General features: G+C 48.7%; 4 protein-coding genes across 5 annotated transcripts; 1 reads left to right on the forward strand and 3 right to left on the reverse strand.

Moving 5' to 3' along the window:
* Positions 1 to 13,523: 13,523 nt before the first annotated feature.
* LOC136587203 (xin actin-binding repeat-containing protein 1-like) lies at positions 13,524 to 45,612 on the forward strand. 2 transcript variants are annotated; one of them, XM_066585746.1, is made up of 4 exons: positions 13,524 to 13,605; positions 33,611 to 33,725; positions 34,960 to 35,008; positions 37,583 to 45,612. In XM_066585746.1, exon 4 carries the CDS (start codon positions 37,583 to 37,585, stop codon positions 44,642 to 44,644), a length of 7,062 nt encoding a protein of 2,353 aa, XP_066441843.1. In that variant the 5' UTR covers positions 13,524 to 13,605; positions 33,611 to 33,725; positions 34,960 to 35,008; the 3' UTR covers positions 44,645 to 45,612. The 2 variants fall into 2 exon arrangements, with proteins under 2 accessions (XP_066441843.1, XP_066441844.1); XM_066585747.1 differs by lacking the exons at positions 13,524 to 13,605; positions 33,611 to 33,725 and having other exon boundaries at positions 34,908 to 35,008.
* A 3,325-nt stretch (positions 45,613 to 48,937) lies between these two features.
* On the reverse strand, positions 48,938 to 117,359 carry SLC22A13 (solute carrier family 22 member 13). Its single transcript, XM_066585052.1, has 10 exons — positions 116,985 to 117,359; positions 98,411 to 98,514; positions 85,707 to 85,861; positions 83,953 to 84,121; positions 79,167 to 79,287; positions 73,248 to 73,342; positions 54,999 to 55,213; positions 53,245 to 53,353; positions 51,998 to 52,207; positions 48,938 to 49,375 (listed from the first exon to the last, which is right to left on the reverse strand). The coding sequence occupies exons 1-10, from the start codon at positions 117,357 to 117,359 to the stop codon at positions 49,282 to 49,284; spliced, it is 1,647 nt and encodes a 548-aa protein (XP_066441149.1). The 3' UTR covers positions 48,938 to 49,281.
* Positions 117,360 to 130,099: 12,740 nt separating this feature from the next.
* OXSR1 (oxidative stress responsive kinase 1) lies at positions 130,100 to 219,586 on the reverse strand. The gene is made up of 18 exons (XM_066585371.1): positions 219,295 to 219,586; positions 174,175 to 174,287; positions 164,181 to 164,289; positions 159,187 to 159,328; positions 149,073 to 149,128; positions 147,520 to 147,629; positions 147,270 to 147,371; positions 146,061 to 146,194; positions 144,853 to 144,901; positions 140,331 to 140,396; positions 139,666 to 139,788; positions 138,401 to 138,436; positions 137,312 to 137,440; positions 136,805 to 136,878; positions 135,286 to 135,338; positions 133,979 to 134,047; positions 132,586 to 132,650; positions 130,100 to 130,687 (listed from the first exon to the last, which is right to left on the reverse strand). Exons 1-18 carry the CDS (start codon positions 219,365 to 219,367, stop codon positions 130,613 to 130,615), a joined length of 1,578 nt encoding a protein of 525 aa, XP_066441468.1. The 5' UTR covers positions 219,368 to 219,586; the 3' UTR covers positions 130,100 to 130,612.
* A 25,289-nt stretch (positions 219,587 to 244,875) lies between these two features.
* MYD88 (MYD88 innate immune signal transduction adaptor) lies at positions 244,876 to 255,602 on the reverse strand. Its single transcript, XM_066585789.1, has 6 exons — positions 255,338 to 255,602; positions 249,623 to 250,049; positions 249,393 to 249,488; positions 247,623 to 247,803; positions 247,445 to 247,536; positions 244,876 to 245,599 (listed from the first exon to the last, which is right to left on the reverse strand). The coding sequence occupies exons 2-6, from the start codon at positions 249,936 to 249,938 to the stop codon at positions 245,448 to 245,450; spliced, it is 837 nt and encodes a 278-aa protein (XP_066441886.1). The 5' UTR covers positions 249,939 to 250,049; positions 255,338 to 255,602; the 3' UTR covers positions 244,876 to 245,447.
* Positions 255,603 to 288,358: the final 32,756 nt, after the last annotated feature.

Here is a 288,358-nt window from a genome sequence, read left to right on the forward strand (position 1 = left end):
ACAGGTGCACACACACAGACACCTACTGACGGGCGCACACAAAGACACTTACTGACGGGCACACACACACACAGACACTTACTGATGGGCGCTCACACACAGACACTTACTGACGGGCGCTCACACACAGACACTTACTGACGGGCGCACACACACAGACTCTTACTGACGGGCGCACACACACAGACACTTACTGAAGGGCGCACACACAGACACTTACTGACGGGTGCACACACACACAGACACTTACTGAAGGGCGCACACACACACAGACACTTACTGACGGGCGCACACACACACAGACACTTACTGACGGGCGCACACAAACAGACAATTAGGCCTCATGTCCACTGGGAAATTCAGGCCCGTGTGGATTTTCCATGCAGAATCCCGCAGCGGGTCCCTCCTTTCCCACAGACATGAGGCCTGAAAATAAGATTTACTTACTTGCCCTCAGTTGCGGCTGGATCTTCTTTCTCCGACCCGGCGGCTGTAATCGACACACCGGCAGCAGGCTGCGCATATGCAGCGGGCACATCTTTTTCTTTTTTTGAACTCCTGCTCTCCCGCGCTCCAGCGGCACAGCAGAAATTTAGCTGTGGGTGTGCCGCGGAAGCAAATGGATCCCATAGGCTGCAATGGAAGCCGTGGGAGCCGTCCGCAAAGGAGACCCGCACGAAATGGAGTATGCTGCGGGTGTTTTCCTGCACATGCGATCTGTGCGGCAGGGAAAAATAACATCCGCAGGTATTTAATTATTTGCGGGTGTCCAATGCATCCCCATGGGCGGGGATCACACATGTGGGACACTAGCGCGAATTTGCTTAATCCATTTTACTAGTGGACACGGGCCTTACTGATGGGCGCACACACATAGATACTTACTGACGGCACACACACACAGACACTTACTGATGGCACACACACACACACAGACACTTACTGATGGGCACACACACACAGACACTTACTGACGGGCACACACACAGACACTTGCTGATGGGCGCACACACACAGACACTTACTGATGGGCGCACACACACAGACACTTACTGACGGGTGCACACACACACAGACACTTACTGATGGGCACACACACAGACACTTACTGATGGGCACACAAAGACACTTACTGATGGGCACACACACAGACACTTACTGATGGGCACACACACAGACACTTACTGATGGGCGCACACACACAGACACTTACTGATGGGCGCACACACACAGACACTTACTGATGGGCACACACACACACAGACACTTACTGATGGGCACACACACACAGACACTTACTGATAGGCGCACACACACAGACACTTACTGATGGGCACACAAAGACACTTACTGATGGGCCTACACACAGACACTTACTGATGGGCGCACACACAAAGACACTTACTGATGGGCACACACACACACAGACACTTACTGTCGGGCGCACACACACAGAGACACTTACTGATGGGCACACACACACAGACACTTACTGATGGGCACACACACAGACACTTACTGATGGGCACACACACAGACACTTACTGATGGGCACACACACAGACACTTACTGATGGGCGCACACACACAGACACTTACTGATGGGCACACACACACAGACACTTACTGATGGGCACACGCACACACAGACACTTACTGTCGGGCGCACACACACACACAGACACTTACTGATGGGCACACACACACAGACACTTACTGATGGGCACACACACACAGACACTTACTGATGGGCGCACACACACAGACACTTACTGACGGGTGCACACACACACAGACACTTACTGATGGGCACACACACACAGACACTTACTGACGGGCGCACACACACAGACACTTACTGTCGGGCGCACACACACACACAGACACTTACTGATGGGCACACACACACAGACACTTACTGATGGGCACACACACACAGACACTTACTGATGGGCGCACACACACAGACACTTACTGACGGGTGCACACACACACAGACACTTACTGATGGGCACACACACATACAGACACTTACTGACAGGCACTTAAAAGACACTTAGGCACTCACCCAGAATATACTTATCAGACCTTAGCAGCGGCAGCAGCAGCAGATGACGCCTCTTCAGCAGCCGATGTCACCCTCAAGCTCAGCATCCAGACCTCTCTCCCTGCGGCCGCACTCTCTGGTCTGGTGCCGCTCCGGGACCAGCTCTGCTACCTCTGCCCACTGGATGGATCCATCAGTGGGCAATCCTCCAGCGGCTCCCTTTGTCTCCTGGCAATGGTTCCAGTGCCGCTCTGATGTCCCCCTTCCACCCTGCTCCCGGCTCGCTTCTGGCATCTGATGTCACTTCCGGTCACATGCTTCATGAATTAAAGCATGCGGATTTGTTTTATGGACTTTTTGTTCTGGAAAACAAATCGCAGCACGCTCCATTTTAGTGTGGTTCCCGCACAGACGTTTCCATTGAGGTCAATGGAAACCGTCCAATCTGCGGCCGATCAGCAATTAGATTGCGGACAGGCTGCAGATTCTGCCAGAAATCAGGAGTTTAAAAAAAAAACCTTCCCTGCGCATCTGGGGCAGAGATCTGGACGGTGCTTCCCCACACATCCGCAGTGAAGAAAATAGAAGACCCAGACGGGTAAGGGGTGTCCTTGGGTGCGAGCAGGGCTAGGTTCTGCTGCTGGCTCCCACATGTGGAATCTGATCCGCCAGCGGACATTGGGCCTCATTCCGCTGAAAAAAGAACACATTTGGAACTCATTACACAAATTAGCCATTGAAATCGGCGCAGCTTTTTTGCCGCATTCAAATGAACACCCTGTGGGTGCAAAAAGTGCAGTAAAATACACTGATGCATGTGCAAACAGACATGGCTCGCTCCACGAAAGCGTTACGTTCATGCCTGTGAAAATACGCACACGCTCATGTGAAGGCCTAAGGTATATTGATCATTGCATTCCAAGCATTCTCAGAGTGCAGCAACCATGCTCTGCCTGTTTATCATTGCCTCAAATATCTCTGGCATGCCTGCTCTGGCCATTCATTATTGATGGGAAACACTTAGCCAAGCACGCTCAGAGTGTGCTTGTTGTGCTTCGTCCAAAAGGAGGGCTGAAGGTGTAGTGGCCCAGAGTTAGTGGAGCCCCTCCATAATGTTATACGTCTGTCTCGTGCCACTGTCTTGTTAGTGTCTTATGTGTAGTATACATTTGAATTATGCTATTGCACCCCTGCAGCACTGAATGGGTTAATGTCTGGGTTATGTCTGGAAAATGTATCATGTTGTGTGTCATGTGACTATGTCTTATATATGTGTTTGCTAGGTAGTCTATGTTAGGTTAGTCTGGGGGAGTCTGTAGTAGTCAGGAGTTGGAGACAGTCAAGCCTGCAAGTCAGTGAGTGAACCCCACAAACAGATTGGTCCGTTAGTGGAGAGAATGGAGGAAGTTGAGCGATTCCTTATGCTTGGGCTGGGACCAGTCTACTCAGGATATGTCGATGCTACTACTAAGCACTGAGTGAGAGAGGAGGATCGTTGCTTTGTGAGAGAAAGGAACCAGAAGTGTGAGTGTTGACCGGGAGAGAAAGAGAGTCGCCAGGAGCGGGATCACGCAGATAACTAGGACTGTGGATTGTCCAGAATACTCTGAAAATCCTCCCTGTCACACCCCCTTCTTCTGTTGTAATTGTGCTAAACCGTTGTTGTAAAGTGGACTTTGTTGAAGTTGCAGTAAACGGAGGAGAGTAATTCAGAAGATTCAGAGATGAGAGCTTTTATGAGAGCCCGTCTGTCCTTGTGTTCCTCTGTCGGGATTCAGTCATGGAGCAGTAACGCTATGCCAACAGGCTTCAGTACTGAGTCAGAGACTGAGCAGCCCACTTTGTCTTCTGTTGTTCCAAAGATGACTTGGTGTTAAGAGACTCTATTTGTGTTTCTGTATTTTTGGAATCTTTTTCCAGAGACTTTATTTTTGTCTGCATTATGCCTAAAAAGGACTCAAAAGTAATTTTTCCCTTTGCATAGTTCAATAATGCAAATGTTTATTTTGTCTAAAGTTTAAAGGGAGGCCGGAACCGGGGCCCGCAGGGCTGTAGGTGAAGGCGAACATGACGGGGTTAACGGGGAGGAAAGGGTTAATAATTTTAAACGTAAATAAGGTGAGGTAGAGGTTAAAAGGGAGGGGGTAATGAGGGAGCAGAAGGATTATGGGATAGAAAGAGCGGGAAGGAAAGGGGGAGGAGTCATTCCGGGACCCGCAGAGGAAGAAGACGGACCTGGAGCCTGGACGGGGAGAAGAGTGAAGACCGAAGAAGGAAGACAGCAGTATAAGAATAGAAGCGTGGCAGCTGAAGAAGAACGGGAGGACCTGAAGCAGAGGACGATCGGGTGAAGACAGAAGAAATTAGAAGACTTACCTGAAGACCGGAGCAGGAAGACCTCTGGGGAGAAGACCAGAGCAGGAAGACCGCTGGGGAGAAGACCGGAGCAAGAAGACCGCCGGTGAGAAGATCGGAGCAAGAAGATCGCTGGTGAGAAGACCGGAGCAAGAAGACCGCTGGTGAGAAGCCCGGAGCAAAGAGACCGCTGGTGAGAAGACCGGAGGAAGAGGACTGCTTGGGAGAAGATCGGAGGAAAGAAGACCGCCCCTGTGAAGATCAGAGGTTACAGCCGTTCAAGAAGAGCCTGAAGAGATGGAAGCGCTGATGGAGAGGATCCGGGCAGCGGCAGCTGAGCGAGGAATCGGGTGGCTCGAAAGACTGGCAAGTGAGGGAGAGGGGGGAGCAGCGGCAGTTCCGGAGAGGGAGAGGAGGCCGCGGCGGGCACATGCACCGGAGAGGCTTAGCCCCGAGCACGCTCCCGTGCGCCGGCGCCGCACAGGGAGCCCATCCGTGGAACCTCCAGCCGCACCATCCCCCGCAGCGGCAGGCGGGGGGGCCAGGGCTGGGAGGAATCCTAATCGGTGGCGTGGCGCTGCGTGCAGCACAGGTACCCGGGCTACGAGGGGGCCGGGACCTGCGGCTGCACAGTCGGCTCTAGGAGCGGTTAGAGGGGGGGGCGCTCCAGCGGTGAGGGTAGCAGAGAGGAGTGCCCTTGTCCCAGTTCGTCGAGAGGATCCGGGGCAGGACAGAGCAGAGGGTCCAGAGCTGCTGGAGGTGAGCAGTGTGGACTCAGTGGGAGGGTTAGCCGGGGGACCAGGGGGGGGGAATCGGAGCAGGTGTTCGGAGAAAGAGGGGGACAGCAGCAGGCTGGTCCGGAGGATGTTACTAATGCCGGTCTTTTGAGTTCCAGCGGGGCGGCTGCGCGCGCAGCAGAGAGGCGGCAGTCGGCAGAGGAATCAGATGGACCGAGCGGGACATGGACGGATCCTAGGATGAGACGCCAGGAAGACGGAGCGGCGGCTGGTGGGCCCACAGCACCTGCGCAGCCCGGTGAGTTTACCACACAAAACACTGTAAATGTTAACTAGATCTGTGCCTGTAGGGGGGGGGGGGGTATAGGTAGTGGTGCGGTCGGTTTTGCTGGTGCGCATGGGGGGGATAACGATTTGAGGGCACTTGTAGGTTGTATGTGGGAGTTCCTGCGAAGGCAGTAAATGGGGTCGGTCGGTTTGCCTGGATCGGCGTTCAACACGCCGGGTAGTGTGTCGTCTGGGGGGGAGGGCTCCTCCGCTGGGGCGACTGGGGGAGTGCAGGCAAGTGGAGCGGGAGGGCCGGGCGCGGGGCCATCGCCGGTGGCAGCATGGAGTACTTCAATGGCAACCCCTTCCAGTAGGGTAAGTACGCTAGGGGTCAGCTCGGGGGGGGGGGGGGCAGAGGAAACGGCGTCGGGGGTGATGGTTGCCGTACAAACGGAAAGAGATGGCGAAGCAGTGCGGTTGGACGATAGGGCGAAAGGGGAGGTATATGTGTGTTTTGAGGGCCCATTAGGAGCACATCTTAAGAAGGAAACGAAGGAGAAGATATGGCGGGACGAATTTGTAGAGATATTCTCCCTCTTGCCTTTGGAGAAATTTAATTTGGACAAAGGCAAAAGGACCGAATACAAGAAGGAGGAGGAAGAAAAACGCAGATGGCGTTTAATTCCTCAAACATTTAATAATTGGTTGCAGGCGTTCGCTATATTGGCCAGCGTAATTGGGGAGAAGGCGCCGGAGAACTGTTCCGGCCTCTTCTGTTATCTAGATTCTATAGGCGAGGCGTATCGGGTTTACGGGGGTCAAACCTGGTTAAGGTATGACGAACAATTTAGGCAACGTAAGGCGGTGAGGCCGTCAATCCGGTGGGACCAAAAGGATATTGGTCTATGGCTTCGGGTTATGGCACCTAGTCGATTTGGGCAGCCTTTTCACGGGGGAGCCGGGCCATCAGGCCTGGCTTCTACCTCACAGGGGGGAAACCAGGGGGGTCAGACGGGGGGTAACAGAGTCGGATTGTGTTGGCAATTTAACGAGGGCCAATGCAAATTTGGGCCAGGCTGCAGATTTAAGCATATCTGCTCACACTGTAATGCCGGGTCTCATGGAGCATCTAGATGCTTCAAAAAAGGAAAAGGAAAGGCCGCAGGGGGGGTGGGGTGGAAAAAGGGAGGACGCCGGTGAGACTGGGAGAGATGGTCAGGTTCCTAAATAGGTATCCTGACAGGGAAAAGGCTAAATTGTTATTAGAGGGTTTTCGGGAGGGGTTTCATATTCCTCCCCCGATGCACGAAATTCCTTTCTCAAAAAAGAATTTACTTTCGGCCCTGAGGAATCCAGAAGTTGTTTCGGAGAAACTCGCAAAAGAAATTAGCTTAGGAAGGATGGCAGGCCCCTTTCAGGAGCCTCCCTTCCGGAACTTCGTGGTGTCTCCCCTTGGAGTAGTCCCTAAGAGGGAACCGAATAAGTTTCGGTTAATACACCACCTTTCTTACCCGAAAGGGGCATCAGTGAACGATGGTATAGACCCTGAGCTCTGTTCGGTGGTTTATACATCGTTCGATGCAGCACTAAGATGGGTAAGAAGGTACGGGAGGGGGGCGCTGTTAGCGAAAGCTGACATTGAGTCGGCATTTCGTCTTTTGCCGGTTTCTCCGGATAGTATTCGCTTACTTGGTTGTTTTTGGGGAGGTAAGTATTTCGCCGATAGGTGTCTGCCCATGGGATGTTCAATCTCATGTGCATACTTTGAAGCCTTCAGCACCTTTTTGGAATGGGTAGTGAAAGACACTGCAAAGCTGCAGTCAGTAATTCACTACCTTGACGACTTTTTGTATATTGGCCCAGCAGAGTCGCCGATATGTGCGACTCTGCTGGGAACGTTACAGTGGGTGGTGGACCGGTTCGGGGTGCCTTTGGCTCCCGATAAGACAGAGGGTCCCGCAACTTCCCTTAAGTTTTTGGGTATCTGGATTGATACGGAGGCGATGATATGTCAGCTACCGGAAGATAAGTTGTGGGACCTAAAATGCGAGGTGGAAAAGATACGGAGCGTTAAGAAGGTCACGCTAAAGGGGCTTCAGTCATTATTGGGCAAGTTGAATTTCGCTTGCAGAATAATGCCTATGGGGCGAATTTTTTGTCGTAGAATGGCGTCGGCCACGGCGGGGATTCAAGCCCCGCATCACTACATTAGAGTGGGGAGGAGTTTAAAAGGGGACCTAGCAGTCTGGACTTCCTTTTTAAATGCACACAATGGGAGGTCCATGATAATCTCCGAAGTAAGTGAGAACGTGGACTATGAGTTATTCACGGACGCGGCAGGGAGTGCAGGATTCGGGGCATATTGCCAGGGGCAATGGTGTGTCGGGGAATGGCCGGACGCATGGAGGGAGGAAGGTTGGACAAAGAATCTGGTATTGTTGGAACTGTTTCCAATAGTGGTGGCGGTGGCGCTTTGGGGCGATCGCCTTCAGAACAGGAAGGTGAGGTTCCATTGCGACAATATGGGGGTGGTGCAGGTGATTAATTCTTTGACTGCCTCATTACCCCCGGTGGTGAATTTGATGCGCCACCTGGTGTTGGAAACATTGAAGTTGAATATTTGGATAGTGGCGGTGCATGTGCCGGGGATTGAGAATTCAATCGCGGATGCTCTTTCTCGGTTTCAGTTGGAGCGATTCAGGACCCTGGCCCCCCAGGCGGAGGACCGAGGGAGGACGTGCCCGTCTCATCTTTGGAGTGTGGTAAGAGAGCAGTGGGGCACCAAATCGACAGGTCACTGGCTCGGGGTACCAGAGCTGCGTATATCGCAGCGTGGGAAGAGTGGGAAGGCTGGGTAGCACAGTTTAGGGTAGGAGAGAGGGAGGAGGATAGACTGGGGGCGTTGTTAAGTTGGTTGGGAAAGGTAGAACAGGATAATGTTTCGGTGTCACGAGTTAACCGATTTATGGCAGGGGTAGCGTTTGGGTGCAAGTTAAGGGGGGTGGGGGATATAACGAAGAATTTTGTAGTGAGGCAAGCGTTGAAGGGTTTTAAGAGAGGAAAAGGGAGTGTGGATTTGCGTAGGCCAGTCTCGTTTGAGTTGTTAGAAAAGATTGGGGGGGTATTGGAAGTTCTCTGCGATGCGTTGTTCGAAAGATCGTTATTCAGGCTTGCTTTTTCACTGGCATTTTTTGGGGCATTTAGGGTGGGGGAGTTGGTTTCCCCTAGTAAATCAGTTGGGGGAGGTTTGCAGGTGGGGGATGTAAGGAAAGTTGATGATGACCAATTAGAATTGGTCATTCGCCGATCTAAAACTGATCAGGTCGGGCGGGGACAGTTGTTTAGATTGGGTAGGGTTCGCGGGTCAGTAATGTACCCCGTGACGGCGTGGGTTGACTATACTGGGGTAGCGGGCAAGAGATTAGGTACTTTATTGCAGCATGAGGGGGGACAGTTTTTGTCGCGCTTCCAGTTTACAGCGATCTTTAAGAAGGCGCTGAGGGAGCTCGGTTTAGATGAGTCGCAATTTGGGACACACTCATTTAGGGTGGGGGCGGCTACAGAGGCACAGGCGCATGGTTTGTCGGGCGAGTCGATCAGAAAAATCGGTAGGTGGCAATCTGGGAGATATAAATTGTATGTTCGCCCTCAGTTGCTGTAAAAGTGTTAGGGAAAAAGGGGGGTCTAATTATAAAAAAAATTAAAAAAAGGGTATTGGTCAATTTTGTTTTCCCCTTTTTTGTTTCAGGTCCACAATCGGCGTTAGTGTGGATTATGGGCCACTCATATGTTTATTGGGGGGTAGAGAGGGCTAGCGTAAGGCAGGACGGGAGAAAGTTGAGGTTTCCCAGGTCAGAGGCGGTCTTGAGATGGATGGGATTTAGGGGGATGTCTTGGTGCAAAGTGTTGCAGGAGTTTGAGAGGATGGTGGGTTTAGACAGGGCCCCGGACATAGTTGTTATTTATGCAGGGGGGAATGACTTGTGAAAAAGGCCGTTTAGGGATTTATCGAGGGATATCAGGTATGATATCCTGAGATTGTTAGCGGCGCATAAGAAGATGGTGGTGGTGTGGTCGGAGATTGTGCCTAGGCAGATATGGAAGTTTGTGCGGACTGCAAGAGGATTAGACAAAGCGAGAATAAAGCTTAATAGAGAAGTATCTCGCTTTGTGGGAAGGAATGGGGGGGTCGCGGTGCGACACATAGATCTGGAGTCTGGCAGGGGGAATTATTGGAGACAAGATGGGGTGCATTTAAATGAGATAGGTTTGGACTTGTGGTTAGAGGCAGTTCAGGAGGGAGTGGAGCGCGCCTTGGTGTTGTGGAGGGCGGCGCAGGCTTGAGGTTTCAAGCCGTGCTGGCTGTGGCGGTTAGGGAGGGGTCCTTGGAGTCAATATATGAGGGGGTAAGGGGGGAGGCAGGGGTTAGTAGAGTTACCTCCTCCCCCCTTCTGGTTAGTTTTCAATTGTAGGTGGGTCTGTCGCCTCTTGTTTTTGGCAGGGGGTTACCTGCTAAAATTGTAGTTGTTGATAGCCGGGGTATGGCTAGATACCCGAGTCAGGATTTGTAGGAGACGGGAGACAGTTACACCTATTTTTCCTTGGTTGTTGAGGCGACAGATAGTGTTGTTGGGAACTCCAAGGATCTCTCCATAGTAGTTAGGATCAGGGTTAAAAGTGTTATTCAGGATTTATTGTTGTATGTTATAATAAATTGGCTGCTGTGGCCAAATTTAATCCAAAAGAAGTTGTCAGTGTTTATTTTAGATAAGCTAGCTTAAAAGGGGTAAGGGGGGTAAGAGGTCACAGCGACGACTCCGTTGTACCTAGTCATGTACAATTGTATGGCATAATATTTTACGTAATGTTTAAAGCTAATGTGCATGAGAGCGAAAGTAGGTTAAAGTAAAAGTTCAGCTTACATTAAACTGACTGAGTGTGATTAAGTGATGAATGTATGAGACAGGAGGTCTAGATGCTATGCCCTACTAATCCACTTAAGTGTAGCACTGTCTGTCTGCCGTCGTAGCTGTTTCAGTAGGCGCAGCATAATAATCATCTTTTCTCTCTAGTCAGCTCAGTTGCGGGTATTGACTTTAAGCTACTGCCCTTCACGAGGTTCTGAGGAAGTGATGGTCATTCCACTTACCCCTTATTTTTCAAGTCCTACCAGTCACCCTATTCTATTCTCCTGTGTAATTATAGTGTTGTACTTCTTCTTTAGTCTTTGGGGAGAAGAATTATGTAAGTGCCTCATAGCAATCCTAGTGCATCCTGGATTCCGTCCAGCCTAGTAGTAATTTTCCGGTGGTTATGGCCATACCACTTTTGTACATGCCGTCATATATTATGGCTTTACAGCAAAAGTGATGTCTCAGGTAGTCTGAGAACACCGGGATAGTTGAGCTCTGAGTAGTAACCAAAGGGGGAGTTTGTGTTAAGGTTTCGCCTATCCAAGACTGTGTAGATGGTTCTTAAGATGTTAATGAGTAAAACACTGAGGAATTCTTACTCTAGATTTTACACTCTGTTTTAAGAGGCACCAGGGTCGGCTTTTTCTAAGTAGGGGGGAACTGTAGTGGCCCAGAGTTAGTGGGGCCCCTCCATAATGTTATATGTCCGTCTTGTGCCATTGTCTTGTCAGTATCTTATCTGTAGTATGCATTTGGATTAAGTGTATTGCACCTCTGCAGCACTGAATGGGTTAATGTCTAAGTTATGTCTGGAAAATGTATCATGTTATGTGTCATGTGACTATGTCTTATATATGTGTTTGCTAGGTAGTCTATAGTAGGTTAGTCTAAGGGAGTCTGTGGTAGTCAGGTGTTGGTGACAGTCAGGCCTGCAAGTCAGTGAGTGAACCCCACAAACACAGATTGGTCTGTGAGTGAACAGAATGGAGGAAGCTGAGCGATTCCTTTTGCTTGGCCTGGGACCAGTCTACTCAGGATATGCCAGTGCTACTACTAAGCACTGAGTGAGACAGGAGGATCATTGATAGGCGATAGAAAGGCACCAGAAGTGTGAATGTTGACCGGTAGATTTGGAGAGAGAGAGAGAGTCGCCAGGAGCGGGATCACATAGATAACTGGGACTGTGGATTGTCTGGAATACCCTGAGAATCCTTCCTGTCACACCACCTTCTGTTGTAATTGTGCCATACCGTTGTTGTTAAGTGGACTTTTTTGAAGTTGCAGTAAATGGACACTACCGACCGTTCTCGATTTTGTCCAGAATATTTCCCTGTGTGTTGACTACTTTATTTAGTTGTTAGGATTCACAGCAGAATTCGAAATGGTGGCATCACGCGTGACAAAAAGAAGACCACGGGTAACCTCCGCTTAATTTTCCCTGTGACCTCCCCCAGCAGTAACTTGGTTGGGTCCTGAGCTACCCCCAGGGGAGGAGATGGTAGAGCCCCGTGACAAGGCCTTATCTACCCCGCTATCTCCCCGGCTGTGGGCCCTCTGCTCGGATGCTGCAAAGGCAGATCACAAATATGGCGGTGGTCAGTGTCCAACTGTGCAGAACTAAAATGGATGCAGAGATTGCAAAGATCTACCAGTCATGTAAATAAGTTGTTGTTTTTAGTTTTCTTAACAGCCATTTTTCTGTCTGATGAGAAGTTCGTAGAAACTAAAGCCTCAGGGCTTCTTCTTTTGCACAAGACCGGAACAGAACTTCTGTCAGCCATTAAAGACAATTGCTGAAACTGAGTCCAATTGATCGCCGTTTTGGCAGATTTCATTAGTTTTTGGCATTTTGTGGCTGAAGGAATTACGTGGTGAATTGTGCTCTTCTTTCTGGTACAAAATACTGTAAACCAATGGAAACCTGCCTTAAAGGGGATTTCAGCATTTTCATTAAAGGGAATGTGTCACCAACTATAAGCACTATAAGTTAGGTTGCTTATAGTTTGTCTGCCGAGGCGTTCAGGAGGCCTCTTTTCATTCTCACTTGGTCCCCCGTTCCTGTGGCATCTGCTGACAAAGTTAGAGTATGCACAGCCTTCTGAAAAGAGTCAAGCTTGCTGGGCGCGCGTTGACTGTGCTGGAGAACACAGCAGGAATGGGGTCGGGTAAGTATAAAAGAGGCTCCTTGGACTCCATGTCACCTAAACTATAAGCACCACAGCTTAGTTAACAGTGCTTATAGTTGGTGACAGGTTTCCGTTAACGGACAAGATAGGTTATGTACAGGTCCCATCCTGAGGTGCCATTTTTGGCATTTTAAACAGAAACCCCAACAGCACCTCTGGATGGAGGCCTTATTGAGGTATGAGCAAGCCCTAACCCAAGAGTGTAATGATGAATACGCCTGTCATGTGCCATCATTCGCTGCCAGTGCCCACCACCCCTACATTCTGGTGTCATCGCTGTCCTTAGTAAATTGTTAGACTTTGCCTTTGAGATTTTCTCTCTGCCAGTTCGCTGTTAAACATGTGGACTCCGCCTGTCCGACCTCTCCCATCTTCCCTGTATGCACCCCATTGTAGGGACGCCTGCATTCCGTGGCTTTTGTGGAACAGCTGCCCCTATACCATTGTGCAGCCACCTGCAGTCCTCATTTCCACCCCTTCACGTCCAGCCCATCCCTGAACTTGTCCATATCGCCTGATCTATACTGTCAACATGTTATCCAACTGAAATAGACGCTCTCCGGTCTTCATGATTTCATGGTGTCCATAGTGACATCTTGGCTATGAGTACCAGGTAAAGTGTTGTCCATTTTACCGATTCCCTATTACACGTGTCGTAGATCCCTAAATCCCATCATAGCTATTGGACCCTATAACTAGGTATGACAATAGATGTCTGGCCGCCCAACTCCACCACATTTGGTGTCTTCCATGTTCTTACATTATGTTCCCAGCTGAGGAACCTCATAAGACTGACTTCATTTATGAAAGTGTCTGACGGTGACTCAGCTCAAGACCTCAAGACCGAGTGTCATCTCCGTATGTGACATCTTGCCCTCCCAGCACAGTAATGGTTGACTCAAATCAATAGAGTAGCGCTTACCCTTCCCTAAAAATAGACCGGTGGATTCATAGTCCCAACATAGCTCAACTCCCTGATAAAAACAGCTGCCACTTGCTCGGGCCAGACACAGAGGGACGCAGGTCCTGCTCGGGACACAAGGCATCTGAGAAACCTACTTGGAGACTTTGCAGTGATAATCGGGAACGTCTCTCTTCTTGTAAGTCAATGTTATTATTTATTATCATACGATACGATAAATTTATAGTGCGACATCTTGGTCCACAAACTCCCCACCGGCTCTAGTAGTCCTATCTATGGATGCAGATACTAGGTTGTTGGACTATCGCTGTTACATTGGTTTTATGTTATTTCTCCCTCGAGGCCTCGAACTTTTTGTGATGTTTTTGACAATTAGACTTTTATGTTTTAGTTCTTCCATTTTGAACTATGAAAAAAAGTATCATGTTTAAGTCTGAACGGCAAAATGGAACCCAGAAGTATCAGCTTCATACATTGCAAGTTGGTTTATGATGGAGGAAGCTTATAACTCGGAGAGTTCATCATTTTGTTTCAATGTGCTTCTCAATCTTGATTGCTGCTTTTTAGATTTGCCGTTATATCTGTTGTTTGGGGTTTTGGCTTCACGCATAATGGAAGAACGCCAGCACAATTTTTAATGCAGTTTTTTGAGCCAAAGCCAACAAGGAAAGATAGAAGTCCTTCCTTTATATTCCACGTTCCTTTAGAATCCACTTTGGTGCAAAAACTGAATGAAAAGCTAAAACTGAGCATTTTCCTTAAAAAGTCTGAAACAACCGAACAAAAAATTCTGTTAAGATTTACTACAGCTTCTCTTAGGGAAAAATCTGCCCCATCAGGGGGTGTATGATCTCTGTATGCCAGGCTAAGGGGGTTCAAAGGTCACAAATCATGGTGCACAACATAGTAGCGCAATACGGATCTAAATGATATCTGCCATCTATACCAGCTCTAGCTGACAGATTTCAGTTTGGAGTAGAGGACTGGCCAGGCACACGCCTCTTCACACGCTTCGCGGATGTCCCTCCTAAGCCCCCTTTACTGAAGGACCATTTACACAGAACAAGAATCACTCAAAGTGTGTTCAAACCAACTAAATTGAGTGATAATCGTGCAGCGCGAATGCAGAAACATCGCTGAATCGCGGGCTTCTCAATGCGTGTAAACGCACCCTGCTCAGCAAGAAGCCCGCGATCCAGGGGTGTTCTCTGCATGTCTGAACGATCTGCGCTAGCGACCTTCGCGGTGTCACCAGCGCCCGTGCAGTCGTTTAGACAGCTGTCAGGCCGTGTAAAAGGGACATTAGACCGACATATACAATGCCAGTCTAAGTAAATATGCTAAAACAGATATCTACGCCCCGTAGATATCAAGGGGAGCCTGAAATACCGCCGTCCACAGATCGTGTATAGGAGCATGACACAGCTATAGATGCACACAGTATATTTAGCCCCCCGCTTCCTCTCTCTATAGACAGTCTATTGACAGCGGTATTTCGGGTTCCAGTTTATACCCATCACTGGCTGCTTCTATTGTATATATATATATACTTTCTATCCATCTATAACCATTTCCACGTTCTATAGCCGGTCTGTAGACAGCGGTATTTCCGGTCTCTGTGTGATCAGATATCAAAGGGAGCCTGAAGTACGGCCGTCCACAGAGAGAGGAGGCCGGTTATAGATGGTTGTGGTATATATATATTCCCGTATTTAGGGAGGATGCAATGTTTCAGCCTGCTGTCTGCATTAGATTTTCAGGCCTGTGACCAGACAGATAGACTTGCGCCATCCGAGTCCCTTCATTCTACAACGTACGATGCGTCTCTTGTCCTTGTTTGTGCTTTCAATAAAATCATAACTTTTATTTATCGCTCTCGCTGGTGGCTTGTTTTTTGCGGGTCGCAGCGATACCAAACCTGCTTTGGGGTATTTTGATTTTGATTTTTTATTATAAATATGGGCAAAGTTGTTTTTTTTTCAACTTTTAGGGCTCAGTCAGACGTGCAAATTTTTCACGCATGTATAGGCGCATAAAAAAAAAAATCACACATCGCGTGTAGAAAAAAAATTACGTGACCGAGTGCATTTGTACTCACGTGTCATATCTTTTGCAGTTGTGAATTTTAAGCGTGACTGCTTTCGTAGGAAAGCATTGGTTCTAATAGAGCTGTTTTTTAAATGCACCTATACATATGCAAAAAAAAACACTCGTCTGACCGCGGCCTTAATACCTTTTATTTTTTAATAATTAGTAATTCTTTTTAAGTCCCCATAGAGGACTTGAACCTATAATTGTTTGAACGCTCATACAGTATAAGGCAATACCAAAGAACTGCATTATCCCACATTTTAATAGGCAGTCTGCAATGGCAGCCCTGAGAGCACTTACATGCACTGTTAGAATTGACGCTGGCATTTAAAGGGTTAACAGTCGCCATCAGTGTGAGCACTCCTGTTTCGGGCTGTTGTGAAAAATAACTAGCACCTGCATTATATGGGCGGGAATTGGCTCTTGACCAAACTCTATACAAACCGCGAACCCCCAGGACACAACTCTACGTCCCATGGCATTAAGGGGTTGCGAGTAGCAGTTATGTATCGCCCCCCAGGTGCTCCTCGCCTGTTTTTGGACCACTTTGCCGCCTGGCTCCCCCACTTCCTATCCTACGAAATTCCAACCCTCATCTTAGGTGATTTTAACATCCCCACTAATGACCCCATCTCCCCATCTGCCCCGCAGCTTCTATCGCTCACCTCCTCCCTTCGTCTCTCACAACCTCTCCCACTCACAGGGGTGGCAATACTCTGGATCTGGTCTTCCTCCGGCTCTGCTCTGCTGCCAACTTCACTAACTCCCCTCTCCCGCTCTCAGATCATAACATCCTCTCTTTCTCTGTCACGCTCCCTAACATCTCTCCAGACCCACCTACCTACCGTACTTACAGGAACCTTAAGGCCGTTCACACCCAGGACTTTGCTGAATCCCTACAGTCCTCTCTGTCCCCTATCTCTCTCCTCTCCTGCCCCAACCTGGCTGCCGCTCACTACAACACCGCTCTCAAACATGCCCTGGATGAAGCGGCTCCCCCCAGGACCCGAGCCATCCGATGTAGAACGCGGCAACCCTGGCTCACGTCTCAAATGCGCTTCATCCGGCGGTGCTCTAGAAGTGCTGAACGGCTGTGGAGGAAATCGCAAATGTCCGCAGACTTCCTCCACTACAAATTCATGCTCAGAACCTACAACCTCGCCCTCCACCGCGCCAAACAAGTCTATTTCACCTCTCTAGTCTCCTCACTATCCCACAACCCTAAACGGCTCTTTGATACTTTTCACTCCCTTCTCAGCCCTAAACCACAGCCCCCGGTGACGGATCTCAGTGCTGAAGAGCTGGCTGCTTACTGCAAAAAGAAAATTGATGACATCCGTCAGGAAATAACTTCCCAATCCCAGACTAGCCCTGACCCTAGTCTTGTCAGCACTGCATCTAGCTCCTGCTCACTGTCTGTACTCAGACCAGCGACAGAGGAAGAAGTCTCCAAATTGCTCTTCTCTGCTCGCCCCACCACCTGCGCTAGCGACCCCCTCCCCTCACACCTCCTCCGTTCCTTCTCCCCAGTGGTCATCTCCCATCTTACCACTATATTCAACCTCTCTCGGACCTCTGGCATCTTTCCCTCTTCTTTTAAACACGCCATCATATCCCCACTGCTAAAGAAGCCGACTCTGGACTCGACTGAGGCTGCCAACTACCGACCCATCTCTAACCTACCCTTCATCTCCAAACTTCTAGAACGGCTGGTTTACTCCCGCCTTGTAAGCTACCTATCAGAGCACTCTCTCCTAGACCCCCTACAGTCTGGCTTCCGACCTCAACACTCGACAGAAACTGCCCTTACAAGGGTATCCAATGACCTACTGACAGCCAAATCGAGGGGCGATTACTCCCTACTGATCCTCCTCGACCTCTCCACAGCATTTGACACTGTTGACCACAAACTCCTCCTCAGTATGCTTCGCTCCATTGGCCTAAAGGATACTGCCCTCTCCTGGTTCTCTTCCTACCTATCTGACCGCTCTTTCAGTGTCTCCTTTGCTGGCTCTACCTCCCCTCCTCTTCCCCTTGCTGTTGGGGTCCCCCAGGGCTCGGTCCTCAGCCCCCTACTCTCCTCTTCCCCTTTTTGTTGGGGTCCCCCAGGGCTCGGTCTTCGGCCCCCTTCTTTTCTCTATCTACACAGCCCCTATTGGACAAACCATCAGGAGATTTGGCCTCCAATACCACCTGTATGCTGATGACACCCAGCTATACACCTCTTCCCGTGACATCTCTGCACCTTTACTCCAAAACATCACCAACTGTCTGTCCGCTGTCTCTGACACCATGTCCTCTCTCTACCTAAAACTAAACCCCTAAAAAAACTGACCTGCTGGTATTTCCACCCTCCACTAACCGACCTCCTCCTGACATCTCCATCTCAGTGTGTGGCACCATAACTCCCAGCACACCCGCTGCCTTGGGGTCATATTCGACTCCGATCTCTCATTTACCCCCTACATCCAATCTCTGGCCCGAACATGTCAGCTGCACCTCAAGAACATCACAAGAATCCACTCTTTTCTCACCGCGAACACACACTAAAAACACTCACTGTCGCCCTCATCCACTCCCGGCTCGATTACTGCAACTCATTGCTGATCGGCCTCCCCTGCACCAGACTCTACCCTCTCCAATCCATCCTGAATGCCGCAGCCAGGCTCATCTTCCTGTCCAGCCGCTACTCAGACCCCTCTGCCCTGTGCCGGTCACTGCACTGGCTGCCCATTAAATACAGAATTCAATTTAAACTCGCCACCTTCATCCACAAAGCCCTCCACAGTGCAGCGCCCCCCTATATTGTATCCCTCATCTCAATCCAACAACCAACCCGGGCTCTCCGCTCGGCAAACGAAACTAAACTGCGCACCCCTCTAATTCGAACTTCTCATTCCCGCCTCCAAGACTTCTCCAGAGCAGCACCGGTCCTCTGGAACGCACTACCAAAGGCTACCCGGGCAATCCAGGACTCGCAGAACTTCAGGCGTGCTCTAAAAACGCACCTCTTCAGGGAGGCATACCGAATTCCCTAAACAAACCCCTCTGTACTCCGCCTGATAACATGCTCCCTGACCTACTGACTGCAATCCCTGCTAGCCATCATAAACCGCTCCTGCAGTCATACTGTTTCTGCCGTCACACGGCTAAATGTCTGACCATTGTCTGTGTGTATATCACCCCTCACTCTCCACCCCGCCATACTGTGCACATCTCCACCCCACCATACTGGGCACATCTCCAGCCCCTTTACCTTCTGTATCCCCCATTACTTGTAGTATGTAAGCTCGTTGGAGCAGGACCCTCACCCCTATTGTTTCCACCAACTGATTACTATGTAACTGTGGTTCTGTAATGTTTGTACTTTTGTCTTTCTGTATCCCCCGTCTATGTAAGCGCTGCGGGATATGTTGCCGCTATACAAATTATTATTATTACTATTTCTTGTACATATTTTTGTGTCTTCCTTCTTCTACCCCAACAATTATATCTTATACTAAGCCCCACTTTCACAGATCTAAGATCCCTCTACTTCAGGAGCTTTCTGTCCCCATAGGGTATATTAGGGTCATCACTGGCTATTCTACATTTCACGCCAGGACAAGTACGCCGCAGACTCAGGATTGCTGCGGATTCGGTGCAGACATTTCTTGTTCCATGCGAAGGAGATTTTTGAAATCTTTTCCAGATGGCTTTCTACAGCATTTATAGGGCCACTCCAGCAAAAACACATTTTTCCAGGCCAGCAGAGGAGTATTAGCATGAAGTGGGCTGAGATGCTGTAAATACAGCTCTGGGGGCCGTGAAATAAAGCTCAGTTTAACATGCCTGAGATGCTTCTCTGAAGAGGAGACGGACAGCTGCCCGCTGGTGCTCTGCTTGCTGGTGCCCACGGACAGCTGCCCGTTGGTGCTCTGCTTCCTGGTGCCTGCGGACAGCTGCCCGCTGGTGCTCTGCTTCCTGGTGCCTGCTGACAGCTGCCAGCTGGTGCTCTGCTTCCTGGTGCCTGTGGACAGCTGCCCACTGGTGCTCTGCTTCCTGGTGCCCACGGACAGCTGCCCGCTGGTGCTCTGCTTCCTGGTGCCCGCGGACAGCTGCCCGCTGGTGCTCTGCTTCCTGGTGCCTGCTGCCAGCTGGTGCTCTGCTTCCTGGTGCCCGTGGACAGCTGCCCACTGGTGCTCTGCTTCCTGGTGCCTGCGGACAGCTGCCCGCTGGTGCTCTGCTTCCTGGTGCCCGTGGACAGCTGCCCACTGGTGCTCTGCTTCCTGTGCCCATGGACAGCTGCCTGCTGGTGCTCTGCTTCCTGGTGCCCGCGGACAACTGCCCGCTGGTGCTCTGCTTCCTGGTGCACACGGACAGCTGCCCGCTGCTGCTCTGCTTCCTGGTGCACACGGACAGCTGCCCGCTGCTGCTCTGCTTCCTGGTGCACACGGACAGCTGCCTGCTGGTGCTCTGCTTCCTGTGCCTGTGGACAGCTGCCCGCTGGTGCTCTGCTTCCTGGTGCCCGTAGACAGCTGCCCGCTTGTGCTCTGCTTCCTGGTGCCCGCAGACAGCTGCGTAGGACTTCACCACAATACTGCTCTCAGAATACTCTGCTGCATTCCCGCTCAGACGTCGTTCTTCAAGGATCAAAATACAACCTGGTTTCATCTATTTTGCTGCTTGTTTTCAGACCCAGACAGCAGTTGGCGGGCAGGCGGGACACACGTGGAGTTGTGGTAGGAGCTGCTTGGAGGTCTTCGGTGCTTTTGTTATAGTTGCGAGTATTTTGGTGAACTTGTCATTTTTTACTACTGGGGTTTGTTGTATTTTTTACCCCAAATTACCTTTGAGAGGCTGTTCTCACATCGGACGGATTTTCTGTCTGGACTCTTCACACAGAAATCTCACAGTATTTGGGGCTTCAACACATGATAGTTACCTGCGCAGGCACCGCTCCTTCACAGGGGTGTGGAAATCACCCCACCCGGATTGAAAGGGCTAATTAGCCTAACGAGGTGCCGTTGATCATGGTGTGCACGTTGTTTTGTGCGTGTCTGCGCAGCTTCCATAGACTTCTATGGGGCTCTTTGGTGCGAAAGATGGAACAGGTCCGATTTTTTGAGGAGCACAAAAAATGAGTAAGAATGAAGACCTTGAAATCAGCGGGTTCTGTCCTCCAGGTTGTGTGCAGGCTATCAGCCCTTATAGTAGCAGTGGATGAGATTGTCAGCATTTTGTCCACACACTGCGGTGCAGATGTTTGGTCCGCAGTATGTTGATTATAGCAGCGGAGTGGTGAGGCGGATTCAATGATGGGTGATGTTTGTGATGGATGTTTGCATCAGTTAGATGTCCGTTTCTTGGTTTTGAAAAAAAGATGCAGATCCGATAACAGCGGACAATAGAACGCTGATGGGAATTTAGGCTTCACATCATTTGGAGCCCTTTTAAAACGGATCAGTTTTAAATTGAATGTGGACTAATTACAAACTGACGCAGAACTGATGCATGTATACAAATACCTTTTTGGGGTAGAGTAGCTGATTATTGGATATGCAGGTCATTGCGCACTCCACATGTTTCACTCTGGGAGGTCTGCCGGAACTCTTCCTCCAAGCCAACACAATACACACAATATACAATACACACTCCTGGCTAGTGGGTGGCGGCTGGGCTTATCCCTCCAGCTACTCTTCCCTGAGGGAAGGAGTGGGAGGGGCGGGACAGGGCGGAACTTAGCTCTGCCCTGTCCTGCCCCTCCCATTGCAAACAGTGGTGAGCGGCGCAGAGGGGCGGGAGCTCAGTGCATTGCTCCCGGCCCGCCTCCTCCCCCTGCAGAGAGAGACGCCGTATATCCGCCGGGCGGGCGTGAAAACCTGGCTGATTTACGCATGTCGGAATAAGCCCTAACACAGCAGTTAACTGTTTATATGCCACGGTCAAAGCTGACTGTGAATCTACATAGACAGCAGAATTCGGGGGGAGGGGGGCAGTACAATAGGGTGGTGCTGGGGGGCTACTGAAGGCTTCCATGGCTGCCAAGCACAGATGCCTATCAACGTCAACAATATGCGATATAGTATAGTACAAACAATCAAATGACCACAAAGTGTCAAAGAGTTGAGTCTGAACTATTAAAATACCCAATATTTATCCCACACGGTGAAGGCTGAACAAAAAAAGGATGGAAGGCCAGAATTGCAATTTTATTTTACTAGATCCCCAAACATTGAATGAAAAGTGATCAAAAAGACATAGATTTTCTAAAACAATTGTACCTGGAAAAAAAGTCCCTATACTGTTATGTCAATGGAAAAATTAAAAAGTTCTAGTTTTTGGTGGGCGGGGACAAAAAAGCTAAACAAAAAATGGACTCTGGTTTCGAAGAGATTAAATGAAATAAAATTGACCACGTTTGGGGCCACATTTGGGCTCCTATACAGCATTATGTCTTCTGGCTGAATGTTGTCATCAAACCCAGCCTACACTTTACAGAAGTGTCTAGAATAGTGGGTGTGGCTTGTTTCTTGGCCAGAATTTAGAGTCATTTGTGACATATAACTTTTTAAAAAGTTGCAGCATTTGTGTCCATCTCACTGCAGTAGTTGGTTGTGAACAAAGTGACTCCTCGTCCCTAAACATGCAAATATGTGACATTCTATAAAGTTGTTGCACTGTAAACTGGAGAAGGGAAGTAAAGCTGTCAGAAAAGTGTCAAAATGATGAGAAAGTTCCCTGATGATGTCATAGTTCCACTATATTTACCGTTATGTCTTCCACGCGTCTGATATAGATTGTTACATCTGTAACAGACATCAGTAGCCGTACAATGGGTTCTGTATCCGTGAATCCGAGCCGCCGTCAATGGCTGACACACAGAAAGTCGAATAGATTAGACAGACAAACTGGCTTCTCATCCGGCTATTATGAGTGCCTAGCCATCTATGTGAATTCCACAAGACAGGCCACATCAGAGGCGCCAGAGATTACCCGGCCATTGTCAGGGCAGATATTTCATTCAGTGTCAGGGATGATATAACCGGCCTGCATCCACTTATTACAGTCATCTATCAGCTCTGTCCTTCAGACATATTTATGTATCTGAGCAAGGATCATAAGTACTGTTTATTTCCATATATAATTAATAAGGGGGGGTTCCTTTGACCCTAATGATCTAAGATACTCTCTGTGGTATACTTTCTACTAACAACTGATACACTTCAGCTGGTATTTCCCTCCATTCATCCTGCAAATGTCTGTTGAGTTCTCTCAAAGAAGATGAACACTGTTCATATTTCCTGACTCGATGTTCCATTTCATCCCAGAGATGTTCAGGTCGGACTCTGTGCAGCCAGTCCAATCATGGGACATCCATATCCTCAAACCAACGTAACACAGTGCTGGATCTGTGACGAGGCGCGTTGTCTTGTTGGAAGTATGGCCGACCATTCCCAGAGTATTGTCACATTGTCAGCAGCACATTATTGTCTAGCATGTCAGAGTCACCTCCGTGGTCATGGTCCTTGTCACTACAACCAACGGACATAACATACCTAAACAGTAACAGAACCTCTACCGTACTTCAATGCACTCCGGCAGAAGATGTTCCGCAGGCTCCTCCACACCCAGATACGTTATCTGAAGATAGAACGGCATGATTCATCGCTCCATAGAACGTTTCTCTATTGCTCAACTGTCCAATGACGATGTTTGTTGCATCATTGTAGACGTCATGAAGGGTATATGCACTGCGCTTCATGATGAGTAGCTTGCGGGCAGCAGCATGACCGGTATACCCAATAGCCTGCAGTTCCTATTACAAACTATGGCTGGATTCACATCTATATATATAAAGCTGAAAGCCCTCACTGACTCACTCACTGACTGACTCGCCAAAAGTTCTCCAACTTCCCGATGTCGTAGAAACATGAAATTTGGCGCAAGCATAGATTATCTCCAAAATAGGAAAAGAAATTGGGTCCCAACTCGATTATTCAATTCTAGCGCAAAATAATTGGCGTCGAAATTTAACGTACATAATCTAAATCACTCACTTACCAATGTCATAGAAACGGGAAATTTGGCACGAGCATTGATATGTCATAAATAGTAAAAGCTAATGGGTCCCAACTCCATTATTCAATTCTATGCACAAAAGAATTAGCGTCCACATTTTATGTACATAATCTAAATCTCTCACTTCCTAATGTCATAGAAACGTGAAATTTGGCACTAACATTGATTATGTCATAAATAGTAAAAGCTAATGGGTCCCAACTCGATTATTCAATTCTAGCGCAAAAGAATTAGCGTCAAAATTGTACGTGCGGAATGTAATTTTCTCACTTTCCGGTGTCATAGAAACGGGAAATTTGGCACGAGCATTGATTATGTCATAAATAGTAAAAGCTAATGGGTCCCAACTCCATTATTCAATTCTATGCGCAAAAGAATTAGCGTCCAAATTTTACGTACGGAATCTAATTTTCTCACATTCCGATGTCATAGAAACGGGAAATTTGGCACGAGCATTGATTATGTCATAAATAGGAAAAGTTAATAGGTCCCAACTCAATTATTCAATTCTACCGCAAAAGAATTAGCGTCGAAATTGTACGTGCGGAATGTAATTTTCTCCCTTTCCGGTGTCATAGAAACGGGAAATTTGGCACGAGCATTGATTATGTCATATATAGGAAAAGTTAATAGGTCCCAACTCCATTATTCAATTCTATGCGCAAAAGAATTAGCGTCCAAATTTTACGTACATAATCTAAATCTCTCACTTCCCAATGTCATAGAAACATGAAATTTGGCACAAGCATTGATTGTGTCATAAATATGAAAAGCTAATGGGTCCCAACTCGATTATTCAATTCTAAGCGCAAAAGAATTAGTGTCCAAATTTTACGTATGTAATCTAATTCTCTCACTTCCTGATGTCATTTTATATGAAGGAAACGTCGCATGGTTACCTCCACGTGGTGTTTCCTGGGTAACGCAGAGAACTATGCAAAATGGTGAACATATGTTTTTCCTCAGTATCTCTAAAGTAACCACGACTTCATAAGATTTTCCATGTGAACACCAGATAAACACCAGTACCAAATTAACTCGGGCGAAGCCGGGTATATCAGCTAGTGAGTGTATATAGGCCGCCGTTTTCACATCCAGCCGATATACGCTACCATCTGATGCATTGGATTCCAATGCATCAGATCACACAGGTGTATTCGCACAGTATAAAAGCGACCGGCCGGCCGGCCAATATAGCGCCGGGCAGGAAAGATAGTCCTGGAACTATTTTCCCAGCTGGAATACATCAGCCGCTGCATAGACTCCTATGGGAGCCAATGAGAGCAGCCGCAGAAGGGAGGTGGGAGGGGGTTTAGCAGCATGACTGCTAAACTCCCTCCCTCTTCTCTCCTCCTCTCTTCCCCCTTTCGTCTGTTTGCAAAGGGAGTGGGTGCAGTGGGTGGAACTAAGCTCCGCCCCATCCCACCCCCTTCCATGGATGGCTGCGGACAAGGGAGGGGGCGGGAGCTTAACTCGGCCCCGTCCCGCCCCGCCCCCTCCCATTGCAAACAGCCGGAGAGGAGGAGAGAGGCAGAGAGCCAGCGAGGGGCAGAGAAGGGGGAGACAGCTTAGCAGAGCTAAACTGTGTTCCCCTACCCAATGTATTGGTGGCCTCAGCGTATATGCGCCAGGCCTGTGCCGTCTAAACAGGCGCACAAACGTTAGATTTGTGCATCCGTTCACGTGTTTTTGCGGCACCACCTATGGCCATGTGAAAGAGCCCTATGGCTGACACCTCCAAGGGTCTGTATCTTATGTAACATGGTCCAGGAGACGTGACATGCTAATGATGATCTACTGATAGGGGGGTCCAAATACTTTGGGCAGGATAGTGTATACCACTTTAAGTGTCATGTATGCACAGAAGTGTTTTCATCTCAACAATATATAGAACACCCTACATAAAAACAACCATAATGTAATGAGTGCCCCCAATGACTGTACTGGCTGATGGCAGATAGTAATGCCACGTTCACATCATTCCGGGTGACTTTATTGCAGGTCCCTATAATGATAGACAGAATATAGTTCAATGTAATACAATTTGAATAGGGGATAGTGAGCTTTTGCAAATAAAAGACACCACTGCATGACGGGGGTTAAACGGCCGCAGCAGCTCTTCACTAATAGATTTCAGAATTACAACATTCACATTTTAAAATATTTTAAATCCCACAACATTAAATTAACAATTCAAAGACAATGAGAGACACAGTAATGGGGACGGTGTCACAATACAATATGTGAGCCTGGCCTAATTACCCTCAGCCACTAACACCACAAGGAGGACATCCGAACACAATGGGTCTGAACACATCGCGGAGGACCTGGAGGACATCTGAACACATCGCAGAGGACCTGGAGGACATCCGAACACAATGTGTCTAAGCACACCGCGGAGGACCTGGAGGACATCTGAACACAATGGGTCTGAAGAACACATCGCGGAGGACCTGGGGGACATCTGAACACATCGCAGAGGACCTGGGGGACATCCGAACACAATGGGTCTAAACACATCACGGAGGACCTGGAGGACATCTGAACACAATGGGTCTGAAGAACACATCGCGGAGGACCTGGGGGACATCTGAACACATCGCAGAGGACCTGGGGGACATCTGAACACAATGGGTCTGAACACATCGCAGAGGACCTGGAGGACATCTGAACACATCGCAGAGGACCTGGGGGACATCCAAACACAATGGGTCTAAGCACACCGCGGAGGACCTGGAGGACATCTGAACACATCGCAGAGGACCTGGAGGACATCCGAACACAATGGGTCTGAACACATCGCAGAGGACCTGGAGGACATCCGAACACAATGGGTCTGAACACATCGCGGAGGACCTGGAGGACATCTGAACACAATGGGTCTGAACACATCGCGGAGGACCTGGGGGACATCTGAACACAATGGGTCTGAACATATTGCGGAGGACCAGGAGGACATCCGAACACAATGGGTCTGAACACATCGCGGAGGACCTGGGGGACATCTGAACACACTGGGTCTAAACACATCACAGAGGACCTGGGGGACATCCAAACACAATGGGTCTGAACACATCGCGGAGGACCTGGAGGACAGCCGAACACAATGGGTCTGAACACATCGCGGAGGACCTGGAGGACAGCCGAACACAATGGGTCTGAACACATCGCGGAGGACCTGGAGGACAGCCGAACACAATGGGTCTGAACACATCGCGGAGGACCTGGAGGACATCCGAACACAATGGGTCTGAACACATCGCGGAGGACCTGGAGGACATCTGAACACAATGGGTCTGAACACATTGCGGAGGACCTGGGGTACATCTGAACACAATGGGTCTCAACATATCGCAGAGGACCAGGAGGACATCCAAACACAATGGGTCTGAACACATCGCGGAGGAGCTGGGGGACATCTGAACACACTGGGTCTAAACACATCACAGAGGACCTGGGGGACAGCCAAACACAATGGGTCTGAACACATCGTGGAAGACCTGGAGGACATCCGAACACAATGGGTCTGAACACATCGTGGAGGACCTGGGGGACATCCAAACACAATGGGTCTGAACACATCGCGGAGGACCTGGAGGACAGCCGAACACAATGGGTCTGAACACATCGCGGAGGACCTGGAGGACAGCCGAACACAATGGGTCTGAACACATCGCGGAGGACCTGGAGGACAGCCGAACACAATGGGTCTGAACACATCGCGGAGGACCTGGAGGACAGCCGAACACAATGGGTCTGAACACATCGCGGAGGACCTGGAGGACAGCCGAACACAATGGGTCTGAACACATCGCGGAGGACCTGGAGGACAGCCGAACACAATGGGTCTGAACACATCGCGGAGGACCTGGAGGACATCCAAACACAATGGGTCTGAACACATCGCGGAGGAGCTGGGGGACATCTGAACACACTGGGTCTAAACACATCACAGAGGACCTGGGGGACATCCAAACACAATGGGTCTGAACACATCGCGGAGGACCTGGAGGACAGCCGAACACAATGGGTCTGAACACATCGCGGAGGACCTGGAGGACAGCCGAACACAATGGGTCTGAACACATCGCGGAGGACCTGGAGGACAGCCGAACACAATGGGTCTGAACACATCGCGGAGGACCTGGAGGACAGCCGAACACAATGGGTCTGAACACATCGCGGAGGACCTGGAGGACAGCCGAACACAATGGGTCTGAACACATCGCGGAGGGCCTGGAGGACAGCCGAACACAATGGGTCTGAACACATCGCGGAGGACCTGGAGGACATCTGAACCCCGCCCCCCCCCCCTAAAGGAACCAATTACACTTCCCTTCTCCTGTTATTTATCTCTGTTTACATATTAAACCCTCCCGTGACCACATTTCTCTGCAACCCGCTGCCATGAGATGCTCACTGTAATGAGACTACCAAAAAGGAAGGGCAGGTGGGACAAGAATTCACACTAACTCCAAGACTGGTAAGAGGGCTTTCTCTCCACTTCATCACCTTTAAAAACCCTCCGGAGACCATAACTCCACCTCACCAGTCCCAAACAGGCCTTTCCCCTAAAATTAGCCCCTTGCTGCTTTTCACCACCCCCGTAATGCTATGTTACATCTAACTTCACAGCCTACATTCCTGCGGTCTCGCAGCTACTGGATTCACATCTGCACTGTTCGGTACTGCTGTATAATGTCCTCCATGCTGCGGCTACTGTATATATGATAGATACAGATAGGGAGTAGAATATCCTCTTCTCTGTGTGCCATATATAAGGACATCATGGCAGCAGGAAGACTGATAATTAGAGATGAAGCCTGAAAAGGGAAAAAACGGTAATAAATACAGGATACAAGTCATATAATGGCCAAACAGAGGGTTATTCTTCATGTACACACGGCAGCTTATTGTGAAAAATCAGGTACACTAGGTTGTGCACCACTTCCATATATTTTATAGAGTGGTATGGCGGATGCTCGGCCACCACTCCAGCTCACCTTCATCATCCTGGTGAGATTCATGGGGCATCTGGGTATATTGCCGATAGTCCAATTCCTTAACATTTGGCGGTATCAGTCAACAATTAAAACTAATGATTTTCAGGTGAGAATTGTGGGTAATGTGGGTGTCCAGCCTGCAGTCACCAGGAACAATAACATGAAGCATTGTGTGCAGTCACTGGCATGGGGATTACAGAAGCTGACTGTAGACAGGTTCTAGTTGCCCGGCCTGGACAGGCTGGTGCTGAGTTTGCAGTTTGCTGTATACACACAGGCAGGGCACGGCGGACGCTATTCCTAGTCTCTCTACAAAAACACAAGACTGTGATGGATCTGAACAGGTGGGTGGATGGATTTATCATTACACTGTGTGGTGGGGGGCTACAAGGAGACCCGGTGGGGGGCTACAAGGAGACCCGCTCATCACCAGAAGCGGCAGAGACTTTTCTAGGATATCATTGTATCACTTGGAAGATAACAAGTCCTGATAGTTCTCTGTTCTTCGACTCCAGTTCATATACTGAGCAATGACTGCTGGAATGAGGGACGGCTGAGCCAGGAATTACCACTAAATAGACATTTTAAGGATTGTCTCACATGCAGACTTTTTGGGCAGTTTTTTTGATCGAAAGCCAAAAGTGGATTCAGAAGGAAATGGAAATATAAAAGGAGGACGTCAACTTCTTCCTGCTGACTCAACACAATGCATCAAAAACTGCACCTCAAGCTGCAAGTGTGATTCCAGTCCTAATATATATCTATTAATGATTTAGATTTAGACAGATAGATATGAGATAGATAGATAGATAGATAGGAGATAGATAGGAGATAGACAGATAGGAGATAGATAGATAGGAGATAGATAGATAGATAAATAGATAGATAGGAGATAGATAGATAGGAGATAGATAGATAGGAGATAGATAGATAGATAGATATGAGATAGATAGATAGATAGATAGATAGATAGATAGATAGGAGATAGATAGATAGATAGATAGATAAATAGATAGATAGATAGATAGATAAATAGATAGATATGAGATAGATAGATAGATAGATAGCTAGATAGATAGATAGATGGATAAATATGAGATAGATAGATATGAGATAGATAGATAGATAGATAGATAGATAGATAGATGATAAAAAGAGAGATAGAGGACATTTAAAAAAAAAAACATCACGCAAATTGTTTACTCTATCTCCTATCTATCTATCTATCTATCTATCTATCTACCTCCTATCTATCTATCTATCTATCTATCTATCTACCTCCTATCTATCTATCTATCTATCTATCTATCTATCTATCTATCTATCTATCTACCTCCTATCTATCTATCTATCTCATATCTATCTATCTATCTATCTCATATCTATCTATCTATCTCCTATTTATTATCTATCTATCTATCTATCTCCTATCTATCTATCTATCTATCTATCTATCTATCTATCTATCTATCTGATATCTATCTATCTATCTATCTCCTATCTATCTATCTATCTATCTATCTATCTATCTATCTATCTATCTATCTATCTCATATCTATCTCATATCTATCTATCTATCTATCTATCTATCTATCTCCTATCTATCTATCTATCTCATATATATATATATATATATATCTATCTATCTCATATCTATCTCATATCTATCTATCTATCTATCTATCTCCTATCTATCTATCTTCTATCTATCTATCTATCTATCTCATATATATATATCTATCTATCTATCTATCTATCTATCTATCTATCTATCTATCTCATATCTATCTATCTATCTATTTATCTATCTATCTTCTATCTATCTCCTATCTATCTATCTATCTATCTCATATATATATATATATATCTATCTCATATCTATCTATCTATTTATCTATCTATCTTCTATCTATCTCCTATCTATCTATCTATCTCCTATCTTTCTATCTATCTATCTATCTATCTATCTATCTATCTATCTATCTATCTATCTATCTATCTATCTCTTGTATCATGCGATGTATTTCTGTTGTAGAAACTATTTGCATATTAGATTTAAAGTTGTTCTTCATCCATGCAGCAGTTTGGGGTTCATGTATCCCACTTCATACATTCTGTGCTGGGGAGGTGATTGTGATCTGTCCTCTATAAATCCTATATATATTATATGTATGACTGTAAGCTCTTTGGCCCCAGTTGGAGGTTTTTGGAGTTTGTTGTGTGAGGGTTCCCCTGTGGTGTCAGACTTTGTGCAGATGTCACCTGCTGATTCCTGATACCTGCGTGGACACCGTCTGATATGTAGAGATCAGTGGCCACCAGTAGATCTGCTATGGGTGGTTCCATAATGCAGTAACGTATATACATTCCTGCGGGGGGATTCGCTGCACATAATTGACATTTCAGCAGAGCGTTCCCCCCTTTGTGTCTGTGGTCCATGTTCTTGAATGCAGACGGATCTGGCCAGACAATGCCGCCGTCCATGTAGGGAGATTAGTATTTTAAGGCGACAGATGTCCGCCTCAGTAGCCTTCACTTGAGTTATTTTCTGTTGTTTCCGAGCTTCCTGGCTGCGAAATGCATATTTAGAATATTTTAAAGGCACATGCTGCTTATTTTAGGCAGGTTTATCTTGTGAATAGTGATAAGGAGCCATTCTGGAGGGCTTCTCCAATTGGAGGAATGTGTGTAGGACAAAGTGATAAACCAAAAAGAAGCAGACAATCCAATAATAACATCAAGGCACATACAGCCATGCAAAGATGGCCGAGCCGTTCCCGAGAGCGTAAGCTCTTCCATGCCGGTATATTACTGCATCCCTATGGAAGAGTATAGAATGGTTAGAGCTGGTCGATACAAAGTGTACAAACTGGTAATTGATAAATGCAGAAAACGCCCACCCGTTATACCCGTTATACCCGTTGTATTCGGGCTGCTTCCACTTTATGCCCAGGCTTAGGACTCCACTCGTATAGTTTCGCCGCTCAGTCCACCGCGGCCACGAATATAAGATAAGTCAAAGATGCTGCTGCTTCCAAAGTAGATATATCCAAAAGCCTCTATTATACGAAGTGCGGCATAAAAACAATCAGATGCCGGACAGATACAAGACAGTCTTGGTCAGTCCTTACGGAGTTGAAGCGTCCTGTCCGGCATCTGATTGTTTTTATGCCGCACTTCCTATAATAAAGGCTTTTGGTTGCATCTACTTTGGAAACAGCAGCATCTCTCATTTACTTTGTACAAACTGGTGTTTGGTTGCCTCTCCACCTTCTTGTGCGATGGAAGGAAGCATAGACGTCCCCGGGGACTCTTTTATTGGCTAAAATAGCGTCTTACAAGAAATAAAAATCTGTTTTGCCCCTGCACTGCCTTTACTGAACATTTACTCTCTTAAGGACGCAGCTTAATTTTGTACTTAAGGGCTTATTCACAGGAGCGTATATCGGATGCTATATGCTACCATCTGAGCTGTCTTCCCCCTTCCCTCCCCTTCGCAGGCTCTCTGCCTCTCTTCTCCCCTCCGCTGTTTGCAATTAGAGGGGGCGGGATGGGACATAGCTTAGCTCCTCCCCTGTCCCACCCGCACCCATTGCAAACAGCCAGAGGGAGAGGAGAGAGGCAGAGAGTTGGCAAGGGGGAGGGAAAGGGGAAGACAGCTCAGATGGTAGCGTATATTGGCCGGCCGTGAAAACGTCAGCTGATATACGCTCCTGTGAATAAGCCCTAAGGATGTGAGGACTTTGGGGGACTTTCATTTCCACTTTTCAGAAGCCATACTGTTTTATTATCCTCTTGTCTAAGCTATATGTGGACTGGTTCGCCGCACGGCAAGCTGCAGTTTTCATTGGTTCCATTTGGGAGTACATATGATGTACCGTATAACGTTTATTAATTTGGGGGGTCAGGGTGAAGAACCCATCAATTCAGTTTTGTTTCTTTGTTTTATGCTGTTCACTCTGCAAATGACGTGAGAGCATTTATCTGCAGGTCGGTACAAGTATGAACCAAAATTCTATTTTATTTTTTTTAGGCTTTATCAGTTTTGCACAATTTGAACCCTTTTTTTGGACAATAATTTGTTTTCTGGCTTTGCTGCCTTCAAGGACCAAGACCTTTTTTACTTTTCCACGGACAGAGCTGTGTCTTGGTTTTATGCTTGTTTTATTAGTGCCATTTTGAGATAAATATGACTTTTTTGATAAATATTATTGCGTCTTTGGGAGGCAAAATGAACAAAAAAAATCATTGTGTCTGTGTTTTTAGGTTTTTTGCAGATTTTGCTGCATCGGGTAAAGTTCACATGTAGCGTAATTCGCTACAGAAAATCCGCTCCAAAATCGGAGTCAAATTCTGCATCAAAATCCGCACTATTGGCGTGAATTGTGACACAGATTTGCAGCAGACTTTACCTCTTTGGTTGAAGGAGTGAAATCGGGTCCTGACGACTGAACCTGAACCAGAGGCTGTTGGTAACACTCTTTTTTGGATGTTTCAGCAGCTCTGGGGCAGAATGAGGAACACAAATTCACGTTGCTGCTACATATAGCCCGGCAAGCAGCAATGTAAATTTGCCATTGCTGGTTGCAAAGTGGTTAACATAACTTACAACACAACTATGGATGTAAGTAATGGATTGTTACCCAGGAGCACTGCATGGCTTATAAGACACCCTACAGCCTCATGGTGCTCTACACAAGGAGAGACATTACCCCTCTGGACTGACATTGATGACTGTTCATAAAGCCAACCAGAACTCCAAACAGCTGCATGTCCATGGGGATCCTGGTTTGGCTTACATCCCTATCATGTTGCAAGTCCTGCTAAAGATTGGATATTGGTTCATAGATAAACTACGTTCCAATAGGTGGCGCTGTGGAGGATTATTCCATCACTCATTTGCATAATTTTAGAAATAGTCATTTATATGTAGAACGTACGGCCCATGGGCACTTGCCGGAGCACAGAATAATAAAGGACTAATAAGTAACCTACTTCTAATACGCTATGTAAATGTCACATTTCAGATAAAGAAGGCGGTCAGTGATACACCAGAGGAATAAGTCACTGGACGCTTCATCAAGGACCAGTAGACCCTCCGGAGGGAGCCGCACATTGTGGACATCAGCAGGAGTACAAATAGTATGTATGCCATCCTCCGCATCCGTGCTCTGTGATATATATCTAGAACTATTCTGACCACCAATAAGAGACGTATTGAACGCTATATATTCAGAGGCCGTCTATATACTGCATGTAGGATATTATCAGATGAAGTCTGACCCATCAGAGCACTGGGGCAGAGTGGAAACTCCATCCATGCGTCCTTGTAACTCTTAGTCACCTATAGACGATTAAGAATTAGCTACCTGCAGAACTAATTGCACAAATACAGTCATGTGACCGGGCGCTCAGATTAGAAAAAGGGGTCCTTCTTAAAAAAAAATGGATGTTTTTCATTTTTGCACAACTAGAAGTTAAGGCAGCAATATGTATAATGCAGCTGCCTTTGGACAGGGGGGGGGGGTATGGGGTCAGGCGACCTGTACGTAAGGGGTTAGGGAGGAGTTAGTATAGGAAGGAGGAAGAGGATAGGGAGGAGTCATGTAGCGGCCCGGAGCTGGTGAAGAGAGAAGATGACACCCACCCAGGAGTTGGAAAGAGGAATGGATATAATAGCGGAACAAAGTTGAAAGCATTTGCCCTTGGAGTTCGGAAGTTGTCACAGCTGCAGGTGGAGGCGGAGGGCTGCTTTCCATGCCAGCATTGGTTCAGGAGAAAGGCGGTTCTTTAAGCCCGTCTTATTTCTGAATGGCTTTCTGACGCCTCCTGGGACTCATTAAAGTTTTAGTTGTTGGGAAGTTTGGGAAAAGGTTTAAAGTTCTAAAAAGAATGTTAGAAGAAAGTTTAATAAAGTTGTGGCCAACCGCACGGAAAACGCCAGCTGTTGTGGGAGTCGTTATTATCACGTTTAAGGGGGCACATTTCTTGGACCAGTGAGTGAGTCCGCAGTCTTAGCGGGAAGTAAAACAGGATCATGTCATTGATTTCTTCCGGCAGTGGGAATTCCCTGATTGGGCCGTCCGTCCCATCATGTGTTCACCTGTGAATCGCACGCGTTACCTGATTAATGTACACGTTTTTGTTGAACTACAAAACTTTACTAGAAAAAAAAAGTTTACAGTGAAAAACAAACACGTATTTCTTATAAAAAGGATCAAAATGTACATTACACATACGATTTAAGGAACGTTAACGCATCCGGAACATTCACGCGTTTTTACACTTTTTTCATTTACCTTTCTCATATACATGTAACGTACATGACAGTGCCAGTGCGGACGGCGGGCCTGAGTTAATATTTGTATCTTCGCAGACGCTGAAGAGAAGTCACAGAAGAGAAGACAGACGGAAACACGCAGAAGGTAGGAGGACGTCTGCTTTATGATCATAGGCTCAAATGATGGAGCCAAGTAATAAAATGGCAGCCCACATCCCGTACCAGAAATTGCTGACATGCAGAAATGCTTCGAGATGAAGGCCTCATCATCCGTCGGCCTCATTTATCAAAATGGTTCGAAAAAAAATCTGTACTTGTTGTCTATAGCAACCAATCACAGCGCAGCTTTCACTTTAGCAGAGCAGTTTCAGAACGAAAGCTGCGCTCTCATTGGATGCTATGGGCAACAAGGGAAGTTCTTCTTCTAGGCTGTATTTACACGGCCGACTTTATTGCGCAAGTTTTGTGCATTGCGAGACACACAAAATTAGAATCCATTATTTGGGTCCATTTACATGTGCAACCTTCCTCTATAAAATCCCTGTTTTTGCTATTATTTGCTTTAATCCCATTCACTTTAACTGGGTTCACACAGGGCGGATTTGCTGCGGTTTTGCCGTGGTTTTTCCGTTGGGGTTTTGCCGCAGAAGAAATGCTTCTGCGGCAAAACCGCTTCAAAGGTTAATTTGGGCTTGCGGATTTTCTTGCAGAAAAATCCGCAAACATTTTTTTCGCAGCGTTTTTTACTTTTTGCCGCGTATTTTGCTGCGTCCATAGAGGTCTATGGACAAAAAACGCTGCGGAAAAGACAGAAGAATGGACATGCTGCATCTTTTAAAACCGCGACGTAATTGCATTTACGCACTGCGGCTGTGCGGAAAAAATCCGCCCTGTGAGAACAGCTTTTTTGCAAAACTCATTTGTGCTGCATTGCACTGCAAACGCAGCGGTTTTGCCGCAGTGCGGATATGCAACGGCAATCCACGGCAAATCCGCCCTGTGTGAACACAGGCTAATAGTAAATGTTTCCTCTGCAACATGTGAACGCACCTTTAAACAGTTTTGATGAAGGCCTAATATGAAAATAGCCATCTCCGTACGTTCACAAAAACGTTCATGTATTAGCGGTCGTTCATGTATTAGCGGTCGTTCATGTATTAGCGGTCGTTCATGTATTAGCCCCAGAGCATTGTTCACTACACTGTGGGACTCCGTCTAGGGGTTACATCACAACTGTCAAAAAAAGCGTAGTGATGGAACTCCGAGTGGAAGAGAACGGAGCCATTCAGTGCATTGGTGAAACGGACAGCCCACAGTAGTCTGCTTCACAAGGGTTCCTTTTATTTCCATTATATTTGGGGTAGTTTACTTCACTATTCTATACTCCAAATATAACGGACACACACAGAACCCTTGTGAAGCCGGCTGCACACGGGCATACTTGCATTGCGGGATCTGGAGCCGGCGTCTGCTCCTGGATTCCACAGCAAATACTGCCCATAGCATGCAATGTAAAAGCGCTTTTTCCTGCACACGAGTGGAAATCAATTGAGATTGAAGTCAATGGAAGCCGCCCGACCCACGGCCCTTCTGCAATTAACACTGCGTAAAGGTCGTGGGATCTGTCATCGCCTAGCGACGGCGTGGGAAAATCTGTACTGCACATCTGGACTATCCACAGTACGGAAGAAAGAAGATGACTGACAGGTCACAGCACTCAGCCAATCACAGGCAGCGCTTGGCCATTCATAGAATTCTGTGAATGAGTAAGCCCTGCCTGTGATTGGCTGAGTGCTGGGACCAATCACAGGCTGCACCCAGCTGTCGCTCAATCAATGGCTGAGTGTTGCCTGTGATTGGCTGAGTGCTCAGCCAATCAAATACAGCCCTTTTAGCAGGCAGGGATTTTAAATCCCTGCCTGCTGAAACAGAGTCAGAGCAGTGCAGGGAGAAGACAGGCTGAATGCACCTGAGCCTCGGCAACTGCAAAAAGGTGATTATATATATATTTTATTTTTAACACATTCTAGGTATGATTTTTCAGGGAAGGGTTTATATTTTAAGCCCTTCCCTGAAAATTGTTGCAGGGCTTGCAGCAGCCCATTGCTTTCAATGAGATTGCAGAAGCACCAGTCCCATTGAAAGCAATGGGAGAACATCACGATCCTCTGCCAAGCTCGTCAGACCGAGCCCTAATGATGACGCCTCCAGCTCATATTCTTGAATGTATTATATAATATTGAAATAATTTACATATTCAAAGTCTGTACAACCAATGTGGTCCTGCATTTATAGTAAGTCTGTACAACCACTGATAATGTGAATAACCAGCATTATTTTTATACATAGTATTTTCAATGTTTTTATCTATAGTATACAGTATTATGTATTAACCCACCTGTCTTACCTATCTAGTTTAAAATTACCCTCCAGACAAAAGCTAAAACTCAGAATTTGACCTAAGTGGTAGTGCCAACACCCCCCAAGGTTACACATCCTGGGTCCACATTGTTTTGGAAATCCATAGGGGTCTTATTGCATCCTTGCTGCAGATCAAAGGCAGCAGTTGTCATGACCCAGCTAAAACTGTACTGAAAACTTTGGAGTTCGTGTTGACGCTTCAACTTTTTTGCCTTTTTGCCTAGAGGTTCACTTTAATCTGGTTAAAGATAAGAAAGTTATAGCCGATAAAATTTTTAATTTTGATTTACTTCTTAAGATGGCAGACAACATGAAGAAGTTATCAAAGGACGCTGACAAGAAACATGAAGAGGAATTACCTTTACCACCTCCTCCCAACACAGCACAGCCTTCCGTTATAGTGACTGGAGTACAAGAACAAGGCTTTATGCCTCCACCTCCACCAAAAGAGTCATTTTCCAAGTTCTATGAGCAAAGACAAGTAAATGAGCTAAAAAGACTTTATCGCCATATGCATCCAGAGCTGAGAAAGAACTTGGAGCACGCTGTGTCTAGAGACATTTCTGAACTGTTAAGCACTGACGAGCCAAATCAACAGGCTTCAGTTAGCCTAGATGCCGTTTTGCCTGGAGAGGTACAGTCCATGCGTTGGATCTTCGAAAATTGGAATTTGGATACCATTGGAGAACACCAGAGTAACCGAAAACTGACGGAAGAAGAAGCTGTACTCGGTGGTAATGTTAAAAACACTTCTTTGATGTTTAAAGGCCAGAAATCCAACAGTGGTGAAAGATCCTCATCTACCCTACATGGGGAAGATCAGACAAAGGGAGACGTTAAGACAGCTTTGTGGTTATTTGAAACCCAGCCACTTGACTCATTAAATAAAATCTACCCTGAAGATGCTGATGTCCAGCAAGCAGTCTTAAAGGACCCAGGCGAAAAAGGCGACGTGAAGGGAACCAAAATTCTATTTGAGACACAATCACTAGATGAAGTTGGTCGATGCAACTCTATAGAAGAAGATAACATTCTTCAACTTAAATCGGAGATACAAGAACTCAAGGGAGAGGTGAACAAGACAATCAAATACTTCCAGACCGAGCCCTTGTGTGCAATTAGAGATAAAACTGGAAATGTTCACGAGATTAAGTCTATTTGTAGGGAAGAAACGCAAAGCAATGATGTAAAGGCAGCCAGATGGTTGTTTGAAACTCAGCCTTTGGACACGATTCATAAGGACACATCTAAAGTCCAGGTGATTAGAGGAATATCATTGGAGGAGATAGCCAAAGGAGGAGTAAATGCAACCAAATGGATATTTGAAACTCAGCCCCTAGACACCATAAAAGAGACCCTAGACGAAGGAGTGTTTCAACCCTCTGTTGACGCTGTTCAAGGTGCAGATGTGAGCAAGCAGTGCACGATCTTTGAAAAGCAGACCGTTGACTCCATAAATGATAGCACTGATAGTAAGTTCGCTGCCGCAGAAGAAATATTGCCAGGAGATGTGAAGTCCACACTGTGGCTCTTTGAAACACAACCAATGGAAATGCTCAAAGGCACTTTGGAAGTCGGCCAATTAAAAAAGGTTGAACTATTAAATGAGGAGAAAGGAGATGTTCAACAAAGGAAGCATGTGTTTGAGACATGTTCTCTAGACAAAATTACCAGCAAAGAGGACGAATCAATGGGACAATATGTAAAAGGAGCAGAAGACATCATAAAGGGAGATGTGAAGTCATTCAAAAACCTATTTGAAACACTTCCACTTGAGAGCACAAGAAACCGTAAAAGTGTCCAAGTCTCTAATCAGAATGAAATTAAGTTGGGGAATGTGAAAGCAAGTCAAGCTTTGTTTGAAAGCACACCGCTTTATGCCATAGAAGATAGTTTGGGCAATTACCATCAGGTCACATCTGTCAGTCGGGAGCAAATAATCAGTGGAGACGTTAAAAATTACAAGTGGATGTTTGAAACAAAACCACTGGATCAGTTTAGTGAAAGTATCCAAAAGGTAGATATTATTAAAGGGATCACGAAACAAGAAATTATGGCCGGTGATGTCGGGACAGCCAGATGGATGTTTGAGACACAACCTGTTGATGTCATTCATCCCGATAAGAATGGGAGAGATGAACAATGCACAGCCCAGAAAGAAGACTTACAAAGAGGTGATGTTACCAAATGTCGATGGCTCTTTGAGACCCAACCTATTGACATCTTATATGATAAATCAGAGAAAAAATGTGAGAAGGAGCTTCCTGTTCAAGGTGATGTTAACTCATACACTTGGATGTTTGAAACTCAACCACTTGATTCCATCAAAGACTCTGAAGAGCGATATATAAAAGTAAGCATTGCTTCCCAAGACAACCTGGAGGGGGTTAATGTACAAACAACTAAGCATCTATTTGAGACCGAATCTTTAGACAGTCTTTCTTCTACAAAAGAACAGCAAAAACTGATAAGGTATTCGAGTCGTGTTGAAATTCAATCTGGTGAAGTGTCCAGGGTGAAAGAGATTTTTGAGTCAAAGCCAAATGCCTGTACCCCCTCTCAGAAGACAGACATTCCCGAAGAAGAAAACATACCAGCTGGTTCAGTCAATAAATTCACTTGGCTGTTTGAAAACTGTCCAATCGACTCTATAACAGTTCATGAAGATGGAATTCAAGAATTACCTCCTGAAAAGGATATAGAAGGCGGAGACATTGAAGGAAAAAAGTTTATCTTTGAGACCTATTCCTTAGATCAGATCCACCAGGACTCCTATGAGAAAGAGATAAATAAAGTACAAGAAGCTGTTACTAAAGGAGACGTAAAGACCTGTACTATGCGTTTTGAAACAAAGCCATTATATGCAATCCAGGACAAAGGAGGGCGATACCATGAGGTGAGATCCGTAAAGAAGGAAGAAGTTCAAAAGGGGGATGTGAGGGGTGCAAAATGGTTGTTTGAAACAAAACCTCTTGACATGATCAATAAGGATGAAGAAGTTTTCGTCATTAGAGCAGTAACACAGGAAGATATTGAAAAGGGCTGTGTCAAGGCTGCCCGGTGGAGATTTGAGACAGAGCCATTGGATTCCATTACTGACACTGAAAAGCACACAACTAGGGCAGTTGATGATATACAGAAAGGTGAGGTCCAATTAAATAAGCAGCTGTTTGAATCACAACAAGTCAACCAGAAGAAGTATGTAAGATTGGTCAGTGTCAGCGACGTACAAAAGGGAAACGTTAGGACGTCTACATGGCTCTTCGAAAACCAACCTATCGATTGTTTGAAAGGAGACGATCAGGAACATTGCGGTATCGTAAAAGTGCAAAGAGAAGACAATCAAAAAGGGGATGTCAAGCGATGCACATGGTTATTTGAGTCTCAACCTTTAGACAGCCTGAAAGATACTGAAAGCTCCGCAACTCCTCAAGCTATAGAAGGGATTCCTAAGGCCAATGTGAAGAGTACAACCTGGCTGTTTGAGAGTATGCCACTAGATAAATTCGACTCTGAAAGCTCCAATAGTATCAAACAGAAAGAAGTAAATGTAAAAGACACGCTCGATGCTTTCCTTTCCCATAATATAATTCAGCATAAAGGAATAGTCATCGAGAACAACAACGGTGGAAACGTCAAGATGATAAAATATCAGTTATCAACACAGACAGCGACTGATATTCAGAAGGAAGAAATTGTGGGGGGTAACCTGCAGAGAATCCTAATCCAGCTCCTCCACAGAGCCGATGTAGAAGCCCACGGCCTACTGGTGGAGGAAAACTGCAGTGGACAAATCACCGCAACCAAACTGAAACTTCTAAATCCTCTTCAGTCCACAGAACAGGAGGAAGAAAATGTCAGAGATGATGTCTCCAAAGCCCTTAAGATATTGGTAAATGAAGATACTTCTATAAAAACTGGTATCATCATGGAGGAGTCAGAAAGCAGCTCGGTCAAAATTATTATCTACGCTCTGTCCTTACATTGTAAATTTAACATGGCGCAAGGGGATATTCTCAAAGGGAATGTCAAATCCACAATTGGGAATCTTCTTGCATGTGGCCAAGAAAACAAATCGAGGAATGCAGTGACTCGGGAGCAAAACGAGAAAGGAAATGTGCAGTTATTCACAAGCTGCATTGAAAAAGGTGATCTTGAATACTTGAAAAATCTTCAAGCAGAGTCAGAAGTGGATGCTCTTACCTATTCTCAGAGCGAATCTATGCAGCAAGAGGCAAACGCCAAGCAATGCATGCAGTCAACTCATCAGTCAACTGGATGTGTCTTTGTTACGTCCACCCCCGTGTTCCAACCTGTACAACTTCATGTGAAAGATTGTCCTGTGGATGGAACTACAGGAGGCCCAGATGCCCAAAAAGTTTCATCTGGATGCAAAATAGAAAAAAGGAACATCAGTCTGAGTAATACTGCGGAAAATAACATCACGGTACAAAAAAGTACAGACGCCACGCAAACATCTGGAGGACAGAACACCTCTACACTGGATAAAAAGTTTTGTGTTGTCGGCTCCAACTCTAATACCTTACAAAACAACAGCACCACAAGCACCGATCTACAAGCTGCAATGTTGGATCTGAGACAGGCGACAGCTGAAGCTAGAACCATCCAAAAACAAGTACAATGCAAGTTACAGAACAACGTGCAAGAAATACAAGTGACCAGCAAGGAAGCAGAAAGAAACATAAAGCAGCCAGTTCAAGCAACATTGTGTCAAGAACGTGCAACAGTAACACAAACAGCAAGTCTGATGACCACTGTTAAAGACACACGGATGTCCTGTGCAAGTCTTCAGACATCGTCATCAGCCACCAAAAAGGTCAGTGTTTCTAAGGAGGAGAAAGCTTCACTTGAGAATAAAGAAATCATTAGTGCAGAAAGTAGCAACATTAAAACCGACGCTGAGCCCCCCAAACAAGCCAAAAACTATTTAAATCCCTTTAGTGATTGTGACTATAAGACACAAATAGAACAAGAAGAAAGGGATGAAGATATTGTCAGGGGAGATGTAAAGGCAGCAATCAGAGCATTACAGAATGCTTCAAAAGAGCAGAAAGAGATAGAAAAGGAAGAAGTCGTAAAAGGTAATTTATCATCCACCCTTGAATTGCTTCACAAGTCTAATGTAAATGTGTCAAAGGGAGACTTTAAAGCAGCTATGATATACAGAAATGCAGGGCAATCGTATGCGGCGTGTAAAAGGAACTCTGATGTTCAGCATATCAAAGATCAGGCTATGGCAAAGTCAATGCAACCATCTGATAATGACTCTCCTCCTTCTCCAGCTCCTGTGACTGAACCAGAAAAGTGCCAAGTCAACCCAAGTAATGTAGAAGCAACCAGAGATGGCTTTGTAAAGGTGACTAATCCAGTGCCAAATACTCAAGATTTCATTGCAAAGGCCTGTGGAAATACAGTAGATGAAAATGGTAATACCTCTCAAACCTGCCCGATGGTGCAAAGACAAAAGCCAGCACTACCACCAAAACCAAAGCATTTGTTACCAGGTGTACGGCCACCACCTAGACACAAAAACAAGGCCTCCTTGACTGCACCATCATCTCCAACTTCTAGGCCTTCAACTCCATCTGATGAATGTCATTTTAAAGGCATAACAGAGATCGACAATATGGCGGTACAAGTCCAGGCTTCAAGTAACATCCAGAATACTTGTGTTTGTCCTCCTGCAAACAGAAGTATGGAATCTGAGAAGAACACCCTTCACCATGAACACATACTATGCAGCCAAAACCATGAGATCACAAGTAAAAATCAGACCCACCAAGGAGAAAGAGTGATTAAAGCTGATCAAAAAGACAAAGACGATGCATTAAATGAATGCGCTGCTTCTTCAGAGTTTAACCTAGTTACTCATGCCGTGCCAGAAGACCACTTAGGACCAAGATCAGAAAAAGACAAAAATAAACCAAAGTTGCCTGAAAATCTAGAAGGTGAAGAGTTGTCATCAAAGATGTCGGCATTTGATGTGACACAAACAAGAACCGATGTTAATCATGCCGATAACAAGGATGTAGTCATGAGGATCAAGCAAAAAAAGGAATCCGAAGATGCAAGACGTCAACGATTATCAGTTCATATGGATGAAATAATGAAGGACAATGTAAAGGCGGCAACAGATATTTTTGAAAATTTGAGAAAACAGGATGAGTTGGAAATGATTTTGAAAAAAGTAAAAGAATTGGAAGAGGAGACCAGCAGTGCTGATGCAAAGTCCATGAAGGGGTTATTTGAGACTGTTCCAGATTGGGTAGTAAGCTCAAAACAGAAAGAATCCCCTCTGCCTAAGCAGGAAGAAAGACAGAAGGATGAAAAACGTGAGCTAGAAAGGGAAGATTCTGAAAGTGTCTCATCCGTGGAACTTGCCTTTGAGGACCTCGAAAGGGCAAGTGAAGAAATCAAACATTTAAAGGAGCAAACCCTGGCAAAAATTTTAGACATTGAGGAAACAATTAAGAAAGCACTTTATGCTGTGTCCAACTTAAAATCTGATTCTGACATTGTAAGTCTTTCAGGTCTATTCCGCGAATCTTTAGGAACATCTAGCAATACTTCCAATAATATAAAAAAGATCAGTATTGTCTCTAGTAAAGCAAAACCTGAAAAACCAACACAACTTTATGAACTTAAGTGTACAGAAGCTGCAAATCAAGAAAAAGCAGAAAGCAAGAAATCAGAGCTGGAGGTGACTAGTGGTGTCTCCAGTCGACTTTCTCCTACATCTCCTTCTTTCATCACCATAGAGTCTGCGGCCAGAAAGATCTCCCAGCAGAGCAGCAGTTCTCCACCTTCTTGTGTAGATTCAAAGCAGAACGGAGGCACGTCCCAAGATATACATGGCACAAAAGGCCAGAATGAAGTAAATTCCCTGGAGAGTTTAGATCCTTTTCAGCAGTGGAATATAAGTAACAATGGACAAGGATTGTCAACCGGATCACTTGGCATTCCAGTAGTTTATGTACAAGACCACAATTCATCATCAAGTCCCAATTCTCAAAGGCAAAAAAGTGTCTTAGAGTTAAAAACTGGGTCAGAAAGTCCCAAAGTAATTGGAACAACAATAGTTACTGAGAAATATGAAGAATTTGATCAGTATGGCAACAAAGTCGTAAGGTCCAAGACATCCACCACCGTTACAAAACAGTCAGACACTCATAGTTCTTCGACATTCGAGTTTGTATCTTCTCCTCCTCGTTACGAGGTGACTGCTTCTCCTCTTCTTAGAAGACATATCATCTCCTCTGCAGACAATTCCAGTAACAAAGGAAATGAGACTGGTGTAGTATTTGTCACTTTTGGTAATTCAAAACCAGCTCAGAAATGATGGGATCTTCTGTGATCAGACATTATGTAGACCAACAACATGGGTCACTATAATCTTAACTTGCACGTCTCCTAGTTCTTTTCAGTGGACTATTCTGTGAAGGCCTCTGGGTCAGAGCATTGTATTACTACATATTCTTCTTAAGCACAATAACTAAGCAGGCGTTAAGGCTGCAGGGTGAGACTTTGAACTTGGTATGGGGCATAAAGCTGGCCTCCACCATAACCATGTACACTTGGCCACTTATGCATGCTTTTTTCTCAATTGGGGAAGAACCCCTTCAGCAGAGGTTTACTAAATTCCCAGTGGAAAACAAGTAGACATTTTGAAGTCTCCTGAAGTTCACTATACTTGGGTACAGCCAGGAGACCCCCATACACATTAGACCATTGGCCACTCCCACCAAAATTGCTGGATTTGGTCAACTTTTATGGCCAGTTTAATCCAGATTACAATTAACTCCTACTGTTTTCCACTCAGTTAGGAAAAAGTAGTCCCATAATGCTTGAGGAGTTCCCGAAGCGTTATGGGACCTCATTCTCTTTGACTTAAATGCAGTATGTTATTTGGCTTCTTTTGGGCATCCTACATTTTATATATTGGATGCTCAAAGGAAATACAGTATTTATTGCCTTTTATGGTTGAGCTTGGTGATGGGTGGATTTGGGTGGAATTTGCCCATAGAAAGGTTTCCAGGCACATGGCGGTATCTTATAACTGATGAATCTTGAGACGATGCTGATTACATTTCTTTCTTAACTCTACCATAGTGCTAAGATTTTGTATGCTTTTCTTAACATGATGGAATTTTAGAACATTACGATATTGGAGATCCTAATTTATTATTTATAAAAAATTTTTTTTTAGAGTTTCTGCCTAAATACGGCATTTCTAGAAATCTTCACTTTGTATAGTACTTCTTTTATAAATGTTATCACCGCTGTCTGTGACAAAGCCGTTGTTTTTCATGTTGCATAATAAAAATACGTATTTCAATTAAATCTGTGTGTGGTATTTCTACCCTGATTAGAGCTGGTGCATATACAGTAGAACAATGTGTGTATGGGGTATTTATGAGGATATTACAAGTACCACTTGGCATTTACACCTTCTGATGAGAAGAGGAACTGCTTTTTTTGCTTTATAACTATGACTTAAAGGGGTTGACCCACTTCTACCTGTTTTGCTGCAGGAAGAACAAGGCTCCATATATTGCCAGTGGCCAGAGTTTGTATCACAGGCTGAGTCCTAATGAAGTGCAAGGCACTCAGCCTGCAGTACCAACCCAGGCCACTGTACACTGTATGGAGCATTCTTCTTCCTGCAGCAAAACAGGTAGAAGTGGGTCAACCCCTTTAAAGGACATCTTCAATGAACAGAAGTGAAAAGGGGCTACAACCTTCAGCTCAGTGCACCACATATGCAATGGTTGGGGTCTAAGCTGTGGCCCCTCCAGCCCTTGTTCTCCCTAATAACCTTCTGCCTGGCCAAGAACCCCATCCTGGACCCCTCCATAAATGTCATACGTTTGTCCTATGTAGATGCTCTGTGCAAAGCTTGTCCTGTCATATCCAGTGAGTGTGTTGCACAGCTGCGGCACTTGAGAGGTTAACTCCAATAAAATCACTGCCTGCATGTAAATGTATTAGTCTGTCATGTCATGTGGTGTGAGTGACGGTATAAGTAGGAGTGATTGAGAGCGGGAAAAGAGTTCTATCTTCAATCTGCGAGTGCGATCTTGTTCAGGGACCCAAGAGAGACACAGAGCCACATGGAAGCACCTTCAGCTTTCATGTAGGTGAAGATGGAAGAGGAGGAACGATATCCGTAGCGTTTGGAATGTGGATGTAGGCGAAGTGAGTCCCGTCAGCAGAGAGAGTCCTACCAAAAGTTCCAAAACAGGTATCCATTCACACTACAATCTTTTCCTGTGCGTCCGTCCATAGTTAGGATCACCGCACAGAGGTACTTTATTGTGACACCCACGTGTCTGCCATGCGAGGTGTGTATTGGCTAAGCCTCCTTTTAATAATTGTCTGCCAGAGTGTCTGCTGAGTGACCCCCTACCCCTCTTCCTCCTCTAGAGTGCTCCCAATCCGGGACCTGGTGACATACAGATAACGTGGACTGTAGGACCGTATTCATCCTGTGTATCCTCCCTACAAGTTATTCCAAAGTAAAAGTTATACCGGGCCCTAACCGTTCCTAGGGACCCGAGGTACTAGATACAAGTCTCTGTATTTATTTTTTCGCTATATAGAATACCGGTGTGTGGAAACGGTGGCGTCACGAGTGATAAGTACTACTACTCCCTGCATCCCGTTTATTGGCATTCCTTATCATAGGGGTGTCGAAGCTGGTTTGCAAATCTACACTGACCTTGGCTGCCCGGTAAGTGCCGCCGTGACAAGCCGGCATTTATCCCCCCCGGCTCTTCACGCTAGCCAGGTGTCCGGGGTCGCCCCTCTGGGGTGTTGCACATGCATTCGATAACTACTTTACTTTACCACAGTGAGAAGTCACTGTGGTAATAAGCCTGTCATGCAGTAGGGGTGGACCCACTGTGCCACTGGTCAATTTGGCTATGAAGTACTCTGGGGAGCAGCGCCTAGGGGTGCCTTGGTTTTCATACTTTAACCTCTTTTTGAGGGATCTGGTCTTTGATGCAGGGGTCTCTATGCCATAACCTCAAGAGCATTCTCAGTGCAGTGGCAGCTAACACAGAGAGGTTAGACACCATAGTGCAGTACCAGAGGGACAAGCCGTGACAATATCATAGGCAGGGTCAGGACAGGTAGACTTTATGGATAGACAGAGAGACAAGCAGAGGGACAGTCCAGGCAGCAAGCAGGCCAATGTAATCAAATAACTAGCCAAGGTCAGGACAGGAAAAGTAGGGAAAGCTGGGTGAAAAGGCATGAGTCAAGGCAGGAATCAATTAGCACCATAGGAGGACCAAACAGAACCTATTGCTCAGGCACCCTCCAGAGGAGGAAGGTACATTAAATACCCAGGGAAATGCCTGGATAAGTTAGGGATGGGAAAGCTGGGTGCACTTCCTATGGCCAACCCTAACAGCTGGAGTGAGAGCATGGCGCTGTGGCAGAGAGGTGGCAACAGTTGCCGGTGACCATGTCCAATGGGCAAGAAACGTAAGTGGAGGCACCACCTGCAGCTTCAAGCACCCATTGCAAAGCCATTGGTGATGAGAGGGCATAATGACCCCCTCTGTGCTTCCCTGCAACTTTAGATTGTAAGAACAAGGAAAATCAGAAGGAGTATCTTGTATTCATATTCATTTATTGGATTCACGTCTGGACTTCTCCTTCCTGCTGTATACACTTCTAGACTCCTACTTCTCCTTCCTCCTGCTGGATCCATTCCTGGAATACTACTTCTCAGGGTTGTTGGATCCACTTTTGGACTTTTACTTCTCCTTTCTGTGGAGCCACTTCTGGACATCACCTTCCTGTTGTGTCCACTTACGACTTTGACTCAAAAAGCTGCGCTGAAAACTGCCACAAAAATCTGTATGTTCTTTGCAAACTGGGTTCCAGTGAGGTGTCAGTAATGGGTAAAGTTAAAAGTGCGCCTACTGGTATTTTATACCATCGCCGGCTGTTCGTAAAACATTTCCAACATTTTTTTTACTCTTCCAATGCATCTAAAAAAATGAAGCAACTCTGCAAATAGTCTTAATTAACAATTCCCATCTTTTGGTGTATACAGCTCCTAGGCAGACCTAGGCGTCTCTATGGTAACAGACTACAAACAAACCCTTTGTAGTCTCATCCTGCAATCATACTCCTTTCCCTGTGTATAAGTAACTATTATAGATACAAGATATTATTATTGTACTTGTAGTCCCTCTGCATTGTATCTGTATTAGTGTACCTTATATATGGGGGCACGGACCATGCTGTCACACAAATATTTGCATAGACAGTTGAAGATTTTGACTACCTTCATCATGACTACAGATGAGCGAGCACGCTCGGATAAGTCAGTTACTCGAGCGAGCCTCGCTCGTCTCGAGTAACTGCTTACTGGTCCGAGCGTGCTCAGGGGGGGGGAGGGGCAGTGGGGGATAGCGGGGGGAGAGAGAGAGAACCCTTCCCCCGAGCACGCTCAGACCAGTAAGCAGTTACTCGAGACGAGCGAGGCTCGCTCGAGTAACTGACTTATCCGAGCGTGCTCGCTCATCTCTAGTCATGACCCTTTGCTCTTCCCATTTCTAAGTGTTGGCTTTAAATAAATCGCCATGTTTCTAAAAGTATTTATTTCAGTGGACAGACTCGGTTCAATGCGTCGTGGCAGACAGGCAGTAACAACCATATGTCCGCTGGAGCCATGTTCATTTACTTACAAGACACAAGTGCACAAAGATTTTACCAAATGCCGTCCAGCTATCGGTCGGTGAGTTCCCTATTAACACACGGCTCACCCATTAACGTCACGGATGCCGCATGAAATTTCTAATCGCCGTGTGCTTGGGAACATCGTAAATTGTTTCATTAATTACAGGCCTTCATAAATAAGTCCACGCAGGACGGCGACCGTCGCTGCGCCATCATGATGATGCCAAAATCAAAGCCAGGATCCTGGTCTTCACAATCTCAGTCAAACTTTGCTAATCCTTATAAACGAGTTCCTTTCTGCAGTCTTGAAGGGTCCTCTTCTACCTCTTGATGGTTTTCATGTATGAGTGTTTCTTTTGGAAGGGTATGAGCGCTGAAAGAACAGAACATTCAGGCATGAAGCTTTAGGCAAACTTCCATGGCATATTTTATACATTTACATGGCACAGACTTATTCCGCGGCGCCCTACATCACTTCATATACCCATTGGGGTCAAAGTCTAAGTTCACGTATCGGTATGTTTTTTTGGAGTATGTGAGGAAACCCAAGCAAACAAGGGGAGAACATACGAACTCCATCTAGATGTTGTCCTGGGTGGAATTTGAACCTACGACTCAGCGCAATAAGGGCTCCCACCCACTGGCGTTTTTTTCTCCACTGCGATGCGATTCTAAAGTTAAAGTCTCGCATCGCAGTGCGAGAAAAACACAGGCAGATATCCCAAAACCGCTGGGATATCGCTGCAACATCGCCAGTCTTTTCAATGGGGCCAGCGGCAGCAGCGCTAGCCCCATTGAAAAGATATGGAGAATGCCGCGGACTTCTGCCACAGCTGTCACAGGAGTTTCCTTCATCTCTGCGGGGACCGTGGGAATGAAGGAACCCTCTGTCACAGCTGTGACAGCTGTGACAGCTGTGGCAGAAGTCAGCGGCATGCTATCCCATGCCGATCCCATTGAAAGCAGTGGTTTCTGACAAGCCCTGACAAGCCCAAGCCTTGAAATAGAAGCCCTTCCCCGACAATCATAAAAAAGTGGCTAAAAAAATAATAAATAAGTTACTCACCTCTCCTGCTGTCAGCCGCATCCTCCGGCTGGCTCCCCGGCACTGCTACTGAGCTCTTTCAGCAGACGGGGATTTAAAAATCCTCGCCTCCTGAAAGGGCTGTGCAGATTGGCTGAGGGCTCAGCCAATAGCAGCTACTACTTAGCTATTGGCTGAGCGCTTAGCCAATGACAGATAGCTTTTAGCTATTCATTCATGAATAGCTAAGATATTGCAAGTTCAATCCCTGCATGATTCAGGTAGCCGGCTCAAGGTTGACTTAGCCTTCCATCCTTCCGAGGTCGGTAAAATGAGCCCCCAGCTTGGTGGGGGATAATAAGTAATAATTACCTGAAAGCGCTGTGGAATAAGTTGGCGCTATACAAATAACAAGATTTATTTATTCAGATTTAAAAGCCCTTAATAGGGATTTATCATGTCACATGAGCCCTATAAACTAAGTGAACAACTGCCTGTTTAGACGAGCCGATCCCTTGTTCAGTTTTTCTGCATGCAGAAACTGAATGATGAACCAGAAGCAAACAAGTTTTCATTTGTCGATAGGTTGGGGTGTACATTTACACTGAACAATAGGTTTCCTGTAAAAGGGCCCTAAGGCAGCGCTCGGGCCATTGAGCAGACTCCTTTGGTACTGTTGTATCTTGTCTCCACCGGAACTATGGGTAGAGACAAGGGTTTGTTTAGGGGGAGTGTCATGGAACGCCCACAGCTGCCGATTGGCTAGCTCACATTCCTCGTGGCTCGGGCGCTGTCATTCTCCCTTGCCCTCCCATCTTCCACGGTCTAACATAAGATCCCTTTGCGCCTCCTGTCAGTGTTTCTGCCGCTTCTCCTTCTTCCATCCCGCCTCCAGCGCTGCCTTTCCCCCAGGCACTCTCCCTGCCGGCCTCCCATTAGCGATGCACTCTCTCCGGCCCTGTCAGTCTCCTCCATCACCAGCGGTGTAACAGCCTGTCAGCTGTCACTTTCCCCAGTGCTCTGCCTTCTCCCCTCCATGCTCCAGCGCTGTCTGTCCTCCACTATAACTCTCTCCGCCGGCCTCCCATCAGTAATGAACTGTCTCAGGTGCTGTCACTCTACGCCATCTTCGGCGGTCCAATAGCCAGTCAGCTGTGACTTTTCCCGGAACTCTGCGTTCTCCCCTCCCTGTTCCGGAGCTGTCCATACCTCACTGTGAATGTTGCCGGCTGCTCTGCTCTCTTCAGCGCTGTTATATCAGCTTCTGTCCAGGCAGGCAACCATTGCAGCTGGCCCTGCTGTCTGTGTCCCTGTCCCCCAATGGCCGTCAGCTCTTCAATATACAAACTTCTGCCGCTGTCAACGTTAATGGCCCCACGTTCCCTACCTGGTGTGTGCCGGCCGCTGTTGGCAAGTTAGCCAATCAGCAGTTGTGGGTGTTCTGTTAAACTCCCCCTGGACAAACCCTTATCTCCATCCATAGTTCCGGTGGAGACAAGATACAACAGTACCTACTCCTTCTCTTCATTGTGTGCACACAATGTCCTCTCATTATGGATGGTATTTTTGCTGCAAACAGTAAAGAGAGGGAGTTCACTTAATGCATCAAGTGCCTTGTGGATGGACAGCGAGAATATGGGGAGACAGATGAGTAGAAAGTCACATTCCCGGACTTGCGCCCCTGTCCTGTAAGTGCATAACCCTAGTCTATGGGGCTCATAAGACGCAATAGGTCCCCTTTAAAGGGGAATTCAGATTTGTTTTTTTGCAGTACTGAAAGACAACTCAAAATGTTTATTGATTTTTATGCAGCATGAGCTGCTGACTGTTTTATCCCTTTAACCAGACGTACGTAGATGTTCCCATTCTATTGCATGCCAGTGTCAGGTGACTGACGAGAACTCATGTGTCATCTCTGCAGTCCAATGTTATAACCTGTCAGACCTTCCGACGGAGCACAACTAGATTTACCTTGGAACGCCATTGGCTTCTTGAGCGTGATCTTGAAGGTCCTTGTTTAGTGTCTCTGGTAATAGGAAGCAGAGGAGACCTCCGATGATGGGGCCACTGCCATAAATGGCCATCGGTATAGCCGAGTGATACCTATCCAGAAGAATAATAAGTGGAGCAATGATCCCAGCGACTCGGGCTGTCATGGAGCAGAGCCCCACTCCGTTTTGCCTGGGAACAGACAAAATGTCACCATGAGGCATCACAATTACATTGTTTAGGCTCTAACATATCTTCAATGAAAATGGAAATCTGAGGAAAATTTCGAAATTTCCCTAACCTTTCTGGTTATTGTCATTATCCCAAACGTCCATATACAGGGGGTGGACAAAAATATGTAAACACAGTATGAAATGCATCCCTTAAATTACATGGGATTATAAATCATATTCCAATAAGACATGTAGTGACTGATTTTAAGTAGAGGTACTAAGACACCGATGCTGCAGGGCACAAATAAACATCTGCCGGAGCAACAAGGTTCCATTGGTCAGGAGTTTGAGATACTCAGTTGCTGTTACCAGCTGGCTCCATAAACCTCCCAGAGCAGGGCAAGAGGTGAAGTAAACACAAATGTGGCGGGAAAGCTCTCAGCCAAGCAATCAAAAGGGCAGCTCAGTGCTAATGATTAAAACCCCATGCATTTCGTGCAGTATTTCCATATTTTTGTCCACCCCTTGTAAATCGTCAAACTGAACTCCAGTTCCTTTTTCGCTGACCTGCTCCAACATTGTGTTCCATGCAGCTTCAGATATCAACATTAATTTAAAAAGCAGCCGGGGAGGGCAAAAACTACATTTCCCACAATGTCTAATTGCCAGTTATTGATGAGTGCACATTCAGAATTGTACAAACTGTGTCGTCTTTACAGAAATTGAAGGCAATGATCAGTAAACAAGGAGAATACAGGACGTAACCGTTGGATACCAATGGAGAACTCAGTGGAGGGGGAGACCACAGGAAAAGCAATATCTCTGCCACTTTGTAAAAGAGGTTATAAAGTTATATTGTAAAATGACATGTTATCACCTTATGAAGCGGATAGCCTTGACTTTGAATCGCTGGAATACCCCTTTAACCACCCTAATACAGTGGCATATGCAGGTATCATGGTGGCACACTGAGTAGTAATGTAATGCCTCCGCATGCTACCACAACTTCTCTGCACACGGCTCTGCTCGCTCTACACTTTTCCGTCTACCTCTCACCTGATGATTGTGGGGAATAACTCTGCAGCGTAGATATAGCAGGTGGAGAAGGAGGCGGCAATGGCGAATTTCCCAATAACTGCGAGCGCGGTGATGACAATCGGTAATGCTGAAAGAAAAAAACATTTCACAACTTAGTTTCCAATTAAGGACATGAAAGTACAGTGTGATAAAATAATGAGAAGAGGAGGCAGAGCTAATATACAGTAAGTCCCTTTCACACGGGACGACTGTTGGGCGCAGAAGTTCCTGACGGTCATCCCAGCGACAATCATTCTTGTGCTTTTACAGAGGAGCGATCATCGCTTAGTGAATGGACGTCTTCCGGCCGCCCGCCTCCATTCACAGTAAACAGGCAGTAATTCATAGATGAGCGACTGCCTGTTTACATCGGGATGATAGTCGTTTGATGTTTATACCTGAAGAAACCAAAAGATGAACAATAAGTGAATGAATTCTCATTCATCGTTCAGATCCTGCAGGTATTTACAACTAATTAATATCGTTTGCAGATTCCCGCAATCAAAACCATAATTGGTCCATGTGAAAGGACCCTTAAAAGAAGGAGCCAGAACCAGTACTAAGACGATGCAGCAAGCGCTGGTTCAATCAAAAGCCACGTCCTGCAGCGCCATGTACAGCAGCCAAGGATGCATGCTTCCGGGCACGGCGAGAGGATTGAAGAGGCTGCCAGGCGGCACTACCAAATGCCAATTACACTGACAGAGGAGCTATTTGGTCCGCTCAGACAGCGGGGCCGATGACTAACTGTGGCGTACACTGCATTTACACTTCTTTATACTCTACATGTACGAGGGCGTACCAAAGAGAACCGGGAGTCTTCCTCCGGTGGTCGGGGGGTTACTAGTACCGGCTTCTGTTGCTCAGTGAATGTCTGCGGACCCCTTCAGAGGCGGTCTGCCAGCCGACGTTGTTGGGGAAGGTTGCATTCGGCTCCAGTGATTTTTTCAACAAGTTGTTCAGGTTTTCAGGTTGTTCAGTTTCCTTTTGCACTGCTCAAAGCACTCGTGAAAAAAGTCGCACAGAGCGAGATCGGATGAATACGGAGGGTGAGACCAGGGTGCGGTTCTTCGTAAAAAATTGCTGAACGCTCAGCGCTGTGTGTGCACACAGATGACCGGTCCTTCCACCATGACAACGCACCTGCCACACAGCGCTGAGTGTTGAGGAATTTTTGGTGAAAAATGACACCCTTGCCCCCCCCTCCGCCGTATTCATCTTTTCGCGCTCCGTACAACTTTTTTTTTTACAAGTGTTTTAAGCAGTGGAAAAGGAAATACCGTTTCACAGCTGCACGTTGTTCGTAGGAATCCACTATCACAAAATAGGCAAAACAACTCGTAAAAAAAAAAATCACTGGAGCCGAACGCAACGATCCCTAACAACGTTGGCCGGTGTACCGCCGCAGAAGGGGTCCGCAGACATTCATAGAGCAACAGAAGATGGTACTAGTAAACCCCCGACCACCGGAGTTAGGCTCCTGGTGCTGTGGGTGTCCCCTTGTATATATTCCATAGACATGGGTGCTGACCGTAACCACCAAACACCCTGTATTTCCACCCCCATATACCGTAATGTGCCGTATATTCCATAGACTTCTATACTAAATTGAATTCTATGTGAACATTTTAATCACCAGTTTTGGGCAGTTTTCCTGGAAAGACCCAATATTGTTCCCTAAAGTAAATCTCCTTTAAGAAGTGACATACGAAGGGCATCGCATCATGTCTTACTCTTTGGTATGGCGGTGATGATGAGACAGGCAGCTCCTCCCAGTAAGAGACACAGCAACTGACTTTGTTTCCGTCCAAGGATCTCCACCATGAACATGGATCCAAGACGAGCGGGAATTTCTACCGCTCCGAATATCAGCTGCGTGAGATATATGTCCAGCCCGAAGCTGCCAACATTTAGACTTAGACCGTAATACACCAGACTGTTCACAAACCTGCAGATCAGAAACCGACAACGAAACTCAACATGAAATAATATAATGACGGAGGCTGCTACAATAAGCGTCATATAGTATGCAGGGCTGCAAAAAGACATATGTCCATCCAGTTCAGCCTATTACCCCCAAGTGGCATCAGATACGGGCTTCCTGCAGTACAGGGGGGCCTTATCTTCTGGGTTCCCCACTAGACAGCAGTACTTGCAGGGCTTAATAGGCTTAAATAAGGACCAGGTGCTGCATGACAACTATTAGCAGCCTTGAAAAGTAAGGTTCTCACCCGCAGCACAGGGGTCGCCCCAATTATGGGTCAGGCTAGAGATATGCAGCGCCAAAACAGGAGACCAAACCAGAAGGGCTCCAAAATTGTAATCCAGTAATAGAGTAAATGGCAGCATATGCTTGAGGAAGGCCATCACGGCCAAAACGTCGCTTTTCATGTGATGGGGCAATAAAGGACTTTTTTGCACTATTTACATCTGCATATGCTGCCATTTACTCTATTACAGGATAACCATTAGCAACCTGTGATCACATTGCTGGGGGGCTGATGAGTCCCCATAAGTGCCCGACAGTCGTCCCAGCAGTTAGTGATCCTGTGCCTTTACATGAGAGCAATACTTGTTCAATGAATGGAAGCGGAACGGGCTGCAGATCTCTTCTAGCCGCCCTCCTCCATTCATTGAGAACAGGCAGTTTTTCATAGAGGAGCGACTGCCTGTTTTAGGTGAGAAAAACCAAGCAACTCCGACAAATGAGTGATTCTCCCTCACTTACCCAGTTGTGCCCCGTAATCGCTCCTTTGTCAGCCAGTATAAAAGTAACCTAAGGCCGGCTTCCCACCCCTGGCTAATGGCTTAGATTGCGGCCATTGAAGGTGGATGTAAGTGGTGACACTGCTTAAAGAGGCTTTTCAAGTCATTTTTTATATAGTTTTGGCCCCCCATGCACACTCAGTGTGGCACCAGATCTCACAGGTGACGTCATCCAACCAGCAGACCCTGTGATGTCACATAAACCAGTCTCATAGGCTGCTAATGTAGAATCCACGAGGCCGATTTACAGGACATCACCGTGACATCCCTGCTGGGCCTTCTATTGGCTGTAGAACTCATGTGGGTAAACAACCCATGTGACCGCTGCTGACGAATTATACAGAAGACCGGATTGGCGGCTGATGAGCAGCGCACAGCGGGAGGTGAGTATATGTGGTTTTTTCCTTCCCCCACTCTCACCACTGAGAATTTGGAAAATTCCTTTAATACCCACCTTGACGTAAATGGATGTTACAAAGGGGAGGAGTTAAAGGGCGTGGCCTTTCGTTCTAAGCATTTTCTTCATTACTCGCTTTTGTAAATCGGCTTGGTTAAAGATCTCGGCTGCGTGTTCCCAACAGACCGGCGTGTGTCCATGTAAACCCTACATACCTTGCCCCTTGACTCAGGCCCCCTTACATCAGTCCCTTACTAACCTACCAAACATAGGCAGGCAAGCATTAGTGGATGAATGAAAAGCCGTATGACTGCCGGATCAGAGTACTCGGGTCCGTCATCTGGGGACACAGAGCTCTGCATGGGAGCTGCATACACAAAATGGAAGGAGATGTTAAATCAAAACTATTCGTAAAGTCGTTTCACGTTTAACCCCTTGAGTGGCACGCCCGGAAAATTTCCGGGGCCGAGCTCCACTGCTCATAGCGATACTGCCCGGAAGATTTCCGGGCTATGTATCACTATGGGAGCTGCAGAGCACAATGCCACAAACTGTACAGTGTGCTCTGCCTGCACAGACCCACACAGAGCAGTGCAAGGGCTTTGAAAAACCAGCAGAAGATATTGCCGACATGTCGGCAATGTCCTGCTTTGTTTACAGGTTGCCATAGAGACCATCGGCTTGTCAAAAGCAAGCCGATGGTCTCTGTGGCAGGGAGAGCTGGTTGTTAGCTGTCAGAGGACAGCTAGGTACTAGCTTTTACAGCAGAGATCAGAGAAAACCTCCGATCTCTGCTGTGTTAACCCTTTACATGCTGCAGTCTATGTGACTGCAGCATGTAAAGGGTTGTCACTGCAGCATGTAAAGGGCTGTCACCATCGGACCTCCGGAATGTGATCAGGGGTCCTGATGGGTCCCTGTGGAAGTCCCCTATAGGGACAAAAAAAAAAAATTTTTTTTTTTTAAAAAAAGTAAAAAAATAAAAAAATAAAAAAAACACTTGTCTCCCTTTACTTTGTAAAAAATCAAAAATACAATCACACATGTGGTATCCCTGTGTGTCGTAATGACCCAGAGAAGGAAGTTAATACATTATGTAACCCCTTAATGACATGGCCCCTTTTTTTCTTTTTTCCCCATTTCTTTATTTCCTCCCCCCTGTTTAAAAAATCACAACTTGTCCCGCAAAAAACAAGCCCTCATATGGCCATGTCAATGGAAAAATGAAAAAGTTATGGCTCTTGAGACGCAACTGCAAAACTAGTTGAAATTCAATGATTAGACCATTTTAAAAAACCTGCCCTGGTGGGCACGACAGGGTGATAGGAAACCTGCCACTCAAGGGGTTAATTGACGGCGCACTGCAGGAATACTCAATGGCTGCCGAGGTTGAAGTATCCCTTATAGCGCTCGTCTCATGAAGACAACGCATTTACAAACTAACGTCAGCGATCCGCTGATTGAATTATTACACACTCACAGGACGGATGGACAGGCGTTATGATTGTGAGACTCGCCCTTCAACTTAAGGCCCTTTTACACGGAATGATAATCATTCAAAAAAATCGTTCAAATGAGCAAAAATGAACGATAAAATTGTTCAGTGTAAATGCAGCCAACTAAAGACGACCGATAATCCTTCGCTTGTGGCTGATCGTTCATTTTACACAGGCGCGTTCACTAATCGTTTGGTTTAAATACCGGTCATTCAGTCGTTCTCACTCATTTATACGGCGAATGTGAACTACTTCTTATCCTACCTAATAGTTGTAGTCATAGTATCTAGCAGTGGTATTAGTAGTATCCAGTAGTACTGAAATAGGACCCTATGGCAGAAGCCTCTGCCTCAGGATCAGGATCGGCTGGGGGGTCAGAGGCCTACCTGTAGCTCGGATTGCAGAGTCCTCCAAGGTCAACCTGGTTTCCCCATCATCTGACCAGCCCACAAATGGTCTCCCAGCCACCGTCTTGTCTCCCGCTGTAGGTAACCAGTTCTCCTTCCAGTTCCCTGGCTCGGCCTCATTTACGTCAGAGGCAGCAGAGCCGACATCCATTGTCCATTCTAAGTGACTTTATTATGGTGTAAGTGGTACTTGATTTCTCCGTGGGCGCTGGGGCGGCACAATCAGAGGAGCTCAGTTAATTGTCCCTGCCCCATTAGCTGCTGGGCCTTGGGGCTCTTTCACACGGCCATAGGCGTTTTTACATGTGCCCACCGGTGTGAGTGGGCACACAAATCTAACGTTTGTGCACCTGTTCAGACAGCACAGCCCCAGCACATATACGCCAAGCCCGCGATGCTGTTGGGCAAGGGGAGACAGCTTAGCTGTCTCCCCCTTCCCTCCCCCTCACTGGCTCACCTCCTTCCTTCCGGCTGTTTGCAATGGGAGGGGGCAAAGCTACGCTCCTGCCCCTTGCCCTCAGCCAGCCATGGGAGCATGGAGCTTAGTTCTATCCTGCCCCTTCCATTGCAAACAGCCAGAGAGAAGGAAAGAGGAGGCGAAAAGGGGGAAGGAGTTTAGTAGTCACGCTGCTAAATCCCTTCCACCTCCCTTCTCCGGCCGCTCTCATTGGCTCCCATAGGAGGCCATGCAGCAGCCGACATATTCCAGCTGGAAAGATAGTTCCAGGACTATCTTTCCAGCCCAGCGTAAAAGCACTTGGCGCTATATTGGCCGGCCGGGCACTTTTACATTGTGGGAATACGGCCATGTGATCTAATGCATTGGAATCCAGTGCATCAAATCGTAGTATATATCGGCCGGCCGTGAAAACGGTGGCCAATATACGCTCGTATGAAACAGGCTCTAAGGCTTAGAGTAGTGGCCCAGAGTTGGGATGTGTAGGAGTGTGTATATGTCTGTTGTATGTAAACTGTCTTTTGTACTTCTGTGAGTCTATGGTAATGCTAACAAGCTGTGTAGTCACAAAGTCTGTCTCTGGTTGTGTGTATTGGTCAAGGCAGGTCACTAAAGGGTCAATGTCTGATGTCTCTCTAACGAACTTTGTCTAACTTTATGTGTGTGACATAACGGTAAGTATATAGAAGTTAGGGGGAAGAGTTTTAGAGGAAAGAGACTGAGAGTTGACGAGTGCAGAGAGGTAGTCGGTGTAGGAGGACGTGTCAGCGGGAGGCTGAAGCTTGCTTTGCTGTCGCCTGTGCAGAGCCACGGGCTTATCTCATTTGCTGTGGGATATCGCCCCTCCGGGGTCCAAAGCTTCGAGTAGATGATTTCCGCTGTCACAAGGAGGAGAGAAATGATCAGTAAGTAAAGAAAGGCAGAGTCATGAGTTTCCACCGTGTCAGGAGAGAACCTCGGGGATCATCTGTTAGATAACTTAGACTGAAGACAACCTAGAATACTGAAGAAGAGTTACTCCTAAAAAGCGTGTGTAACAAAGTAGAGTTGAAAGGAAATCCCTGCTAGATTCTGTCAACATACTGTATTACTGAAGGAGGACTAAATGGAGTATGTGAGTAAAGAGAAAAACTAACTTCTTGTTTGTGGACTCTTTATTTTAAAGTGAATGACCGACTGCTTGTGAAGAGGTACTGGCGTCACGTGACAACACCGTTAAGGACATTCATCATCATTTACATTTGCCTGTTTATTTGCACTCTCCACGGCCGAGCTGGGCCCCGTTTTCCGCCATTGTTGGGGGAGAACATAGAGCCACTTGTGACATCCATCTAGTTTACCCTGTGGTCTTCCCTGCAACGGCCAACCTATGCTCGGTCGCCGCATTAGCACACATGGAGACACTCTGTAGACTTTCTCTACCTTGGACCTGACTCTCTATCCCTCTGCCAGGGGGCGAGAACCACCCTAAAAGTTATACCACTACCTGGTTACCAGGGTAACAGGGATTTTTGGTGTGCTGCGCCAGCCAGGGGTTTTCCTTCCCAGTGCCCATGAGGTACAGTTTTAGAACAAACATTATCAACAAAACAATATTTAAAAAGACAGTACACACAATAAAAACAAAATTTCCAGGGGCCATATGACACCCTCTTACAGTACCTCATAGTATTATTAGTAGCATCTATTAGTATTACCAGTAGCAGTAATAGTACCTAGTAGTAGGGCTACTGATATTAGTAGTATCTATTAGTAGTATTAGGAATATCTAGTAATAGTATATCTAGTAGTATGTAGTAGTAGTATATAGTAGCATTACTAGTATCTCATAGTAGCATTAGTAGTACCTAGCAGTAGCAATATCTGTAGTATCTAGTATTAGTAGCATCTAGTAGTTGTTTTAGGACTATCTAGTAACAGTATATAGTAGCACGTAGTAATATTATAGTAGCATGTAGTAGTATCTAGTAACATTATTATTATCCTATCTATCGCATCTCTAGGACACTCCAGTCCGTCCGCACTAAACAGTTTGCTGAGACCATTCAGTCCTCCCTGTCCCCTATTTCTCACCTCCCCTGCCCTAACCTGGCAGCCGAACACTACCACACCACCCTCAGCCGTGCCCTGGATGAAGTGGTACAGCCCGTGACTCGAGCAGTCAAACGCAGACCACAGCAACCCTGGCTTACGTCCCAAACGTGCTTCATCCGGCGGTGCTCTAGGTGCGCCGAGCGGCTGTGGAGAAACTCAAAGCTGCGGAGAAACTCAAAGCTGCTGGCAGACTTCCTCCACTTCAAATTCATGCTTAAAACTTATAACCTAGCCCCTCACCGTGCCAAACAAGTTTATTTCACCTCCCTTGTCTCCTCACTATCCCACAAGCCCAAACAACTCTTTGAGACCTTTCACTCCCTCCTCAGCCCCAAAGAACAGTCCCCTGTGACAGACCTGACTGCTGGAGAACTAGCTGCCTATTTAAAAGAAAAAAAAATGACAACAATCGTAAAGAAATCTCTGAAAGCTGCATGGTTAGCCCCGATCCCAGTTTCATCGGCACTGCATCCAGCATCTACTCACTATCTACGCTAGAACCAATGACAGAGGAAGAAGTCTCCAGGCTCCTTTCCGCTGCCCGCCCCACCACCTGCGCTAGCGACCCTCTCCCCTCTCACCTCCTCCGATCCCTTCCCCCAGCTCTCATTACTCACCTCACCACAATCTGCAATCTCTCCCTAACCTCTGGCACTTTCCCCTCCTCATTTAAACACTCCATCATATCCCCTCTGCTTAAAAAACCAACCCTGGACCCAACTGATGCTGCCAACTACCGACCCGTCTCAAACCTCCCCTTTATCTCCAAATTACTGGAACGCCTGGTCTACTCCCACCTCACACGCTTTCTCTCTGACAACTCGCTCCTCGACCCCCTTCAGTCTGGTTTCTGCTCTCTACACTCGACCAAAACTGCCCTTACAAAAGTAACAAATGACCTGATGACTGCAAAGTCGAGAGGTGACTACTCCCTACTAATCCTCCTTGACCTGTCTGCTGCATTTGACACTGTCGACCATAATCTCCTTCTCACTATGCTCCGCTCTATTGGTCTAATGGATACTGCTCTCTCCTGGTTCTCCTCCTACCTCTCTGACCGCTCTTTCAGTGTCTCCTTTGCTGGTTCTATCTCCGCTCCACTTCCTCTCGCTGTTGGGGTCCCCCAGGGCTCGGTCCTTGGTCCCCTTCTCTTCTCTATCTATACTGTCCCAATTGGACAAACCATCCACAAATTTGGCCTCCGATACCATCTCTACGCTGATGACACCCAACTATACACCTCCCCTCGTGAGATCTCTGGACCATTCCTCCAAAATATCACCGACTGTCTGTCCGCTGTCTCTAATACTATGTCCTCCCTTTTTCTCAAACTAAACCTCTCTAAAACTGACCTCCTTGTCTTTCCACCTTCCAACCGACCTCCCCTCAACATCTCCATTCCAGTGTCTGGCACCATCATAACCACCAGACGGCATGCCCGATGCCTTGGGGTCACACTGGACTCTGACCTCTCCTTTGCCCCCCACATCCAATCTCTGGCCCGAACATGCTGACTGCACCTCAGAAATATTGCTAAAATATGGCCGTTCCCAACCACGGACACGCTAAAGACGCTCATGGTCGCCCTCATCCACTCCCGGCTTGACTACTGCAACTCGCTACTCATCGGCCTTCCCCGCACTAGACTCGCTCCACTCCAATCCAAATGGCAGCTAGGCTCATTTTTCTATCCAGTTGTTACTCAGACGCCTCTGCATTATGCCAGTCACTGCATTGGCTGCCCGTCCGCTGCAGAACTAAATTTAAACTCTTCACCCACAAAGCTCTGCATGGTGCTGCACCCGCATACATCGCCTCCCTACTGTCAGTACACCACCCAGCCCGCTCACTCCGATCGGCTAACACACTCAGACTAAACACCCCTGTAATACGAGCCTCACATGCTTGCCTACAGGACTTCACCAGAGCAGCACCCATCCTCTGGAACGCTCTACCCCAAGGCATCCGGACAATTCCCGATGCACGAAATTTCAGATGTGCCTTAAAAATGTACCTCTTCAGGGAAGCATACCAAATCCCCTGACCTAGTCCCTCGCCCCTCCCTATGGCTCCTCACACGTTTGCCTTCTAATAATTGATCTCCACATGAAATTTCCTATTGCCTGTGTTCCCCACCCCCTGCACCTCCTGTACCACCCTCAACCCATTTGTGTCTAACCCAATGTACCTCATATTGTAATTGTTGTATTGTTTGCATTTATCCATGCCTGCCAGCACTGCGGAATAAGTTGGCGCTATACAAATAAAGATTATTATTATCTAATAGTTATATTTGTAGTATCTATTAGTAGTATTAGTAGTAAGCAGTAGTAGTATCTATTAGCATTATTAGCATCTAGTCGGTGCATTAGGAGTATCTAGTAGTTGTATTTGTAATAACTAACAGTAGTATTAGTAGTACTAATAGTATTCACAATAGTATTAGTAGCATCTAGTTGTAGTGATATCTGGTATTATGTTGTAGTAGTAGTATCTATTAATATTATTTGTAGTATCTAATAGTAGTATTAGTGGTACCTAGTTGTGTTTATCTTGTGGTGTCATGTCTCATCTACCTGACTCTATTCATTGACATGTATAACCTGTACTGTATCTGTAAGTGTTTGCCCTTTTAGTTTGTCCCTCCTGGCTCTCTGTACCCCCTATATTGTGTAGCTCCTCCCCCTCCTCCTGCTGGGGAGTTTCCTGTCTATAGCCCACCTGTTAGGTCTCTACTCTGTGCTTTGGCTCATCATTCTTTTTACCTACTGCTGAATGTGCATTATACAAGATTTCTACCTGAATAAACCCTGGAATCTTCTCCCCATGCCTCTGCAGTGGAGTTGGATGCTGTCTGACAAGATATACCTGCTGTGAGTACTGGTCCATAACTACAAGAGCCGATACCTCAGCCGACACGCCTGCAGCCATGTTATTGAGTCAGAATAGTAAAAAGAGTGTATAAATCCAGCCAGACATGCTGTAAAGACTCCTCCAGCAGCTCCACATACAACCACAGCCGCAGCTCATAACCTCCCACCAAGCTATAACTCTCCTCAGTGTTACCTCCATCCTGTGTGCTGCATCATGGCTGAAGGACACTCTGAGGCACAAGCTAGCATGGACCCTAGTCTGCAGTCTAGTCAGAGAGACAGGCGCTCTAATAAGCCAACCTGGAAAGTTAGAGAGAACCTTGAAGGTCTCAAGCAGGAACTTTCCTCTGACATTTTAAAACTGTGGGAAACATTACTAAGTCATGTCTCCAACATTCAGCAGAGTCTGTCTTCACTCCATGTGTCACCACTAGAGGGAGCCCTGCAACAGCTTCGTGCAACGTATGAACATTATAATATAAGGCCTCATGTCCACGGGGAAAATCAAATCTGCTCCGGATTTGTAACGCGGATTTGGGCCGCGGATGCAGTGCGGATGAGCTTAAAATAGTATTTTATTGTATTTTATTGCATGCGGATGACACGCGGATGCGTTTTTTTTCACGCGTGTATGCACACGGATGGCATTTTTGCATCTGCGCGTGAAAAAAAAGCTGCATTCAAAGTCCTGTAACTTTTTTATTTTTCTAAATACGGAGCTCTATGTAGGCTTATTTTTTGCGAAATGAGCTGTAGTTTTTATTGGTACCATTTAGGGGAATGTACGGCTTTTTTGATCACTTTTATAGCATTTTTTGGGAGGCAAAATGCTAAAAATTAGCATTTTGCCTCTGTTTTTTAGCGTGTTTTTTTACGCTTTTTGTCGTGCAAAATAAAAAGCGTGTTCAACTTTTTGTACACGTCGTTACGGACATGTCAATACCCAATATGTGGGGTTTTAATTTTTTTTCCCTTTTTTTATGCTAATATTAGAAAAAGCATAAAAAAAGGTGTTTTTTTACATTTTTTTTACATTTTTCTTTTCTTTTCTTTTACACTATTCGAGTCCCTCTGAGGGACTTGCAGCACTATGCCTATGATCGCTGTCATAAGGCATGGCAGAGCTACTGCTCTCCCATGCCTTATCGCCTATACAGCGATTATAGGCACAGGCAATACAGGACGCCAGTGTCTGGCGTCCTGTTGCCATGGCGACAGGCCGGGCTCTCGCGATGACATCGCGAGAGCCGGCCGGAAACACCGAGGGAGCGCGATCTCTCTGTCAACTCTTTCCCTGTCGCGATCTACTTAGATCGCGGCAGGGAAGGGGTTAACAGCGGGACGCCGGCCGTGACTGACAGCCGGCTCCCGCTGCAGGATAGCGCGGGATCTTATGTGATCTCGCACTATCCCCAGGACGTACCGGTATGTCCTGTTGCGGTAAGTACCATGCTCCGAGGACGTACCGGTACGTCCTGGAGCGGGAAGGGGTTAAATCCGCAGCGGATCTCATGCACCCGATAAATTAGTATTTACAATCCGCAGCGGATCTCCCACACCCATAGAGGTCTATGGGGGCCATCCGGAGCGTGATCCGCACTAAAATGGAGCATGGCACGTTTTTTTTCATGCTCCAGATTTTTTAAATTCCTTTTTATTGACCATCCGCGGGTATTTATCTACCCGCGGGTGGTCAATGCATCCCTATGGGGTGCGGATCCGCGCGCGGGAGATCCGCTGCGGATTTTAAATCTCATTTTGCCCGTGGACATGAGGCCTAAGGCCTCATGTCCACGGGGAAAATCAGATCCACTGCGGATTTGTAACGCGGATTTGGGCTGCGGATGCACTGTAATTGTCTTTTATTTTTCATGCGGGAGATCAATTGAGCTATGTGCTCTATGAGCTTCCGCACGCGTGATCCGCACTAAAATGGAGCATGTCCATTTTTTTTCATGCTCCAGAAATTTTTTTATTTACTTTTAAATACCATCCGCGGGTATTTATCTACCCGCGGGTGGTCAATGCAATCCTACGGGGCGCGGATCCGCGTGCGGGAAAAACGCTGCGGATTTTAATTCTTATTTTCCCCGTGGACATGAGGCCTAAAGGTCCAGGAGTACGAAAATGCTTTGAGAAAATTAAACACAGAGGATTCCATACAGGAATTGCAAAGCTTCCAACACCTCAGTGTAGGAAGAGACAGCTTAGTACGCGACATTAAGGCCTCCTTCCCACGAACGGATTTCCGCCGCGTAATTCGCGGCGAAAATCCGCTGCGTTGCCCGCAGCTATTAGGTTCTATTGAACCTAATAGCACAATGCTCACGATGCGTAATTCCACCGCGGAATTACGCACCGCGATTTCTCCCGTCCTCACCCGCAGCATGCTCTATTTTCTGCGGGTGAGGACGGGCTGTACACACTGACGGCTTCCATTGCAGTCAATGGAAGCCGTCCGTTCACGCTATCTCCCGCTGTAACCAGCGGGAGATAGCGTGAAAAAACGCTTTCCCGCCCACCGCCGCGCGTCATATGACGCCATATGACGCGGCCAGCCGCGTCACGTGACACGGCCGGTGACGCGGCGGTGGGCGGTGACGGGCGGTGACGCGGCGGCGGTGGGCGGGGAAGCGATTTCACGCTATCTCCCGCAGGTAAGTATAGGGGCTCTGGGGGGCGCCGTGACGGGCTTCGCAGCGGAATATTACGCGGCGGAGCCCGTCACGCTCGTGGGAAGGAGGCCTAAATCTAAGATAGAAGTGAGAATTGCGCAACTTCAGAAGGTGTCATCTCACATTTCTGACTCTAGCAGGCACTCCAAGCGTACATCTAGGTCACGATCTTCAAAGCATTCCACCCTCAGTGAGCAGCTTCTAAAAGCACGCGTAGAAGCGGAAGCGACTAAGATACAGGCCATCTTTGCGCAGAAGAAAGCGGAAGTGGAAGCTGCGCATAAGGAAGCAGAAGTGGAAGCTGCACATAAGAAAGCAGAAGCGGAAGTGGAAGCTGCACATAGAAAAGCGGAAGTGGAAGCTGCACATAGAAAAGCGGAAGTGGAAGCTGCACATAGAAAAGCGGAAGTGGAAGCTGCACATAGAAAAGCGGAAGTGGAAGCTGCACATAAGGAAGCAGAAGTGGAAGCTGCACATAGAAAGGCGGAAATAGAGGCTCTGGAGAAACAATGCGAACATGCTACAGCCGTAGCAAGGTTAAGAGTTTTAGAACAAGCCACGAGTCAGAGCGAAAGAGACAGCATTGACTTCAGCGGAATGGATGCAGAGGAACCTCTCAAGCGTACAAGAGACTATGTACTAAGCCAATGCTTCAATTCCCCATCTGCCGCAAACATTCCAGACAAAACAGACGTCTCTCCAGAGCGGCAGGCCGCACATCCTTCCACAGCACCAGGCATGCAAAGTCAGCACAGAACTCCGCTCGTTCCTCACACCAACCTTCCATCCTATATGGAGCACCAAGGCTCTGCACCCCAGCAAGCTCAATATACCGGTATTCATGGACAATTCAAAATACCAGCGGTTCTCCAAACCTCTAGCAATTACATGGTTCCATATCCACATGTCACCAAACCTATGGACTTCAAACCAGCTCCCAGGCTGAATACCCTGACAGCCCCATATGTACCTACGTCTCTCATGCAAAACACCACAAACGATGTGATTAGCACCACTCAACCAATTTCACACCTGAAGTCAGAGAAAACCGACATGTCAGAGTTTGCAAAATACATGGTACGTCGTGAGCTCACCAAGACAGGACTGATAAGGTTCGACGACCAGCCTGAGAATTACAGAGGCTGGAAATGTGCCTTCAGAACTGCAACTCACGATCTCGGCATTACTGCTTCGGAAGAACTAGATCTACTGATCCGGTGGCTTGGCCCATAGTCAACAGAACGAGTAAAGAGACTCAGATCTGTCCACATTGAAAATCCAGCAGCAGGCCTTGCAGCTGCTTGGGAGAGACTGGAGAGAACCTATGGTAGTCCTGAAGCAATAGAAAACGCTCTGTTCAAACGTCTGCAAGCCTTTCCAAGGATATCTGGTAAAGACAATCAGAAATTCCAAGAGCTCTGTGACTTACTGCTAGAGCTACAGCTGGCCAAGGGAGACACTCACCTACCTGGCCTCAGTTACCTGGACACTGCTCGTGGAGTAAACCCAATCGTGTCAAAGCTGCCATACAACCTTCAAGAGAAGTGGACCGCTCTGGGGTCAAGATATAAGAGAGAAAATCAAGTCTCTTTTCCTCCATTTTCCTACTTCTGTGAGTTCATCAAAAACATTGCAGAATCCAAGAACGATCCAAGCTTCTCCTATGAGGAATCCAATCCTGGTCCACATCCATTCAAGTCTGACAACCCACGCATCGACTACAAAGGCCGCAGAGGTCCAGTGTCAGTAAAAAAGACTGATATTTTTCCCTCTACTTTGTCAGCTTCACAGGGAGTCAGTTACAAGAGCAATCAAGATGAAAAGGTTGAAAACCCTAATCGCCTGTGTCCCTTACATAAGAAGCCTCATCCCCTCAAGAAGTACATCGGCTTCAGGAAGAAACCACTCCAGGAACGCAAGGAGCTTCTAAAGAAGTTTGGGGTATGTTTCAGATGTTGCGCTTCTACTGAACACATTGCTAAAGACTGTAAAAATGCCATCAAATGCATTGAGTGTGGTTGTGAAGATCATGTACAAGCTCTTCACCCATCTCAACCTAGAACCGCACCAGCTACAAGTTTCCCTACCCCACCAACGTACGGCGGGGAGAACACAGATCAAGCAGCAAGTCCTACCACTGTATCTTCTTCATGCACAGAAGTCTGTGGAGAAGGCATTTGTGACCAGTCCTGTGCAAGGATATGCCTAGTCGATGTGTACCCCCAGGGTCAACCAGAAAGGACTATGAAGGTGTACACCATCCTCGATGACCAGAGCAACCGATCACTTGCAAGGTCAGAACTCTTTGATTTGTTTAACATAAAGGGAGATGTTTACCCATACACCTTGGGTACATGTAGTGGAGTGACAGAGGTCTCAGGGAGAAGAGCCAGTGGACTTGTAGTAGCCTCTCTTAAGGGCAATCTTGAGATACCCTTGCCCACACTTGTTGAATGTAATCAGATACCATCCAATAGGGGAGAGATCCCTACACCAGAGGCCGCTTTCCATCATCCCCACCTAAGGGCTATAGCTAACGAAATACCAGCCCTTGACAAGAGCGCAGAGATCCTACTTCTGCTGGGTAGAGACATTCTTAGGGTGCACAAAATACGTCAGCAAATTAATGGACCTCATGATGCACCATTTGCCCAGCGCCTTGACTTAGGATGGGTCATAATAGGCAATGTCTGTATAGACAAGATGAAAAAGCCAACCAAGATTTCCTCATTTAAAACACACATCTTGCCAAATGGTCGCGGTACTTATTTTCATCCATGCCCACACCATTATCGGGTGAAGGAGAAACTGACTAACAGTAAGTGGCACCACGACCAACAAGACAGTACAAACAGTTTCCTCTGGGATGACAGTCTTGGATCAACAGTGTTCAATACAACAAGTGACGATAACAAGTTGGCACCTGCTAGAGAAGACATTGAATTTCTCAAGGTCATGGAAAGGGAATTCACCCAAGATGACTCCAATAGCTGGGTAGCTCCCTTACCCTTCCGTTCTCCAAGAGTAAAGCTACCTAACAATAGGCAGCAAGCTACCACTAGATTCTCCTCTCTGAAACGCACTCTTGAGAGAAAAACAGTAATGAAAAAACATTTCGTAGACTTTATGCAGAAGGTATTCGATAGAGACCATGCAGAACCTGCGCCACCGGTAAGGGAAGGAGAAGAATGCTGGTACCTTCCGTCCTTTGGCGTGTATCACCCCCGCAAGCCTGAACAAATCAGAGTTGTGTTTGATTCCAGTGCTCAGCATGAAGGTGTTTCTCTCAACAACCTTCTCCTCACAGGCCCTAACCTAAACAACAGCCTCATGGGCGTTCTAATTCGCTTCAGACAAGAACCCGTTGCGGTTATGGCTGACATCCAGCAGATGTTCCATTGCTTCATCGTTAAGGAAGACGACAGAAACTATCTCAGGTTCCTATGGCACAAGGACAATGATGTCAGCAAAGAGGTCATAGATTACCGGATGAAGGTACATGTCTTTGGCAACAGTCCATCACCTGCTGTAGCAATCTATGGACTGAGAAGGACAGCCCAAGAAGGTGAGAAGGAGCACGGATCGGATGCTCGGCAATTCGTCGAGAAGAACTTCTACGTAGATGACGGACTTAAATCCTTACCCACAAGCGCAGAGGTGATTGATCTCCTCACCAGAACCAAGGAAATGCTGTCTGCCGCAAACCTTAGGCTTCACAAGATTACCTCCAACAGCAAGGAAGTAATGAAGGCCTTTCCATCTGACGATCAGGCAATCAACTTGCGGGACCTTGACCTCAGCTCTGAGGTTCTTCCTATACAACGCAGCCTAGGATTGCTCTGGAATATCGAACAAGATACATTTATATTTCAAGTATTAGCTTGCGACAAACCTTTCACCAAGCGTGGAGTTTTATTGGTCGTGAACAGTTTTTATGATTCTCTCGGATTCATAGCCCCCATCACTATTCAGGGCAAGATACTTCTGAGACAGCTTACTACTGAGAATATGGATTGGGACGCTCCCTTACCTGTCAAGAGACAACAAAGGTGGGAAAAATGGAAAAGGTCCTTGAAAGTATTAGAACAACTCCAAGTACCGCACTGTTATGCTCCCAGTTCTCTTTCAGCTGCTGTCAAAAGGGAAATACACATCTTCTCTGATGCATCAATGGAAGCCATAGCCGCAGTGGCCTATCTGAAGATCTCAGGAGCCAACAATGAGCTACACTGTGGATTCGTACTAGGTAAGGCCAAACTAACCCCAAAACCTGCGCATTCCATACCAAGACTTGAACTCTGTGCAGCCATGCTAGCAGTAGAGATCGCCGAAGTGATAAGGGATGAAATGGACGTCGCATTTGATTCATTCACCTTTTACACAGACAGTAAGGTTGTTCTCGGTTATATACACAACCAAACAAAACAATTCTATGTGTATGTAGGACACCGAGTAGAAAGGATCAGAAGTTTCTCCACCCCTAACCAGTGGCATTACATCCCTACAGAACTTAAAGGAGATGTCCCGCGCCGAAACGGGTTTTTTTTTTTTTTTAAACCCCCCCCCCGTTCGGCGCGAGACAACCCCGATGCAGGGGTTAAAAAAAACCACCCGCACAGCGCTTACCTGAATCCCGGCGGTCCGGCGTCTTCATACTCACCTGCTGAAGATGGCCGCCGGGATCCTCTGTCTTCATGGACCGCAGGGCTTCTGTGCGGTCCATTGCCGATTCCAGCCTCCTGATTGGCTGGAATCGGCACGTGACGGGGCGGAGCTACACGGAGCCCCATAGAGAAGAGGAGAAGACCCGGACTGCGCAAGCGCGGCTAATTTGGCCATCGGAGGGCGAAAATTAGTCGGCACCATGGAGACGAGGACGCCAGCAACGGAGCAGGTAAGTATAAAACTTTTTATAACTTCTGTATGGCTCATAATTAATGCACAATGTACATTACAAAGTGCATTATTATGGCCATGCAGAAGTGTATAGACCCACTTGCTGCCTCGGGACAACCCCTTTAATCCAGCCGACCGGGGAACAAGAGCCGCACCAACATCAGATCTGCTAGACCACATATGGTCTTCACCTCCAAGTTTTCTATACGAAGATCCTTTTTTGTTACCTACCAATGCCATCTATGATCTGGTGGACCCTGCGTCTGACAAGGAAATCAGAGCCCTAAGTTCTACGCTCTACACTTCTGTAACTTCTAAGGTGAACCTGAAGTCACATCGCTTTGAACGTTTCTCGACATGGAGATCTCTCGTGCAAGCTATTGGCAGACTAATTCACATTGCTCAGTGTTTTGCAAAGAACGCATCGTCAAAGTGTAGTGGTTGGCATATGTGTAAGGCACACCCTACAGTCACAGAATTTGAACTAGTACCTTTTCTTCCAAGGCAGGAAGTCACCTAAGGAAGCTTGATTATCCTACACAGCTCATGGCGGGGAGCATATCACCGCAGACTGCAACCGAGAGAAACTGAAGAAGTCCACCTGTGGATTACCTTTGCCACAACAGTTGATTTGTTCATTTATTATTGCTGTTGCATTTGTTTATTCGTTTTTAGGTTGAACAAGAATTTCTGGACTTTGAAGGACATTATGTCAAAACAGTATTCAGTGAAATCTAAAGATTTCAGACAGGGAGTGTCATGTCTCATCTACCTGACTCTATTCATTGACATGTATAACCTGTACTGTGTTTGCCTTCTTTAGTTTGTCCCTCCTGGTTCTCTGTACCCCCCTGTGTTGCATAACCCCTCCCTTTCCTCCTGCTGGGGGGTCTCCTGTCTATGGCCTATGTCTTAGGTCTCTACTCTGTGCTTTGGCTAACCATCATTCTTTTTACCTACTGCTGAATGTGCATTATACAAGATACCTGAATAAACCCTGGAATCTTCTCCCCATGCCTCTGCAGTGGAGTTGGATGCTGTCTGACAAGATATACCTGCTGTGAGTACTGGTCCATAACTACAAGAGCCGATACCTCAGCCGACACGCCTGCAGCCATGTTATTGAGTCAGAATATGTAGCATTAGAGATATCTAGTAGTTGTATTTGTTGTGTCTAGTAGTAGTATTAGTACTATGTAGTAGTAGTATCTAGTAATAGTAATATTAGGGATATCTAGTAGTAGTATTTGTAGTGTTTAATAGTAGTATTAGTAGTATCTATGATCTTTCCACGAGAACAGTTCTTCTCAATGTCCATGAAACAGAGAGGTTGTGAATGGCCATAATCCTAACAGCGGGGAGCGGTCGGTATAATCCTAACAGCGGGGAGCGGTCGGTATAATCCTAACAGCGGGGAGCGGTCGGTATAATCCTAACAGCGGGGAGCGGTCGGTATAATCCTAACAGCGGGGAGCGGTCGGTATAATCCTAACAGCGGGGAGCGGTCGGTATAATCCTAACAGCGGGGAGCGGTCGGTATAATCCTAACAGCGGGGAGCGGTCGGTATAATCCTAACAGCGGGGAGCGGTCGGTATAATCCTAACAGCGGGGAGCGGTCGGTATAATCCTAACAGCGGGGAGCGGTCGGTATAATCCTAACAGCGGGGAGCGGTCGTTTTAATCCTAACAGCGGGGAGCGGTCGTTTTAATCCTAACAGCGGGGAGCGGTCGTTTTAATCCTAACAGCGGGGAGCGGTCGGTATAATCCTAACAGCGGGGAGCGGTCGTTTTAATCCTAACAGCGGGGAGCGGTCGTTTTAATCCTAACAGCGGGGAGCGGTCGGTATAATCCTAACAGCGGGGAGCGGTCGGTATAATCCATACATAGCAGGGCGATACGTTGATTGCGGTGGAACTTACCATATGAAACTCATGACAAGTGTTACTTTTCTTAACTGGGGGATCCTGAAGAGATCGACCATGGTTCCGGATTTTGGCTGCTTCTCTTCTTGTAGCTGAGGATGAAATACCAGGATTAGGATTTGGAAAACTTCTGTAGTGACAGTTTTCCAGTTACATCCCTAAAAACTGTGGACATTTTTTTAAGGAGCGTTTATTGGGCCTGTCATCCATCACAATACTGAACATCGAGGGAGAATCATCCAGAATACTTCACAAAATTAGGACATTACCGTTTTCTCCCTCCCTTAAAGGCTCCGCCCACTGGTGTTTTTTTCACACGATATCGCTGTGTTTTTTTAATGCGATTGTCATTGGGACTTTCTAATGTTATAAACGCCTCACAGTTTGCGCTCTGCGATTTTTGTGGGATGCGTTATTAACATTAGAAAGTCCCATTGACAATCGCGTGAAAAAAACGGAGCGATATCACAGCATGAAAAAACCACCAGTGTGCCGGAGCCCTGAGAGTTTATAATACCCCTTTTTTTATTATTTTAAACAACTTGGGCCGTTATAACAAAGAAGGCCAAGACTCCCAACCCGGGGAATCGTAGCAAGTAGAACAAACAACTATAACCCAATCCCACAGCTCTGACCAATATTGTGTACACCTACTGTCCCTGCGAGTCACAACAACCAACAGAGAGAAGACCTTCAGTGTCCCAGACAAGAGGAGTTAGTCAGATACGCCCAGCGCAGTATTGGGGCAGTCAGCCCACCGACCCCATATCTTGGGGAACTTTGGCAGGGCAGCCCCTAGCCATATATGTCAATTTATATAGAGGGGCAACACTGTTTAACTCACGCAGCCGGGCTGCCCCAGTGGGTTTTGGGGATGTTTCCAATTAAGTAATATTACCCTTAGGGTGCCCACCCACTAGCGTTTTTTTACTGCGAAATTCGCAGCGTTTTTTTTTTTCTGCAGGGGGTCTATGGGACATGCAAAGCTAAAATCGCGATCGCGCAAAATCGCGGTAAATCGCGATTTTGCGCGATCGCGATTTTTACATTACAAGTCCCATAGACCCCCTGCAGAAAAAAAAAACCTGCGAATTTCGCAGTGAAAAAAAACGCCAGTGGGTGGGCGCCCTTATAGCATAGAAAAACAGCAATTTGTACAGAGTGCGTGCTGCCGCATCAACAGGAATGTCTTCCATAAGGCCAAAGAGACAGGCCTTAGGGTGTAGGATACATGGCGCTCCCAGATGAGTCTCCATGAACTCAAGAACATCCGTCCAATAAGCTTATAAACCATGACCCTCCCAGAACATATGCATAGTTGTGCCTGTATCCATCAAGCACCTTGGGCAGTCTGAACTAGGAGATAAGCCCATAGCATTTAGACGGCTAGGACTCTATGAAGGAACTTGATTTATATTAGCCTTTGGCCGCCTGCAGACGGGTGGGTCAGATCCGGCGGCGAGAATCCTCGCCGCGGGACCCGGCCACAGTGCCTGCCGGGAGGAGCGCGTATTCACCCGCGCCTGGCGGCCCCAGCTCTTTCATGTGCCGGCTGCCGGCGCATGCGCAGACCGGAGCCGGCGGCCGGGTGAGTGATGTCTCTGCGAGCCCCGCACAGAAATAGGACATGCCGTGGTTTGTTTGCCGCGCGACATTTCGCACGGCCAAACACCGGCCGTCTGCATAGGAGTGCGTATTGTAATGCACTCCTATGCAGGCTTTGAGCTGCGGAAATCCCGTGGGAAATCACGCTGCGGGATTTCCGCCCGTGTGCAGGCGGCCTTTCTCTAGTACTTATTAAGGGAAGCCCAGAGCCTGCCATAAGGCCTCTCCGGTCATCCGAGTCCAGGTCCGGTATATTTAAGCCCCATTTTTCCAGAGCCCTGTCTCCCAATGAAGCGAGGCTACGAGTCAGCTGTCTATAGAAACAGGAGAGCGGCTTCAGGATATTAGCCATCTGTGCCAACTCCTCCAGCTGAGTCAAGACAAGGAGGATACTCAGGCCCTCAAATTGGTCTCTCAGAGCGTGGTGAAGTTGGAAATACTTAAAAACGGAGCTCCTAGGGAGGCCGAAACGTGCCCACAGTTGTAAAAAGCTACAGAAAATGCCACCTTCGACAACATCTGAGAGGGTAGTGATCCCATGTTGTCTCCAGAAGACTATATCAGGCATACATTGCAAGTGTGGGAGGTTGGGGTTACACCATAGAGGGGTATGAGGAGACCATTTGGCTGCCTCATCAGGTATCAAATGAAGGGCAGTGTTCCAGGTTTTGAGAGTCACCCACATGGGCGCAGGTAGTGCATTCACACGCGAGGTCGGACCCCTGAGTAATAAACCTTTCAAACCTTGTTCTGAGCCCACCACTCTGCGCTCAAATCCCACCCCTGGGTTATAGTCAGTAGACGGCAGCCACCACCCCACACATGCTAATTGGCTAGTCAGGTAGTAACAGTATAAGTGGGTAAGGGCCAACCCCCCTCCATCCGTGGGCAGGCCGAGAGTTTCCAACTTGATTTTTTGGGTGGAGCCGCGCCATAATATGTGAAGGAGTATTTTACGGAGAAGCGGATGTTTACTTTAACCACGGACACAATGCTGCATATTGTTTATTTCACACGGGGGGGGGGAAGGGGCACTGTGGGTGTTCTGTGTGGACCCTCATGTGGACATTGACCTGCGGAGCGAATTTCAGATCTGCAGCATGTCAATTATAGCGCCGGATTTTTAGTGCGGATTCTACCTCTTCAAACAAGGAGGGGATTCTGCACCAAAATCCACATTAAACTCTGAATTAAACGGTGCAGTTTTCATTGTTGATTTTTCAGCTGCGGATCTGCTACAGAATATCTGCCCTGTGTAGACATAACCTTAAAGAGCTGGTCCATGTATATAGGATATTGATGACCTATCCCCAGTATAGGCCGTCAATAGCAGATCAGTGGGGTCTGACGTTTGGGACCCTGAGGGACCAGCTGAGGGGAGGAGCTGATCTGTGGGTGATCGACGCCGACGCTCTACTATTGATCGGTTATCCTGGTCATAGGTCGTAACTGGACAACCCCTCTAATGATATGTCCACATGTTCTGGAAGTGCTGCAGATCTTCTGTGATGATTTGTGCAGGGAAATCCGCAGTGGATTACAATACTGGCCAATAAGATGTGGGCAGATCTCATCCATGTGCTGGAAACTGACGAGCGATAGAGATCTTTACACCCGCAGCGGCTCAGTTTCTGCTGTGGATTTCCCTCACTAATTTCATTCCCTTCACTGTAGAAGTATGAAATCTGACAAACAAATCAGCATATTAGACGTGGACGTCGCTGCACAGGCGGATCTGTGGCGGATTTTGTGCACTGGGTCTAAAGTTTCTGACAGTAAGCATCTCAGCAGCTACAGTCACAGATAGGAGAACATGGCAGAATCCGAGCGCTGCTGGTTGTTTTACACTGAGATGGGAAAACGTCACTATTCTGACTCCGTAACATGGCTGCAGGCGTATCGGCTGAGGTATCGGCTCTTCTAGTTATGGACCAGTACTCACAGCAGGTATATGTTATCAGACAGCATCCAACTCCACTGCAGAGGCATGGGAGAAGATTCCAGGGTTTATTTAGGTAGACATCTTGTAGAATGCGCATTCAACAAAGCACTAGAGCCTCCATGCCCATCTGTATCACATCTTCTACCCAAGCTGGAGGCGGTACAACAGGGTAATAAAGCCTCCATGCCCGCCTGTATCACATCTTGTATCCAAGCTAGAGGCGGTACAACAGGGTACTAGAGCCTCCATGCCTGCCCTTATCACATATTGTATCCAAGCTAGAGGCGGTACAACAGGGTACTAGAGCCTCCATGCCCGCCCGTATCACATCTTATATACAAGCTGGAGGCGGTACAACAGGGTACTAGAGCCTCCCTGCCCACCTGTATCATATCTTGTATCCAAGCTAGGGGTTGGTACAACAGGGTACTAGAGCCTCCCTGCCCACCTGTATCATATCTTGTATCCAAGCTACAGGTGGTACAACAGGGTACTAGAGCCTCCCTGCCCACCTGTATCATATCTTGTATCCAAGCTAGAGGTGGTACAACAAGGTACTAGAGCCTCCATGTCTGCCTGTATCACATCTTGTATCCAAGCTAGAGGGGGTACAACAGGGTACTAGAGCCTCCATGCCCGCCCATATCACATCTTGTATCCAAGCTAGAGGTGGTACAACAGGGTACTAGAGCCTCCCTGCCCACCTGTATCATATCTTGTATCCAAGCTAGGGGTGGTACAACAGGGTACTAGAGCCTCCCTGCCCACCTGTATCATATCTTGTATCCAAGCTAGAGGTGGTACAACAGGGTACTAGAGCCTCCCTGCCCACCTGTATCATATCTTGTATCCAAGCTAGAGGTGGTACAACAAGGTACTAGAGCCTCCATGTCTGCCTGTATCACATCTTGTATCCAAGCTAGAGGGGGTACAACAGGGTACTAGAGCCTCCATGCCCGCCCGTATCACATCTTGTATCCAAGCTAGAGGCGGTACAACAGGGTACTAGAGCCGCCCTGCCCACCTGTATCATATCTTGTATCCAAGCTAGAGGTGGTACAACAGGGTACTAGAGCCTCCATGCCCGCCCGTATCATATCTTGTATCCAAGCTAGAGGGGGTACAACAGGGTACTAGAGCCTCCATGCCCGCCCGTATCATATCTTGTATCCAAGCTAGAGGTGGTACAACAGGGTACTAGAGCCTCCCTGCCCACCTGTATCATATCTTGTATCCAAGCTAGAGGTCGTACAACAGGGTACTAGAGCCTCCATGCCCGCCCGTATCATATCTTGTATCCAAGCTAGAGGTGGTACAACAGGGTACTAGAGCCTCCCTGCCCACCTGTATCATATCTTGTATCCAAGCTAGAGGTGGTACAACAGGGTGCTAGAGCCTCCCTTACAAGTGTCAGCTTTCCACAATAAGTGATCCTTTTGCTCTGATATTGGAATCTCTTACTTATATCAACATTACAATCACACAGAGAAAGTTTCACCCCATTCTGACAACTTCTAGGGGAGGGTTTTCTTTTGACAATGAGTGTTGTGGCAAGGTAGTTCACAGAAGATGAAACACATTCTTTTAAAGGGGTAAGTTGTCGGAAAGCCAGAGACAGAGGTCTGGCGGGGACCAAACTAGGCCTGACAGAGGAGGACGCCCTCTAGACACCATGGGTGGGGGATAGTGACAGGGACCCTGCGGGTTATGAACTCTGAAATTGTCTGAAGTTCCAGTACATGTTTGCTGCGTATTAAATAAAACTGGTGGAAGGCCAGAACTTGAAGTCATTCAGTGGTCCTGAGCGTTTATGCTTGTGGTGCCAACCATCCTAAATAAAGAAGATGGCGATCCCAGAGAGCGAGTAAACCCCGGGTATGTCACAGGGTATATCATCACTATAACACTATACGCCCCGATGAGTCTTGGTACTATCGCACTGACCTCTATAGTGGATGCTACATATAGTGCTACACCCCCGATGAGTCTTGGTACTATCGCACTGACCTCTATAGTGGATGCTACATATAGTGCTACACCCCCGATGAGTCTTGGTACTATCGCACTGACCTCTATAGTGGATGCTACATATAGTGCTACACCTTCGATGAGTCTTCGTACTATCGCACTGACCTCTATAGTGGATGTTACATATAGTGCTACACCCCCGATGAGTCTTGGTACTATCGCACTGACCTCTATAGTGGATGCTACATATAGTGCTACACCCTCGATGAGTCTTGGTACTATCGCACTGACCTCTATAGTGGATGTTACATATAGTGCTACACCCGATGAGTCTTGGTACTATCGCACTGACCTCTATAGTAGAACATTACACGTACCAGCTGTAGAGTAGCTCTTATTACCTGGGACATTAACTCCTCTGGTAAATTCCGTTTATTAATAGTTGCTGCTTTTTGAAGGAGTTTTTTTGCTTTCTCGTTCTTCCCTTTAGTTATCATCCATCTGGGAGATTCTGGAAGAAGCCTGCAGGGAAGCACATCACACCCATACAATTAATACGAGGAGCAGACCTCTAGTTATTGCTGTGAAGCTTCTGGTGAGGACAGTGTACACTTAGGCTCTACATGATTATCATTTTATCGAATGTCACTCGTGTACTACAATAGACAGGGCACAATAAAGAAGGAGAAAGCAGGAACTGCGCACATTTATCCAGCCGGGGGCACTCTGGGACAGATAATGACTCCATAATTAGTGTTGCTCATCTTGATTGGCTGGGCAATAAAATCATCCCAATTTTTGCAAAAGCGAATTTGGTTAGTCCAAACCAATTTCTAGTGAAAATCGCAGAAAAATCAAATTTCCCATAATGCTTGCTGCAGAGGTCAGCAGGTGAGCCTTGATAAAGTCACCCAATCTGTCCTCCATCTTTCATATGGGCAGCAATTTCATTGGACGCCTGCATCACATGGCCTAGCAATATATAACGCTAGCTGATATATCCAGCTTTGTCTGAGTTAATATGGTACAGGTGTTTACCTGTTGTTCGCACTGAACAAGTTATGAAGTCATGGTTACTTTAGAAGAACCAAGGAATAAAATATGTATACACATAGAGGAGCGTTTGATTCTCCTCAGACTGCATGTACCCATGTCTCTCTGCAGAATGTGCCACACCTCCCAATCTTCTCACTTTTTACCCTTAAAGTTAAGACCTCTTTTATTCAAATTTAACCCCAGACTGGAGGTTGCAGGCTTCTTAGCCTTAAAGGCTTCATCCCTGCAGTCCATCGCCACTTCCTAATGTACTTTACAGCCTTTGAATATGTACACATAGAGGTCAGCTAGATTCTCCTCAGTATATACACAGAGGTGAGGTAGATTCTCCTCAGTATATACACATAGAGGTGAGGTAGATTCTCCTCAGTATATACACATAGAGGGGAGGTAGATTCTCCTCAGTATATACACATAGAGGTGAGTGAGATTCTCCTCAGTATATACGCATAGAGGTGAGGTAGATTCTTCTCAGTATATACACATAGAGGTGAGGTAGATTCTCCTCAGTATATACACATAGAGGGAAGGTAGATTCTCCTCAGTATATACACATAGAGGTGAGGTAGATTCTCCTCAGTGTATACACATAGAGGTGAGGTAGATTCTCCTCAGTATATACACAGAGTGGAGGTAGATTCTCCTCAGTATATACACATAGAGGTGAGGTAGATTCTCCTCAGTACATACACATAGAGGTGGGGTAGATTCTCCTCAGTATATACACATAGAGTGGAGGTAGATTCTCCTCAGTATATACACACAGAGGTGAGGTAGATTCTCCTCAGTATATACACAGAGAGGGGAGGTAGATTCTCCTCAGTATATACACATAGAGGTGAGGTAGATTCTCCTCAATGTATACACACAGAGGTGAGGTAGATTCTCCTCAGTATATACACAGAGTGGAGGTAGATTCTCCTCAGTATACACACCTAGAGGTGAGGTAGATTCTCCTCAGTATATACACATAGAGGTGAGGTAGATTCTCCTCAGTACATACACATAGAGGTGGGGTAGATTCTCCTCAGTATATACACATAGAGGTGAAGTAGATTCTCCTCAGTACATACACAGAGGTGAGGTAGATTCTCCTCAGTATATACACATAGAGGTGAAGTAGATTCTCCTCAGTATATACACATAGAGGTGAAGTAGATTCTCCCCAGTATATACACATAGAGAGGAGGTAGATTCTCCTCAGTATATACACACAGAGGTGAGGTAGATTCTCCTCAGTATATACACAGAGAGGGAAGGTAGATTCTCCTCAGTATATACATATAGCGGTGAGGTAGATTCTCCTCAGTATATACATAGAGAGGGGAGGTAGATTCTCCTCAGTATATACACATAGTCAGAGGGGTAACGTGATGCTGCTCAGCCCCAGTGCAAAGTCTGGAACTGGGCCCTCAACTGTAATGCTTCATTGATAGTATTGGTTTGCAATATGGGGAAGAGAGACTTTATGGGCCCCCTAGGGCTTTTGGGGCCAGGTGTTACTGCACCCTCTGCAATCCCTATACATACTCCCATGTACATAGAGGCGAGGTACATTCTCCTCAGTATGCAAATCATTTCCTAAAGTATTATGGTTTCTGGCAAAAGAACTCTCTCACATATCGCAGATTTTCACAGTTTTTCACGCTTTAAATATTGACGCTGCGACTCCTTTACTTTTCCTATTTAGGACCTACAGAATGGTCGTGCCAAATTTCACTTTTGTGCGGTACAGATGTGTGTTAATAGTTACACTTACTTTTGCTCTTAGGATTCAATAATCAAGTTGCAATCCCTTTACTTTTCCTACTGAGGACCTAAAGAATGGTTGTGCCAAATTTCACGCTTGTTTGATACCGGAAAGTTACATTACATAGGGGTACACTTACTTTTGCACTTAGCATTGAATAATTAAGTTGTGACCCCTTTAGGCCGCCTGTCCACGGCGTTGCGGAGTATCGCTAGGAGCAGGGGAGAGAACTGTCAGTTCTCTGCAGTAAGCCTATCTGACAGATAGGCTCACCGCAGAGAATCGCGGCATGTCGCAATTTGGCACCAGCGAGCAGAGAATCGCTATGATTCTCCGCTCGTAGAAAGCGTTCAGTGCGTTCCCTGCTGCCGGATTATCGCTGTGGGGAATGCAGTGCACAATCGCCCGTGGACACGCAGCCATTACTTTTCCTATTTAGGACCTAAAGAATGGTTGTGCCAAATTTCACATTTCACACCAGGAAGCTAGAGAATTAGTGGCGAGTCAGCCAGTGAGTAATCAGTGAGTGGACGTTTCGGATATATATATATATATAATATAGGCACAGTGTAACCAGCGGCCTTTTTACAGTTAAGCACAGGACAGGGAAGCTGCATCACATTTATATGTCTATATAACATCTGGTCTGTTAGGAGGGACAGATATTCTGCAGAGGATATATTGCTGCAGGTGGAAAAGCTTATATACCAGCAGAGAACTTAAACGGGGTTCTCTTGGAGGAAGCAGGGAAAGAAGCTGCATCATGTTTATATGCCTCTATGAATTTTGGTCTGTACATTGGGAGAGGGGACATTTCTGCTGCTGTCGACATATATGGCAGCAAAGCAGACAGATTGTTTGTGGCCTCAGACGTCTTTCAGAGCCGCCAGTTCGACCAGTCCAGCTTATCTGCAGATCTCACGCAGCTAGCACTGAGGTTTGGGAGATTAAATCACGCTGTGCCAAACAGAGACAGCTCACAGAGATGCCAGCGAGACTCCTGTCCTCACATATCGTGCATCCCAGGGACTGCGCTTATTTAGGTGGCCGGCTGTCTTAAATGTTTATCCTTTTATTAAATTTTTAAAGTGGTTAAACCAACATTGATGGAAAGGTATACCGTAGTAAATAAAGGGAAAGAAAGAACAAGGGATAGAGATATACGAGGGGACGAAGAGGGATGGAGTAGTGGATAGAAAAAGAACTGATAAGAAGAGAGGGAGGTGGGGGATGGGAAGAAACAAAACTATACATAGGGTGGAAGAAGAAACCAAAGAATGGGATATGGGAGCGGGATGGGGGGAGCCCAATAGATTCATGCACTCCGGTGTATGCTGGAAGGGGATCCATGGCCCCTGGGTGTCTGCACCTCCATGCTTTTTTTTAAATACAAAACAAAAAGAAAACCAAACTGGGAAACAGCAAATACACACAGTGCCTGTCAGTGGGCTCAGACATCGTTCAAAGCTAGGTGTCTAAACCGTACGAGTGGCTAGAGGTATTTTAGTGGTGCTGCCTGCCTCGCTGCCAGTGTACTACCAGAAAGACTGTTCAGCAGAGCTGGGGTGTGATAAATAATAGACCCATCCGCCTGTCCACAGACAATGTGGATCACTTGATGTTTATTGAGATGAAGCATGCATGGATTTCACCTGACTTCTGCACGCCCATGGCAGATTCCACCGATTAGTTGCTGACAAATACTCCCGTATGACTGAGCATAGAATTATATCAAAGACCACACTGCAGCCTCAAGGTGTTTCCTCTTCCTACTACTTTCCCCCAAATGTAAAACATTTCAATATGTAAATACGGAACTACAGCTCTGATATTTTTACGAGGAGCACATTTTGCCCTCGAGGTGGTGATGGTGGAATTGCTTTCTTTCTCCCGCTATCGCCATGTTTCCTCCTTCTTCTCCCAAAATGAACATTTTCTAAAGCACAAGAAGCAGCTGCAGCTATAGAACCTTTCCTTGGAGCAGGCCCGTGCTTGGCTATTCTATTCACCTGGCAGAATTTGTACTTTGCAAACTTTATGACATTGCTTTTAAAACAAGCACCACACCTGCAGTCTTGTGTAGCGAAGGTTCCCGTAGCTGTACAGCCTTTCCTTGGAGCGGGTCCGTGCTTGAGTGTTGTGTTCACCTGGCAGAATTTGTCTTTTATGACATGCTTTTAAAACAAGCAGCGCACCTGTTGTCCATCTTGGTGCAATTTTTGATCTAGAAGACCCTATGTGGGCCTTCTTTTGCTTTCAGTGACACCCCTGTGCTACGATTGACCCCCAATTTGTGGGAGCGGAGTAACATTCATCACGAGTGCAACAATCAGAGCATTTTCACTTTCAATCTAACATTATTTCTTGCTGCATTTCCTTACCAGATGTAGAAGAATAATAATCCCGTTGGTGCAGAACAAACAATCTGTAGCAACCTCCAATTCCTAATGCCATAGCCAAGGCCGGCCAGACACATCTGTCCAACGGCAAAGCAGACATGGCCGATGATGGTGGCGTACGCACGCTTAGAGGATCCCACCCACTCAGCAACTGCAAAAACAATTACATACATTTCTATAAAATGGTAAAGAACAGATCATTAGAATGGTCGTCTACTCGTCTTCTATGCGCTATAATTAATGTATTCTCCATTATGAAGAGCTGATGGATTTATATAACTCGCTGTAATCTTCTGACGCAACTTGAGTAGAAGATTGGCCCCTTAATAGGGACTTTGTGCATGGCTAAACCCCTTCCCTAAAGCACATGAGGTATTTTCAGTGCAAATGGTGCCATATATAAAAAGAGGTTGCGAAGGCTGTGATTGATTCATCGAGTGTTGCAGGGATTTGCTGAGCTGCGGTGCTCAAGAATCAATCAGAGCCAGCGCTTCCTGGATGCGGGATTTTTGACACCCCCCCCCTCCCCCACCCCCCAGGAAGCGCTGGCTGAAGACTACAAACAAGTGCAGCGGAACTGCCTGGAGGAGAAGTGTGGGGAGCAGACAGCGCCTTTTAGGGACAAAAAGTAGGACTTCCTACTGTAAAAGTTGCATCGCACGAAAACCGTGATTTCATGTGATGCGATGCATCACAAAGGAAGGCTCCATAGGGATACATGGGTTGTACAGAGCATGCTGTGATTTTTTTTTTTTTTTCTCGCAATGTAACAGTTTACAAAACATCACTAATGTGAAGGAACCCATTGGAAAGCACGGGCTTCACATACATAGGATTTGTAGTGCTGTCGCATCGCAAAAAAATCATACGATTTGCACAATGGGTGTTGTTTGTATGAGCATGCATCGGCGTGTTTTACTGCACTTTTTGTGTGCGCTCCAGTTTCAGAGACCACCGGCAATGTGCTGCGGCCAGTGATACAAATGTAGTTTAATACAGTATACTGGACATGTAAATCAATGACCATTCATGTAATCTGCCGACAAGACAAAGCTTACATTCATGTAATTTGCTGACGACACAAAGCTAGGAGGGATAGCTAACACTAGGGAAGAGAGAGAGGATTCAGAAAGATCTAAAAAAGCTTGAACAGTGGGCAGCGACTAACAGAATGGGATTTAACAAGGAGAAATGCAAAGTCCTACATCTGGGCAATAAAAATGAAAAAAACACATATAGAATGGGAGGAATTGGGCTAAGCAGCAGCACATGTGAAAAAGACTTGGGTATACTAATAGATCATAGACTGAACATGAGTCAACAATGTGATGCAGCAGCCAAAAAGGCAAACACAATTCTGGGATGTATTAAGAGAAGCCTAGAGTCTAGATCACGTGAGGTCATTATCCCCCTCTACTCTTCCTTAGGCCTCCCTTACACAGGCACTTTTTACCGCGATTAGAGAGTTGTTTTCAGTGCCGTGCTAATTGTGTTATAACGCTCCCATTGTTTTCAATGGAGCCTCTCAGAAAGCCGCTTTATCTTCGAGCTGAGTATGTTCTATTTTTGACGATTAGCGCACCATCAATGATGAGGAATGCTAAAGCCCGCTGTTGGCCGCAGGTAGCTATGGCTGAAAGTGAAAGTAAAATTGTGGCAAAGCTAGTTAGTGGCTCTGCTGGGTGTAGCAGGCGGGTCATTTATCAGATTATACATAACAGTATAAAGTATTTTACCCAATACGAGATTATTAATGAGGAGGCCGGACATAGCGATTCCCACGACACATCTCAGCGCTGTATAGACGTAAAAATGTGTAACGAACGCGGCTCCGAGGCCGAATGAGAACATCAGTAACATGGAGAGTAATATGACCGGACGTCTCCCGATCCTGTAAAATACAACAGTCAACGTCCATAAAGAGTTAATCGTACCTTCATTCACATGCGGAGCCATTCACTTGCCATAAATTCACGTTTGCGTTCTCCATCATTCCATCTGACATAGGATTTCAGTTTATTGAATGTTACCATTTCATTAGATCCCATTTTCAATAGGCTTTTACATCCTGTGATTCGGACCAAAATAGGATATGCTGGGGGGCTTTTAGTGATTGAAAATCGCACCAAAAATATGCAGATGTGAGTAAAACAACTGATATCAGAGGCTTTTATTTACCCCGTATTACAGATGTAAAAAATACACACGTAATACGGAACATATCCATGTCTGTGTGACTGGGACTTTAGTCTGCTTTCACACAGGCCACAAAATTGCCCAATTTTCCCCGCGATGCGACAGCGCTACAAATCACATGTATGTGAAGCCTATGCTTTCCAATGGGCACTCAGCCAATCAATGCAGCACTCGATGAACCAATGCGAGGGCTCTGATTGGTTCATCCAGCTCTGCATTGATTGGCTGAGCAGAGTTTGAAGAACCAATCACGGTGTGGAGGTGGGATTTATGAATTGGCCAATTGTTGCCGCTGCTTAGCCAATTCATAAATCTCGCCTCCGCAACGTGATTGGTTCTTCAAACTCTGCTCAGCCAATCAATGCAGCGCTGGATGAATCATCCAGAGTCTTTGCTTCCTGGAGGCGGGGCTTTTGAATCCTGCTACCAGGAAGTGATCTTCTGTGGCCAAAAGAGGACTGCAGGACGCCTGGCAGAGTTCTGGAGAGTAACGGTAGGACCCAGACTGAGCCTGCTAGGTAAGTATTCCGTTGTTTTATTTCATGGAATGCAGTTAGGGCTTATTTTAGAGGTAGGGCTTAACCTTCTCACGATAAAATCTCACGAGTTTATGGCTGGTAGCAGCGAAGAGATGCATTATTTTTCACAAGAAAAATGCATCACTGACGCTGCAAAATCTCAGGAACACAGCTGCGATATCACCGCGGTTTTGTAGCAGCGATATCGCTGTCGCCTGTGTGAAAGAGGCCTTAGTCTCATTATTTCTATAGTAGACTTGCATTAAAAATGTTGCTTCTTTGATACTGTAAATTACGTGGAGTCTCCCTTGCCACTTGGGATCCCCCTTCCAGCTTCTCTGCAATCCACTTTCTGTTGTTAGGTACAGAGCTTCTGTAGTAACAAGGACACAGGGACTATTTAGAAGACTCAGGTAGACTTTAAGGAAGTTCTGTGATCATTTTTCCTAACATATCTATTGTCAGAAATAAATGGGATAAAGAAAGAAAAAAACCTCAGCGCTCACACCATAGAATAAATAAAAGTAAAAATGTACTGAAGAGAATAAAGATGATGTCACTTACTTCGCGGAGGCGCCTTTAGGGTAGGCGCCTCCTGATCCCAGTAGGCGTATCAAAAATGGCGTCAGCCAGCGGTGATAAACAAGTTTCACGGTTTTAATAGAATAAAATTATATATAATACACAACGCGTTTCGGCCGCACGGCCTTTTTCAAGACGCCATTTTTGATACGCCTACTGGGATCAGGAGGCGCCTACCCTAAAGGCGCCTCCGCGAAGTAAGTGACATCATCTTTATTCTCTTCAGTACATTTTTACTTTTATTTATTCTATGGTGTGAGCGCTGAGGTTTTTTTCTTTCTTTATCCCATTTATGTCTTTCTCCTTCATGCCATGATTGGAGCTTTCCTCTAGCCGCTCTCTCTTATGAGATTGTTCACAGCACCTATGAATATTCGTTTGGACATCAGGACTACCTACCTACTATACTCTCCAGTATCCTTCTAGTGAGCGCTCTACCCTTACTCATCATTATTGTCAGAAATAGAATAACCGTACTGGAGCCTCTTGAGTTGTGGCGTTCCTCTGTTATTGCTCCTGGAAATACTGTATATAAATCAATAGGTCATGTCCCTTCACAGACTGATTGTCATCACAGTTGTCAATTTATTCATACTTTCCAAGAGAAAGCTATGCAAATGAATGATGGAATATTTACTCCACAGCACCTCCTACTACCTTATGAGTTAATCTCCAAACTTTTAAGAGGCATTGCAACACAACTAGGGATGCACGGCAAGCCAGAATACTCTTCTACAGACAGCTTTCAGGGTTATTGACCCTCATCAGTGTACTGTAGGGTTTTGGTTGTTAAAAGGTCAGATATTGACTCATAGGGTAGCTAATGTACCTTCCAATAGGTGGCGCTGTGGAGGATTAGACTCCCATGTATCCCCGAAAATAATCACTAGCATGATTCAGGATTTTCAGTGAGGCTTGAAATATTGTTACAGACAGCGAAAGTGGACCCACTGTGCTACCCAACCAGCCTGGCTTCTGGATCAGACCTGTTGTGGCTGGCAGCTATCCCCAGTAATCTCAGATGGGGAATCTTGCCCTTGGTGCATTCCATGGTAACGGACAGGACACACATGTGCAAATTTTTTAACATTTTTTATTTTTTTTTATATATTTTTGTCTGAAACTTTAAAAATAGCTATAGGTAGTTAAACTATGCACTGTGACAAATGTATCTATGTCATACCTACCTCCTAACTTTCTATCAACTCTTAGTAAATGACCTGTGACTTTTAGGCCGCCTGCACACGAGCGGAAATCCCGCCGCGGGATTTCCCGCGGGATTTCCGCCGCTGAAAGTCTGCATAGGAGTGCATTACAATACGCACTCCTATGCAGACGGCCGCGGTTTGGCCGCGCGAAATCTCGCGCAGCAAACAAACCGCGGCATGTTCTAATTTTCTGCGGGGCACGCACTCACCTGGCCGCCGGCTCCGGTCTGCGCATGCGCCGGCTGCGCGGCAGCCGGCACATCAAAGAGCCGGGGCCGCCAGGCGCGGGTGAGTACGCGCTCGTCCCTGCAGGCTCTGGGGTCGGATCGCGCGGCGAGATTTCTCGCTGCCGGATCCGACCCGCTCGTCTGCAGGCGGCCTAAGTAACAGACAGGACATGAAAATGAATAGCAATTGCAGAGTACTTGTTTTTTTCGAAATTTCTGTTCTCCTAGTTAATATATAATTAAGACTCTTTCACATTATTTTCAGTATACTCTTAAGATTGTCTGCTTTGTACTTGTTCTGATCTGTTAGTTATAAACACCCCTAATTTATTTTTTCATGTGGTAAAAATAAGAATAATCATTTTTTAGATGTTTTATTCAGTAACAGGTAACTGCAATATATGTGAACCTTATAAGACTTAAATGAGGAACTTTTGTTGTAAATTATAATGACCATTAACTAACAGAACGATTAATTACACTTTCTTGGTAACAGACCGGACATCTAGTTGGTGGGCTATTGATTCTACTGTAAATTACATAATATAACAAATATAATAAGTTACATTACCTCGCTGGCTTATTTTTGGTCACATCTGTTAGTTCAAAACATCTATTCACTTCTATACTGAAATGCAGACTGAATAAATCTGTCAAAACTTGTGGAAACACGTGTGAACTTGCATGGTCCAGTGTGAGTGCAGAATTAGATAGGATTGTTAGAAGAAATGTTTGAGAATAGAAAAATATACTCTAAGACCCCTGCCTGAAAGCAGGGTAGGCATCCTGATAAGAACAGCCCCACACTGGAACCTCAGCACTAACTATCCGTGACAGGACACAGGAATGAAGTACTGAAGACATGGCACACAGAACAGGACTGAGTTATCACCGTGATGGGAACGACGCACAGACTGGAAGGAAATGCAGAAACACACAGGCTAAAGTACAAGGCAAAGAACATACAGAATAAACAGATACAGGATCAATTAGACAGAACAGTCCTGAGACAGGCAACCCAGATGTGCTGGCTGTCTTGAGAAAAGCACACAACAATACTGTGGCAAAGAGGAAGTGCATCAGGCCAGCTTAAATAGGAGGCTAATGGCTATTAACCCTGCAACTGGGCTGAGAGCAAGGGAACTGGTTAACTCCTTCAGTGCTGTTAGAAAATAGTAACATAGATTACATTCATTCCAAAGAAACAAACAGAGTGACACCCAAGTCAGCCCGGAACAGCAAGAGGGCGGCCGACACACTTAACAAATATAAGCTCTACCCCGAAAATAAGTCCTAGCTATAGTTCATAAAAAAGTCAATAGGAAAAACACAATTGCTGCATTTTTACAGCGCTTTTCCGTGTCACCTGAGTCACTTACCAAACATGCTCGGTCCTGGCCCTTCCTGCTGCTTTCCAGAGCCCCGACGCTGTACCCGCAGTCCTTGGCTGCCCACACAGGATCACTTCCTGATTAGGAGATTCACGGCACAATGGCTGCGATTGGTTCTTCTAGCGCTGCACTGATTGGCTAAGCCGTGGTGCTCTAACAACCAATTACAGTCATCGCTTCGTGGAGGCGGGATTCCTGAATCCCTAACCAAGAAGTGAGCCTGTGTGGACGACCAAGGACTGCGGGAACTGTGTTGGCGCTCGGTAAAGCAGTGGGAAGGGCCTGGACCGAGCAAGTTGGGTAAGTAAAATAAGACTAATAAAAATTTACATAAGACCCTGTCTTATTTTCAGGGAAATAAGGTATTACTAATTTACATAGCTATTTCCCAGGAAGCATTGCATGGCCTATAATATTCCCTGCACTTTTGTGGTGCTCTCCAGCAGGACAAACAGCCACTGGACTTCTCAAGAGGAATGAAGAACATTACAAAAATGTGAAAAATGTCCTAGATTTGTTATTTTAGACTAATATGTCAGCAGTAGAGATGAGCAAGCACCAAAATGCTCGGGTGCTCGTTGCTCGAGTCAAACTTTCCATAATACTTGAGAGCTCGTTTCGAGTAACGAACCCCATTGAAGTCAATGGGGGACTCGAGCATTTTTGTATGGGACCGATGCTCCGCATAGCTGATGACTTGTCAAACACCAGAAAACATCAGAAAGTCATGGAAACACCACAGAAACGGATAGGGAAGGGCAGGGGCAGCATGCAGGGCTGCATCTGAGGCTCCCAGGTCCCACTATTAGGCCTAAATGGGGGCAAGAGCCTAGTGTCACCCCCCTAACAATTTACTTGGGACAAACCCTCATTAGCAAGGCACACGCGCTGGCACATCTTAGCTAAGCACCACACTACCTGCAACCAAGGACAATCATTGCCTGCGGGTGACACCGCTGCCTCTTCTCCTGGGTTACATGCTGGCATTGCTGCCCAACCCTATAACATTTTTTATAGCAAGAATGTAGGCGGACCCCTGTAACATTTCTGTAGCAGAAGTATTGGCGGACCCCTGTGACATTTCTGTAGCAGAAGTATAGGCGTACCCCAGTAACATTTCTGTAGCAAGAGTGTAGGCAAACCCCTGAAAAAATTTGGTTACCAAAAGTGTAGGCGAATCCAGAAAAATTGGTGTACCAAGAGTACAAGTGTACCCCTGCAAAATTGCTCAACCGTGAAGGCAGGTGAATCCCATAAACATTTTTTAAAGATTCAGCTCGCTGTTGCTTAATTTGTAACAGAGCCTGGGGGCAGCCCTGTGAAAAAAAATTGGTTTCTGTTAAAGTATAAATACTTTTGAAACTTTGAAAAATTGTAAAAAAATTACAAACAGAGCCTTTAGACCCACAGAAAGTTTGGCAGTTCAGCGTGATGACATGATGTTTTAGGAGGAAGAGTAGGAGGAGGAGGAGTAATAATATCCGAGAGTGATTGACAAAGCTAATTCCCTCTTTTTTTCCGGTGATAGAGAATGCTTTTTTCTCCGGTTGCAGCGAAAAGAATCATTAGGTTCCTCTGCTTTCCGCTGGTGGAGAAGAGAAGTCTGGGGAAATCCAGCCTTTGTTCATCTTTATGAGTGTAAGCATGTCGACACTGGCAGTTGACAGGCGGGTATGCTTATCCGTGATGATTCCCCCAGCCGCACTAAACACCCTCTCTGACAAGACGCTAGCCGCAGGGCAAGCCAGCACCCCCAGGGCATACAGCGCAAGTTCGTGCCACGTGTCCAGCTTTGACACCCAATAGTTGTATGGAGCAGAGGCATCACGGAGGACGGTGGTACGATCGGCTATGTACTCCCTCACCATCTTTTACAGTGCTCCCCCCGACTCAGCCTTGACTGGGGAGCGGTGACACAGTCTTGCTGGGGAGCCATAAAGCTGGCAAAGGCCTCGGAGAGTGTTCCCCTGCCTGCACTGGACATGCTGCCTGATCCTCGCTCCTTTCCTGCTACTTGGCCCTCTGAACTGCGTCTTCTGCCACTAGCGCTGTCAGATGGAAACTTTAGCCTTACTTTTCCCACCAGGGCCCTGTGGTATTGCATCACTCTCGTACCCCTTTCCTCTTCGGGAATGAGAGTGAAAAGATTCTCCGTATACCGTGGGTCACTAAGGGTGAACACCCAGTAATCTGTGTTGGCCAGAATGCGTCTAACGTGAGGGTCACGGGAAAGGCAGCCTAACATGAAGTCAGCCACGTGTGCCAGGGTACCAGTATGCAACACATCGCTGTCCTCACTAGGAAGATGACTTTCAGGATCCTCCTCCTCCTCTTCAGCTAATACACGCTGAACAGATGAGAGGCAAGCAGCAGGGGTACCCTCTGCCGTGTGGCCAGTTGTCTCTTCCCCCTCCTCTTCCTGCTCCTCCCCCTCCTCCTCCAAAACGTGCTGAGATATAGACATGAGGGTGGTCTGGCTATCAAGCAACATACTGTCATCCCCCATCTCCTGTTCCAACCGCAAAGCATCCGCCTTTATGCTTAGCAGCGAACTTCTCAGCAGGCAAAGCAGCAGGATGGTAACGCTAATGATTGCCGCATCGCCGCTCACCATCTGGGTAGACTCCTCAAAGTTTCCGAGGACCTGGCAGATATCTGCCATCCATGCCCACTCCTCAGTAAAGAACTGCGGAGCCTGACTACCACTCCGCTGCCCATGTTGCAGCTGGTATTTCACTATTGCTCTATGCTGCTCGTACAGCCTGGCCAACATGTGCAGCGTAGAATTCCAGCGTGTGGGCACGTCACACAGTAGCTGAAACAGATGTTGCAGGGTCCTCAGGGTGGCAGCGTCCATGGTGGACTTGCGGAAATGTACGCAGATGCGGCGCACCTTGCCGAGCAGGTCAGACAAGTGGGGGTAGTTTTTCAGAAACTGCTTAACCACCAGATTGAAGATGTGGGCCAGGCATCGCACGTTTGTGAGGCTGCTGAGCTGCAGAGCCGCCATCAGGTTACGGCCGCTGTCACACACGACCATGCCCGGTTGGCGGCTCAGCGGCAAAAGTCAGAAGTCGGTCTGCTCTGTCAGACCCTGCAGCAGCTTGGGGGCTGTGTGCCTCTTGTCACCTAAGCTGATTAGTTTTAGCACGGCTTGCTGACACTTGCCCAATGCCATGCTGCCGCGCCGCACGCTACCGACTGCTGGGGACGTGCTCACACTTCTTAATTGGGAGGTGGAGGTGGCAGAGGAGGAGGAGGGGGAGGGTTTGGAGGAGGTGGCATAAAAGGCCGCAGATACCAGCACCGAGGAAGGACCCGCTATTCTGGGTGTGGGTAGGACGTGAGTGGTCCCAGGCTCTGACTCGGTCCCAGCCTCCACCAAGTTCACCCAATGTGCTGTCAGGGAGATATAGTGGCCCTGCCCGCCAGTACTTGTCCACATGTCCGTGGTTAAGTGGACCTTCCCAGTAACTGCGTTAGTGAGGGCACGATTTATGTTGCAGGAGACGTGCAGGTGTAGGGCTGGGACGGCACACCGGGAAAAATAGTGGCGACTGGGGATCGAGTAGCGTGGGACAGCCATCATGTTTTTGAAAGCCTCCATTTCCACAAGCCTGTACGGCAGCATCTCCAGGCTGATTAATTTGGCAATGTGCACGTTTAAAGCTTGTGCGTGCGGGTGGTGGCAGTGTATTTACGCTTTCGCTCCTACGCTTGTGTTAGCAACAACTGAACGCTGCGCTGAGAGACATTGCTGGATGGGGTCGAGGACAGTTGAGGTGAGGGTGTGGGTGCAGGCCGGGAGGCGCTTGTGCCTGTGTCCTGTGAGGGGGGTTGGATCTGTGTACAGGTTGGGGCACAGGGGAAGAGGCAGTGGTGTGACCCGGAGGCGGTGAACGGCCTTCGTCCCACCTTGTGGGGTGCTTGGCCATCATATGCCTGCGCATGCTGGTGGTGGTGAGGCTGGTAGTGGTGGCTCCCCGGCTGATCTTGGTGCGACAAAGGTTGCACACCACTGTTCGTCGGTCATTTGCGCTCTCACTGAAAAACATCCCCACCTTTGAACACCTAGCCCTCTACACGGAGGCTTGGCGCGAGGGTGTGCTTTGGGAAACAGCTGGGGGGATTCTTCGCTCTGGCTCTGCCTCTACCCCTGGCCACTCCATTGCCTCTTCCAACCTGCCCTGCTGCTGCACTTGCCTCCCCCTCTGAAGACCTGTCCTCAGTAGGCTTAGCAAACCAGGTGGGGTCAGTCACCTCATCGTCCAGCGGCTCTTCCTCCGAATCCTCTGTGCGCTCCTCCCTCGGACTTACTGCCCTTACTACTACCTCACTGATAGACAACTGTGTCTCATCGTCATCGTCCACAAAAAGCTCTTGAGACAGTTGCCAGAAGGTTGGGCATCGGTCACGACAAACTCCTCAGGTGAGAGAGGAATCATTTTTTCCCACTCAGGGCAGGGACCCGAGAACAGTTGCTGGGAGTCTGCCTGCTCAGAATCTGTCATTTTCATGGAGGAAGGGGGAGCAGCCAGAGGATTCAGAGTTGCAGTCCCTAGGCCGGGAGTAGTGGACTGCGTAGAAGACTGTGTGGTTGATACATTGCTGGACGCATTTTCTGCCATCCACGACAGGACATGCTCGCACTGCTCTGTTTGTAATAAAGGTCTACCACGCTGACCCATAAATTGTGATATGAAGCTGGGGACCCCAGAAACTTGCCTCTCTCCTAATCCCACAGCAGCCGGCTGTGATTCACCTGGACCAGGAACTCGGCCTGTGCCCACACCCTCACTTGGACATCCGTGTCCTCGACCCTTAGGGCTCATGTCCACGGGCAAAATGAGATTTAAAATCCGCAGCGGATCTCCCGCGCGCGGATCCGCACCCCATAGGGATGCATTGACCACCCGCGGGTAGATAAATACCCGCGGATCGTCAATAAAAGCGATTTTAAAAAAAATGAAGCATGAAAAAATCTGGACCATGCTCCATTTTCATGCGGGTCTCCCGCGGGGACGGCTCCCGCGGGCTTCTATTGAAGCCTATGGAAGCCGTCCGGATCCGCGGGAGACCTAAAATAGGAATTTAAAGCATTTACTCACCCGCAGCGGGCCGCGAAGCTCTGCTCTTCCTCACGGCCGCATCTCCCTTGCTTCGGCTCGGCGGATGTGCCCGGCGCATGCGCGCGGCACGTCGTCGGCGTGCCGGCGACGTGCCGCCGGCGTCAGGAATTCATCCGCCGGCCGAAAAAGAAGATCCGGCCGTGAGGAAGAGCAGAGCTTCGCCGCCCGCTACGGATAGGTAAATGCTTTTAAATTGCTATTTTCAGCGCTCATGTCCGCGGGGCAGGAGGGACCCACTGCAGATTCTCCATGGAGAATCTGCAGCGGATCTGATTTTCCCCGTGGACATGAGGCCTTACCCCTACTCGTCATCATGGCGGAATAAGGATAGAGCAGGGCCCAAATAAATTACCCCACTGTACAGCGCTAAAAACTGGGCCTTAATTCACCGCACACAGAGACTTGTAGATAGCGGAGGATCTATGCTGTGACCGCTGTATTGCGCTAATACCTAGGAGTAATTTACCGCTCACAGAGACTTGTAGATAATAGAGGCTGTATGGAGTGGGAGAAGATTCTAAAGCCAGTGGATAGTGCTGGTAACTGCGGCGATCTCAACCGCACCAAGGAAAAGGTATTGTGAGACGCTCTGCACAGCGGCAGAGCTGAAATACTTTGCAGTGGCCCCGGTAATATTACAGTACTGTTTAGCGGTGAGACCTCTGTCTAATGCACTGCAGACACAGAACGGTATAACTGAAGTACTTTGCAGTAGGCTAGGAATTATTTGAGTGCAGTTTCCCGGTGAGAGCTGGTTATACGGCACTTCAGGGTGAGAACGCTATTACTGACAGGCTAGGAACAGGCCTAGATGCGTAATACAAAAATTGATGTACTACAACTCCCAGCAGACCACAACTATAATGCACACGGTGAGATGTAGCTCTAAGAAGGAGCGTTGGGGTTCTTGTACGGAGGATCAGGAGGACTGTATAACTTTCCCTATATAAGTAGCTCTGTCCCTACACTCTGCCTTATGCACTGCACACACAGAACAGTATAGGTAAAATGGCCTGCACAGCCGAGATGCTTAAAAAAAAAATTGGTGCACTACTGCTCCCAGCCAGCCACAACAGTAAAGCACACGGTCAGATGTAGCCCTAAGAAGGAGCGTTTTGGGTTCTTGAAGACAGGATCCTACACTAACACTTTCCCTATACTCTCCCAGCGTGTGTCTGAGGCGAGCCGCGGGCGGGGCCCCTTTATATACTCGGCGGTCACCTGATCTCACCAGCCACTCACTGCTGGGGGATGGGATAGGGCTGACACGTCACAGCAGGAAGTGGTAATGCCTTCCCCGCATGTCTATTGGCCAGAAAATGGCGCTAAACACACGGGGAAGGAAATGCAATTGACTCGAGTACTGCGTGGTGTTCGTCTCGAGTACCCTAATGCTCGGACCAGTGTGCCCGCTCATCTCTGGTCAGCAGTCCTTAGACTCTGCAGAAACACTTCTTGCACTGAACAATCCTTGTGCGAGTCCTGTGGCTAAACGGATGTAGAGAAAGACCTACCTGTACATACATGCTTGACTCATTCAGTTCTCTTAGGACTCATTGCTCCCTCTGGTTTACCTATCATAGTAACATAGTAACATAGTATGTAAGGCCGAATGAAGACATTGTCCATCTAGTCCAGCCTGTCTATCCTACTGTGTTGATCCAGAGGAAGGCAAAAAACCCCAAGGCCAGAAGTCAATTGGCTCTTTTGGGGAAAAAAATTCCTTCCCGACTCCCTAATGGCAATCAGACTGTTCCCTGGATCAACCCCTAATAGTTCCTACCTGCCTATATACCAGGATTGACACTTAAACTAAAATTTATATCCTGTAATATCCTTCTCCAGAAAGACATCAAGTCCCCTTTTAAACTTCTCTATGGATTTTGCCATCACCACTTCCTCCGGTAGAGAGTTCCACAGTCTAACTGCTCTTACAGTAAAGAACCCCTTTCTATGTTGGTGATGAAACCTACTTTCCTCTAATCGTAGCGGATGTCCTCTTGTTACCGTCGTGGTCCTGGGTGTAAACAGATCGCGGGAGAGATCCATGTGTTGTCCCCTCATGTACTTATACATGGTTATTTGGTCGCCTCTTAACCTTCTTTTTTCTAGAGTAAATAGTCCCAATTTGGATAGCCTCTCTGGGTATTCCAGTCCCGTCATTCCATGTATTAGTTTAGTCGCTCTTCTTTGAACCCCCTCAAGCACTGTGACATCTTTCCTGAGCACCGGTGTCCAGAATTGTACGCAGTATTCCATGTGAGGCCTGACAAGTGCCTTATATAATGGAAGGATAATGTTCTCGTCCTTCGCCCCTATACCTCTTTTAATGCACCCCAAGACTTTATTTGCCTTTGCAGCGGCTGACTTGCATTGGTTACTCCAGTTTAGTCTACTATCCACTAATACCCCCAGATCCTTTTCCATATCACTTTTCCCTAGTGGTACCCCATTAAGTGAATATTTGTGACATCCGTTTCTCCTGCCCATGTGCATAGTCTTACATTTGTCCACATTGAACTTCATTTGCCATTTTTCTGCCCAAGCCCCCAGCTTATCTCGGTCCGTTTGTAGCCGCACATTGTCCTCCGTTGCATTAATTATATTGTATAATTTTGTGTCATCTGCAAATATTGATATTTTGCTGTGCAGCCCCTCTATCAGGTCATTGATAAATATGTTGAACAGAGTGGGGCCTAATACTGAACCCTGTGGCACCCCACTAGCGACTATGGTCCAATCAGAGTACGAACCATTTATTACCACCCTCTGCTTTCTATCGTTGAGCCAATTTTTTACCCACTTACACACGTTTTCGCCCAGTCCGAGCTGCCTCATTTTGTATATTAGCCTATTATGTGGCACGGTGTCAAAGGCTTTAGAGAAGTCCAGATATACAAGATCAATAGATTCTCCCTGGTCCAGCTTAGAGCTTACTTCATCGTAGAAACTGATCAGATTTGTCTGACATGAGCGACCCTTCATGAATCCATGTTGGTGAGGAGTTATTCCCTTAATCTCCTTGAGGTACTCATCGATTGCGTCTCTCAGAATCCCCTCGAAAATTTTTCCCGTTACAGATGCCAGAAGGGGTTCTGATCACAGATCCCTACAGTGAGCCCTAAACGTCTCAGGATGATCTGGTGGATGTAGAATATGTCGGACCCATATAAACCTACAATCACTTACCTGTCTCCTAAGGGACCAAAGATAATGGATCCGATAAGGAGTCCTGCCATGTAAACGGCCTGAGAAATGTCCGCCTGCTCCTTCCTGTGACACACCAGGTCGAACTGAAGAACACAAAAATATGCAAATTACCCTCTATTTTCTATGAATTATACTGTAACCACAGCCGAAAAACCTGAACGCCGTATGTTGTACTTCTACCACAATCACTCATTTCTGCCCAGTTACCAGGATGGACACGGGGACTTCTTTGTAAAATATATTTATATATTTTTTATAAATTCTTTATTTAAAGTTTTTATAAATTTTCCAGAAAAAGAAAACCAAGGAACAATCCGTGTGAGAGGGGAGCGCGATCAGCAACATTACCAACCGCGCAGAGAATGCCGATCGGGGGGGGCTTCCAAAGGGCCGGGATGCATCAACAAGGTGTTTAACTATAGATTTACGATAAAAGCGCGCAGGGAGGTCGGAGTGATGTAGTAGGAATAGGGAGACATAGGGACCCATGTGTAAGATCTTACACGCTACAGAATGGACAGGCCTCCAGAAACCGCGTATCAGAGGGCAATCCCAAAAAACATGCATGAGGGTACCCATCTCCGTACCACAACGCCAGCACATCGGGCATGACAAAGTCTAGAGGGCACCATGTACCACCGTGAAAGGACCTTGAAGCCCGCCTCCTGATATCTGCTTGAGATTGAAGATCTATATGCGACCCCAAAGATCCTGTCCACCTGGGCCGAGGACAATGGCACTCCGAGCTCCCATTAGTTCAGATACGGAGGTTTAAAGTCTCTTGGCTGTGATCAATGTAAATTATATATTAATGGGCCTTAGGAGCCCGCGGCATCCACAGGACATAACTGTATGCCCACGGGACGCAATCGGCTGCAGAATATGCCGTTGTGTGGACTATTCTGCACCAAAATCTGCCTGTCTGCGGCCGGTTTAAAGAAATAATGAAAACAAAGGTCCGGTCCGCGTCGCCAGCAGAGCAAAATGTGATTGTTCCCAGCAGGTGAAAGCAGGTACTCCTGTAGATATGAGACCTTTCTTAGCCTGATGAAGCCCCCGAGAGGTTCACAAGCTGCTGTACCATCATGTATTCTTGTAGCCATTAAAGGTCTCATATCTACCAGATCACCTGGTTTCACCTGCTGGGAACGATCACATGGGGCTTCACACGGGCAATCGCAAGTTTGTCGCGAGAAAAGTGCAGCAAAAACGTGTCAAGGTCGCATCTTTGTGCCGCGATTTTTGAGCCTCAGCGATGTTTTGTCAGAGTAATCGCGCCTCGCTGCCGCCTGCAGTACAATCGCACGTTTTTTTAACGCCAAAGTCAATAGGACTTTCTAATGTTGGGATCGCATGGCACATTGCATTACGATGCGATAAACAGGAGGCTCCATAGGGAAACATGGGAGAGTAAAAAAACGTAAAACGCAGAGAGATGGGACCCGCTGAGATTCATTTTTCACTCAACATCACAAGTGAAAACATCGCTAATAGGAAGGAAAGCATTGGATTCATAATCTGCTATTTTACTGACTCTCGCATTACGCATTTTCCGCCCGTGTGAAGCCCCCCTAATGTGTCCAGGTGATGATGAACATAAAAACACAATTAATAAATAAGGAACAAAAATCTCTGTTTTCATTTTTAGAAAGAGGTTCTGCAGCAGTTGATGCACTATAGAGTCTAACCCAGATTCCGCACCAAAGTCTGTGGCAAAACCCACAGCAGTTCAGCGCTGTATTGAATTCTATAGACAGCAAGGATTTATTTCGGACGGCACAAGTTCTTCTGTTTGCAGATTCTGAATTCTGCATGACAATTCTTGAAGCGGAAACTGTGTTGGGCATCCAGACTCGGATTTCCATTATTGATTACATCCTGGAAGCTGGACAGATGCCATTATAGCCAATGGGGTCTGTCCAGCGCGGCTCGGATTTGGCATATCCCGGATCCGGAGGTTTCACTATTTTTGTTGTTTAGCTTTGAAATCACATGGAGCAATAGATGCAGATGTGAACTTAGCTAATTGACTAGTCTGGGGCAATCAGTAATGAACTAATCTATGGTCGTCAGTACTATCACTCCAGAGCCTTCAGTATTACTACAGCTATGACTGACTAGTCTGGGGCCATCAGTACTATCATGCTATATTGAACTAGTCTAGGGCCATGACTATCATCACAGCTATTACTGATCACTCTGGGGTTATCAGTATTATCACGGCTATAATGGACTAGTCTGGCACTATCATGACTATAACTGACTAGTCTGGGGACTTTAGTATCAACGTGGATATGACCGACTACTCCAGAGCCATCAGTATTATCACGGCTATATCTGACCAGTCTGGAGCTATTAGTACTATCAGGACTGTATATATTACTGCTATATATGACTAGTCATGAGCTATCAGTGTTAGCACAGCTATATCTCACTAGTCATGCACCATAAGTATTATATATCATGGCTATAACGGACTAGTCCCGATCCATCAGTATTATCACATCATAAATGACTAGTCCAGAGCAATCAATATTATTATAACTGACCAGCCTGGGGCTACCAGTATTATCATGGCTGTAACGGACTGGTCTGGGAAATTTAGTATCATCGCAGCTATAACTGACTAATCTGGATCCATCAGTATTATCACAGCTATATCTGACCAGTCTGGATCCATCAGTATTATCACAGCTATATCTGACCAGTCTGGATCCATCAGTACAATCAGAACTGTAATTATCACAACTATATATAACTAGTCAGGGGCCATCTGGATTACCAGGACTATAACTGACTAGTCCTGGGCCATCAGGTCTACCACTGCTATATATAACTTGTCTGGGGCCAGCAGTGTTACCCGGCCTATAACTAATTAGTCTGGAACCATCAGTATTATCATGCCTGTATCTGACAAGCCTGGAGCCAATGGTTTGACAGCTATAACCGACTAGTCAGGGGCCATCAGTACTATCACGGCTTTATCTGACCAGTCTGGGGCTATGACTATAATCACAGCTATTACCGACTAGTCAGGGGCCATCAGGTCTATCACTACTATATATAACTAGTCCAGGGCCATCAGTATTATCTCACTATAACTAAAAGCCCATTTAGACACAACGATTATCACTCAAAATTTGCTCAAAAGCCATCTTTTGAGCGATAATTGTTGCGTCCGAACGCGCGGCCGTCGTGCGCTGTTCGTTCATCACTCATTTCTTTTTTTTTAAACTCGTTTTATTGAATAATATGCATTTCATACAATGAATGAATAACTTTGGATACGTCACAGGGTCGTTGTGGTCATATAAGAGCATAGATACGTTACCATATACAAGTATTAACCCGCGGTGTCAGTGGAGCACAGTCATTTACAGAGTAGGCCCTGGTAAAGCCCCCCTAACAAGCTTTGAACAGATCTTGTGTAAATACTGTATTTGTTGACCCGCACCATCTCCCCTGCACCTTGTTGAATTTTTCGGGGCATTCTCTATTTTTATAGACTATTTTCTCGTATGGCTATATAGGGTTAATAATATTCTGCCATTTTGAGAGTGTCGGGGGCGCCTGTCCATCCAGCGTAGAGCTATTGCTTTGCAGACATAGAATAATACTTTGAGGAATATCCTGTGGAATTGCCATTGGTCCTCGTCAGGGATACCCAGCAGGCATATTGCTGGATCAGGTGGTACCGGTACTCCCAACAATCGGGTTAGGAACTCTAAATATTTGGGCAATGCCATATTAGATGATTCAAATTTGCATTGGGTGCCCGGCAGCGGTGGCATTGGCTAGTGGCCGTCCTGTTCATTTTGTGAAGTCTGATCGGTGTTAAATAGCACTGGTGTAGAATGTACAATTGGGTTAGTTCATTATTTGCGGCTGGTGATACCGTAGTGTATGTGGACATTGCAGATTCCCAGTCCTCACTAGTGAGAGAGGGGATAAGCTCCTTCCATCTCTCCACCACTGTCATTGGTGTGTCGGGGATCTTGGATTGTAGTAGGTGAGTGTACCGCACCGATATCAGGCCCTGGGGTCCTGAAAAACAGCAAAGTGTATAACGTAGCTGTGGGGGACTGGGAGGCGGGGCTAGCTAGATGTAGAGGAAGGAAGCGACCAAGGGAAGGTGTTAGAGGGATAGGAAAGAGAAGAGAGGAAGAGGAGGAGTCAGTGCTCAGAAGGAGAAAGAAGAGTGGAGTCGCACCAGGAGAGGTCTGCAGCAAGTCTGAAGATGGAGCACCTAACGCAGCAAATTCGGGAAGCGGTGGCCAGCCAGGGTCCCCTGTGGCTCGTGAAGATGGCCGAAGAGTACCAGTCGGCGGCAACAGCGGCGGCGGCGTTACCGGAGGCGAGGCCGGAAGAGGAGCCAGCGGCGGAGTGCGGCGGCACGGAACCTCGTGGGAGGCCGCAAAGACGGAGGCAACCACCGGCAAGATTAAGCCCCAGCCCAGCGACGAAAAAAGGGGGCAGAAACAGCCCAAGAGCAGCGGGAGCGAGCCGGAGTGGAGCGGCGCGGTCGCAGCGCCAGGCGGAGGCTTACAGACCCGGGGAGCATAGGAGTGGGGACGAGAGCGGAGCGGAAGGCGGAGGTCTACTCACCGGGAGAGGCGGAGCGGTGCCAAGGTCGGGTAAGTCCTGCGCGGGCAAGGGGAATCCCGTGGCGGTGCAGGAGAGCATGGCGGAGGTGAGGGAGAGCGGGACACGTGTCTCCCTCAGCAGGCGGAGGGATCTGCGAGCCGGAAGTAGTACCGGCGGGAGGCCTGCACTTCGGAAGGAGGCCACAAGGGGCTACGGGAGCGAGTCCCTGTTCAGCCCGGAGGAGCGCAGCGGGGGGGAGGGAGAGCTTAGCGGGGGTAGCGAGAGGGAAGGGGGGGGGGTCGGATTTCAAAGAGAGGTGTCAGGAGGATAAATAGAAGGGAGAGTAGGGATAGTGGAGATAGTGCAGGCAGTATAGTTTTCATGAGAAGGGGGCTTGGGGCGTTGGCAACAGCCCCTCCGCCTGGAGAGGGGAGGGGGGGGGAGGGGCGGGGGCGCTTTATGCAGCAACAAGCAATAGTGGCATCAGGGGCAGCAGGTGGAGGGCAGGGCGCCCGACACGAGCGGCACACAGGCGGGCGCTCACCGGGCAGCTCGTCAAGGGAGCGAGCTAGTTGGCGCGATAGGGAGGAGCAAGCAGCAGGGCACGGTAAGTATGGAGGGGTGGGGGGGCGCAGAAGCGAAAAAGGGGCGCAGCGGTTTAGGGCAGGCAGAAGAGCGCGGGTATCTACGAGCTCGTCAGCGTCTCCAGAGAATGAGGGTCGGAAAAGGAAGGCCCCTCTATTGGATACACAGAGAAGGGCAGGAGCGGCGGTTGTTTACGATAGGCGCAGCGGCCGGGAGCGGGACGCTCGGGCTTCACGCGGTACTTCATCTCTCTCGCCGGCTTCTTCCGCAGATAATAGGTACGCTCCCCGCAGTAGCAGACACAATATGGCACCTTCGGCCGGTAGGGCATTCAGTGCGCAGAGCCAGAGAAGCCGTGGTGTCACCCATGATTTGGGCACGGAACGACACGCAGGCCAGAGGCGGGATCGTGTATCAACGCCACCCGGCCCGAGCTTCCTCTTGGCGGAACCAGGGAGGAACAAGGCGGGTGAGTCACACTACAAAAATGTTTGGGATGTATCGGTAACATCAGGTGATAAGTATAACGAAGATTTTATGGGTGCGCTTAAAGCGCTGGTAAATCGTTCTGGAATGGAGAAAGGTTTTGCTCACGCACCCGAGAGCTCGCAAGGGGCGAGTCGTAGGGGCGAAGAGTTGTGTGATGAAGAGTTTATGGGAGCGCTAAAAGCGCTGGTGAATCGTTATGAGGTTGGTAAAAGTTTGGCTCACGCACCCGAGAGCTCGCAGGGGGCGAGTCGTAGGGGCGAAGAGCTGGTTGGTGACGGCTTAAGGTTCGCAGATACACTTTTCTGCGGGGTAGCCCCGCTCGGGGTGGGCTTGACGGAAGAAGTAACGGAGAAAATTAAAAATGGTACATATGTTGACATATGGTCACTATTATCGGTGGAACATATTGCGGTCGACAAAGAACGGTTTTCGGAACGTGGGACCGACAAAAAAGCGAAAGTAGCCAAAACATTTGGTAATTGGCTACAGGCGTTTTTAATGTTGGCACACGTAGCTTGTCAACATAGCCCACAGAAGGGCCCGGAACTAATGGTGTATATGAACACCATTCATAGTGCTTATAAACTGCACGGAGGGTCGGCGTGGTGGAGGTACGACGAGGATTTTCGTCGTCGTATTTCCGGAATGAGGAACATAAGCTGGGCCACGAAGGCAACGGATGTGTGGATCCAGCTTATTCTTTCACAAAAACCGGTAAAACCATTTTTTCAGGGGACCGCTGCAGGCGCCAGTGGACAGCAGGCACCTGCGGCATCAAAACCCTCCGGATCGTGCTGGGCCTTCAACGAAGGTCATTGCCGATTCTACGCATCGTGTAAGTTTTGGCATGAGTGCTCAGTGTGCGGAGGAGCACACTCCGCAGTACGGTGTTTTAGGCGACAGAGGACAGCAGTTACACCAGGGGTGCCCAGCGCATGGGCGAACCCCAGTGAACGTCAGGTACCTGGAGCGGTGGCTCGTCCGGTACCACAGGACGCAGGAGGCAAGATTAATTAGGTTAGGTTTTACGGAAGGTTTCCGGATACCGCACAACCCGACTTTTTCCCTTAGGCTCTGCGACAATTTAAAATCGGCTCGAGAAAACAAAGAGTTAGTGATGGAGAAGTTACTGAAAGAGGTAGAATTGGGTCGGATGGCGGGCCCATTTCGGGAGCCCCCATTCGGGAACTTGCGGGTTTCACCTTTGGGGCTGGTCCCGAAGAAAGAACCGGGCAAGTTCCGGCTTATCCATCATTTATCTTTTCCGACGGGTGATTCGGTCAACGACGGGATTTCGAAAGAGCAAGCGGCAGTGTCGTATGCGTCTTTCGACCGGGCGGTGTATCTAGTCCGTCGGGCGGGAGCTGGCGCAATGTTAGCAAAGGCGGACATTGAATCAGCTTTCAGGTTGCTTCCGGTACACCCTGATTGTTTTCATCTGTTGGGGTGTAGATTGGAAGGGTGCTATTTCGTGGACATGTGTTTGCCGATGGGATGCTCTATTTCGTGCTATTATTTTGAGGTTTTCAGTTCATTTTTGGATTGGATACTTCGATTCGAGACGGGCATCCCTTCGGTATTACACTATCTGGACGATTTTTTGTTCGTAGGGCCCCCCGAGTCAGGCGTATGCGGTTTTCTATTGGCATCTTTTCAGAGGCTGATGGAAAGAGCAGGCGTTCCCCTGTCCGCGGAAAAGACAGTAGGGCCAGTGACAGCTTTGGAGTTCTTAGGTATCGAGATCGATACTAAGGATATGGTGTTTCGGCTACCAGAGGAAAAGATTGCGCGGCTGCGGCAGATGGTAGAGACCGTTGGTACATCACGGAAAGTTACACTGCATCAAATGCAAGTGCTGCTGGGCTTGCTAAATTTCGCGTGTCGGGTCATACCTATGGGACGCGCCTTTTCGAGGCGATTGTCTTTGGCGACGAAAGGGGCAAAGGAGCCTCATCATTTTGTCAGGGTGACAAAGGAAATGAAGGCGGACCTGCACATATGGAAGGTTTTTCTCGAAACTTTCAATGGGCAGGTAATATGCCAAAGGGAAGAAGTCGACAGTGAGGAGCTAGGACTGGTATCAGATGCAGCGGGAGCCTGTGGTTTTGGTGTGATTCTGGGTAACAGGTGGTGCAACGCCATGTGGCCGGAAGCCTGGGTCGAGAGAGGATGGACGAGAAACATAGCTCTGTTGGAAATTTTTCCCATCATGGTCGCCATTGAACTATGGGGCCCGGTGTTGGCTAATAGAAGTATATGTTTTTGGTCGGATAACCAGACGGTGGTGAGAGCGGTAAATAAACAGTCCTCAGCGTGCAAATTGGTGTTGGCGGCTTTACGCCATTTGATTTTGGATTGCCTGCAGCATAACATAAAGTTCAAAGCGAGCCATGTACCAGGACATTTAAATAACAAAGCTGACGCTCTTTCTCGATTTCAGATGTCGAAATTCAGGGAGCTTCACCCGACGGCGGACGTCGAGGGGGTATGTTGCCCTGCTTTCTTATGGCAAATAATAGAAAGGAGCTCCTGAATCTGGTCCGTAAGTCGGTATCCGAAGCCACATGGCGGCGCTACAATGCGATTTGGAAGCAATGGTTTGAGGTCGCCGGGGGTGGTTTTCCGGATACGGAACAGGCTAGAGCGGTTACTTTAGACACATTGGCGAACCTGCGCGGGCGGGGAGCGTCGGCGGATGCGGCGAAAAAACACGTTTCGGCAATAGCATTTTTGTTACGGTTACACGGGAGTCGGGACGTGACAAAGGATTTTGTTTTTACGCAAATACTGAAAGGTTGGAAGAAAGAGAAGTTTTCTCGGGATGGGAGACGCCCGATCACTTTCGAGCTGCTTTGCGCAATGATGAAGATAATGGGATCAGTATGTGCGAACGTAGAAGAAACGGCGCTTTTTAGAACTACATTTTCCTTAGCCTTTTTTGCAGCGCTGCGGTTGGGCGAATTAGTATCGACGAGTAAAAATAATCCGGGAGGTCTTCAATTTTCGGATGTTTCGCTCGGGGACGACGATATTAAGATTTGCATAAGAAAATCGAAAACGGACATATACGGAGCGGGAGAATGGTTGCGGATTCGTGCGCTGGGGACAGAGTGGTGCCCAGTAAAGTTAGTTAGAGACGTTATGGCACGCCACAGTGGTGGCGGCCCGCTATTGGTGCACGCAACGGGATTTCCGGTAACAAGGTACCAGTTCACGGCGATAATGCGGTCATGCTTAAAAAACCTGGGTTTGGCGCCAAACGACTTTGGGTCTCATTCGTTTAGAATTGGGGCGGCCACGTCGGCGTTTTCCTGTGGGTTGCGAAGTGAGGAGGTAAAAAGGGTGGGTAGGTGGAAATCGGAGGCATACCGGTCCTATGTAAGGCCGGATTTGAGAGTACTGTGAAATGGTGATGAGTTTGATGTTGGGGACATTTTCTTCCCCTGTTTTTCTTTCTTGATTTGTTTTACAGGTTCAAATTGGACAGTGTGGGTGGTAGGCCACTCCTACATATTTTGGGCCGAAAGGAGGGCCAGAGCAAGGCCGGTGGGTCCCCATTTGGGACAAAAAGACGTATGCGTGCAATGGCACGGCGTACGAGGTTTGAAATGGACCGGGCTGCTCCAAGAGGTGCTGCAAATCAGCAGGCGGTCACCCGATAGAGTGATCTTGGTAATCCACGCGGGTGGAAATGATCTGGGGAAAGTTAAAGTGGGAGAGTTGCTAACGTTGATGAAGGAGGATTTATACCGTTTTAAAAAATTCTTTAACGACGTTATTATAGTCTGGTCAGATATTGTGGCCAGAAGGTTCTGGAGGGAAGCGAGGGATATGGAGGCTATAGAGAGAGCGAGGAGGAACGTTAATTTTAAGATGTCTAAATTTGTTCAGTCAATTGGGGGGGTGTCAGTTAGACATTGGGAGTTAGAAAAGAGAGAGATAGGCATGTTTAGGGGTGACGGTGTTCACCTTAGTGATATTGGCACCGACACGTTTTTGTCAGGACTGCAGGACGGGGTAGAGGAGGCGTTGTGGCTGGCATGTGGGGGGCGGAGTGCAGCATAGGGATATGCTGCATCCTTGGTGGCGGTAATTTTATTCCATGCCAGCAATGGATGGAAGGGCTGTACAGGCCCATCATGGGGCTTTCTTACGCCTGGTTGTTTTACGTTAAAAGTTTTAAATTTTATAAAGCGGTTAAGCGGCATGGAAGATGGGTATAAAGTGGAGTAAAAGAGAAATTAAATAAAGCTGTGGCCTACCCACGTAAAACGCCAGCAGGTTGTTGTGTCCTTTATTTCATAGATAAAGGGGAGCTAAGAGGTAAATGGGTAGTCCTCCCAGTCTGAAAAACAGCAAAGTGTATAACGTAGCTGTGGGGGACTGGGAGGCGGGGCTAGCTAGATGTAGAGGAAGGAAGCGACCAAGGGAAGGTGTTAGAGGGATAGGAAAGAGAAGAGAGGAAGAGGAGGAGTCAGTGCTCAGAAGGAGAAAGAAGAGTGGAGTCGCCCTCCCACCCGCCCTGTAAGGAAAGGGAGGTGGGATAGAGTTATTATGAGGAAGTTAAGTTGTTTAGGAAGTTGTCACAGCTTAGGGTTAGGCGGTAATTTTATTCCATGCCAGCAATGGATGGAAGGGCTGTACAGGCCCATCATGGGGCTTTCTTACGCCTGGTTGTTTTACGTTAAAAGTTTTAAATTTTATAAAGCGGTTAAGCGGCATGGAAGATGGGTATAAAGTGGAGTAAAAGAGAAATTAAATAAAGCTGTGGCCTACCCACGTAAAACGCCAGCAGGTTGTTGTGTCCTTTATTTCATAGATAAAGGGGAGCTAAGAGGTAAATGGGTAGTCCTCCCAGTCCTGGGTGAGCAGTATGCCTATTAATGGGTATAGAGAGAAGGATTGTCTGGGCTCTGGGAATTGTGCTGTTAAGGCGTGTCTGAGTTGTAGATATCTGAAGAAGCCCACCCTTGGGACTTGGTATAGTTGTTCGAAGGAGGCCAGTACCCGGTCAATGTATAGATGCTCTGGTGTGGTCATTCCCAGATTCAACCAGAACTGTCTATCTGGCAGGTTCATCAAAAGCAGTAACGCTCTATTGTCCCACAAGTCTCCAGAGGGGTATTTTCCTGTTTAGTCAGTAGTTTGCATGCCTGCCATACATGAACTGCAAGTCTATGGATGGGCAGCATCTGTTTAGTCAGTAGTCCTGGTTTTTCCAGGAGGATCCAAAGCGATATCACCGAGAGAAAAAACATTAAGTGGTGCTCGGAGTTCGGGAGAGGAGAGCCCGATAACCAGTGACGGATGTACCTGCCCCGCTAAGTAGTAAAGCCTAAAGTCTGGTAGTGCCATTCCTGCCATCTCCTTAGGTCGCTGCAGGGTATCCATGTGGAGTTTGGCTCTAGATTTCCCCCAAATGAATGATACTATTAGCGCGTTAGTCTTTTTGGAGGATTTCTGTGGTATGGGTATTTCTGCGTGTTCTAGACAGTATATGTATTTGGAGAGTATTATCATTTTAATGAGGTTTATTCTGCCGACCACAGACAGCGGCAGGGAGCTCCAGGTCTTTAATTTTGATTGTAGGGATGTCAATAAGGGGGTGATGTTTAGGCCAAGGCTCAGGGTCTCTAGTGATATAGATCCCGAGGTATTTACCTTGAGGGGTGACTTGTAGTTTACAGAATACATCCCCCATCAGCCATCCCTCTGGTCTTAGAGGCATAAAAGAAGACTTCTGCCAATTGATACGTAGGCCTGAAAAGTTTACAAATTTATCTACTAGAGAGATGGCTAACGACAGGGTGCTCTTGGGGTCCGACATGTATAGTATTATGTCATCGCGTATAGCCCTATCCTATCTGGATGCCCCTATATGGTGCGTGTTACCGGATCTTCAGGGCCAGAGGTTCTATGGCAATTGCGAACAGGAGGGAGGAGAGCGGGCAGCCCTGTCAGGTCCCCCTATGAAGTGAGAAGGAGGTGGAGGTCAGGCCGTTCACCACTACTCTGGCGGTCGGAGAGCTATACAAAATAGAGATGCATTAAATAAATGAGTCTCCAAATCCAAACTTCCATAGAACCCCCATCAGGTATGGCCATTAAACTGAGTCAAATGCTTTAGCCACGTCTAGTGAGGCCAAGGCCCAGTCTGACCTCCACCTCCAGTCCGCCTGCGTCCTTCTGATGTTGTAGACATTCCAGGGATAAAGCCGGTTTGATCAGGGTGTATAATATCTTTTATGGCTTGGTTTAGACGAGAGGCCAGTATTTTAGTGAGGATTTTGTAGTCTGTGTTTAAAGGAGATGTCTCGAGGAAGCAGTTAAATTTTTTTTTTGCCCAGTCCCCCCCATTAAACATACATTACTAATTACCCCTGTAAATGACATTTCTAGCTGGTTCGTACTTACCGTTCCAGCGTTTCAGCAACTTATAAAAGTTTCCTCAAGATGGCCGCCGACTCTTTCCCCGTCGCTCGCTGCAGCCCGACGTGCGCGCTCCCGAGACGCCGCCAGCTGTGTCTCCATGGCAACCGGACGCATCGCAGCCGCCGACCAGACGCCCCGCAGCCGCCGACCAGACAGCAGGTAACCGGCGCTAGCCCCCGGCTCCCCAGCGCTAGACCCTCAGCCCAGGTGAAGGCCCCGGAGCCCAGCGCTAGGTTCCGGAGCCCAGCGCTAGTTCCCCCGGCCTAGCGGCAGCCCCCCCCGGCCTAGCGACAGCCCCCCCCGGCCTAGCGACAGCCCCCCCATCGCAGCGGCAGCCCCCCCCCGGCCTAGCGACAGCCCCCCCATCGCAGCGGCAGCCCCCCCCGGCCTAGCGACAGCCCCCCCATCGCAGCGGCAGCCCCCCCCGGCCTAGCGCTAGTTCCCCCATCACAGCGGCAGCCCCCCCCGGCGCAGCGACAGCCCCCCCGGCGCAGCGACAGCCCCCCCGGCGCAGCCCGGCGCAGCGGCAGCCCCCCCCCCGACAAATCACTTACCTGGGAGGCTTCTCGGGGCGGCTGGGCTTCTCCGCTGGGCAGCTCCAGTTTCTGCACCTTCCTCTAACAGAGGATGGTGCAGAATGGCCGCTGCAGCGCGCTCCCGAGCAGTGACAGCTCGTCTGCGCATGCGCAGAAGAGCTGTAGCGGGAAGCACACTGAAGCGGCTCGTGCTGAATGGAGAATACCGGACTGCGCAAGCGCGTCTAAAAAAGCAAGCTGCCAGCGAATTTAGACGGAACCATGGAGACGGGGACGCTAGCAACGGAGCAGGTAAGTGAATAACTTCTGTATGGCTCATATTTAATGCACAATGTACATTACAAAGTGCATTAATATGGCCATACAGAAGTGTATAACCCCACTTGGTTTCGCGAGACCACCCCTTTAATAAGGAAATAGGCCTATAGGAGCCACGTTCCTCTGGGGTTTTATCTGGCTTTAGTCTGAAGCCATCTGTCTCTTTTAATGTCTGAGGGGTCAGCGATGAATTCTTTTTCTAGTAGTTGACGTTGCTCCGCCAGGCGTTCTCCTCGCGCCGTTGCTTTTTTAATAAAAGATATTGAGGATCTGAAGCAATCTCTGAGATGAGGTTTGAACGCCTCCCATACCAGCATCGTATCAGTGTGTGCCTCATGTGCCTCGTAGTATATTTGGATCTGGTCCGGTATACGGTCATTTGGACTGAACAGCGAGAGCCAGAATGGGTGTACCTTCAGTCTCTTAATGGTAGCCGGGCCTAGCTTTTTTAGGACCATGCAGATCGGCGAGTGATCCGAGATCCCTTGGGGGGAGGAATTCTATGGAGCCAATTTTTGGGAATAGTGAGGGGGACCTGAATATATAGTCTATTTGACTAAGCGCATGATTGTGGGCTGCGTGACAAGAAAACTCCTGTTGTTCAGGGTGGAATACACACCACAGATCCATCCACCCGTCTCTGAGATCATAGAGGCTAGGCGGGTCATACCCGTGTCTCCCTCCCTCCGAGCACCACCACCATCATCTATCCATGAGGGGGTCCATTACCATATTCCTATCACCCATACAGACAATCGTTGCGTCTGGCAAGAATGATGCAAATTGGATGCCATCTGCTAAGAGAGCTGTTGTCGCTGGTGGCGGGTTGTAAAAGCAAAAAGTACGTAGGGGTCATTATTAATTTTGGATCTCACAAAGATGAATCTGCCCTCTGGGTCTCTTTTAAGCTGCTCCACCTCCCGTCTGAGCGATCCTCCAATCAGTAGAGACACTCCTCTGGAGTATGATGTGTGACACCAGTGAGCGGACCACTGAACCCACTCTTGTAGTTTGGGGTGTCAGGTGGGTCTCCTGCAAGCATAGTACATGTGGTCGCCCGGAGCGTACTAAAGAATTAATTGTAGATCGCTTCCTGGCTGATCCCATGCCCCTGACATTCCAGGACACGAAGATTACCTCCGCCATGGGCTAGGACAGGTCAATCGGGTCCGGGTAGAGTTTCTTATGTCATTCTGACTGTCAGGCGTCCCTCCATAACACCCAGTAACGTTTTTACCACATATCGTGTAACAGTATTTCAACACGTCTTTAAAGTCAGCCTGGAGCACTCGATGGATACGGTAACATTACAGGGGTATACTTGATGGATACGGTAACATTACTGTGGTATACTTGATGGATACGGTAACATTACGGGGGTATACTCGATGGATACGGTAACATTACGGGGGTATACTCGATGGATATGGTAACATTACGGGGTATAATCGATGGATACGGTAACATTACGGGGTATAATCGATGGATACGGTAACATTACGGGGGTATACTCGATGGATACGGTAACATTACGGGGGTATACTCGATGGATACGGTAACATTACGGGGGTATACTCGATGGATACGGTAACATTACGGGGGTATACTTGATGGATACGGTAACATTACTGTGGTATACTTGATGGATACGGTAACATTACTGTGGTATACTTGATGGATACGGTAACATTACGGTGGTATACTTGATGGATACGGTAACATTACTGTGGTATACTTGATGGATACGGTAACATTACGGGGGTATACTTGATGGATACGGTAACATTACGGGGGTATACTTGATGGATACGGTAACATTACGGGGGTATAATCGATGGATACGGTAACATTACGGGGGTATACTTGATGGATACGGTAACATTACTGTGGTATACTTGATGGATACGGTAACATTACTGTGGTATACTTGATGGATACGGTAACATTACTGTGGTATACTTGATGGATACGGTAACATTACGGTGGTATACTTGATGGATACGGTAACATTACTGTGGTATACTTGATGGATACGGTAACATTACGGGGGTATACTTGATGGATACGGTAACATTACAGGGGTATACTTGATGGATACGGTAACATTACGGGGGTATAATCGATGGATACGGTAACATTACGGGGGTATACTTGATGGATACGGTAACATTACGGGGGTATAATCGATGGATACGGTAACATTACGGGGGTATACTTGATGGATACGGTAACATTACGGTGGTATACTTGATGGATACGGTAACATTACTGTGGTATACTTGATGGATACGGTAACATTACTGTGGTATACTTGATGGATACGGTAACATTACTGTGGTATACTTGATGGATACGGTAACATTACGGGGGTATACTTGATGGATACGGTAACATTACGGGGGTATACTTGATGGATACGGTAACATTACGGGGGTATACTTGATGGATACGGTAACATTACGGGGGTATACTACCAGCTTAGAACTCAAACAACTCCTAATTGAACAGACTTTGAATGCTTTCTCTGTTGGGTTAGTATTTGTGGCGAACTAATATTAGGGGGAACCTACATAGCATAGCTTCAGCTTTGGCTATACTTGAGGTACTATTAGATTAATAGGTCAATAATAGAAACCGGCATCAGCCTGGTGGGCATTAACTGGGCGGGCCCCTTAAAGGGGGAGAGAGATCCCTCCTATCCGGGCAAGATCACATCTCTCTGTACGGGTAATAAGTTGCAGTATCCGCGGAGTAGGGGGAAGGTAGGGGGGAGGAAGAAGAAAAAAGGGGGGAAAAAAGGGGGGGGGGGTTGGGAGGAATATGGTAGGGGGAGGGGGGGGTTAAGGATACCAAAGGAGGGGGCGACTCGTTGCCATCTCCAAAAGAGAGAGAGCCAAAAGATTGAGATAGGTAGTGGGAGTCCCAATCCTGCGTCTCAGGCTCAGATATGTTCGAGGTATGCCAGGGATACAGTTTCTGGAATGCCGTTAAGTAACTTTAGGAGTATATTCGCATGTTTATGCGGGAGTCCCGACACCTAGAGGGAGAAAAGGGGGTAGTTATGTTTACGTTACGGTCCTTCTGGTCGACGTCTGGCAGCCAGCCAATCTTCCGCCTTGGATGGTGAAAAGAAGAAGCGGGTGCGATCTCCATCTATCACTCGCAGTCGTGCCGGGTACATCATGGAGTACGGGAGCTGCCTTTTGATTCCGAAAAATGATGCCCTTTGTTTTTGGAAATCCGCTGAGAAATCCGGAAAGATGGATACTGTGGCGTTGTCATGGCGCAGGGGGCCTCCTTTTCTGGCAGCCTGCAGGATTATGTCTCTGTCGCGGGAGTTGAGCAGTTTTGCTAGTAGGGGTCTGGGTGGAGCTCCTGGTATAGGCGGCTTCATGGGCGCTCGATGGGCTCGCTCGATCACGAAGACTTGTAATAGTCCAGCATCGGAGAGGAGTTCGCGGAGCCATCGTTCCGTGAACTCTTCGGGCCTCTGCCCTTCAGTTCGTTCTGGTAGGCCGACTATGCGCAGGTTATTTCGCCAAGAGCGATTTTCAAGGTCGTCCGCCTTTTGTCTCCAGTATTCGGCTTTTTGTGTGAGATCTCGTATTGCAGCCGACATTGGAGAGACGGTGTCATCTAGTGTGGAGATTCTGTCTTCTGTACTTGTAACTCGTTCTCTTAGGTTTTGAAGGTCTTGTCTCAGTAGGCTTACATCCATTTTTACTGCGTCGATTTTGCCAGTGAGAGTGGTCGTAGATGTTTGTATTGCGGATAGGAGCTGCTCAGATAGCTGTTGCAGAGTTTGGACTGTGCCCTCGGGTGGGCCTGGGCTGGCGTCTTTTACTGCTGGCGTTCCCGCTGGAGCCGGTGGGGTTCAGGGCCTCCCCCCCAGCAAATGCCTTAAGTTTGTCGACGGATGAATTCTGCCTAGTGGGGCCCATGATAAGATCGTTTTGTGTTTCTTACTTTGAGAAGGACTTTGCAGTATGTTAGGTTCCCTGCAGGGAGCCTATAAATGTCTTTGGTCTGCAATATGGATTATTTAAGGTGCCCGCTTTATGGAGAAATTATCAGATGTTCTGCAACACAGGGGTTACAATGATTTCACCGTAACGGCAGTAGTGATACAGGCGAGACTTTTTGTTTGGGTGTGTGGCAATCACACCAGCGGGTATGTAGCCCTGTTTTCCCCTTCTTCTGGTGACTGTAGATTGTGCTGTTCTCTTTTTATATATTGGGGATTGGTAACTGCCCACTTTTGGTGGTGGCCGCGGTGTAGTAATGTCGGTGAGTGTCTCTCTCAGGAGTATGCTCCGCTTTCCTTCGCCACTGCTTGTGCTCTGCAGCTTTCCCCTCGGCCCCCCTGTAGGTTATGGCAGGAAAGGGCGCAGCTCCTGTTCTCAGGGCTGTATGGGGACTTCGGGTCAGCCACTCTCCCTTCTGCTCCCTCGTCTATCCGGCACTGTTCCGGACGTCGCTTCCCTCACTCGGGGGGACCTCCCTGCGTCTTCCCCGGCTGTCTCTTTTCCCCATGGCCGGCCGGCGCTGTTTTCAAGATGGCGGTGGTGGTCGCGGCGTTGCGGGTCCGCCGCCGGCGTTACCTCTGCTGCGGGTGTTGCAGGCTGCTCAGTCTCTTCTCCCCTTGCTTCCGCTGGTGTTTTGCTGGGTCTGGGGGCCCTCAGGATGTCTGCAGGATGGCAGGTATGTCGGCTGCAGCAGGAGCTCTCCTTACATGCTGCCGGTCTGGTCGGCTGCTTGGCCACGCCCCCTATTCATCGCTCATTTCTAACCAGCTAGAAATTAGCGATGAGCCTTATGAGCACTGCACGCTGATATAGCATTCTTTCAGCTGGTATCCAACTGGCAGTTCTCAGCGGGATACGAGCTGAAAGCGTCGAGAACAATGCAGCTGTTTGCATATACAAAACAGCTGCTTTGTTCTTAGAGCTATCGTGCTGGTATCCTGCTCCGCCTGCATAACTCTTAAGAGCCATCAGTATTATCATGGCTATATCTGACCAGTCTGTAACCATCTGTATTATTGCGCTATATCAGACTAGTCTGGGACCATCAGTATTATTACACTATAACTGACTAGTCTGGGGCCATCTGTATTATTACGCTATATCTGACCAGTCTGGGACCGTCTGTAGTATTATGCTATATCAGACTAGTCTGGGGTCATTAGTATTATTACGCTATATCTGACTAGTCTGGGGCCATCTGTATTATTATGCTATATCTGACTAGTCTGGGACCTTCAGAATTATCATGCTATAACGGACTAGTCTGGGGCCATCAGTATTATTATGCTATATCTGAGTAGCCCGGGACCATTAGTATTATTACGCTATATCTGACCAGTCTGGGGTCATTAGTATTATTACGCTATGTCTGACTAGTCTGGGGCCATCTGTATTATTATGCTATATCTGACTAGTCTGGGACCTTCAGAATTATCATGCTATAACGGACTAGTCTGGGGCCATCAGTATTATTACGCTATATCTGTCTAGCCTCGGACCTTCTGCTCTGCCAATACCTGTTGGTAAATATATCAGCAGGCTTAACGTTGGTGGTTTGCTGGCGATGATGAAATGTGTACTAACCTCGGTGACCAGGGTTGACTTCTGCTGTGATGTGTCGTAGACCCATTCATTCTGGCAGGCCTCCGTGGCATTCAGTCCGTATCGCTGGATAGATTCCATATCCCAGTCCACCGGAGTATACATGAGGCATTGCTCGTAGCCCCCATGCTCGTCTCGTGGGATGGTTAGGTTCAGCCGGTCTTCCTCCGTCATGTTGGGGCTTTTCTCCAGGATCCAGTTGGTATTGCAGTGGTGCGGTACAGAAATCCCCATAAACACCTGCCCAAACATGTGGAAGGCATTGAAAAAGCTGAGCAAGCACAGCATGAAGACCAGACATTTCTGGAAGCGACCAAATTCCCCCACATTTTTTAGGATTTCACCAAAGTCTATCATTGTGACGGGACCCACGGCTGTGTGAAATACTCTAGTCAGATAAACAGAAGTTAATGATTGACCCTTGTGCATCAGCCGTCTCCAATAAGCCAAAGTCTCACAATGAACCCTTGATTCACTTTTGTGCAACATGTAGCATTTATGAGAACTTTGGCTGGAGATACGCTGGACTCACGTGCGTTCATTAGGGTGGCTTCACACGTAGCGGGCTTCAGAAAAAGAAACAGTTTTTGTGGCAAAGTTATTAATAATCTTTATTTGTATAGCGCCAACTTATTCCGCAGCGCGTTCGAGGTACATGACTTCCCCTCTGGACTTCTACTTCTCCTACCTGCTGTATCCATGTCTGTACTTCTAAGTACGTCTCTCCCCTTATGGATTCACTTATGGACTTCAACATCTCCTTCCTGCTGGACTTTTACTTCCCTCTCCTGCTGGATCCACTTCCAGATATCCACTACTGCACTTCTTCTCCTTTCTACTGGATTGACTTTTTGGGCTTCTTCCTCCCAGAACCACTTCTGGTCTTCTACTTCTCCTTCCTCTAAAAGCACTTCTGGAGTTCTACTACTTCTTCCTGCCATATCCACTTTTGGACTTTTACTTCTTCCGGCTGAATCCACTTCTGGACTTCTTCAAATACCATTTGACCGGAGCTTGGGGAACTTGTGTATTTACACTATGTGCAGATTAGGGTGAGCCTCAGTTGGAATACTTACAACACCCAGTTGCCAAAAAACATCCGTATTCCCTGTCCCCTTTACATGTTTCTACATTAACAAACTGCACCAAAGCTGTACTCCACCAAAGGAGATGCTGGGACCCTGGACCGTGAGGGATCCACTGAGATTAAAATCATACTTTGATTTTCTCCTCAGATTTTTGGAGGAATCCTCCCTCAGGAAGGATGTGTCCTAGTTTCCCACATTTTGGTGGGACGTACGGGTGCAGCTGATGGAGTCAGAATTAGTGATCGATATGATCAGCTTGCTGGGGAAGGTTTAGGATTGGGCCCAGTAATAGGTGGCTCAATGCTTATGGAATCCACTCATCAAGCTCCAGACAATACCGGGAAGATGCATATTAGACATTGTGTGGGGACTCAGTAGGGCATGGTTCCAGATTAGGACCGCCCTTATCAGGACAATTGCTTAATTTTCCCAGGAAGGGCAGTTATACTATAAAATAGAAGGGTATTGTCCTCCCGATTGCAGACAAATAAGAACAGACCAATGAATATGGCGCTAATCCCTCAACTCACCTGAATCGCAGTAGGAGGGGTCATAGCCCACTGGCTTATGCTGATTTTCTATTGGAGCTTTGGAATGCATCACTTAGCACAATTCTCTCTATTGGAGGGTGTGAACTGGTAAGAGGAATCAGCTGATGACTGGTTATTTTTTATGTGTTCGGCTTTTATATACTTGGAAACAAAAGTGAAGTGTAAGGGCTCTTTCACACGGCTGTTACAGTTGCCCGCTGGCGATGTAAATACGTGTGAACGGGCGCACAAATCTAACATTTGTGCGCCTATTCCAACGGCACCAGTTCACACCAGACATCGCAGCTCACTGTGTAGGGGTGGTATAGCTGCAGACCATTCAGAGTGCCCATGGGACACTGATCCATCACCAAAAGTCCCTACATGGGCACGTGTGGAGCAGAATTGGACCATGGAGCTATGGGAGGGGATGGCTTGGTCTGATGAATCCCTTGCATCTTGTGGACAGCCTGGCAGAGATGGCACCAGGCTGCGAAGACTGGGCGATGTTCTGCTGAGTACTTGCGTCCTGGCATCTTGTTAATGTGACACAAACCTGCAATCTATACATCCAACAGAGTTCTGTGACTCAGATGTCATTCAGTGGCAACCGGGACACAACAACTTATTGTTACTAAAGTAGGGAAAAAAGTGTATTTTTTTTGCAATGGCCCTCTGTGTAGGGGAGTGCAGTGCGCACTTAGAGCTACTGACGAGATGGGCCCCAAATCGACACAGTTTTGGCCTCTTATCAGGTGAGTGGGGGCCTATGGATATGTGTTATATACAATGTATTCAGGGAGTCTTCGGAGCCTTTCACTTTTTTCCCATAATGATAAAGTGACGACAAAATGTTAGAAAATGTTGAAAAATTAAAAACTCATTTGCACTGACATGAGTACTCACACCCTGCACTCAGTACTTAGTTGAAGCACCTTTGGCTGCCCCCAGGCTTCTCGGGTCTGATGCCATAAGATTTGTAAATCTGGATTTGAGGATTTTCTGCAAATCCTCTCACGCTCTGTCAGGTTGGATGGGGGCCGTCTGTGGACAGCCATTTTAAGGGTCTCCCCAGAAATCTTCAATTTGGTTCGTCAGGACTGTTACAGTCTAATAGGGATACATAAATGTCCATGGGTCTTCTACTGCACCCCTGTATGATTTTGGACAGAGGGATTTAGAATGTAGTACGTTGCATCCTGTAGGAATCCAACAAAACATTGCCGTATTCCATTAAACTCGCATGCTCACTCTATCCATGTGTGTAAGGGTGATCCCGGACGCAGGGCATACTTTGAGGAGCTGGGAGGGCAAGATGCTGGCTTGTCGCAGCAGCACTTACCACGCTCCCTTCCAGAGGGACACACACAGCCAAGGCCAGGGCAGTGCTGGGGCTCTTCCGGACACCCTCAGTATGGGGATGCCCAATAAACATTAGAACAGGCGATGAGGTTGTCACAGGTGATGCTACCGTTCCGGTACAGACCAGAATGAACTCTGGTGGACAATAAAAGGAGCCGCAGACAGTTATGAAGTACTACAGGTTCCCGGGAAGGGTCAGAGCCTGGAATAAACTTTACTTGGCAAACTTCAACAATACAAGGCACGCTTTAGAGTAATGACAGTGCAGGAAATTAATAGACTTGAACAGTAGTACCTCCACCCGGCAATCCAGACTTCAGAACACCCGGGTGTGAAAGACAAAATGGGTGTACCTCTATGCAGTGATCCACTAGCTCCAGATGGCCGCGTAGGAAAATATCACGAAGACAGTACCTCTGCACTGGGCCTTGACAAGCATTCACGGTTGCTCTTGCTCTACATAGCTGGGGCTCACTCCTTCCTCCTCATATGCACATCCAAGCAGGGAAAACCTCTCCTCCTCTTCCATGCTTCACTACATGAGGGCTAAAGGTGCCCCCATGTAGCTGGACCTCCCAACTACAACTCCAGAAGACATGGACCCCTTTCCCACTCTTAAACACTCACTTTTATAACCTCTCTCATACCACATGACAAGACATAAATTCATACATTTACAGACAGTCTCCAAGCTTTGCAAACACTTAGGGCTCCACGGGCGATAGTTCATTGCGTTAAACCGCCCACCAGTAACATAGTGAATGCTTTCCATAGCGTTGCTATGGAAAGCGCAGCCCCGACGTCCATGACCGGAGAATCACAGCGATTCTCCACTCGCAGGATTCAAAACGCGGCATGCCGCGATTCTCTGCGGTGAGCCGATCTGTCAGATAGCACCACTCCATGGCGTATCCGGTACGTCTGCGAGTGGTGGATGGGGACCGCACACGTTTCTTCTCCTCTCCATCTGAAGTTAAGGCATGGCTGGCCACCAGGTGTCAACCAGAGAGACTGTAATGCATATTTAATCATTCTTTTCTTTCAGGCACACGGACTTCTACGAGATGGGCAGATAGGCATCCAAGGCGTCCCGAAGTTCCTCAGGGACTGTATGTTTAAAATACTTTGCGTATGTGTGAATCTGTGACACCAAGTCCAGGATATCCATTATCATTTATGGATTTCGATGCTCTATTCCCCTGGGGGCCGCTGTGGGTGCTTCTCTCTTCCTTGCCCCGCTGGCGCAGAAATTTGTTACTTACGCATTCCAGGGGGCCCATAGTCAATTTCTTAAAGTTTAACGTAGATGTTTACTCTCAACTACATGTTACGCCCAGTATAGCTGAATTTAAGCTATACTACCGTGTTTCCCCAAAAATAAGACACTGTTTTATATTAATTTTTGCCCCAAAAGAGGCAGTGTCTAATTTTCAGGGGGAAGGGGAACTTATACTTACATAGTCCATGGCTTCTGGGCCCCTGGTGCTGCTGATCTCCAGTGGCAATGCGGCAGGCTGCAGTGTCCTCAGCATTCACACAGAACTCTCCTTCTAGTGACAGGGCTTTAAATACCCCGCCGCCAGCAAGCGAGTGCTGTGATTGGCTCAGGAGCGTCATGGCTCAGCCAATAAGAGCCGCTGCACGATGAGCCAATCATAGTTATTCACTAAATGGCTGTGAATAATCGAGTGCCAGCTCTGATTGGCTGGCACTCGATCCAATGACATAAAGCCCTGTCCCCAGAAGGAGAGTTCTGTGTCAGTGCCTGTCACAGCCCGGGGACCAGGGCAAGAGACTGAGACACCCCTGGCTAGGTGAGTATTGATGTTTTTTTTCAATTTGTTAAAGGAGATGTCTCGAGGAAGCAGTGATTTTTTTTTTATTGCCCAGTCCCCCTAATTAAGCATACATTACTAAGCCCCCCTGTAAATGACTTTTCTAGCTGGTTTGTACTTACCGTTCCAGTGTTTCAGCAACTTATAAAAGTTTCCCCAAGATGGCCGCCAGCTCTTTTCCCGTCGCTTGCTGCAGCCCGACGTGCGCGCTCCCGAGACGCTGCCAGCTGTGTCTCCATGGCAACCAGACGCCCCGCAGCCGCCGACCAGTCACCCACCGCCAGGCAGCAGGTAACCGGCGCTAGCCCCCGGCTCCCCAGCGCTACGCTCCCGGCTCCCCAGCGCTAGACCCTGACAACAGACGAAGGCCCCGGAGCCCAGCGCTAGGTTCCGGAGCCCAGCGCTAGGTTCCGGAGCCCAGCGCTAGGTTCCGGAGCCCAGCGCTAGGTTCCGGAGCCTAGCGCTAGGCCCCAGAGCCCAGCGCTAGGTTCTGGGGCCTTCACCTGGGCTCTGGAACCTAGCGCTGTGGCCCGGGACCTTCACCTGTTAGAGAAGATCACCCCCCGACCCATCACTTACCTGGGCGGCTTCTCGGGGCTGCTGGGCTGGGCTGGGCTTCTCCGCTGGGCAGCTCCAGTTTCTGCACCTTCCTCTAACAGAGGATGGTACAGAATGGCCGCTCCAGCGCGCTCCCGAGCAGTGACAGCTCGTCTGCGCATGCGCAGAAGAGCTGTAGCGGGGAGCACACTGAAGCGGCTCGTGCTGAAAGGAGAAGACCGGACGGCGCAAGCGCGTCTAAAAAAGCAAGCTGCCAGCGAATTTAGACGGAACCATGGAGACGGGGACGCTAGCAACGGAGCAGGTAAGTGAATAACTTCTATATGGCTCATAATTAATGCACGATGTATATTACAAAGGGCATTAATATGGCCATACGGAAGTGTATACCCCAACTTGGTTTCGCGAGACAACCCCTTTAAGGCTTATTTTCGACGGGGGGCTTATATTTCAAGCCCCTCTCAAAATAGGGCTCATTAGTGGAGTAGGGCTTATTTTCAGGAAAACACAGTATGTAGGTTCCCCTAATATTGGGTTGCCACATATAGTGATCTAATAGTACGTGTATTATTTACGGTCTATTCTATAACAGTTAATTAGTTTTCAGTTGGCAGTATATTGCTTTAATGTTACTAAATTGTACACATCAAGAGTTTAATACCTCTATTGGATCTGAGGAGATACTGTTATATGGTATGTTGTAAATATGTTATAGGGACCTATTGCGATGTGCAGGATCGGCAGTTTGCTGTATGTAATCCTATGTGGACTCTCCTTACCTGCACCTTCTTATGGCTGAGGTCATGTCAGGGGTATGGGATCGGACAGGAAACGATCCATGATCTTTTCCCTGATGGGCTCCTGGCGACCACATGTGGTATGTTTACAAGAGACTCACCTCACACCTGACACTGGAAGAGTCTTGCTAAATCCATGGGTCCAGTGGTCCGCTCACTCCTACCACACATCATACTCTGGGAGCGTCCCTGCTAATAAGTAGGTCTCTTAGATGGGAGGTAGAACAGCTGAAAAAAGGGACCATAGGGCAGATATATTATGGATCTGTCCCTAGATAGATTTTGGGGCGGGGGGGGGGGGGGGGGGCGGCCAGAGCGTGGCTGGATTTATGGCCTGTATTTCACCCCCGACAACAAGACTTCTCCTGCCATGCTGCCCACAACCACGCCTTTAGCCGGAATGATTATATATTTGGATCCCCTTCCTTATTCCTGAAAATTAACTCTATAGAATTCCTCCCTAGAGGAGTATCCGATCACTCGCCGATTTGTTTGGTCCTGAAAGACCCTGGACTAGCTGAGCCCAGGAGATGGAAAATATCCACGTTCTGGTTCTCACTGCTTGGCCCTAATGACCGTATACTGGACCAGATCCAAATATATTATTAGGCCTGCCCTGCTGATATTCTGGTGTGCGAGGCGTTCAAGCCCGACCTCAGAGGATGCTTTAGATCTTCAATCTCTTTTATTAAGAAAGCTACAGCATGAGAGGGAGAGCAGTGGGCAGAGCAGTGGGCAGAGCTATGGGCAGAACAGTGGTCAGAGCGGTGGGCAGAGCTATGGGAGAGCTATGAGCAGAGCAGTGGACAGGGAAGTGGGCAGAGCTATGGGCAGAGCAGTGGACAGAGAGGTGGGCAGAGCTATGGGAGAGCTATGAGCAGAGCAGTGGACAGGGAAGTGGGCAGAGCTATGGGAGAGCTATGAGCAGAGCAGTGGACAGAGAGGTGGGCAGAGCTATGGGAGAGCTATGAGCAGAGCAGTGGACAGGGAAGTGGGCAGAGCAGTGGACAGAGAGGTGGGCAGAGCTATGAGCAGAGAGGTGGGCAGAGCTATGGGCAGAGCTATGGGAGAGCTATGAGCAGAGCAGTGGACAGAGAGGTGGGCAGAGCTATGGGAGAGCTATGAGCAGAGCAGTGGACAGGGAAGTGGGCAGAGCTATGGGCAGAGAGGTGGGCAGAGCTATGAGCAGAGCAGTGGACAGAGAGGTGGGCAGAGCTATGGGAGAGCTATGAGCAGAGCAGTGGACAGGGAAGTGGGCAGAGCAGTGGACAGAGGTGGGCAGAGCTATGAGCAGAGCAGTGGACAGAGAGGTGGGCAGAGCTGTGGGCAGAGCTGTGGGCAGAGCTGTGGGCAGAACGGTGGGCAGAGCGGTGGGCAGAGCGGTGGGCAGAGCGGTGGGCAGAGCGGTGGCAGTTACTGGAGGGGGGGTTTATTTCAGACGTGAATAGGAATAGATGGTTGCAGATTGGTTGGGACTATTTGCTATATTTAAGGGAAAAAGCCCAGAGGAATCTCTTCTTTAGTCGCCAATCTTTCTTTGAATTGGGCAATCAATCAAGTAAGTTTTTGGCCTTCTTGGCCCATCAGGAGAGTGCCCAACTCACGATACGTAGGATTAAGTCGGCTGAGGGCGTCACACTCGCGGATCCGAAGAATATCCTCAATAGATTTCAACAATGCTATAGTACCCTGTATCAATCACAGGCTGATTATTCCCCTACAGAGCTATATACCTACTTGGCAGACATAGTATCCTACATTACAAGATACTCACAAGTCCCTACTAGACTCTCCTATTACGAGGGAAGAAATTGTAGAGGCAACGGCGGCCATGACTAAAGGCAAGACCCCGGCCCCGATGGTCTACCGCTGGAGGTCTATCTACAAGATAGAGAAGGAATCGGGCCACATTTGCTTTCTTTATACAAATATATATTTAAGGAGGGTTTCCTCCTGGAATCCATGTCAGAACTAGCATAGTGCTCATTATAAAGCCCGATAAAGACCCAACGCCCATTTCACTGCCAAACACTGATTATAAGATCCTCACTAAGATATTGGCCTCTCGCCTAAATTAAGCTATAAAAGAAATTCTGACCGAGTGGGTTTTATCCTGGGAATGTCTACCTCGGACAATATTAGAAGGACACAGGTAGTCACGCAGGTGAGCTGGAGGGGGGGGGGGGGGGGGGAGGGTCAGACTGGGACTTCACTCATTGGACGCTGATAAGGCGGTCGATTCTGTAGAGTGACCACGTTTAATAGAGGTAAATGGCGAATCATTTATTAAGTGGATCTCTATTCGGTATAGGTCTCCGGTGGCCATGCTCATGGTGAATGGTCAGACTTCCACCTTCTTCTCAATACACAGGGGCACCCGGCAGGGCTGCCCACTGTCCCCCTTCCTGTTTGCTATTGTCAAAGAGCCTTTGGCTCTAATAATTTGTCAACATGTGTCATACAAGGGCGTTGGGATCGGATCTAGAGAGGATGGGATAGGTTTGTGCGCAGATTTAATATTGTGTCTGAACCTAGCCACACTTTGCCACTGCTTATCTCTCTAATAGATGGGTTTGGGAGATTTTCAGGCTTACACATTAACTGGCAGAAGTCTGATTTTATGCCCCTGAGACTCGAGTGTTGGCAGATAGGAGAGGTATTCTACAACCTACAGGTCACTGCCCAATTTAAATATCTCGTGCTTTATATCTCTGGGGATCACGTTCTGAGCCTTCACCCGAATATTGCTCCCCTATTAATGTCTCTGCAACATAAACTGAAAATATCGAGTACCCTGCCACCATCTGTGGCCGGAAGAATAAATCTTATTAAAAGGATTGTTCTCCCCAAGTACCGACATTGCCTAGAGTACGCAGACACACTCATACCGCAGAAATTCTTCATTAAGGCCAACTCATCAGCAGTGCCCTTCATTTGGCGGTAATCTAGAGCTAAGCTTCTTATTGGGAACCCACAGCGCCCTAAAGACATGGCAGGAATTGTATTACTTGGCCGGACAACTTGGGTATATATTGTTGAACGCCCCTCCCAAACTCTGAACACAACTTCATTGTTTTTCTGTCTGGTTTCTCCAGAACAATCCAGAGGGAGATTTCAGAGCCGTGGGCCAGGAGGATGTTACTCCTTCATGAATTGGCGGTTAGAGTGTAGCAGACATGTAAATCACTAAGTATGGAGGTTCCCCCTTTAGAAACCCCTCTGGGGATTACAGAACGCTCCCACACCTGGTGAATCTTCCAGATAAGCAGTTCTGGGTGAACCTAGGAATTACCACATTGGAGCATCTATGTATTAACAGGGTACTGGTCTCCTTTAAACAACTCTAGTAGCTTTACCGGGTCCCGAGGACTGGATTCTATAGATATTTGTAACTCCGGCACGCTCTTATTGCACAATTCCCAGAACGAAGACAACCTCTGTCTCTGTACCCTCTGATAGGCATAATTCGCATCAAGGCCCCAGGGGTCTGATATTGGCATTGTACACCCATCATTGCATTCTAGAATTTCCTATATGCCAATGTCGGTGATGGAGCGATGAAGTGAACTTATCCCCTCCCTATTGGTGACCAATGGGATGTTGCAAAGTCATGGTAGACCATGTTATCGCCAGCTACAAATAACAAATTAACTCAATTGTATATACTGCGTCCGTGCCATCTAACACGGACTAGGCTGTATATAACGCACAGGGTGGCCACCAACCAATTTTATCGATGCCAAGCACTGGGGGCAAATTTTAATCACTTACTATGGAGCTGCCCACATATCTACACCTATTGGAGGGAGGTTACAGAACTTCTATGCCAGCTAACGGGGGATGCCAATTCCACTTGACCTGATCATATGCTTGTTGGGTGCTTTGGATGAGGAGCGCTGCCAATTTCACAATGGGGTATTTCTTAGTAAGGTGTTGTTCCTGGCTCGCAAAACAATAGCTTTATGCTGACTGGATACATGTCCCCAACCACCTCAATGCGGAAGAGAATTGTTAATTCCAGCTTACTGTATGAGTACAGTCTATAAAAATAGAAGATGCCTGGAGAGATTCCACAAGGTGGGGGAGAGGGGTGGAGGGGGGGGGGGGGGGGGGGGTGACGGGCACAACTTCCACACAAGACTTGTGTCAAGGTCTATTGAATAGGGCTGGTCGATGATTTGGGTGCAGGATGTCCATCTCTACTGCCACTGTACCCGAACGCACTGATACATTGTATCCCTGGGTTATAAACAATGTACCTGTAGAATTATGACTGGAACAGCGAATGGAGGAGGTGTTTGGGCTGTTTGTTAAACAGTAACTATACCATCCAGTATACGAGGAGGTGACTTTGTATACATCGTACGATCTCCGGGTTAAAGGGACTTGGATGAATGTAAAGTAACCTACATCTACCGGATGGCAGATTTACTGGTCAATAAAACGAATTTAACAACCCCCCCCCCCCCCCCAACACCTCCTGCTTTCGCTGTTCCATCATAATAATGTCTTACAATTTCTTTAACCCCTTAATAACGCAGCCCTTTTTTTTTTAATTTTTTCTATTTTCATTTTTTTATTTTTAAATAGAGTGAAATGAAAAAAAAAACCAAAAACATTCCGCCATCTTTCGGTGCGTTTTGTTTCTACAGCACAGAAACCAACACAAATGACCTGATAACTTTACTCCAGGGGTCAGTGCGATTCCTGCCATAAACTTGGACAGTTTTTTTTTTTGCTGGACTATTTTATTCTTTTTCAAAGATATTAAAGGGGTGGTCCCGCGGCAGCAAGTGGGTCTATACACTTCTGTATGGCCATATTAATGCACTTTGTAATATACATTGTGCATTAATTATGAGCCATACAGAAGTTATCAAAAGTTTTATACTTACCTGCTCCGTTGCTGGCGTCCTCGTCTCCATGGTGCCGACTAATTTTCGGCCTCCGATGGCCAAATTAGCCGCGCTTGCGCAGTCCGGGTCTTCTGCTGTCCTCAATGGGGCCGCTCGTGCAGAATGCCGTCTCCGTGTAGCTCCGCCCCGTCACGTGCCGATTCCAGCCAATCAGGAGGCTGGAATCGGCAATGGACCGCACAGAAGAGCTGCGGCCCACGGAGGGAGCAGACCCCGGCGGCCATCTTCAGCAGGTAAGTATGAAGACGCCGGACCGCCGGGATCCAGGTAAGCACTCTCCGGTTTGTTTTTTTAACCCCTGCATCGGGGTTGTCTCGCGCCGAACGGGGGGGGGGGGGTAAAAAGAAAAAAAAAAAAACCCCGTTTCGGCGCGGGACAACCCCTTTAATTTATTAAATTATTTTCTGCCTCCATCTTCTGCGCGCATTTACTTTATTTCTGTCGACGCAGTAGTGGGAGGGCTTTTTTTTTTGCAAGACATCCTGTAGTTTGCATTGGTACCATTTCGGAATACACACGACTTTTTGATTGCTTTTTATTGAACTTTTTCTGACGTTCTCTTTTTATTTAGACGACGTTCACCGCACGGGGTAAATAATGCACTACTTTGATAGATCGGACTCTTACGAACGGAGTGATACCAAGTATGTATTGTTTTAGGATATACATTTTTTAATTATAGATATGGCAAAAGGGGGAGATTTAAAATTACTTTTTTTTTTTTTTTTACACTTAGTACAACTTTATTGATCTTATTTTTACTTTTTTTTAGCTCCCTTAGGGGACCACAACTAGCGATGCTTTGATCACTTCTGCAGTATGTAATGCCATAGCATACACCATACTATCAGGCAGTCTCTTAAGCTACCCCACAGGGATGGCTTGATAGGCAGTCTGCTAAGACAGCCCTGGGGCCTTTCAGAAGGCCCCCGGCTGCCATGACACCTGCAAGGCTCCCTGCAATCTCACCGTGGGTGGGCCGTGTGGGACCCCCAAACATTGTTCAGACGATTTAAATGCTGCTGTCAGAATTGACCGCTGCATTTAAAGAGTTAAAAGCGCTGATCAGCTGCGCGGCTGATTGCAGCTATTGCCCGCAGGTGTCATTTGTAATAAACGGCTGACGCCCACACTGTATGAAGAGAGGTCGCCCCCGCGATCTCTCTTCATACATACCCCGACGCTGCAGGATGTAAATCTACGTTCTGGAGCAATAACGGGGGTAAAATCTCAATCCATGTTAATGTGTCTTTGGTGCGACTTCTAATCCCGGGCAACGCCGCAATCCCTGCTAGCCTAATAATCGCATATGTGTGGCAACGACGTCTGCTCTCACATCTGCCCGCTTGTGTCGGCATAGCTTATGATGTGACCCCTTTACCCTCTTGTCGCTCTCTAGAGAACTCTATCCATTTTCGGGATACACTGTAGCCCATGTCCTTCCTCACGCCGCAGCCATCTCCCTGCCAAATTTAATCAAAATCACTTCAGCAGTTTAGCCGTGAAAAGCTAACAGACTGACAGTTACTGTCACATTAAGAATATTAGTATGGATACCATATACTGTAATACTTCTGGATTGCAGTATATAACATGCATAATACATGGCAACCCTTGGGGCTAGCAGAAGGTCCGCACCTGTCGTGACACCCAGATGACATCATTCGATCTCATCGGGAAAGGCCGTTCAGGACCTGCAAAAGCCGATTGAGAGATTTAAATGCCACGGTCAGAAATGACAAAGGGACTTGAAGGGTTAACAGCAGCTTACAAAGACAGCGTATGGAGGAGGCTGGGCTACTGATCCTTCTCTAAACTCCACGCACCCAGTATGTACATCGTGGAGCGTGAAGGAGTTAAATGGACAGAGCTACAGCGCCGGTCACAAGGTGTGGTGAGAACTGGAACACAAACTAAACATCCCACATCCCCCCAATACACACACAGAACCCTGAAGACGGTTGGCGGCCGCAGCCAGAACTCCCCAACAGCGAGAAGAAACGACGAGACGCAAATTATTAGGTTTTTATTTAGACTCTTTTTCTGTTCACTTTAAATTAAAGCCAATAAAAATCAGATCCCAAACGAATTTCTCTTTTGCCTCGAGTGTTTGAGTGGTAGAAACCCATCGGCCAGACTCAGTAGTATCCTCAGATAAGGCAACAGTAACAAACAGGTAGAGGCGCGAGGCGATCCTCCATGCCGAGGAAGGCGGCGACCACCGCGCCCCGCCAGCACTGAAGGGCCGAACCGCGCCTCACACGAAGATAGAAGAAAACCAAATTAAACCCGCTGCAGAAACACTTTTGTTCGCTGTCGGTTCCAAAGCTCTGAGCCCCCGGCGTCGCTCCACCGAGCCTCGAGACATTTGGGAGACAAGAGTAGAAGTAATAGACGCCGGTACAGCTCCGAAACAAGCCAGAGTGTGATTCTTTGGCAGTAGTGGTTCTGTAGGCCGAGAGAAGCATGAAGGAGGATGATGAAGATGAAGGTTTTGTTAAGAAGCGGCTCACAAAACGGCAGCTTAGCTGATACTGAGCTGTGCAAATCCTACGAGCTTCCCGTCATCTGGAATGTCAGAAGGATCCACCCCAGAGGCCTGGAAGAGAAGGAGGCAGCGATATAAGGCCATTATTACCCACCGTATAAGATGAAACAGCCTATACATCGTGAGGACGTTGGAGGCTGTTAAAGGGGTTGTTCGGTTACCAGACAACATCCCTTTAATACTGCAGCCTGTAGTAAAAACATATAATAAACTGGGGTCTACTTACCCCTCCACCGCCGGGATCCAGTGCAGCAGCCCCGCTGCGGTCCTGGCGTTCTTTGTGATAGCTGCCGTGACCACGGCGAACTACTAGTATCAAAGTGCCGATGCCAGGAGAACGAGATGCGACACTGCAGCAGTCATCTGACTTGTTGTGACGTCAGCGGTCGTAAGAAATGCTGGGACCGCAGCGGGGCTGCACTGCTGGATCCCGGCTGTTAAAACCCATTTCATGAAAGGGTCAGTCATTAAAGGTGACATTGCCAGCGTGCCATCTCCCTGACCCCAGCAATGTCCTGAACAATCCTAGGAGAGAGCGGAGCACACGGACAATAATGTTACCGTGTGAACCACCACCAGCCCCTCACAGATTCGGGAGCCGCTCTGGTCATCGCAGGCTGGGGATCCACTGATTTCACTGGGAGCCGTGCTTCCAATTACAAGCGCTGACCAGTACACAGGGGTCGGAGTAGTGGCTTCCGCTCCGACCCTGCTGTACTTTGGCGGGTGCTGCCTGGCGAACCCCCTTAAAGGGAATGTATTTCTTACACACATTTTTAATCTGTTTTTATTTTCTGACTGTAGCTTTTTTATTCTATGGTCTGTACATGCCTCTGTGGGCGGCCATCTTGCCTGAGCTGTAGTTAACAGCGTTTAGAGATATTAGACATAGACACAATGGGCTGGAGGGGGACAGTGTTGTGGGCATATCCTGTGACCTATGCAGGGAGAGGAAGAAGTGAGCTGTGACAATCACTTATAGGACTTTTATGGGACAGTGCTATGGGCATGATGCGTGAGTTGCACTGGAGGGGGAGCAGATGAGTTGTGACCATCACCTATAGGACAGTGTTGTGGGCATTCTACATCTTCTGGGCACGGAAGGGGAACAGGTGAGCTGTGACCCTCACCAATAGACTTCTATGGGAGAGTGTTGTGGTCATGCTCTGTCTACGGTGCTGGAAGGGGAAGAAGAGGAGCTGCAGGTATCACTCATTGTTAATGGTGGATCTTGTGTTATCTATATAACAATGTGTCAACGTTCATTGTAATCCTGCCTACAGAACAGAACAGAAGGTGTCAGACTATTATTAGGCCTAGTGGTCAGTGTGAGAACTGCAGGAGATTGTTTTTTTTACTATAGATTGGGACATCAAAAAATTAAAAATCACAAATTCTTAAAAATCTATTTACCAAAAACGTGATTTACACAAGAGGTCATTTTCGGATTACATATTCCCTTAAAGGTGTCTGTCTGCGCCTGGAGAAACAAAGATGGCCTCACGGATTCTCTGCCCACCCAATGGAGCTCTACACTAGTATGCATCATCAGTCTAAGACACTACACCTGCTCTGACTGGCCAGTCCTGCCTTTAGGCTTCATGTCCACCAGTAAAATTGATTTAGTGCATCCGCCGGGCCGAAGAAAGAAGATCCGGCCGTGATGGAGGAAAGATCTGCAGCCCAGAGAAGTTAATTTTATTTTCAGGCCTCATGTCTGCGGGAAAGGAGGGACGCTGCATGAGAATCCGCGAGGGCCCGAATTTCCTAGTGGACATGAGGCCTTGTGAGCAGCATGCAGTGTCTCAGACTACCAGTGCATGCTATGCACAGTGTGCACCAGGTAGTCACAGAAGCGCTTCGGCCATCTTTGTTTCTCCAGGCCCTTTAAGGCTGAGGCAGACATGGAATACAGCAGAATCTAATGCACTGTACGGCCGAGCACGTACCAACTTGAAGGTGACCGATCTGTTGGTCTGCGGCTCCTCCACAATCTTCTGTAAATTAGCTGCAACTAGAGAGCGAGAATAGTTCAGTATTAGCAGCACAAAGCGGGCGGTGCCTCCGTATCTGCAGCGCTCGGCTGTATACATCGCTGCACCAGCTCCGCGCACTTCTATCAACTGCTCTGCACCGCCACAGGTGGGAGACGGAAGCTGCCAGCGCATGGAAGTCAATGACCAAAATCCTCAAACCGTTACACATGTAGCAAATGTTAACTTGACCTTTCTCGTATTCTGACATTTAGCGCCTCCGCTTTCTGTCTGGCTGTTCTGCAGCCGCAACCGGAAAACGGCAAGAAAACATTTCAGTTTTTCCATTGATACAAATGCAGTGAACTGCAGACTTCGCTTCATCTATTTCTCGGTTTTCTATCTCCATTCCGTTTTTTTTTCCTTCCTAACACACAAACGCTCGGCAGGCCGCACTTTTCTTTATAAAAAAAAAAAAAAACAGACGGATCCTTTATTACGCGGCCGTCAGCGGGGACGGAAAAACCAGAAAGGAAGCGGTTTCATCCATTTCACTTCCACATTTGCACGGCTCATTTTTTGTGAAACAGGAAACGCTGAAAAAACGTGCGTGTGAACTCCGCCCCCAGGTAGGTATCGCAATGCGTCGGTCGTGGTGACGACTGCAGCGGGACATACGGGGCTCGTGGCCCATTTACATGTAACGATCATCGCTCAAGATTTGTCTGAGCTACAAGTATTCAGTGCAAAGAAGAATTAAAAATCGCTCCCTCCTCATTTGCGGCTGAAAGTCCCGGCTTCTCGCTGCGTATAAATGCGTCCGGCTCAGTGTTTCACACAGCAGGTGAAGCGCTGAACGACGAGCACTGGCGACCTTAGCGGTGCCGTCAGCACTCGTTTAGACTGCCGGCCGTCTATAAGGGCCATTATTTACTCATACGGTCTAGAAGTTAGTTTACGATGCGCCAGAACAGCGGAGCGGCCGCCGACTGCGGATCTGCTGAATGTAAACTACCGAGGCCGAGTTCAGAGCGACTATTGGTGGACTTCGTTTATGATAAAAACAATTGTGCCAATGTTTGGAACAATGCAGGCCCCGCCCCTTCATTCAGACAAGCCAGAAAAACGGCCCCAAAGAGTCTAAGAACACTTAGCAAATGTGGCGCGAAGAAAGCAAGACAGTTGTTTTTACTACAGAGATCTTCTAAGACGCCGCCAGCAGTCAGAGCGAACATGGGATGGTTCTACCGGACGTTCTCCGTGTCTTTCCCTAAAGCAGCTCTACGACGGCGGTGTGGATCTCCATCATCAGGAGCATTATGGTGTACGGCACACATCGTCATGGTAACTGGTTACTGCCGGTAATTACCTATTACTAAGTCTCGTCCATCTACAAGGCCGGCGGAGACAAGTTCTTGGGAAACGCCATCAGCCGTATCTGTAAAGACAAGGAAGAATGAAGTGACCAGAGCCCCGAATCTGATGGCCGACGGGTAGGACTGACCATCCAGCATCAGGTGACGACTTCACGGGCTTCAGAGCCGTACAAACAGCAAATGATCAGCTCCCCTCCCGCATGGCGCAAACTCCTAGACCCCCGCATAACATCCTGGAAGAATGAAGGCCGGCACCCAAAATACTCCTCGGAACGGCTTCATGATTGAAAAGTGTAAGATTCATAGCGTTAAGGACTGGACTGAAACGCGTGAGAGGAGGGAATTAAACCTCCATTAGTTCTGTTTGCATGTCCTTGACTTTTCAATAAAGAAGTAATATTTCTATTGCCGATCTTCATTCTTCATCCAAGACCTAAACTCCTCTCTCTGTCAATTGGGTTTTCGAAAGACTCAGACATTGACAACTAATCCTCGGGACTGATCATCGACATCAGATTGGTGGGCGTTCAGCCATCAACCCCATCAGGACCCCCACCAATCAGCTGCTTGAAGTGGCCACTTCAGTGAATACAAGGCACAGTGCCATATGTTGTCTAGTGGCTGTGCCTGGTATAGCAGTTCAATCCTATATACTTAAATAGGACTAAGCTGCTCTCAGACGTGCCGTAGAACATGACATCTCATATCTGAGAAGGGACCGTAGAATTCATGCAAGTGCCGTGTCCCCTTCGAGTAGCTGATCTGTGGGGGTCCTGAGTGGCAGACCTCCACCAATCTGATATCAATGATCTATGCTGAGGGCAAGCACATCAATATCAGAGTCCCAGAAACCCCTTAAAATTACTCAAAAAGCTGTCCCTCGATACGTGACTTACAGCGGCAATGCTTGGTGCTGCAGCTCAATCTCATTCAGCTGGTCTGAGCCGCAAGAAGCTGCAATACCAGGCACAGACACTACAAAACGTATGGAGCCGGTCTGGAAACAATGACGAGGCTGCGGCGCCTTCTGTCCGCTGGTCAGTGGGAATAACACGAGTCTGATGTGATACCTTAAGGAGTAACTGAACTTTTTTGGGACGGCTGAATGAGTTTTATATAAGATTTTAAGATCCCTTGTAATCTGCATCATCAGATAATTTTGCTTCTAAACTTTCGTCAACGCGGCATCTTATAGTCAAACAAAGTCGTTTGTGGAAGGGTCAGAAGACATCGGATAATGTAACTCATCGGCACGACCATGAGAGCAGCCGTATACCCCTCATGTAGCGTCAGGACTGACCTCTTCCAGGAGTGAACTCAAACCGGATGTCATTCAGCTCCTTCTTTGTGTTTCTGGGAAAAAGAAAAGAAGCATAATTCAGCTCCGTGCAACAAGCTGGCGCCAGCGGTGGCTGCAGGCGACCAGAACGCCAGGTTTTAACCCTTCCAATCCACTGTCTGACGTCTAAAGACATTCTAATTGAAGGCTGTACAGCCCCAATGTCGGGGGCCTCTCCAGCATGTCACATACCGCAGTACAGGCTCTAGCCAGCAGATGGCGCCATTGTATAATGGCAGAAAGAGAAAGCCCCCTAGGAAACTCTGAATCCAAAATTGGATTGCAAAGGGTTAAAAGTAACCTGTCACCAGAAAACAGCCCCTAAACTACTTTCAACAGTACATTGGCGCTAGTGTCACGTGCCGCATCGTACATCCTCGGTCTCACATGCACGCTCTATATAAATCAGACGGGCGGCCCTGCAGCTTGTTCTAGTCCTGGTTGTTTAGCGCTCGGTCCTCCTTAGTCCCACCCAATGACTAGATGCCAATCATTAGACAAGGGGAGGAAATAAGGAGCACCGAGCGGCAGACAACGCCGACCACAAAGAGCTGCAAGAGGTCTGACATGAAAGTTTAAGGCCCCCTGTCCGCGGCCGTGATGGAATATCGCTAGCAGAGGGGAGAGCGGTCACTTCTCTGCGGACAGATGGGCTCACCGCAGAGAACCGCTAGGAATCTTCACTTATGGACAGGGGGCTGCACTTCCCATAGCAACGCTAAGGAAAACATTCACTACATTACCTGCGGCCGGATTACTGCCGCAGGTAACACAATGCACTGACCCCCGGGGGCAGGAAGGGGTTTCTGGGACTTGATAAAAACAATCCCAGGCTTAAAATTGTGTAAAAATAAATGAATAATCATAAAAGAACGAACATCCTGGCCAACCTCAGAGGCTCGCGGTCAGTGCTGGAGCCCGCCGTCTGCCACTCGGAAGCAGCAAGCTGGTGCCACATCTCATTCATTGGCACATGACCACTCAGCCAATCAGAAGCTTCAGTGCAGGCTGGCTGGGCAGTCACATGCACAAATATACAGCTGCTGAGCGGTGGGCGCCGGCGCTTCATGGGGGCCGCTGGAGGGGGACAGGATTTTTTTTCTATATTTTGCAGTTTTTAAACCTGGGATTTGTTCTTAAAGTTGCAGAAATTGTTTTGGTTTCTAAAAAAAGGTTTTTTATCCAAATGTTTAATATAAATCGAGAAAAATCTACTGTACGAGGTATCTAGACACACAAAGCCTTCCTATTGTGGGATGTGATCAGGAGCCGCTCGGCCAGCAGGGGGCACTGTTGTGGCTGCAGTGGATGAGGCCGCGGTCCACACACCGCCGTCAGCATCCACATATACATCACTGCGAATGACAGGAGACGCAGAACAACGTGTTTCCTGTGCGCCAAAGAGAATGTCCAGTAACACAAATCCTAAAACACAAGAGGGTCAGCGAGACGAGCGACAAAGAGGACCAGAAATAACTACCTCAATCGTAGTACTAAACTGATAACAGCTTTCACTTCTTCCGGTGTCGGAGGCACAGGAGCCGCGGGGGTCGCCTGCGGAGAGAACCACGTTATATACTCAGCGTATCATACACCTATAGGGCAGACAGGTGAGTCCTGTTCACCTGGCGGAGCGCGGTGGGGATCGCACATCGGCACCGATTCTGCATCAAATCTGTTAAATAAGCGACTATCTGCGCTTAGACTAAACATTATAAAAAATCTGCCAAACGCTAATTTGAAATCCGCGCTGCTTAAAAACTTGCGGCACAACCAGAACGCCGATCGCCACTATGTGAGGCAGAACGCATATCAGGATACCCGCCATGCAAAGTAACCGACTGCTGCAGGTAGATCCACGGCAGATATAATCCGTATCAGACATTAGCGTAAACCGTGCGACGCACATCGCCAATCACACCTGCGTGGGGTTTGTACTGCTGTGAACACGCCCTATAAGAAGGCACCTGATGGATCCGGAGCTCACCTGTCCAGGTGGCGGCACAGGGACAGACACTTGTGACGATGGAGCTTGGCCAGATGATTGAGGTAGATTGGCTGTCGGCTGCGATGGAGTCTGGAGAAACGTGGAGCTCGGCTCTGCTGCAGGAAACATCTGAAGCAGAACAAAGACGGTTATGCCTTATATAGCACCAACGTGATCTGCAGCGCCGTACACAACGATCACCGATCAGGCCACACCCACCATGGAGCCATATAGAAGGTAAACCATGTACTGTATATACCATGTATATATAACACTACGGGGCGTTATTAGATCAGGCCACTCCCACCATGGAGCTATATAGAAGGTAAACCATGCACTGTATATACCATGTACATATAACACTACAGGGCGTTATTAGATCAGGCCACTCCCACCATGGAGCCATATAGAAGGTAAACCATGTACTGTATATACCATGTTTATATAACACTACGGGGCGTTATTAGATCAGGCCACTCCCACCATGGAGCCATATAGAAGGTAAACCATGCACTGTATATACCATGCACATATAACACTAAGGGGCGTTATCAGATCAGGCCACTCCCACCATGGAGCTATATAGAAGGTAAACCATGCACTACATATACCATGTTTATATAACACTACGGGGCGTTATTAGATCAGGCCACTCCCACCATGGAGCTATATAGAAGGTAAACCATGTACTGTATATACCATGTACATATAACACTACGGGGCGTTATTAGATCAGGCCACTCCCACCATGGAGCTATATAGAAGGTAAACCATGTACTGTATATACCATGTACATATAACACTACGGGGCGTTATTAGATCAGGCCACTCCCACCATGGAGCTATATAGAAGGTAAACCATGTACTGTATATACCATGTACATATAACACTACGGGGCGTTATTAGATCAGGCCACTCCCACCATGGAGCTATATAGAAGGTAAACCATGCACTGTATATACCATGTACATATAACACTACGGGGCGTTATTAGATCAGGCTTGTAGCGTCAATAACGTTTACTGCAAATTAGTTTCTATGGTGCTTGAAAAGCGTGAAACAGAAAGCAGGAGCTACGAGATGCTCACCTCAGAGTTTGGTAAAGAATCTTTCACACGTGGAGACTGGAGGGAAGAGAGAAGGAGGTGGTTAGAGTAACACCGCCACATCGTACATCTAGCGCACGTTACATACAGCGAAACATTTATAGGAAATGTGCCGACTTACCGCACAGCAGCAGAACCCGGATGTTACATGTATCACACAGTGTGGTCTACTCCGAATCTGCCAGACCTGTCACCCAACAGCTCTGCTCATTGCCATCAGCTATCATAGAATGGTACGGTTGGAAGGGACCTCCAGGGTCAGCAGTTCCAACCCCCCGCCTCCCTTTCCCGCTCAGTGCAGGATTCACCAAGTCATTTCATACAGATATTTGTCCAGCCTTTGTTTAAAGACTTCCATTGAAGGAGAACTCCCCACCTCCCGTGGTAACCTGTTCCACTCATTGATCCCCTTCACTGTCTAATATCTAATCTGATCACAAGATCTAGACTCTGTGCTTCTCTTAATACATCCCAGAATTGTGTTTGCCTTTTTGGTTGCTGCATCACATTGTTGACTCATGTTCAGTCTATGATCTATTAGTATACCCAAGTCTTTTTTCACATGTGCTGCTGCTTAGCCCAATTCCTCCCATTCTGTATGAGCTTTCTTCATTTTTCTTGCCCAGATGTAGGACTTTGCATTTCTCCTTGTTAAATACCATTCTGTTAGTCGCCGACCACTGTGCAAGCTAGAACATTTTGAATATTCTCCCTCTCTTCCCTACTATTAGCTATCCCTCCTGGCTTTGTGTTGTCGGCAAACTTGATCAGTTTCCCCTCAATTCCCTCCTCCAGATCATTTATAACAATGTTGACCAACACTGGGCCTAGGACAGAGCCTCGTGGTTCCCCACTTGATACATTCTTCCACTTGGATGTGCAGCCATTTATGACCCCTCTTTGTGTATCGATACGCAGGAGAAATAAGTTGCAGCATGCCCTCTTTCTCCGTGTATCACATGCAGCCCTTGAGTGGGCTGTATATGAACCGCTGTCCATACACGTGTGATGCATGGTCCATACACATGCATCACATATGGTCAGCGGGTCCATAAGCATCCCTCTTCAGAACAGAGCGGGGAATGTGAAAAATATAAAGTCATCCTGCGCCTGTCCGTGATGCCAGACTCCCGGGCAGGCGCAGTGCCAATCGCAGTCCATACACGGTCTCCGCCTGCAGAGCGTATGGGCTGTGAGGAGTACAGCGCTGCGGGAGCCCTTATATAGACCAGCTTTGGCGCACTCACTCTAAGTTGTAGCACGGCTGCTTTTCCCTCCTCGCTTTCCTCGTCCAGCTCATCATCGCTCCACTCCCAGCCTCCATCTTCAGTTTTATGAAGCCGACCACTTGATCCTGGCACTCTCCGAACCTGTCAGCAGACAAGACAAAGCACATGGTAACAACACGCATCGCAACGTGACACGGAGCACAGAAATCACATGTACAAAGAAGCCATGACTTTAAAGGGCAACCTGTCAGTCGGACCGAAGGTCCAAGAGATCAAAATCACAGCAGGTCCTGATTGGGGCGATTCTGTCCCGGAATCCTCCATTCATTACCTTGGGAGGATATATATATATATATATTTTGCATTGAGCACATGTGGAAATGAGATTTTCCTGCAATGCATTTCTCCATTTTCAAGTACGTGAAAAGTCGCATGTGCCGCGATGCGACGGGTTTTCCTTGCAAAACTGCATTACAGAATTTTTAAAAAAAAAAATTAAAAAAAAAAAATCGCAGGTTTGTGAGAGCGCGATCAGTGTGAGCTTCTCGGAACAATATCGCACTCGCCCGTGTAAACACACCCCGACGCCGGGGCACTCCGCTGTATTACAGGTGCATAAAAGCAACCTGAAACCGCTTGTGCCCCAGCTTAGGAGGAACAGCTTGGGTTTTGGGCGCTCTCACCTTCTTGGCTCTTTCGGTGATGCTCGGCGCCTTCTGCAGTAATCGCTCTTGTAAGAATTCTTTGTTCTGGAAAAAGGAAAAAACGGATCAAAGAGCAAATTGGGGATTCTGAAACCCGGCAAGAACGACCGGCCAAACCACGGCTGCTCCACCATCTCCGGAGGGCGGCCACCAAGTGTTCCTTATGGAAACCCCAATCAAAGTGTTACATTGGACATATTTAGTAGCACAGAGATCGCGCCGCCGTTACCCATCCTCCTCCCCACTTGGCTTCAGAGATGCCAGTAAAGGAGTGACATGCTTCACATGTGGTGGACCTCTCTGGGGGTCGAAAGACTGTGGTCGCAGGTTCACAACCTGCTCCACCAACTACCTGTGGGTCCGATTCCCATATCCTCTACAGTACTCCTTTTGGGGGACCGCCCCCAGTGAGTCAAACACCAAGACGATAAACTGATCCAGTACGTAAGTATGGCCACAAGAAATCAAATACTGGCTCTTTACCAGAAGTGCTCATCAGAATGTCCACCATGATGCTATTCGTTATGGCTTCATGCCCTCCGAGCAGACACCACGACAAGATTCTGCAACCCTGGGCTGACTGTCTAGGGGATCTGGGGCTACGACACAATATATGATCTACTTAATCACTACCCTAGTAGCCAATTACACCCGTCTTATAGACATCCCAGGAATTTGATATGGATTCTTGACGACCCTTTGTTAATCCCTTCCCGTATCCCTGTATGTATGTATGTATGTGTGTATGTGTGTATATTTATGAGTATTTAGCCACTGTATATATTATACAATCTCGTACACAATAATTGGCCCCCGGCGGGGGGAATTAAGACTGTTCTAAGAGTCTCTCATGTTTGATTATAAAATCCTTTGAAGCGAAGATGTCTGGCCGACTCGGAGGTCTCGGTGACGTGAAGCCATTATAGTATAAAATGATTCGATAAGTGTCCCCTTAACCTCTCTCCCCAACCATGTGGCATCTATTAAAGAGAACCGGCCCCCGGCCATGTGCGCTATAAACTAAGTTTTGGTGCTCATAGGGCAGGTTTCCATCAGCCTATCTTTATCTTTTATACTTGCCCGTCTCGCACTGTCTGCCTCAAAAATTGGCGCACGTAACGTGCTGCGGACTCAGGGCTGCACTCCTATAGAGGTCAATGGGAGTACGTGCGTACGGCCTGGAGCATTGAGTCCGGTGGCGCAGTCCGCGCACCAACGTTTGGGTCTGACAGTGCGAGTACAGGGAGACGGTTAAGTGTAAAAGATACTCCCCCAGGCTGATGGAAACCTGCCCTACGAGAACCAAAACTTATAGCGCTCATGGCCGGGGAGCGGTCCTCTCTAACCCCTTCCCTCCCCAGGACGTACCGGTACGTCCTGTCATTAAAGTGTCGCCGCGGTGACAATCGCGGCGACACAGCAGTGATGTCTGCTGACATCGTCAGCAGACAAGTGATGCATCCGGGCTGGGGACCAATCAGAGCGGTCCCTCAACCACGATCGCTGAGATTGGTCAGGGAAAACCTCCCTGACCAATCACAGCGCAGCAGCGGACATCGCGCTGTTTACAGTAGGGGCTCCATGTGCAAGCACCGCAGTGGGTTTCCGGTGCTTGTAGATAGAGCACCTACTGTCATATCTGTGTGAAAAAACGAGCGATTAGTGTGTAGATTAGGCAGGGAGTGTAGTGGAGTGAGTGAGTGATCAGCAGTGGAGTGGAGTGAGTGAGTGATCAGCAGTGGAGTGGAGTGAGTGAGTGATCAGCAGTGGAGTGGAGTGAGTGAGTGATCAGCAGTGGAGTGGAGTGAGTGAGTGATCAGCAGAGTAGTGGAGTGAGTGAGTGATCAGCAGTGTAGTGGAGTGAGTGAGTGATCAGCAGTGTAGTGGAGTGAGTGAGTGATCAGCAGTGTAGTGGAGTGAGTGAGTGATCAGCAGTGTAGTGGAGTGAGTGAGTGATCAGCAGTGTAGTGGAGTGAGTGAGTGATCAGCAGTGTAGTGGAGTGAGTGAGTGATCAGCAGTGTAGTGGAGTGAGTGAGTGATCAGCAGTGTAGTGGAGTGAGTGAGTGATCAGCAGTGTAGTGGAGTGAGTGAGTGATCAGCAGTGTAGTGGAGTGAGTGAGTGATCAGCAGTGTAGTGGAGTGAGTGAGTGATCAGCAGTGTAGTGGAGTGAGTGAGTGAGTGAGTGAGTGAGCTGTAGTGTGCGATCAGCAGTGTAGTGTAGCGTGTAGTTAGTGTATCCCTTAGTGTAAAAAAAACCCCTGTTTGTTCCCATTTCATTACCTGCCCCGTCACCCGCCATTAGTTAGTGTAGCATGTCGTTAGTCCGTCTAGTGTGTTGCGTCTAGTTAGTTAGTCAGTGTAAAAAAAACAAAACACTTACGTGAATACACCAGATAAGTTTCCGCGTTCTTTCCGACCCCCGTCCCGTGGTCACCCCATCCCGCTGTGTCCCATCTAATAAAACTTTTTCCCCGTGTGCCCCATTTTATATAACTATGGCCCACAGGAGGTACACTTCAGAGGAACTGTATGCAATCATTGCATCAGACTCGGACTCAGGTAGTGGGGATGACGCCACTTTTTGGCATTTTCTAAGTCGTCATCATCATCAAGTGAGTCTGAACTCCCTGCACCCCCGAGAAGGCGTCCAAGGACCGCCGCTGACCCCAATGTATCTGATGCTCACTGGAGTACCCCTGAAGATTGCAGACCCCAGATCCCTGATTTTATTGGGAACCCAGGGATTCAATTTGATCCGGAAGGGCTCAGAGCGAGGGACTTCTTCAAGTTTTTTTTTCAGAAGAGTTCATTGCCCACATTGTTACCCAGACTCATCTATTCAACAAAATCCCACCTCCAGCTATGCCAGACCCGATAAGTGGACCCCAGTGGATGCACCAGAGATACAAAAATTTGGGGGGCTTATACTAACCATGGGGCTAATAAAGAAGCCAATGTGTATGGCAGAGATCTATAGAGGGGAGCAGGATCTGCGCTTCTGTGTGCTATGTATGTGAGACATAGGGGAGGGGGTTCTCCTGTTTCCCGTGTGTTGTGTATTGGAGAGAGAGAGAGAGAGAGAGAGAGAGAGAAAAACAGATCCTGCTCCCCCCCATGTATATTGTGATCCTGGGAGATCCTGCTCCCCTATCTATGTGTACAGTGTATGGGAGAGATAGAGGAGATCATGCTCCCCTGTGCGCAAATCGTATGGGACGGACAGACAGAGATCTCCTCTTCTCTAATTCTCCCATACACTGTACACATAGGGGAGCAGGATCTCCTCTTTATGTGTATGGGACGGACGGACAGACAGACAGAGATCTCCTCTTCTCTAATTCTCCCATACACTGTACCCATAGGGGAGCAGGATCTCCTCTTTATGTGTATGGGACGGACGGACGGACAGACAGATCTCCTCTTCTCAAAGTACTGAGAAATATACAATGGGATGAACAGGTAGGGGGAACCACCACCAAAACAGCAGCGGACATCGCACCAGGAAGACACATGCAAGAAAATGTAATGGGTCTACAGAAACCAAACTCTCCTAAGCAGATGAGTATACACCGTATATACCTCTACAGGCTGATGAGCCAGGGAGATTCTCTAATATTTACTAACCAGATTTCATCATTCCTAAGACTTACCGTATATACTCTAGTATAAGCCGACCTTTTCAGCACATTTTTTATGGTGAAAAGCCCCCCTGGGCTTATACTAGAGCGAGCTAGGTAAAAAAATTTAAAAATGCAATACTCACCTTCCAGCCGGCAGCTGCGATGGTCTCCCCGGCGGTGCGGCAAGCTGCTTTGTAATTCTCCCCACTGTCAGCTCTCTGCTAAACGGGGCTTTGAATTTCCCCACCGTCAACAAGTAAGCGCTGTGATTGGATCGAGTGCCAGCCAATCACAGCTGGTGTTCGATCATTCACAGCCATTCACTGAATGGCTGTGTTCATCAAGCGCCAGCTGTGATTGGTTGGTGCCCCATCCAATCACAGCGCTTTCTTGCTGCCGGCGGGGAAATTCAAATCCCCGTTTAGTAGAGAGCTGACAGTCGGGAAAATTACAGAGCAGCTTGCCGCACCGCCGGGGAGACCATCGCGCGGGGGACACAAATACCGACTGCGAGGTGAGTATTGCGGTTTTGGTTTTTTCCCTAGTCTAGGTAGGTTCATACTCCAGGCACATAACTTTCCCAGTTTTTGTGGTAAAATTAGGTGCCTCGGCTTCTACTCCAGTATATACGGTAGCTGCTTTATCATTGAGCCGAAATGTGCAGAAAACCAGATAACGTATATTCTGTCGCCCGGAACCGAGGAGAAGGCGTGTAGGAGTCTGAATTCCGTTTTCCCTCTAACCAGTGGTAATAAGTCTTCCTTCGGGAGTCTGGGCAGGCCGAGGGATGAATGCGGTCTGTTCACACTCCAGACTAGTAGCTTCACACCTACAGCGGAGCGATCCGCCGCCGTCCCGCTATGGGGGCACATTACGCACCTTCGCTTTCTGGAAGAACTTGTGCTTCAGGAGTTCTGCTGCCGTTGGCCTATAAAACACAAGATGCGCGGTTACAGCCAGCCCCGCTGGATCGCACGTGCGGCGCAGAGTCGGCTGCGGTGTTTAATTCATGCAATCAAAAGGACGGAAGGTAAATGAATCATCGACAATCTGGGAGGTCACAAACGCTACCAGCAGCGCTCGAGGTCACATGGGTCAGACTGTGCGTTGTGCTCAGGAAACGATGTAACGCACAAGAATACGCAATCACGTATGCAGACGCAGACCCGGGCACATGAGCACTTGTATAGACATGCGCACCCACTGCAAGCAGCAGGAACGGCAGCACCAAAGCCTCCGCTCCGCCAAGTCTCATGCTCCTTTCACTCGGAACGAGAATCGCCTGCACCAACGAGTGACATCACCACCAGCTCATTCACGCTCGTGCAGCCCGTTTAGACAGGCAGATTCATTGGGGACTCGTTCAACAAGAATCGTTCCCTTCTAGTTCCGCGTTTCCCAGTGAATGAGGAGTGTTTAAACCGATGGAACGAGCCGATGAGGACCTTCAGTCCTGCAGAAACTGAATGGCGACCGAGAAGGGAATCGGCTCGTGTAGACTGAGCGATTCTCGTTCGCTGTGCAGTCACAACGGCTACTAGGTGTATCCCTCTCATAGCCCTATAATATTGTACTGTATCACTTTAACCCTTTCCAATCCACTGTCTGACGTCTTCAGACATCCTAAATTGAAGGCTGTACAGCTCCGATGTCAGAAGACGTCCGGCAGGGTATTCTTACTCTATACTACTGTCTGCTCTGTTGTCGGGGGGCCTCTCCAGCATGTCCCATACCACAGTTCTGGCTCTAGCCAGCAGGTGGCGCCATTGTATAATGGCAGAAAGAGGAAAACCCCCTAAGAAACCCTGAATCCAAAGTTGGATTGCAAAGGGTTAAAGGGATATTCCCCATGTCATACAGTGATGGAATACGGTTAGGATATGCCATGACTTTACAATCCGCGGAGACAGACCCCACCGATCATATAGTCATCGCATATCCCAGCCACATCCAATCGCTCTATAAGTTGGTAAAAGCCCTTCGACAACCTTGTCTAGAACTCCTGTAAATAAGTAACATACCTGCCGACAAAGGTGGCTACAAACAGTCCCTGACCAATCACAACGTAAACACACGGCCGCCGTTACCTTTTCTCTGGGTCTTTTTGAAGGCACGAAGAAATCATCTTCCTAAAGGACTTTCCATACTTCTTCAGCATCTCCTTATCCTGCACACCGGTCTCTAGAGTCGGAGGATCATTCTGGAGTGTCAGCATTAATACCTGAGAGGGGAACAGAAACAAAACTCGCAGACATAAGTATGAACAGCAACAAACTGCAAACGGAAAGATGGAACAATACCTCTACGGCGCCACCTATTGGAAGGCAGCATTCCTGCACATCAATGTTCAACTTTATAGACAAGCCTTATAACAATGACTTCAGCTTCCAATCCCTAGTCATTGTTATAAGGCTTGTCTAAAAAGTCTGACATTCACATGCAGGAAGGCTGCCTTCCAATAGGTGGCGCTGCAGAGGTATTGTTCCATCTTTCCATTTGCATATTTCCCAGAGGTTAGGGCAGACACACAGCAGAGTCTATGGCCTATCCTCTCCTCACCCAAGAGAAGACCAGGACTCTTGTGTCCGTCTCTAGGGCAGTGATACTTCCGCTACGGCAGAATCCATATTCTATAAGGCCCATTAATTATAATTGATGGGTCTGATAGAATATTTGGTTCGTGACGTCAATTTTTTTCTGTTGAGAAAGTTAAAAAAAAAAAATAGGTTGGACTTTTCAAGAAGGTCCTGGGGGGACTTTGAGGACTTTCCCCAAGAAATGAGAGCGAGGGCATCACCGTGAGGCTGGGTTCACACGGGGTGGAATTGTCGCAGAATTTCCATGCAGACCTTCCGTACGGAAACTCCGCCAGCAATCCTAAGCCTGAGACTAGGCAGCAAAGTGGACAAAACTTGCAGGATCTCGTCTCCATGCTGCGGACAGTCCGCTGCGGCCAAGCCGTGCTGAAACTGACATGCTGCACAAAATTCAAAGCCGCGACATGTCAACTTTATTGCCGTTTCCGCTGAAGGCTCTCTCCGCTCTATGGGGAAAGATGGCCGCAGCGAAATACAGACGGACACGCCACTAAAAACCTGCGCCGAATGGTGCAGGTTTTGAAGCTGCCCGTCTGCTGCAGAGATTTTGCAGAATTTCCATGCGTTCCCGCTGAGATTTCGCGGGATTTCCGCCCCGTGTGAGCCCGGCTTTAAGGTAACACTCCGGGTTAGTTTAGCATCATCGTAAAACAAGGAACCAAATTACATCGGTCATATGGAAAAAGAAGAAGCGCTCACCTTCATGGGGGGGTATTTGTGATACGGAGCGGCTCCTGTAGCCAATTCAATGGCTGTGATACCAAAACTCCAGATGTCCGCCTTGAAATCATATCCTCGGACCTAGAAGGACAAAGTGACAGATGAGATGACAGGCCCCGCGCCTCCGCGCCCACATAGCTGGTAATGGTGAGAGAAGGCCAACGGGTGGTCTACGTTTACACCTATGGTGACCCGGCACACAGACGGCTGATAGTAATAGCTGTGGTACCTGCTCCATCACCTCCGGTGCCATCCAACATGGCGTGCCCACAAACGTCTTTCTGACTTTATTCCTGGTGATGTCGCCTCCTGTGGCTAGAAACGCGCTGACGCCAAAATCTGCAAAATCAGAGGCATTATACGAGAGAAAGCCTGCAGGCATCAGAGCATTCACCGTGTACGGGATGATGTATGCAAGGGGGTGGTAAGCCCGCGCTAGTGTCACCAGGGCTCCGGACTAAACAGAAAGTGGCCATATACTTAGTGATACTAGAGGGCAGGTAGACGTGCCACATCCCTCATCATGGAGACAGACCACCATGGACCGACTGGGGCTGGCAGCATTTACACCAAACCGTGGACCGACCGGGGCTGGCAGCGTTCACACCAGAGACCGCGGACCGACCGGGGCAGGCAGCGTTCACACCAGAGACCGCGGACCGACCGGGGCTGGCAGCGTTCACACCAGAGACCGCGGACCGACCGGGGCTGGCAGCGTTCACACCAGAGACCGCGGACCGACCGGGGCTGGCAGCGTTCACACCAGAGACCGCGGGCCGACCGGGGCTGGCAGCGTTCACACCAGAGACCGCGGGCCGACCGGGGCTGGCAGCGTTCACACCAGAGACCGCGGGCCGGCCGAGGCTGGCAGCGTTCACACCAGAGACCGCGGGCCGGCCGGGGCTGGCAGCGTTCACACCAGAGACCGCGGGCCGGCCGGGGCTGGCAGCGTTCACACCAGAGACCGCGGACCGACCGGGGCTGGCAGCGTTCACACCAGAGACCGCGGACCGGCCGAGGCTGGCAGCGTTCACACCAGAGACCGCGGACCGGCCGAGGCTGGCAGCGTTCACACCAGAGACCGCGGACCGGCCGAGGCTGGCAGCGTTCACACCAGAGACCGCGGACCGGCCGAGGCTGGCAGCGTTCACACCAGAGACCGCGGACCGGCCGAGGCTGGCAGCGTTCACACCAGAGACCGCGGACCGGCCGAGGCTGGCAGCATTCACACCAGAGACCGCGTGCCGACCGGGGCTGGCAGCATTCACACCAGAGACCGCGGACCGACCGGGGCTGGCAGCATTCACACCAGAGACCGCGGACCGACCGGGGCTGGCAGCATTCACACCAGAGACCGCGGACCGACCGGGGCTGGCAGCATTCACACCAGAGACCGCGGGCCGACCGGGGCTGGCAGCATTCACACCAGAGACCGCGGGCCGACCGGGGCTGGCAGCATTCACACCAGAGACCGCGTGCCGACCGAGGCTGGCAGCATTCACACCAGAGACCGCGTGCCGACCGGGGCTGGCAGCATTCACACCAGAGACCGCGGACCGACCGGGGCTGGCAGCATTCACACCAGAGACCGCGGACCGACAGGGGCTGGCAGCATTCACACCAGAGACCGCGGACCGACCGAGGCTGGCAGCAGTCACACCAGACCGTGGGCCGACCGAGGCTGGCAGCTTTCACACCATCCCGCTGACTCCGGGCTCCCTACATGTGTGATCACTGAATACCCCGTGTTCATCATAAATACCCGACATGCCGGACCGTTACCTGCGATCTGCACCGAGCCGTCTTCACCCAGGAGGATGTTTCCAGCCTTAACATCCCTGCGGAGAAAGAAGACAGACTATATAAAGACAGAGGACTCGTCCGCCTCCACGTAGAGGACCGGCAGCTCGGTGGTGGCGGACAGGTTACAGTATACCCTGTGTAGGCCTCATCCACATCCACAGCGCCGTCTACAGACCTCATATATTACATGGTGACCATATATCGGAAAGGGAAGAGTTAACGTAAAGGAGAACAAAAACAACTTCCCAAAGACCTGAAGGGCGTTCTGCGCGCCGCTGCCTGTATCCACAGTACAGGGCAATGACTGCGCCCTCTGGGGTGGCTTCACAAGCCCGCGCCGCACAACGCGCCGCCGCTCAGGTGTGTCCCAGACAATACAGCAGTGTGAGCGGACCATGAATGAAGATCAGACGGGTTACACCAGATCCTCCTGCGTGACTAGTAAGGCTTACCTCCTCCCCAAATAAACATTACGAGTATATAGAACAGACGAAACAAAGGTAACCTCACCGCGACCGTGAGTAATCGCCACAGCAAAGGGCACTCTCACGGAAACCTGAAAAATCAGGAACGATTCGACCCCCCCGTCCGGATCTCAGGGTTACAAGATGTAGAAACACAGAGGCCACCGAATAATCTGCTGTTCCTGAGAATAAGGTGACCGCTCCGAGGAGTCAGACGCAGAGCCACCACCGCCGCACCGCCAGGAACCCTTCGCTTGTTCAGGAACCCTCTGGAATTTGGGGCTCTAAAACAGACCCCCCCCCCCCATATACAAAGACGCTCTGTGTATGGTGATCCGGGATCCCTCGCCCATACACGCGGACGCTCGCTCTGCTGACAGCGATTGTTCCGGGATCCCTCCCCCCATACACGCGGACGCTCGCTCTACTGACAGCGATTGTTCTGGGATCCCTCCCTCCATACACGCGGACACTCGCAATTGTTCTGGGATCCCTCCCCCCATACACGTGGACGCTCGCTCTGCTGACAGCGATTGTTCAGGGATCCCTCCTCCCCATACACACGGACGCTCGCTCTGCTGACAGCGATTGTTCTGGGATCCCTCCCCCCATACACGCGGACGCTCGCTCTGTTGACAGCAATTGTTCTGGGATCCCTCCCCCCATACACGCGGACGCTCGCTCTGACAGCGATTGTTCCGGGGTCCCTCCTCCCATACACGCGGACGCTCGCTCTGACAGCGATTGTTCCGGGATCCCTCCTCCCATACACGCGGACGCTCGCTCTGCTGACAGCAATTGTTCTGGGATCCCTCCCTCCATACACGCGGACACTCGCGATTGTTCTGGGATCCCTCCCCCCATACACGTGGACGCTCGCTCTGCTGACAGCGATTGTTCAGGGATCCCTCCTCCCCATACACACGGACGCTCGCTCTGCTGACAGCGATTGTTCAGGGATCCCTCCCCCCATACACGCGGACGCTCGCTCTGCTGACAGCAATTGTTCTGGGATCCCTCCCCCCATACACGCGGACGCTCGCTCTGACAGCGATTGTTCCGGGGTCCCTCCTCCCATACACGCGGACGCTCGCTCTGACAGCGATTGTTCCGCGATCCCTCCTCCCATACACGCGGACGCTCGCTCTGCTGACAGCAATTGTTCTGGGATCCCTCGCCCCATACACGCAGACGCTCGCTCTGCTGACAGCGATTGTTCCGGGATCCCTCCCCCCATACACGCGGACGCTCGCTCTGCTGACAGCGAATGTCCTGGGATGCCTCCCCCCATAGACACGGACGCTCGTACTGCTGACAGCGATGGTTCTGGGATCCCTCCCCCCCATACACGCGGACGCTCGCTCTGACAGCGATTGTTCCGGGATCCATCCTCCCATACACGCGGACGCTCGCTCTGCTGACGGCGATTGTTCCGGGATCCCTCCTCCCATACACGCGGACGCTCGCTCTGCTGACAGCGATTGTTCTGGGATCCCTCCCCCCATACACGCGGACGCTTGCTCTGCTGACAGCGATTGTTCCGGGATCCCTCCCCCCATCCACGCGGACGCTCGCTCTGCTGACAGCGATTGTTCCGGGATCCCTCCCCCCCATACACACGGACGCTCGATCTGCTGACAGCGAATGTCCTGGGATCCCTCCCCCCATAGACACGGACGCTCGCTCTGCTGACAGCGATTGTTCTGGGATCCCTGCCCCCCATACACGCGGACACTCGCTCTGACAACAATTGTTCTGGGATCCCTCCCCCCCATACACGCGGACGCTCGCTCTGACAGCGATTGTTCAGGGATCCCTCCTCCCATACACGCGGACGCTTGCTCTGCTGATGGCGATTGTTCTGGGATCCCTCCTCCCATACATGCGGACACTCGCTCTGCTGACAGCGATTGTTCTGGGATCCCTCCCCCCATACACGTGGACGCTCGCTCTGCTGAGGGCGATTGTTCCGGGATCCCTCCCCCCATACACGTGGACGCTAGCTCTGCTGACAGCGATTGTTCCCGGATCCCTCCCCCCCATACACACGAACGCTCGCTCTGCTGACAGCGATTGTTCCGGGATCCATCCCCCCATACACGCGGACGCTCGCTCTGCTGACAGCGATTGTTCTGGGATCCCTCCCCCCATAGACACGGACGCTCGCTCTGCTGACAGCGATTGTTCTGGGATCCCTCCCCCCATATACGCGGACACTCGCTCTGACGACTGTGATTGCGCTGGGAACCCTCCGCTCCCCATACACGCGGACGCTCGCTCTGCTGACAGCGATTGGCCCGGGATCCCTGCCCCCCCCCCCCCATACACAGGGACGCTCGTACTGCTGAAAGCAATTGTTCTGGGAACCCTCCCCCCCCCCCCCCCCCATACACACGGACGCTCACTCTACTGACGGTGATTGTTCTGGGATCCTTCCCCCCATACACGCGGACACTCGTACTGCTACCAGCAATTGTTCCGGGATCCCTCCCCCCCATACATACGGACGCTCACTCTGCTGACTGTGATTTTCTGGGATTCCTCCCCCCATACACGCGGACGCTCGTTCTGCTAACAGCAATTGTTCCGGGATCCCTCCCCCCGTACACGCGGGCGCTCGCTCTGCTGACAGCAATTGTTCCGGGATCCCTCCCCCATACACGCTGGCGCTCGCTCTGGTGACAGCGATGGTTCTGGGATCCCTCCTCCCATACACACGGACGCTCGCTCTGCTGCCAGCGATTGTTCCGGGATCCCTCCCCCCATACACGCGGACGCTCGTTCTGCTGACAGCAATTGTTCTGGGATCCCTCCCCCCATACACGCGGACGCTCATTCTGCTGACAGCGATTGTTCAGGGATCCCTCCTCCCCATACACGCGGACGCTCATTCTGCTGACTGTGATTGTTCTGGGATCCCTCCTCCCATACACGCGGACGCTCGTTCTGCTGGCAGCAATTGTTCCGGGATCCCTCCCCCCATACACGCGGACGCTCGCTCTGCTGACAGCAGTTGTTCCGGGATCCCTCCCCCATACACGCGGGCGCTCACAATCGCTGTCAGCAGAGCTCTGGGAAACCTCCTCCCGTACACGCGGACGCTCTCTCTGCTGCCAGCGATTGTTCCGGGATCTCTCCCCCTCATACACGCGGACGCTCACTCTGCAGACGGTGATTGTTCCGGGATCCCTCCCCCCATACACGCGGACGCTCGTTCTGCTGTCAGCAATTGTTCTGGAATCCCTCCCCCCCATACACACGGACGCTCAATCTGCTGGCGGCGATCTTTCTGGGATCCCTCCACCCATACACGCGGACACTCACTCTGCTGACGATGATTGTTCCGAGATCCCTCCTCCCCATACACACGGACGCTCGTTCTGCTGACAGCAATTGTTCCGGGATCCCTCCCCCCATACACGCGGACGCTCGCTCTGCTGACAGCAATTGTTCCGGGATCCCTCCTCCCGTACACGCGGACGCTCGTTCTGCTGACAGCAATTGTTCCGGGATCCCTCCCCCATACACGCTGGCGCTCGCTCTGGTGACAGCGATGGTTCTGGGATCCCTCCTCCCATACACACGGACGCTCGCTCTGCTGCCAGCGATTGTTCCGGGATCCCTCCCCCCATACACGCGGACGCTCGTTCTGCTGACAGCAATTGTTCTGGGATCCCTCCCCCCATACACGCGGACGCTCATTCTGCTGACAGCGATTGTTCAGGGATCCCTCCTCCCCATACACGCGGACGCTCATTCTGCTGACTGTGATTGTTCTGGGATCCCTCCTCCCATACACGCGGACGCTCGTTCTGCTGGCAGCAATTGTTCCGGGATCCCTCCCCCCGTACACGTGGACGCTCGTTCTGCTGGCAGCAATTGTTCCGGGATCCCTCCCCCCATACACGCGGACGCTCGCTCTGCTGACAGCGATTGTTCTGGGATCCCTCCCCCCATACACGAGGACGCTCGTTCTGCTGGCAGCGATTGCGTGTATGGGGGGAGAGATCCCAGAACAAATCGCTGTCAGCAGAACGAGTGTCCACATGTATCGGGGGAGGGATCCCAGAACAGATGCTCGTTCTGCTGACAGCGATTGTTCTGGGATCCCTCCCCACCATACACGCGGACGGTGGCTCTGCTGACAGCGATTGTTCCGGGATCCCTCCCCCCATACACGCGGACGCTCGCTCTGCTGACGGCGATTGTTCCGGGATCCCTCCCCCCCATACACGCGGACGCTCGCTCTGCTGACGGCGATTGTTCCGGGATCCCTCCCCAGTCATACACGCGGGCGCTCGCTCTGCTGACGGCGATTGTTCCGGGATCCCTCCCCCCATACACGCGGACGCTCGCTCTGCTGACGGCGATTGTTCCGGGATCCCTCCCCCCATACACGCGGACGCTCGCTCTGCTGACGGCGATTGTTCCGGGATCCCTCCCCCCATACACGCGGACGCTCGCTCTGCTGACGGCGACTGTTCCGGGATCCCTCCCCCCATACACGCGGACGCTCGCTCTGCTGACGGCGACTGTTCCGGGATCCCTCCCCCCATACACGCGGACGCTCGCTCTGCTGACGGCGATTGTTCCGGGATCCCTCCCCAGTCATACACGCGGGCGCTCGCTCTGCTGACGGCGATTGTTCCGGGATCCCTCCCCAGTCATACACGCGGGCGCTCGCTCTGCTGACGGCGATTGTTCCGGGATCCCTCCTCCCATACACGCGGACGGTGGCTCTGCTGACGGCGATTGTTCAGGGATCCCTCCTCTCCATACACGCGGACGCTCGCTCTGCTGACGGCGATTGTTCAGGGATCCCTCCTCTCCATACACGCGGACGCTCGCTCTGCTGACGGCGATTGTTCCGGGATCCCTCCCCCCCCCCCCATACACGCGGACGCTCGTTCTGCTGACGGCGATTGTTCCGGGATCCCTCCCCCCCCCCCCCATACACGCGGACGCTCGTTCTGCTGACAGCGATTGTTCCGGGATCCCTCCCCCCATACACGCGGACGCTCGTTCTGCTTACGGCGCTGGGGCCACGGTGGGGGTCGCTACCACCGCTGGGGCCACGGTGGGGGTCGCTACCACCGCTGGGGCCACGGTGGGGGTCGCTACCACCGCTGGGGCCACGGTGGGGGTCGCTACCACCGCTGGGGCCACGGTGGGGGTCGCTACCACCGCTGGGGCCACGGTGGGGGTCGCTACCACCGCTGGGGCCACGGTGGGGGTCGCTACCACCGCTGGGGCCACGGTGGGGGTCGCTACCACCGCTGGGGCCACGGTGGGGGTCGCTACCACCGCTGGGGCCACGGTGGGGGTCGCTACCACCGCTGGGGCCACGGTGGGGGTCGCTACCACCGCTGGGGCCACGGTGGGGGTCGCTACCACCGCTGGGGCCACGGTGGGGGTCGCTACCACCGCTGGGGCCACGGTGGGGGTCGCTACCACCGCTGGGGCCACGGTGGGGGTCGCTACCACCGCTGGGGCCACGGTGGGGGTCGCTATTACTACATGGGGCCAATATAGGAGGTTACTATTACTACACGGGGCGGCTTTGCGGTGGAATATACAGTGGCTGTAGCAGCGGAGTGGAGGACATTCTGAAAATCTCATCCAAACGCTGAGGAAAAAAATCTGCATAAAGCCCGTGTGAACGCCGACATGAGGGGCGGGATTTAATTATGCAGCATGTTAATTATAAATATCACGTATATCAGGGGCCCCTCCAGAGATCCTCGCTGTTTCATTGTTAATTTTTTAAACGGCCCTGTCCATTTAACAATGATGGAGGTAAAAATCGTGTTGTGATAAGCCACGCCCCTAACCCCTCCCCTGACCACACCCTCTGCCCGGCTTTGGGTCTCCTTGAGAAACTTTTGCTTCAAAAAGAGTTCCATGGCTGAAAAAGTTTGGGAACCACTGCGCTGTATACCATGAGGAGGAGGGACATATACTGTATATACCCCTCCACTAGAGCAGTATGTGCTGTAAACCATGAGGAGGAGGAGGGACATATACTGTATATACCCCTCCACTACAGCTGTATGCTATATATACCATGAGGAGGAGGGACATATACTGTATATACCCCTCCACTACAGCCATATGCTATATATACCATGAGGAGGAGGGACATGTACTGTATATACCCCTTTACTACAGCCGTATGCTATATATACCATGAGGAGGAGGGACATATACTGTATATACCCCTCCACTACAGCCGTATGCTATATATACCATGAGGAGGAGGGACATGTACTGTATATACCCCTCCACTACAGCCGTATGCTCTATATACCAAGAGAAGGAGGGACATATACTGTATATACCCCTCCACTACAGCCGTATGCTCTATATACCAAGAGAAGGAGGGACATATACTGTATATACGCCTCCACTACAGCCGTATGCTATATATACACACCATGAGGAGGAGGGACATGTACTGTATATACCACTCCACTACAGCCGTATGCTATATATACCATGAGAAGGAGGGACATGTACTGTATATACCCCTCCACTACAGCCGTATGCTATATATACCATGAGGAGGAGGGACATGCACTGTATATACCCCTCCACTACAGCCGTATGCTATATATACCATGGGGAGGAGGGACATATACTGTATATACCCCTCCACTACAGCCGTATGCTATACATACCATGAGGAGGAGGGACATGTACTGTATATACCCCTCCACTACAGACGTATGCTCTATATACCAAGAGAAGGAGGGACATATACTGTATATACCCCTCTACTACAGCCGTATGCTCTATATACCAAGAGAAGGAGGGACATATACTGTATATATACGCCTCCACTACAGCCGTATGCTATATATACACCATGAGGAGGAGGGACATGTACTGTATATACCCCTCCACTACAGCCGTATGCTCTATAAACCATGAGGAGGAGGGACATGTACTGTATATACCCCTCCACTACAGCCGTATGCTCTATATACCAAGAGAAGGAGGGACATATACTGTATATACGCCTCCACTACAGCCGTATGCTCTATATACCAAGAGAAGGAGGGACATATACTGTATATACCCCTCCACTACAGCCGTATGCTCTATATACCAAGAGAAGGAGGGACATATACTGTATATACGCCTCCACTACAGCCGTATGCTATATATACACACCATGAGGAGGAGGGACATGTACTGTATATACCCCTCCACTACAGCCGTATGCTCTATATACCAAGAGAAGGAGGGACATATACTGTATATACCCCTCCACTACAGCCGTATGCTCTATATACCAAGAGAAGGAGGGACATATACTGTATATACCCCTCCACTACAGCCGTATGCTCTATATACCAAGAGAAGGAGGGACATATACTGTATATACGCCTCCACTACAGCCGTATGCTATATATACACACCATGAGGAGGAGGGACATGTACTGTATATACCACTCCACTACAGCCGTATGCTATATATACCATGAGAAGGAGGGACATGTACTGTATATACCCCTCCACTACAGCCGTATGCTATATATACCATGAGGAGGAGGGACATGTACTGTATATACCCCTCCACTACAGCCGTATGCTATATATACCATGGGGAGGAGGGACATGTACTGTATATACCCCTCCACTACAGACGTATGCTCTATATACCAAGAGAAGGAGGGACGTATACTGTATATACGCCTCCACTACAGCCGTATGCTATATATACACCATGAGGAGGAGGGACATGTACTGTATATACCCCTCCACTACAGCCGTATGCTCTATATACCAAGAGAAGGAGGGACGTATACTGTATATACGCCTCCACTACAGCCGTATGCTATATATACACCATGAGGAGGAGGGACATGTACTGTATATACCCCTCCACTACAGCCGTATGCTCTATATACAATGAGGAGGAGGGACATGTACTGTATATACCCCTCCACTACAGCCGTATGCTCTATATACCAAGAGAAGGAGGGACATATACTGTATATACGCCTCCACTACAGCCGTATGCTATATATACACACACCATGAGGAGGAGGGACATGTACTGTATATACCACTCCACTACAGCCGTATGCTATATATACCATGAGGAGGAGGGACATGTACTGTATATACCCCTCCACTACAGCCGTATGCTATATATACCATGGGGAGGAGGGACATATACTGTATATACCCCTCCACTACAGCCGTATGCTATATATACCATGGGGAGGAGGGACATGTACTGTATATACCCCTCCACTACAGCCGTATGCTCTATATACCAAGAGAAGGAGGGACATATACTGTATATACCCCTCCACTACAACCGTATGCTCTATATACCAAGAGAAGGAGGGACATATACTGTATATACCCCTCCACTACAGCCGTATGCTCTATATACCAAGAGAAGGAGGGACATATACTGTATATACGCCTCCACTACAGCCGTATGCTATATATACACCATGAGGAGGAGGGACATGTACTGTATATACCCCTCCACTACAGCCGTATGCTATATATACCATGGGAAGGGACATGTACTGTATATACCCCTCCACTACAGCCGTATGCTATATATACCATGAGGAGGCGGGACATATACTGTATATACCCCTCCACTACAGCCGTATGCTATATATACCATGAGGAGGAGGGACATGTACTGTATATACCCCTCCACTACAGCCGTATGCTCTATATACCAAGAGAAGGAGGGACATATACTGTATATACCCCTCCACTACAGCCGTATGCTATATATACCATGAGGAGGGACATGTACTGTATATACCCCTTTACTACAGCCGTATGCTATACATATCATGAGGAGGAGGGACATGTACTGTATATACCCCTTTACTACAGCCGTATGCTATATATGCACCATGAGGAGGAGGGACATATACTGTATATACCCCTCCACTACAGCCGTATGCTATATATACACACCATGAGGAGGGACATGTACTGTCTATACCCCTCCACTACAGCCGTATGCTATATATACACCATGAGGAGGAGGGACATATACTGTATATACCCCTCCACTACAGCCGTATGCTATATATACCATGAGGAGGAGGGACACATACTGTATATACCCCTCCACTACAGCCGTATGCTATATACACCATGAGGAAGAGGGACATGTACTGTATATACCCCTCCACTACAGCCGTATGCTATATATACACACCATGAGGACGGACATGTACTGTATATACCCCTCCACTACAGCCGTATGCTCCCTATACCAAGAGAAGGAGGGAAATGTACTGTATATACCTCTCCACTGTAGCCGTATGCTATATATACACCACGCGAAGTGATGCGTACTGTATATACCCCTCCACTACAGCCGTATGCTATATATACCATGAAGAGAAGTGACGCGCGCACTGTATATACCTCTGGGCTCCATATACTGGGAAGTGTCAAACTAACTCAAAGTATATAGGACTGTTCTGTCCGGCGGCACGATATACACCTAACTGATCACAGTCCGTCAGACACGGCGTATATGCACGGCCGCCATGTTTGTTGCTCAGCCCCTGTGATGGAGTGCGGATGTAAACAGACACTATGAAGGCCACCTACAGCCGCATCACACGGACACCCACCTGTGGATCTGGCCGTTCTTGTGCAGGTACTCCAGGCCCTCCAGCACCTCCTTCAGCATGGTGGCGATGCTCGCCTCATCCAGCACCCCGTTCTTGTGTTCTCCTTTGGCTATTATGTGTTTGATGATGTCCAAGACGGATCCTGCAGAGGGGAAAGACGCAGAATTGGCAAAATGTCTAAAAGGTCATACTTGGAAGCGTTTTCTGAGGCAGAACAGATTGCAGATCCACGATGTGGGATGAGCGGTGGCCCGGGCGCCGGCAGTGGGGCTTACCACCATTACTCCCCGGCTTCACCCAGAGGCAATAACTCGCTCACTGAATGGTAGGCGCCAGAGATCTCACCACCGCCTCCATCCAGAGGGAACAGGCCGTCACTGATAGGTGGACCACTGCCTGGTCACACAGCCGGCGGTCAGCAGGCCTCCACGCCTGCATAAACCGAATGACCAACGATACGTGAATGAATTATGCTCCACCGTTCATTCGCTCGCAGGCTTCACACTGAATGATTCAAGTAAGCCCGTCACATACAAGTCCATTGGAGGGCGCGCCACTGTAAAAAGCCAGATTCGCCATGCGGATGCGATCTTGAGCAGTGGGAGCCGGAGGAACCAGAAAGTGGGCAGGTATAGAAAAAAATGTGAATTCATCGCCGACTCCCTGTGCCGCCCCCTCCCACCATACCGCAGTTCACGGTGCCGCTGTGACAGGTTCCCGTTAACGATAATCGTCCGGTGTAGAAGGGCCCGCACTACTCACCTCTTACAACATATTACGACTCTCGCGATTTCACGACAATGTTGTGCGTCTGTCCACCACAAAGTCCAGCCTTCCACCTCCAGATAGAACATGGCGGAAGTGAGCTGAAAGGACGAGTCCCTGGTAGGACCACTGCAGTGCTGCCACCAAGCGCTCCCCGCCCTAGTCACCCGCTCTGACCGTCGCATTCTGCCGCAGCTTTGCCGTTTGACCTTCGAGATCAGATGGCACATAACGCTCCAATTACACAAGACTCTCTCTACTCCCAGGCGCTCTCTCAGTGACGGCGAGACGGGTAGGACGAGGCGTTAATAAGAGCGCGGTATGTCGTCTAATCATATAAAGTACTAGTGACCGATTATAGCCTAGACCAGGAGCGGCCGGGCCCTCGCCGTGGGAACGTCTCTGTGGAGCCCAAGTCTACCAAGAGCCCAGGCACCGGGTATTAATGCTCTTCACCCGTAGAAGGCGCTCAGCTGAAAACCGCAGCGATCGCAGTAAACCGTATGCAGTGCAGGTAGCATGCACAACAAGACAGGACTACAAGTGCCAGCAGGAACTCAGCCTATTCTCCAGGATAGACAGCTGTATCCGAGCCCGCACATGGGATACCTGCGGAGTGCAGGTTTGTGGCGGCTCGGTTTCACTAGTGTTACCTATGACAAGGTTACCCCACAGACAAGTCGGCTCCCCATTTTGTGACCTTTGTCCTTCCGCATTTCTTCTGCTCACTTAATAACTTTGTACTGTTGGAAATGGTTACAGAACACAATCTGTAATACAGGGAGCCTGTGAGTCCAGAAAACGCTGAGCCAGACGTGCGCTGCAATACCAACAGCAATACACGTCATTAGTCAGGCACCGCTGGTTATATGGCTGCACTACCACTGATTCCACAGTACCCAGGAGGGGGAGAGGGAGAGGGAGAGAGCCCGAGGGCGGACGCAGGCGGAGAGGGAAAGGGAGAGAGGGCCGAGGGCGGAGTCAGGCGGAGAGGGAGAGGGAGAGAGGGCCGAGGGCGGAGTCAGGCGGAGAGGGAGAGGGAGAGAGGGCCGAGGGCGGAGTCAGGCGGAGAGGGAGAGGGAGAGAGGGCCGAGGGCGGAGTCAGGCAGAGAGGGAAAGGGAGAGAGGGCCGAGGGCGGAGTCAGGCAGAGAGGGAAAGGGAGAGAGGGCCGAGGGCGGAGTCAGGCAGAGAGGGAAAGGGAGAGAGGGCCGAGGGCGGAGTCAGGCAGAGAGGGAAAGGGAGAGAGGGCCGAGGGCGGAGTCAGGCAGAGAGGGAAAGGGAGAGAGGGCCGAGGGCGGAGTCAGGCAGAGAGGGAAAGGGAGAGAGGGCCGAGGGCGGAGTCAGGCAGAGAGGGAAAGGGAGAGAGGGCCGAGGGCGGAGTCAGGCAGAGAGGGAAAGGGAGAGAGGGCCGAGGGCGGAGTCAGGCAGAGAGGGAAAGGGAGAGAGGGCCGAGGGCGGAGTCAGGCAGAGAGGGAAAGGGAGAGAGGGCCGAGGGCGGAGTCAGGCAGAGAGGGAAAGGGAGAGAGGGCCGAGGGCGGAGTCAGGCAGAGAGGGAAAGGGAGAGAGGGCCGAGGGCGGAGTCAGGCAGAGAGGGAAAGGGAGAGAGGGCCGAGGGCGGAGTCAGGCAGAGAGGGAAAGGGAGAGAGGGCCGAGGGCGGAGTCAGGCAGAGAGGGAAAGGGAGAGAGGGCCGAGGGCGGAGTCAGGCAGAGAGGGAAAGGGAGAGAGGGCCGAGGGCGGAGTCAGGCAGAGAGGGAAAGGGAGAGAGGGCCGAGGGCGGAGTCAGGCAGAGAGGGAAAGGGAGAGAGGGCCGAGGGCGGAGTCAGGCAGAGAGGGAAAGGGAGAGAGGGCCGAGGGCGGAGTCAGGCAGAGAGGGAAAGGGAGAGAGGGCCGAGGGCGGAGTCAGGCAGAGAGGGAAAGGGAGAGAGGGCCGAGGGCGGAGTCAGGCAGAGAGGGAAAGGGAGAGAGGGCCGAGGGCGGAGTCAGGCAGAGAGGGAAAGGAAGAGAGGGCCGAGGGCGGAGTCAGGCAGAGAGGGAAAGGGAGAGAGGGCCGAGGGCGGAGTCAGGCAGAGAGGGAAAGGGAGAGAGGGCCGAGGGCGGAGTCAGGCAGAGAGGGAAAGGGAGAGAGGGCCGAGGGCGGAGTCAGGCAGAGAGGGAAAGGGAGAGAGGGCCGAGGGCGGAGTCAGGCAGAGAGGGAAAGGGAGAGAGGGCCGAGGGCGGAGTCAGGCAGAGAGGGAAAGGGAGAGAGGGCCGAGGGCGGAGTCAGGCAGAGAGGGAAAGGGAGAGAGGGCCGAGGGCGGAGGCAGGCAGAGAGGGAAAGGGAGAGAGGGCCGAGGGCGGAGTCAGGCAGAGAGGGAAAGGGAGAGAGGGCCGAGGGCGGAGTCAGGCAGAGAGGGAAAGGGAGAGAGGGCCGAGGGCGGAGTCAGGCAGAGAGGGAAAGGGAGAGAGGGCCGAGGGCGGAGTCAGGCAGAGAGGGAAAGGGAGAGAGGGCCGAGGGCGGAGTCAGGCAGAGAGGGAAAGGGAGAGAGGGCCGAGGGCGGAGGCAGGCAGAGAGGGAAAGGGAGAGAGGGCCGAGGGCGGAGGCAGGCAGAGAGGGAAAGGGAGAGAGGGCCGAGGGCGGAGGCAGGCAGAGAGGGAAAGGGAGAGAGGGCCGAGGGCGGAGGCAGGCAGAGAGGGAAAGGGAGAGAGGGCCGAGGGCGGAGGCAGGCAGAGAGGGAAAGGGAGAGAGGGCCGAGGGCGGAGGCAGGCAGAGAGGGAAAGGGAGAGAGGGCCGAGGGCGGAGGCAGGGAGAGAGGGAGAGGGAGAGAGGGCCGAGGGCGGAGGCAGGCAGAGAGGGAAAGGGAGAGAGGCCGAGGGCGGAGGCAGGCAGAGAGGGAAAGGGAGAGAGGCCGAGGGCGGAGACAGGCAGAGAGGGAAAGGGAGAGAGGCCGAGGGCGGAGGCAGGCAGAGAGGGAAAGGGAGAGAGGCCGAGGGCGGAGGCAGGCAGAGAGGGAAAGGGAGAGAGGCCGAGGGCGGAGGCAGGCAGAGAGGGAAAGGGAGAGAGGCCGAGGGCGGAGGCAGGCAGAGAGGGAAAGGGAGAGAGGCCGAGGGCGGAGGCAGGCAGAGAGGGAAAGGGAGAGAGGCCGAGGGCGGAGGCAGGCAGAGAGGGAAAGGGAGAGAGGCCGAGGGCGGAGGCAGGCAGAGAGGGAAAGGGAGAGAGGCCGAGGGCGCACGCAGGCAGAGAGGGAAAGGGAGAGAGGCCGAGGGCGCACGCAGGCAGAGAGGGAAAGGGAGAGAGGCCGAGGGCGCACGCAGGCAGAGAGGGAAAGGGAGAGAGGCCGAGGGCGCACGCAGGCAGAGAGGGAAAGGGAGAGAGGCCGAGGGCGCACGCAGGCAGAGAGGGAAAGGGAGAGAGGCCGAGGGCGGACACAGGCAGAGAAGGAAAGGGAGAGAGGGCGAGGGCGGACGCAGGCAGAGAGAGACTATGCCGGACTAAAGGCCCATTTAGACAACGATTATATTGTTGAAAATTCGCTTAAAAGCCATCTTTTGAGCCATAATAGTTTCTAAATGCACCCATCTTTCAGTTTTCTGTTGAAAGACAGTTTTCAGTTCTGCTTAAAAACCATGGTTCAGCAGAACAGCTGATAAGCAGGACCGCATGCTGTGCTCTGCCCTTAGATAGCTGACTACAGCTGATAACATTGTATCAGCTGTTCTCAGCTGTCATATCCACCAAGTAATCAGAACAGCAGGAAGTCTGTTCCCTGATTACAGCTCCTGGTGGCTCACATGCTGCCACGTGGTACTAATAGGCTTTAGTGCCAAGTAGTAGTTTATGCAAAATGATCAGTCAAAAGCCATCCTGTGAGAGATCATGTTTGCAGTGTAAATGCAGCCTTATTAGCAGTAAAAGTGAGCTTCATTAATGACTTCTCTACAGCTGCCAACAATCCAGGAGGAGCAACCGGATCCCTTTAAGGTAGGAACCAAAGAGGTGAACAGCAGTCCAAGACTGCGCAATGTACTGCCGGAAATAGTCCTGCAGTACCCAACTTCCAACACTTCCCCAAAAATAAAGAGAGCAGCATCCATGTCATGGGTAAATAGGGTCATATCCCTTTAAACCCCCAAACATGGAAGCCACGATTTATTTCTGAATTTGGGGATGTTCACAGTAACAGTAATGGCTACGAGCGGCTGCCGCCGGAGCGCAATGGCGCAACCACGTCCCTGTAACGCGTCACTCACCTCCACTCAGCAGCTTCATCACCAGCCAGAGCTCGTCCTTCACCACGAACGACGTGTAGTAGGACACGATATTGGGGTGGTGGCACTGACTCATCGCCTGGATCTCTTTCTGAAACGATAGAGGCACAACCAATTACAGAAGTATTCACACCGCGGACGTTCTGTGACGATCGGCGCTCTTTACACGCCGCGGATGATCTCCAGTATGGAGACGCACAAATGATAATACGAATGGCCATTCCCATATGTATTTCATTAGTCAGCAGCAGATCACCCACTTACACAGAGACGTCCCACCAACGAGCGGGCATTATTATACCCGTGTGACCGACCCGATCAGCCGATCGTTGGCATATTCAACGGGACGATGACTGGAATCAGAACGTTTGACCATCAGCCTGTTGGACAACGGCCTTTAAAATAAGCCATAAATAATAGAGTAATTATCATTAGCATGTAGAGTCCACTTATCAGACCGCCATGATGGACATACTACACAAGGGAGGGTAAGAGGAGGATAACGAACGGCAGATACTGATCAGCAGGCAAATTCAGTGCTGCAGCGTGTTATAAGAATGACGGGCAAGGCAGGTTATGGGTGGTGTTCCTACTACGGTAGGTATCCAGGGTGTGCAGACGGCACTTGGCAGCTTCTCTTCCATGAGACAAGAGGAGATCCCCTCCTTACGCTCCACCAACCTTGAAGTGTCCGCCCCCCCCTCAACACGCTGACCATACGCAACCTAATGGCGATTTCACAATGACCGTCCAATCGTTGGTCACCAGTCTGACATTGTGAGCATCAGGAGATTGTGCCCCTGCCAAAATCCATGAAGGGGCATCATTGGGATGGGGGATCTACGTCTCCAGCCTTGAGAGGACCGTCACGCTGCAGACGCTGCCACATTTGGTATTTAATGCTTTGTGATGGAGGAGGACAGGTTTTCTGGAGTTGAGGATCTGTTTTTGCGCAGTGGGGTATAAGCGCCAGTATCATGTAGAACGAACTTACACCGCAAGTCCCTCTGCGACCAACGAAAGGGTGGCGGGTACACTGCTGACAGAGGTAAGCATGGGGCGCCGTGTGTGTTCATAAGGTTACCTGTTCTGATGGCATCAAGGTGAGGACGTACCTTACATGGTATGTGCGCCCATGATCCCCCTCGCGTGCCCCTCAGTAACGTATGGGTTATTTGGGCATGGAACAGCTCGGGCGGCGTCACTGCGATTTACCCATCACTTGAGGGATTAATACTTCATCTCTAGTTGGCATTGATGATGGCGCAGGCTGATGCCAGGAAGCTGCCTGGCATGTGGCGAGCTTCTTCACAACTACTTATCGGAGGCATTTTCCAAAAATAGGCCATTGGGGTTTACCTGTAAGGGGCTGGTTAACCCTTGAGATGACAGAACCAGTGGGAGACCCGATCCTCGTCATGTTTTCTCCTACAATCTTCCACAAGTAATCCAAACTCTCCAGAGACGGAAATAAAGAGAAAAAATGAAGTTCCCACTAAAAACTGATATTTTAAAGTTCCAGCGCAGATTACTCGGAATTAAAGTCCCACCTCCACCCGTCTGACAACGTATACTATTCCAGTACGAAGCAATGTGCTGTACAAGATGTAGTCAGAGGCCGGATCGGGCGCCATCTCTCAGGCTGGGGTCCTATAGCGGGATAATAGCCTACATGAATAGGAAGGCAGCGATGCGCTATGATGGCACGGCAGACGGGCTGGGGCCCTTATAAGAAATGGAGAGCAAAACCTAAGGCCTCCCTCACACGGGGCGCTTTCAGCTCTGTGCCATACGCTGTACGAGGCTCCCATTCATTTCAATGGGGCGGCTCACACAGGGCTGAGAACGCTGCATGTTCTATTCTTGGGCGTTTTCAGCTGAGTCTCCCATTGAAATGAATGGGCAGCTGAAAAGGCCCTGTGTGAGGGAGGCCTAATGGAGAAGCTGAAGTCCACTTTCCACGTCTTCAAGTCCTGCGGGACCGCTGCTATGGCTGAAGTAAGGAAAGTGTCCATGAAGAGGCCTCCTTCTGCTACGATACATGCATGGAGCCGTCGTTGGACTTGAGTTCATTCCAGGGACTCAACGTGGACTGGTAGCCGAATCTCCTGCAGACGTTGGTGGAGGGCTTCCTGGATGATCGGCCCCTACAGTAGTATACGGAGGCCACTTCCAGTACGCTTTCTTACTTCAGCCATAGCAGCAGTCCCGCAGGACTAAGAGAGATGCGGTATCTTCTATCTATAGTGATATAGAACATGCTGGTATAGCCTGGGTATCTCCTGTCTATGGTGATATAGAACATGCTGGTATAGCCTGGGTATCTCCTATCTATAGTGATATACAGCATGCTAGTATAGCCTGGGTATCTCCTGTCTATGGTGATGTGGAGCATGCTGGTATAGCCTGGGTATCTCCTGTCTATAGTGATATACAGCATGCTGGTATAGCCTGGGTATCTCCTGTCTATAGTGATATACAGCATGCTGGTATAGCCTGGGTATCTCCTGTCTATAGTGATATGGCACTTGCTTGTATAGCCTGGGTATCTCCTGTCTATAGTGATATGGCACTTGCTTGTATAGCCTGGGTGCCTCCCATCTATAGTGATGTGGAGCATGCTGGTGTAGCCTGGGTATCTCCTGTCTATGGTGATGTGGAGCATGCTGGTATAGCCTGGGTATCTCCTGTCTATGGTGATATAGAACATGCTGGTATAGCCTGGGGATCTCCTGTCTATAGTGATATGGCACTTGCTTGTATAGCCTGGGTGCCTCCCATCTATAGTGATGTGGAACATGCTGGTATAGCCTGGGTATCTCCTGTCTATGGTGATATAGAACATGCTGGTATAGCCTGGGTATCTCCTGTCTATGGTGATATGGCCTGAGCTGAACTGAGCTGTATTGGGCTAACAGAGCTGTTTAGATGAAGCAGTCCCGGAAGACCCCTTTAACAATATTTATGACACATATACAAAACCCCTATCACCGGCACGGGGCATCAGACACCATCCAAAAACTTCCACATAATATTCTTGGGGGGCCAATAGACCTTAAGGCCTCCCCCCTCCCACAGGGCGTTCTCAGCGCTGTACGAGGCTCCCATTCATTTCAATGGGGCTGCTCACACAGGGCTGAGAACGCTGCTGAAAAGGCAGACGCCCGATGTGAGGGAGGCCCAAGATGAGGTTTCTCAGTGGTGCTGGCGGCTGCTCCTTACAGGGGGATGTGACAGGCGCTATGTAAACATTCATCCTCCTAGCGCAGGCCTGTCACATATCATAATTACATGTTTTCCATTAACACGTTCCTTGGAGGGCACCTCCGGTGAGCCATTATTAACCCTCTTAGATTAGGCCACTCAGCAAGACAATTCTAATCTGGAATGAAAAACTGAGCGCTTTATGCCGTTTGGTTACTTTATTTCAGTATGGGGGAGGGGAGGGAGAGACTTGAGTTTCTGCAGTCCTTTACTTCCTCCCTGCTGATAACTGCTGCTGAAGCAGAGAAAGAAAAGGGAGCTAATATAGAAGTAATGGTAAGAAAACAGAACTACCTGAGCCAGAAGAGCATGTGGGCCCCTATGGTATAGATATACAGTGGAAATTAATATATACCCCGGACTAAGTGAAGAACGGCCCAAGAGCTGCGCACCACATCACAATGTATTACGAACTTAACGCTTGTTCAGGGACCATAAAACCTTCACCTCAAGGTTTGTATTCCTTTTGTACTATTCTTTTAAGTGAAAATTAATCCACCATGTCTGTGCCTTGTCATACGTGTGGGTAAATGCACACGGGCGGATCTCCCGCCGAACACCCGCCCCTGCCCGCTGCCACAGGATCCTACGCAGACAGACACCATTCGACCACCTGAAAACTCGCGTGGTAAACCATTTGCAGCATGTCCTAACTTTGTGCGAGCCTCACAGAGGCCGGAACAGGAACGTCACGGCTGACGCAACGGCTCTGCTCTGCGCATGTGTCGGCTGGGCGGCAGCCGGCACATAGAGCGGAGGAGACGCCGGGAGCGGGTGAGCCACAATGGTCACCGCAGGGACACGGCTCGCATCCCGCTGCGAGAACTGATCTGACCCGGCCGTCTGCATGAGGCCTACGTGTGTATGTGTATATATATATATATGTGTGTATATATTCCTGCCTCTTCAGATCCATTTCATTATGCCTTAATGAAGGACCCTGTGAGGTTGGAAAGCTCGCCGTTACATCATGCATCTTTGTAGCCATTACAAGGTTTCATATCTACAGGATCACTTGGTTTCTCTTACTGAGAACAATCACACAAATGTATTGAGACCCTTCTTGCTTAACCCCTTCCTGCTGCAGCGCATTTCTATTTTTTCCCTCCCCGCTTCTGAAACCTCCTAACTTCTGTCCCGATTCCCCCAGCAGCACGCGGACTTCCTGCGGCACAAGCTGTATGTTCTATAGTATAATGTGCCGTTACAGACTGATGGTAAATCTGCGGCCCGCCGCCATCAGGACGATACGATGTTTGTAGATCTTTTCTCTGACTCACTACTTATTTTCCCGTTGATGCGGCGCCGTGTTTTTCGTGGGGTGATCTGTCTGTCTTATTGCCATCTTTTCGGGGTACATCAGACCGATTCCGTTTTTATCAGTAGATGGGCTGACCAAAAAGCACGCATTTATAAAAAAAACTTTTTACAGACTTTTTTCCTATAAAATTAACAATATGATCGACCGGTCGGGCTTTCTCACCGCTGGCTATTAACCGCCGTGTCAGGCTACATTTTTTGCGCGTTCATAAGATTTTTTTTTTCTACCGCTCCCAAGAAGGAAATCTCATGGCTTCTCCGTCTCTCGAAGGGTTATGGCGATTCTACACAGTTAGTGGGAGGAAGGTGGATCGGCTGTACTGTAACCGCGCCGGTTGTGGCCGTGAGGCGGTTAATCACACCGCGCACAAGGCACACAATGAAAACGAAAAATCAGCTGTTTGATGTGCGGTTGTAAACAGTGACCGTCAGGCGTGAATCACAAGGCCATGAATAATAAACAGCATCACATTCCATGCGCTTCAATCCATCTGATGCGGACGGCGTGCAGGACGGCGAGAGCCGGCAGCCAGGAACACAAAGGCACGGGCGACCCCCCTCCCCGACCGGCCGCACGCAGGAAGCTCTGCAGCCTCTGCACAAAGGAGCCAATTAATCTGGTGGTTGGGCTCCGGCCGCTCACTAACCCGCTAACAATCCCAGATCAGCCAAAGCCATTCCCGGGCCCGAGCGCGCTACCGAGGATATCACCCGGGGCCTCGGAGATACAAGATACCCGCACCGTGTGACGGACCGCGCTCCGAGCAGTAATACGATGATGTAAGAACAGCGCAGAACGCTACGCAGTCTCCACGCATCACAAACCGTAGCCATTGTGGCTCGGACCATTAGGATATAGACGGCTCTCTTCACATTTGTGTTCACGGCTTAATACGCTTCCCGGTAATTTGGGGGCAAGAATAGTAATATCTGCAGAGCAAGTCTTACAGAGCGGGCAGAAATACAGCGGGTGCGGAGCATTTATTATGTCTGTACAGTGAAGCACCGATTATACTTCTAGTGACATCACTGCGTGCATTATACACACTAACATGTATCACATCTTGTATCCAAGCTAGAGGTGGTATAACAGGGTACTAGAGCCTCCATGCCTGCCCGTATCACATCTTGTATCCAAGCTGGAGGCGGACCAACAGGGGACTAGAGCCTCCATGCCTGGCCGTATAACATCTTGTATCCAAGCTAGAGGCAGTACAACAGGGTACTAGAGCCTCCATGCCCGCCTGTATCATTTCCTGTATCCAAGCTAGAGGCGGTACAATAGGGAACAAGGAGCCTCTATGCCCACCTGTATCACATCTTGTATCCAAGCTAAAGGCGGTACAACAGGGTACTAGAGCCTCCATGCCCGCCTGTATCACATCTTGTATCCAAGCTAGAGGCGGTACAACAGGGTACTAGAGCCTCCATACCCTCCTGTATCACATCTTGTACCTAAGCTAGAGGCGGTACAACAGGGTACTAGAGCCTCCATGCCCGCCTGTATCATTTCCTGTATCCAAGCTAGAGGCGGTACAATAGGGAACAAGGAGCCTCTGTGCCCACCTGTATCACATCTTGTATCCAAGCTAAAGGCGGTACAACAGGGTACTAGAGCCTCCATGCCCGCCTGTATCACATCTTGTATCCAAGCTAGAGGCGGTACAACAGGGTACTAGAGCCTCCATACCCTCCTGTATCACATCTTGTACCTAAGCTAGAGGCAGTACAACAGGGTACTAGAGCCTCCATGCCCGCCTGTATCACATCTTGTATCCAAGCTAGAGGCGGTACAACAGGGTACTAGAGCCTCCATGCCTGGCCGTATCACATCTTGTATCCAAGCTGGAGGCAGTACAACAGGGTACTAGAGCCTCCATGCCTGCCCGTATCACATCTTGTATCCAAGCTAGAGGCAGTACTATAGGGTACTAGAGCCTCCATGCCCATCTGTATCACATCCTGTATCCAAACTAGAGGCGGTACAACAGGGTACTAGAGCCTCCATGCCTGCCTGTATCATTTCCTGTATCCAAGCTAGAGGCGGTACAATAGGGAACAAGGAGCCTCTATGCCCACCTGTATCACATCTTGTATCCAAGCTAAAGGCGGTACAACAGAGTACTAGAGCCTCCATACCCTCCTGTATCACATCTTGTATCCAAGCTAGAGGCAGTACAACAGGGTACTAGAGCCTCCATGCCTGGCCGTATCACATCTTGTATCCAAGCTGGAGGCAGTACAACAGGGTACTAGAGCCTCCATGCCTGCCTGTATCACATCTTGTATCCAAGCTGGAGGCGGACCAACAGGGTACTAGAGCCTCCATGCCTGGCCGTATCACATCTTGTATCCAAGCTAGAGGCGGTACAACAGGGTACTAGAGCCTCCATGCCCCCCGTATCACATCTTGTATCCAAGCTAGAGGCAGTACAACAGGGTACTAGAGCCTCCATGCCCGCCTGTATCATTTCCTGTATCCAAGCTAGAGGCGGTACAATAGGGAACAAGGAGCCTCTATGCCCACCTGTATCACATCTTGTATCCAAGCTAAAGGCGGTACAACAGGGTACTAGAGCCTCCATGCCCGCCTGTATCACATCTTGTATCCAAGCTAGAGGCGGTACAACAGGGTACTAGAGCCTCCATACCCTCCTGTATCACATCTTGTATCCAAGCTAGAGGCGGTACAACAGGGTACTAGAGCCTCCATGCCCGCCTGTATCACATCTTGTATCCAAGCTAGAGGCGGTACAACAGGGTACTAGAGCCTCCATACCCTCCTGTATCATATCTTGTACCTAAGCTAGAGGCGGTACAACAGGGTACTAGAGCCTCCATGCCCTTCCGTATCACATCTTATATTAAAGCTAGAGGTGGCCCAACTTATCCTGTAATACCAAGCCTGACCACCTCAGTGGAAATGGAGCTTCTGCTTCCTACAGAAATCGGCTGAGCCTACTAGCCTGCCACCCCAGCAAACAGCTGATCCAAGGGTAGCCTGGGCGGGTGACCAATCCCCGCCGATCTACTATTAAGGACTAGAGATGAGCGAGCACCAAAATGCTCGGGTGCTCGTTACTTGAGACGAACTTTTCGCGATGCTCGAGGGTTCGTTTCGAGTAACGAACCCCATTGAAGTCAATGGGCGACCCGAGCATTTTTGTATTTCGCCGATGCTCGCTAAGGTTTCCATTTGTGAAAATCTGGGAAATTCAAGAAAGTGATGGAAACGACACAGCAACGGATAGGGCAGGCGAGGGGCTACATGTTGGGCTGCATCTCAAGTTCACAGGTCCCACTATTAAGCCACAATAGCGGCAAGAGTGAGACACCCCCCCCCCCCCCCCCCCGCACTGTCAGCATAAAGATCGTTCTCCTCTGTAACAGCTGTGGCAGAGAAGAATGATGTTAGCCCATTGAATTCAGTGGAGCCGGCAATACAGCAGGTTCCACTGAAAGCAATGGGCTGCCGGCGAGCGCGGGATGAATTGTCGGGAAGGGATTAAATATATAAGCCCTTCCCTGCAATTCATCCAGAAATGTGTAAAAATTAAAAAAAATAAATATACTCACCTTGTCCCGGCAGAACGATGTTAGCCCATTGAATTCAATGGAGCCGTCAATACAGCCGGCTCCATTAAAAGCAATGGGCTGCCGGCGATCGCTGGATGAATTGTCGGGAAGGGATTAAATATATAAGCCCTTCCCTGCAATTCATCCAGAAATGTGTAAAAAAAAAATAAAATTATATATACTCACCTGGTCCCGGTAGACGGAGTTCAGCACGGCCGGAGTTCAGCACGGCCGGAGTTCAGCACGGCCGGAGTTCAGCACGGCCGGAGTTCAGCACGGCCGGAGTTCAGCACGGCCGGAGTTCAGCACGGCCGGAGTTCAGCACGGCCGGAGTTCAGCACGGCCGGAGTTCAGCACGGCCAGCGGCAGTCCTCCTGAACTGCTCTGAACAGCTGTGAGTAGTATTCAGCAGGCGGGGATTTAAAATCCCCGCCTGCTGAATGAGCTGCCTCTAATTGGTCACAGCCTTACCAATCAGAGGCAGATTCCACTCACACACCCATTCATGAATTTATGAATGGGTGTGTGACTGCTGTCTCTGATTGGCTCAGCGGGACCAATCAGATGAGAGGCAGCAGTCACACACCCATTCATAAATTCATGAATGGGTGTGTGAGTGGAATCTGCCTCTGATTGGTCAGGCTGTGACCAATTAGAGGCAGCTCATTCAGCAGGCGGGGATTTTAAATCCCCGGGATTTTAAATCCCCGCCTGCTGAATACTATTCACAGCTGTTCAGAGCAGTTCAGGAGGACTGCCGCTGGCCGCGCTGAACTCCGTCTGCCGGGACCAGGTGAGTATAAATTTTTTTTTTTTTTTACACATTTCTGGATGAATTGCAGGGAAGGGCTTATATATTTAAGCCCTTGCCGACAGTTCATCCCGCGCTCGCCGGCAGGCCATTGCTTTCAATGGAGCTGGCTGTATTGCCGGCTCCATTGAATTCAATGGTCAGTGCTCGTTTAATCGAGACGAGTATCGCGTGGTGTTCGTCTCGAGTAACGAGCATCTCGAGCACCCTAATACTCGAACAAGCATCAAGCTCGGACGAGTATGCTTGCTCATCTCTATTAAGGACCTCTCCAAAGGATAAACCACTAATAACTTACACCCCCTTTAACCCTTTCCAATCCATTTATTTTTTTCTCACCGATTCTCCCCAGCTCCAAATAAATTGGAGCTAGGGAGAATGGGAGAGAACAAATACATTTTCCCTGCACCCTCCTGAACTGACAGAGTTCAGGAGGGTGCAGGGAGGGACCTGCTTACCTGTCCGGCGTCTTCCGCATTCTCCTTCTGCCTCCCGGCTCGGCGATCATGTGACCGCTGGGGTCAGGTGGCACCTGGCGGTCACATGATCGCCGGGCCGGGAGACAGAAGGAGAATGCGCAAGACGCCGGTCAGGTAAGCAGGTCCTCCCACAGTGCAGGCCCCCGGCTCGGTGTTCACGTGACCGCCGGGGGTCAGGTAACACCGGCGGTCACATGATCGCCGGCCGGAATCTATGCATTGCATAGCGCTAATTGAGCGCTATGTAATGTGTAAAGGAGAAGGCAGAAAGGGTTAAAAACCCTTTCTGCCTTCTCCTCGGGGTCCTCGATGAGGACCAGTGCAGGAGTGAATCTGCACCCGATGTCTCTGACGATCGGGTGCAGATGCACTCCTGCACTGCAGTGTCGGGCCTGCCCCAACATCGGAGCTGTGGTGGGAAATTATGATGTCGGGGCAGGCTCGACATTGGATTGGAAAGGGTTAAAAGTGCACACTGGCTCTAGAAACTTCTGTCATCAAGGCAAGAAGATAGAATCCACATTACCAGTAGTTCGTCCATGCTGGTCTGACATTTTTCTAGATTGATCCTTTTGATGGCCACTTTCTCCTTCTTGGGGGTGCAGTACGCGGCTTGGACCACAGCGGTCGCCCCGCTACCTGCAGGCAGAAAACAGGACAAAGTGTTACAATGTTACTAAATCACAGAGACCGCAGCAACAGCAAACATACATGCAGCATAGAAAAGGTATAAAGCAAAGCAGCGGGGAGAACCGGCCATCCGGGGAGAAGACTGCTGGTGGGTATATACGACCTCCACCGGATACACCGCTGATAAAAGAAGGTAATAACGGATGGGACCGATCAGTCGGGCATCTGGCCAACGTCCCGGTAATGCCCACGAAGCAGAGGGGCAACGCTCGTGCCCAATACACGGAAAGCAATCCTTCAGATGGGATGAATACCGACAGGCCCAATAAGTAGACGTGACCACCAGTAGATCGAGTGGTAAGCGATACCGGAGACGCGCGGGGTCAGTGCGAAATCCGTGTTATTGCCCAGGATACGGCGCAGCTTAATCTGTGCGAGGGACGTTCAGCTCAGATCCTCAAGATTCTGAAGACGAGGAAAACATCTTAGCTTCACCTGAAATGGTTACAAGTCTCTGAAAGTTGTTACATTTATTGCGCCCGCTTACGTCGCCAGAGAAACCTCTGCCAGGTCTGACAGCTAAGAAGTACGAAGCGAGAAAAGGGCCGGCTCCGCTCTGTCGCCAAGGACGTGCGAGGCCAGCATGCCACTCCAGGTTCTGCCTACTTCATAGTCCGCATGGTAAGAGTAGTTTTCATTAGCCAGACCTCACCCAGTCTCCCCAGTAGTCGCAGCAAAAATCCTTAAAGGGCTTATCCCAAAATGTCCCAAAGTTATCCTTCATCTACAGGACAGGGAATAACCGCCGAACATGAGAACGGGGTCCCCGGGTCCCCCCGTCACTGTAAGGTCGCTTCTCTTACCCACAATGACATCAGACGAGATGGATCCAGTGGCCACACATGTACGACCGCCATTCACTGCAATGGGGCTAATGGATACTCTTAAGCCCCTCTATGGATCCTGCCATCACCACGTCCTCAGGCAGAGAGTTCCACAGTCTCACTGCTCTTACAGTAAAGAACCCCCTTCTGAACGCCCACCTCTCTGCTTTTCCCGGATGATTCAGGCATTTAGGGACATTTTGACTGAATGGTTAGTAAACGAACTAATCTATATGTGTGTTAGGGCTGTCTGACACGATTGTATGGTAATTACATATTACGCACGCAGGTTTTGCTGTACCAATATCGCATAGGCAGCCATGTTGTCGTTCACACAAATTGTGTAAATTACACACGCAAGAAAAGAAAACTGCAGCCTGTTCTTCTATCTCGGTGCATATTACGCACGTTTACACATCGAGAGAGTACATTGCGATGGGCGGCCCGCGGCCTGCATGTGGCGATGTGCCACGCACGTATGTGAATATAGCTCCTCCCCCTAATATGGAAACGTCCTTGTTACTGCAGAAGCTCTGTAGCCAATCACAGAGTAGACTGCAGAGAAGCTGGAAGGGAGACCCCCTAGTGGCAGCCACTTCAAATAGGATTATGGCCCTCTGCACACAGGCGGAAATTCCGCGGCGGGATTTCCCGCAGGGTTTACGCCTGTGGCCGCTGCCTTAGGATTGCATTACAAAACGCAATCCTATGCAGACGGCCGCGATTTGTGCGCGTGAAAACACACACGGAAAACAAATTGTGGCATGCTCTATTTGTGTGCGGGGCTCGCAGAGGCCCGGCACAGAAATGTCACTCCTGGCACGCCAGCTGGGCTCTGAGCAGCGGACCCCTAGGAGGAGGAGAACCACCGGCAGCGGACCCCTAGGAGGAGGAGAACCACCGGCAGCGGACCCCTAGGAGGAGGAGAACCACCGGCAGCGGACCCCTAGGAGGAGGAGAACCACCGGCAGCGGACCCCTAGGAGGAGGAGAACCACCGGCAGCGGACCCCTAGGAGGAGGAGAACCACCGGCAGCGGACCCCTAGGAGGAGGAGAACCACCGGCAGCGGACCCCTAGGAGGAGGAGAACCACAGGCAGCGGACCCCTAGAGGAGGAGAACCACCGGCAGCGGACCCCTAGAGGAGGAGAACCACCGGCAGCGGACCCCTAGGAGGAGGAGAACCACCGGCAGCGGACCCCTAGGAGGAGGAGAACCACCGGCAGCGGACCCCTAGGAGGAGGAGAACCACCGGCAGCGGACCCCTAGGAGGAGGAGAACCACCGGCAGCGGACCCCTAGGAGGAGGAGAACCACCGGCAGCGGACCCCTAGAGGAGGAGAACCACAGGCAGCGGACCCCTAGAGGAGGAGAACCACAGGCAGCGGACCCCTAGAGGAGGAGAACCACAGGCAGCGGACCCCTAGAGGAGGAGAACCACAGGCAGCGGACCCCTAGAGGAGAACCAGAGGCAGCGGACCCCTAGAGGAGAACCACAGGCAGCGGACCCCTAGAGGAGAACCACAGGCAGCGGACCCCTAGAGGAGAACTACAGGCAGCGGACGCCGTCTCCCTCCGGTCCCGGGAGGGGCCCTTTACAAAGTAAGCAGACAAGCCCATTTCAGATTAATAGATCAGAATCCGCAGTTAACGATGCAAGCAGCGTGTAAATGTGCGCAGCACAGCCTATAGAGGTCCGAGGAGCGCTGCTCTGGAGGCCGCGCCGGCCAGTAAGGGGTTCATGTATAATGCTGGACAATATCCCAAGGTGCCTTACAGAAACCGTGCCGGATGTGGCAGCGCCCCAGGTTGGCGAACGTGAGCTCCTCTGTCCGGCACAGAGCCGCTTTATAGCTGCGAGGCGTCTAACAGAGCCGTCCTGTCTTGTGGTTACATTCCATGTTCCTCCTGAACACGCCTGGGACGTGTAAGCGCTGACTAAGGACATGCACATCTGTCACGTCTGGATGAAGGTAATGCGGATTCTGTCCTTTGTTTCCACTTGAAGGAATTCATTGATTATCGTCCAGCAGGATAAATTAGGGGTTCATATCCGATGTCCGGCAGGAATCACACCCGGGGCCCCGTAGGAGGGACCGGGGCCAACAACCTCAACAATCCCCCATCTACCTGAAATCCACCCCCCCCCCCCCCCCCCGGACTCGGATCGGAGTATCAATACGCTGGTTGATCTATAGACGGATCACAGGGGTCACAGTTAGCTGATTAATGCAACTGAAGTGCCTAACGAGCGGCTTCTGCATAAAGTGTCCTCATGAGGAGGTCAACTCGTTATCACATGCCAGACGACCACAGATAGAGCAGAGCCAACCCCAGTCCTGCTTACTGCAAACACACCAACTTATGAAAGACCTTCATGAGCTCTGTAAGTAAAGCTGCAATACCCAACATTGCCCACAGACAAGAGTGGCGCTGCTTCAGGAAGCAACAAAGGTTTGGCACGTCAGGTGAGCCCCACTACTGGCAGCTCCTGCGGATAGTGACAGGATCCACAACGATCTAATGAGTATGATGGAAGTCTGACAACATTTGAGGACACCAGAAACGCACATAGACTACCCTACCAAACATAACCGGACCCCGGAGCAAGAATCAAAAGGTAGTATTCATTTCCATATGTTAATACTTAGTGGGGCTCCTTTGGCCCCAATGACATTGGATACTCCCCGTGGTGTACATTATACTAGTGTCTGATACACTTCAGCTGGTATTTCCCTCTATACATCCTGCAAATGACTGATGTGTTCTTTCAAAGAAGAAGCAACGGCCTGTTTACAATGGTGCCAGCTGAGCAATGGAAGAACGTTCTATAGAGTGAGGAGTCCCACTCAGATGGGCAGACGTGTGGAGGAGCCGGGGAACTCCTTCTGCCCGATTGTGTTGTGCCAAGAGTCAATTACAGCAAAGGTTGTTATGGCGCAGGGATATTTTACATGGCATGGTCTCAGCCCATTGGTTGTAGTAATATGGACCATGACCACGGAGGTGACCGCTGACCTTCTAGACAATAATGTGCTGCAGACAATGTGGTAATACTCTGGGAACGGTCGGCCATACTTCCAACAAGACAACGCGCCTCGTCACACATCTAACGGTGTTCTATGTTGGTTTGAGGATATAGATATTCTACGATTGGACCGGCTGCACAGAGTCCGACCTGAACCTACTGAACATCTCTGGAACAAACTGCAACATCGGGTCAGGAAATATGAACGGAGTCCATCTTTGGGAGAACTCGCCAGATATTTGCAGGATGAATGGAGGGAACCAATTTGAATTCCTAGTTGCTTATTTAAAGGAGATGTCCCGAGGCAGCAAGTGGGTCTATACACTTCTGTATGGCCATAATAATGCACTTTGTAATGTACATTGTGCATTAATTATGAGCCATACAGAAGTTATAAAAAGTTTTATACTTACCTGCTCCGTTGCTGGCGTCCTCGTCTCCATGGTGCCGACTAATTTTCGCCCTCCGATGGCCAAATTAGCCGCGCTTGCGCAGTCCGGGTCTTCTCCTCTTCTCTATGGGGCTCCGTGTAGCTCCGCCCCGTCACGTGCCGATTCCAGCCAATCAGGAGGCTGGAATCGGCAATGGACTGCACAGAAGCCCTGCGGTCCATGAAGACAGAGGATCCCGGCGGCCATCTTCAGCAGGTGAGTATGAAGACGCCGGACCGCCGGGATTCAGGTAAGCGCTGTGCGGGTGGTTTTTTTAACCCCTGCATCGGGGTTGTCTCGCGCCGAACGGGGGGGGGGGGGGGTTTAAAAAAAAAAAACCCGTTTCGGCGCGGGACATCTCCTTTAAATGTTAGTCGATGCAGGTCAGTGTGATTCTTGCTGAGTGTAAAGCATTTGTGACCATTCAAGCCCAGTTGCATCAGTCCCAAATATGATCATTTATGGAGGCAAAGTGGTAGGAACATACATAGTAGTCAGCAGGTCACCTACTCAGGATTTAGGATATGAAATCACCACTTTGCTGATTGGACCAACACTCTGTGTACTTCTCCAAAATAAAAAAATAAATCAAGAGCGCCCCCCCCCCCCACTGATCGGTCCCTTTAACACAATAATTTCTCAGTACAGTGTCTTGGTGGTACAGAGGAGCCATCTGGCATCAATTAAGTCATCGAAGTTTATACTCCATGCGACTAAACTATAATCACAAGCAGAACGCCGCTTCTCATCTTTGACACCCGGCCGCCGGCAGCAGCTGTGAACTTATTCTTAGCGGCAGTAAATGAGAACAAAGCTGGTAAAAACTCTCAGAAGGTCTCCGACCAGCGAGGTCCTCGTACTGGACAACAACACATGACTGCGGAGAGAAGCAGAAATGAAATCCATCAGCAAACGGACTTCTCCAGCCAGCCAACTAACTGCACTCCCAGAAGACGGGGGATCGGGGCACCGAGTCCAATCCCCAACCGCCGGCCCGATTGCGGACACCGCGTCCAATCCCCAACCGCCGGCCCGATTGCGGACACCGCGTCCAATCCCCAACCGCCGGCCCGATTGCGGACACCGCGTCCAATCCCCAACCGCCGGCCCGATTGCGGACACCGCGTCCAATCCCCAACCGCCGGCCCGATTGCGGACACAGTCCAATCCCCAACCGCCGGCCCGATTGCGGACACCGCGTCCAGTCCCCAACCGCCGGCCCGATTGCGGACACCGCGTCCAGTCCCCAACCGCCCGCCCAATTGAGGACACAGTCCAATCCCCAACCGCCCGCCCAATTGAGGACACAGTCCAATCCCCAACCGCCCGCCCGATTGAGGACACAGTCCAATCCCCAACCGCCCGCCCGATTGAGGACACCAACAAATTATAAAATAAAAGCACACAACAGATGGTGGTTCTAGTTGAGATGCAAAGTCACTTAAGATCACCTCAATCACCCGATCGCTTATAGGTGCCTAGTGGCCCATACATAACCCTCACAGGCAGGTCAGACTAATTACAATCGTGGACCGGCGCCCCTGACGAGTACGATCGGTGAGAGGTTCTACTACTACGTAGCATTATATTAAATGACAGAATACAACCGCCGGCGATTGATGACGTGACACGGCGCAAAGGAAACGTGGCGCACAAGAAGATCATCGGACGACCTGTTGGCATCTGCAGCCCGACGGATCGCCCCGTGTAGAAGCCCCCTAAGTGATGGCATACCGCCGTGGGTGCCATCATGTTCTGCGTGAAGACTCCTTTAAGAGCTCGGATTCCCATTAGATGCACGCCGGCTCATTAATCGGGGCAGTAAATATTTGCGGCGCTGCGATCCTGCGCAGATTGTCGCCGCTTCGCTGGAAGCTCCAGTGCAATTATTTCTATTGTGCCGGATTGTAAATTCCTGGAAGCGGACGCCGTTTGGGAAATTTTCGCTGAGCGCGGCTGAAACCCAGATAAACAACATGATGCTCTTCGGCCTCATGAATCAATGATTACTACACGGAAGAAACCAGCTGCGGCGGGGCCACAACACAGTCCGGGGGCCGGAGGGGTCTCACTGTGTCCCCGAAAAGGACCAACTCCCTCAGAGGAGCAACAAGCCCTTTATTACCAAACACAGGAACGGGTCACCTACAGACCAGACGGAGAAACCTCCTCTGACCTGTTTATTAGGGACCGCAGATTGTTTAATTCCATCGTCTGAACAGGACTATGGGGGCAGCACAGTAGGCTGGAGAGAGTTGTGCAGGGAGGGGGAGGAGGTGAACTGCGACCATCACCTATTGTGACAGCTGAGAAGTTTCCTCTACAGTACAAAAAGTGTCATACTATAATTAGGCATAGGCCGTGTTAACGTGGGCGAGTGCAACATCAGTCCAAGAAACTTGGAGTAACATCACACTTGTTAGGTCGCCTGCACACGGCACGTCCAGAATCCCGCTGTGAAATCCCGCACAGGTATCCCGGCTGTGACCATAGCTGTGACCCTGCGTACCTGTTGTCTTCTTTTATCTGTACTGCGGATGGTCCGGCCGCTGCGCCGCCGCACATGTGAAGTACAGATTTTGCGGACCTTTCCCACACGGACGGCTTCCTTTGAAGTAAATAGAAGCCATCCGATCCGCAGCCGTCCGCTATTCGATTGCCGACGGGCCCGGATTCCGTGGGAAAGAAGAGAAGAGTTTTTCTCTTTTTAATCTCTGCTGCACATGTGCGGCGGTGCACTGACCGGCCCTTCCGCACACATCCGAGGACCTGGACAGCTAAGCACTGTCCTCGGCCGTGGGCAGGGTTGGATTCTGCTGTGGGCTCCTGCATGTGGAATCCTGACGCCGCCCGTTGACATGAGGCCCAAGTTAAAAGCCCGAAAAGAAATTTCAACCCAAGAACGCAACAGGATTTTAACCAAAGGGATTTTTTTCAGAGACCACATGAAGGACGGCGGCGCTGCAGCACAGAAAGCAAATTATGGTTTGAAATTGGAAGCAAGCTATTCCTATAGAGGTCTCAACGTTTGTAGATTACTTTCAAACCCTCTGATTCTACGTATATAACCAGTGATGGAACTGACTGCAGTAAACCCTTTAGGGCAGGACTTGGACAGTTTTGCTCTTCAGGACAGAGCACACTGCTATCATAATGGCAGGAAAAGGCAATTAACCAAAGACAGACAGACAATTATAACCCATAGACATGTAGGTCTGTGCTACAGAGAAATTACCAAGAAAGCCAAGGTGGCAGTCAGTACAGTTCAAAAGTCACTTGGAAACTGGAGGGAACTGACAAGAAGAGGTCCGGCAGACCAAAGGCCAATACAAAATCTGATGGCAAGTTTTTTAGCATCAACTGTGTGTGATCGGCGCCTCACAGCTTAAAATCTTCGACCACAGCCTAATGCAGCAAAGCAAAGAAGTTTCCATTCCAACTGCAAAGAGAAGACGTCTATCTAGAGGATCAGTATGAAAGCCACTAAGATAGCAAGATAAAAAAAAAGACTTGCCTGGGCCGAGCGGCACCCCCGGTGGACTAGTAAAGAGCGGAAGGTCTTATGGACGGATGAATCAAAATCAGTGCATCACGCAGGGATTGTTTACACCGTCGAGTGGGTGAAAGGATGGTTCTCAAGTGTGGGACATCAATGGCCAAACACGGAGGAGGAAGCATAGTCTGCGGCTCTTTTGCTGAATCAAGAGTTTGCAACTTGCACAGAGTGACGGGCACACTGGACAAAAAGGGCTACCATAGCATTTTGATATGCCATGCAATACCCACTGGTGTGCGCCTAGGTGGTCGGGGTTCATATTACAGCAAGACAATGAACCAGAGGATACTTCTAGGTTATGACAAAACTACTTAAGACAACAAGAAGAAGCCAGTAGACTTCAAAGAAAGCAAAGCCCTGTACAGTCTGCAGACATAACCCCATTGAGCTTGTTTGGGATGAACTGGACAGAAGGGTGAAAGCAGAGCGACCTACAAGTGCAGCACATTTGTGGGAACTTCTGTAACAATATCTGAATGCAATTGTAGAAAGAATGTCTTAATGGTGTAAAGCTGTTATATCAGCCGGAGGGGCACAAATCTAGATTTAAGGTGGTGAAACAGAGTTAACCCATTGTTTTTATTCTTCTTATCTTGTTTATTTGTTCTCCGCTTTCATTTCAAAGTACATTTGAGACTTTAAACTGTGAATATCAATAAAAACTGAAAAAATTGGTGTTCTAAAACTTTTGACCAATAGTGTAGATCATGAAATATTAAAATTGTGAGAGAAAAAAAAAAAAACACGATGAATTCTAAATCGGCGATTTACTGATGGCATCCTCATAAAAGGGCAGCGCCAACAGGCAAATAGTTAACGAATTCACCACCATTGTAAGTCAAAAGCTTATCTGCAAAATAAATGTAACCTTCCTGCAGTACCCACCTTATCTACATGAAGGGCCAGGGAATATTTACAAGGTGCACATCCTGTTTAACCTGTTCATCCGATGTAGGAGCCTCCCGATGCTCGCGAGGGGACCCAACGGGACCGTGACCGATGCTCGCGAGGGGACCCAACGGGACCGTGACCGATGCTCGCGAGGGGACCCAACGGGACCGTGACCGATGCTCGCGAGGGGACCCAACGGGACCGTGACCGATGCTCGCGAGGGGACCCAACGGGACCGTGACCGATGCTCGCGAGGGGACCCAACGGGACCGTGACCGATGCTCGCGAGGGGACCCAACGGGACCGTGACCGATGCTCGCGAGGGGACCCAACGGGACCGTGACCGATGCTCGCGAGGGGACCCAACGGGACCGTGACCGATGCTCGCGAGGGGACCCAACGGGACCGTGACCGATGCTCGAGAGGTGACCTAACGGGACCGTGACCGATGCTCGAGAGGTGACCTAACGGGACCGTGACCGATGCTCGAGAGGTGATCTAACGGGACCATGACCGATGCTTGAGAGGTGATCTAACAGGACCATGACCGATGCTTGAGAGGTGATCTAACAGGACCATGACCGATGCTTGAGAGGTGATCTAACAGGACCATAACCGGCAACAACAAGAATCATCTCGGTTCCCTCACTTTTTGTAATCTACAGAATGATTAAATATCAGCAAATAGAAGACAAATGAAACCCTACGACTTCTCCGCCTCCTACAGACGACCGCTGGATGTTAAACATCCTCAATTATTAACTGCCTTGAGGACTAACGAAGAAACACTGCAGGACCGCTGGATGACATTACAGAGACGTGCGGCTTCAGACGCTCCGGTGAGATCGCTGTCAGGATGAGGATTTATTGCATCAATGAGAGCAGCAACTGCAGTGCATCCCGATCAGCGACCGGAAGACACGTCTCACGGAGAGCGATGCAGAAGGGTACTGACGAAGAGGGGGCAAACCTCACACTATCCTACCAAAAGGATTGCCCCCCCCCCCCCCCCCATCAGTAGAACTAATGCATTTGACATGTCCTAAACCATGATGCATAAGATGTAGACCCTTGGAGGTGTCAGTCATAGTTCGCGATGGGAACTGCGCTCTACAGGTCATGTGACTGTGCACACGTCATTTATCACAGCGGCGCAAGGAGCGTCATCATTGTACAGTTGAGCGATGGAAGAACGCTCCATGGAGCGACGAATCACACTACTCCATCTTCACGTCAGATGGATGTACCGGTTGTGTTTGGGATCCTGGGTAACACCTTCTACCTGAGAGTGGTGTGCCAACAGTTATGTACGGCGGAGGGTCTGTTATTGTCTGGGGATGAGTTACGTTGATTTGAGGATTTGGATGTCCCACGGTCGGACTGCCTGCACAGAGTCCGGACCTAAACGCGGTACTGGTGTATTATGTCGCCACCGGAAGTTAAGCGTGGGAGTATAATACAGCAGTGTTGACATGTGGTGACGCCCCCACCTTCTCATTGGCTGTCACCACTGCAGTCCTATGTCAGGCTCTGTAACCTCTGAAGTGCCGTCCGGACCCTCAGCACTGTCAGTGGTCTGTGCTCTGGCATTGCCGCTTACAATGTGAACGACGCTGCACCGCATGCTTGACAGTTGCCTGTGACTGTAGCATGGAGGGATAGAGCGCCGACCCCTTCAGGATCACAGCAGGGAGCATAGTCGTTTACGTTTACTCTCCTCCCCTGCCTCATCTCCCTTCAGCAGCTACCATGGCCACCCATGCTCTTAGGCAGATGGGGAGTGGCGTAGCGGTCAGTGCATGCATGTGCGCGCTACAGCACCGGGGGATGACGGTGTGTCCGGTGGTGCAGGGATTTCCAATGGGGAGTTAGGCTTGGCAGCAGTAGCAGCAGACTCCTCAGGGTGTCCCATCTTCCGCGGCCCAAGTATGTTGCCAGGTGGCTGGCAGCAGCAGCACACTACTCAACCAGCCTACGTACCTTGAAAGCCAATCGGGAGTTAGGGGTTTCCCTATATGTCAGGGCTGTCAAACCCCTAGTTTCCAGTGACGTCAAGATACATCAGTCCCCCTGAACCTACTGAACATCTCTGGAACAAACTGGAACATCGGGTCAGGAAGTATGAACAGTGTTCATCTTGTTTGAGAAAACTCTCCAGATGTTTACAGGATGAATGGAGGGAAATACCAGCTGTGAATCGGACATTAGTAGGAAGTATGGCATGGAGAATACCCAATGTCATTAGGGCCGAAGGAGGCCTCACAAAGTAGTAACAGATGGACATAAATACCACTTTTGATTCTTGCTGAGGGGTCCAATAACTTTTGGTAGGATTATGGACATTTGCAGTCAGGGTAAATACAAACCTTGTGGCCCCCTAACTGCTCTCTTCTGTTCTTCTATGGAACCAATGCAAACCCAGAAAAATGCCGCCCGCCCCCCAGGATCACTGCTTTATCCCATCTATCCCCAAGCCTCACAGTGGTTTTTATTGTAGACCTACTACGGGACTTGAACATGCGATCGCTTGGACAATCTAACACAACACTTACTGCACTTTTAATTATGGTCAACAACACTACATGGTGGCCAGATGGCTTCACTGGGTGCCATGCCACCACAGCAATCCACTGGCACCGATTGCATTGCCATCTCCAAACACAGCCGCTGAGAATGTGGCAGAGGTCTTACAGTGGCAGCATTTGCCAGGTACGGCGCAGACTCTACTCCAGAGCCCGCTTCATGCCTACCCCGCTCCCGAAGACATACAGGTACAGGCATAAAACGCGATTCTAGGCATTTAACCCCTTGTATCCTCAGGATAGGTCATCAATAGTTGATCCGCGGAGTTCTGCTGCTCAGGACCCCCTGTGGTTAGCGGATCTCGGCCCCCACAGTTAGTGCAGTAGGCCCAGATGTACGCATTGGCATAGGAGTTGGAGGTGCAATTGTAGGTATAGCCGCCATTGATTTCAAGGGGAGTGAAAGCCTCCTGTTACATTTCCAGCTCCAACCCCAATGTGGATGTCAAAATCCAGCATGGAGTACGGTGGGCCGAGATCACCTGATCACCAGGGGTCCCGAGCGGTGGACATTCTAAACCAACCATTGATGATGTATCCTCCGGATAGGCCATCCACACTGCAGGGGGTTAAATGTCCGAAATATTCCTAGAAGTGGTAAAAAAAAAAAAAGTGCATAAAATTGCTGTTTGTTCCATCCCTTTTCCAGATTCATCAGTAAGGAGCCGCGTTCTGTAGGCGCGCCCATCATAATACACGGTGAAGGGAGGACCGGCGCCCCGTATGTGAGGGCTGATACCAACAGGCTCACGGAGGGAGCTGAAGACCAACGGCCACTACAGGTAGGTGCTGCCGGCTTTCCACTGGGGACACGGAAGGAAGAAGGATCAAAATAAGGCTTGCTGAGGCCCAGAACAGTATTACGACCCGCAGCGACGGGTATTGCATCACCATTACTGGCGAAGGCTTTATGGAGAGTCAAAGAGGTACAGAGCACGGAAAAGACCTCAGTGAGATCTATGTGCAGGCTCGCCCTCGTCAGGGTGTACTCACCGCGATGGACACAACTCACACGGGAATACGAACCCCATTCACTGGAACGGATTCATTCCCATTGGACCGATAGTCCAAGTCAGACAAAGGGCCGCAGGTCCGACTTCAGTGCGGTCCATTATTATCTATCGCAGTGTTTAGAACACAAGACCCCCGACCGCAATCAGAGCGAGCCGCTGGGGATGGTAACACAATGTAACGCGGTTAGACAAGGTACTATGAGAATCCCACAGGGAAGGAAGTGCAGAGAAGTGCGCAATAAAAACGTGAAAGACAGGACAATTGGTCGGCTTTCACCGAATCGCCCTCCTGTACACACGGCCGGCGGGGGGCCACGGAGAAAGAAAAGAAGTCCTCCTCTATACTGGGAAAAAGGTGTGCCCATGCGTGCGAGGGCAGCGTTTGCCAAGAGAGCACCCTTTTAGCATATGGTACGTGCATCGGGGTCTGGGGACACGGCGAGGATCGGGAAATACCGCCAACGTAAAAGGGTCCGAAGTGTTAAACGTTTTATCCTGCGAACTGACAAATTGCCGTGAAGGGAAAAAAAAAAAAAAGGCGCCCTGACCGCTACATGTGAATGCACTCTCTTGAGCCAATGGCACGGAGGACTTGTGTCCCATACGATGAGGGTCAACGACACACCTGCCATGTGAGAGGCTCAGAAATACTCGCATCGGACCCCACAAAGAATAGGACATGCGATCAGGTTTTTTCCACGTGGCCATTAACCCTTTCCAATCCACTGTCTGCCGTTTTCCTACATTCTGATTGTACAGCTCTCATGTCAGAAGACATCCAACAGGGTATTCTTACCATCTATTGGCTTTAGCCAGCAGATGGCACCATTGTAGAACAGCAAAAAGACGGAATCCAAAATTGGATTGGAAAGGGTTAAAGGGGGTTGTTTAGCTGAAAACAGTTGACGGTCTAGCCTCAGACTAGGTCAGTAGTCAATCAGCAGTGGTTCACCGTCCAGGAGGCTCACCGATCAGCTGTTCGCAGGGCTAGTGCACTCACGCATAGAGAGTTGATTTCTGTAGGAAGCAGACAGCTCCGTTTCTACTCTAGTGGCCAGGCTTGCTATAACATTGTTCCCATTGAAGTGTATTGCATCTTTAATACCTGTAATACCCATCCTGTCCACTGCAGTGGGAATGGAGCTGTCTGCTTCCTGCACACCTCAACTTTGTGCACCAAGATACCCGCTGGGTAGTGAACAGCAGATCAGCAGGCATCTGATAGGCAGACCTTCACAGATTTACTATCCTGAGGCTAGGCAATCAATAAGGGTACACTGAAAGTAGCAGAATTGGTGTAATATCCACCCCAGGATAGGTCATCCCTAGCCGATCAGTCACTTCTGACCCCAGTGATCAGCTTTTTCCGCGTTGCTGTCAATGTAGAAGGAGACGGAAGCTGACGGCTCCATCCCCACTGCTGTGGTCATGGCTGGTATTGCTATAAATTCAATGGGAGCTGCGCCTAGAATACCAAGCCAGGCTACTGCACTACGGACAGCTGGATCAATATCATCTGGCCAGCAGGCGTCGGGCTCCCCGCTCCCCGCCCCCCGGGCAGCCCGCCGCCAGCAGGCGTCAGGCTCCCCGCCCCCCGGGCAGCCCGCCGCCAGCAGCCGTCAGGCTCCCCGCCCCCCGGGCAGCCCGCCGCCAGCAGCCATCTTCTTCATTTATTTCCCTCCATTCATCCTGCAAATATTTAGCAAATTCTCCCAAAGAAGACGGACACTTCATATTATTTGGCCTGACATTTCAGTTCATCCCAGAGATGTTCGTAGGTTCAGGTCGGACTCTGTGCAGCCGCTCCAATCGTGGGACATCCATATCCTCAAACCAACATAGAACAGTGTTGGATCTGTGACGAGGCGCGTTGTCTTGTTGGAAGTATGGCCGACCATTCCCAGAGTATTGCCACATTGTCTAGAATATCAGGGTTCACCTCCGTGTTCATGGTCCTTGTCACTACAACCAACGGACTGAGGCCATGCCACGTAACACATCCCCGACCATAACAGACCCTCCGCCGTATATAACTGTTGGCACAACCCACTCAGGTAGAAGGTGTCCCCCAGGATCCTCCACACCCAGGAACGTCCAGCTGATTTGTTGGTAGAGTAGTGCGATTCGTCACTCCATAGAACGTTCTTCCGTAGCTCACCTGTCCAATGGCGACGCTCCGTGTACAGTTATAGATGGCCGATGGATTGTGCTTCATGATGGGCGGCTTGTGTGCAGCGACATAACCCGTATATCCAATAGTGTGCAACTCCAGGCACAGACTACGGCTGACACCTCCGAGTATCTGCATCTTATGTAGCATGAATTAGTAGAATGGATCATGTCTTATTAGTATGTCACATGTCCTGATAGGGGGTGCAAATACTTTTGGTACAATAATATATATATATATCTTGAGGACAAAAGTCAGTAAAGTACAAGTCCAGCTGAGGTGTTTCCCTCCATGGCATCCCAACGGTTAAGCCTGCGTGGTGCCGCTCCGAGGGGACCATGATAAAGTCGGACCCAAGTGAAAAGCCTGAATTCATATAGGGAGAGGACGCTCCGCCCAGCAGCGCAGCGAGGAAATTCCTGAGATTCCCAGCGTCCAAAGTGGATTGAATTCTGAGACTTATTGATATTCTGCTGAGATCTCGGTGTCATGGGAGCCGCGCTGGACTCCTGCCAGGGGATTCGGAGAGAACAAGGACCATTGAGAGGTGCGCGGCCCCCCGCCCGCAGGTCAGCGGCACTAAGCACCGCTGGTCTCCGTCACAAGTGCCGCATTCTCTGCTAATCCGAAGAATCGCTTATAGGAATCCAACCTCATAACGCGATCCGATGATCGGAGGGATTAATAATCCGGCGGTCATAGAGGAGTTACCTGCGCTACGGCGCTCTGCGGCCAACTCATCGCCAACACGGCTGACTGTCTACAGGAAACTCCGTGCAGGCGTTATGGGCAAAAAATGGACAATATGTACCGGAGGCGATGAGCATCTGGTGATGCAAGAGTGCGCGGGAGCGCAGAACTAGGAGACCAATGACTTCCATGCTTTCATTCCCATTTGCAATGTTTTCACTGACGCCGTGTTGTGAGATTTGAAAAATCGCAGCATGTCCGTGTTTTCTGCGATTTGCCTTTTCTTTCGGACGGCTTTCATGTTTCCCTATGAAACCCCTTGTTTATGGCAGCACAATGCATGAACTTCCATGTGATGCCTTTTTAACATGAGAAAGTCCTAATATTGTTCTTGCAAGAAAAATCGCTGCAAAAAACTCCGAGAAAAAAACGCAGGCGGCAGCGATGTTTTTGCTTAAAAAAAAAAAAGCAGCACAGACACTCAGACATGTAATAAGCAAAGTTGTGATTTTGCCGCGATGGCCGGCATGAAGCAGCCCTACAGTGCGGTTACGGCTCCTGTACCGTCGGCGAGGCTTCTTTTTGAGGGCGCCCACCCACTGGCGTTTTTTTTTCACTGCGAAATTCGCAGGTTTTTTTTTTCTGCAGGGGGTCTATGGGACTTGTAATGTAAAAATCGCGATTTACCACGATATCGCGATTTTGCGCAATCGCGATTTTAGCTTTGCATGTCCCATAGCCCAAAGACCCCTGCAGAAAAAAAAAAACGCTGCGAATTTCGCAGTAAAAAAACGCTAGTGGGTGGGCACCCTGAGGATAATCTCGCATCGCTGACACCCACGATTTTATCGCGTGAAAGGTGACAGGCGTTTCTAACGCTAAAAACAAGTTTTTGATGCGATAAAAAAGGAGACTTCATCGGGCAACACGGGACATTAAAAAAAGCTAAATGCAGGAAGATATCACATGCCGCAATTTTGTTTTTAACTCCACATGGTATGAGCGGTGATCAGAGAGGTGCTTATTCTTAAACACACACATCTTAGACTTGATTCACCCCACTGCCATCAATGTGGAGTATATCTAAAAACCTCCTTAACCCCTGCAAGGTGGTAAGGACTTGGCTGCAGAATAGGCCTTAAATTGTGGTCCCACAAAAAGGTGGCACTTGTCCCGAAACATTAGGAGCGTAGTCAGGAACAGAGTCAAGGTTCATCAGCAACTGGGCGGTCGGGATGTGACAGATGGTGAAAAGACAGGAGCGTAGTCAGGAAGGGCACCGAGGGAGCACAGAGAACGAGGACCATCAAAAAGGAAGGCATGGTAGGACCAAACTCCATTAAACAGTCTGACAGTCCTGATGAGCTCTTTTGGCAACAGCTGCCTTAGCATTGGCCAATTTATACAATACCCAAGGTCTGACTATTGTCCCCCAAAACCAGCAGCTGTGTGGTTGGATGTCTTCAGCGGTGGCCGATGGGCCAAATACAACCAATCATGGGCCACTTTGTGCAAGTCCGGGCTGCTTTGTTTGAGGTCTCCCCGATCTGACACGTTAAGGGCTGGATTGTACATGCATGATCTTACAGACGATAGATCGACTTCCTTCTAGTGACGATAATGTCATGAGGATGGACTGGTCATTCTGCCGTCATCTCCCATGTATGATAACAAAGTCATAACTGATAGAATGTTTTGTTTCCCAGTCCGCAGCATCGGCGACCACATGATGTTAGAAAATAGTATATCATGGAGTTACCCAACAATGAAGACACCGTGCCCTAATCTATATACAGATAACACAAGAACCATCAGTCCCAATAGGCCATAAGCACAGCTCACCTCCTCCACCTTCCTGCACAGAGCATGCTCGTGACACTTTCCCATTAAAGGAGATGTCCCGAGGCAGCAAGTGGGTCTATACACTTCTGTATGGCCATAATAATGCACTTTGTAATATACATTGTGCATTAATTATGAGCCATACAGAAGTTATAAAAAGTTTTATACTTACCTGCTCCGTTGCTGGCGTCCTCGTCTCCATGGTGCCGACTAATTTTCGCCCTCCGATGGCCAAATTAGCCGCGCTTGCGCAGTCCGGGTCTTCTCCTCTTTTCTATGGGGCTCCGTGTAGCTCCGTGTAGCTCCGCCCCGTCACGTGCCGATTCCAGCCAATCAGGAGGCTGGAATCGGCAATGGACCGCACAGAAGCCCTGCGGTCCATGAAGACAGAGGATCCCGGCGGCCATCTTCAGCAGGTGAGTATGAAGACGCCGGACCGCTGGGATTCAGGTAAGCGCTGTGCGGGTGGTTTTTTTAACCCCTGCATCGGGGTTGTCTCGCGCCGAACGGGGGGGGGGGTTTAAAAAAAAAAAAACCCGTTTCGGCGCGGGACATCTCCTTTAAAGTCTACAGGTACACTATTGGTCAAAAGTTTTAGAACACATCAATCTCAGTTTTTATTGATATTTACAGTTTAATGTCTCAAATGTACTTTGAAATGAAAGCAGAGAACAAGTAAACAAGATAAGAAGAATAAAAACAATGGGTTAACTCTGTTTCACCACCTTAAATCTAGATTTGTGCCTCTTCGGTCGCCCCTCCGGCTGATATAACAGCTTTACACCATGGAGAGATTCTTTCTACAATTACATTCAGATATTGTTCAGAAATGTATCCCAACATCGCAGAGGTTCCCACAAATCTGCTGCACTTGTAGGTGGTTTTGCTTTCACCCTTCTGTCCAGTTCATCCCAAACAAGCTCACTGGGGTTATGTCTGCAGACTGTGCAGGCCATTCCATTCTTTTAAGTCTACTGGCTTCTTCTTGTCTTCTTCCGTAGGTCTGATATAACCTAGAAGTGGGTTTTGGATCATTGTCTTGTTGGAATATGAACCCCTGACCAACTAGGCGGACACCAGAGGGTGCAGCTTGCCAGTCACCCTGTGCCAGTTGTCAATTCTGGATCAAGCAAAAAAGCTCCAGACCATCACACTTCCTCCTCCATGTTTGACCATTGATGTCACCCACTCGGGAACCATCCTTTTACCCAGCCAGCGGCATACAAAAACCCTGCATGATGTACCAAAGATGTCAGGTTTTGATTGCTCAATCCATAAGACCTTCGTCCATTCTTCAGTAGTCCCCCGGAGGTGCTGCTCGGCCCAGGCAAGCCTTTTTTTAAATCTTGGCTGTGGCTTTCTTACCGATACTCTGCCTATCAAACCTGCAAATAGAAGTCTTCTCTTCACAGTTGAAATGGAAATTTGTTTATTTTTGCTGAATGGGGTTTTTCTGCCAACAGCATCTGTGAAACGCGGGCTACAGCGGGGTCAGAGTGGAAGCCGTAGCTCCGACCCACGTGTGGTGGCTGGTGTTTGTAATTACAGGCACAACTCCCATTGATTTCAAACCATAGTTGTAGAGCAGCCGACGTTGACGAGCTCCCTGGTTAGAATCAGACATGCGGACTCTTGTTGTGCCTCAGGTTAATATTCATAATGCTTTTAGTTTTTTAACTTACTTTTGAACTATTTCACCTCATTCGCTGGACCGTGTGATGTAAAAAAATAACTGAGAAAATTCAAGGAGTTCTAAAACTTTTGAGCGGTACTGCCCCCCCCCCCCCCATCCTCACTGCACACGTCATTCCCGCAGCACTCTCCCATAGAAGGTCACAGCTCACCTCCTCCTCTTCACTACACAGGTCACACACCTGTAAAGGTGCTGGTCACAGCTCACCTCCTCCCTCTCTTTGCAGAGGTCACATACTATGCCCACTACACTCTCCCATAGAGGTCTATACTTCATAGTCACAGTGCATGGCCATGTATACAACCTCTTTAGGGACATTATGGCAGAACCATTGGATAAAGCTTCCCTACTCTGGTCGTAAACGATACCCAAGGTAGTTGAAAACTACTTCCTATCACATTCACAGGCTCAAGTGGCTCTTTCTCTCCGCCATGCTTTATACTACAGGCGTGACAACTCTACTTACTAATTCAAACTCCCCCAAACAATTAGGATTAAAAGGAAAAAAAACACTTATTAAAATTTTATAAAACCATTTTTTCCTGCAGTTTCTGCAGCACGGCGGCGGGGCGAGTGTCCACGGACGCACGGGGCAGGAGATACATGGCCGATTGTCTGCGGCTACCGAACGAGCGGCGGGTCGAGTGTCTACGGACGCACGGGGCAGGAGATACATGGCCGATTGTCTGCGGCTACCGAACGAGCGGCGGGTCGAGTGTCTACGGACGCACGGGGCAGGAGATACATGGCCGATTGTCTGCGGCTACCGAACGAGCGGCGGGGCGAGTGTCCACAGACGCACGGGGCAGGAGATACATGGCAGATTGTCTGCGGCTACCGACCAGCGGCGGGTCGGCCCGCGCTTCCATCATTGGGAGTAAATATTTACTGGTGAGCAAACATTGGCTGCTGCACAATATGGGGATTTATTAAGGCGGCGGGCTTTTATCTCCTGAGCCGCAGCGTAAGGAGGCGGCGCGGCCCGCACTAAATAATTCATCCGGCTGACTATCCACAGAGGTCATCATCTACGCACGTTATATACTGATGGCACGGATATTCCCAGGATGCTTCTCTGCTCGGTAACTCCATTAAAAGGGGCTGTGCCAAAATATGAAGTTGTCCCCTGCCTGCAGGACAGGGGGATCGTTTGTATGATCGTGGGGGTCTGACTGTGGAGACCTCCACCGGCCAGAAGTCATGAGTGGAGCAGAGGTCATGCAAGTTCACCGCCGCTCCATTCACTCCAATGGCCGCCTGCTGGGTACAAGAGCCGGGCAATGTCCAGCACCCCTACCGAAGTGAATGGAGCTCCGTTCATGCTGGGACCTCCGTAGGGGCCCCACAGCCGGCCCACCAGGACTATAAAGTAATCCCACGATTCTGCAGATATTGGATATCTTTATATCTTGATACAAGCGCAGATCACTTCATGTACACTGGTTATAAGCGGCGGAGGCCATGCATGCAGGAGATCTGAAGACAGGGAGACCTCAACATTCCCCAAACACTTCTATGGGAAAGTGCTGTGGGCACACTGACCTGTACAGGGAGGGGAGGAGGTGAGCTATGACCATTACCTATAGACTTCCCCCAGAGTGAGTTGTGGCCATGGTGCAATTGCAACTAAGGAGCGCCCTGTACGTCTAGAAGATATAGAAGGGGGTTCTTTACTGTAAGAGCAGTGAGACTGTGGAGCTCTCTGCCTGAGGACGTGGTGATGGAGAAGTCACTAAAAGAGGCGCTGGAGTGCGATATCATCATGTTTGGTCATGGGTTACTTTGAAAGGGTCAGCGATTAAGGGATTATTCCGATTGCCAAATCGGAATTTTACCCCTAAAATAACGAAAATTGTCTTCTACCTCATGGGGAGGGGGGGGGGGGGTTACCTTCTTCTGGATCAACAATGCAGGATACTTGGCTGAACTGGATGCACGTGTCTTTTCTCAGTCTTACACACTAGGTTACTATATTCTGTGCAGGGAAGGTGGGAGGGGAGCTGTGCCATCACCTATAGATTTCTGTAGGGGAGCGTTGTGGGCATGCACAGAGAGGGGGAGGAGGTGAGCTGTGATATCACCTATTGTGAATGATGGATCCTGTGTTACTATAATGCTGGCTGTGGTGAGGAGATGAAATCTGATAAAGTGCCTACAGAGTAAGAAATATCTAACTAAAATTAGGCCTAGTGGTCAATGTGAGAACTGCAGGGTTTTAGGATTTATTTTACACACGACCGGGTTGGATCCTGCAGCGGAGTCTGACCCTGAGCCCGGCTGCTGACCCCGCGTACCTGTCCGGATCCTTCATATTGTGTACAGTGGATGTACTGGTCGTCGCACATGCGCAGTACAGATTATGTTGCGCCGTCACCGTTGCAGAAGGCCCAGGGATCAGGCGGCTTCCATTGACTCTAACGGAAGCCATCCATGTGGAATCCACACAAAAATGGAGCGTGCTGCGATTTTGCATTCGCAAGCGGAAACCGCAATTGGTTTCCGCTCGTGTGCAAGAAGAATCCCTTTTGCAGAGTATGCTGTGGGCGGGATCCGGAGGCGGACGCCCGCTTTGGAGTCTGCAACGCAAATCCGTCCGTGTGCAGCCGGCCTCAGACTGCAACCGTCCCAAAACTGACAGCAATGACAACACGAAACCACCGGGCGGAGCGGCGGGGAACGCCTGGGAGTCGCCGACCTCCTATCTGATCAGCATCTTATTATTGTACGAAGCGTTATAATGTTACCAACGAGTCAACAAAAGACCAGGGAGCTGAGGACAACCAGGACTAAGAGGACCCCGACACGGAGGCGGCGAAGGAAAGGCGACGGACGCCGACCGGAGGGCGAGAATAAAAGGCTGCCGGAGAAAAGACACCGACAAGCCAACCGCTTGTATCCGCCAATAGCTGCCGCTGCGATGGTGTCGCTAGTGATGACAGTTGGTAGCAGGCCGCAGACCACCGGGGGAGCTGTGGTCGAAAACCTTCCACGTAGACTCTGGAGGCTCATCTACACGCAGCGATCCTGTCACAGCAAGAATGTGCAGCACGACTGAAATGTGCAAGTAGACCCCCATACACCGGACAGAAGCGAGTAAAGGCTCATTCACACGGCCGGGTGCATCAGTCCGTGATAAAAGCACCGTTCTCACAGCGTACGGGCGCCATTTTTATTTACATCTATGTTGTATTCATTATTATTAATGTTCGTTTATTTGCACCCGCAGCATAGAGGGAGCGCAGAAGGAGCCGTGAACACGGGTGCATTTTTTTCCCCTACACACACCCATAGACTTTTAGGCTGGGGCACACGGGACGGTCCGCGGCTCTTAATCCCGGGATTAGCCAGCCAGGTGGATGACATTTTGCAAAAATCTTGTCCACACGGGACAGCCAATCCGTGGCGGTAAAGCTGGGGTGGCACAGAATTGACAGCCGCAGCAGGTCAATTCTCTTTTTTTTTCTGGTGCGGCCTCACTCCTCTCTATGGGTGCCGCGGGTTTTGAAGTTACGGCTCCCCCATGGAAATTTCCCGGCTTTTCGGTGAGGCCAAACCATGCGTTTTCCACGGGATTTCCATTCCACAGGAACCCAGTCTGAGAGGCAATAGAAGTCGGTGAATACAGACCAAAATAAGGCCGTCTTCAGACGGGCGGGTCGGAATTGGCATTGCGGCATCGGACCCTGTGCCCAGCCGGCATCCGCACGTACCTGTCCTGAAGCCTTTATTCTGTACTGCGGACGGTCCGCGCCGCGAGCCGACACATTTGCGCGGTACAGATTTATTTTTAGATCTCTTTTCCTTTGTGATCGCCCAGCGATGATGCGGGATCTGAGACCTTTCCGCAATGTCACTGCAGAAGAGCCGCAGATCGGACGGCTTACATTGACTTCAATGGAAGCCATCCAAGCAAAAAAATGGAGCGTGCTGCGATTTGGCATTTGCGAGCAGTAACCGCAGTTTGTTTCCGCTCGTGTGCATGCAGAATCCCTTTGGCATACCGTGCTATGGGCGGTATTCGCTGCGGTATCGGAGGCGAACGCCCGTGTGCATTCGGCCTAAGCCAAGTCTACACATGTACGCTGTGTGGAAGGGTTGTTGCGGTGCGGATTTAGCATGTCAATTTTGGCGCCGTTTCGGCAGCGTTTGTAGGTCCATAGGCCTCAACAGAAAAAGTGAAATCCACAGCGGATTCCGATGCTCATTTCTGTTGTGGGAGAAGTCAGTGCAGAAAATACGCTTGAAACACGCATTAATCAAGGCAGAACTTCAGCGCAACCCGGCCACGGAGTGTGGTCACAGAATGTGCGCAAGGCGAATGGGCAGGAAGCCACGTAGAAAACAACAGCAAATCGGGCCGCGTAAACGCCGCCTTATGTACAGCCCCATTCACAACCGCAATGGCCGCAATGGCAGAGTATATCAGGACTTGGAGCCTATGGAGTGGGGGGGGGAGTTCTATAGTTACTCAGCCCCCCATGGAGTGTGTGTGTGGAGGGGGGTGTTCTATTTACTCAGCCCCACATGGAGTGGGGGGGTTCTATAGTTACTCAGCACCACATGGAGTGGGGGGGGTTCTATAGTTACTCAGCACCACATGGAGTGGGGGGGTTCTATAGTTACTCAGCACCACATGGAGTGGGGGGGGTTCTATAGAAACTCAGCCCCCCTATGGAGTGGGGGGGGGTCGATAGTTACTCAGCCCCCTATGGAGTGGGGGGGGGGGGGGTCGATAGTTACTCAGCCCCCTATGGAGTGGGGGGGGGGGTCGATAGTTACTCAGCCCCCTATGGAGTGGGGGGGGGGGTCGATAGTTACTCAGCCCCCTATGGAGTGGGGGGGGGTCGATAGTTACTCAGCCCCCTATGGAGTGCGGGGTGGGGGGGGTTCTATAGTTACTCAGCCCCCTATGGAGTGGGGGGGGTTTCTATAGTTACTCAGCCTCCTATGGAGTGGGGGGGTTCTATAGTTACTCAGCCCCCTATGGAGTGGGGGGGTTCTATAGTTACTCAGCCCCCTATGGAGTGGGGGGGGTTCTATAGTTACTCAGCCCCCTATGGAGTGGGGGGGTTCTATAGTTACTCAGCCCCCTATGGAGTGGGGGGGGGTTCTATAGTTACTCAGCCCCCCATGGAGTGTGTGTGTGTGGAGGGGGGTGTTCTATTTACTCAGCCCCACATGGAGTGGGGGGGGGGTTCTATAGTTACTCAGCACCACATGGAGAGGGGGGGGTTCTATAGAAACTCAGCCCCCTATGGAGTGGGGGGGGTTCTATAGTTACTCAGCTCCCTATGGAGTGGGGGGGGTTCTATAGTTACTCAGCTCCCAATGGAGTGGGGGGGTTCTATAGTTACTCAGCTCCCTATGCAGTGGGGGGGGGTTTCTATAGTTACTCAGCCCCCTATGGAGTGGGGGGGGGGGGGTCGATAGTTACTCAGCCCGCTATGGAGTGGGGGGGGGGTCGATAGTTACTCAACCCGCTATGGAGTGGGGGGGGTCGATAGTTACTCAGCCCCCTATGGAGTGGGGGGGGGGGTCGATAGTTACTCAGCCCCCTATGGAGTGGGGGGGGGGGTCGATAGTTACTCAGCCCCCTATGGAGTGGGGGGGGGTCGATAGTTACTCAGCCCCCTATGGAGTGGGGGGGTCGATAGTTACTCAGCCCCCTATGGAGTGGGGGGGGTCGATAGTTACTCAGCCCCCTATGGAGTGGGGGGGGTCGATAGTTACTCAGCCCCCTATGGAGTGGGGGGGTCGATAGTTACTCAGCCCCCTATGGAGTGGGGGGGGGGTCGATAGTTACTCAGCCCCCTATGGAGTGGGGGGGGGGTCGATAGTTACTCAGCTCCCTATGGAGTGAGGGGGGGGTTCTATAGTTACTCAGTCCCCTATGGAGTGGGGGGGGTCGATAGTTACTCAGCCCCCTATGGAGTGGGGGGGGTCGATAGTTACTCAGCCCCCTATGGAGTGGGGGGGGGTCGATAGTTACTCAGCCCCCTATGGAGTGCGGGGGGGTTCTATAGTTACTCAGCCCCCTATGGAGTGCAGGGGGGTTCTATAGTTACTCAGCCCCCTATGGAGTGCGGGGGGTTCTATAGTTACTCAGCCCCCTATGGAGTGGGGGGGTTCTATAGTTACTCAGCCCCCTATGGAGTGGGGGGTTCTATAGTTACTCAGCCCCCTATGGAGTGGGGGGGGTTCTATAGTTACTCAGCCCCCTATGGAGTGGGGGGGTTCTATAGTTACTCAGCCCCCTATGGAGTGGGGGGGTTCTATAGTTACTCAGCCCCCTATGGAGTGGGGGGGTTCTATAGTTACTCAGCCCTTTATGGAGTGGGGGGGGGTTCTATAGTCACTCAGCCCCCTATGGAGGGGGGGGGGTTCTATAGTTACTCAGCCCCCCATGGAGTGTGTGTGTGGAGGGGGGTGTTCTATTTACTCAGCCCCACATGGAGTGTGGGGGGGTTCTATAGTTACTCAGCCCCACATGGAGTGGGGGGGGTTCTATAGTTACTCAGCACCACATGGAGTGGGGGGGTTCTATAGAAACTCAGCCCCCTATGGAGTGGGGGGGGGGGTCGATAGTTACTCAGCCCCCTATGGAGTGGGGGGGGGTCGATAGTTACTCAGCCCCCAATGGAGTGGGGGGGGGGGGTCGATAGTTACTCAGCCCCCTATGGAGTGGGGGGGGGGTCGATAGTTACTCAGCCCCCTATGGAGTGGGGGGGGGTCGATAGTTACTCAGCCCCCTATGGAGTGGGGGGGGACGATAGTTACTCAGCCCCCTATGGAGTGGGGGGGGACGATAGTTACTCAGCCCCCTATGGAGTGGGGTGGGGTTCTATAGTTACTCAGCCCCCTATGGAGTGGGGGGGGGTTCTATAGTTACTCAGCCCCCTATGGAGTGGGGGGGGTCGATAGTTACTCAGCCCCCTATGGAGTGGGGGGGGTCGATAGTTACTCAGCCCCCTATGGAGTGGGGGGGGTCGATAGTTACTCAGCCCCCTATGGAGTGGGGGGGGGGGGTCGATAGTTACTCAGCCCCCTATGGAGTGCGGGGGGGGTCGATAGTTACTCAGCCCCCTATGGAGTGCGGGGGGGTTCTATAGTTACTCAGCCCCCTATGGAGTGCGAGCGGGTTCTATAGTTACTCCGCCCCTATGGAGTGGGGGGGTTTCTATAGTTACTCAGCCCCCTATGGAGTGGGGGGGTTCTATAGTTACTCAGCCCCCTATGGAGTGGGGGTTCTATAGTTACTCAGCCCCCTATGGAGTGGGGGGGGTTCTATAGTTACTCAGCCCCCTATGGAGTGGGGGGGGTTCTACAGTTACTCAGCCCCCTATGGAGTGGGGGGGGGGTTCTACAGTTACTCAGCCCCCTATGGAGTGGGGGGGGGTTCTACAGTTACTCAGCCCCCTATGGAGTGGGGGGGGGTTCTACAGTTACTCAGCCCCCTATGGAGTGGGGGGGGTTCTACAGTTACTCAGCCCCCTATGGAGTGGGGGGGGTTCTATAGTCACTCAGCCCCCTATGGAGGGGGGGGGTTCCTATAGTTACTCAGCCCCCTATGGAGGGGGGGGTCTATAGTTACTCAGCCCCCCAGGGAGTGTGTGTGTGGAGGGGGGTGTTCTATTTACTCAGCCCCACATGGAGTGTGGGGGGGGTTCTATAGTTACTCAGCCCCCTATGGAGTGGTGGGGGGGTTCTATAGTTACTCAGCCCCCTATGGAGTGGGGGGTTCTATAGTTACTCAGCCCCCTATGCAGTGGGGGGGTTCTATAGTTACTCAGCCCCCTATGGAGAGGGGGGGTTCTATAGTTACTCAGCCCCCTATGGAGTGGGGGGGGGGGTTCTATAGTTACTCAGCCCCCTATGGAGTGGGGGGGGTTCTATAGTTACTCAGCCCCCTATGGAGTGGGGGGTTCTATAGTTACTCAGCCCCCTATGGAGTGGGGGGGTTCTATAGTTACTCGGCCCCCTATGGAGTGGGGGGGTTCTATAGTTACTCAGCCCCCTATGGAGTGGGGGGGTTCTATAGTTACTCAGCCCCCTATGGAGTGGGGGGGGTTCTATAGTTACTCAGCCCCCTATGGAGTGGGGGGGGGGGTTCTATAGTTACTCAGCCCCCTATGGAGTGGGGGGGGGGGTTCTATAGTTACTCAGCCCCCTATGGAGTGGGGGGGGGGTTCTATAGTTACTCAGCCCTCTATGGAGTGGGGGGGGTTCTATAGTTACTCAGCCCTCTATGGAGTGGGGGGGGTTCTATAGTTACTCAGCCCCCTATGGAGTGGGGGTAGGTTCTATAGTTACTCAGCCCCCTATGGAGTGGGGGGGGTTCTATAGTTACTCAGCCCCCTATGGACTGGGGGGGGGTCTATAGTTACTCAGACCCACATGGAGTGTGTGGGGGGGGGGGTCTATAGTTACTCAGCCCCACATGGAGTGGGGGGGGGGTTCTATAGTTACTCAGCACCACATGGAGTGGGGGGGGTCGATAGTTACTCAGCCCCCTATGGAGTGGGGGGGGGGTCGATAGTTACTCAGCCCCCTATGGAGTGGGAGGGGGTCGATAGTTACTCAGCCCCCTATGGAGTGGGGGGGGTCGATAGTTACTCAGCCCCCTATGGAGTGGGGGGGGGTTCTATAGTTACTCAGCCCCCTATGGAGTGGGGGGCCTCTATAGTTACTCAGCCCCCTATGGAGTGGGGGGGCCTCTATAGTTACTCAGCCCCCTATGGAGTGGGGGGGCTCTATAGTTACTCAGCCCCCTATGGAGTGGGGGGGTTCTATAATTACTCAGCCCCCTATGGAGTGGGGGGCTTCTATAGTTACTCAGCCCCCTATGGAGTGGGGGGCTTCTATAGTTACTCAGCCCCCTATGGAGTGGGGGGGCTTCTATAGTTACTCAGCCCCCTATGGAGTGGGGGGGCTTCTATAGTTACTCAGCCCCCTATGGAGTGGGGGGGGTTCTATAATTACTCAGCCCCCTATGGAGTGGGGGGCTTCTATAGTTACTCAGCCCCCTATGGAGTGGGGGGCTTCTATAGTTACTCAGCCCCCTATGGAGTGGGGGGCTTCTATAGTTACTCAGCCCCCTATGGAGTGGGGGGGCTTCTATAGTTACTCAGCCCCCTATGGAGTGGGGGGGCTTCTATAGTTACTCAGCCCCCTATGGAGTGGGGGGGCTTCTATAGTTACTCAGCCCCCTATGGAGTGGGGGCGGGATAGTTACTCAGCCCCCTATGGAGTGGGGGGGGGTTCGATAGTTACTCAGCCCCCTATGGAGTGGGGGGGGGGGTTCGATAGTTACTCAGCCCCCTATGGAGTGGGGGGTTCTATAGTTACTCAGCCCCTATGGAGTGGGGGGGGGTTCTATAGTTACTCAGCCCCCTATGGAGTGGGGGGGGTTCTATAGTTACTCAGCCCCCTATGGAGTGGGGGGGGGGGTTCTATAGTTACTCAGCCTCTTATCAGGTCAGGAAGTCTGTGCTCAGAGCATTGAGCTCGAACTGTAAAAGCTGTAGAACGACCGCTGATCAAGTAGATCGGCCCTCGATCGTCTGGCCTGCACACAATGTATGAGATTGTTCGTCCTTCATAGAGTTTGTCGGCCGCACACCCCAGAGATGACCTGCTGCCAACGACCATTTTTGGGGCCGCGTGAAAGATGTGATAGACAAGCGTTTGCTTGATTTGTCAGGTGATCAGCAGCACCTTCACAAAACAAGATGATCGGCCAACAGAAAGCGTCTACGAACGTTCTTGCGCGCTCATCACGCTGTATAAGAGATCCCGTGGACCTGGGCTACTTGGAAATCTCTTGTAGCACATCTGGCTTGATCCCCTCCGGCCGCTCTATACTTCCTGCTGCACTGATGACATCATAAGGAGCGCGTGACTCGTACAGCCAAAGGCCAGGGAGCTGGTGCTGGGCTTGTGCTCATGCACAGCAGCCATCTGCGGACACCGAGCTGCAGAGTACCGCCGCCATACCGACACGGATAACAGCCAATCACAGCGCAGCTTTCATGTTACCTCCGCAGTATAATCTATAACAACCAATCACAGCGCAGCTTTCATGTTACCTCAGCAGTATAATATATAACAACCAATCACAGCGCAGCTTTCATGTTACCTCAGCAGTATAATGTATAACAACCAATCACAGCGCAGCTTTCATGTTACCTCAGCAGTATAATGTATAACAACCAATCACAGCGCAGCTTTCATGTTACCTCAGCAGTATAATGTATAACAACCAATCACAGCGCAGCTTTCATGTTACCTCAGCAGTATAATGTATAACAACCAATCACAGCGCAGCTTTCATGTTACCTCAGCAGTATAATGTATAACAACCAATCACAGCGCAGCTTTCATGTTACCTCAGCAGTATAATGTATAACAACCAATCACAGCGCAGCTTTCATGTTACCTCAGCAGTATAATGTATAACAACCAATCACAGCGCAGCTTTCATGTTACCTCAGCAGTATAATGTATAACAACCAATCACAGCGCAGCTTTCATGTTACCTCAGCAGTATAATATATAACAACCAATCACAGCGCAGCTTTCATGTTACCTCAGCAGTATAATATATAACAACCAATCACAGCGCAGCTTTCATGTTACCTCAGCAGTATAATATATAACAACCAATCACAGCGCAGCTTTCATGTTACCTCAGCAGTATAATATATAACAACCAATCACAGCGCAGCTTTCATGTTACCTCAGCAGTATAATATATAACAACCAATCACAGCGCAGCTTTCATGTTACCTCAGCAGTATAATATATAACAACCAATCACAGCGCAGCTTTCATGTTACCTCAGCAGTATAATATATAACAACCAATCACAGCGCAGCTTTCATGTTACCTCAGCAGTATAATATATAACAACCAATCACAGCGCAGCTTTCATGTTACCTCAGCAGTATAATATATAACAACCAATCACAGCGCAGCTTTCATGTTACCTCAGCAGTATAATATATAACAACCAATCACAGCGCAGCTTTCATGTTACCTCAGCAGTATAATATATAACAACCAATCACAGCGCAGCTTTCATGTTACCTCAGCAGTATAATATATAACAACCAATCACAGCGCAGCTTTCATGTTACCTCAGCAGTATAATATATAACAACCAATCACAGCGCAGCTTTCATGTTACCTCAGTATAATATATAACAACCAATCACAGCACAGCTTTCATGTTACCTCAGTATAATATATAACAACCAATCACAGCGCAGCTTTCATGTTACCTCAGTGGTATAATATATAACAACCAATCACAGCGCAGCTTTCATGTTACCTCCGCGGTATAATATATAACAACCAATCACAGCGCAGGTTTCATGTTACCTCCGCGGTATAATATATAACAACCAATCACAGCGCAGCTTTCATGTTACCTCAGTATAATATATAACAACCAATCACAGCGCAGCTTTCATGTTACCTCAGTATAATATATAACAACCAATCACAGTGCAGCTTTCATGTTGCCTCAGTATAATATATAACAACCAATCATAGCGCAGCTTTCATTTTACCTCAGCGGTATAATATATAACAACCAATCACAGCGCAGCTTTCATGTTACCTCAGTATAATATATAACAACCAATCACAGCGCAGCTTTCATGTTACCTCAGCAGTATATTATATATCAACCAATCACAGCGCAGCTTTCATATTACCTCAGCAGTATAAAATATAACAACCAATCACAGCACAGCAGCTTTCATGTTACCTCAGCAGTATAATATATAACAACCAATCACACCACAGCTTTCATGTTACCTCAGTATAATATATAACAGCCAATCACAGCGCAGCTTTCATGTTACCTCAGTATAATATATAACAACCAATCACAGCACAGCTTTCATGATACCTCAGCAGTATAATATATAACAACCAATCACAGCGCAGCTTTCATGTTACCTCAGCGGTATATTATATATCAACCAATCACAGCGCAGCTTTCATATTACCTCAGTGGTATAATATATAACAACCAATCACAGTGCAGCTTTCATGTTACTTCAGCAGTATAATATATAACAACCAATCACAGTGCAGCTTTCATGTTGCCTCAGTATAATATATAACAACCAATCACAGCGCAGCTTTCATGTTACCTCAGCAGTATATTATATATCAACCAATCACAGCGCAGCTTTCATATTACCTCAGCAGTATAATATATAACAACCAATCACAGCACAGCAGCTTTCATGTAACCTCAGCAGTATAATATATAACAACCAATCACCGCACAGCAGCTTTCATGTTACCTCAGCAGTATAATATATAACAACCAATCACACCACAGCTTTCATGTTACCTCAGTATAATATATAACAGCCAATCACAGCGCAGCTTTTATGTTACCTCAGTATAATATATAACAACCAATCACAGCGCAGCTTTCATGTTACCTCAGTATAATATATAACAACCAATCACAGCACAGCTTTCATGTTACCTCAGCAGTATAATATATAACAACCAATCACAGTGCAGCTTTCATGTTGCCTCAGTATAGTATATAACAACCAATCATAGCGCAGCTTTCATTTTACCTCAGCGGTATAATATATAACAACCAATCACAGCACAGCTTTCATGTTACCTCAGCGGTATATTATATATCAACCAATCACAGAGCAGCTTTCATATTACCTCAGTGGTATAATATATAACAACCAATCACAGTGCAGCTTTCATGTTACTTCAGCAGTATAATATAACAACCAATCACAGTGCAGCTTTCATGTTGCCTCAGTATAATATATAACAACCAATCACAGCGCAGCTTTCATGTTACCTCAGTATAATATATAACAGCCAATCACAGCACAGCTTTCATGTTACCTCAGCGGTATAATATATAACAACCAATCACAGCGCAGCTTTCATGTTACCTCAGCAGTATAATATATAACAACCAATCACACCACAGCTTTCATGTTACCTCAGTATAATATATAACAGCCAATCACAGCGCAGCTTTTATGTTACCTCAGTATAATATATAACAACCAATCACAGCGCAGCTTTCATGTTACCTCAGTATAATATATAACAGCCAATCACAGCGCAGCTTTTATGTTACCTCAGTATAATATATAACAACCAATCACAGCGCAGCTTTCATGTTACCTCAGCAGTATAATATATAACAACCAATCACAGCACAGCTTTCATGTTACCTCAGCAGTATAATATATAACAACCAATCACAGCGCAGCTTTCATGTTACCTCAGTATAATATATAACAACCAATCACAGCACAGCTTTCATGTTACCTCAGCAGTATAATCTAACAACCAATCACAGCGCAGCTTTCATGTTACCTCAGCAGTATAATATATAACAACCAATCAGAGGGCAGCTTTCATGTTACCTCAGTATAATATATAACAACCAATCACAGCGCAGCTTTCATGTTACCTCAGCAGTATAATATATAACAACCAATCACAGCGCAGCTTTCATGTTACCTCAGTATAATATATAACAACCAATCACAGCGCAGCTTTCATGTTACCTCAGTATAATATATAACAACCAATCACAGCGCAGCTTTCATGTTACCTCAGTATAATATATAACAACCAATCACAGCGCAGCTTTCATGTTACCTCAGTATAATATATAACAACCAATCACAGCGCAGGTTTCATGTTACCTCAGTATAATATATAACAACCAATCACAGCGCAGGTTTCATGTTACCTCAGTATAATATATAACAACCAATCACAGCGCAGCTTACATGTTACCTCAGTATAATATATAACAACCAATCACAGCGCAGCTTTCATGTTACCTCAGTATAATATATAACAACCAATCACAGCACAGCTTTCATGTTACCTCAGTATAATATATAACAGTGTTCCCCAACTCCAGTCCTCAGGTACCGCCAACAGGTCATGTTTTCAGGATTTCCTCAGTATTGCACAGCTGATGTAATTATTGTCAGTGCCTCAGACATTGCCACAGGTGTTCTTACCATAGGATATCCTGAAAACATGACCTGTTGGTGGTCCCTGAGGACTGGAGTTGGGGACCCCTGATATATAACAACCAATCACAGTGCAGCTTTCATGTTACCTCAGTATAATATATAACAACCAATCACAGCGCAGCTTTCATGTTACCTCAGCAGTATAATATATAACAACCAATCACAGCGCAGCTTTCATGTTACCTCAGTATAATATATAACAACCAATCACAGCGCAGCTTTCATGTTACCTCAGCAGTATAATATATAACAACCAATCACAGCGCAGCTTTCATGTTACCTCAGTATAATATATAACAACCAATCACAGCGCAGCTTTCATGTTACCTCAGTATAATATATAACAACCAATCACAGCGCAGCTTTCATGTTACCTCAGTATAATATATAACAACCAATCACAGCGCAGCTTTCATGTTACCTCAGTATAATATATAACAACCAATCACAGCGCAGCTTTCATGTTACCTCAGTATAATATATAACAACCAATCACAGCGCAGCTTACATGTTACCTCAGTATAATATATAACAACCAATCACAGCGCAGCTTTCATGTTACCTCAGTATAATATATAACAACCAATCACAGCACAGCTTTCATGTTACCTCAGTATAATATATAACAACCAATCACAGCACAGCTTTCATGTTACCTCAGCAGTATAATATATAACAACCAATCACAGCGCAGCTTTCATGTTACCTCAGCAGTATAATATATAACAACCAATCACAGCACAGCTTTCATGTTACCTCAGCAGTATAATATATAACAACCAATCACAGCGCAGCTTTCATGTTACCTCAGTATGATATATAACAACCAATCACAGCGCAGCTTTCATGTTACCTCAGTATGATATATAACAACCAATCACAGCGCAGCTTTCATGTTACCTCCGCGGTATAATATATAACAACCAATCACAGCACAGCTTTCATGTTACCTCAGTATAATATATAACAGTGTTCCCCAACTCCAGTCCTCAGGTACCGCCAACAGGTCATGTTTTCAGGATTTCCTCAGTATTGCACAGCTGATGTAATTATTGTCAGTGCCTCAGACATTGCCACAGGTGTTCTTACCATAGGATATCCTGAAAACATGACCTGTTGGTGGTCCCTGAGGACTGGAGTTGGGGACCCCTGATATATAACAACCAATCACAGTGCAGCTTTCATGTTACCTCAGTATAATATATAACAACCAATCACAGCGCAGCTTTCATGTTACCTCAGCAGTATAATATATAACAACCAATCACAGCGCAGCTTTCATTTTATCTCAGTATAATATATAACAACCAATCACAGCGCAGCTTTCATGTTACCTCAGTATAATATATAACAACCAATCACAGCGCAGCTTTCATGTTACCTCAGTATAATATAGAACAACCAATCACAGCACAGCTTTCATGTTACCTCAGTATAATATATAACAACCAATCACAGCGCAGCTTACATGTTAGCTCAGTATAATATATAACAACCAATCATAGCGCAGCTTTCATTTTACCTCAGCGGTATAATATATAACAACCAATCACAGCGCAGCTTTCATGTTACCTCAGCAGTATAATATATAACAACCAATCACAGCACAGCTTTCATGTTACCTCAGTATAATATATAACAACCAATCACAGAGCAGCTTTCATGTGACCTCAGCAGTATAATATATAACAACCAATCACAGAGCAGCTTTCATGTTACCTCAGTATAATATATAACAACCAATCACAGCGCAGCTTTCATGTTCCCTCAGCAGTATAATATATAACAACCAATCACAGCACAGCTTTCATGTTACCTCAGTATAATATATAACAACCAATCACAGCGCAGCTTTCATGTTACCTCAGCATAATATATAACAACCAATCACAGCACAGCTTTCATGTTACCTCAGCATAATATATAACAACCAATCACAGCACAGCTTTCATGTTACCTCAGTATAATATATAACAACCAATCACAGCGCAGCTTACATGTTACCTCAGTATAATATATAACAACCAATCACAGCGCAGCTTTCATGTTGCCTCAGCGGTATAATATATAACAACCAATCACAGCGCAGCTTTCATGTTACCTCAGCAGTATAATATATAACAACCAATCACAGCACAGCTTTCATGTTACCTCAGTATAATATATAACAACCAATCACAGAGCAGCTTTCATGTTACCTCAGCGGTATAATATATAACAACCAATCACAGCGCAGCTTTCATGTTACCTCAGTATAATATATAACAACCAATCACAGCGCAGCTTTCATGTTACCTCAGTACAATATATAACAACCAATCACAGCGCAGCTTTCATGTTACCTCAGTACAATATATAACAACCAATCACAGCGCAGCTTTCATGTTACCTCAGCAGTATAATATATAACAACCAATCACAGCACAGCTTTGATGTTACCTCAGTACAATATATAACAACCAATCACAGTGCAGCTTTCATGTTACCTCAGCGGTATAATATATAACAACCAATCACAGCGCAGCTTTCATGTTACCTCAGCGGTATAATATATAACAACCAATCACAGCACAGCTTTCATGTTACCTCAGCGGTATAATATATAACAACCAATCACAGCGCAGCTTACATGTTACCTCAGTATAATATATAACAACCAATCACAGCGCAGCTTTCATGTTACCTCAGCGGTATAATATATAACAACCAATCACAGCGCAGCCTTCATGTTACCTCAGCAGTATAATATATAACAACCAATCACAGCACAGCTTTCATGTTACCTCAGTATAATATATAACAACCAATCACAGAGCAGCTTTCATGTTACCTCAGTATAATATATAACAACCAATCACAGCGCAGCTTTCATGTTACCTCAGCGGTATAATATATAACAACCAATCACAGCGCAGCTTTCATGTTACCTCAGTACAATATATAACAACCAATCACAGCGCAGCTTTCATGTTACCTCAGTACAATATACAACAACCAATCACAGCGCAGCTTTCATGTTACCTCAGTACAATATATAACAACCAATCACAGCGCAGCTTTCATTTTACCTCAGTAGTATAATATATAACAACCAATCACAGCACAGCTTTCATGTTACCTCAGTATAATATATAACAGTGTTCCCCAACTCTAGTCCTCAGGTACCGCCAACAGGTCATGTTTTCAGGATTTCCTCAGTATTGCACAGCTGATGTAATTATTGTCAGTGCCTCAGACATTGCCACAGGTGTTCTTACCATAGGATATCCTGAAAACATGACCTGTTGGTGGTCCCTGAGGACTGGAGTTGGGGACCCCTGATATATAACAACCAATCACAGTGCAGCTTTCATGTTACCTCAGTATAATATATAACAACCAATCACAGCGCAGCTTTCATGTTACCTCAGCAGTATAATATATAACAACCAATCACAGCGCAGCTTTCATGTTACCTCAGTATAATACATAACAACCAATCACAGCGCAGCTTTCATGTTACCTCAGTATAATATATAACAACCAATCACAGCGCAGTTTTCATGTTACCTCAGCAGTATAATATATAACAACCAATCACAGCGCAGCTTTCATGTTACCTCAGTATAATATATAACAACCAATCACAGCGCAGCTTACATGTTACCTCAGTATAATATATAACAACCAATCATAGCGCAGCTTTCATTTTACCTCAGCAGTATAATATATAACAACCAATCACAGAGCAGCTTTCATTTGACCTCAGCAGTATAATATATAACAACCAATCACAGAGCAGCTTTCATGTGACCTCAGCAGTATAATATATAACAACCAATCACAGAGCAGCTTTCATGTGACCTCAGCAGTATAATATATAACAACCAATCACAGAGCAGCTTTCATGTTACCTCAGTATAATATATAACAACCAATCACAGCGCAGCTTTCATGTTACCTCAGTATAATATATAACAACCAATCACAGCACAGCTTTCATGTTACCTCAGTATAATATATAACAACCAATCACAGCGCAGCTTACATGTTACCTCAGTATAATATATAACAACCAATCATAGCGCAGCTTTCATGTTACCTCAGCGGTATAATATATAACAACCAATCACAGCGCAGCTTTCATGTTACCTCAGCAGTATAATATATAACAACCAATCACAGCACAGCTTTCATGTTACCTCAGCAGTATAATATATAACAACCAATCACAGCGCAGCTTTCATGTTACCTCAGCGGTATAATATATAACAACCAATCACAGCGCAGCTTTCATGTTGTTACCTCAGTATAATATATAACAACCAATCACAGAGCAGCTTTCATGTGACCTCAGCAGTATAATATATAACAACCAATCACAGCGCAGCTTTCCTGTGACCTCAACGGTATAATATATAACAACCAATCACAGCGCAGCTTTCATGTTACCTCAGTATAATATATAACAACCAATCACAGCGCAGCTTTCATGTTACCTCAGTATAATATATAACAACCAATCACAGCGCAGCTTTCATGTTACCTCAGCAGTATAATATATAACAACCAATCACAGCGCAGCTTTCATGTTACCTCAGCAGTATAATATATAACAACCAATCACAGCGCAGCTTTCATGTTACCTCAGTATAATATATAACAACCAATCACAGCGCAGCTTTCATGTTACCTCAGTATAATATATAACAACCAATCACAGCGCAGCTTTCATGTTACCTCAGTATAATATATAACAACCAATCACAGCGCAGCTTTCATGTTACCTCAGTATAATATATAACAACCAATCACAGCGCAGCTTTCATGTTACCTCAGTATAATATATAACAACCAATCACAGCGCAGCTTTCATGTTACCTCAGTATAATATATAACAACCAATCACAGCGCAGGTTTCATGTTACCTCAGTATAATATATAACAACCAATCACAGCGCAGGTTTCATGTTACCTCAGTATAATATATAACAACCAATCACAGCGCAGGTTTCATGTTACCTCAGTATAATATATAACAACCAATCACAGCGCAGCTTACATGTTACCTCAGTATAATATATAACAACCAATCACAGCGCAGCTTTCATGTTACCTCAGTATAATATATAACAACCAATCACAGCACAGCTTTCATGTTACCTCAGTATAATATATAACAGTGTTCCCCAACTCCAGTCCTCAGGTACCGCCAACAGGTCATGTTTTCAGGATTTCCTCAGTATTGCACAGCTGATGTAATTATTGTCAGTGCCTCAGACATTGCCACAGGTGTTCTTACCATAGGATATCCTGAAAACATGACCTGTTGGTGGTCCCTGAGGACTGGAGTTGGGGACCCCTGATATATAACAACCAATCACAGTGCAGCTTTCATGTTACCTCAGTATAATATATAACAACCAATCACAGCGCAGCTTTCATGTTACCTCAGCAGTATAATATATAACAACCAATCACAGCGCAGCTTTCATGTTACCTCAGTATAATATATAACAACCAATCACAGCGCAGCTTTCATGTTACCTCAGCAGTATAATATATAACAACCAATCACAGCGCAGCTTTCATGTTACCTCAGCAGTATAATATATAACAACCAATCACAGCGCAGCTTTCATGTTACCTCAGTATAATATATAACAACCAATCACAGCGCAGCTTTCATGTTACCTCAGTATAATATATAACAACCAATCACAGCGCAGCTTTCATGTTACCTCAGTATAATATATAACAACCAATCACAGCGCAGCTTTCATGTTACCTCAGTATAATATATAACAACCAATCACAGCGCAGCTTACATGTTACCTCAGTATAATATATAACAACCAATCACAGCGCAGCTTTCATGTTACCTCAGTATAATATATAACAACCAATCACAGCACAGCTTTCATGTTACCTCAGTATAATATATAACAACCAATCACAGCACAGCTTTCATGTTACCTCAGCAGTATAATATATAACAACCAATCACAGCGCAGCTTTCATGTTACCTCAGCAGTATAATATATAACAACCAATCACAGCACAGCTTTCATGTTACCTCAGCAGTATAATATATAACAACCAATCACAGCGCAGCTTTCATGTTACCTCAGTATGATATATAACAACCAATCACAGCGCAGCTTTCATGTTACCTCCGCGGTATAATATATAACAACCAATCACAGCACAGCTTTCATGTTACCTCAGTATAATATATAACAGTGTTCCCCAACTCCAGTCCTCAGGTACCGCCAACAGGTCATGTTTTCAGGATTTCCTCAGTATTGCACAGCTGATGTAATTATTGTCAGTGCCTCAGACATTGCCACAGGTGTTCTTACCATAGGATATCCTGAAAACATGACCTGTTGGTGGTCCCTGAGGACTGGAGTTGGGGACCCCTGATATATAACAACCAATCACAGTGCAGCTTTCATGTTACCTCAGTATAATATATAACAACCAATCACAGCGCAGCTTTCATGTTACCTCAGCAGTATAATATATAACAACCAATCACAGCGCAGCTTTCATGTTACCTCAGTATAATATATAACAACCAATCACAGCGCAGCTTTCATGTTACCTCAGTATAATATATAACAACCAATCACAGCGCAGCTTTCATGTTACCTCAGTATAATATAGAACAACCAATCACAGCACAGCTTTCATGTTACCTCAGTATAATATATAACAACCAATCACAGCGCAGCTTACATGTTAGCTCAGTATAATATATAACAACCAATCATAGCGCAGCTTTCATTTTACCTCAGCGGTATAATATATAACAACCAATCACAGCGCAGCTTTCATGTTACCTCAGCAGTATAATATATAACAACCAATCACAGCACAGCTTTCATGTTACCTCAGTATAATATATAACAACCAATCACAGAGCAGCTTTCATGTGACCTCAGCAGTATAATATATAACAACCAATCACAGAGCAGCTTTCATGTTACCTCAGTATAATATATAACAACCAATCACAGCGCAGCTTTCATGTTCCCTCAGCAGTATAATATATAACAACCAATCACAGCACAGCTTTCATGTTACCTCAGTATAATATATAACAACCAATCACAGCGCAGCTTTCATGTTACCTCAGCATAATATATAACAACCAATCACAGCACAGCTTTCATGTTACCTCAGCATAATATATAACAACCAATCACAGCACAGCTTTCATGTTACCTCAGTATAATATATAACAACCAATCACAGCGCAGCTTACATGTTACCTCAGTATAATATATAACAACCAATCACAGCGCAGCTTTCATGTTGCCTCAGCGGTATAATATATAACAACCAATCACAGCGCAGCTTTCATGTTACCTCAGCAGTATAATATATAACAACCAATCACAGCACAGCTTTCATGTTACCTCAGTATAATATATAACAACCAATCACAGAGCAGCTTTCATGTTACCTCAGCGGTATAATATATAACAACCAATCACAGCGCAGCTTTCATGTTACCTCAGTATAATATATAACAACCAATCACAGCGCAGCTTTCATGTTACCTCAGTACAATATATAACAACCAATCACAGCGCAGCTTTCATGTTACCTCAGTACAATATATAACAACCAATCACAGCGCAGCTTTCATGTTACCTCAGCAGTATAATATATAACAACCAATCACAGCACAGCTTTGATGTTACCTCAGTACAATATATAACAACCAATCACAGTGCAGCTTTCATGTTACCTCAGCAGTATAATATATAACAACCAATCACAGCGCAGCTTTCATGTTACCTCAGCGGTATAATATATAACAACCAATCACAGCACAGCTTTCATGTTACCTCAGCGGTATAATATATAACAACCAGTCACAGCGCAGCTTACATGTTACCTCAGTATAATATATAACAACCAATCACAGCGCAGCTTTCATGTTACCTCAGCGGTATAATATATAACAACCAATCACAGCACAGCTTTCATGTTACCTCAGCGGTATAATATATAACAACCAATCACAGCGCAGCTTACATGTTACCTCAGTATAATATATAACAACCAATCACAGCGCAGCTTTCATGTTACCTCAGCGGTATAATATATAACAACCAATCACAGCGCAGCCTTCATGTTACCTCAGCAGTATAATATATAACAACCAATCACAGCACAGCTTTCATGTTACCTCAGTATAATATATAACAACCAATCACAGAGCAGCTTTCATGTTACCTCAGTATAATATATAACAACCAATCACAGCGCAGCTTTCATGTTACCTCAGCGGTATAATATATAACAACCAATCACAGCGCAGCTTTCATGTTACCTCAGTACAATATATAACAACCAATCACAGCGCAGCTTTCATGTTACCTCAGTACAATATACAACAACCAATCACAGCGCAGCTTTCATGTTACCTCAGTACAATATATAACAACCAATCACAGCGCAGCTTTCATTTTACCTCAGTAGTATAATATATAACAGCCAATCACAGCACAGCTTTCATGTTACCTCAGTATAATATATAACAACCAATCACAGCGCAGCTTTCATGTTACCTCAGTATAATATATAACAACCAATCACAGCGCAGCTTTCATGTTACCTCAGTATAATATATAACAACCAATCACAGCACAGCTTTCATGTGACCTCAGCAGTATAATATATAACAACCAATCACAGAGCAGCTTTCATGTTACCTCAGTACAATATATAACAACCAATCACAGCGCAGCTTTCATGTTACCTCAGTATAATATATAACAACCAATCACAGCGCAGCTTTCATGTTACCTCAGTATAATATATAACAACCAATCATAGCGCAGCTTTCATGTTACCTCAGCGGTATAATATATAACAACCAATCACAGCGCAGCTTTCATGTTACCTCAGCGGTATAATATATAACAACCAATCACAGCGCAGCTTTCATGTTACCTCAGCAGTATAATATATAACAACCAATCATAGAGCAGCTTTCATGTTACCTCAGCGGTATAATATATAACAACCAATCACAGCGCAGCTTTCATGTTACCTCAGCAGTATAATATATAACAACCAATCACAGCGCAGCTTTCATGTTACCTCAGTATAATATATAACAACCAATCACAGAGCAGCTTTCATGTGACCTCAGCAGTATAATATATAACAACCAATCACAGCGCAGCTTTCATGTTACCTCAGCGGTATAATATATAACAACCAATCACAGCGCAGCTTTCATGTTACCTCAGTATAATATATAACAACCAATCACAGCGCAGCTTTCATGTTACCTCAGCAGTATAATATATAACAACCAATCACAGCGCAGCTTTCATGTTACCTCAGTATAATACATAACAACCAATCACAGCGCAGCTTTAATGTGACCTCAGCAGTATAATATATAACAACCAATCACAGCGCAGCTTTCATGTTACCTCAGCAGTATAATATATAACAACCAATCACAGCGCAGCTTTCATGTTACCTCAGTATAATCTATAACAACCAATCACAGAGCAGCTTTAATGTGACCTCAGCAGTATAATATATAACAACCAATCACAGCGCAGCTTTCATGTTACCTCAGCAGTATAATATATAACAACCAATCACTGCGCAGCTTTCATGTTACCTCAGCAGTATAATATATAACAACCAATCACTGCGCAGCTTTCATGTTACCTCAGTATAATCTATAACAACCAATCACAGCGCAGCTTTCATGTTACCTCAGCAGTATAATATATAACAACCAATCACAGCACAGCTTTCATGTTACCTCAGCAGTATAATATATAACAACCAATCACAGCGCAGCTTTCATGTTACCTCAGTATGATATATAACAACCAATCACAGCGCAGCTTTCATGTTACCTCAGTATGATATATAACAACCAATCACAGCGCAGCTTTCATGTTACCTCCGCGGTATAATATATAACAACCAATCACAGCGCAGCTTTCATGTTACCTCAGTATAATATATAACATATATAAGTGGCACCCTGCAGGGTGGTCTATACCACATATGTATGGCAGCCTGTAGGGTGGTATATACCATATATACAGATAGCAGCTATAAGTGGCACCCTGCAGGGTGGTATATAGATGGCAGCTATAAGTGGCACCCTGTGGTTGGTATAAACAACATATATAGATGGCAGCTGTAAGTGGCACCCTGCAGGGTGGTCTCTATACCATATATGTATGGCAGCTATTAGTGGCACCCTGCAGGGTGGCATATACTATATAGATGGCAGCTGTACATGTAAAAATGAAATATTTTGGAGCAAAAATCAATATAAGACCCCGTCTTATTTTCGGGGAGACCCAGTATAAGTGGCAGCCAATACACAACAATACCAGTGGCACCCGCCAGGGTGGCATTTACCAAATATATTGATGGCAACTATAAGTGGCACCCTGCAGGGTGGTATATACCATATATACAGATGGCAGCTGTTAGTGGCACCCTGCTGGTTGGTATCAACAACATATATAGATGGCAGCTATAAGTGGCACCCTGCAGGGTGGCATATACTACGTGCGGCAGCTATGAGTGGCACCCTGCAGGGTGGCTTATAGGGTGGTATATAGCAGGGTGGTCTATACCATATATACAGATGGCAGCTATACGTGCCACCCTACAGGGTGGTCTATACCATATATGTATGGCAGCTATAAGTGGCGCCCTGCAGGGTGGTCTATACCATATATGTATGCCAGCTCTAAGTGGCACCCTGCAGGGTGGTCTATACCATAAATGTATAGCAGCTATTAGTGGCGCCCTGCAGGGTGGTATATACCATATATGTATGGCAGCTCTAGGTGGCACCCTGCAGGGTGGCTTATACCATATATGTATGGCAGCTATAAGTGGCACCCTGCAGGGTGGTATATACTCTATATGTATTGCAGGTATAAGTGGCGCCCTGCAGGGTGGCATATACTGTCTATGTTCGGCAGCCATAAGTGGCACCCTACAGGGTGGCATATACTATATATGTATTGCAGGTATAAGTGGCACCCTGCAGGGTGGTATATACCATATATGTATAGCAGCTATTAGTGGCACCCTGCAGGGTGGCTTATACCATGTATGTATGGCAGCTATAAGTGGCACCCTGCAGGGTGGTATATACTGTATATGTGCGATAGCTATAAGTGGCACCCTACAGGGTGGTATATACTATATATGTATTGCAGCTATAAGTGGCACCCTGCAGGGTGGTATATACTGTATATGTATGGCAGCGATAAGTGGCACCCTGCAGGGTGGTATATACTGTATATGTGTGGCAGCTATAAGTGGCACCCTACAGGGTGGTATATACCATATATGTATGGCAGCGATAAGTGGCACCCTGCAGGGTGGTATATACTGTATATGTATTGCAGGTATAAGTGGCACCCTGCAGGGTGGTATATACTGTATATGTATTGCAGGTATAAGTGGCACCCTACAGGGTGGTATATACCATATATGTATGGCAGCGATAAGTGGCACCCTGCAGGGTGGTATATACTGTATATGTATTGCAGGTATAAGTGGCACCCTGCAGGGTGGTATATACTGTATATGTGTGGCAGCGATAAGTGGCACCCTGCAGGGTGGTATATACTGTAAATGTATGGCAGCGATAAGTGGCACCCTGCAGGGTGGTATATACTGTAAATGTATGGCAGCGATAAGTGGCACCCTGCAGGGTGGTATATAATATATATGTATTGCAGGTATAAGTGGCACCCTGCAGGGTGGTATATACTGTATATGTATGGCAGCGATAAGTGGCACCCTGCAGGGTGGTATATACTGTATATGTATGGCAGCGATAAGTGGCACCCTGCAGGGTGGTATATACTGTATATGTATGGCAGCGATAAGTGGCACCCTGCAGGGTGGTATATACCGTATATGTATGGCAGCGATAAGTGGCACCCTACAGGGTGGTATATACTGTATATGTATGGCAGCTATAAGTGGCACCCTGCAGGGTGGTATATACTGTATATGTATGGCAGCGATAAGTGGCACCCTGCAGGGTGGTATATACTGTATATGTATGGCAGCTATAAGTGGCACCCTGCAGGGTGGTATATACCATATATGTATGGCAGCTTGCAGGGTGGCATATACCATATTTGTGGCACCACACCCCCCGACCACTACTCACCAATCACCTCCTTCAGCTCATAGTCGTCCCGGTTGATGGACCATGGCAGGGAGCTGGGCTCCGGCTCGGTCATGGCTCTTGCCTCCGTAGAGGGGGATTCCTCCCAGCTGCTCCCCGCGGCTCTCGGTGTGTGCGGACGCGGAGGACCGGTAATCCGGAGGTGTGCGGGATATGACGGTGCTCTCGGTGTCGCCCCCTCCCCAGTGTCTCTCTCACTTCTTCTCTACACTCCTCACATTGCCAAACTTTGCCTTTCCCCTGCCCGGCCTGCCGTGCCCAGGGCCGCATGACGTCACTGCGCGCCGCGTCCGCTCCACGTCGCCATCTTGAGTGTGGCACGGGACGGACGAGCGCCTTACTACTCAGTGATACAAAGTATACAGAAGCGTGGCAGTGATGTAGGGAGTGCCCGGGCACCGTGCCACTGCGGCATGGAAGGGCTGGTGTACACAGGGTGCAGCTATCCCTGCTGGGGACATTCCTGGTGACAAAAAGGCATGGCTGAGCCGCCACCTGCTATAGGGACTCCCACTATGGATAATGTCCCCAGGTGGGATCTCACTGACTCTCCTGGAGGCACAGCACTCTTGCTGGTTACTGTCACTTTAAGGCTTCGTTCTCACTTTACGTTTTTTGCTGCACTTGCGATCTTCAGTTAAAGAGTTCATTCAGTTTTTTTTCTTAAAACACATGATTTGTTAAAAACCGACCAGTTTCTTAAACGCGCTGCTTTGTTTTTTCTTTGCAGTGTTTTTGTATTTTTAATTTGTTTTGCTGCGGCTCAAAAAACGTCCAGTGTGAGCGCAGGCTGCGCGGTACATAAGCATGGCGGTTACGGCCTGTGGCAGAGCTACTACAGCCTGATGGTTTCTCTCAGACTTGGTGTGCAAAGGGTCTTCAAGGCGAGGCGCACGAATATGAAGCCCACTCTTCTGAATGCCTCGTACACGGGGGCAATGTTATTTTGTACCGCAGCGCACTGCAATGTGATGTGGGACACAGTTTGCGGCGTGTCCTATCTTTGTGCGTGCCCACTGTTTCCAAGGGTCCGGCGGCAGCATCGCACCGCTGGGTCGGCGCACGTGTGATACCTCCCCATTAAAAACAACGGGACGCTACTTCCATGAACGCTACCTCCCCAAAGTGTTGTGAGGCGGTTTACATATAAAAATGCCTCACATCTGTGGGAAATCACATGCTGGCGAGCGCCATATCGGGCCGTGAATTACAGAAGCCCGTGTGAAGATGGCCGAACACAACGTAGCATCTATAAAACACCATAGGGAAACATTGTCCAATTTTCTAATATTTTGATTTTCTGATTGTAGACTGAAGATTGTTTTCTATTCCATGACTAAGGGGCGGCCATCTTGTTGGACATGACAACGGGGCGGCCATCTTGTCTGTACATGACTACGGGGCGGCCATCTTGTTGGACATGACAACGGGGCGGCCATCTTGTCTGTACATGACTACGGGGCGGCCATCTTGTCTGAGCTGCAGTTAGCAGCATTTAGGACTAAGCTTTACAACCGCCCCCATGAACTATAGACACAATGAGCAGGAGAGACCAATTCACTTTTATGGGAAAGTGCTGTGGGCATGCTCTGTGACTTGTGGAAGGAGGGGGAGGAGGTGAGCTGTGACATCACTTATAGCGTGGTGGCAAAACCTATGGCACACACAGCCTTCTCTAATTGCACACGCCAACGGCTGCTCACCACGGTAGTGATTACCAGCCAGGGTGCCGCACCTCCCGGCCGGTAATCATTCAGTGGCGCTGCTACAGGTGCACATACTGTCGGCAGTGTGTGCAGCCGGGATCTCCCTCCCCGACCTCTCCATTTTAGTTCCGCAGGAGGAGTTCAGGAATACACACTGCCGTCAGTGTGTTCCCCCGCAGCAGCGCAGAGAAGAGGAGCAGAGGCGCTCCGACTGCATGGAGGAGGAAGGCATATGATTCTCAGTGGGACACTATTACCACTGGGGCTGATATAGGAGGCAATATTACTAGTGTGACCACTCTGCATGTGGCAGCGTACCTCAAGCTGCCTTAGGGTAAGTTACACATGGTGGAAATGCTGCATAATGTCCACAGCTGAACTTTCCACGGCAAATTCCGCAACGTTTCCGCATCCAAACAACAGTCAGATTCTTTACCATCGGAGTGGATCTTGACTGGCAGCTGATTTCATACTATATGGCGCTCCCCCTCACCTCCTCCGAAGGCTTCCCACTGTCAGTGCTCCCTGGCTTCAAGTTCCCAACGACCTGGTCAGGTGTGTTGCCCCATGTCAGGTGATGATGGTCAGGGGAGGCCACTCCACGCCGCTGGGAACTGGAAGCCGGGAAGCCTTCGGAGGAGGTGAGGGGGAGTGCCACAGCTGATTTTTCAGTCAACATCCGCACCGATGGTACTCCAGCGCTCCAGCAAGGAGATAAGCACAGGGCTTTCCTCCCTGTCTATTATGAAACAGAGGTAAAATCATACCTTGTAATAAGCCCCGCCCCTGAAGTGTTGGCACTTTGCGATAAAAAAGTGGGCTTTGGCTTGCAGTTTGGGCACTCGGTCTCTAAAAGGTTCGCAATCACTGACATATAGACTTCTATGGGAGAGTGTTGTGGTTATGCTCTGCGATCTGTGCAGGAAGGGGGTGAGCTGTGACAGCACATATAGGGAATGGTGAAGCAGGATCTCCTCTTTGTGATCAGTGTATAGAAATAGGAGAGCAGGATCTCCTCCTAGTGTGTAGTGTATGGGAGAGAGAGATAGGGCAACAGGGCCTCCTCTTCTCTGTGTGTGCAGCATATGGGAGAGAGAGATAGGGGGCAGGATCTCCTCTTCTCTGTTTTCTCCCATACACTACATACACAGACAACAGGAGATCCTTGCAGTATCTGGGAGAGGGAGATAGGGGAGCAGGATCTCGTTTTCTCTGTGTATGTAGTCTATGGGAGAGAGAGAAAGATAGATAGATAGATAGATAGATATGAGATAGATAGATAGATAGATAGATAGATAGATAGATAGATAGGGGATAGATGATAGATAGATAGATAGATATGAGATAGATAGATAGATAGATAGATAGATAGATAGATAGATAGATAGATAGATAGGAGATAGATAGATAGATACATAGATATGAGATAGATAGATAGATAGAAGAGATATGAGATAGATAGATAGGAGATAGATAGATAGATATAGGAGAGATAGATAGATAGATATGAGATAGATATGAGATAGATAGGAGAGATATGAGATAGATAGATAGATAGATAGATAGAAGAGATATGAGACAGATGGATAGATAGATAGATAGATAGATAGATAGATAGATAGATAGATAGATAGATAGATAGATAGATAGATAGATAGATAGGAGTAATATGAGATAGATAGATATGGGATAGATAGAAGATAGATAGAAGATAGATAGATAGATAGGAGAGATATGAGATAGATAGATAGATAGATATGAGATAGATAGATAGATAGATAGATAGATAGATAGGAGAGATATGAGATAGATAGATCTCTCCTTTATCTGTGCTGTTTATGGGCGAAGTAGAGATAGGGGAGCAGGGCCTCCTCTTCTCTATGTGTACTGTGTATAGGAGAGAGATATGGGAGCCGGATATCCTGTTGTCTATGTGTGTAGTGTATGGGATAGACATAAAGATAGGGCAGCAGGATCTGCTACATGTGAACATACCTATAGAGCTCACTCACACTTACTTATTTCGCATGCGTATTATGTGCTAAAAGCCCACTGATTCCTATTGGGCCCCTCACACCTACATTTGTTTCATGTGCGTATTACGCTTTTGAAATGAAGTGCAGCTTGTCCTATTCTGGTGTTACGCTCCAGTATGGGCTTTGAAGATCTACCATATGCAGTAAATACGCATGGCCATGGGACGTATGCTCCCTTGTGAGCGAGCTTTCAGCGTGTGTCCACACAAGACGTATTTTCCTCAGTGGATCCGTGGCGGGTAAATAGACCTGCGGTGAGGATTCCGAATCTGCAGCGAGTCCGTTTATACTGCGGACGTTCGCAGCAGGTCTCACGCTTTACCTCCGTAATGTGACATATCCGCACCACAATCCAACGCACATCCACATATAAGGGCTCATTCGCAGCAGCGCTCAGGCTTTCTGTCTCTGTTCCATTTTTGGAGCAGAGAGACGGAATTAAAACAAACTTAACCCCTTAGTGACGATTCCTGTTTGTGCCTCAATGACCGACTCATTTCTCACTTCTTTTCATTGTTGCATTCCAGAAGCCATAACTTTTTAACTTTCTGTTGACCTAGCCGTGTGAGGGCTTGTTTTTTACGCTTTTTTGGGGGAACATGTGATGTATACATTTTTAAAAAATTTCCTGCAGCCAGGGCTTAGGTTATGGTTTTGACAGTAGAATTTCCTATTGTCAAAGTTGCATCGCACCGCACGAAAATTGCGTTTTCGTGTGATGCGATGCAGCAGAGAGGAAGGCTCCATAGGGAAACATGGGCTACAAAACCTCACGAGTCGCGGGCATATCGTGGGACCCATGAGGTTTTTTTGTCTGGATGTCGCATGCTACAAAACATCGCACGTGTGAATTAACCCATAGGAAAGCATGGGCTTCACATACATGCAATCTGTAGCATTGTTGCAACACGACAAAATTGTGCGACTTTGTCACCCATGTGAATGAGGCCCAGAGCCCAATGTCCACGAGTGGATCTGAATTGTGGATGATCCACAGTTCAAGCCGCGCATATGGAAATATAGGCGTCCACAGCTGAATTAAAGCATGATTTGGTTGTTCTTTGGTTGTGGAAATCGAATTGCAGCATGCTCCATTTCAGTGTGCTTCTCGTAGGAGTTTGGAAAAAAAACTCTACTGTGCATGTGGTCAAAAACCCCGCCTCCAGGAAGTGCTGGGCTTGATTGGTTCTTGAGCGCCGTGCCTCAGCCAATCACTGCACTACTTGATGAACCAATCACAATCATTCAATGCAATGGCTGTGATTGGTTCATCGAACTCTGCAGTGATTGGCTGAGCCGCAGTGCTCAAGAACCAGTGAGAGCCAGCGCTTCCTGGAGGCGGGGTTTTTAAACTCCTCACCAAGAAGTGCTGGGGAAAAACTACAAGCAAGTCTACCGGAGATGCAGAGGAGAAGTGCGGTGGAGCCAGACAGCGCCTCTTAGGTGATGTATTGTAGTTTTATTTTAGGGACAGACAGTAGGATTTCCTACTGTAAAAGTTGCATTGCACCGCATGAAAACCACGTTTTCGCATGATGCGATGCAACACAAAGGAAGGCTTCATAGGGAAACATGGGCTTAATGACATCGCAAATCGTGACAATATTCAGCGCGCCGCGATTTATTTTCTTGCAATGTAGCAGCCTACTAAACATTGCTAATGTGAAGGAACCCACAGGAAAGCGTGGGCTTCACATGCATGTGATTTGTGGCGCCTGTGGAAAATCGCGCAATTTTGTCGCCCATGTGAAAGCTGCCTTGGGGTTTATTGCAGAATTATACCTCCTGTATGTTTGAAATCCGCAAAAACAATTCATCCAGACGAAAGCTTTTTCGGTGTGAAATTTAATCTTGCGGTTTTGAAGTAAAGATGCGCGGATTATAACCGGAGCGGATTAGGGAAAACATCGTGGGGCGGAAATTACATCCCGTGTGAAACTTCCCTAAAACTAATTGCTCAGGGCTGCGGGATGCCATAATTAGCCTGTAAACCGCGCACATGTGTGATAATTATATATTGTGTGAACGCCGCCACCCATTTAGGTTCTCCGCGGCGGCAGCAAGCTGTATCTGTAGCCCCAGGAGAATTCAACTTCTAACCTTTCAGAGTGCAGTCACACGGGCGACAGCGAGCCGGGTCTAACATTCTCTGGCGCAACTTGCATCACACAGCACACGGACGCCCTATCTGTGCGATGTGTGGGGGACCACCTATCTGTGCGATGCGTGGGAGACCACCTATCTGTGCGATGTGCGGGGGACCACCTATCTGTGCGATGTGCGGGGGACCACCTATCTGTGCGATGCGTGGGAGACCACCTATCTGTGCGATGTGCGGGGGACCACCTATCTGTGTGATGTGCGGGAGACCACCTATCTGTGCGATGTGGTGGAGACCACCTATCTGTGCGATGTGCGGGAGACCGCCTATCTGTGCGATGTGTGGGGGACCACCTATCTGTGCGATGTGTGGGAGACCACCTATCTGTGCGATGTGCGGGAGACCACCTATCTGTGAGATGTGCGGGAGACCACCTATCTGTGCGATGTGCAGGAGACCACCTATCTGTGCGATGTGCGGGGGACCACCTATCTGTGCGATGTGCGGGAGACCACCTATCTGTGCGATGTGTGGGAGACCACCTATCTGTGCGATGTGCAGGAGACCACCTATCTGTGCGATGTGCAGGAGACCACCTATCTGTGCGATGTGTGGGAGACCACCTATCTGTGCGATGTGCGGGGGACCACCTATCTGTGCGATGTGCGGGGGACCACCTATCTGTGCGATGTGCGGGAGACCACCTATCTGTGCGATGTGCGGGAGACCACCTATCTGTGCGATGTGCGGGAGACCGCCTATCTGTGCGATTTGCGGGAGACCATCTATCTGTGCGATGTGCAGGAGACCACCTATCTGCATGTTCTATTCTCATGGTAGACTCACACAAAAATACAACATGCTGCGATTTCTCCATCTCAGGCTACCTACAGACGGGCGAGCGCGATATCGCAGCTATTAACCCTCTAAATGCCCCAATTATTGTTCAGGGCTGCCATAACTAAATGCCTATGAAGACAAACCTTCATAGTCTGTCAATATGTGGTATAATGTAATATTGTGCTATTACATTATACTGTATGAGCGATCAAACAATCACAAGGTCAAGTCTCCTATGGCGACTAAAAAAAAAATCTAAAAATAAGTTTAAAAAAGGTTTTTTTAAATTACTGTAAAAAATAAAGAACATAAAAGTAAAAAAAAAAAACGTTTCCCATATTAATAATAATAAAATAAATGAATAAAAGCAAATTTGGTATCGCTGTATCCATAAAAATCAGATCTATCAAAGTTAGGCCGGCTTCACACGGGCGGACTCCAATTACCGAATCCACACAGAGCATCCGCGGCAAAACGCACAGATTGAAAAGCATGCAAATCAGCTTTTACTATACAAGGGTGGTTTCATGCATGTATTTGCAGCCGGATCAGTGACTGAACCTCCGACACAGATGTGAAACCACCCTTATTTAGTATCAAGGATACCAAGGATGGCAGAATTGAGGATATTTTTTTATTTCACTCCATTTCGGAAATTGACCATTTAATATACCGCATAATGTTAAATGTTTGTTTCATGCTAATTGTATCGTCGGTGTCTTACATGTAGTGTGCATTTGAGGCGTATTGCACCTCTGCAGCACTGAATGGGCTAATGTCTGGGTTATGTCTGAGAAATGTATCCTGTTGTATGTCATGTGATTATGTTTTATATGTGTGTTTTGCAAGAGGTTCTGCAAGAGAGTCAGTCTGCAAGTTAGCCAGTGAGAGAGGAGTCTGACACCCACACAGACACTGATCAGTCTGAGTGTGGAGAATGGAGGAGGCCGAGCGATGGCCTGAAGCTCACCCTAGGCCCAGGAAACCCAGGAACCTCCGGTACGTCTAATGCAAGCCAAGTGAATGAAACCGCTTCACAGTGAGGAATAAGGACAAGTGTGAGTTGGCCAGTGTTGAGAGAGTTTGTATCGGGAGAATGACAGCGCACAGATAACTGGGACTGTGAGTTGCTTGTATGCCCAGAGAGCCTCCACTGCTGATATTCCACATTTGTTTATGGACTGTTTACTGTTGGTTGCAAGAAGTTAAGTAAACGGACATTACCGACCGTTCCTGGGTTTGTTCAGAAAGTTATCCCTGCGTGTGGACTACTTTATTACAACTTCAAGATTCTCCACAGAGGACGGAACGGTGGCGTCACAAGTGACAACGGACTTTAAGGTAACCGCTAGTTACCCTTTCCCTGTGACCACCCAGCAATGACTTGATTGGGTCCTGGGCTACCCTCAGGGGAGGAGATGGTAGAGCCATCATGCCACAATTATTCCTTATCTGTGGGCCCGCTCCTCAGACACTGCAATAACCTATTCATAGACATCACCATCGGTGATAAGAGGAGGAAGTCGGAGTGTTGGCTTCACTTCAATTCCATTCAAATCAATGGGAGCGCTGCATTGCTCCTGCGCTTCCTGCTTAGGAGCAAAGTTCATGTCTTGTCCTGAGCACGAAGTGTACGATAAGCGCAGAGATCCTATTGATTTGAATGGGAGTGAAATGGGTGCTCCAACTTCCTCTTATGACCACTGATGGCGATATACAGGGGAGTGGTGGATCCCTGTTCACGGGACTACTAATGGCCTATCCAGGGGATAGGTCATCAGTTAAAAAAGGGCAGAATTCCCCTTTAAGAACTCTACTCTCTCCTGGTTGTCTTCCTACCTCTCTGATCACTCTTCAGGGTATCACTTGGGTTTGTTAGAAGGGTGGACATATGAAAGGGTAAAAGGTGATGGCTTACAAGTTCACAGATGTGGACTCACTACTGGTCATGACATGACAATAGTCAGAAATCCGAGGGTTAGCTCGAGTCCTTGTGTTAATGACTGGAAAGTTCTAATCAGCTTGAATTTCCAAATTATCCTTCCTGTATGTCATTTCTAAAAGTACCTTTCAGGATGAAGACCTTTACATCAGTTATACTGTAGAACATTCCCAGATTTACCTTTCCTCTCATAAAAAAAGGAGCCTCCTCGTCAGGAGTGCCCTCTCATCACCATCGAAAACCGGCATTTTCCTTTGTAACAGCAAAAATGCAAGACCAGCACCCACGTCTTACCAACGTAACACTCCCAACACACAACGGGATCAGAGGTGTAACCTGAAGCTCCTGGGCCCCAATGCAAAATCTGTAATAGGGCCCCCAACTATAATGCTTTACTCATAGTACTGGGCTCCCTATATGGGGAAGAGAGGCCTTATGGGCCCCCTAAGGCTCCTGGGCCCCGGTGCGACCACATCCCCTGCACCCACTATAGTTACAGCCTGTACAATGATTGATGCTTTCTCCTTCAGGTAGAAATCCAGATCTGCTCACCTGAACACACCACCCCAGGCTGAAATGTGCAAGGACGACAATCTGAGCGTAGATTCAAGTCCCAAGCAGAGGAATCCAGCGCTGCCCAACACGTTGATTGAAACTTATTATACATTATTACCTATTAGAGATATTTCAAAAACATGTATGCGGTAAAAAATTGCTGCCAAGATCTAAATATGCTTGGTGTTTCTGAAAAAAGTTTCCTTCTTCAGTTTCGTGTGTCTTCTCTAAAAATCTTTGCACTTCTTTTTGAAAATTTGAGAGTGAAAGATGTCAGGACTGAAACGAGTGAGCGATGAGGATCTTGCATTATGGAGGAGAGTGAGGGCGAAGGAGATTACAGCCATGAAAGTGACCGTGAAGAACCCGTTACTGCTTTCAGTGGTTATACTTCCAGTGATGAAGATGAGAGTGGAGATAATTTGTTACCTGTTACAGGTAGCTGGAGGGTGTTTGGTGATGGAGATCTTCTACAGTTCCCGGACACAGGGACCCAACAGGGATTCACCCTTGTCCAAAAACTGAGCTACAATAGTTCCAACTTTTTTTCACTGATAAACTTTTTGGCAAAATTGTGACTACAACAAATCTGTTTGCAGCAGAAAAAATGCAAAAGGCGACTCCACTACCGAAATATTCAATGTGGGGCTCCAGGAAGGATGTTACGTCCGAAGAAAGGAAGGCGTTCTTTAGTGTCATAATGAACATGGCTCTGAATTTGAAGCCGTAATTAGTGGACGACTTTACTGACGAACGGCTAGACCGAACCCATTCAAGAATGTTTTCTTCTGTTTCCATTTTCTCCAAAGTTTTTGGATGCTGCATTTAGTTCCTCCTGATGCTGTGCAAGGGAGTGCGAGTACCCGAGGGGGCAAGGTGAAGAACGTCAGTGACTACATGGACAAGATCTGTATGTTCCAGGAAGAAATAGGCTTCAAAGGAAGGGTTCAATTCAAGTGCTGCAATCCAAGAAGCCTACAAAGTGGGGCCGACAAATTTTTGGCCTATGTGATTGTGAAAATGGCTTTGTATTTTCTTACATTCCCTATTATAGCAAGACCCCCTCCCCCAGACAGTCTTATTCGGCCTGATTTGCCATTTACATCTCGGATTGTGATCCATTTGGCACAAGGCTTACAAGGCCAAACAAGTGTAAAGGCTACCACATCTACACTGATCGGTTCGATCCAAAATAAAAGGTCAGCACACAAAGCTTCCATAACACAACTTTTCTATATTTTATTCATTACAATTAAAACGATGTTACAATATAACAGAGATGAGTCTCCAATGTGCAGCAGAGAGACGGAAGGAAGGCATGCAACATCTCAAGTTCATAGAATAATATAGAAGTTCAAAAATGCATGTATGCAAAACCATATATCAGCGATCATTTAATCGTATAGAATGACCCATGTCAGGAAGAGATTTACCCGTTGCGGTGGTGGTGCGCGGCGCGGGCTCTGCATTTCTGCCAGGTGTGGTGGCCACCGGTGTGGCGCTGCTCGGCGTCCCTCTGTGCCATTTGGCGTCCCTGTTGGCTTGTGGCGTGGGGTCCGTTGCGCTGTTGGGTGGGGCCTCAGCAGCCGGGCTCAGAGTTCCCCCTGTTAGGGGGTGCGGCCGGAGGAGGGCCGGTTTATATGCCTCACCGACCAGCTTTTGGTATTTAACTCCGCTAACACTGTCAGTCCCTGCCAGTGTTTCCTATGGTTCACCAGCTAACACCCGCTCAGGTTTTTCTGTCCAGTCTGCTGACCTGGTTTGCTCTGACCTTGAATTAGTATCTCCTTTGAGCTCCTAATTGGTTACTTGACGCTCAGTCTGCTGTTAGTTTGTATTCTGTCTATCTGGTTGGTTGGTCTCTTCCGTCCTTTCCTGGGATCCCTTCAGTGCAGAGTAGAGACCGCCGCCCAGTTGTCGCCCTGGGGCTTTTCCCAGGGGGGGCAAATAGGTAGGACCAGGGGAGATGGTTGGTTGTAGGGACTTCCTGTCCTCTGTTCCTAAACCAGCCCTGACAACACATCAAACATACAAAAGATTGAACCTACATGCATATGTAACAGTACAAAATGCATGAAGCCCACCTTACCACCCGCACCCCAACACGTTTTTCTCCCCAAGCTTCCTTAGGGGGTACCGGTTCTACACAAGCCCTCAACTTGCGCGGGAATTGCATTATATGAAAATGCATATTTACCCGAACAGTCATGGCTTCCAGGAAGGATTTTCGTAGTTAACCGAAAAAGAAAAACATTCTAGAATATCAATTACGTGTCTATCAATATGACAATAAAGTGATGTGCCTCTCAGTCCAAAACAAGAGGACTGTGACAATGCCAAGAATGTTCTATGGCCCTCAAAGACAGCCGGTCATCGGAAGAAACTGCCAGTTCGATTGAAAAGCCCACCATTATTATGGACTACACATAGTTTATGGGATGAGCGGATGGAGCTGGTCAGGACTGCGGATGCTACGGTCTTACCAGAAGACCCGACAAATGGTGGAAAAAACTCTTCTGGCTGATGGAAGTCGTAGTTGTGACCAGCTCCATCCTTTACTCCATAGAAAGGAGGAGAGGGACCGAAAATTGTGGACATACCTTTCTTACAGGAAAACCTCATCACTCATCTTGTGGGCAATGTGAGGAACAGAAATACAAGAAAGAGGGGAAGACCATCAGCTTCTGAGGCCGATGGAAGACTAGATGGGAAGACTCCTCAGGCAAAATGAAAAATAATCCACAAAGGATTGCATGGTTTACAGCAGGAGGAAGGAGAGGAACTGGATTCCACTGTAAGACATGCGGCAGGAGCCCTGACGTCATCCATGGAGATTACTTCAAAAAGTACCGCACGCTCAAAAAATGATAAACCAAAATAAACTAAAACACTTTATTTGTCCAAAATTGCTAATAAAATAATCATTAGTTCATTTTTGTGTGTTTCTGTTGAGTTCGTATCTGTATTGCGCATTACGTGCGCGATGTATGTGCGTATAATATGCGGTACATTGCAGTGATTCCAATATATTGATCTTCGCTATTACACTCACACTAGCGTTTTCCATTGCGTATAATAAGAAAGAATGCAGCATGTTTTATCCCGCTGCATATTACGCGCGATAGAACCCATTGTTCTCTATGGGTGCGTACAAAACGCTGTACATACGCAGTTAAAATCGCATCAGTGCGGCGTTTATACGCATCGTCGCTAAGTGACAGAGTGGGAATTTTTTATTTTTATTTTAAAAGGAAACTAGGTGAATTGGATTGGAAAGGGTTAACTCAATGCACTGAAAAACAAGGGTGCAGATTTTGTCAATTAGGGCTCCTGCGGTCGAGCGTAGGTGTAGATACGCTAGCGATAGCTGCGAAGGGAGCGCTATTACGGGCTATCGCGCACGTATCAGCACATTTTACCGTATTTTTCTGTCCCGCCTAATTAGTTGCTAGTGTATTCGACCCCATGAAATCGTGCAGTTCATAGAGTCCTATGGTGGCGCACAAAAAGAGAGCATGTCGCAAAAATGGGAGGGAACCCATTGAAATCACGTGCAAAATCGCCGTCCGCAGAAGCCCTTAGTGGGGACTTTGGTGCATTTTTTCCACAGACTTTAATTGCAGAATTCCATCTCCTGTATGTTAGAAATCCGCAACAACAATTGCGTAAGACGCCCTTAACTCCGAAGACGAAAGCGTTTCCGCTGCAGAATCTAATGCTGCGGTTTTGAAGTAACGCCTCGCGGATTACAGCAGGTGCCATAGGGACAATATTGTGAGGTAGAAATGTCCGCGGGGACTAATTACATCCCTTGCGAAACTTCCCGAAAACTAATTGCTCAGGGCTGCGGGATGCCATAATTAGCGTGTAAACCGCGCACATGTGTGATAATTATATCTTGTGTGAACGCCGCCACCCATTTAGGTTCTCCGCGGCGGCAGCAAGTTGTATCTGTAGCCCCGGGAGAATTCAACTTGTAACCTTTCAGAGTGCAGTCACACGGGCGACAGCGAGCCGGGTCTAACGCCCGCAAAGTGTGACCAAATCACGTGTTTAACCCCTAAGACACCACCGCGGATAGCCTCTCGGGGCCAGCCTGTGGCAAGTACCCGCCCGTCTCTGAGCAAAGTTATCACAAGCAGAGCAATCCCTGCTGAGGCTGCCTACACATCTCGGCCAATATGGCGTTCGCCAACGTGCGTTTTCATGCGATGCCAGGTGTTTTTCTGGCAAAAATACCTCCTATCACTTCTGTATTCTCCGGCGCGGCTTTCAGGCACGTTAGTGGATTAGCAGGTGTTTCCCATTCGTGCGCTGTGTTGTCCTGACGGCGCACATGCGCTGTACTTTTTTTTTTTTTAACTCTTGCTTTCCCAATGGAAGCCATCCGTGCGGGAACCACACTAAAATGGAGCCTGCTGCGATTTGTTTTCTGCATGTGGAATCCGGAAAACAAATACGCAAGTGCGGACGCCCATGGTTCCCCTGCGGATCTTCCGTGCAGGTGCCGCAATTCAAATCCGCCAGTGGACATGAGTCCTAATACACAACAATGCGCCTACCTGAGCATTTGTTATTATATGTGTAGCATGACAGGGCGGAGCATACAATGGCGCGGTCACCGCCGCGGGGGGCTTGCGGTAAGGGCTCACTACCACCGTCTGAGAAGATGCATGTCCAATAGGATTAGCACAAGCGAGTCCACTTGTTCTGAGATCAATGCTTCTACCTGGACCAAACGGATCGCCCATGTTTATCGGTGACGGTAGTCATGTGATCCTCCCAACATTAATAGCGATGCTAAAAACATGGCCGCTATCAGCAGCAAACACGGGTGTAATTCCGCCACCTAGGAAAAGCCTATAGCTGAGTCCGCCATCTTGGATTTTGGCTGCTAAATTAAGTTCAACTGGTTGACGGGCTAAATCGTGTTGGTCGAAGTTATTCTACTTGATCTTTAGATCCACTCTCATTGATCTCTGATCGAAACTTTGGTGCAACCGTCCCCCAGGTCAGCGTCACACGCACGTATTTTGCGAGAAAAAACCCCACTGCACATATCTTCAGCTCGTTAAACTAATGGGTCATCCACTGGCTGAGATCGGCGGTAAAACGTGTGGCGCACACAAATACACAATGCGCAAAAACAAGGCGCAAATACGTATACGTTCATATGACACAGGCTTTAATGCTGCACAGCAGGAGAGGGCTGGTATCTGGTGGGGGTTTAGTGAGGATTGGAGGGGTAAAGCTAAGTCCGGGGGTGGTAAGTCTTAGGGAGGGCACACTAGGCAGTTGCCAAGGGCACCCATTTCCTAGGATTAAAAGCCCAGAAGCAAACCAAAACTGAACTTTATAATGTAGCAGCACGCAGACATGTGACTTGGGGATGTAAGTGTAGTATTACGCCGGTCTCACACGACCAGATTCCGTGATCGGCGTCCGCACAGATGATCTGCGGTAACACCCGGGCATTGAAAGGCATGTATTTTCGATTTTTCCTGCACACTCGCGGGTACAAATTGCGTATGTAGGAGCCTTCATTTTTCCTTCAGGAGGTTTCAGGCGTTGGTATGCACAATCGTGCTTGCCGCTACAGGGGGCGTAGTTGCGCACGGACAGCTTTTTTTTCTCTTCCTTCCCTGGTTTTTCAAACTGTGAGCAATGGCGCAGGAGTGTGAAGAAAAGAATGGTAGGAAGATGGGGGCGTGCTAACTCTTCTCACAGCGTCCCACTATCCCGCTGGTGAAAACCAAACCAGTGAAGTCAGCGTCTTCGCTTTGTGGTGTTTTGTGGCTGTGATTTCCATGTTGTCGGCGTCCGCTCACAGGGCCCGTCATGTGGCCCCATCTGGGCTGCGTGTTATTACACGCAGTGAATACAGCGCATTATTATATTGGGTTCATTCACAGCGCATTTTTTTTGCGCAATGTGCGATCGCTTTAAAGAATACGTAATACGTTCTATCCAAGTGCGTAAGAACCCATAGGAATCAATGAGCTCGTGTGAATCCGCACGACATACGCAGAAAACCTGCGTATACGCGGCACATACACGCACAATATCAATGTGACTTTGTAGTGATACATGCGGTGTATTGGCACGTCCAAAATCACTTTTCTGCCTGTGTGAACCCAGCCTTAAGCCCTTAGGCTGTCTGTCCACAGGAGCCGGCAGACGGATCTCCGCGGTCAGACTATCTGGCAGATAAGCTGACCGTGGGGCAGCATGCTGCCAATTGCCGGCCGCGAGCAGAGAATCGCTATGATTCTCCGCTCGTGGACAGGGGGACGGCACTTTCCATAGCAATGCTATGGAAAGCAAGCATTGCGTTCCCTGCGGCCGGATTATTGCCATGGAGAACACAATTCAAAAACGCCCGTGGACACGCAGCCTTAGTGGCATGCACCAGAAAATATGCGGGGCTTGCAGCAATGACCATGCAGTTAAACCCCAGAAGATTTCCGTGGACAGCTCTAGTGCTGAAACGTGCAGAGCACCGAGCCGCCATCTGAAATCTTATGGGGTTTTATTGCATTGGTGACTCATTTATAAACCTGCCCTGTGAGGCCGACATGGTAATAATAAACCCGCCACTGAAGGGGTTAATGCCGTATGACTAATACCGTCAAATGGCACCGGGAGGTGGAATGGACAATCTTGGAGACTACTAGGAGGATCTGGCGCAGTGCAGTCTGGGAGATGTAGTCTCTCATGGGATGTGGGGGTTTGTAAACAAGTCATTAGAAAAGCGTCACAATAATATAAGGGTCTCCAGGGGGCGTCACAACACAGCGCACCCGTATATAATGGGGTCTGGCCGTCTTTACAAATCCACAATAGTGTGTGAAAACAAAGGCAGGCAGCAGACGAGGGGCTGCAGACAGGAGCGGCGGGTCTAAGGCTTCCGCTCTATTATTGGTCTCTTCCTGAAGGCGGTGGCTGAGAACAGAGCAGTGCGGGAGGCGGCTGACATGTATGCAGCGCCCAGACTGACAAGAAGATACCGGGCGTCACAAGTCTGGAAACACCAATACAGAATGGAAACCTGTTAGCCATGTGACCAATACGACGGCCATTTTGAATGCCGCCATCTTGGATCCAACTCTAATTTTTCCAGTGGGAAGGTCGGTGTGATATGTCAGACAGGGGGGGAATTTCACCAGAAAAACAGCAGTTGGCGCCATACAAACAAAGATTATTATTATTATTATTATTCATTTTAACACAACTTTATTCGTTCTCATCGCTGATTTTTCTTCATTTCAGGCAATCAATGTGAATGATGGCGTTCAGTCAGACAGAACGTGTTCAGATCGTCCTTATGTCAGGTGAACAACGCAAACATGTCATCGCCGCCGATTACAAGCAACGCCACCCACCCAGACCTCCCATTACCCACAATGCAGTGGCCATGCGAGTGCGATGTTTTACCATTGAAGTCCATTTCTAAATTCTAAGAAACACGTTCCGTCGCTGATAAACTGAAATATGGACGACCAAAAACATTTGCGCATTTCAGGCTCCATAGGAATTTATTGGGATGTGCAAATGCGCGCTCAAAATCGTGCTCATAACTGTGCGATTTCGCAGTGTTCGTTACTAACCCCGCAACTCATTAGACTGACCCGCCTGTTCAAAAATGGCGTAGATGTGCTCTGCGCCAATGTGAACTGGGCTGACAATGCAGAAAAGGATGCCTGCGCAGGAACGCTCGTGCGAACGAGGCCTCAGGCTCCTTTTACACGGAGTGATCATTTGCTCGATGCCGGCGTTCGCTCGTTTAGACTGTTTATATAAGTCGCTCGCAGATCGTTCGCATTCACTGATGAACATCGACAAGTAAACAATGGCTGTTCACACGCTTAGGCCGGGCTCACACAAGCGTAACGTCATCACTTATTACGCACGCGTGTAATACACGGTCATGGAGTCAGTGAAGGTGCATCGATTCCCATTGATCCCTTCACACTTGCGTATATTACGTGCGTAAAAAAGAGCGCAGCGACTTCCCCTGTGACCGCGTATTAAACACGACAGATCCCTACTGTTCTGGAAATGCTGTACAAACATGATTATTATTACGTATCTGTGGTGTTTAAATGCAACGCCGCGATGCGACAGAGCGGGAAATCAAAGACGTCAGACTGCGCATGGCAGCGTGATGATCCGCAGTGCAGTATGCCCGTAGGCTTCACTGGGCATCCGCAGCTCATTAAATACCCGCAGATGTCATTTTATCGCACTCGTGGGATGAAAATCAGGGCACGCTCCATTTTCTGCGGTTCCCCGCTCGGACGGCTTCCATTGAAGTCATTGGAAGACGTCCGATCAGCGTCCGTGCCGCGGATGACACTGTGGATATGCCAAGAGCTTAAAAAAAAACATGGGGTATGCACATGGCACGCCGGGACACATGCTCTGTGCAGAAGAAAAACGAAGGAGACCCGCGCCGCGTCCGGACAGGTGAGAAAATGTCATTGTTGGCCTCATGGCATTCTGCACTGGGGATCCGTGCGTGTCCGCGGACAGGTGAATACATTTTCTTACCTGTCCACATCCAGCGCAGGTCTCCTCTGCGCCGGCCGGATCTTCTTTCTTCAGCACGGCGGATGCGCCGGACGCATGTGCAGTGCATTTTTTAAAGATCTCCTGCTTTTCCGCAACACGTCCGCAGTGACAGCTGCAGCTGCGCCTCGGATCAGGCGGTTTCCATTGACTTCAATGGAAGCCGTCCCATAGGATCCGCAGAAAAATGGAGCATGGTGCGATTCCTTCCCGTGTAATCCGCGCCGCGAAAATAAATTCCATCCGCATGCTTTAAATTGTCTCGCGGATGCTAATGGGCGCCTGGAGCTGCGGATCTTATAATTATAATCCGCCCGTGGACACGGCGCCTTATTCTTATGTCTGCATAAAATGAACGGCGAATGAGAAGCGAATTAATTCTCGTTCGTCGCCCTTTTTGGCCGTGTTTACACTGAACAATTATTGGTCAGATTTGCGCGATCCAACCATTTCCTTGAACGACCAGCATTGCGTGTAAACGAGCCTTGAGCAATAGGTGTATTCTATTATTCCCTAAACTAGCACTTTGAGCGCTGCATGCTGGTACATGTAGTTCCACAAATGTTATCAAAGCGGATTCAATCACACTTAATTCCCTCTTTATTGACCGACATGTTACAGATCCGTCAGCACTAGTGATTATAGAGCCCGTCAGCTCCGACAGCGGCTGCTTTCTAGTAATATCCCCGACGTCTCGGTTCTGCCCCTCTCAAGATGGCCGCCAAATCCATCAGGGCGTGGTTGCAGATGACGTGACGTCATCGCGGCGGCGTTCCTATGTCTCCGCCTACTCGGACACGTGACTGGTGAATTTTATTTCCTGCCGCAGAGTATTTGCTCATCTGTGGGAGGGCGGTGGAGACGTGGCGCATGCGCATTGTGGCGGCTCCGGCGCACCGCAGCCATGATTATCACTGGAAGAAAGGAGAGAGACGAGCTGAGCTGTACATGTCTGAGTTCCAGAAGGATGAAAGCCCCCTAGTGGCAGCAGCCGTCACTGCACTCAGTATCTTCTCTACAGGAATATGATTAAAAACATGACAGACCCTGCATCAAAATATCTCATAGCTGCCGCTGTGCGCCGACGTATCTGATATCTGCCGCTGCGCTGGATCCTGCACTGACATATCTTGTAGCCTCCACTGGTGTCCCATGTCCTCCACTGCACCATATACTGTACCAACATCTCATAACCTCCGCCGCATGCTATTCTGCACCATCATATCTCATATCCTCCAGTGTGCGTTATCTTGTACCGACATATTTTGTATCCTCCGCCCCGTATACTGCACTGACATCTCCTATCCTCCGCTGCATCTTGCACCCACATATTGTATATCCTGCGCTGTGCATGATCCTGCACTGACATATCTCATATCCTGCACTGATATCCTCCATAGCCTCCACTGTGCAAGATCTAGTGCCGACATATATTGTATCCTCCGATGTACACTATGCTGCACAATATCCTGCACTGACATATATCCTTTGCTGTGCAACAAGATATACCTCGTATCCTCCGCTGCGCAGGATCCCGCACCGACATATCTTGTACCTTATTTAGGTGGATATAAGAGGGTAATGATCACACTGTCCTCCCAGCAGGCAGAGATGTACTGGCTCTAGCTGGTCATGTGTTCTCATGGTGACAACCTTGGAATTACTTAACATCGTGCTGTGGGCTAAAAAAAGGCTCGTGTCAATCCAGTCCACCCTGCCTCTCTTCCACCCTCCCCTCCCCCGCCTTTATCCCCAGTGTTGATCCAGAGGAAGACAAAAAATCCCAATCGGGTAGCAGCCCATTTTTCTCATTTTAGAGGGAAAAAAATTCCTTCCGGACTCCAATCTGGCAATCAGAACGATCACCGACCCTTCTGAAGTAATCAGCGATTATAACATATCATATTGTAATGCCCAAGACAGACACCCGGGCCCCGCTTCTACTCTTTTATCGAGTTCCCCATCACCACGTCCTCAGGCAGACTGTAGCATACAGGCTCTTCATGAGGGAGGCTTATTTAGGTGAATAGAACTGAGGCAATGATAATCACGCTGTCTTCTCAGCAGGCAGAGATGGTACTGGCCTAAGCTGGTCATGGGGTACTGTGCTGACGCATTATGGGATTGTTAGCACAGCACAGACGAGAAAACTGAGAAGTCTAAAAACCAAGATGTTGCCTGATAAGTATCAGACAGGAGGCTGCACTGCAGGGAAGTGACTGCACTACACAGTTGAGACATCCAGAGTGGGAAAGGGAATCAGGAGAGATGCGTTTGCAATGGGATGGCCCTTTAATGTGAGCATCTCCTTAAAGGGGCTGTCCCGCGCCGAAACGGTTTTTTTTTTTTTTCAACCCCCCCCCCCCCCCCGTTCGGCGCGAGACAAACCCGATGCAGGGGTTAAAAAAGAACACCGCACAGCGCTTACCTGAATCCCCGCGCTCCGGTGACTTCTTACTTACCGGTTGAAGATGGCCGCCGGGATCTTCTACCTCCGTGGACCGCAGCTCTTCTGTGCGGTCCATTGCCGATTCCAGCCTCCTGATTGGCTGGAATCGGCACGTGACGGGGCGGAGCTACACGGAGCCCCATTGAGAAGAGAAGAAGACCCGGACTGCGCAAGCGCGTCTAATTTGGCCATTAGACGGCGAAAATTAGACGGCACCATGGAGACGAGGACGCTAGCAACAGAGCAGGTAAGTGAAAAACTTCTTATAACTTCTGTATGGCTCATAATTAATGCACAATGTACATTACAAAGTGCATTAATATGGCCATACAGAAGTGTATAGACCCACTTGCTGCCGCGGGACAACCCCTTTAAATATCATATATTAAATGATCTTTGTGGACATCACTCTTCATGGATTGACAAAAGAAGCAAATCGGTCATTTTATGTTCTGAGAATAATCTTTATTGATAAGACACAATGACAGACGATGCAGTAAAGATTCAGCCGCGCCATATAACCGAGCACCTGAGAACATTATGTACCATCCTTAAAGGGACGCCGTCAGCAGGTCTGCGGGGGTTAAACCACATACAGCTTCATAACCATAAAGCAGAACTCCACATCATCTCCTGTACTGCTGCCTGAAGACACAGACCGTGAAGAATAAGACTTCTAAAACTTTGTGTGCCGTATGCAAATAGTGCCCAAGCGGTCCAGTGGGCGGGCCCAGACTGTCTCTGTTGCCCAAACTTCACTCAATAACCCGCCCCTCTCTGGCTGAGCGACGTGGATGATGTCTTCTACAGGATGATGTCTTCTCCAGATTCCATGTATGCGCCGCAAGCTACAGGCTGGTGCATGCGCAGAAGTGCCAGTCAAATCTGCCCACAATAAGGCTCTAGAGCCTGCGCAAATCGGCAGTCCACAGTCTGGCAGCGCGTGTGCAATATCAGGACTGTCTGATGGATAATGTAGGAGAGACCATCCGCATCACTCAGCCACAGAGGGGCGGGTGACGGAGCAAAGTGCAGGCAGCAGAGACGGCCCGGCCCCGGCCACCAGGATGCTATTTGCACGCAGCGCAGGGAATTTTGAAAGTATTTTTTCAAGCCAGGCAGCTTTAGGCAATGTTACAGGATAGGATTTGGAAAGAGTTCTACTTTATTGTTCTGCAGCTGTACCTGATTAACACCTTTAGTGGCACGCCCAGAAAATCTCTGGGGCTTGCTGCGCTGACATGGTAATAATACGCCTGCCACTGAAGGGGTTAAACCTACTCACAACTGCTGACCGCTTCCCCTTAATAACCATCAACACAAAGTTTTGACCGATACAATGTAACAGAAGTCAGCAGCCTGTCCTGTATGGTGGGCATCCATCAGCTCATTACTGAGCACCCCCGCCAGTACTGAGCATGGAATGAGAAAAGACAACAGATTGGCATCTTTTTTTTTTCATGGCAACATAAGTAAAAAAAAAAAACAAAAGACCCCGCAGTGAATAGACATGTTAAGTCCACATTCACTGCCTTTTGCCTTTAACCCTCCCATAGACCTTCATCGGCTTTTTGGTCCAATAATAGAGAACAAAATAGGACATGCAATGGTTTTTAACACGTGTAAAATACGCACTGAACACGCCAATTCAATTCCACGGGTCCGAGCTCAGTTAGTGAAAACTACAGACCGAACACGGAGTGAAGGGGCCCGGGCTGTAATTCTGGCCGCACCAGCCTCTGTGATGAATACCGGACCCCCAAATACTGTACTATGAATGGGCTACATAATTGCATCATAGACCCACGAGGGGCGCCGCGGAGCGCTGGGGCTTATTTACTATTGAAAATACGAGTTTTCTGGAGCAAATTCTGGCAGGAAGCTCTTCCTGCTCTGCTGCATTTGTCATGTCATTTTAGACGCTCTCGTACAGGTTTTTTAGGTGGTCGAAACAGACTACACAGTCTTAAAATTCAACAGATTTATCATTCAGTGATCACTGGCACATTAAAGGGGTTGTCCCGCGCCGAAACGGTTTTTTTTTTTTTCTTCAATAGCCACCCCCCCCCTTCCCCCGTTCGGCGCGAGACAAACCCGATGCAGGGGTAAAAAAAAAAACGTCCAGTACTTACCCGAATCCCCGCGCTCCCGCGACTTCTTACTTACCTTAGTAAGATGGCCGCTGGGATCTTCACCCACGATGCACCGCAGGTCTTCTCCCATGGTGCACCGTGGGCTCTGTGCGGTCCATTGCCGATTCCAGCCTCCTGATTGGCTGGAATCGGCACACGTGACGGGGCGGAGCTACGAGGAGCAGCTCTCTGGCACGAGCGGCCCCATTCGGAAGGGAGAAGACCGGACTGCGCAAGCGCGTCTAATCGGGCGATTAGACGCTGAAATTAGACGGCACCATGGAGACGAGGACGCTAGCAATGGAACAGGTAAGTGAATAACTTCTGTATGGCTCATAATTAATGCACAATGTACATTACAAAGTGCATTAATATGGCCATACAGAAGTGTATAACCCCACTTGCTTTCGCGGGACAACCCCTTTAAGCCTGTCTAGTCTAAAGGCCCATTTACACACAAAGATGACCGCTTAAAGTTAGTTCAAAAGATAGGATGATTGACAGTTTGAGCGATCATTTTGCATAGGCTGCTAATGGGAACTAATGCCTATTAGTAGCTTATTAGCTTCATTTGCATGTAAGTGAGCCTCCCTGAGCTGTATGCAGATAACAGCAGATGGTCCGTTATCTGCCTACAGCTCCATTGTTCTCCCGCAGGACAGCAGCTGAATACAATGTAATCAGCGCTCCCATGGAGAACACAGCCTGCGGTCTCTGCTATCAGCTCTCTGGCGAATGATGGATATTAAACTCAACTAAAAATCATTGTTTGGCTGAAAAGCAAACGCTGGTAGCATTTACACGCAGCGATTATTGCTCAAAATACATTGTTTAAGCGTATTTTGAGCTTTAGTTTGCACTGTCTTACTTTTAGGCAGTATTAGTAAATAAGCCCCACTGTCCATATAGCTAGGCCTGGAGAGCAGGAGGTAGAATATGATAATACACAGGTTATAACGTCAGACACTACATAAACTGATGCTAGAGCCCTGAGAAGTCTATGTGCGACCACAGCCTGCACCGTTCCCACGCTCGCTATTCCACTGCTGTGATCTGAGAAACAGAACGTAAGAAGCCGCAATACAAGCCAAAGTCTGACATTCTTGTGCCCTACGGATTCTCAGAAAACCCCATCACTGGATAAAGCCAGTGGCACAGGATGCCCGGCTGTCAAGTAGGCGCTCCCTACTGCTCACCGTTAGTCAAGTCCAACAAACGCATTGAGAATAGTGGCGACCGCCCACTTAATACAACGAAAGCGTTAGGACGGTAACCACGGTGACTGAATATATTATGTCATGTGATCAGCTTTATGTAAGAAAAAAGGGTTTACAAACAGAAGGACCTTTAAAGTGTCCACCCCCCGCAGAGCATCCTCCTTCTCCACCCCCCCACAGAGCGTCCTCCTCCTCCTCCACCCCCCCGCAGAGCGTCCTCCTCCTCCACCCCCCCCCCCGCAGAGCGTCCTCCTCCTCCACCCCCCCGCAGAGCGTCCTCCTCCACCTCCACCCACAGAGCGTCCTCCTCCCGCCCCCCTTCACAGACCGTCCTCCTCCCGCCCCCCTTCACAGACCGTCCTCCTCCCGCCCCCCCTCACAGACCGTCCTCCTCCCGCCCCCCCTCACAGACCGTCCTCCTCCCGCCTCCCCTCACAGACCGTCCTCCTCCCCCCACAGAGCGTCCTCCTCCCGCCCCCCTTCACAGACCGTCCTCCTCCCGCCCCCCTTCACAGACCGTCCTCCTCCCGCCCCCCCTCACAGACCGTCCTCCTCCCGCCCCCCCTCACAGACCGTCCTCCTCCCGCCCCCCCTCACAGACCGTCCTCCTCCCCCCACAGAGCATCCTCCTCCTCCACCCCTCCTGCAGAGCGTCCTCCTCCCCCCACAGAGCGTCCTCCTCCTCCTCCACCCACAGAGCGTTCCCCCCCCGCCCCACATTCCACATTTATGCAGCAGAGAAAAAAAAAAACTTTGGCTAAGGCCTCTTTCACACGGGCTACAAAGCGCATGTATGTGAAGCCCGCGGTTTCCAATGGGTCCTTTCACATGAGCGATGTTTTGTAGCTTGGTTGTGTGACAGGATGGGGGAGCGGCTGAACTCCTGGGACACAGACAAAGCCATCCGTTATCCGTGCCTCAATTATAAAGTTTGGGTATTCCAGGATGACTACAGATGAAACATCCTCAGTAGAAGTAATCAATGGTTGACCGCTGGGGGTCCACAGGGTGATCAGCTGTACGCCGAGCCACTGTCAATGTGAACAGAGGTGGAAGCGGGTAGCTCCATACACTTGGCAGCACCCAGGTTGGTACTGAATGCTATGGGGCAGTGCCTACAATACCAACCTGGGCTGCTGCAATCGGCATGGAGCCGTCCGCTTCCAGTTCCTTACACACTGACAGGAGCCTTAAACAGCAGACCTCACTGATCGACCACAGATGACCAATCCCGAGGATCGGTCATCAATAGTTCAGAAGTGAACAAGCCCTTTAAATTGTATTTTAAAATATTAGAGGTTCAAAAGAAAAGAAAATTAAATGGGAGGTGCTGAAAAAAGGGCAATTCATATATAATCTATACATTCAGAAGTCGATATAAGAGAAGGTTCATGTACAAATTATAGGCACTAGATGTAGATCCCCTCCCCCCCCCCCCCCCCCAAGTTAGCAAACAGTAATGTAATAATGGTAATAGTAATTATAGTAATTGTTCCCCTTCTCAGTACATACTCTCAGGGCATTACTGGAGATTTCTGATAGAGGGGTTGTACCAGGATCACAAGTTATGCGATCGTCACAGAATAGGAGATACATTTTCACTTTCATATTTTTATATACAAATATTTAAAAATCTTTTATTAAAATTTTTTTTCCTTTAGCCCCCACAGGGGACTTCCACTTACAATCATCTGATTGTATAGTGCAATACTTCAATATACTGCAATACTGCAGCCTATTAAGTACTGACACTGGCAACAGGCAGGCCTGGGAGTCTTCACAAGGCCCAAGGCAACCTATCAGCACTAGAGATGAGCGAGCGTACTCGGAAAAGCACTACTCGCTCGAGTAATTTGCTTTATCCGAGTATCGCTGTGCTCGGGTCTGAAGATTCGGGTGCCGGCACGGAGCGGGGAGCTGCAGGGGAGAGCGGGGAGGAACGGAGGGGAGATCTTTCTCTCCCTCTCTCCCGCCCGCTCTCCCCTGCTCCCCACTGCGACTCACCTGTCAGCCGCAGCGGCACCCGAATCTTCAGACCCGAGCACAGCGATACTCGGATAAAGCCAATTACTCGAGCGAGTAGTGCTTTTCCGAGTACGCTCGCTCATCTCTAATCAGCACCCAAAGATGGCATCACTGGGGGAAGGTGTGGCAAAGAGCGAAAGGCCCCCCCCTTCCAGCTAGCTGCTTAAATGTAATGATCGGCATCAGAGCTAGCTGCAACGTCAGCCCTCGCCAGCAGCGGTCAGCTGTAAGAAACAGCTGACAACCACTAGATACGGAACAAGCTCACTCCATACCTCCCTACATGACAACCTACCCGTCATAGGAGGTTAAGGGGGTAAATAAAGTTATGCTTTACCATAAATTGGAGAACCAAAAAAATAAAAAAAATGTATAAATTAAAATGTATGAAACACAAAGCGTTACATTCCCATCAACGTGGCCAGAAGTATGCCCGCCACAAGTATGCCCGCCAGAAGTATGCCCGTGACCAATTATATTCTATGGGCACAGCAAGGGGGATTTTTTTTTTTTTAAATACATAACCCAGGTCAATGTTGGAAATAAGCAGAACCTCATTACTCCTCATTTCATAAGGGCTTTGGCGAGTCGATCCCAGAACCAGCTCTGGATATGGGGGTTGGTGTAGTCGCAAACAGTAATGAAGCGAAGGATGCTGGGAAATGGCTTCTTCATAGGCTTATATTTGACTGGGATCAGCCGTCTGTCACGAGCCCCTGCAGGAGAAAGACAAGAAAGCCGAGGTGAGACTTCTCTTATGGGTTTGCATCCGGCAAGTGTCACTGGACATGATTATGGCGGATCCATCGTACAGCGGACGGCGAGTCTATCCCCCGATAACCATGAAGCCTATCGGCGTCCGTTCACATGCACCAGATCTGTTGCAGAAGTTTCCACGACGGCCTCATTCATCTCAATAAGGCTAACCGAAACACATGGAGCCGCTACAGAACCGCCGCATTCTCTGCATCAGCGCTACTGCATGTGAACCGGCCGGCCGGCCGCAGTGACCGGAGATCAGGACATCAAAAAGGAAAACAAAGAGTAACATTGTTGACAGTAAGTCACTTTTAAAAGGTACCTCGTTCTTCTGTAAGTCGGACCTCCTGCTGAGCGCTCACACAGGGAATGGAACGCGCCGCGCCATTCTGATCGCGAGTGCCTCGGTAGCTGCACAAAACCGCAATGTGACCGAATCCCCGTACGGCAACAAATAGCGCTGCTCACTTGTGTTGTGAAACAGACATCCCTTGTGTCCCTTTTACAAGGTTTCATTTGTTTCCCTTGTATTTGGGCGGTTCACTACACCAGTCGTGTCTGGGTCACAATACAAGTGAATACCCCCATCTGTTTCCGTACGGCGATTCTGTCACAGCGCTGTTTTCTGCAGCCGTCATGGAACCCGCGAGCAGAATGAGACATTGTGTTATACAGCGCTGTGTGAGCGCCCCCTCAGGAGGCCTGCAGGCACAGCGGTTCTGCTCTAACCACATGGAAATCCCTGCCATGTCCCAGGCGGCACTTGGAGCGGCTACTGAATCCCTTGTGTTTTCCCGTGTTTTTTTCCTCTCCCTTTTCTAGAAATCCTAACTCCCATTAGGTTACGTTCCTGCAGGAGGGCTTGTAGTTTGGGGGGGGGGGAGGTCTATTTTTAAAAATGGTACCATTTTATCTACCGTATAATCTGCTGGAAAACTGAGAGGAATTGTAAGAAATGCCATGGAGCCACTGGTAGTGCCGTTGGCTTTAATGATACTCGCGGTGCCGTAAAGAAAAAAAGACACGTTATCTTCATTATATGGCTTCGTGCGATTACGGGGATACCAAATTATAGTTAAGGTAGTACATTCAATATAATATTTAACTTGCAGAAGAGAAGGCTGAGAGGAGACTCAATAGCAGTCTACAAATATCTGAAGGGCTGTCACAGTGCAGAAGGATCAGCCCTATTGTCATCTGTACAAGGAAAGACTAGAAGCAATGGGATGAAACTGGAAGGGAGAAGACACAGATTAGATATTAGACAGTGAGGGGGATCAATGAGTGGAACAGGTTACCACAGGAAGTGGGGAGTTCTCCTTCAATGGAAGTGTTCAAACAGAGGCCAGACAGACATCTGTCTGGGGTGATGTAGTGAATCTTGCACTGAGCAGGGAGTTGGACCCAATGACCACGGAGGACCCGATGACCACGGAGGACCCTTCCAACTCTACCATTCCAAGAGGATTATTGTGAGGAGGCAATTGGGGATCCCGAAAGTCGATGACGGCATTTAAATGCTGCTGCCAGAAAAGGACAGCAACATTTAAAGAGCTGACAGCCACAATTAACACAAATATTGATCGTGGCTGTTGCTGGCGGATGCCAGCTGTCAAAAGTGACCGACACTCGCTGTGTATGTAGTAGTCTCAGCTCCCAAGCCTGCTACATGCAGACACTTGTAAGGCGCACATCAAGAAGAAGTTTAGTCCAGGTGCCACCTGGCAATCAGAGCAGATGACCGCAGTCTGTAAGGCGCCCTTATACCAATGACGCCACGGATTAGTCACATAAATACACACCTGGTCCAAGGCTGAGGGCAAATTTGGTCTGAAAATCACATTCGGCACTGTCCAGGTAATCATCGGATATAATGACCACCATCTTCCTGCACCTGCAAAGTAAACGTGACAGTGATCAGAGTTTATGTAATCAGTGGAACGTGACCGGCGCCATCCTGGAGAGGCGCGCCAATCTTACCTCCTCTCTATGAGCTCACTGCTTATAGACCACAAGCATGTTCCCGGGAGAACGTCCCTATCGGACACACACAGCTTCAGTCGATGGTCGGTCTGCTCCAATCGGCAGATCATCTCCTGCACAAACTTAATATCCTGCGGACAGTAGCAGATGAACGCATCAAAGCTTTCCGGTACTTCACCTGCGAGATGTAAAACCAGACAATTACTTCTATTTAGGACGGCATCACAACAATAGATCTATTCTTCATTATTACAGCCATCATCCAAGTCTGTTAGTTATAACTGAAGCACCCCCAACACTGGTGGCACCATGTGCGTCGGGTTGTGTACCCACAGGACTGCTGCAGCCCATAGGAGGTCAGACAGGGGAGCCTCGTAAACCCGCAGGGGGTTCCACATTAGAAGCCAAACTGACAGGTTAACAGAAAGTGGCCGGGTGACGTCACCTGTCAGATGCCAACGTGGTGGTCGAGCGTCACGCGAGTATAATGACTTTATATAATTGTATGAAAATGAGCCCAAAACTATGTGAACCCCTTTAATTGTTAGATGTCTCCTATGGTCTTTATATGCAGCCGGCTGGAAGAAGACGTAAGAATGTATTCATTCACTGACAGCAAACAGACATCATGAAGCCCATTATTTCAGTTTTGCGTTGTGCAGCGCTGAATAAAGGATATGCAGTAATGACTCCTTTCGCCCATAGCTCTGCTTGCAGACAATGAATGGAAACATCTGTTGTTGATAAGGGTCAGGCCCCAGAGAGCCGCCTGTGGACGGCTGATTCACTCTGTTCTGCGCAGTTTTCAGATTGATTGCTCATGGCGCTGAGGAAGCGTCATGTGATGCTAAACTGCCGACTGCGGCTCTTTTCCTGATGATAAATTTGCATACCGTTTCCTAATAGAACAAACTGAAGGGATTGGGCCAAGTCATAAAACTACTCGCTTTCTGCAGAATAGGGGATGACTTTATGATCAGTGGGGGTGCAACCCCTGGGACCTCCGCTCCCTTCACACAGGGACCTTTGGGACCCACATCCCCAAGGTCGGTGGGGGTCCCAACAGTCAGACCTGCGCTGATCGCCGACGAGAGACTACTTTCTGGTGACATCTAGTGGTGCATAGTATTATGCATGTACTTGATGAAGGCCAAAACATTGTATGGCCGAAACGCGTCTACTGCTGAAATACACATTTGGAACTATGTTTGCTGCTGCCAACAGTAATCTGCTCCGCCTGCTGGGATTGGGGGCGCCTTCACTAGAGACGCCTCCGTGAAGTAAGTTCATCTTATTCATATTTTCTACCATACTGTATCCATTTATATGAGCGCTGAGGACTTTTTTTCTCTTTTTCTTTTTTTGTCTAAACCATTTGTACTTGTTAATGCTACTTTGACAAGCAAACCGGCCTAAAAGGCAGAAAGCCGGTAGACCGCCATAGTAAAGCATCGGCCCCCTATGGGTGGCCGGTGGGCTGACAGAGGCAGTCCCCTTCTTCAGTCAAGCTCCTTGGAAACCAAAGTCACGGCATCTAAGGTGTTAAAGCGATCAAGGACCAACTTCATCGGCTCCGATCGGTGCTTGATGCCAAGGCTGTTAGTAACAGAGTCTGGAGCACAGCCATCCCCTCTGATGTGCGGCTGTATAAAGTGGGCGAATCTGAAGTCCCTTAAATGATTGTTGTAAAAATGGCGTTTAAGGAAGAAAGAAAAAAAAAGAAGATTTATATTCAACAACTACAAACCCCTTTAAACAGTCACAAACCTGAGTGATCGGCACCCCCGCTGCTGCCCACCGTGTCATCTTGTAGGGGTTGTGGCACGCTACGCAGCTTCCTCAAATACTTCTTACAGTCCGACTCTAAACACGAAGGAGATTGAAGCAGCAGTGAGCGAGACGGGACATAGACTTCAAGCAGTATGAAGCAGCTGTATCTCGCACCACCGGTGATCTGGTAGCGATTAGACTGCTCATCCATGTATTAAGAGACATACCTATTAGTGGAGCGATGTCTGTCAGGACGTCGTGCCTCTCTATCTTCTTCAGCAGCTCCAGGAGGCACCCCACACTTGCTTGTGGACACTTTTTCTCCCAGTCCTCCAGGACAGCGAGCGTCGGGTTGGGAACTCTTTCAAAATTCCTGATCTCCAAGTAGCTGTAGTCCATTTCTTCTGCCAGAAGAGTCCATCCTGCTGCCACCACCGTGTCGGGGTTCAGGTACAGCGACAGCCTCTGCCTGGTGTTATAATTTAATGCCACCATGGGAACGGAGGACATGGCCACCTCATCCAGAGCGGGCGCACCAGCCATGGCGGCGCTACCGGAGTGTACACTGGAGAGAATCTTAATCCTGACCGCCGATGGCTGAAACCTTCATCTCGGGATGCAAATTCAGCCTCTTCATCACTCAGAATAGAAAACCTGAAAGGTGAATGAAATCGTTAAAAAAGAAAAAAAAATTACATATATTTTGAGAGCAGGGGTCCGTGTCCCCCTCCGCCTGCCCACCTGGGGGTCGCTTCTCCTCTGCAATGAGGTCAGAATGAATGGAGCGCTGGCACAGCAGGCACAGTCGGTACTCCATTCATGGCACTGACGGACATACCCGAGGGCTCGCCGTTCGGCCCTCCCCGCAGTCCGTGACCAGTACAGCAGGCGGGGCGGTCGTCTGTAGGTCCGTGCCTCATCTGTCTGGCAGGATGCATCATATTTCATAAGCTGCTTTGCAGATCTGTCACAACCGGGAAGCCTCTTCAGCACGTCTAACCTGTCCCACGCGATTCACTGCAGGGCGGCAGGAGTTAATAAGCAGGTGCCTAGCTGTGCCCCTCCCCCCGTCAGAGGGGTATACAGAGGAGCAATGCAATATATGTCAAATATGGTGTCCGTATTGAGACACACAATCTGATACGTCCGTGGCCGATTAGAATATGAGCCGCAGTGTCATCTTCATATCTGTGGGAAGCCTGCGGCGCAGAAGTGGCATGAGAAGGGTTAATCATGTAGAGCGCCCCCGTATCTGGATAAACATGAGGAATCCAGGATCCGCAGCTCTATATCCAAGTTGGCGCCCGTGCACACGGATACGGTTTATTGTGTCCTCTTAGGCCGGCTTCACACGGACGTATTTGCGCTTGCAATATGCAGTGAATAGAACCCATTGATTTCAATGAGATCCCTGCCTGCAGTTACAAGCGCCGGCCACTACACAAGGGTCGGAGCCGGTGTATTTGCAGCATTGTCAGTGGGTGCACAATCAGCTGATCGGTCCCGAGCGGCAGACCCGGCCAATCAAGCATTGATGAGGATAAGGCAACGATAGGGGTTTCCAGGGAAAATCCTTTAAAGCAACTCTCTGGTCCCAGGGTGAAATCCGGTCCAGATCCGGTCTTGTAGAGGAGGGGGCAGATCTATTACCTGGTGTTGGTCTTCTGTGCCACAGTCCTCTAATCCGTCAGTTCCAGGTCCCATTTTTGGTCATCCAAGATGGCCACCATAGTCTTCTGACTACTTAGTCCCCACAGTGCACTGGTAGTGTTAGAGTACTGACGCACCATATCTGCTCTCTGATTGGCCAGAGTCACTCACATGATCAGTGTTGGCCAATTGGAGAGCAGTACACAGTGTGTATTAGGTAGTTAGAAAAGCGTGGTGGGAACATTGGATGAGTGAAAACAGAGCGAGGGAGCGGCCAATCAGAGGGACCACAACGGCAGGTAATACCCCCCCCAGGATGACCGCACTGACTCTTCATGCACTGGACTGCGCATGCGCGTTCATCCCAAACCAGCTCGTCGGTATTACACATGCGTAAAGTCTTATCCCGCGGGAGCACCGGTAGGGACTGTAGAACTCAGGAGCCTCGTACTGCCTAAGGATAGTAGCAGTGCATTATGGGTAAGGTAGTACTCAACAGTTATGGAGGCCATATGGAAAACGCCGCTGTGTGGGAGGGAGCGGGAGCCAACGGGCAGCAGATGGCGGAGGTCACAGGGGTGGCGGATGGCTCCTTCAGACCAGCAGCAGTCATTTCAGGGAGTTTAACCAGAATCCCTAATCCAACACTGAAGTATCGCCTCGGTCCTACTCACGTCTTGTCGAACCCCCTCCGTCGTCTCCTTCCCTCCCTCAGAGACCTTTTACCCAGGCGACCTGTTGGTGCAGATGCCCGACCGTCGTCCCAGCGAGGGTCATTCCAGTGAACAGAGCAGCCGGGCAGCGATCCGGCCAACCCACCTCCATTCACAGTAAACAGGCAGTTCACAAATGCCTGCCTGTTCACACGGGCCAATCCCTCCGTTAGCTTACTGCATGCGGAAACAGAAAGGCGAACGAGGGGCGGACGTATTCTCGCTTGTCGCTCTGTCGGGGTGTTTACACTGGATACAGCAGAACGAACGAGTTATCGGCCGTGTATAAGGGACCTACCAGCCTTCCTCACACCCATCCCCCCCTCCTGCGTCAGAAGAGCGCACCTTTACATGAAGGGATGGGAGGAGTTTATGAAGAAAACCGGCGGCATCCGCAGGTAAATCCCACATTGGCGAGAGCGACATCGAGTTGAGTTTCACGGCCGGGCATCGCGCTCCACAGAACGCACGCATGAAACTTGCCTTGTAAATATGGCCTACATCCAGTGTCACACGGGCGTAAGCGCATCTGCGCCACCTATTTACACAATGGGCATTATGTATTTGCAGAAGAATGGGTGTGTTTTACTATAATTTGTGCGCACAAATAAGTGTAACCGCGCGCCAATTCAGTGAAATAAGCAATGAGGCCGGTAGCTGCCTCCGGGAGCCTATGAGAGCCCACAGCAGTACCCGGCTCGGTCCCCGGCCGGCGTCCGCGAGTACCTGAGTCTACCTGTATGGCGGATGGTCCGGCTCGCCGTTGTATAGGCGCAGTGCAGATTTCTTTTTCTAGTCTTTTTTCCCCCGCTCCGTCGCTAGGCGCGGACACGGAGTTTGCGACCTTTATGCAATGGTAATTGCGGCAGGGCCACGGGTCGGACTTCAATGGAAGCCATCCGCGCAAAAATAGAACATGCTGCGATATAATTTCCACAAGTGGTAATCGCAATCACTGTCCACTCATGTGGTCGGACGCGCCAATGTTCTGCTTCTTGGAAGGCTGCGGATAGTCCGTGCGGGCAACGATCACAGATCCCGCAATTCAAGCTCAATAATCCGAGACCGACCCAATACTGCGGAGGGCACACGCAAAACGCCATGCACATACGTTCGTGTGACACCGGCCTTAATACACACAACCGTTCCTCTCTCTGCACTCCGCCATCCACGGCGCGAGCAGACGGGCGCAAAATACACAGCAAATACACATCCTGAACACGTCTGCACCTCCGCTCATACTCACACTACATTCATACTTACCTCCTTGGACCTCTGCTCACCCTCACTTTTCCTGTCTCCTCTCCCCCCTCCTCCACTCACTCACTTGCTCTCTCTTCTTTCCCCTCCTCACACTCACTTGCCCTCTCTTCCTTCCCCTTCCTCACACTCACCTGTCGTCTCCTCTCCCCCCCCCTCCTCACACTCACCTGTCGTCTCCTCTCCCCCCCCCTCCTCACACTCACCTGTCGTCTCCTCTCTCCCCCCCTCCTCACACTCACCTGTCGTCTCCTCTCTCCCCCCCTCCTCACACTCACCTGTCGTCTCCTCTCTCCCCCCCTCCACACACTCACCTGTCGTCTCCTCTCTCCCCCCCTCCACACACTCACCTGTCGTCTCCTCTCTCCCCCCCTCCTCACACTCACCTGTCGTCTCCTCTCTCCCCCCCTCCTCACACTCACCTGTCGTCTCCTCTCTCCCCCCCTCCTCACACTCACCTGTCGTCTCCTCTCTCCCCCCCTCCTCACACTCACCTGTCGTCTCCTCTCTCCCCCCCTCCTCACACTCACCTGTCGTCTCCTCTCTCCCCCCCTCCTCACACTCACCTGTCGTCTCCTCTCTCCCCCCCTCCTCACACTCACCTGTCGTCTCCTCTCTCCCCCCCTCCTCACACTCACCTGTCGTCTCCTCTCTCCCCCCCTCCTCACACTCACCTGTCGTCTCCTCTCTCCCCCCCTCCTCACACTCACCTGTCGTCTCCTCTCTCCCCCCCTCCTCACACTCACCTGTCGTCTCCTCTCTCCCCCCCTCCTCACACTCACCTGTCGTCTCCTCTCTCCCCCCCTCCTCACACTCACCTGTCGTCTCCTCTCTCCCCCCCTCCTCACACTCACCTGTCGTCTCCTCTCTCCCCCCCTCCTCACACTCACCTGTCGTCTCCTCTCTCCCCCCCCTCCTCACACTCACCTGTCGTCTCCTCTCTCCCCCCCTCCTCACACTCACCTGTCGTCTCCTCTCTCCCCCCCTCCTCACACTCACCTGTCGTCTCCTCTCTCCCCCCCTCCTCACACTCACCTGTCGTCTCCTCTCTCCCCCCCTCCTCACACTCACCTGTCGTCTCCTCTCTCCCCCCCTCCTCACACTCACCTGTCGTCTCCTCTCTCCCCCCCTCCTCACACTCACCTGTCGTCTCCTCTCTCCCCCCCTCCTCACACTCACCTGTCGTCTCCTCTCTCCCCCCCTCCTCACACTCACCTGTCGTCTCCTCTCTCCCCCCCTCCTCACACTCACCTGTCGTCTCCTCTCTCCCCCCCTCCTCACACTCACCTGTCGTCTCCTCTCTCCCCCCCTCCTCACACTCACCTTTCGTCTCCTCTCCCCCCTCCTCACACTCACCTTTCGTCTCCTCTCCCCCCTCCTCACACTCACCTTTCGTCTCCTCTCCCCCCTCCTCACACTCACCTTTCGTCTCCTCTCCCCCCTCCTCACACTCACCTTTCGTCTCCTCTCCCCCCTCCTCACACTCACCTTTCGTCTCCTCTCCCCCCTCCTCACACTCACCTTTCGTCTCCTCTCCCCCCTCCTCACACTCACCTTTCATCTCCTCTCCCCCCTCCTCACACTCACCTTTCATCTCCTCTCCCCCCTCCTCACACTCACCTTTCGTCTCCTCTCCCCCCTCCTCACACTCACCTTTCGTCTCCTCTCCCCCCTCCTCACACTCACCTTTCATCTCCTCTCCCCCCTCCTCACACTCCCCTTTCATCTCTTCTCCCCCCCTCCTCACACTCCCCTTTCATCTCTTCTTTCCTCTTCTCACACTCAACTTTAATCTCCTCTCCCCCCTCCTCACACTCACCTGTCATCACTTCTCTCCCCCCTCCTCACACTCACCTGTCATCTCTTCTCTCCCCCCTCCTCACACTCACCTGTCATCTCTTCTTTCCCCTTCTCACACTCACCTGTCATCTCTTCTTTCCCCTTCTCACACTCACCTGTCATCTCTTCTTTCCCCTTCTCACACTCACCTGTCATTTCTTCTTTTCCCTTCTCACACTCACCTGTCATCTCTTCTTTCCCCTTCTCACACTCACCTGTCATCTCCTCTCCCCCCCTCCTCACACTCACCTGTCATCTCTTCTTTCCCCTTCTCACACTCACCTGTCATCTCTTCTTTCCCCTTCTCACACTCACCTGTCATCTCCTCTCCCCCCTCCTCACACTCACCTGTCATCTCTTCTCCCCCCTCCTCACACTCACCTTTCATCTCCTCTCCCCCCTCCTCACACTCACCTTTCATCTCCTCTCCCCCCTCCTCACACTCACCTTTCATCTCCTCTCCCCCCTCCTCACACTCACCTGTGCCCCCTTCACTCAGCTTTCATCTCTTCTCGCCCCGCCGCACTCAGCAACTCTCCAACTCTGAATTGAAACTGGCCCAACCGGGACTCGCCCACTGCCAGTCATAGGGGAGAACAAAGTGCACATTTATACATAAATAGTGACCGAACTAAATCCCCAGCCGCCCAGTCCTGCTCCTCCGGGTCTGCTGCTCCTGTGTGACCGGGAGGACGAGCTCAGACACTTCTCATACAGATTTTCAGGACTTTAGTGGACAAACTCCCCCCAATCAGTAATGGACTGCGCCCAGATGCAGGAAGTCACCGAGGATTGAGCAATATTGTGGGAAATGATGAGAATTGGTGAGAGAGGAGGAGCCGCCAGTAGGGGGCGTCACACCTTAATATCACAGGCACTACTATATGTCTAGTACTGAGTAGTAGTGATGGAGGAGCTGCCTGTAGTGGGCGTCACACCTTACATAACAGGCACTATTATATGTCTAGTACTGAGTAGTAGTGATGGAGGAGCTCCTGTAGGGGGCGTCACACCTTATATCACAGGCACTACTATATCTCTAGTGCTGAGTAGTAGTGATGGAGGAGCTCCTGTAGGGGGCGTCACACCTTGCATCACAGGCACTACTATATGTTTAGTACTGAGTAGTAGTGATGGAGGAGCTCCTGTAGGGGGCGTAACACCATATATCACAGGCACTACTATATGTATAGTACTGAGTAGTAGTGATGGAGGAGCTCCTGTAGGGGGCGTCACACCTTATATCACAGGCACTACTATATGTCCAGTGCTGAGTAGTAGTGATGGAGGAGCTCCTGTAGGGGGCGACACACCTTATATCACAGGCACTACTATATCTCTAGTGCTGAGTAGTAGTGATGGAGGAGCTCCTGTAGGGGGCGTCACACCTTGCATCACAGGCACTACTATATGTTTAGTACTGAGTAGTAGTGATGGAGGAGCTCCTGTAGGGGGCGTAACACCATATATCACAGGCACTACTATATGTATAGTACTGAGTAGTAGTGATGGAGGAGCTCCTGTAGGGGGCGTCACACCTTATATCACAGGCACTACTATATGTCCAGTGCTGAGTAGTAGTGATGGAGGAGCTCCTGTAGGGGGCGACACACCTTATATCACAGGCACTACTATATCTCTAGTGCTGAGTAGTAGTGATGGAGGAGCTCCTGTAGGGGGCGTCACACCTTATATCACAGGCATTACTATATGTCTAGTGCTGAGTAGTAGTGATGGAGGAGCTCCTGTAGGGGGCGTCACACCTTGCATCACAGGCACTACTATATGTTTAGTACTGAGTAGTAGTGATGGAGGAGCTCCTGTAGGGGGCGTAACACCATATATCACAGGCACTACTATATGTATAGTACTGAGTAGTAGTGATGGAGGAGCTCCTGTAGGGGGCGTCACACCTTATATCACAGGCACTACTATATGTCCAGTGCTGAGTAGTAGTGATGGAGGAGCTCCTGTAGGGGGCGACACACCTTATATCACAGGCACTACTATATCTCTAGTGCTGAGTAGTAGTGATGGAGGAGCTCCTGTAGGGGGCGTCACACCTTGCATCACAGGCACTACTATATGTTTAGTACTGAGTAGTAGTGATGGAGGAGCTCCTGTAGGGGGCGTAACACCATATATCACAGGCACTACTATATGTATAGTACTGAGTAGTAGTGATGGAGGAGCTCCTGTAGGGGGCGTCACACCTTATATCACAGGCACTACTATATGTCTAGTACTGAGTAGTAGTGATGGAGGAGCTCCTGTAGGGGGCGACACACCTTATATCACAGGCACTACTATATGTCTAGTGCTGAGTAATAGTGATGGAGGAGCTCCTGTAGGGGGCGTCACACCTTATATCACAGGCACTACTATATGTCTAGTACTGAGTAGTAGTGATGAAGGAGCTGCCTGTAGGGGGCGTCACACCTTATATCACAGGCACTACTATATGTCTAGTACTGAGTAGTAGTGATGGAGGAGCTCCTGTAGGGGGCGTCACACCTTATATCACAGGCACTACTATATCTCTAGTGCTGAGTAGTAGTGATGGAGGAGCTCCTGTAGGGGGCGTCACACCTTGCATCACAGGCACTACTATATGTTTAGTACTGAGTAGTAGTGATGGAGGAGCTCCTGTAGGGGGCGTAACACCATATATCACAGGCACTACTATATGTATAGTACTGAGTAGTAGTGATGGAGGAGCTCCTGTAGGGGGCGTCACACCTTATATCACAGGCACTACTATATGTCCAGTGCTGAGTAGTAGTGATGGAGGAGCTCCTGTAGGGGGCGACACACCTTATATCACAGGCACTACTATATCTCTAGTGCTGAGTAGTAGTGATGGAGGAGCTCCTGTAGGGGGCGTCACACCTTGCATCACAGGCACTACTATATGTTTAGTACTGAGTAGTAGTGATGGAGGAGCTCCTGTAGGGGGCGTAACACCATATATCACAGGCACTACTATATGTATAGTACTGAGTAGTAGTGATGGAGGAGCTCCTGTAGGGGGCGTCACACCTTATATCACAGGCACTACTATATGTCTAGTACTGAGTAGTAGTGATGGAGGAGCTCCTGTAGGGGGCGACACACCTTATATCACAGGCACTACTATATGTCTAGTGCTGAGTAATAGTGATGGAGGAGCTCCTGTAGGGGGCGTCACACCTTATATCACAGGCACTACTATATGTCTAGTACTGAGTAGTAGTGATGGAGGAGCTGCCTGTAGGGGGCGTCACACCTTATATCACAGGCACTACTATATGTCTAGTACTGAGTAGTAGTGATGAAGGAGCTCCTGTAGGGGGCGTCACACCTTATATCACAGGCACTACTATATCTCTAGTGCTGAGTAGTAGTGATGGAGGAGCTCCTGTAGGGGGCGTCACACCTTGCATCACAGGCACTACTATATGTTTAGTACTGAGTAGTAGTGATGGAGGAGCTCCTGTAGGTGGCGTCACACCTTATATCACAGGCACTACTATATGTCTAGTGCTGAGTAGTAGTGATGGAGGAGCTCCTGTAGGGGGCGTCACACCTTATATGACAGGCACTACTATATGTCTAGTGCTGAGTAGTTGTGATGGAGGAGCTCCTGTAGGGGGCGTAACACCATATATCACAGGCACTACTATATGTATAGTACTGAGTAGTAGTGATGGAGGAGCTCCTGTAGGGGGCGTCACACCTTATATCACAGGCACTACTATATGTCTAGTGCTGAGTAATAGTGATGGAGGAGCTCCTGTAGGGGGCGTCACACCTTATATCACAGGCACTACTATATGTCTAGTACTGAGTAGTAGTGATGGAGGAGCTCCTGTAGGGGGCGTCACACCTTATATGACAGGCACTACTATATGTCTAGTACTGAGTAGTAGTGATGGAGGAGCTGCCTGTAGGGGGCGTCACACCTTATATCACAGGCACTACTATATGTCTAGGGCTGAGTAGTAGTGATGGAGGAGCTCCTGTAGGGGGCGTCACACCTTATATCACAGGCACTACTATATGTTTAGTACTGAGTAGTAGTGATGGAGGAGCTCCTGTAGGGGGCGTAACACCATATATCACAGGCACTACTATATGTATAGTACTGAGTAGTAGTGATGGAGGAGCTCCTGTAGGGGGCGTCACACCTTATATCACAGGCACTACTATATGTCCAGTGCTGAGTAGTAGTGATGGAGGAGCTCCTGTAGGGGGCGACACACCTTATATCACAGGCACTACTATATCTCTAGTGCTGAGTAGTAGTGATGGAGGAGCTCCTGTAGGGGGCGTCACACCTTGCATCACAGGCACTACTATATGTTTAGTACTGAGTAGTAGTGATGGAGGAGCTCCTGTAGGGGGCGTAACACCATATATCACAGGCACTACTATATGTATAGTACTGAGTAGTAGTGATGGAGGAGCTCCTGTAGGGGGCGTCACACCTTATATCACAGGCACTACTATATGTCTAGTACTGAGTAGTAGTGATGGAGGAGCTCCTGTAGGGGGCGACACACCTTATATCACAGGCACTACTATATGTCTAGTGCTGAGTAATAGTGATGGAGGAGCTCCTGTAGGGGGCGTCACACCTTATATCACAGGCGCTACTATATGTCTAGTACTGAGTAGTAGTGATGGAGGAGCTCCTGTAGGGGGCGACACACCTTATATCACAGGCACTACTATATGTCTAGTACTGAGTAGTAGTGATGGAGGAGCTGCCTGTAGGGGGCGTCACACCTTATATCACAGGCACTACTATATGTCTAGTACTGAGTAGTAGTGATGGAGGAGCTCCTGTAGGGGGCGTCACACCTTATATCACAGGCACTACTATATCTCTAGTGCTGAGTAGTAGTGATGGAGGAGCTCCTGTAGGGGGCGTCACACCTTGCATCACAGGCACTACTATATGTTTAGTACTGAGTAGTAGTGATGGAGGAGCTCCTGTAGGTGGCGTCACACCTTATATCACAGGCACTACTATATGTCTAGTGCTGAGTAGTAGTGATGGAGGAGCTCCTGTAGGGGGCGTCACACCTCATATGACAGGCACTACTATATGTCTAGTGCTGAGTAGTTGAGATGGAGGAGCTCCTGTAGGGGGCGTAACACCATATATCACAGGCACTACTATATGTATAGTACTGAGTAGTAGTGATGGAGGAGCTCCTGTAGGGGGCGTCACACCTTATATCACAGGCACTACTATATGTCTAGTGCTGAGTAATAGTGATGGAGGAGCTCCTGTAGGGGGTGTCACACCTTATATCACAGGCACTACTATATGTCTAGGGCTGAGTAGTAGTGATGGAGGAGCTCCTGTAGGGGGCGTCACACCTTATATCACAGGCACTACTATATGTCTAGGGCTGAGTAGTAGTGATGGAGGAGGAGCTCCTGTAGGGGGCGTCACACCTTATATCACAGGCACTACTATATGTCTAGTGCTGAGTAGTAGTGATGGAGGAGCTCCTGTAGGGGGCGTCACACCTTATATCACAGGCACTACTATATGTCTAGTACTGAGTAGTAGTGATGGAGGAGCTCCTGTAGGGGGCATAACACCATATATCACAGGCACTACTATATGTCTAGTACTGAGTGTAGTGATGGAGGAGCTCCTGTAGGGGGCGTCACACCTTATATCACAGGCACTACTATATGTCTAGGGCTGAGTAGTAGTGATGGAGGAGGAGCTCCTGTAGGGGGCGTCACACCTTATATCACAGGCACTACTATATGTATAGTACTGAGTAGTAGTGATGGAGGAGCTCCTGTAGGGGGCGTCACACCTTATATCACAGGCACTACTATATGTCTAGAACTGAGTAGTAGTGATGGAGGAGCTCCTGTAGGGGGCGTCACACCTTATATCACAGGCACTACTATATGTCTAGTACAGAGTAGTAGTGATGGAGGAGCTCCTGTAGGGGGCGTCACACCTTATATCACAGGCACTACTATATGTCTAGTGCTGAGTAGTAGTGATGGAGGAGCTGCCTGTAGGGGGCGTCACACCTTATATCACAGGCACTACTATATGTTCATTGCTGAGTAGTAGTTATGGAGGTGGAGCTCCTGTAGGGGGCGTCACATCTTATATCACAGGCACTACTATATGTCTAGTGCTGAGTAGTAGTGATGGAGGAGCTCCTGTAGGGGGCGTCACATCTTATATCACAGGCACTACTATATGTCTAGTGCTGAGTAGTAGTGATGGAGGAGCTGCCTGTAGGGGGCGTCACACCTTATATCACAGGCACTACTATATGTTCATTGCTGAGTAGTAGTTATGGAGGTGGAGCTCCTGTAGGGGGCGTCACACCTTATATCACAGGCACTACTATATGTCTAGTGCTGAGTAGTAGTGATGGAGGAGCTCCTGTAGGGGGCGTAACACCATATATCACAGGCACTACTATATGTCTAGTACTGAGTGTAGTGATGGAGGAGCTCCTGTAGGGGGCGTCACACCTTATATCACAGGCACTACTATATGTCTAGGGCTGAGTAGTAGTGATGGAGGAGGAGCTCCTGTAGGGGGCGTCACACCTTATATCACAGGCACTACTATATGTATAGTACTGAGTAGTAGTGATGGAGGAGCTCCTGTAGGGGGCGTCACACCTTATATCACAGGCACTACTATATGTTTAGAACAGAGTAGTAGTGATGGAGGAGCTCCTGTAGGGGGCGTCAGACCTTATATCACAGACACTACTATATGTTTAGAACAGAGTAGTAGTGATGGAGGAGCTCCTGTAGGGGGCGTCACACCTTATATCACAGACACTACTATATGTTCATTGTTGAGTAGTAGTTATGGAGGTGGAGCTCCTGTAGGGGGCGTCACACCTTATATCACAGGCACTACTATATGTCTAGTACTGAGTAGTAGTGATGGAGGAGCTCCTGTAGGGGGCGTCACACCTTATATCACAGGCACTACTATATGTCTAGAACAGAGTAGTAGTGATGGAGGAGGAGCTCCTGTAGGGGGCGTCACACCTTATATCACAGGCGCTACTATATGTCTAGTGCTGAGTAGTAGTGATGGAGGAGCTCCTGTAGGGGGCGTCACACCTTATATCACAGGCACTACTATATGTCTAGTGCTGAGTAGTAGTGATGGAGGAGCTCCTGTAGGGGGCGTCACACCTTATATCACAGGCACTACTATATGTCTAGTACTGAGTAGTAGTGATGGTTGAGCTCCTGTAGGGGGCGTCACACCTTATGTCACAGTCACTACTATATGTCTAGTACTGAGTTGTAGTGATGGAGGAGGAGCTCCTGTAGGGGGCGTCACACCTTATATCACAGGCACTACTATATGTCTAGTACTGAGTAGTAGTGATGGAGGAGGAGCTCCTGTAGGGGGCGTCACACCTTATATCACAGGCACTACTATATGTCTAGTACTGAGTGGTAGTGATGGAGGAGCTTCTGTAGGGGGCGTCACACCTTATATCACAGGCACTACTATATGTCTAGTACTGAGTGGTAGTGATGGAGGAGCTTCTGTAGGGGGCGTCACACCTTATATCACAGGCACTACTATATGTCTAGTACTGAGTGGTAGTGATGGAGGAGCTTCTGTAGGGGGCGTCACACCTTATATCACAGGCACTACTATATGTCTAGTACTGAGTGGTAGTGATGGAGGAGCTTCTGTAGGGGGCGTCACACCTTATATCACAGGCACTACTATATGTCTAGTACTGAGTAGTAGTGATGGAGGAGGAGCTCCTGTAGGGGGCGTCACACCTTATATCACAGGCACTACTATATGTCTAGTGCTGAGTACTAGTGAGGGAGGAGGAGCTCCTGTAGGGGGCGTCACACCTTATATCACAGGCACTACTATATGTCTGGTGCTGAGTAGTAGTGATGGAGGAGCTCCTGTAGGGGGCGTCACACCTTAAGTCACAGGCACTAATATATGTCTAGTGCTGAGTAGTAGTGATGGAGGAGGAGCTCCTGTAGGGGGCGTCACACCTTATATCACAGGCACTACTATATGTCTAGTACTGAGTAGTAGTGATGGAGAAGCTCCTGTAGGGGGCGTCACACCTTATATCACAGGCAGTAATATGTCTAGTGCTGAGTAGTAGTGATGGAGGAGCTCCTGTAGGGGGCGTCACACCTTGTATCACAGGCACTACTATATGTCTAGTACTGAGTAGTAGTGATGGGGGAGCTCCTGTAGGGGGCGTCACACCTTATATCACAGGCACTACTATATGTCTAGTGCTGAGAAGTAGTGATGGAGAAGCTCCTGTAGGGGGCGTCACATCTTATATCGCAGGCACTACTATATGTCTAGTGCTGAGTAGTAGTGATGGAGGAGCTCCTGTAGGGGGCGTCACACCTTATATCACAGGCACTACTATATGTCTAGGGCTGAGTAGTAGTGATGGAGGAGGAGCTCCTGTAGGGGGCGTCACACCTTATATCACAGGCACTACTATATGTATAGTACTGAGTAGTAGTAATGGAGGAGATGCCTGTAGGGGGCGTCAGACCTTATATCACAGGCACTACTATATGTCTTGTGCTGAGAAGTAGTGATGGAGGAGCTCCTGTAGGGGGCGTCACACCTTATATCACAGGCACTACTATATGTCTAGAACTGAGTAGTAGTGATGGAGGAGCTCCTGTAGGGGGCGTCACACCTTATATCACAGGCACTACTATATGTCTAGTACTGAGTAGTAGTGATGGAGGAGCTCCTGTAGGAGGCGTCACACCTTATATCACAGGCACAACTATATGTCTTGTGCTGAGAAGTAGTGATGGAGGAGCTCCTGTAGGGGGCGTCACACCTTATATCACAGGCAGTAATATGTCTAGTGCTGAGTAGTAGTGATGGAGGAGCTCCTGTAGGGGGCGTCACACCTTGTATCACAGGCACTACTATATGTCTAGTACAGAGCAGTAGTGATGGGGGAGCTCCTGTAGCGGGCGTCACACCTTATATCACAGGCACTACTATATGTCTAGTATTGAGTAGTAGTGATGGAGTAGGAGCTCCAGTAGGGGGCGTCACACCTTATATCACAGGCACTACTATATGTCTAGTGCTGAGAAGTAGTGATGGAGGAGCTCCTGTAGGGGGCGTCACACCTTATATCACAGGCACTACTGTATGTCTAGTGCTGAGAAGTAGTGATGGAGGAGCTCCTGTAGGGGGCGTCACACCTTATATCACAGGCACTACTATATGTCTAGTGCTGAGTAGTAGTGATGGAGGAGGAGCTCCTTTAGGGGGCGTCACACCTTATAGCACAGGCACTACTATATCTCTTGTGCTGAGTAGTAGTGATGGAGGAGCTCCTGTAGGGGGCGTCACACCTTGTATCACAGGCACTACTATATGTCTGGTGCTGAGTGTAGTGATGGAGGAGCTCCTGTAGGGGGCGTCACACCTTATACCACAGGCACTACTATATGTCTAGTGCTGAGAAGTAGTGATAGAGGAGCTCCTGTAGGGGGCGTCACACCTTATATCACAGGCACTACTATATGTCTAGTACTGAGTAGTAGTGATGGAGGAGCTCCTGTAGGGGGCGTCACACGTTATACCACAGGCACTACTATATTTCTAGTGCTGAGTAGTAGTGATGGAGGAGCTCCTGTAGGGGGCGTCACACCTTATATCACAGGCACTACTATATGTCTAGGGCGGAGTAGTAGTGATGGAGGAGCTCCTGTAGGGGGCGTCACACCTTATATCACAGGCACTACTATATGTCTAGTACTAAGTAGTAGTGATGGAGGAGCTCCTGTAGGGGGCGTCACACCTTATATCACAGGCACTACTATATGTCCAGTGCTGAGTAGTAGTGATGGGGGAGCTCCTGTAGGGGGCGTCACACCTTATATCACAGGCACTACTATATGTCTAGTATTGAGTAGTAGTGATGGAGGAGGAGCTCCAGTAGGGGGCGTCACACCTTATATCACAGGCACTACTATATGTCTAGTGCTGAGTAGTAGTGATGGAGGAGCTCCTGTAGGGGGCGTCACACCTTATATCACAGGCACTACTATATGTCTAGTGCTGAGTAGTAGTGATGGAGGAGCTCCTGTAGGGGGCGTCACACCTTATATCACAGGCACTACTATATGTCTAGTACTGAGTAGTAGTGATGGAGGAGCTCCTATAGGGGGCGTCACACCTTATATCACAGGCACTACTATATGTCCAGTACTGAGTAGTAGTGATGGAGGAGCTCCTGTAGGGGGCGTCACACCTTATATCACAGGCACTACTATATGTCTGGTGCTGAGTAGTAGTGATGGAGGAGCTCCTGTAGGGGGCGTCAGACCTTATATCACAGGCACTACTATATGTCTAGTACTGAGTAGTAGTGATGGAGGAGCTCCTGTAGGGGGCGTCACACCTTATATCACAGGCACTACTATATGTCTAGTGCTGAGTAGTAGTGATGGAGGAGCTCCTGTAGGGGGCGTCACACCTTATATCACAGGCACTACTATATATCTAGTACTGAGTAGTAGTGATGGAGGAGCTCCTGTAGGGGGCGTCACACCTTATATCACAGGCACTACTATATATCTAGTACTGAGTAGTAGTGATGGAGGAGCTCCTGTAGGGGGCGTCACACCTTATATCACAGGCACTACTATATGTCTAGTACTGAGTAGTAGTGATGGAGGAGGAGCTGCCTGTAGGGGGCGACACACCGTATATCACAGGCACTACTATATGTCTAGTACTGAGTAGTAGTGATGGAGGAGCTACTGTAGGGGGCGTCACACCTTATATCACAGGCACTACTATATGTCTAGTACTGATTAGTAGTGATGGAGGAGCTCCTGTAGGGGGCGTCACACCTTATATCACAGGCACTACTATATGTCTAGTACTGAGTAGTAGTGATGGAGGAGGAGCTGCCTGTAGGGGGCGTCACACCTTATATCACAGGCACTACTATATGTCTAATACTGAGTAGTAGTGATGGAGGAGCTCCTGTAGGGGGCGTCACACCTTATATCACAGGCACTACTATATGTCTAGTACTGAGTAGTAGTGATGGAGGAGGAGCTCCTGTAGGGGGCGTCACACCTTATATCACAGGCACTACTATATGTCTAGTGCTGAGAAGTATTGATGGAGGAGCTCCTGTAGGGGGCGGCACACCTTATATCACAGGCACTACTATATGTCTAGTGCTGAGTAGTAGTGGAGGAGGAGCTCCTGTAGGGGGCATAACACCTTATATCACAGGCACTACTATATGTCTGGTGCTGAGCAGTAGTGATGGAGCAGCTGCCTGTAGGGGGCGTCACACCTTATACAACAGGCACTACTATATGTCTTGTACTGAGCAGTAGTGATGGAGGAGCTCCTGTAGGGGGCTTCACACCTTATATCACAGGCACTACTATATGTCTAGTGCAAAGTAGTAGTGATGGAGGAGCTCCTGTAGGGGGCGTCACACCTTATATCACAGGCACTACTATATGTATAGTGCTGAGTAGTAGTGATGGAGGAGGAGCTGCCTGTAGGGGGCGTCACACCTTATATCACAGGCACTACTATATGTCTAGTGCTGAACAGTAGTGATGGAGGAGCTCCTGTAGGGGGCGTCACACCTTATATCACAGGCACTACTATATGTCTAGTACTGAGTAGTAGTGATGGAGGAGCTCATGTAGGTGGCGTCACACCTTATATCACAGGCACTACTATATGTCTAGTATTGAGTGGTAGTGATGGAGGAGGAGCTCCAGTAGGGGGCGTCACACCTTATATCACAGGCACTACTATATGTCTAGTGCTGAGAAGTATTGATAGAGGAGCTCCTGCAGGGGGCGTCACACCTTATATCACAGGCAATACTATATGTCTAGTACTGAGTAGTAGTGATGGAGGAGCTCCTGTAGGTGGCGTCACACCTTATATCACAGGCACTACTATATGTCTAGTACTGAGTAGTAGTGATGGAGGAGGAGCTCCTGTAGGGGGCGTCACACCTTATATCACAGGCACTACTATATGTCTAGTGCTGAGAAGTATTGATGGAGGAGCTCCTGTAGGGGGCGGCACACCTTATATCACAGGCACTACTATATCTCTAGTGCTGAGTAGTAGTGATGGAGGAGCTCCTGTAGGGGGCATAACACCTTATATCACAGGCACTACTATATGTCTGGTGCTGAGCAGTAGTGATGGAGGAGGAGCTCCTGTAGGGGGTGTCACACCTTATATCACAGGCACTACTATATGTCTAGTACTGAGTAGTAGTGATGGAGGAGGAGCTCCTGTAGGGGGCGTCACACCTTATATCACAGGCACTACTATATGTCTAGTGCTGAGAAGTATTGATGGAGGAGCTCCTGTAGGGGGCGTCACACCTTATACAACAGGCACTACTATATGTCTTGTACTGAGCAGTAGTGATGGAGGAGCTCCTGTAGGGGGCGTCACATCTTATATCACAGGCACTACTATATGTCTAGTGCAAAGTAGTAGTGATGGAGGAGCTCCTGTAGGGGGCGTCACACCTTATATCACAGGCACTACTATATGTATAGTGCTGAGTAGTAGTGATGGAGGAGGAGCTGCCTGTAGGGGGCGTCACACCTTATATCACAGGCACTACTATATGTCTAGTGCTGAACAGTAGTGATGGAGGAGCTCCTGTAGGGGGCGTCACACCTTATATCACAGGCACTACTATATGTCTAGTACTGAGTAGTAGTGATGGAGGAGCTCCTGTAGGGGGCGTCACACCTTATATCACAGGCACTACTGTATGTCCAGTGCTGAGTAGTAGTGATGGAGGAGCTCCTGTAGGGGGCGTCACACTTTATATCACAGGCACTACTATATGTATAGTACTGAGTAGTAGTGATGGAGGAGCTGCCTGTAGGGGGCGTCAGACCTTATATCACAGGCACTACTATATGTCTAGTACTGAGTAGTAGTGATGGAGGAGCTCCTGTAGGGGGCGTCACACCTTATATCACAGGCACTACTATATGTCTAGTGCTGAGAAGTAGTGATGGAGGAGCCCCTGTAGGGGGCGTCACACCTTATATCACAGGCACTACTATATGTCTAGAACTGAGTAGTAGTGATGGAGGAGCTCCTGTAGGGGGCGTCACACCTTATATCCCAGGCAGTAATATATGTCTAGTGCTGAGTAGTAGTGATGGAGGAGCTCCTGTAGGGGGCGTCACACCTTATATCACAGGCACTACTATATGTCTAGTATTGAGTGGTAGTGATGGAGGAGGAGCTCCAGTAGGGGGCGTCACACCTTATATCACAGGCACTATTATATGTCTAGTACTGAGTAGTAGTGATGGAGGAGCTCCTGTAGGGGGCGTCACACCTTATATCACAGGCACTACTTAATGTCTAATACTGAGTAGTAGTGATGGAGGAGCTGCCTGTAGGGGGCGTCACACCTTATACAACAGGCACTACTATATGTCTTGTACTGAGCAGTAGTGATGGAGGAGCTCCTGTAGGGGGCGTCACACCTTATATCACAGGCACTACTATATGTCTAGTGCAAAGTAGTTGTGATGGAGGAGCTCCTGTAGGGGGCGTCACACCTTATATCACAGGCACTACTATATGTCTAGTGCTGAGTAGTAGTGATGGAGGAGGAGCTCCTGTAGGGGGCGTCACACCTTATATCACAGGCACTATTATATGTCTAGTACTGAGTAGTAGTGATGGAGGAGCTGCCTGTAGGGGGCGTCAGACCTTATATCACAGGCACTACTATATGTCTAGTACTGAGTAGTAGTGATGGAGGAGCTCCTGTAGGGGGCGTCACACCTTATATCACAGGCACTACTATATGTCTAGTGCTGAGAAGTAGTGATGGAGAAGCTCCTGTAGGGGGCGTCACATCTTATATCGCAGGCACTACTATATGTCTAGTGCTGAGTAGTAGTGATGGAGGAGCTCCTGTAGGGGGCGTCACACCTTATATCACAGGCACTACTATATGTCTAGGGCTGAGTAGTAGTGATGGAGGAGGAGCTCCTGTAGGGGGCGTCACACCTTATATCACAGGCACTACTATATGTATAGTACTGAGTAGTAGTAATGGAGGAGATGCCTGTAGGGGGCGTCAGACCTTATATCACAGGCACTACTATATGTCTTGTGCTGAGAAGTAGTGATGGAGGAGCTCCTGTAGGGGGCGTCACACCTTATATCACAGGCACTACTATATGTCTAGAACTCAGTAGTAGTGATGGAGGAGCTCCTGTAGGGGGCGTCACACCTTATATCACAGGCACTACTATATGTCTAGTACTGAGTAGTAGTGATGGAGGAGCTCCTGTAGGAGGCGTCACACCTTATATCACAGGCACAACTATATGTCTTGTGCTGAGAAGTAGTGATGGAGGAGCTCCTGTAGGGGGCGTCACACCTTATATCACAGGCAGTAATATGTCTAGTGCTGAGTAGTAGTGATGGAGGAGCTCCTGTAGGGGGCGTCACACCTTATATCACAGGCAGTAATATGTCTAGTGCTGAGTAATAGTGATGGAGGAGCTCCTGTAGCGGGCGTCACACCTTATATCACAGGCACTACTATATGTCTAGTATTGAGTAGTAGTGATGGAGTAGGAGCTCCAGTAGGGGGCGTCACACCTTATATCACAGGCACTACTATATGTCTAGTGCTGAGAAGTAGTGATGGAGGAGCTCCTGTAGGGGGCGTCACACCTTATATCACAGGCACTACTGTATGTCTAGTGCTGAGAAGTAGTGATGGAGGAGCTCCTGTAGGGGGCGTCACACCTTATATCACAGGCACTACTATATGTCTAGTGCTGAGTAGTAGTGATGGAGGAGGAGCTCCTTTAGGGGGCGTCACACCTTATAGCACAGGCACTACTATATCTCTTGTGCTGAGTAGTAGTGATGGAGGAGCTCCTGTAGGGGGCGTCACACCTTGTATCACAGGCACTACTATATGTCTGGTGCTGAGTGTAGTGATGGAGGAGCTCCTGTAGGGGGCGTCACACCTTATACCACAGGCACTACTATATGTCTAGTGCTGAGAAGTAGTGATAGAGGAGCTCCTGTAGGGGGCGTCACACCTTATATCACAGGCACTACTATATGTCTAGTACTGAGTAGTAGTGATGGAGGAGCTCCTGTAGGGGGCGTCACACGTTATACCACAGGCACTACTATATTTCTAGTGCTGAGTAGTAGTGATGGAGGAGCTCCTGTAGGGGGCGTCACACCTTATATCACAGGCACTACTATATGTCTAGGGCGGAGTAGTAGTGATGGAGGAGCTCCTGTAGGGGGCGTCACACCTTATATCACAGGCACTACTATATGTCTAGTACTAAGTAGTAGTGATGGAGGAGCTCCTGTAGGGGGCGTCACACCTTATATCACAGGCACTACTATATGTCCAGTGCTGAGTAGTAGTGATGGGGGAGCTCCTGTAGGGGGCGTCACACCTTATATCACAGGCACTACTATATGTCTAGTATTGAGTAGTAGTGATGGAGGAGGAGCTCCAGTAGGGGGCGTCACACCTTATATCACAGGCACTACTATATGTCTAGTGCTGAGTAGTAGTGATGGAGGAGCTCCTGTAGGGGGCGTCACACCTTATATCACAGGCACTACTATATGTCTAGTGCTGAGTAGTAGTGATGGAGGAGCTCCTGTAGGGGGCGTCACACCTTATATCACAGGCACTACTATATGTCTAGTACTGAGTAGTAGTGATGGAGGAGCTCCTATAGGGGGCGTCACACCTTATATCACAGGCACTACTATATGTCCAGTACTGAGTAGTAGTGATGGAGGAGCTCCTGTAGGGGGCGTCACACCTTATATCACAGGCACTACTATATGTCTGGTGCTGAGTAGTAGTGATGGAGGAGCTCCTGTAGGGGGCGTCAGACCTTATATCACAGGCACTACTATATGTCTAGTACTGAGTAGTAGTGATGGAGGAGCTCCTGTAGGGGGCGTCACACCTTATATCACAGGCACTACTATATGTCTAGTGCTGAGTAGTAGTGATGGAGGAGCTCCTGTAGGGGGCGTCACACCTTATATCACAGGCACTACTATATATCTAGTACTGAGTAGTAGTGATGGAGGAGCTCCTGTAGGGGGCGTCACACCTTATATCACAGGCACTACTATATGTCTAGTACTGAGTAGTAGTGATGGAGGAGGAGCTGCCTGTAGGGGGCGACACACCGTATATCACAGGCACTACTATATGTCTAGTACTGAGTAGTAGTGATGGAGGAGCTACTGTAGGGGGCGTCACACCTTATATCACAGGCACTACTATATGTCTAGTACTGATTAGTAGTGATGGAGGAGCTCCTGTAGGGGGCGTCACACCTTATATCACAGGCACTACTATATGTCTAGTACTGAGTAGTAGTGATGGAGGAGGAGCTGCCTGTAGGGGGCGTCACACCTTATATCACAGGCACTACTATATGTCTAATACTGAGTAGTAGTGATGGAGGAGCTCCTGTAGGGGGCGTCACACCTTATATCACAGGCACTACTATATGTCTAGTGCTGAGTAGTAGTGGAGGAGGAGCTCCTGTAGGGGGCATAACACCTTATATCACAGGCACTACTATATGTCTGGTGCTGAGCAGTAGTGATGGAGCAGCTGCCTGTAGGGGGCGTCACACCTTATACAACAGGCACTACTATATGTCTTGTACTGAGCAGTAGTGATGGAGGAGCTCCTGTAGGGGGCTTCACACCTTATATCACAGGCACTACTATATGTCTAGTGCAAAGTAGTAGTGATGGAGGAGCTCCTGTAGGGGGCGTCACACCTTATATCACAGGCACTACTATATGTATAGTGCTGAGTAGTAGTGATGGAGGAGGAGCTGCCTGTAGGGGGCGTCACACCTTATATCACAGGCACTACTATATGTCTAGTGCTGAACAGTAGTGATGGAGGAGCTCCTGTAGGGGGCGTCACACCTTATATCACAGGCACTACTATATGTCTAGTACTGAGTAGTAGTGATGGAGGAGCTCATGTAGGGGGCGTCACACCTTATATCACAGGCACTACTATATGTCTAGTGCTGAGTAGTAGTGATGGAGGAGCTCCTGTAGGGGGCGTCACACCTTATATCACAGGCACTACTATATGTCTAGTATTGAGTGGTAGTGATGGAGGAGGAGCTCCAGTAGGGGGCGTCACACCTTATATCACAGGCACTACTATATGTCTAGTGCTGAGAAGTATTGATGGAGGAGCTCCTGCAGGGGGCGTCACACCTTATATCACAGGCAATACTATATGTCTAGTACTGAGTAGTAGTGATGGAGGAGCTCCTGTAGGTGGCGTCACACCTTATATCACAGGCACTACTATATGTCTAGTACTGAGTAGTAGTGATGGAGGAGGAGCTCCTGTAGGGGGCGTCACACCTTATATCACAGGCACTACTATATGTCTAGTGCTGAGAAGTATTGATGGAGGAGCTCCTGTAGGGGGCGGCACACCTTATATCACAGGCACTACTATATCTCTAGTGCTGAGTAGTAGTGATGGAGGAGCTCCTGTAGGGGGCATAACACCTTATATCACAGGCACTACTATATGTCTGGTGCTGAGCAGTAGTGATGGAGGAGGAGCTCCTGTAGGGGGCGTCACACCTTATATTACAGGCACTACTATATGTCTAGTACTGAGTAGTAGTGATGGAGGAGGAGCTCCTGTAGGGGGCGTCACACCTTATATCACAGGCACTACTATATGTCTAGTGCTGAGAAGTATTGATGGAGGAGCTCCTGTAGGGGGCGTCACACCTTATACAACAGGCACTACTATATGTCTTGTACTGAGCAGTAGTGATGGAGGAGCTCCTGTAGGGGGCGTCACATCTTATATCACAGGCACTACTATATGTCTAGTGCAAAGTAGTAGTGATGGAGGAGCTCCTGTAGGGGGCGTCACACCTTATATCACAGGCACTACTATATGTATAGTGCTGAGTAGTAGTGATGGAGGAGGAGCTGCCTGTAGGGGGCGTCACACCTTATATCACAGGCACTACTATATGTCTAGTGCTGAACAGTAGTGATGGAGGAGCTCCTGTAGGGGGCGTCACACCTTATATCACAGGCACTACTATATGTCTAGTACTGAGTAGTAGTGATGGAGGAGCTCCTGTAGGGGGCGTCACACCTTATATCACAGGCACTACTGTATGTCCAGTGCTGAGTAGTAGTGATGGAGGAGCTCCTGTAGGGGGCGTCACACTTTATATCACAGGCACTACTATATGTATAGTACTGAGTAGTAGTGATGGAGGAGCTGCCTGTAGGGTGCGTCAGACCTTATATCACAGGCACTACTATATGTCTAGTACTGAGTAGTAGTGATGGAGGAGCTCCTGTAGGGGGCGTCACACCTTATATCACAGGCACTACTATATGTCTAGTGCTGAGAAGTAGTGATGGAGGAGCCCCTGTAGGGGGCGTCACACCTTATATCACAGGCACTACTATATGTCTAGAACTGAGTAGTAGTGATGGAGGAGCTCCTGTAGGGGGCGTCACACCTTATATCCCAGGCAGTAATATATGTCTAGTGCTGAGTAGTAGTGATGGAGGAGCTCCTGTAGGGGGCGTCACACCTTATATCACAGGCACTACTATATGTCTAGTATTGAGTGGTAGTGATGGAGGAGGAGCTCCAGTAGGGGGCGTCACACCTTATATCACAGGCACTATTATATGTCTAGTACTGAGTAGTAGTGATGGAGGAGCTCCTGTAGGGGGCGTCACACCTTATATCACAGGCACTACTTAATGTCTAATACTGAGTAGTAGTGATGGAGGAGCTGCCTGTAGGGGGCGTCACACCTTATACAACAGGCACTACTATATGTCTTGTACTGAGCAGTAGTGATGGAGGAGCTCCTGTAGGGGGCGTCACACCTTATATCACAGGCACTACTATATGTCTAGTGCAAAGTAGTTGTGATGGAGGAGCTCCTGTAGGGGGCGTCACACCTTATATCACAGGCACTACTATATGTCTAGTGCTGAGTAGTAGTGATGGAGGAGGAGCTCCTGTAGGGGGCGTCACACCTTATATCACAGGCACTATTATATGTCTAGTGCTGAGTAGTAGTGATGGAGGAGGAGCTCCTGTAGGGGGCGTCACACCTTATATCACAGGCACTATTATATGTCTAGTACTGAGTAGTAGTGATGGAGGAGCTGCCTGTAGGGGGCGTCAGACCTTATATCACAGGCACTACTATATGTCTAGTACTGAGTAGTAGTGATGGAGGAGCTCCTGTAGGGGGCGTCACACCTTATATCACAGGCACTACTATATGTCTAGTGCTGAGAAGTAGTGATGGAGAAGCTCCTGTAGGGGGCGTCACATCTTATATCGCAGGCACTACTATATGTCTAGTGCTGAGTAGTAGTGATGGAGGAGCTCCTGTAGGGGGCGTCACACCTTATATCACAGGCACTACTATATGTCTAGGGCTGAGTAGTAGTGATGGAGGAGGAGCTCCTGTAGGGGGCGTCACACCTTATATCACAGGCACTACTATATGTATAGTACTGAGTAGTAGTAATGGAGGAGATGCCTGTAGGGGGCGTCAGACCTTATATCACAGGCACTACTATATGTCTTGTGCTGAGAAGTAGTGATGGAGGAGCTCCTGTAGGGGGCGTCACACCTTATATCACAGGCACTACTATATGTCTAGAACTGAGTAGTAGTGATGGAGGAGCTCCTGTAGGGGGCGTCACACCTTATATCACAGGCACTACTATATGTCTAGTACTGAGTAGTAGTGATGGAGGAGCTCCTGTAGGAGGCGTCACACCTTATATCACAGGCACAACTATATGTCTTGTGCTGAGAAGTAGTGATGGAGGAGCTCCTGTAGGGGGCGTCACACCTTATATCACAGGCAGTAATATGTCTAGTGCTGAGTAGTAGTGATGGAGGAGCTCCTGTAGGGGGCGTCACACCTTGTATCACAGGCACTACTATATGTCTAGTACAGAGCAGTAGTGATGGGGGAGCTCCTGTAGCGGGCGTCACACCTTATATCACAGGCACTACTATATGTCTAGTATTGAGTAGTAGTGATGGAGTAGGAGCTCCAGTAGGGGGCGTCACACCTTATATCACAGGCACTACTATATGTCTAGTGCTGAGAAGTAGTGATGGAGGAGCTCCTGTAGGGGGCGTCACACCTTATATCACAGGCACTACTGTATGTCTAGTGCTGAGAAGTAGTGATGGAGGAGCTCCTGTAGGGGGCGTCACACCTTATATCACAGGCACTACTATATGTCTAGTGCTGAGTAGTAGTGATGGAGGAGGAGCTCCTTTAGGGGGCGTCACACCTTATAGCACAGGCACTACTATATCTCTTGTGCTGAGTAGTAGTGATGGAGGAGCTCCTGTAGGGGGCGTCACACCTTGTATCACAGGCACTACTATATGTCTGGTGCTGAGTGTAGTGATGGAGGAGCTCCTGTAGGGGGCGTCACACCTTATACCACAGGCACTACTATATGTCTAGTGCTGAGAAGTAGTGATAGAGGAGCTCCTGTAGGGGGCGTCACACCTTATATCACAGGCACTACTATATGTCTAGTACTGAGTAGTAGTGATGGAGGAGCTCCTGTAGGGGGCGTCACACGTTATACCACAGGCACTACTATATTTCTAGTGCTGAGTAGTAGTGATGGAGGAGCTCCTGTAGGGGGCGTCACACCTTATATCACAGGCACTACTATATGTCTAGGGCGGAGTAGTAGTGATGGAGGAGCTCCTGTAGGGGGCGTCACACCTTATATCACAGGCACTACTATATGTCTAGTACTAAGTAGTAGTGATGGAGGAGCTCCTGTAGGGGGCGTCACACCTTATATCACAGGCACTACTATATGTCCAGTGCTGAGTAGTAGTGATGGGGGAGCTCCTGTAGGGGGCGTCACACCTTATATCACAGGCACTACTATATGTCTAGTATTGAGTAGTAGTGATGGAGGAGGAGCTCCAGTAGGGGGCGTCACACCTTATATCACAGGCACTACTATATGTCTAGTGCTGAGTAGTAGTGATGGAGGAGCTCCTGTAGGGGGCGTCACACCTTATATCACAGGCACTACTATATGTCTAGTGCTGAGTAGTAGTGATGGAGGAGCTCCTGTAGGGGGCGTCACACCTTATATCACAGGCACTACTATATGTCTAGTACTGAGTAGTAGTGATGGAGGAGCTCCTATAGGGGGCGTCACACCTTATATCACAGGCACTACTATATGTCCAGTACTGAGTAGTAGTGATGGAGGAGCTCCTGTAGGGGGCGTCACACCTTATATCACAGGCACTACTATATGTCTGGTGCTGAGTAGTAGTGATGGAGGAGCTCCTGTAGGGGGCGTCAGACCTTATATCACAGGCACTACTATATGTCTAGTACTGAGTAGTAGTGATGGAGGAGCTCCTGTAGGGGGCGTCACACCTTATATCACAGGCACTACTATATGTCTAGTGCTGAGTAGTAGTGATGGAGGAGCTCCTGTAGGGGGCGTCACACCTTATATCACAGGCACTACTATATATCTAGTACTGAGTAGTAGTGATGGAGGAGCTCCTGTAGGGGGCGTCACACCTTATATCACAGGCACTACTATATGTCTAGTACTGAGTAGTAGTGATGGAGGAGGAGCTGCCTGTAGGGGGCGACACACCGTATATCACAGGCACTACTATATGTCTAGTACTGAGTAGTAGTGATGGAGGAGCTACTGTAGGGGGCGTCACACCTTATATCACAGGCACTACTATATGTCTAGTACTGATTAGTAGTGATGGAGGAGCTCCTGTAGGGGGCGTCACACCTTATATCACAGGCACTACTATATGTCTAGTACTGAGTAGTAGTGATGGAGGAGGAGCTGCCTGTAGGGGGCGTCACACCTTATATCACAGGCACTACTATATGTCTAATACTGAGTAGTAGTGATGGAGGAGCTCCTGTAGGGGGCGTCACACCTTATATCACAGGCACTACTATATGTCTAGTACTGAGTAGTAGTGATGGAGGAGGAGCTCCTGTAGGGGGCGTCACACCTTATATCACAGGCACTACTATATGTCTAGTGCTGAGAAGTATTGATGGAGGAGCTCCTGTAGGGGGCGGCACACCTTATATCACAGGCACTACTATATGTCTAGTGCTGAGTAGTAGTGGAGGAGGAGCTCCTGTAGGGGGCATAACACCTTATATCACAGGCACTACTATATGTCTGGTGCTGAGCAGTAGTGATGGAGCAGCTGCCTGTAGGGGGCGTCACACCTTATACAACAGGCACTACTATATGTCTTGTACTGAGCAGTAGTGATGGAGGAGCTCCTGTAGGGGGCTTCACACCTTATATCACAGGCACTACTATATGTCTAGTGCAAAGTAGTAGTGATGGAGGAGCTCCTGTAGGGGGCGTCACACCTTATATCACAGGCACTACTATATGTATAGTGCTGAGTAGTAGTGATGGAGGAGGAGCTGCCTGTAGGGGGCGTCACACCTTATATCACAGGCACTACTATATGTCTAGTGCTGAACAGTAGTGATGGAGGAGCTCCTGTAGGGGGCGTCACACCTTATATCACAGGCACTACTATATGTCTAGTACTGAGTAGTAGTGATGGAGGAGCTCATGTAGGTGGCGTCACACCTTATATCACAGGCACTACTATATGTCTAGTATTGAGTGGTAGTGATGGAGGAGGAGCTCCAGTAGGGGGCGTCACACCTTATATCACAGGCACTACTATATGTCTAGTGCTGAGAAGTATTGATGGAGGAGCTCCTGCAGGGGGCGTCACACCTTATATCACAGGCACTACTATATGTCTAGTACTGAGTAGTAGTGATGGAGGAGCTCCTGTAGGTGGCGTCACACCTTATATCACAGGCACTACTATATGTCTAGTACTGAGTAGTAGTGATGGAGGAGGAGCTCCTGTAGGGGGCGTCACACCTTATATCACAGGCACTACTATATGTCTAGTGCTGAGAAGTATTGATGGAGGAGCTCCTGTAGGGGGCGGCACACCTTATATCACAGGCACTACTATATCTCTAGTGCTGAGTAGTAGTGATGGAGGAGCTCCTGTAGGGGGCATAACACCTTATATCACAGGCACTACTATATGTCTGGTGCTGAGCAGTAGTGATGGAGGAGGAGCTCCTGTAGGGGGCGTCACACCTTATATCACAGGCACTACTATATGTCTAGTACTGAGTAGTAGTGATGGAGGAGGAGCTCCTGTAGGGGGCGTCACACCTTATATCACAGGCACTACTATATGTCTAGTGCTGAGAAGTATTGATGGAGGAGCTCCTGTAGGGGGCGTCACACCTTATACAACAGGCACTACTATATGTCTTGTACTGAGCAGTAGTGATGGAGGAGCTCCTGTAGGGGGCGTCACATCTTATATCACAGGCACTACTATATGTCTAGTGCAAAGTAGTAGTGATGGAGGAGCTCCTGTAGGGGGCGTCACACCTTATATCACAGGCACTACTATATGTATAGTGCTGAGTAGTAGTGATGGAGGAGGAGCTGCCTGTAGGGGGCGTCACACCTTATATCACAGGCACTACTATATGTCTAGTGCTGAACAGTAGTGATGGAGGAGCTCCTGTAGGGGGCGTCACACCTTATATCACAGGCACTACTATATGTCTAGTACTGAGTAGTAGTGATGGAGGAGCTCCTGTAGGGGGCGTCACACCTTATATCACAGGCACTACTGTATGTCCAGTGCTGAGTAGTAGTGATGGAGGAGCTCCTGTAGGGGGCGTCACACTTTATATCACAGGCACTACTATATGTATAGTACTGAGTAGTAGTGATGGAGGAGCTGCCTGTAGGGGGCGTCAGACCTTATATCACAGGCACTACTATATGTCTAGTACTGAGTAGTAGTGATGGAGGAGCTCCTGTAGGGGGCGTCACACCTTATATCACAGGCACTACTATATGTCTAGTGCTGAGAAGTAGTGATGGAGGAGCCCCTGTAGGGGGCGTCACACCTTATATCACAGGCACTACTATATGTCTAGAACTGAGTAGTAGTGATGGAGGAGCTCCTGTAGGGGGCGTCACACCTTATATCCCAGGCAGTAATATATGTCTAGTGCTGAGTAGTAGTGATGGAGGAGCTCCTGTAGGGGGCGTCACACCTTATATCACAGGCACTACTATATGTCTAGTATTGAGTGGTAGTGATGGAGGAGGAGCTCCAGTAGGGGGCGTCACACCTTATATCACAGGCACTATTATATGTCTAGTACTGAGTAGTAGTGATGGAGGAGCTCCTGTAGGGGGCGTCACACCTTATATCACAGACACTACTTAATGTCTAATACTGAGTAGTAGTGATGGAGGAGCTGCCTGTAGGGGGCGTCACACCTTATACAACAGGCACTACTATATGTCTTGTACTGAGCAGTAGTGATGGAGGAGCTCCTGTAGGGGGCGTCACACCTTATATCACAGGCACTACTATATGTCTAGTGCAAAGTAGTTGTGATGGAGGAGCTCCTGTAGGGGGCGTCACACCTTATATCACAGGCACTACTATATGTCTAGTGCTGAGTAGTAGTGATGGAGGAGGAGCTCCTGTAGGGGGCGTCACACCTTATATCACAGGCACTATTATATGTCTAGTACTGAGTAGTAGTGATGGAGGAGCTGCCTGTAGGGGGCGTCAGACCTTATATCACAGGCACTACTATATGTCTAGTACTGAGTAGTAGTGATGGAGGAGCTCCTGTAGGGGGCGTCACACCTTATATCACAGGCACTACTATATGTCTAGTGCTGAGAAGTAGTGATGGAGAAGCTCCTGTAGGGGGCGTCACATCTTATATCGCAGGCACTACTATATGTCTAGTGCTGAGTAGTAGTGATGGAGGAGCTCCTGTAGGGGGCGTCACACCTTATATCACAGGCACTACTATATGTCTAGGGCTGAGTAGTAGTGATGGAGGAGGAGCTCCTGTAGGGGGCGTCACACCTTATATCACAGGCACTACTATATGTATAGTACTGAGTAGTAGTAATGGAGGAGATGCCTGTAGGGGGCGTCAGACCTTATATCACAGGCACTACTATATGTCTTGTGCTGAGAAGTAGTGATGGAGGAGCTCCTGTAGGGGGCGTCACACCTTATATCACAGGCACTACTATATGTCTAGAACTGAGTAGTAGTGATGGAGGAGCTCCTGTAGGGGGCGTCACACCTTATATCACAGGCACTACTATATGTCTAGTACTGAGTAGTAGTGATGGAGGAGCTCCTGTAGGAGGCGTCACACCTTATATCACAGGCACAACTATATGTCTTGTGCTGAGAAGTAGTGATGGAGGAGCTCCTGTAGGGGGCGTCACACCTTATATCACAGGCAGTAATATGTCTAGTGCTGAGTAGTAGTGATGGAGGAGCTCCTGTAGGGGGCGTCACACCTTATATCACAGGCAGTAATATGTCTAGTGCTGAGTAATAGTGATGGAGGAGCTCCTGTAGCGGGCGTCACACCTTATATCACAGGCACTACTATATGTCTAGTATTGAGTAGTAGTGATGGGGGAGCTCCTGTAGGGGGCGTCACACCTTATATCACAGGCACTACTATATGTCTAGTGCTGAGAAGTAGTGATGGAGGAGCTCCTGTAGGGGGCGTCACACCTTATATCACAGGCACTACTGTATGTCTAGTGCTGAGAAGTAGTGATGGAGGAGCTCCTGTAGGGGGCGTCACACCTTATATCACAGGCACTACTATATGTCTAGTGCTGAGTAGTAGTGATGGAGGAGGAGCTCCTTTAGGGGGCGTCACACCTTATAGCACAGGCACTACTATATCTCTTGTGCTGAGTAGTAGTGATGGAGGAGCTCCTGTAGGGGGCGTCACACCTTGTATCACAGGCACTACTATATGTCTGGTGCTGAGTGTAGTGATGGAGGAGCTCCTGTAGGGGGCGTCACACCTTATACCACAGGCACTACTATATGTCTAGTGCTGAGAAGTAGTGATAGAGGAGCTCCTGTAGGGGGCGTCACACCTTATATCACAGGCACTACTATATGTCTAGTACTGAGTAGTAGTGATGGAGGAGCTCCTGTAGGGGGCGTCACACGTTATACCACAGGCACTACTATATTTCTAGTGCTGAGTAGTAGTGATGGAGGAGCTCCTGTAGGGGGCGTCACACCTTATATCACAGGCACTACTATATGTCTAGGGCGGAGTAGTAGTGATGGAGGAGCTCCTGTAGGGGGCGTCACACCTTATATCACAGGCACTACTATATGTCTAGTACTAAGTAGTAGTGATGGAGGAGCTCCTGTAGGGGGCGTCACACCTTATATCACAGGCACTACTATATGTCCAGTGCTGAGTAGTAGTGATGGGGGAGCTCCTGTAGGGGGCGTCACACCTTATATCACAGGCACTACTATATGTCTAGTATTGAGTAGTAGTGATGGAGGAGGAGCTCCAGTAGGGGGCGTCACACCTTATATCACAGGCACTACTATATGTCTAGTGCTGAGTAGTAGTGATGGAGGAGCTCCTGTAGGGGGCGTCACACCTTATATCACAGGCACTACTATATGTCTAGTGCTGAGTAGTAGTGATGGAGGAGCTCCTGTAGGGGGCGTCACACCTTATATCACAGGCACTACTATATGTCTAGTACTGAGTAGTAGTGATGGAGGAGCTCCTATAGGGGGCGTCACACCTTATATCACAGGCACTACTATATGTCCAGTACTGAGTAGTAGTGATGGAGGAGCTCCTGTAGGGGGCGTCACACCTTATATCACAGGCACTACTATATGTCTGGTGCTGAGTAGTAGTGATGGAGGAGCTCCTGTAGGGGGCGTCAGACCTTATATCACAGGCACTACTATATGTCTAGTACTGAGTAGTAGTGATGGAGGAGCTCCTGTAGGGGGCGTCACACCTTATATCACAGGCACTACTATATGTCTAGTGCTGAGTAGTAGTGATGGAGGAGCTCCTGTAGGGGGCGTCACACCTTATATCACAGGCACTACTATATATCTAGTACTGAGTAGTAGTGATGGAGGAGCTCCTGTAGGGGGCGTCACACCTTATATCACAGGCACTACTATATGTCTAGTACTAAGTAGTAGTGATGGAGGAGGAGCTGCCTGTAGGGGGCGACACACCGTATATCACAGGCACTACTATATGTCTAGTACTGAGTAGTAGTGATGGAGGAGGAGCTGCCTGTAGGGGGCGTCACACCTTATATCACAGGCACTACTATATGTCTAATACTGAGTAGTAGTGATGGAGGAGCTCCTGTAGGGGGCGTCACACCTTATATCACAGGCACTACTATATGTCTAGTACTGAGTAGTAGTGATGGAGGAGGAGCTCCTGTAGGGGGCGTCACACCTTATATCACAGGCACTACTATATGTCTAGTGCTGAGAAGTATTGATGGAGGAGCTCCTGTAGGGGGCGGCACACCTTATATCACAGGCACTACTATATGTCTAGTGCTGAGTAGTAGTGGAGGAGGAGCTCCTGTAGGGGGCATAACACCTTATATCACAGGCACTACTATATGTCTGGTGCTGAGCAGTAGTGATGGAGCAGCTGCCTGTAGGGGGCGTCACACCTTATACAACAGGCACTACTATATGTCTTGTACTGAGCAGTAGTGATGGAGGAGCTCCTGTAGGGGGCTTCACACCTTATATCACAGGCACTACTATATGTCTAGTGCAAAGTAGTAGTGATGGAGGAGCTCCTGTAGGGGGCGTCACACCTTATATCACAGGCACTACTATATGTATAGTGCTGAGTAGTAGTGATGGAGGAGGAGCTGCCTGTAGGGGGCGTCACACCTTATATCACAGGCACTACTATATGTCTAGTGCTGAACAGTAGTGATGGAGGAGCTCCTGTAGGGGGCGTCACACCTTATATCACAGGCACTACTATATGTCTAGTACTGAGTAGTAGTGATGGAGGAGCTCATGTAGGTGGCGTCACACCTTATATCACAGGCACTACTATATGTCTAGTATTGAGTGGTAGTGATGGAGGAGGAGCTCCAGTAGGGGGCGTCACACCTTATATCACAGGCACTACTATATGTCTAGTGCTGAGAAGTATTGATGGAGGAGCTCCTGCAGGGGGCGTCACACCTTATATCACAGGCAATACTATATGTCTAGTACTGAGTAGTAGTGATGGAGGAGCTCCTGTAGGTGGCGTCACACCTTATATCACAGGCACTACTATATGTCTAGTACTGAGTAGTAGTGATGGAGGAGGAGCTCCAGTAGGGGGCGTCACACCTTATATCACAGGCACTACTATATGTCTAGTGCTGAGAAGTATTGATGGAGGAGCTCCTGTAGGGGGCGGCACACCTTATATCACAGGCACTACTATATCTCTAGTGCTGAGTAGTAGTGATGGAGGAGCTCCTGTAGGGGGCATAACACCTTATATCACAGGCACTACTATATGTCTGGTGCTGAGCAGTAGTGATGGAGGAGGAGCTCCTGTAGGGGGCGTCACACCTTATATCACAGGCACTACTATATGTCTAGTACTGAGTAGTAGTGATGGAGGAGGAGCTCCTGTAGGGGGCGTCACACCTTATTTCACAGGCACTACTATATGTCTAGTGCTGAGAAGTATTGATGGAGGAGCTCCTGTAGGGGGCGTCACACCTTATACAACAGGCACTACTATATGTCTTGTACTGAGCAGTAGTGATGGAGGAGCTCCTGTAGGGGGCGTCACATCTTATATCACAGGCACTACTATATGTCTAGTGCAAAGTAGTAGTGATGGAGGAGCTCCTGTAGGGGGCGTCACACCTTATATCACAGGCACTACTATATGTATAGTGCTGAGTAGTAGTGATGGAGGAGGAGCTGCCTGTAGGGGGCGTCACACCTTATATCACAGGCACTACTATATGTCTAGTGCTGAACAGTAGTGATGGAGGAGCTCCTGTAGGGGGCGTCACACCTTATATCACAGGCACTACTATATGTCTAGTACTGAGTAGTAGTGATGGAGGAGCTCCTGTAGGGGGCGTCACACCTTATATCACAGGCACTACTGTATGTCCAGTGCTGAGTAGTAGTGATGGAGGAGCTCCTGTAGGGGGCGTCACACTTTATATCACAGGCACTACTATATGTATAGTACTGAGTAGTAGTGATGGAGGAGCTGCCTGTAGGGGGCGTCAGACCTTATATCACAGGCACTACTATATGTCTAGTACTGAGTAGTAGTGATGGAGGAGCTCCTGTAGGGGGCGTCACACCTTATATCACAGGCACTACTATATGTCTAGTGCTGAGAAGTAGTGATGGAGGAGCCCCTGTAGGGGGCGTCACACCTTATATCACAGGCACTACTATATGTCTAGAACTGAGTAGTAGTGATGGAGGAGCTCCTGTAGGGGGCGTCACACCTTATATCCCAGGCAGTAATATATGTCTAGTGCTGAGTAGTAGTGATGGAGGAGCTCCTGTAGGGGGCGTCACACCTTATATCACAGGCACTACTATATGTCTAGTATTGAGTGGTAGTGATGGAGGAGGAGCTCCAGTAGGGGGCGTCACACCTTATATCACAGGCACTATTATATGTCTAGTACTGAGTAGTAGTGATGGAGGAGCTCCTGTAGGGGGCGTCACACCTTATATCACAGGCACTACTTAATGTCTAATACTGAGTAGTAGTGATGGAGGAGCTGCCTGTAGGGGGCGTCACACCTTATACAACAGGCACTACTATATGTCTTGTACTGAGCAGTAGTGATGGAGGAGCTCCTGTAGGGGGCGTCACACCTTATATCACAGGCACTACTATATGTCTAGTGCAAAGTAGTTGTGATGGAGGAGCTCCTGTAGGGGGCGTCACACCTTATATCACAGGCACTACTATATGTCTAGTGCTGAGTAGTAGTGATGGAGGAGGAGCTCCTGTAGGGGGCGTCACACCTTATATCACAGGCACTACTATATGTCTAGTACTGAGTAGTAGTGATGGAGGAGCTCCTGTAGGGGGCGTCACACCTTATATCACAGGCACTACTATATGTCTAGTGCTGAGAAGTAGTGATGGAGAAGCTCCTGTAGGGGGCGTCACATCTTATATCGCAGGCACTACTATATGTCTAGTGCTGAGTAGTAGTGATGGAGGAGCTCCTGTAGGGGGCGTCACACCTTATATCACAGGCACTACTATATGTCTAGGGCTGAGTAGTAGTGATGGAGGAGGAGCTCCTGTAGGGGGCGTCACACCTTATATCACAGGCACTACTATATGTATAGTACTGAGTAGTAGTAATGGAGGAGATGCCTGTAGGGGGCGTCAGACCTTATATCACAGGCACTACTATATGTCTTGTGCTGAGAAGTAGTGATGGAGGAGCTCCTGTAGGGGGCGTCACACCTTATATCACAGGCACTACTATATGTCTAGAACTGAGTAGTAGTGATGGAGGAGCTCCTGTAGGGGGCGTCACACCTTATATCACAGGCACAACTATATGTCTTGTGCTGAGAAGTAGTGATGGAGGAGCTCCTGTAGGGGGCGTCACACCTTATATCACAGGCAGTAATATGTCTAGTGCTGAGTAGTAGTGATGGAGGAGCTCCTGTAGGGGGCGTCACACCTTGTATCACAGGCACTACTATATGTCTAGTACAGAGCAGTAGTGATGGGGGAGCTCCTGTAGCGGGCGTCACACCTTATATCACAGGCACTACTATATGTCTAGTATTGAGTAGTAGTGATGGAGTAGGAGCTCCAGTAGGGGGCGTCACACCTTATATCACAGGCACTACTATATGTCTAGTGCTGAGAAGTAGTGATGGAGGAGCTCCTGTAGGGGGCGTCACACCTTATATCACAGGCACTACTGTATGTCTAGTGCTGAGAAGTAGTGATGGAGGAGCTCCTGTAGGGGGCGTCACACCTTATATCACAGGCACTACTATATGTCTAGTGCTGAGTAGTAGTGATGGAGGAGGAGCTCCTTTAGGGGGCGTCACACCTTATAGCACAGGCACTACTATATCTCTTGTGCTGAGTAGTAGTGATGGAGGAGCTCCTGTAGGGGGCGTCACACCTTGTATCACAGGCACTACTATATGTCTGGTGCTGAGTGTAGTGATGGAGGAGCTCCTGTAGGGGGCGTCACACCTTATACCACAGGCACTACTATATGTCTAGTGCTGAGAAGTAGTGATAGAGGAGCTCCTGTAGGGGGCGTCACACCTTATATCACAGGCACTACTATATGTCTAGTACTGAGTAGTAGTGATGGAGGAGCTCCTGTAGGGGGCGTCACACGTTATACCACAGGCACTACTATATTTCTAGTGCTGAGTAGTAGTGATGGAGGAGCTCCTGTAGGGGGCGTCACACCTTATATCACAGGCACTACTATATGTCTAGGGCGGAGTAGTAGTGATGGAGGAGCTCCTGTAGGGGGCGTCACACCTTATATCACAGGCACTACTATATGTCTAGTACTAAGTAGTAGTGATGGAGGAGCTCCTGTAGGGGGCGTCACACCTTATATCACAGGCACTACTATATGTCCAGTGCTGAGTAGTAGTGATGGGGGAGCTCCTGTAGGGGGCGTCACACCTTATATCACAGGCACTACTATATGTCTAGTATTGAGTAGTAGTGATGGAGGAGGAGCTCCAGTAGGGGGCGTCACACCTTATATCACAGGCACTACTATATGTCTAGTGCTGAGTAGTAGTGATGGAGGAGCTCCTGTAGGGGGCGTCACACCTTATATCACAGGCACTACTATATGTCTAGTGCTGAGTAGTAGTGATGGAGGAGCTCCTGTAGGGGGCGTCACACCTTATATCACAGGCACTACTATATGTCTAGTACTGAGTAGTAGTGATGGAGGAGCTCCTATAGGGGGCGTCACACCTTATATCACAGGCACTACTATATGTCCAGTACTGAGTAGTAGTGATGGAGGAGCTCCTGTAGGGGGCGTCACACCTTATATCACAGGCACTACTATATGTCTGGTGTTGAGTAGTAGTGATGGAGGAGCTCCTGTAGGGGGCGTCAGACCTTATATCACAGGCACTACTATATGTCTAGTACTGAGTAGTAGTGATGGAGGAGCTCCTGTAGGGGGCGTCACACCTTATATCACAGGCACTACTATATGTCTAGTGCTGAGTAGTAGTGATGGAGGAGCTCCTGTAGGGGGCGTCACACCTTATATCACAGGCACTACTATATATCTAGTACTGAGTAGTAGTGATGGAGGAGCTCCTGTAGGGGGCGTCACACCTTATATCACAGGCACTACTATATGTCTAGTACTGAGTAGTAGTGATGGAGGAGGAGCTGCCTGTAGGGGGCGACACACCGTATATCACAGGCACTACTATATGTCTAGTACTGAGTAGTAGTGATGGAGGAGCTACTGTAGGGGGCGTCACACCTTATATCACAGGCACTACTATATGTCTAGTACTGATTAGTAGTGATGGAGGAGCTCCTGTAGGGGGCGTCACACCTTATATCACAGGCACTACTATATGTCTAGTACTGAGTAGTAGTGATGGAGGAGGAGCTGCCTGTAGGGGGCGTCACACCTTATATCACAGGCACTACTATATGTCTAATACTGAGTAGTAGTGATGGAGGAGCTCCTGTAGGGGGCGTCACACCTTATATCACAGGCACTACTATATGTCTAGTACTGAGTAGTAGTGATGGAGGAGGAGCTCCTGTAGGGGGCGTCACACCTTATATCACAGGCACTACTATATGTCTAGTGCTGAGAAGTATTGATGGAGGAGCTCCTGCAGGGGGCGTCACACCTTATATCACAGGCAATACTATATGTCTAGTACTGAGTAGTAGTGATGGAGGAGCTCCTGTAGGTGGCGTCACACCTTATATCACAGGCACTACTATATGTCTAGTACTGAGTAGTAGTGATGGAGGAGGAGCTCCTGTAGGGGGCGTCACACCTTATATCACAGGCACTACTATATGTCTAGTGCTGAGAAGTATTGATGGAGGAGCTCCTGTAGGGGGCGGCACACCTTATATCACAGGCACTACTATATCTCTAGTGCTGAGTAGTAGTGATGGAGGAGCTCCTGTAGGGGGCATAACACCTTATATCACAGGCACTACTATATGTCTGGTGCTGAGCAGTAGTGATGGAGGAGGAGCTCCTGTAGGGGGCGTCACACCTTATATCACAGGCACTACTATATGTCTAGTACTGAGTAGTAGTGATGGAGGAGGAGCTCCTGTAGGGGGCGTCACACCTTATATCACAGGCACTACTATATGTCTAGTGCTGAGAAGTATTGATGG

The sequence above is a fragment of the Eleutherodactylus coqui genome, chromosome 12, assembly GCF_035609145.1.
Source record: "Eleutherodactylus coqui strain aEleCoq1 chromosome 12, aEleCoq1.hap1, whole genome shotgun sequence".
Taxonomy (NCBI): domain Eukaryota; kingdom Metazoa; phylum Chordata; class Amphibia; order Anura; family Eleutherodactylidae; genus Eleutherodactylus; species Eleutherodactylus coqui.

What these genes read in the sequence shown, in the direction of transcription:
- LOC136587203 (XM_066585746.1), top strand. Translation starts at nt 37,583, where the DNA reads ATGGCAGACAACATGAAGAAGTTATCAAAGGACGCTGACAAGAAACAT.
- SLC22A13 (XM_066585052.1), bottom strand. Translation starts at nt 117,359, where the DNA reads ATGATAGACTTTGGTGAAATCCTAAAAAATGTGGGGGAATTTGGTCGC. An exon ending in CAGAGGAGTTAATGTCCCAG is followed by an intron (nt 73,343 to 79,166) that starts GTAATAAGAGCT and finishes TTTCATCCTCAG; the next exon opens with CTACAAGAAGAGAAGCAGCC. An exon ending in GAAGCCAATGGCGTTCCAAG is followed by an intron (nt 49,376 to 51,997) that starts GTAAATCTAGTT and finishes CTGTTCTTTCAG; the next exon opens with CGCTCATACCCTTCCAAAAG.
- OXSR1 (XM_066585371.1), bottom strand. Translation starts at nt 219,367, where the DNA reads ATGACCGAGCCGGAGCCCAGCTCCCTGCCATGGTCCATCAACCGGGAC. An exon ending in CTGTGCCGCCACCTGGACAG is followed by an intron (nt 136,879 to 137,311) that starts GTGAGCTCCGGA and finishes TTCTCTCCGCAG; the next exon opens with GCGACCCCCGCGGCTCCTGT. An exon ending in TGAGTTCACTCCTGGAAGAG is followed by an intron (nt 134,048 to 135,285) that starts GTCAGTCCTGAC and finishes TTGTCTTTACAG; the next exon opens with ATACGGCTGATGGCGTTTCC.
- MYD88 (XM_066585789.1), bottom strand. Translation starts at nt 249,938, where the DNA reads ATGGCTGGTGCGCCCGCTCTGGATGAGGTGGCCATGTCCTCCGTTCCC. An exon ending in CGGGGGTGCCGATCACTCAG is followed by an intron (nt 247,804 to 249,392) that starts GTTTGTGACTGT and finishes TACATCTCGCAG; the next exon opens with GTGAAGTACCGGAAAGCTTT. An exon ending in TGCCCTCAGCCTTGGACCAG is followed by an intron (nt 245,600 to 247,444) that starts GTGTGTATTTAT and finishes TTTCTCCTGCAG; the next exon opens with GGGCTCGTGACAGACGGCTG.